At 44.7% G+C, this 285,949-nt stretch overlaps 6 protein-coding genes, 1 non-coding gene and 1 pseudogene across 25 annotated transcripts; 6 read left to right on the forward strand and 2 right to left on the reverse strand.

The window, feature by feature from the left end:
- The first annotated feature begins 3,026 nt into the window (after positions 1-3,026).
- On the forward strand, positions 3,027-14,883 carry RPL26L1 (ribosomal protein L26 like 1). Of its 2 annotated transcripts, none has more exons than XM_054489204.2 (4): positions 3,027-3,439; positions 5,859-6,035; positions 13,612-13,752; positions 14,565-14,883. In XM_054489204.2, exons 2-4 carry the CDS (start codon positions 5,868-5,870, stop codon positions 14,691-14,693), a joined length of 438 nt encoding a protein of 145 aa, XP_054345179.1. In that variant the 5' UTR covers positions 3,027-3,439; positions 5,859-5,867; the 3' UTR covers positions 14,694-14,883. The 2 variants fall into 2 exon arrangements, with proteins under 2 accessions (XP_054345179.1, XP_054345181.1); XM_054489206.2 differs by lacking the exon at positions 3,027-3,439 and adding an exon at positions 5,394-5,463.
- A 5,565-nt stretch (positions 14,884-20,448) lies between these two features.
- On the forward strand, positions 20,449-21,869 carry LOC129036836 (inorganic pyrophosphatase-like). Its single transcript, XM_054488465.2, has one exon. It carries the CDS (start codon positions 20,665-20,667, stop codon positions 21,541-21,543), a length of 879 nt encoding a protein of 292 aa, XP_054344440.1. The 5' UTR covers positions 20,449-20,664; the 3' UTR covers positions 21,544-21,869.
- Positions 21,870-28,771: 6,902 nt separating this feature from the next.
- ATP6V0E1 (ATPase H+ transporting V0 subunit e1) lies at positions 28,772-78,908 on the forward strand. Its single transcript, XM_054488742.2, has 4 exons — positions 28,772-28,987; positions 39,762-39,809; positions 64,094-64,223; positions 78,415-78,908. The coding sequence occupies exons 1-3, from the start codon at positions 28,884-28,886 to the stop codon at positions 64,185-64,187; spliced, it is 246 nt and encodes an 81-aa protein (XP_054344717.1). The 5' UTR covers positions 28,772-28,883; the 3' UTR covers positions 64,188-64,223; positions 78,415-78,908.
- Positions 64,583-64,783, forward strand: LOC129037695 (small nucleolar RNA SNORA74). Its single transcript, XR_008502923.1, has one exon. It is a non-coding gene; the product is annotated as a small nucleolar RNA SNORA74 (small nucleolar RNA).
- An 18,392-nt stretch (positions 78,909-97,300) lies between the features above and the next one.
- Positions 97,301-179,498, forward strand: CREBRF (CREB3 regulatory factor). 14 transcript variants are annotated; one of them, XM_054488122.2, is made up of 12 exons: positions 97,312-97,439; positions 101,213-101,465; positions 119,052-119,160; positions 121,053-121,258; positions 126,995-127,120; positions 130,783-131,869; positions 149,087-149,281; positions 150,973-151,162; positions 152,740-152,813; positions 163,176-163,298; positions 173,502-173,637; positions 175,840-179,498. In XM_054488122.2, exons 4-11 carry the CDS (start codon positions 121,250-121,252, stop codon positions 173,615-173,617), a joined length of 1,920 nt encoding a protein of 639 aa, XP_054344097.1. In that variant the 5' UTR covers positions 97,312-97,439; positions 101,213-101,465; positions 119,052-119,160; positions 121,053-121,249; the 3' UTR covers positions 173,618-173,637; positions 175,840-179,498. The 14 variants fall into 14 exon arrangements, with proteins under 14 accessions (XP_054344099.1, XP_054344097.1, XP_054344101.1 ...); XM_063665362.1 differs by lacking the exon at positions 97,312-97,439 and adding an exon at positions 98,313-98,641; XM_063665358.1 differs by having other exon boundaries at positions 97,318-97,439; positions 173,502-179,498.
- LOC129036661 (cell division control protein 42 homolog) lies at positions 125,739-126,700 on the reverse strand (annotated as a pseudogene).
- Positions 179,499-184,299: 4,801 nt separating the features above from the next.
- On the forward strand, positions 184,300-207,653 carry BNIP1 (BCL2 interacting protein 1). Of its 3 annotated transcripts, none has more exons than XM_054488130.2 (6): positions 184,300-184,675; positions 186,925-187,017; positions 194,366-194,457; positions 202,022-202,123; positions 203,223-203,341; positions 207,015-207,653. In XM_054488130.2, exons 1-6 carry the CDS (start codon positions 184,592-184,594, stop codon positions 207,209-207,211), a joined length of 687 nt encoding a protein of 228 aa, XP_054344105.1. In that variant the 5' UTR covers positions 184,300-184,591; the 3' UTR covers positions 207,212-207,653. The 3 variants fall into 3 exon arrangements, with proteins under 3 accessions (XP_054344105.1, XP_063521439.1, XP_054344106.1); XM_063665369.1 differs by lacking the exon at positions 207,015-207,653 and adding an exon at positions 203,550-205,574 and having other exon boundaries at positions 184,528-184,675; XM_054488131.2 differs by lacking the exon at positions 186,925-187,017 and having other exon boundaries at positions 184,562-184,675.
- A 66,869-nt stretch (positions 207,654-274,522) lies between these two features.
- NKX2-5 (NK2 homeobox 5) lies at positions 274,523-277,611 on the reverse strand. 3 transcript variants are annotated; one of them, XM_054488376.1, is made up of 2 exons: positions 277,155-277,611; positions 274,523-275,634 (listed from the first exon to the last, which is right to left on the reverse strand). In XM_054488376.1, the coding sequence occupies exons 1-2, from the start codon at positions 277,486-277,488 to the stop codon at positions 274,997-274,999; spliced, it is 972 nt and encodes a 323-aa protein (XP_054344351.1). In that variant the 5' UTR covers positions 277,489-277,611; the 3' UTR covers positions 274,523-274,996. The 3 variants fall into 3 exon arrangements, with proteins under 3 accessions (XP_054344351.1, XP_054344352.1, XP_054344353.1); XM_054488377.1 differs by having other exon boundaries at positions 274,523-275,926; XM_054488378.2 differs by having other exon boundaries at positions 275,576-275,889.
- Between the last annotated feature and the right edge of the window lie 8,338 nt (positions 277,612-285,949).

Consider the following 285,949-nt stretch of genomic DNA (forward strand, 5'->3'; position numbering starts at 1 on the left):
AACGGGGTTTCACCATATTGATCAGGCTGGTGTCGAACTTCTGACCTCAGGTGATCCGCCCGCCTCAGCCTCCCAAAGTGCTGGGATTACAGGCATGAGCCATGGCACCCAGCCTGTGGTTAGTTTTTATTACTATATGTTACAAATAATTTTTAAATTCTTGCCGGAAACCATGTGGCAGGCCACTGGAGGTCTCAATCCCTTCTTAAGAAACTGGTCCTTTATTCCAGAAGGTTCATTAGCTGCTGCGGCAGTTAGATGCAGTGGTCCAGGAACGTGAGTGGGGATGTGTGTGGACAAGAACACTCACTGGAGACCCTTTTTTCTTGCCCCAGCAGTTGTTTCCTGTCAGTTATGGAGTGATGAGGTCATGCACTTCATTCTGGCCAGTCATTGATATGATTTGGCATTCTCTGCATGCCAGGCAAGAGTGACTGCTCTTCAGGCCAGATCTTCCTTCGAGATGGATGTTATCTCCTTTTTAGGAAGGAGGAAACAGAGAGACCTCGTAACTTGGCGTGGCCACACAGTGAGTCACGCAGTTAGTAAAGATGGAATTCATACCCAGGTCTGCCTGACTCTGGGATTATGAAGAATTACATGGTTCCACCTCAGTCCCAAGGTCATCTTTGCTGTGCCAAAAGGGAAAACTGGAAATAGGGGTGGTCAGAGCAGGAGGTGCTTTTTTTGGTTTTGTGTTTCCTTTAAAACAACCTGCAGAGAAAATCTAAATTAAACATTCGCAGGGATAGCGTTCTTACAATTTTTTAAATCTTCAAAATGTAATTTTAATTACACAAATAACACAGGCTCATAAGCCCACTGGAGGAAAATCATCAAATACTAAAAAAAGTAAAAGGGGAAAAACGAAAGTCACCCATAATCCCACTAATCAGAGATGATCATTTAATGATAACATTTTAGTGATGCCTTTTGATAAGGAAAATGAGATCATACTGTTCATATTATTGTATAGCTTAGCCCTCACTTAACAGACATCTTCCTAGATTAATAAATATGGATCGCATTATTATCTTTATGGGCTGCAAGATAAATAATAACCATATTGAGCATCTAATGGTAGATTATGTCCATCCTTTGTTCCCATCTCACTCAGAGCCTCAGTTTTCTCACCTGTAAAAGGGACAATTCATACTGTTATTTAACAGACTGAAATGAGGTAATGCTTGTAAACCTGTTAGCACAATGCCTGACAGTAAATGCTCAGCCCATTAAGAAGAGCCATTATTATTCATCTAATAAATAAATAAATTCTAACATTTATTGAGTTCTTCCTCCGTACCAGGTATGGTGCTAAGGATTCATTTAATCCTGACACCAGGCCAGGTGTGGTGGCTCACATCTGTAATCCCAGCACTTTGGGAGAATGAGGCAGGTGGATTGCTTGAGGTCAGGAGTTCAAGACCAGCCTAACCAACATGGTGAAACCCTGTCTCTACTAAAAATACAAAAATTAGCCAGGCGTGGTGGCATACGCCTGTAGTCCCAGCTACTCAGGAGGCTGAGGCAGGAGAATCACTTGAACCCGGGAGGTGGAGGTTGCAGTGAGCCGAAATTGCGCCACTGCACTCCAGCCTGGGCGACAGAGCAAGACTCTATCTCGAAAAAAAAAAAAAAAATCCTGACACCAAACCAATGAGGTAAGTACTATCATTATTCCCATTTTTCAGATGGGAATAAAGTGAGTGACCAAGAGGCTGAATATCTTCTCCAAAGCCAAAGAACCAGGAAGTGTCAGAGATCCAAACCCAGGCGATTTGGGTGCCAGGGCTCAAGCACTTCCCCATGCAGCCACTGCCTCGAGAAATAAAAAGACTCACCAGACACTTCCTCTGTGCTAGGTGCTTGAGTTCCTGCGCATGTTTCCAGGGTTGGGCATGAGACAAGACAGCCAGTCCCACTACATTGTTAGAATGACAGCCTCCAGCTCTTGTCATCCAGGATATCATTGTGCCTGTTTTAATTTTACTGAACCACACAGCATGTTAAAAACAAAACAAAACAAAACAAAACAAAAAGCCTTCCCTGCTCTGCTTGATCATGGATACTCCTTGATGATCTTGGGTTCGCAAGATCTGTCTTTATATGGCTGTCCTTCACCAGTGAGGCTCTGAACTTCCTGGGAGCACTCCTCCCCAGATCTCTTTAATCAAGACCTGTACCTGGCTCCATGTAGGTACCAAATAAATTGATGAGCAAATGAATGAATGTATGAGTAAATAAGTAGGTGAATGACAATAAATGGATATGTGATAGAGAAGTGAGTGAATAAACAGAACCAGTGAGTGAGTGAATGAATTTTGACTAACACCTAAGGACTGTTCTGAGAAGAACCTCTGACCTTTTCTGTGTGTGCACCGTTATGCCAGCGTCTGCTCCTGGCAGATGGGTAATGACTTCCTTTCTTAGGACTGCCTCCCAACCTCCTTATTCTTGGAGCCTGGGCACACGCACAGCTGGGTGGCCCTTCAGCTGATACTGCCTTAACTGCTTTAACTCCGCTTGCTGTGCTGTCCAGGCTTCTGCAAATAGCCCAGGTCTGGCCATCCTCCAGAGGCCTCCAACATTAACTGTGAAGGGCCCGGAATAAAACCTAGTATTAGTAGGCCAGGCATAGTGGCTCACGCCTGTAATCCCAGTACTTTGGGAGGCCGAGGTGGGAGAATCACCTGAGGTTGGGAGTTTGAGACCAGCCTGACCAACATGGAGAAACCCCATCTCTACTAAAAATACAAAATTAGCCGGGCGTGGTGGCGCATACCTGTAATCCCAGATACTGGGGAGGCTGAGGCAGGAGAATCGCTTGAACCCGGGAGGCGGAGGTTGTGGTGAGCCGAGATGGTGCCACTGCACTCCAGCCCAGGGAACAAGAGCGAAACTCTTATCTCAAAAAAAAAAAAAAATCTAGTATTAGTAAACGCAGGTGTTTAACAATGTCACCACTACATGTCAGGGAACACTGATAAACTAAGAGAGAGCACGGGACGTGCCTGGGTGTGGCTGCTGTACTTGCAAGACATCTTCGTCTCTGAGTTTCAGCATCCCGGCGTTTGGCACTAAGTTGGCGTTCAACATATATGGAATGAATGAACGAAAGGGAAAGCTGGAGTTAATAATACCTTGCACAGAATAAACCCCGTCGGTTCTTAACCTGAAGAGAGTGAAGACCCAGAGCCCTTTCCCTCCCCGCCGCCACGGTGCCCACGGAGAGGGCGTGGTTGATCTCCCTCACAGCTCAGTCGGGACCAGAGACCCGGGGACATTTTACACCCAGGGTCCGCGCAGAGTGTCGGCCTAGCCAGTGGTTGGGTGGCGCCCGGGCCTCCAGGCAGTCTTCCAGGGGTCGGCGGACGAAACGCGGAGCTCGGGAGCGACCCGGCGGGGCAAGGCGCGGGCAGAAGGGCCACGAGGGCCACAGGTGGGCGCGGAGCGGCCGGAGTGGGCGGGACCTGGATGAGAGGGGTGGGGTCTAGGGGAGAGGGGCGGGGCGGCGGCCACAAACCCACAGGCACGCCGCGGCCGTTTAGTCCCAGAGATAGAAAAAAGCAGAGGTAGGAGGGCGCGGCAGCTCATGCCTGTAATCCCAACACTTTGGGAGGCCGAGGCCGGAGGATCTCTTGAGGTCAGGAGTAAGTAGATGAAGAGCCAAGCACAGTAGTGCGCGCCTGTAGTCCCAGCACCCAGGAAGCTAAGGAGGGAGGATCGCTTGAGCTCAGGAGTTCGAGGCTGCAGTGAGCTATGACTGCACCACTGCACTTCAGCCTGGGCAACACAGTGAGACCCTGACTATTAAAAAAAAAAAAAAAAAAAAAAGTAGAGCCTGGCACGGTGGCTCACGCCTGTAATCCCAGCACTTTGGGAGGCCGAGGCGGGCAGAGCACGAGGCCAGGAGATCGAGACAATCCTGGCCAACTTGTGAAACCCCGTCTCTACCAAAAATGCAAAAATTAGCCAGGCATGGTGGCGTGCACTTGTAGTCCCAGCTACTTGGGAGGCTGAGGCAGGAGAATTGCTTCAACCCGGGAGGCAGAGGTTGCAGTGAGCAGAGATCACACCACTGCACACCAGCCTGGGCGACAGAGCGAGACTCCATCTAAAAAAAAAAAAGATAAGGCCGGGCGCGGTGGCTCACACCTGTAATCCCAGCACTTTGGGAGGCCGAGGTGGGCGGATCACGAGGTCAGGAGATCGAAACCATCCTGGCTAACAGGGTGAAACCCCGTCTCTACTAAAACTACAAAAAATTAGCCAGGCGTGGTGGTGGGCGCCTGTAGTCCCAGCTATTCCGGAGGCTGAGGCAGGAGAATGGCGTGAACCCGGGAGGCGGAGCTTGCAGTGAGCCAAGATCGCGTCACTGCACTCCAGTCTGGGCGACAGAGCAAGACTCTGTCTCAGAAAAAAAAAAGATAAAGGTAGCACACCCGGAGCCCCAGCTACTTTGGTGCAATGCACGAGAAAGCTTACAGTGTTCATCATCAAGAAGTGATGATGAAAGTCTGAATGTGAGGACTCTGGTAAATGTGAGGTCCAGCCTTAGGTCTGTCCTGGAGCAAGCCCCACACATAGGTCTCTCCTTTCATTAGAAATAGCACTGGCGAGGCGCTGTGGCTCATGCCTGTAATCCCAACACTTTGGGAGGCCAAGGCATGCGATGGCTTGAGCTCAGGAGTTCGAGACCAGCCTGGTCAACAAAGTGAGACTCCTGTCTCTACCAAAAATACAAAAATTAGCCGGGCGTGGTGGTGCCTGCCTGTGGTCCCAGCTACTTGGAAGTCTAAGGTGGGAGGATGGCTTGAGCCTGGGAGGCAGAGGTTTCAGTGAGAGATCGCAGCACTGCACTCTAGCCTGAGAGACAGAGCCAGACCCAGTCTCAAAAAGAAAAGAAAAGAGAAAAAAGAAAGAAAGAAGAAAAGAGGCCGGGCGCGGTGGCTCACGCCTGTAATCCCAGCACTTTGGGAGGCCGAGGCAGGTGGATCACAAGGTCAGGAGATCGAGACCATCCTAGCTAACAAGGTGAAACCCCGTCTCTACTGAAAATACAAAAAAATTAGCCGGGCATGGTGGTGGGCGCCTGTAGTCCCAGCTACTCAGGAGGCTGAGGCAGGAGAATGGCGTGAACCCGGGAGGCGGAGCTTGCAGTGAGCTGAGATCGCGCCACTGCACTCCAGCCTGGGCGACAGAGCGAGACTCCGTCTCAGAAAAAAAAAAAGAACACCAGTAAGCCTCTACCGCAGGCCCTACACAAGTAGGCCCTTGTACTCACTGGCATCGCCCTCCCGGGGCCCCTAGGAATGAGGCACTGAGATCCCACCCCAAGCCGCTGGGGGCGCCATTCTACTTCGCTCCTACGGAAATGGGGCTTCGCTGTCTTTCTGCGCTTGCGCGGCACGGAAACTCACTTCCGGCCCTGCGCACTCAGGGTCTGAAGCCGGTGGTAGCTGGGTGAGTGGAGGTTGGAGTTTTCTCGGGCTCTGAAACCTACCGCCCCGTGAGACCCTGCCCTATGTGTCGCGGGAACACATGTCACCCCACAGCTCTCTTTGAGTGACCTCCCGACCACTCATTCCTGCCTCACCCTAGCATTCCTTCCTCAGCCTCTAGGTCCCAGTGCCACCCTCTCCCCCACGACCCCTTTAGACAGGCATGCGACCTCCACGTCTCACTTTATGTGATAGTCAGACCAGTCGCATCTCTCTCTCCTCCCTCAGGTGCCTTTTCAGAGGCTACCTCCCCTGTAGAGCCTTTGTTGGGGGATGAGGAGGAGTGTCTTGCGTCGAGAACAGGCACCTGTAACCCACTGAGCACCCCTTCATTCCGTCTCTCTCCGCCCTTTGTAGAGGGTCACCATGAAGTTCAATCCCTTCGTTACTTCGGACCGCAGTAAAAACCGCAAACGGCACTTCAATGCCCCCTCACACGTGCGCAGGAAGATCATGTCATCCCCGCTCTCCAAGGAGCTGCGGCAGAAGTACAATGTCCGCTCCATGCCCATCCGCAAGGACGACGAGGTCCAGGTACGTCTCCCTCCGGCGCTAGTGGCGCTTGGACACCTTTGCCTAAGAACGTCATGCGTGGAGCAGTCCCAGACTCACATGCCTCAGGACTCTGGCAAGTAGTGTGACCCTTCAGATGTGTTAGGCCAGAGATAGGGTTCAGAGCCACCAGCGAGTGCCTGCGTCGCTTTAGAGCATTTAATTATTTAATAGTAATAGTAAAATTTAATAAAACAGTATGTCAGCCAAGCAAAAACCTGCTTTTTTGTTTGTTTTGTAGAGATAGGGTCTTGCTATGTTGCCTAGGCTGGTCTCGGAACTCCTGGCCTCAAGTGATCCTCCCACCTCAGCCTCCCAAGGCACTGGGATTACAGGTGTGAGCCACCGTGCCCCACCAAAAATACTTTTGATTTAACCTTCTGGCTGCTAGTTTGCCAAGTGTTGTTGCCCAAGGTGGCTTGTTGAACCAGACTGTAGGGGAAAGTGCTGCAGTGAGAGTAGTGTTTTAGTATATTTGGGTGTAGTGGGATTGATGGACAGAGATTTGTGGGAGCTGGCCATGTGATAGCATTGGATTTCGTAGGAGAAATGGTAAAGATGCAGCGAGTCACTCTTTCATAATTTCTAAAAGACTGGCCCATGTGAGAACGTACAAGCCCTCTGTTCTCTGTGATTGGAGCTTAGAATGCGTGAGAGGAGGGAAGGGAGTTGGATATGAGTGAAATAAGCAGGGGCTAGATTCATTCCTCAAAGGAATATTTATGGAGCACTTACCAGAGATTGTTCTAGGACAAGATTGACAAGGCCCTTGTTCTCATGGAGATCACGTTTTAGAGCAGGGTTTCCTAGCCTCAGCTCTATTGAGATCTTGGACTGGATAACTGTTGGGGGTGGGGGGTGGGGGCTGTCCTGTGCATTGTAGAATGTTCAGCAGCGTCCCTGGCCTCTCCCCACTAGATGCCAGTGGCACTCCCTCCCTTCACAGTTGTGACAAGCAAAAATATTTCCAGATATTGCCAAATGCTCCCTGGGGGGCAAACTCAACTCTTCCCTCACTCAGTTAAGAGCTATTGTCTTAGAGAATGAAATGACGTAAGGTGGTGAGGCTTGGTATATCATCTGAGACACTGGGACTCTTTGAAGGTTTGGGGATATGTTAAGGAGGAAAAAATGTGGAGTTAAGCCGGGAGTGTGACAAGAAGAGTGGAAAGAGTAGTTCAGAGGTATGATCAGCAGTTTCAACCCCCTCTCTCCTGGATCCTTCCCATTAGACATGTTCTAGAATGGGGGAATTGCAAACACTTAGAGGGGATAGGTAGGGATGGAAAATGGCAAACTGGAAAGCTCAAGCCTCACATATAAGATATAATCATCTACCTTTAGCCCATTGATGCCTGGGGGAAATGCAGGCCCATTGTTAGATTCTTGGATTTTCAAAGAGAGCTGGAAAATTTGGATTCACTTCCCTAGCCCACATTTCCTTCCAGCTACTACACTTCGTTCTCTATTCATAACCAACCTCCTCAAGAGAGCTGTCTACACTTCCTCATCTCCCATTCACTCTTGGATACTCTTCAGTCTATTCCCTGTCCCCACTACATTATAGAAACTACTTTGGCGTAGATCACTAATAACCCCTTCGTGACTGAATCCAGTGGACACATCTAGCATCTCTTTCTGCTCTGTGTTCTCGACGTAGGTAAAGAATAGGTAATAATCCATTCTTAGAGCTTTAAATGTCTGCTGTGTGCTAACAACTCCCTCTTTTATATCCCAGTCCAGACCACTTTAGACAACCTGTATATCTGACTACCTATAACACAGACCTATAGATCTGACTACCTATAACACAGACCTATAGATCTGACTACCTACTGAACATCTCTATTTAGGCAGCCCATTGACATTTCAAGCTTCCTATCTAAGAGTACTCTTGATCCTAACACTCTCACTGCCTCCAGAATCCAACTCTCCTCCCATCTTCCACATCTCCAGTAAGTGCCATTTATATTTCCCCAGTTGCATATGCCCCTAAACCTTTGTTATCTTTAACAATGCTCCTTAACCCCCTCTTGTAATCTACCATCAAGGCTTGTTGATTCTACCTCCAAAGTAAGTCTTGAACCTATTTCCAGTCCAGTTCAAGGCAGCATTGCAGCTCCCTCTCTTACCTTTGTCCATTTTCCACAGAGTGGTATTATTTGCAAATCAGGTCCTATTTAAAACCTTTGGCAGGCTGGGCATGATGGCCCACGCCTGTAATCCTAGCAGCTTGGGAGGCCGAGGCAAGTGGATCCCCTGAGCTCAGGAGTTTGAGACCAGCCTGGGAAACATGGTGAAACTCCATCTCTACTAAAAATACAAAAAATTAGCCAGGCATGGTGGTACACACCTGTAATCCCAGCTACTCGGGAGGCTGAAGCATGACAATCGCTTGAACCTGGGAGGCAGAGGTTGCAGTGAACCAAGATTGTGCCATTGCACTCCAGCCTGGGTGACAGAGTGAGACTCTGTCTCAAAAACAACAACAACAACAACAAAAAAAAAACGGCCAGGCACAGTGGCTCACACCTGTAAGCCCAGCACTTTGGGAGGCTGTGGCAGGCAGATCATGAGGTCAGGAGATTGAGACCATCCTGGCTAACACGGTGAAACCTGTCTCTACTGAAAATATAAAAAATTAGCTGAGCGTGGTGGCACGCGCCTGTAGTCCCAACTACCTGGGAGGCTGAGGCAGGAGAATGGCGTGAACCCGGGAGGCGGAGCTTCCAGTGAGCCAAGATCGCGCCACTGCACTCCAGCCTGGGTGACAGAGTGAGACTCTGTCTCAAAAAAGAAAAAACAAAAATCCTTTGGCAGTTTTATATCTGCCAAAACTGACCTGTGCATTTTACTGTATGTAAATGATGCCTCAGTTAAAAATAAAATGATTTCAAATTGTGTTCATTGCTATGAAGAAAATATAAAGGATGCTATGACATTGATTAAAGGACCTGGGAAGGCTTCTCTGAGGAACTAATAAATTTAAGAGAAGGCCTGAAAAATGAGGAGTTAGCCAGGTGCTTACCAATGGTGCCTGATATGCTTATAAAATCTAAAATCATGGCCAGGCACGGTGGCTCATGCCTGTAATCCCAACACTTTGGGAGGCTGAGGTGGGTGGATCACCTGAGGTCAGGAGTTCGAGACCAGCCTGGCCAACATGGTGAAACCCCGTCTCTACTAGAAATACAAAAATTAGCCAGGTGTGGTGGTACACACCTGTAATCCCAACTACTTGGGAGGCTGAGGCAGGGGAATCGCTTTAACCTAGGAAGTAGAGGTTGCAGTGAGCCAAGATTGCGCCACTGCACTCCAGCCTGGGCAACAGAGTGAAACTCGGTCTCAAAAAAAAAAAAAAAATCTAAAATCATGGACTTAAGACCCTGTATGGGCCAATCCTGGTCTACTTCTCCAACCTCATCTCCTCCTAACCCCCATATACTCTACACTTTAAGCACACTGGGCTTCTGGGGTCTTTAAATACACCTTGATCTTTTCTCCCGCTGGAATGTTCCCTCTGCCTGGAGTGCTCTTCCTTCTCTCCTTTACCTAGCTAACTCCTAATTTTTCAGGTCTTACCTTAAATGTCCATTCCTCAGAGAAGCCTTCCCAGATCCTTTAACCAATATTATAGCATAGCATTCTTTATTTTTTCTTCGTAGCAGTAAGCACAATTTGAAATCATTTTATTTTTAATGGAGGCATAATTTACACACAGTAAAATGCACAGGTCAGTTTTGGCAGATGTAAAACCAAATAGCCATTACCCTAATTATGATTAGACCATTAAAAAGACCATTTTTAATCATCCCAGTAAGTTCCTATGTGACTTATTCCAGTTAGTGGTCATGTATTTGTATATGTACTCATTAGCTGCTTACTGGCCATCAGGCTAAGCTCCATGAAACCAGAGAGTTCATCTTGTTTGTTGTCTGACCTCAGTGCAGAGCCTGACACTTGGAGAGGAGAAGGGTCAATATTTGTTGAATGAATGAAAAAAATTTTTTGACTAGATAAGATGGATGGATCGCTCGAGGCCAGGAGTTCAAGACCAGCCTGGCCAACATGGCGAAATTCCATCTCTACTAAAAATGCAAAGATTAGCTGGGCGTGATGGCACATGCCTGTAATCCCAGCTACAAGGGAGGCTGAGGCAATGAGATATCACTTGAACCCAGAAGGCGGAGGTTGCGGTGAGCCAAGATCACGCCACTGCACTCCAGCATGGGTAACACAGCAAGTCTCTGTCTCAAAAAAAAAAGAAATATCCCTATTTCTGCCTAAGCCTAATCCATCTGCCGCTGGGTGCTGCTCCATTCTTCTCTTGGAGCTTTTTTGGTCCCTTATCTTCTTTCTCTGTAGTTTCTTTTACCCTCTTCCTCCATACTTGTTCCTTCCCATCAGCATTTAAACACAATCATGTTTTCCCTTCTTTAAAAATAAAAAAAAAAAGTTCCCTTAGCTTTCTATCCCCCTCGAACATCTATCCCCTTCTCATCTTCAGAGCCAAGCTCCTTTGGACTGTCTTTTCTCACCTTCACCTTCTCACCTGGTACATTCATCACTTTACTGTAAATGGCTTCCATCCCACCACTCACCGAAGGCATTCCAGCCACAGCCACTGGTGATGACCTTGTTGTCAGATCTGTTAAATACCTTATCCTCTGTGTACTTGATAGTCCCACAGAACTTGACATTCTTCTTTTGGCTGCTGTAACACCACACTTGCATGATTTCCCATTCTCTCTGGCCACATTAATCTCTCACAAGCTCTTCCAAAATGCTGGCTTTTCTCACATGTGTATGTTCTGCCCTTTTCTCATACCATCAGCTCCTTGAGCAAAATGAAGCTTCTGATTGCATCTCTGGATGACTCCCACGTCTCTATTGCTGGCCCAGTTGGCATTCCAGCTGTGTCTGAATTCTCTATTAGAATGTCCCCAGATGCTTCAAATTTAGCATGTTCCAAACTAAACTATTTCCTCCTAAAATACGAGGCTTCCCCTATGTTCTCTGCATCTGGCAATGGCATTTCCATCCACCTGGTTGCCCAAGCCAGACTCTGAGTATCATCCTTCCCTCTTCATCCTCACCTCTCTAGTCTAGTTGACCAGTCGATTTAGTCTTATCCTGTCTCCTATCTTCCTCTTCAATCCAGAGGTTGTCCATTTCTCTTTTTAAAAACTTTTTAAATTAATTTTTAATTTTATTTTATTTTGAGACAGGGTCTCACTCTGTTGCCCAGGCTGGAGTACAGTGATGCAAAAACAGGTTGCTGCAGCCTCAACCTCCTGGGTTCAAGTGATCCTCCCACCTCAGCCTCCCGAGTAGCTGGGACCATAGGCGCATGCCACCGTGTCTGGCTAACTTTTTTTTTTTTTTTTTTTCTGTAGAGACAGGGTCTTGCTATGTTGCCTCGGCTGGTCTCCAACTCCCGGGCTCAAGCCGTCCACCTGCCTCAGCTTCCTAAAGTGCCAGGATTACAGGTGTGAACCACCATGCCCGGCCTAAGATCTTTCTTCAGTCTTGGCCAGGTGCAGTGGCTCACACATGTAATCCCAGCACTTTGGAAGGCCAAGGTGGGTGGATCTCTTGAGCTCAGGTGTTTGAGACCAGCCTGGGCAGCATGGTGAAACCCCATCTCTTAAAAAAAGTGTATATGTGTGTATCTTTCTTCAGTCTTGATGGTAGTTTACAAGACTTCTTCCAGGTGTGTCCGGAGAGTCTCTGGTCATGTAGTCTGTGGTAGATTTTTCATTGAGATATGATTGTCCTCTTCAACCTAAAAATTGCCTTGGAAAGTAAGCTGAACAAGCTATACGTAGACATTTTAGGAGTATTGGGGTTCTCTAGTTCTTTATATATGGTATTTCCTCTATGCTTATTAATCAGAGTCGCATCGTACCTGGTGTTGTTTTTTTTTTGAGACGGAGTCTCACTCTGTCGCCAGGCTGGAGTGCAGTGGCACCATCTCGGCTCACTGCAACCTCTGCCTTCCGGGTTCAAGTGATTCTCCTGCCTCAGCCCCCCGAGTAGCTGGGACTACAGGTGCCCACCACCATGCCCAGCTAATTTTTGTATTTTTAGTAGAGATAGGGTTTCACCATGTTGGCCTGGATGGTCTTGATCTCTTGACCTCATGATCCACCCGCTTTGGCCTCCCAAAGTGCTGGGATTACAGGTGTGAGCCACTGTGCTCGGCCCCCATGCATGGTGTTAAATAAGCTCTTGCAGCTGGGCATGGTGGCTCACACCTGTAATCCCAGCACTTTGGGAGGCCGAGGCAGGCAGATCACTTGAGGTCAGGAGTTCGAGACCAGCCTGGCCAATATGGCGAAACCCGGTCTCTACTAAAAATACAAAAATTAGCCAGGCCTGCTGGCGCACGCCTATAATCCCAGCTACTTGGGAGGCTGAGGCAGGAGAATCACTTGAACCTGGGAGGTGGAGGTTGAGCCAAGATCATGCCACTGCACTCCAGCCTGGGGGAACAGAGCGAGACTCCGTGTCAAAAATAAATAAATAAATAAACTCTTGCTTTCAAGGAAACCCTAATCTAGTTGGTTTTTGAATAGAGTAGATTTTTAGTACAGTAAAACAGTCTGTGAGATTTTAACTTTTTTTCTGACTTTAAAATATTTGTATTAAATTTAGAAATGTTGAAATTTAGAAGAATATAAATCTGAAAAACAGTCATCTGTAATCCTACTTCCTGCCTAATGGCAGCTGTTACCAATATTTATATATATTTTATCCCACTGTGTCATGCTATATATATGAAATGTGTGTGTTTATGTATACATATATAAGTACATATATGTATATGTATACATATATTACATATAAATATATGTATGTATATGATACATATATGTATATATTACATATAAATACATATATATGCACATATGTAATATATATTATATATATACATACACACATATAGTTTGAGTATCTCAAATTCAGAATGCTCCAAAATCTGAAACTTTGTCAACGTGATGGTCAAACGAAGTGCTCTTTGGAGCTTTTGGGATTTCAGATTTTCAGATTTGGGGTGCTTAGCTAGTAATGCAGATATTCCAAAATCCCAAAAACCCTAAATCCAAAACACTTGTGGTCTCAAGCATTTCGAATAAGGGATACTTGACATCAGAATATACTACTGAATCAATCAAGTCCACCTGGCCTGCCTCAGCCAACTGTGCAGGGAGTACCAAAACACCAATAACTTTTAACAGTATTGACACACTCCATGGCTGCTATTGCCACTCAGTCCTTGACCATACCTTCAGAGTATATTCTATATGTAGTTTTGTATTCTCCTTTTTTCTCTAAAGCTCATATTGCACATTTCTGTGGGATCCAGGTAAAAAATCTCCACCCAACCATAACACAGCACAGATTTACATCAGAAAAGTAGCTAATTTTTGACTGCCAGGATTAAGCTGCTTTTGACAAAGTTATATGTTTAGCCCATGTGTTCCTGATGGTTAGCTTCTTCATTATGATCATGCACTACAAATGGAGGGGGATTCTCTTTTGTATTTTCTCTTAGGTAGTTCGAGGACACTACAAAGGTCAGCAAATTGGCAAAGTAGTCCAGGTGTACAGAAAGAAATATGTCATCTACATCGAGCGGGTGCAGCGTGAGAAGGCCAACGGCACAACCGTCCACGTGGGCATTCACCCAAGCAAGGTATGGTCAAGGACTGAGTGGCAATAGCAGCCATGGAGTGTGTCAATACTGTTAAAAGTTATTGGTGTTCTGGTACTCCCTGCACAGTTGGCTGAGGCAGGCCAGGTGGACTTGAGTGATTCAGTAGCTTTGTGATATCATCAAGGATCCAGATTTTTCTTCTCTTTTCTGTTTTGCCTTTCTTGGTGATGGCTGTGTCTTTTTTTTTTTTTTTTTTTTTTTTTTTGAGACAGACACTTGCTCTGTCACCAGGCTGGAATGCAGTGGCGCGATCTCGGCTCACTGCAAGCTCCGCCTCCTGGGTTCAAGCGATTCTCCTGCCTCAGCCTCCCAAGTAGCTGGGACTACAGGCACACACCACCACGCCTAGCTAATTTTTATATTTTTAGTAGAGATGGAGTTTCACCATGTTGGCCAGGATGGTCTCGATCTCCTGACCTCATGATCCTCCCGCCTCGGCCTCTCAAAGTGCTGAGATTACAGGTGTTAGCCACCGCACCCGGCCAATGGCTATGTCTTTAAGCTGGTTGCAAGAGGCTTCCAAGTGTTCCAGACATCACTTCCCCTACCACATAATATTCAGAGGAATAAGAGAGAATATATCTTCCTGTAGCCCTCATGCCTACCTAGTGGAACATGCTATTTCTCCTTTGTGTTCCTATTTTGTATTGTGTTATAGGGTCTGTTTTCCTTCCAGAGTTTCAGTTCCTTAAAAGCTGAATGGCTGAGGTCTTACTTAACTTATGATGTCTATATTGCTCAATAGCTGGTGAGGATGCGGAAATAAAGATCTGTTTTCTCACTCCCGACAGGTGGTTATCACCAGGCTAAAACTAGACAAGGATCGGAAAAAAATTCTTGAACGCAAAGCCAAGTCTCGACAAGTTGGAAAAGAGAAAGGCAAATATAAAGAAGAACTTATTGAGAAAATGCAGGAATAAATAGAACCTGTTGTGCAACCACAGTTTAACCGGAGATTTTTGAGGCTAGTGTGTGTTTCTTTCGAACTTTTTGGAATGTCTCTGAAACATTTCATTTCCTGTTTTGTTACCTGTGGCTCTGTAAATCTACTTTTGCAATTTTAATTAATAATTTTATGAATAAAAATGGGAAATGCTTCCTAATTCCAAATAGTATTTGCATTGTTTTATAAATAAATTCCACTTACTATCAATTCCCCTTGCCAGTCTTTTCCTATGTAATGTGTGGAACAGCAAAATCGCAGGGGTAGGGTTAAATGGCCCTCCTCTTGCCTGGACTCTTGTGCTGATGAAGTAGAAAGGGCAGGGCTCTAGTCCTATATAGACAGGCCTCTTCATCTTGCCCAGGCTGGTCCTGAACTCCTAGGCTCAAATGATCCTCCTGCCTTGGCCTCTCAAAGTGTTGGGATTACAGGCATGAGCCACCATGCTCTGGTCCTTGACGCAGGGATTTGCCCCACTCAGTAGCAGTCGTAATGTGCACTGTCACATCTCAGGCCTGACAGATTGCTCTCTGGCCTCCTGACTTGTGTTTCCCCAGCTTTCTCTCCAAGTGCCAACCAAACCAAATCAAGTGCAGCTCCCGAACAGGCTTATCTTCCCAAAGTTTTGACTTTGCAATTGCCATTTTCATGTGACTAAAAAGCCCCTTTTCCTCTGGAACTAACTTGAGAAACTGGCAGCCTACAGGAAAGATTTAACTGAGATACTGTTTTTCACTATATTTTATAATTTTAAAAAATTTCCAACATTTAAAATGTGGGAGACTCCACAGAGAATCACCTGCTTCACCTGGCTCCACGGGGCTCTCCCTGTTTTACAGTGTGAAGTGCAGCCAAGGGCTCGGTGGTTCCCTATCCCACCTGCTCTGCTCCCATACGCTTCTTGCCTGGCCTCCATTGGCCTCCGCATTAGACTCCTGGTCTAACTTTCAAATCTTGAAGATTTAGTTCCTTTGGCCAGGCACAGTGACTCATGCCTGTAATCTCAGAATTTTGGGACACTCGTGGGAGGATGGCTTGAGCCCAGGAGTGTAAGACCAGCCTGGTTAACTACTGAGACTCCACCACTACAAAAACAAAAAAATTAATTTTTTTAATTAGAAAAAAAGATTTAGTTTCTTTGAGAGGTATGTAGTGAATAAAAATTTTTAGAAAGTGTATCTCCAGGGCCACATCCAAAATCCTCTGTCCCTGTGGGAAAAAAAAAACACCACTTTTTTTTTGAGACGGAGTCTCCATCTTGCTTAGGCTGGAGTGCGGTGGCGCTATCTCAGCTCACTGCAACCTCCACCTCCCGGGTTCAAGTGAACCTCCTGCCTCAGCCTCTCAAGTAGCTGGGATTACAGGCCTGCGCCACCACGGGGTTTCCCCATGTTGGCCAGGTTGGTATCGAACTCCTGACCTCAAGTGATCCGCCCGCCTCAGCCTCTCAAAGTGCTGCAATTAACAGGCATGAGCCACTGCACCTGTACTAAAAAAAACACAAAAAAATTTTTTTTAAAGAGAGGGTCTTGTTCTGTCACCCAGGTTGGAGTGCAGTGGTGTGATCTCAGCTCACTGCAGCCTTGACAGCCCAGGCTCAAGTGATCCTCCCACCTCAGCCTCCCAAGTAGCTGGGACTACAGGCATGTGCCACCACACCCAGCTAATATTTAAATTTTTTTGTAGAGATGGGAGTCTCAGTATGTTACCCAGGCTGGTCTCAAATTCCTGGCCTCAAGTGATTCTCCTGCCTTGGCCTCCCAAAGTGCTGGAATTAGACATGAGCCACCATGACTAGCCTAAAAAATAATAATGTATTGATTAAAATGTATCAAACAGCCTTTTATGACTTTCTAGTAATGGCTTATCTGACACACTGGAGTTTCTTAATAAATGTTAATTGAATCAGTGTTGTTTCCCATTTTGACTGATGAAGAAAACAAACTTAGGTTAACTGTCCAAATCACAGCATAAGAAATGAAGCCAAGATTTGAACCTGAGCCTGACTGCATCAAAAGGCCATTCACTTCCCACATTAGCCACTTATCTTTAGTCTTCCTTCCTTCACTCTTGTCAGCCTTTCACTGGAGTCTGATAAGAGACTGGACATTTATGTGAAACAGACAAGAACCTATGTGTTTGCAGCCAGTAGTGCTACTTAGAAAAGCATTATCACCAACTGTCCAGGTCTAATCCTAGCTCTGCCACTGGGCAGTTAGCCTTTGAGCAAGTTACTCATCTCTGGACTTCTAAACAGATGATAATACCTGCTCTGCCTTCCTATCTCATCGAAAATGCAAAGATAAGATGGCAAGATCAGATGGGCCATTTCTGAGTACTCTTTGAAAGCTATGAGTATACAAATGTTAATTTCACTATCATTGTTCAGTTTACTGATATGTCCAATTCTGACATTCACTCTGCACTCAAAGAGGCAATTATTTTTCAGAAAAGAAATCAGTGAGTGTGGCAGGGCGCAGTGGCTCACACCTGTAACCCCAGCACTTTGGGAGGCCAAGGTGGGCGGATCACTTGAGGTCAGTAGTTCGAGACCAGCCTGGCCAACATAGTGAAACCCTGTCTCTACTAAAAATACAAAAATTAGCTGGGTGTGGTGGCACGCGCCTGAATCCCAGCTACTTAGGAGGCTGAGGCACGAGAATCACTTGAACCCGGGAGGCGGAGGTTGCAGTGAGCCAAGATTGCACAACTGCACTCTAGCCTGGGAGACAGAGCGAGACTCCATCTCAAAAAAAAAAAAAAATCGTGTGTTCAAAAACCACAAAACTCAAGATGTGCTCTCTGACTTGGCATTGATACACTGAACTCACTGATACAAGGTAGACAGATACTGTCCTGTCCCTGGAGTCAGACAGATTTGGGTTCAAATCCTGCTCTTGTCCTTGGGAGGTCATTTTTCTGATTCTCTGTTTTTCTATCTGTGTAAAAAGCTGCCAGGCACAGTGGCTCACGCTTGTAATCCCAGCACTTTGGAAGCCCGAGGTGGAAAGATTGCTGGAGCCCAGGAGTTTCAGATCAGCCCGCATAACATAGCGAGACCCCATATCGACAAAATAATTTAAAAACTAGCCAGGTGTGGTGGCCCATGCCTGTAGTCCCAGCTACCCAGGAAGCTGAGGTGGGGAGGATTGTTTGAACTCAGAAGGTCAAGACTGCAGTGAGCCATGATGACACTGCACTCCAGTCCGGGCAACAGAGCGGAACCCTGCCTCAAAAATAAAATAACAAATAAATAAAACAGAGTAGGTGCCCACCATACAGCAGCTGTGTAATCATTAACATGCTGAGCTATGTATCTAATGAGTATAATGAGTAGGTTAACTAGTAAATTCTGAAATTTATATTTTCTAATTTGATTATTGTCTTCGTTCTCAACCAATACGTATTTTAGGACTCTAAGAGTTGCATGAAAGTCAGATTTCATACTAAACTCACAGCTCCTTACTCTATAGTCTGATACCTGGTCTGAGCTCCAGGCTCCAGCCATTACTTTCATTAGTCAATTTAAGTTATGATATCATCTAGGAATCAGACTTGGCTTGTTTTCAGCAACTTATTCCAAGAAAAATGACCAATAAAAGCTTTGAGAGCTGCAATCCCCCTGTAGGTATCCAAATCATACCACACTGCTTATACTGAGCCAGGCTGATAATAATAATGCACAATCAAGAGCAGGAACTAGGCCTCAAGTTGAGTTCTAATCTTAGCTCTGTCATTTCCTAGCTGTGTGACCTTGGGCAAACTGCTTAACCTCTCTGGGCCTCAGGTTTGTCATTTATAAAATGGAGATAAAATTAGTACTTACTTCATAGAGTTGTCAGACTTATTACTTGAGATACTGTGTGTAAAGCACAGAGTGCTCAGGAAGTTTTAGCTATTGTCTTAAAGGGGATTGGCAATGGAGTTTGTTCACAGAAACATAGAGAAAAGTTTTTCTCCAGGGAGTTGAGACAAATACTGATTCTTGAAAAAAAGGGAAGGTTTAAGGGCAACAGTGATGTGTTTGGGCTGCTGCAGGAAATGAGGATTGGAGAATGACAGATGGGTGGGCCTGCCTATCAAAGTTCAGGCCATGGGGTATTAGCTTGTTTTCTGGAATGAATGAATTATACAGTTTTCTACTGACCTTTTCATCACATTTGCAGATGTCCATTCCCTTGAGTGGTTCCCTTCTGCTATTCTCGGAAGATGCTAAACTTTTAAACTTCAGATAACTGCTTTTGAATGTCTGCTTTCACATTGCATAGGCATGAGAGATGTTCAGCCACATAATTTTTTTTTTTCAGACAAGGTTTTGCTGTGTCGCCTAGGCTGGAGAGCAGTGGCATGGTTTCAGGTCACTGCAATCTCTGCCTCCCAGGCTCAAGCCATCCTCCCACCTCAGCCTCCCAAGTAACTGGGACTATACAGGCACATGCTACCACTCCCAGCTAGTTTTTGTGGTTTTTGTAAAGACGAGTTTTCGCCACGTTACCTAGGATGGTCTTCAACTCCTGGGCTCAAGCAATTCACTTGCCTCGGCCTCCCAAAGTGCTCGGATTACAGGCATGAACCACCACACCCAGAAGCCACAGAACTTTTGACGTGAGTTGGATGAGCAAGTAATTGAACCTTCCAGGAACCAGACAGAACCCTACTAACCAAGAGTCCACTATTCTCTGCTGATGCTGCAGACTTTGAGCAGTTCCTATCTGATAGTTTACCAGAGTCTTGTTCATTGTCCTTTTAAACTGGTATTTTTTTAATTAGATAAGTAGTGCTTATATATGGTACAAAATTAAAAGGTAAAACAAAAAAGTAGATGGTGAAAAGTATGTTTCTTTGTCACCTTGAGTCTCAGTCACTCAGTTCTCTCCAGAGGCACTGTTTCCAGTTGCTTTTGTATCCTTCCAAAAACAGTATTTATTATATTCATATACAATTGAATGTTTATTGAAAGTTTGATCCATGAGAAAGTCCTCATGAGAAAAGCAGGCCATCCAAATTTAAACAGCTATATAAGGTAGATTTATTATCTGAACACCATAATTACAAAAACATGCACAGATATGAAAATGTTCTTTGCCCATCAGAAATAACTAAATTGGCCGGGCGCGGCAGCTCACACCTGTAATCCCAGCACTTTGGGAGACCGAGGCGGGAGGATCATGAGGTCAGGAGATCAAGACCATCCTGGCTAACACAGCGAAACCCCATCTCCACTAACAAAAAAAAAAATACAACAATTAGTCAGGCGTGGTGGCGAGTGCCTGTAGTCCCAGCTATTCAGGAGGCTGAGGCAGGAGAATGGCATGAATCCAGGAGGTGGAGCTTGCAGTGAGCCAAGATCACACCACTACACTCCAGCCTGGGTGACAGAGCGAGACTCTGTCTCAAAAAAAAAAAAAAAAAAGAGGCCGCGTGCGTTGGCTCACGCCTGTAATCCCAGCACTTTGGAAGGCCGAGGCGGGCGGATCACGAGGTCAGGAGATCAAGACCATCCTGGCTAACACGGTGAAACCCCGTCTCTACTAAAAATACAAAAAAAATTAGCTGGGGGTGGTGGCGGGCGCCTGTAGTCCTAGCTACTCGGAAGGCTGAGGCAGGAGAATGGCATGAACCTAGGAGGCGGAGCTTGCAGTGAGCTGAGATTGCACCACTGCACTCCAGCCTGGGTGACAGAGCGAGACTGTCTCAAAAAAAAAAAAACGGAAAAACACTAAATCAACCACTTTCCAATTTATTCTTAGCAAGAGGGTGGCTAGTTCTAGAATAGGCTTTTAAAGGTCTCATCTTATGCAGCAGATGATGTCTGAATCTTGTGAAGTTGTGTGTAATTTAGGATTCTTTGTATGCTGACTTATTTCTTGAAATAGGAGAGGCTGTCAGTCGGCGCCACGTGTGGGCTGGTGGCTCTGTGGCAGTGGTGGCAGCTGGACTCCAGCACCATGAGCGGCTTCGGCACCAAGGAGCACGCTGCACCCTTCTCCCTGGAGTACCGAGTCTTCCTCAAAAATGAGAAAGGACAATATATCTCTCCATTGAATATATTTCATGATATTCCAATTTATGCAGATAAGGATGTGTTCCACATGGTAGTTGAAGTACCACGGTGGTCTAATGCAAAAATGGAGATTGCTACAAAGGACCCTTTAAACCCCATTAAACAAGACGTGAAAAAAAGAAAACTTCGCTATGTTGTGAATTTGTTCCTGTATAAAGGATATATCTGGAACTATGGTGCCATCCCTCAGACTTGGGAAGACCCAGGGCACAATGATAAACATACTGGCTGTTGTGATTACAATGACCCAATTGATGTGTGTGAAATTGGAAGCAAGGTATGTGCAAGAGGTGAAATAATTGGTGTGAAAGTTCTGGGCATATTGGCTATGATTGACGAAGGGGAAACCGACTGGAAAGTCATTGCCATTAATGTGGATGATCCCGATGCAGCCAATTATAATGATATCAATGATGTCAAACGGCTGAAACCCGGCTACTTAGAGGCTGCTGTGGATTGGTTTAGAAGGTATAAGGTTCCTGATGGAAAACCAGAAAATGAGTTTGCTTTTAATGCAGAATTTAAAGACAAGGACTTTGCAATTGACATTATTAAAAGCACTCATGACCATTGGAAAGCATTAGGGACTAAGAAAACGAATGGAAAAGGAATCAGTTGCATGAACACAATTGTGTCTGAGAGCCCGTTCAAGTGTGATCCCGATGCTGCCAGAGCCATTGTGGATGCTTTGCCACCACCCTGTGAATCTGCCTGCACAGTACCAACAGACATGGACAAGTGGTTCCATCACCAGAAAAACTAATGACATTTCTCTGGAATACAAGCTGATGTTGCTGCATCGTGTTCATCTGGGTGTATTAGATGTAAAAGTAGTAGCTTTTCAAAGCTTTAAATTTGTAGAACTCATCTAAGTAAATTCCGCTGTGACCAATCCAATGTACTCAGAATGTTATCCATCTAAAGCATTTTTCATATCTCAACTAAGAGAACTTTTAGCACATGCTTAAATATCAAGGCAGTTGTCATTTGGAAGTCACTTGTGAATAGATGTGCAAGGGGAGCATATATTGGATGTATATGTTACCATATGTTAGGAAATAAAATTATTTTGCTGAAAAAAAAAAGAAATAGGAGAGGCAACATGGCTCAGTGGAAAGAACAGGAGCTATGAAGAGCTGTGTTCAGATCCAGGCTCTGTCACTGAAAACAGCTATGCTTTGGACAAGTTACAAATTACAAGTTACAAGCCTTTTAGGACTGGGTGCAGTGGCTCACACCTGTAATCCTAGCACTTTGGGAGGCCGAGGCAGGTGAATCACCTGATGTCAGGAGTTCGAGACCAGCCTGGCCAACATGGTGAAACCTTGTCTCTACTAAAAATACAAAATTAGCCAGTTGTGGTGGCGGGCACCTGTAGTCCCAGTTACTCAGGAGGCTGAGACAGGAGAATCACTTGAACCCAGGAGGTGGAGGCTGCAGTGAGCCAAGATCGCGCCACTGCACTCCAGCCTGGGTGAGACAGAGCAAGACTCTGTCTCAAAAATAAATAAATAAATAAACCAAATCTAAGCCTTTTAAAATTATGTACAATAGATTTTAAAATACCTATATTCAGTGTCGTGAGCATTAAATGAGACAGATAATTCAAAGCACCTAGTCCAATGTCTGGCAGGTGGCAATCACTCCAGCAATGGTGGCAGCAGTAGTACTGGTGGCCATACACAGTGCACGTTCCATATACATTACTGGGCTAAGGAGTAATAAATCCTGCTAGGATTTTCAGCTGCCCTAGTAACTTCCAAGTTTCCAGAGTAGCTTGGAAAGGGGCTTTATGACACCATATCTTCGTGAGTCTGCATGCCCGTTTTTACCTACAGGACTGAGTTTAGGAAAGAAGGGCTCCTCAGCTCGTTGCACAATAGTGTTTCAGTCAACTCTTGTTTCCTTGATGCTGCTGGGGGGCCTCTGAGGTTTTTCCTCCGGTGGTGCTTCTCAAACTTTTTGGTCTCAAGACCTGTTTACATATTCAAAAACTATGGAGGACCCAAGGGACTTACATTTATATAGGTTATAGCTATTGATAGTTGCCATGTTAGAAATTAAAACTTCAAATTTTAACATATTAATTTTATTATATTATTATTATTATTTGAGACAAGATCTCACTCTTCACCCAGGCTGTAGTGCAATGGTGCAATTATAGTTCACTGTAACCTTGAACTTGTGGGTTCAAGCAATCCTCCCTCCTCAGCCTCCTAAGTAGCTAGGACTACAGGAGATAACACCACATCAAAATTGTTTTTTGTAGAGATGGGGGTCTCATTATGTTGCCCAGGCTACTCTGGAACTCCTGGCCTCAAGTGATCCTCCTGCTTTAGCCTCCCAAAGCACTGGGATTATAGGTGTGAGTCACTGCATCTGGCCAACATATTTATTTTAAATTCACATAAAAAGAGCAACAAGAAACCCATAACATGTTAACATAACATTTATATGAGAAATAGCTGTTTTTTCCAAAACTAACAAAAAATGTAGTTGGAAGAGTAACATTGTGTTACATTTTGGGAGAATTCCTTGACCTCTGGTTTAATAGAAGACAAATGCATTCTCATAATACTACTGCATTCAATCTGATGTGACATGTTGTTTTAGATGAACTATAGGAAGAAAATTCAGCCTTACAGAGATTCACAGTTAGAAAAGACCTGGTGGGGTGGCCGGGCGTGGTGGCTCATGCCTGTAATCCCAGCACTTTGGGAGGCCAAGGTGGGTGGATCACAAGGTTAGGAGTTTGAGACCAGCCTGGCCAAGACGGTAAAACACCGTCTCCACTACAAATACAAAAATTAGCTGTGCGCAGTGGCAGGTGCCTGTAATCCCAGCTACGCGGGAGGCTGAGGCAGGAGAATTGCTTGAACCCGGGAGATGGAGGTTGCAGTGAGCCGAGATCACGCCACTGCACTCTAGCCTGGGTGACAGAGTAAGACTCCATCTCAAAAAAAGAAAGAAAGAAAGACCTGCTGGGGGAGTCTCGGGGACTCCCCAGGGGTCCTTCGACCACACTGCCCAGAGTCTGATTTGTTTCCTGAAGACTTTAGCGCTGTGAGGGCAGAGAGTATTTCTTCATTTGATGGGTCACTGAATGGGGACAGTTTTCATTTGGTGTGTGATAAAATGCTTTTGACAGATTGGCTGATAGAGGGAGCTATAGGCTAATACTAGCCCACATATATAATACTGAGATACTAACTTTTCTCCTTTCACAGATGAAACCAACAGATTTAGACAGAATTGGTGTCTAAAGAGTTACATCCGGCCGGGTGTGGTGGCTCACGCCTGTAATCCCAGCACTTTGGGAGGCCGAGGCGGGCAGATCACAAGGTCAGGAAATCGAGACCATCCTGGCTAACACGGTGAAACCCCATCTCTACTAAAAATACAAAAAATTAGCTGGGCATGGTGGTGGGCACCTGTAGTCCCAGCTATTCGGGAGGCTGAGGCAGGAGAATGGCGTGAACCCGGGAGGCAGAGGTTGCAGTGAGCCGAGATCACGCCACTGCACTCCAGCCTGGGAGACAGAGCGAGACTCCATCTCAAAACAACAACAACAACAACAACAACAACAACAACAGAGTTACATCCCTGGCCGGGTGCGGTGGCTCACGCCTGTAATCCCAGCACTTTGGGAAGCTGAGGCAGGTGGATCACCTGAGGTCAGGAGTTCGAGACCAGCCTGACCAGTATGGCAAAACCCCATCTCTACTAAAAATAAAATAAAAATAAAAATAAAAATTAGCTGGGCATGTAGCACGTGCCTGTAATCCCAGCTACTCAGAAGGCTGAGGCAGAAGAATCGCTTGAACTCGGGAGGCGGAGGCGGAGGCTGCAGTGAGCTGGGATCGTGCCATTGCACTCCAGCCTGGGCAACAAGAACGAAACTCTGTCTCAAAAAAAAAAGAGTTACATCCTTGCACTTCCAGACATTGCTTCTCAAAGAGGCTGCCTAGAAGATAAAGCAAAGGTCAGACACAAAAAGGGATCAATTTAAGACAAAAATTTCCACTTGTTTAAGAAATGGGAAAGAATTCACAATAGCCAAAAAGCGCAAGCAACCCAAATGTCCATCGATGGATGAATGGATAAACAAAACGTGCTGTATACACACATGGAATATTATTCAGCCTTAAAAAGGAAGGGGACATTCTGACACTTGCACAACATGGATGAGTCTTGAGGATATTAAGTGAATAAGCCAGCCACAAAAGGACAAATGCCATATGATTCCTCTTGAAGGAACCTAGAGTAGTCAAACTCATAGAGACAGAAAGTAGAATGGTGTTTGCCACGGGCTGGGGGAGGGAATATGGGAGGTGGTTGTTTTTTTGTTTGTTTTTTGAGACAGAGTCTTGCTTTGTCATCAGGCTGGAGTGCAGTGGCGTGATCACAGCTTACTGCAGCCTTTACCTCCTGGGCTCAAGCAATCCTCCCACCTCACCCTCCGCAGTAGCTGGGACTACAGGCATGCACCATCATGCCCAGCTAATTTTTTGTTTAAATTTTTTTGTAGAGATTGGGGTCTCACTACTGCACCTGGCCAGAGGTGGTTGTTTAAGGGATATGAAAAAGTTCTGGGCTGGGCGCAGCGGCTCACGCCTGTAATCCCAGCACTTTGGGAGGCCAAGGCGGGCAAATCTCCTGAGGTCAGGAGTTTGAGACCAGCCTGGGCAACATGGCAAAACCCTGTCTCCAACTAAAAATACAAAAATTAGCTGGGTGTGGTGGTGCATGCCTGTAGTCCCAGCTAGTTGGGAGGCTGAGGCAGGAGAATCGTTTGAACCCGGGAGGCGAAGGTTGCAGTGAGCCAAGACCACATCACTGCACTCTAACCTGGATGACAGCGAGACCCTGTCTCTAAATAAATAAATAAATAAATAAATAAAAATTAAAAGGTTAAGAAAGTAACTTTTATGTTACCTGTATTTTACCATTATTAAAAGGAAAGGGCCTGACTGCAGCAGCTCATACCTGTAATCCTAGCATTTTGGGAGGCCAAGGCAGGAGGATTCCTTGAGGCAGGAGTTCAAGACCAGCCTGGGCAACATGGTGAAACCCCATCTCTACACACACACACACACACAAACACACACACATACACAAGCGCACACACACACACACAATTAGGCCAGCATAGTGGCATGCGCCTGTAGTCCTAGCTACTCTGGAGGCCGAGGTGGGAAGATCCCTTGAGCCCGGGAGTTCAAGGCTATAGTAAGCTATGATTGTACCACCATACTCCAGCCTGGGTGACAGAGCATGACTCTACCTCAAAAAAAAGAAAGAAAGAAAGGGGCTGGGCGTGGTAGCTCACTCCTATTATCCCAGCACTTTGGGAGGCCAAGGCGGGCAGATCACTTGAGGTCAGGAGTTTGAGACCAGCCTGGCCAACATGGTGAAACCCCATCTCTACTAAAAATTAAAAAAAAAAAAAATAGCCTGGTGTGGTGGAGGGCGCTGGTAAATCCCAGCTACTCAGGAGGCTGCGGCAGGAGAATCGCTTGAACCAGGGAGGTGGAGGTTGCAGTAAGCCAGTGTTGTGCTACTGCACTCCAGCCTGGGCAACAGAGCGAGATTCCATCAAAAAAAGAAAAAAGAAAGAAAGAGAGAGAGAGAGGAGGGAAGGAAGGAAGGAAGGAAGGAAGGAGAAAGTAGAAATGAACTTCTTTCTCTAATTTTGTTCTGACTGATCTCATTCCTTCTTAGCTACTCAATTCAGTTGCACAATTATTTATTGAGCACATTCTATGTATAAAGTCCTCCCAGAAACAAAGATCAGTGAAACAGTGCCTATTCTCAAGGAGTTGGCCCTCTAGTAGAGGGTCGGTCAGGATACGTATACAACAAGGCCAAAGAGATGCGCTAACAGGATGAAATGGGTCTTGGAGAAGGCAGTGTTTGGACTAGAACTTAAGGACCATAATAGGATTTCTTCTGGGGCTAAGTTTTGGGGAAGCATTATGAGCACAAAGGAGACAAACTAGTTTCCTACATTGCTGATCAGGTTAGAGGCTTAGAATCATGTCTGAAAAGTTGGTACAGATGTTGAAGATTATTGGTCCAGTTTCCCATTTAATACAGGAATCCATTCTACTTGATGAAAGAAATCAGGAGGTAATGCAATGTGGCTACTGCAAGGAAACCATGGTCCCTGGTAAAGCACATTGCATTTAAAGACCTGCTTTCTACCTTGCTTTCACCTGTAAGCTTTATCATCAAGCTCCTCAACCTCTCTGAGAACTGGCTTCCTTGTCTATTCCAAGCTTGGCGCATACTATAACTAACATATGTGAAAATTCTCAGCAAGCGTTATAAGCCCTGTTTATCAGCTCAGCACAGTGGCTTATGCCAGTAATCCCGGCACTTTGGGAGGCTGAGGTGGAGGATCCCTTCAGGCCAGGAGTTTAAGACCTGCCGGGGCAACATAGCGAGGCTCTGTCTCTACAAAACATTTTAAAAATTAGCCGGGTGTGGTGGTGCACACCTGTAGTCCCAGCTCCTCAGGAGGCTGAGGCAGAAGGATGGCTTGAGCCCAGGCGTTCCAGGCAGCAGTGAGCTATGGAGCACCACTGCACTCCAGCCTGGGTGACAGAGCAGGGCCCTGTCTCAAAAAACAAACAAACAAACAAAACTGTTTTACCTTTTTTTTTTCTATTTCTTTTTCTTTTTCTTTTTTTTTTTTTTGGAGGCAGAGTCTCACTCTGTCGCCAAGGCTGGAGTGCAGCGGTGCGATCTCAGCTCACTATAACCTATGTCTCCCAGGGGTTCAAGCGATTCTTGTTTCTCAGCCTCCTGAGTGGCTGGGACTACAGGTGCATACCTGGCCAATTTTTGTATTTTTAGTAGAGATGGGATTTCACCATGTTGCCCAGGCTAGTCTTGAACTACTGACCTCAGGTGATCTGCCCACCTTGGCCTCCCAAAGTGCTGGGATTACAGGTGTGAGCCACCATGCCTGGCCTGTTTTTCTTCTTACTATTCTGGCTAATTTCTACTTGTCTTTCAAGGCTCAGCGAGGACTAGTTGGGTAGAAAGCCTTGCAGGGTCGTCCGCTTACTTTCACACTGCAATGAGTCACCTGTTTGCAAGGTCATCTGCTCCCCAGAATGTGAACTCCCTCAGGGGTGCCTGATTGACTTCTGTAACTCCAGAGCCTGGCACAGCACACAAGATAAATAGTGGTGCACCAGTTAAGAGCCCTGGCCTTGAAAATCATAATCAGGGGTTGAATCCTGGCCCTGCCACTTACTATGTGACTTTGGGCAAGATCCTTAGCCTCTTCCCTGGGCCTCAGTTTCTTCAACTGCAAAGTGGGGATAATAATTACAATTACCTCATAGGCTGAAGTGAGGAGTTCAACACGGGCTCATGCACTTTTTTTTTTCTGTTGAGACAGAGTCTTGCTCTGTCGCCCAGGTTGGAGTGCAGTGGCGTGATCTCGGCTCACTGCAACCTCCACCTCCGAGTTCAAGCGATTCTCCTGCCTCAGCCTCCTGAGTAGCTGGGACCACAGGCACGCGCCACCACACCCGGCTAATTTTTGTATTTTTAGTAGAGACAGGGTTACACCATGTTGGCCAGGCTGGTCTCGAACTCCTGACCTCAAGTGATCCTCCTGCCTCAGCCTCCCAAAGTGTTGGGATTACAGGCGTGAGCCACCGCACCCGGCCTGGGGCTCATGAACTTAAAGATCATGGCCCAGTGCCAGGTACACGGGAATTCAGAATAGTAATAGACAACTATTGTTAAGTTCTCTGTGTCTGTTGCATAAGTAGATGAGGCTGTAGATAACTACACTCTTTGTCTAAAAGGGCCAAGTTCTCAACAGAACACTTTGCTTAGCCCCTGGTGACCGAATCCCTAGCTCTGGGGTGAGCGACATGCCTCCGAGGAGCTGCAGCCAGGAGACAGCCAGGCGAAGGCGGGGCTCTGCCTCTGGGCTCCCCGAGGGGCGGAGGCCGGCGCGCGGGTCACGTGAGGGCGCGGGAGGCGGGGCTTGCATACGCTGGTCACGCGGTCAGCTATTGACACTTCCTGGTGGGATCCGAGTGAGGCGACGGGGTAGGGGCTGGCGCTCAGGCGGCGACCATGGCGTATCACGGCCTCACTGTGCCTCTCATTGTGATGAGCGTGTTCTGGGGCTTCGTGGGCTTCTTGGTGCCTTGGTTCATCCCTAAGGGTCCTAACCGGGGGTAAGTGCGCGAGGCCCGCCTTGGGAGGAACGGGCGGTGAGGAGCCAGCAGGCCGGGGCGGGGAAAGGCACGACCCCAACACGGGTCAGAGAACGTTGCATGGGCGCCCCCCGCGCTGCAGAGTCAGGCCCCCGACCCGGCGGAACTCCTTGTGTTCCTTTTCACAGCAGCTTCAGTGTCCTCCGGCCTGAGCGAGTGGAGGGTAACCTTTGGTGGACCCCCCTTGGAAACGAGTTTCAGGGGAATTTTTTTCTCATCATAGTCCTGTGTGGGGAGGTGCAGTCGGAAATGAGCAGGCCGAATCTGGGAGAAACTGGGGTTTGTCCCTAGTCGACTGTCCCCCTTTAGTCCTGCCTTCCACCCACATGAGGCCTCGTTTGCCTGAACTTAAGGATCAAATAAATAAAACAAATTGGTTTCTCTGCCTCCCATGCTGTCGCGGTTGCGTACAGAACAAGCTCGTTCGACAACATTGAGCCCAGGCCTTGCATCTAGTGGGCGCCAGGAGGCGGTTGGGGCCTGATCTAAAGCGAGATTAATTGCCAAAGAGCAGGAGGTATTGTTGAGAAACCCCTGCGTCATGCCTTTTGGAGGGCGCTCCGGCTCTTGTATGTGAGTGTAAGAAGTGCTTAGAATGATTGGCTAAGAAAGAATTTTTTTTTCCAGACTTCTTTGTTGGGTAGAGCTTTGTCTATTTTGGAATTAAACTTTTTAACTGTAGTATAAAATAGAGGCTTAATCTTCAAAGGAGCCTTGGAACACCCTCTTCCTGGTTCCTCTTTTGCTTTTCAGTCATTTTTTTCTCAGTTCAAGATGATGAGAGGTGAAACTTCGACTGAAGTCAGTTTGTCAGAAACAACCATCTCTTGCTTTATTCCTTGAACCTAATTGGTGGCTTCATAGTCCCTGGTTTTCATAGTACTTTGTATGCACAGGAGGCACCCAATAAATACCTGTTGGGTGGATAGTTCTATTGTCTCTATTAAAAGAAAAAGATTTTTGGCCGGGTGCAGTGGCTCACGCCTGTAATCCCAGCACTTTGGGAGGCCGAGGCAGGCGGATCACGAGGTTAGGAGATCGAGACCATCCTGGCTAACACGGTGAAACCCCGTCTCTACTAAAAATACAAAAAATTAGCCGGGCGTGGTGGCGGACGCCTGTAATCCCAGCTACTCGGGAGGCTGAGGCAGGAGAATAGCGTGAACCCGGGAGGCGGAGCTTGCAGTGAGCAGAGATTGCACCACTGCACTCCGGCCTGGGCGACAGAGTGAGACTCCGTCTCAGAAAAGAAAAAGAAAGAAAAAGATTTTTATTACTTCCCTAATATTTTGTGACGTGAACCCCTTTTGCTCCCTGGAATACATTTGCTTTATTAGTCTAAAAAAATTTTTTTTTTAAAGATACATGGTAGATGAATTTTTATCATTTTTAAGTATCAAGTTCCTCCTCCCTGGTAACACCAGTTATATGGGGTCATCTCTCCTACCTATAGAGGTTGATGGACAGAGTCAGAATTCTGGCATTATTAAAGCAATTGTATTAACCAAAGTTAATTAGACTTGTTTTTCCTACTGGAGTTAGAGAACAGCAAAGTGCTGCTTTGTTGTGTTTATATCTTCAACTGTTTCATTACCCTACTGTCTGCCTTTATGGCCTTCGTGCTCAGAAAAGCATTTATTAATGTACTAATAGCACTGACAATTCCGTTCTTAAAGACCATTCTCTCCCCTTCCTTGGGATGTCATTGCCATTATCCAGGGTAATGAAACCCATCCTGTTTCCACTTAGCCCTAGTGAGTGTCATGATTCAGGTATTTGACCAGCTAGTGATATATAGACATGTGTCACTTAACAAAAGGGATACGTTTGAGAAATGTGTTAGTAGGGCTTTTGTGTGAACATCAAAGAGTTTACTTAAACAGATTGTACAGCCTACTACGCACCTAGGCTATATGGTAGAACCTGTTGCCTCTGGGTAGGCTACACACCTGTACAGCATGTTACTGTCCTTAAATACTGTATAGACAAATGTAACACAATGGTATTTGTGTATCTAAACATAGAAAAGGTACAGTAAGAATACATATCAAAGATTTAAAATGGTCCACCTGTATAGGGCGCTTACCATGAATGGAGCTTGCAGGACTGGAAATTGCTGTGAGTGAGTCAGTGACTGGTGAGTGAATGTGAAGAACCAAGACACTGCTGTATACTATGGTAGACTTTAGAAACACTGTATACTTAGGCTACATGAAATTTCTGAAAAAATATTCTTCTTTCTTCAAAAATAACCTTAGCTTCCTGTAACTTTTTTACTTAGACTTTTGAATTCTCTTTAACTTTTTGACTCTTTTGTACTAACACTTGGCTTAAAACACAGGCAAGGCTGGGCACGATGGCTCACACCCATAATATGCAGCACTTTGGGAAGCCGGACAAGAGGATTGCTTGAGACCAGACTGGGCAACATAGTGAGACCTTATCTCTGAAAAAAATTTGTTTTAATTAGTTGAGTATGGTGGTGCACACCTGTGGTCCTAGCTACTGGGGAGGCTGAGTGAGGGGGAGTGTTTGAGACCAGGAGTTCCAGGGTGCAGTAAGCTGTGATCACACCACCGTAGTCCAGCCTGGGCAACAGTGAGACCCCGTCTCTTCAAAAATGAAACAAGTCCAGTGGCAGAGTCTGGGGAAGAGGCTGCAGGCACCATGTCCATTTTCATAGATGGCAGGAAGAAGCCCCTGAAACAGCCCAAGAAGCAGGCCAAGGAGATGGATGAGGAAGATAAGGTTGGTTTTTTTTTTTTTTTAAGACAGAGTCTCACTCTGTCGCCAGGCTGGAGTGCAGTGGCGTGATACTGGCTCGCTGCAACCTCCACCTCTTGGGTTCAAGCAATTCTCCTGCCTCAGCCTCCCGAGTAGCTGGGGTTACAGGCGCGCACCACCATGCCCAGCTAATTTTTGTATTTTTAGTAGAGACGGGGTTTCACCATGTTGGCCAGGATGGTCTCGATCTCTGGACCTCATGATCCCCCCATCTCGGCCTCCCAAAGTGCTAGAATTGCAGGCGTGAGCCACCACGCCCAGCTGGAAGGTACATCTTTTAAACAAAAAGAGGAGCAGAAGAAACTGGAGGAGCCGAAAGTGAAGGCCATGGGGAAGGGGCCCCTGGTCAAAGGTGGAATTAAGAAATCCGGCAAAAAATAAGCTGTTCCATGTGCCTGAGGTGATCGATGGTGACCCTTGATTCCATTTGTATTTAAATATCTGGATTCCTTGCTATAACATCTTTTTTTTTTTTTTTTTTTTTTTTTTGAGATGGACTCTCACTCTTGTCCAGGCTGGAGTGCAGTGGTGCCATCTTGGCTCACTGCAACCTCCACCTGCTGGATTCAAGCAATTCTCCTGCCTCAGCCTCCTGAGTAGCTGGGATTACAGGTGCCCACCACCATGCCTGGCTAATTTTTGTATTTTTAGTAGAGAAGGGGTTTTACCATGTTGGACAGGCTGGTCTTGAACTCCTGACCTCAGGTGATCGTCCGCCTCTGCCTCCCAAAGTGCTGAGATTACATGTGTGAGCTGCCACACCTGGCCCCCTGCTATAACATCTTTTGCCACCTATACTTAGAATGAAGTGTTGTCTTGGAGCCTGTTGTACATTGTACATGTAAGAGTAAACTTTTGAAAACAAATCAAAACACACACAGACACATTGTACAGCTGTATAATTTTTTTTTTTAAGAGTCAGAGAGTCTCACTTTGTCACCCAGGCTGGAGTGCAGTGGCTCCATCATAGCTCACTGCAGCCTTGAACTCCAAGGCTCAAGGGATCCGTCCACCTCAACCTCCCCACTAGCTAGGACTATAGGCGTGCACCACTACACCCAGCTAATTTGTTGTTGTTGTTGTTGTTGTTGTTGTTGTTTTGAGACAGGGTCTCTCTGTTGCCAAGGCTGGTCTCCAACTCTTGACCTCAAGCAGTCCTCCCACCTTGGCCTCCCAAAGTGCTAGGATTACAGGCATAAGCCACCTCGGACCTAATCTATTTTCTTTCTTTATATCCTATCTTATAAGTTTTTTTCCATTAAAATTTTTTTTTAACTTTTTAAACTTTTTTTTTTGTTAAAAACTAAAACACAAACATATTATTTTAGGCCTACACAGGTTCAGGATCATCAAGATGTCATTAGGTGATAGGAATGTTTCAGCTCCATTATAATCTTAGGGGACCACCTGTCGTTTATGCATTCATTGACTGAAAGGTCATTATGTGGCAATTGTCAAGTGCCTGTATTATCTGGGTCCAGTTCACAGCCTCTGCTGCAGTCCTTGCTTTTCCTGCTCTTGGCTGGATTGAGCAGGTCTTGAAACAGTGTCTCTCCTAGGAAGAGTTGCTATAATACATTTTGAGAAACACTGCACCTAAGCAGATGATCCCTGTGACCTTGACGATTTAGTTAACTTTTCCATGTTCCCATTTCCTCATTTTAAAATGGAAACATGCTTTTCTGTAGGGATTTTTTAAAAAAGGAAATACTAGTGCACAATTTAATTAACTTTTCCATGTTCCCATTTCCTCTTTTTAAAATGGAAATAGGCTTTTCTGTGGGGATTTTTAAAAAAGGGAGTATTAAAGCCGAGTTAGTACTAGTTCCCCTTTACCTCTTGAAAATACTGTAAATCAAATTTTTCAGGATACATGAAGGAGCTGAAGTGCTTCACACTAAGGTGAATTGGGGTTTTTTTTTTTGAGACAGAGTCTTCCTCTGTTGCCCAGTCTGGAGTGTGGTGGCGCAGTCTCGGCTCACTGAAACCTCCACCTCCCAGGTTCAAGCGCTTCTCGTACCTCAACCTCCCGAGTAGCTGGGAGTACAGGCGCACGTCACCATGCTTGACTAATTTTTGTATTTTTAGTAGAGGCAGGGTTTCACCATGTTGGCCAGGCTGTTCCCGGACTTTTGGCCTCAAGCGATCCTCTCATCTCGGCCTCCCAACATGTTGGGATAACAGGCTCGAGCAGTGCCCCTAGCTTGTGGTGAATTTTTAATACAGGGGAGCATTTCTGATTTAAATGATCAAAAATATCTTAAAAAAAAATAGAAATGGGCCTGACATGGTGGCTCACACCGGCACTTTGGGAGGCTGAGGTGGGAGGATCACTTGAAGCCAGGAAATAGAGACCAAGCCTGGGCAATAAAGCGAGACCTGGTCTCTACAAAAACAATTTTTAAAAAATTATCTAGGCATGGTGATGTAGACCTGTGGTCCCAGCTTCTCAGGAGGTCAGGTGGGTGGATTGTTTGAGCCCAGGATGTTGAGGCTGCAGTGAGCTATGATCATGCCAGTGCATTCTAGCCTAGGCAACAGAGTGAGACCCCATCCCTTAAAAAAAAAAATTCTCTTGTGCCCTTTCTTTTCCCTGCCTCATCAGGTCCTATAACCTCCTAATTACCCAACTTTCAGCATTCTGGTGTGCAGGGGTCTCTTGGGGAAGATAAATTAACATCGAATACATCTCTGTTTCTCTCCCTTCTTTCTTCCTCACAGGGTTCCTTTATTTATCTCCTTACTGAAGATTTTTTTTTTTTTTTTTTTTTTTTGAGACCTAGTCTTGCTCTGTCACCCAGGCTGGAGTGCAATGGCATGATCTTGGCTCACTACAGCCTCTGCCTCCCGGGTTCAAGCAATTCTCCTGCCTCAGCCTTCCGAGTAGCTGGGATTACAGCCATGCGCCACCATGCCCAGCTCATTTTTGTATTTTTTAGTAGAGATGGGGTTTTGCCATGTTGGCCAGGCTAGTCTGAAACTCCTGACCTCAGGCGATCCACCCACCTTGGCCTCCCAAAGTGCTGAGATGACAGGAGTTGGGCACCATGCCCAGTTGAAGATTTTTTTAAATTTATTTTTTAAAACAGGGTCTTACTCTGTTGCCCAGGCTGGAGTGCAGTGGCACGGTCAGTCATAGCCCGCTGCAGCCTCAACCTGGGCTCACACAATCCTTCTGCCTCAGCCTCCAGCATAGCTGGGACAACAGGCATGCACCACCATGCCCAACCAATTAAAAAAAATGTTGTAGATACTGGGTCTCATTTTATTGCCTAGGCTGGTCTTGAACTTCGGACTTCAAGCAGTCCTCCCACCTCAGCCAACCAAAGTGCTAGGATTACAGATGTGAGCACTGTGCTCAGCCAGGAAAAACTTATGAATCTTTTCTTTTATTAAAAAAAAAAATAGCCTACGATCACTTGGAAAAAACTCTTCAGAATTTATGAATGACCTAAATAAAGCCCCTGGCTCTTTATTTTTGCAACTGAAAAGGGCCAGCTAAAATCAGGTCTGTGCCCGGAATCAGCTTTCCTGATTCCTGACCATTCTAGTTTCTCATGATTTCCCTCTTTACTCTAAAGGAATCCATAGATTCTCTAAAGCTTCCATTTTCTCACAGTGGCTTCCTAACCTGTAGATGTGGGGGAGGAGAAAAGGAAAGAGCGCAGAGATGAGTTTGCTAGTTCAGTCAGCTCCACTTTTCTTTTTTTGTGGTTTGTTTTAATTTTATTTTTATTTTTTGATTATTTTATTTATAAATAATAGAGATGGGCTAGCCGGGCGTGGTGGCTCATGCCTGTAATCCCAGCACTTTGGAAGGCTGAGGTGTATGGATCATTTGGTCAGGAGTTCAAGACCAGCCTGGCCAACATGGTGAAACCTCGTCTCTACTAAAAATACAAAAATTAGCCAGGTGTGGTGGTGTGCGCCTGTAATCCCAGCTACTCTGGAGGCTGAGGCAGGAGAATTGCTTGAGCCCAGGAGGCGGAGGTTGCAGTGAGTTGAGATTGCGCCACTGCACTCCAGCCTGGGCCACAGCGAGACTCTGTCTCAAAAATTAAAAAAAAAAAAAAGTTAAAAAAATACAGATAGGATCTCGCTCTGTTGGCCAGGTTGGTCTTAAATACCTGGCCTCAGCCTCCCAAAGTGCTAAGATTACAGGCTTGAGCCACCATGCCTGTTTTTTTGTTTTGTTTTGTTTTAAAGAGTCTCCCTGTGTTGCCAAGGCCTCGAGGGCAGTAGCGTGCTCATATCTCACTGCAGCCTTGATATCCTGGTCTCTAGTGATCCTCCTGCCTCAGCCTCCTGAGTAGCTGGGACTATAGGCATGCCACTGCGTCCAGCTAACTCCCCTTTTTTCATGAGCAATTTCAAACATGTAGAAAAGTAGGAAGAGTAGTACAATAAGTGCCATATATTACCTCCAAGACTCAGTCATTTTTTAACGTATTCATATTTGCTTTGTCTATGAGTGTGTGTATATATAATTTTGCTGGACCATTTGAAAGTAAATTGCAGTTATTGTGGCATTTCACCACTCAGCATGCAGCTCGTAAGACCAAGCACATTAGGAGCTGATACGTTAATGAGGGAGCTTTTATATGAAACTATTAATACTAAGCAGGTAATACAAAGGAGCCTCAGCTCTTTCAGTTCTATGAGATGGTCTTTTGGAGAAGAGAGAAGACAGGGAAGAGATTCCACAGTGGAGCACGGACTGGGGGAAGATGAGTAAAGGCTTGGAACTGAGAATCCTAGATATAATGTGTTTTGGGGGACAGTGAAGGCACCTGCCTTCAGGAATGAAGGACTGATGTTTGCATGTAGGGGGAGGTGAGAAGGATGGGTGGAGGGAGTCAGTTACAAATGAAGCAGGGGACTTGATTCTGTAGGTCTTCAAACATTTTTATTGTGCAACTGTCAAAATTTCTTTAGCACAATCCCCCATACATATTTATTTATATTTTATAAGTGTAATGTATAAATTATGTGTTTCAAGGAACTGACCAACTCTTACTACCTGCACTGCTGCCAGCCTGATCCACTTGGATTATATAATTCCTCTCAACTGCTTTCTCTGCTTTCTTTTTGCCCTGCTTCCCCCAGTCTCTTTCATCCCAGCAGAGATCCCTTAGAATTGGAATCAGATTTTGTCAGTCCTCTCCTCAAATCCCTCCAAATAACTGCCCTTTTCTTTCTTTCTTTCTCTCCCTCTCTCTCTCTTTTCTTTCTTTCTTTTTTATTTTTTTTGAGACAGAGTCTCGCTCTGTCGCCCAGGCTGGAGTGCAGTGGCGGGATCTCTGCTCACTGCAAGCTCCGCCTCCAGGGTTCACGCCATTCTCCTGCCTCAGCCTCCCGAGTAGCTGGGACTACAGGCACCCGCCACCACGCCCGGCTAATTTTTTTGTATTTTTGGTAGAGATAGGGTTTCACCGTGTCAGCCAGGATGGTCTCGATCTCCTGACCTCGTGATCCGCCCGCCTCAGCCTCCCAAAGTACTGGGATTGCAGGTGTGAGCCACTGCACCCGGCCATAACTTCCCTTTTCACTCGGAGTCAAAGCCTTTTAAGAGTGAAAGTCCTTTCAGAGGCCACATGGCACCTCTTTGACCTCACCTTTCCCCAGGCTCCTTGCTCTGCTTCAGCCACACAGACCCCTTCCTCTTTGAACTCCAGGTACCCTCTCACCCCCTGCCTTTGACATTACTTCTGCCTGGAATGCTCCGTCACCTTGTTCAGGTCTGCACTGAGACGCCACCTCCTCAGCAGCGCTTTTCCTGACCATCCTCTAAAATTGCAACCACAATCTCCAACCCCTGGTAGACCCCGTCTCCCTTTCCTAGCTTATTTTCCTTCATCAGTACTTACTGACCATCTGGCATATGTAGGTAGATAACTGTTGTTTGTTGTGTGTTCATCTTGTTTGTTGTCTATCTATGTCAGTAGCACATAAGCTTCATGAGGCAGTGGTTTTTTTTGTTTTTTTTTTTTTGAGATGGAGTCTCGCTCTGTCGCCCATGCTGGAGTGCAATGGCGCAATCTCGGCTCACTGCAACGTCCGCCTCCCGAGTTCAAGTGATTTCTCCTGCCTCAGCCTCCTGAGCAGCTGGGATTACAGGCGAGCACCACCATGCCCAGCTAATTTTTTTGTATTTTTAGTAGAGATGGGGTTTCATCATATTGGTCAGGCTGGTCTCGAACTCCTGACCTCTTGATCCGCCTGCCTCGGCCTCCCAAAGTGCTGGGATCACAGGCGTGAGCCACCGCGCCCGGCCACAAGGCAGTGGTTTTTATCTGTTTTGTTTCCTGTTCTCTCCTCAGAGCCTAATACATATACTGGACATTCAGTGAGTGAAAATCTGTTGAATGAGTAAACGAATGTGCCAATATATTAACCAAAGAAAATACACACACAGTGGCTCATGCCTGTAATCCCAGCACTTTGGGAAGCATAGGTAGGTGGATTACTTGAGGCCAGGAGTTTGAGAACAGCCTGGACAACATGGCAAAACCCCATCTCTACTAAAAATACAAAAATTAGCTGGGCATGGTGGTGCATGCCCGTAATCTCAGCTACTTGGGCTGAGGCAGGAGAATCACTTGAACCTGAGAGACGGAGTTTGCAATGAGCCAAGATTGTGCCACTGCACTCCAGCCTGGATGACAGAGTGAGACTCTGTCTCAAAAAAAAAAAAAAAAGACACACAGAACTTCTAAAGGATGAGTTAAAAATAAAGAAAAATAAGAGTTCTGGGCCAGGTGTGGTGGCTCACACCAGTAATCCCAACACTTTGGGAGGCTGAGGCAGGAGGATCACTTGAGGCCAGGAGTTCAAGTACAACCTGGTCAACATATTGAGACCCCCCCGACCCCATCTCTCCAAAAAAAATTAAAAATATTAGCCAGGCCTGGTTGTGTACACCAGTAGTCCTAGCTACTCAGGAAGCTGAGGCGGAAGGATCAGTTGAGCCCAGGAGTTGGAGGTTACAGGGAGCTATGATCATGCCACTGCACTCTAGCCTGGGCGACAGAGACCCTGTCTCTTAAAAAAACAGGAGTTATAATATTTGGTTCCCAAGTGCTAGGAAATGGTCTTGCTCTTCTTAGGGCGTGGACATGCCTCTTGGAAACCAAATGATGGATGATGGAGGGGGGACATCAAAAGGTCCTAAGTAGAGAATCCTGGTGATTCTTTATAGAATGAAGGAGGAGGAGGAAAGTTTGAATCTGCCAGCAATTAAGCCAGGAGAACCGGGTGAATTTTGTTGCTGACAGTGGGAATGGGAAGGAGGAAATACACATGGGGAGAGATGCTTTAAAGTATAAATCCACAGTATTTGGTGACTGTGGAGGTGCAGAGGAGGCATGAGCAAAAGATGATGGATTTGAGGGTGGGTCGAATGGGTGAAAATGGCAGAGCTTCTCCTGAGGAGTAGGAGATTCAGAAGGGGAGCTTTTAGAAAAGAGATGGGAAGAGAATAGCATGAACTGAGGTTTAGAAATGTTGAAATTCTGCTGACGAGAGATCAAAGTGTAACTTTTTCAGATGTGAATGGAGATGGGGAGAGCTCATCGCTGGAGAGTCATATTTTTAGAAGTACAGTGTTAATTTCATTACCGAGAATACTACCAGATAGGGTAATTACTTAGGTGTCAAAACTAATTGTCACTGCGGCCTTTCCTGTTCAGTTTCAGATAAATTTGGATTGGACAGCTACACTGTGGCATCAGCACATATCTCTTTAAATACAAATGTTTAATTACATAAACTTTTCCCAGGTGCACCCTGGGCACACTGCAGTTTGCTGGATATTTGAGCAAATACAGATCCAATTTCTTGGTGTGCAATCCATGCCAGTTTGATAATCTGGACAGGGGACTTAAACCATTCTGTGATGTTTGCATAGTTTGCTAGTTATTTAATGACATTTGCATTTTTTTTTTTTTTTTAGAGTTATCATTACCATGTTGGTGACCTGTTCAGTTTGCTGCTATCTCTTGTAAGTAATTTTTTCTTAAGTAATTATTCTTGGTATTTGTAATGTGTGCGATTTACACATTTGTTTTATTGGAGCTCATCCCTCATGTAATATCTAGAAATAGTGTCCTAAAATTGAAAATATCACACTTTTCATATGCTCAGTATATTTATGTAGAGTTGTACAGATACTCTATTCTTCTGGGAATACAACTGCAGTTTAATTGGCACAAATGTTAAAGCTTATAAGTAGCTGGAAATTATGATTATACTACTTTATATTTTACTATGGTGAAGTATTTACTTGTTTATTTATCTTTGAGACAAGGTCCCACTCTGTCGCCCAGGCTGCAGTGCAGTGGCGTGATCTCAGCTCACTGTAACCTCGGCCTCCTGGGTTCAAGCGAGTCTCATGCCTCAGCTACCTAAATGGCTGGGGTTACAGGCACACGCTGCTATGCATGGCTAATTTTTGTATTTTTAGTGGAGACAGGGTTTTGCCATGTTGGCCAGGCTGGTCTCAAACTCCTGACTTCAAGTGATCCGCCTGCCTTAGCCTCCCAAAGTGCTGGGATTACAGGCGTGAGCCACTGTGCCCGGTATACTATTGTGAAGTATTTAGATCTACTTATTTCACTGAAATATCTCACTAATGGAGCTAATAAAGCCATTCTTTACTGTGACTTTTGTTTATCTGATGGACAGAAATTGAGCTAGAATTATAACCAAGTAGACTAAGGATAATTTTTTAACAATTCATTGTAAGCTGTATCAAAATATATGTATTGATCACATACCATAAAAATAATCCTAAGGATTTCTTTCAATTTAGGTTTTTGAGACAAGGTCTTGCTCTGTCACCCAGGCTGGAATGGCTCAATCATAGCTCACTGCAGCCTCAAACTCTTAGGCTCAAGCGATCCTCCTGCCTCTGTCTCCCAAGTAGTTGGGACTATAGTCATGCACCACCATGCTCAGCCAGCTTTTTTATTTTTGTAGAGATGGAGTCTTACTGTGTTACCCAGGCTGGTCTTGAACTCCTGGCCTCAGTGATCCTTCCATCTTAGCCTTCCAAAGTGCTAGGATTACAGGCATGAGTCACTACACCCAGCCAGGATTTCTTTCTAAAGTTTAGAACCAGTGATTCTCTTTTTTTGAAGAGAGCTTTCTAGCTTCCTGAGACTTCAGAGACATGGAAAGTGTTGGTGTTCACAGAAGTGTTGTTTAGTGCCCATGTGAGGTAGGAAGCAACAGTTCTGACCCATCCTATAGATGAAAGACCATGACTGTTTTTTCCAGAAACATTTTAATAAAAATTGGCCATTTCCAAGAAACACCCACGGCGTGCCCATTAATAAAAGAGGACCATAACAAAATAGAAAATTTACCATATAGCTGTGATTTAAAATAGCTGTGATTTAAAGAGAAAATGTGGACACAAGCACATCAGTAAAGTCCAGTATTAAAGTCACATTCCGGCCAGGATCAGTGGCTCACGCCTGTAATCCCAGCACTTTGGGAGGCCAAAGTGGGCAGATCACCAGGTCAGGATATTGAGACCAGCCTGGCCAACATGGTGAAACCCATTCTCTATTAAAAATACAAAAAAAAATTAGCTGGGCGTGGTGGCACACACCTGTAGTCCCAGCTGCTTGGGAGGCTGAGGCAGGAGAATCACTTGAACCCTGGAGGCAGAGGTTGCAGTGAGCCGAGATTGCGCCACTGCACTCCAGCCTGGGCGACAGAGCGAGACTCCGCCTCAAAAAAAAAAAAAAACATACATACATGAATAAAGTCACATTCCTTCTTATGGGCTATGATTAGGAATCTGATTAGATATCAGAGTAAAAATACAAATGCTGAACTGTTTAGGTCAAAGAACCTTTATAGAAGCATCTGTCTTCAAAGGCATTCCAATTTGAGACTCAATTTTAGAATAAGGCATAACACATATGTTAACAGAAGACATACAAGGTGATGAAAGAGGGATTCTACAATTCCCCACGTACTCTGAACCTAATAAAACAAATCCAGATTTTTTAAAAATTACTTTTCTTTAAACAATTGCCAAGACTAAAATCAAAGAGAAATAGAAGGCACAACAGTTTTGCTCTGGTTATCTGGGTTTGGGGGAATTTTTTCTTTCTTTTTTTTTTTTTTTTTCCAAATACAAATTAAACATGAAAAAACTCTATTTCAAATAAACTAACAGTTCAAGAAAAGCCTATCAGTTGCATTCTGGACATTTAAAACCTATATCGCAATTTAAATTTCAGTGGTAAAAACAGTAGGTTTTAGAATTGTTTTGTGATCCTATATCAAAAGAAAAATTCTATTCGTTTAATTCAGTTTTTAAACATACCAGTGAGAATCAAAATTGTCAAATTTTCCAATGACAAATTCTCCACACCAGAAGGTAGTCATGACTCTCAAAGAAGAAACAATTTGGGTTTTTCCTGCCTTCAAAATGTTATCAAGTCCTGTATTTCCCACAGGTTTTTGAAACACGTAGAAAATAAGAACTATTCCAATGAATGAAATATACCAAATGTCAGTAATATGCAAGACACATTCCTTTGGGGAAATGGCTGTTTAAAAAAAAAATCCAGTCTGTATATGCAAAGTAAGCAAGGAAATTCAGTCTTTTTTTTTTCTTCTTCTTCTTTAAAAATCTGTTACTCCTAAAATATCATTCCACAAAATTGGAAGTGAAAGACTAAAGGTCAGGGGCAAGGTGCGGTGGCTCATGCCTGTAATCCCAGCACTTTGGGAGGCCAAGGCAGGCAGATCACCTGAGGTCAGGAGTTCGAGACCAGCCTGGCCAACATGGTGAAACCCAGTCTCTACTAAAAATAGAAAAAATTAGCCAGGCGTGGTGGCAGGCACCTATATTCCCAGCTACTTGGGAGGCTGAGGCAGCAGAATCGCTTGAACCCTGGAGGTGGAGGTTGCAGTGAGCCGAGATCACGCCATTGCCCTCCAGCCTGGGGGACAAGAAGGAGACGGTGGCTCACGTCTGTAATCCCAGCACTTTGGGAGGCCGAGGTGGGCGGATCATGAGGTCAGAAGATGGAGACCATCCTGGCTAACACAGTGAAACCCCGTCTCTACTAAAAATACAAAAAAAAATTTAGCCGAGCGTGGTGGTGGGCGCCTGTAGTCCCAGCTACTTGGGAGGTTGAGGCAGGAGAGTGGCGTGAACCCGGGAGGCAGAGCTTGCAGTGAGCCAAGATTGCGCCACTGCACTCCAGCCTGGGCGACAGAGCGAGACTCCGTCTCAAAAAAAAAAAAAGTTCTAGGCCGGGCATGGTGGCTCACGCCTGTAATCCCACCACTTTGGGAAGCTGAGGCGGGCAGATCACTTGAGCCTGGGAGTTCAAGACCAGCCTGAGCAACATGTTGAAACCCTTTTTCTACAAAAAATTATCCGAGTGTGGTGGCACATGCCTGTAGTCCCAGCTACTGGGAAGGTGGAGGTGGGAGGATCACCTGAGCCCGGGGAAGTCCAGGCTACAGTGAGCTGTCATTGCACCAGTGCATTCCAGCCTGGCGGGCAGAGTGAGACCCTGTCTCAAAAAAAAAAAAAAGTTGTGATAAATGATGTTGTTTGACTGTTTAAACTCTAAGGCCCAGCTGATGAAACTTTAAAATTTAGTCTTTTTTTTTTTTTTTTTTTTTTGTTAGAGTGTTAAAAGAAGCTTGTTCAGGTGATAACTTAGCCTCCAGAGTGGAACACAGGTTGCATGTGGAGGGATTTCTTATCACTGTGTTTGGCTGTAAAGAATATATAAAGCCTTGGTGTGGTGGCTCACGCCTGTAATCCCAGCACTCTGGGAGGCCAAGGCGGGAAGATCACCTGAGGTTAGGAGTTCAAGGCCAACCTAGCCAACATGGTGAAACCCCATTAATGCTAAAAAAAAAAAATTTTTTTAAATTAACTGTGCATGGTGGTGCGCGCCTGTAGTCCCAGCTACTTGGGAGGCTGAGGCAGGAGAGTTGCTTGAACCCGGGAGGTGGATGTTGCAGTGAGCGAAGATCGCTCCACTGCATCCAGCCTAGACATCAGAGTGAGACTCCATCTAAAAAAAAAAAAAGAGTAAATGAGGGCAAATACATGTATCATCAAGAACTTACTTATTTTAGTACAATGATTGACCATCAGCCTATCCTACTGAATCGCCTATGGAAATCAATAAGGGAGCTCCGTATCAATCCAGGTGTCAAGGATTGGTCTGTCATTGAAAAGGCCTTTGTTTTTATTGCTTTGAAGATCTCTGCAATGTGAGCAGTAAGGTCAGTGGTGGTACCTTATAAAAGGGAAAATGGGGGCCGGGCGTGATGGCTTACGCCTGTATTCCCAGCACTTTGAGAGGCCGAGGCAGGCGGATCACAAGGTCAGGAGTTTGAAACTCCTGGCCAACACGGTGAAACCCCATCTATACTAATAATACAAAATTAGCCCCATGTGGTGGTGGGCACCTGTAATCCCAGCTACTCAGGAGGCTGAGGCAGGAGAATCACTTGAACCTGGGAGGCAGAGGTTGCAGTGAGCCGAGATTGTGCCATTGCACCCCAGCCTGGACAGCAACTCTCCATCTCGGTAGGGAAAAAAAAAGGGGGTCGGGGGATTGAGTGCACAGAGGAATGACTTGAGATTTAAACCAAAAAAGGACCAAAATATTTTGTGACTTCCTGGTTCTCCATAGTCTTTGAAATGTGGTTAATTTTCATGATATTCTCTTTAAAACAAAACAAAACAAAAACGTTTCCAGTCTCATGTCTTGTATTTCCACTTTTTTTTTTCTTTCTGGACAGAGTCTTGCTCTGTCACCCAGGCTGGAGTGCAGTGGCGCTACCATAGTTCACTGCAGCCTCAAACTCCTGGGCTGAAGCAGTCTTCCTGCCTCTGCCTCTTGAGTAGCTGGGACTACAGGCATACACCACCACACCTGGCTAATTTTTTAAATTTTTAGTAGACGAGGTCCTGCTATGTTGCCCAGGCTAGTCTTGAACTCCTGAGCTCAAGCAGTCCTCTCATCTCAGCCTTCCAAAGTGCTAGGATTACAGGCGTGAGCCACCACGCCCAGTCATATTTCCACTTTCAAGTATAAAATGAATAATTGGATTTGAGCCCTTGCCTCTTGCTGTCTAGACATTAGTCCATTTTTTCCTTTGTTCCCAAGTTCTGGTGACTTCTCTACTGACAGTGGATCAGCACTGTTAGTGGTGTATTAATAAAGGTGGTACACAGTGTTCCAACATTAAATGCTTCTGGAGGCCATTTTATGGGGAAATCAGCTGGATAGTATTGACTTTATGAAATCATTTTTCTTTTGTTTCTTTGAAATCTGATCATACATCCTATTTAGCATGATATCTGAGTGAAAAATGTGGACGGAATTCAAACCCCAAATATTTTACATACCTTATTCCACAAAGGAGTGAGATTCTATTAAAAAACAAAATTGAAATTCAAAGGAAATTTCACTGTTTGGCACTGGTACATTTTCTTGAAAATGCCCCTTTTCAAGTAAGGCACACCCAAAGAGACTTTGGCTTTCAAAGTCATGTTTTGAAATGCATTCATGGACTTTTAAATTGCCTTCTGTTTGTTGCAGTTTTTTCTGTTGCCAGTTTGTTCTAGTTTAAAGTTTGATTCCGTGAGGCTCAACTTGTTTGAGCTCTGTATAAATTAGGTTCTCTGCCAGTAGAATCCAGTTTCTGTTAATAGTTCAGCAGAGGAAAATCTGAATGTTATATCTAGTTCCCTCTTTAAGGCACAAGATCACTTTTGTCTCTTAAACATACAATCTTGTTAAGTTACTATACTATATTTCTGGTCTTAGGTTAATTTTTAATGTTGAATTATGTTGTTTACTCAGTCACCAAGCTCACATGAAATTAGAAATGTAATGTTGTATTGTGAAGACACAGTTGTTTCTTGGAAAACATGCTGTGTCTTAGCACTTGACTAACTGTAAATCTTACTGGCATCATGATACAGGAAAATAAATACTATCTAAGAATCAGGAGACCTAGGTTCTTTTAGGCAAAAGGATACTTGGCACGATTATGTTGTAGGGTGGTTTTGTGAGTTTTAAGTAAGATGCTGTGTGTGAAAATTTACAGTAAAGCACAATAAAAATCAAAGTAATATTATCAGTGATTTTTTTTTCTTTTTTTTTTTTTTTTTGAGATAGAGTCTCACTCTGTCGACCAGGCTGGAGTGCAGTGGTGAGATCTCAGCTCACTGCAACCTCCACCTCCCAGGTTCAAGTGATTCTCCTACCTCAGCCTCCTGAGTAAGTGGGACTACAGGTGTGCGCCACCGTGCCTGGCTATTTTTTGTATTGTTAGTAAAGACAGGGTTTCACTGTTGGCCAGGCTGGTCTCAAACTTCTGACCTCAAGTGATCCACCCACCTTGGCCTCCCAAAGTGCTGGGATTACAGGTGTGAGCCACTGCCCCCAGCCAATCACTGATCTTCAAAATAAGTTATTTTAATTCAAAGGACTGTGTTATTTGTAAGCACAGTTTCCTTATAGGGCTGGTGTAGAGAATATTTTACTTAGCCTTATTAGAATTCATTCATTCAACGTATATTTATTTAGCATTAGTAGGCACTGGATCTGGACACTACTAAAAATACAAAATTAGCTGGGCATGGTGGCACAGTGTAGCAGTGAATAAACAAAGTAGACAACCTCCCTGTCCTCTTTAATGAGGAGAAGCAGATAAAACAAATCAAGAGCCAGAGAGGCCCAATAACTCCCCTCATTGCCCTTCATTCACTTCCCAAACAGATTCCCCCATCCACTCATTTCCACAAATACCTACTCAGTTATGACCTCAGAAGATTCCCCTTTACTCATTCTTTAGTCCCCCATTGCTGTCCATCACACAGGGACCTGCACAGCCCACAGAAACTCCACCTCATATGTCTAGGAATTTGCAAATCCAGAGCTGAGCCTCACCTCCCTCACTGGCCTTTCTGGGTCCTGGCTCTAGAGCTAGTTTGAGCACAGGACATAATCACTTCCCAGGGGCCTGGGTGCACCGCTTTGGTTTCCAACCAAGTAGCCACACATGGTGGTTCACGCCTGTAATCACAGCACTTTGGCTGATTGGTTTCAGGGCTGCTATTTACTTTAACATGTATTTCCTTTTTAAACTTTCTGGTTTTGAGTTTTGTTTTGTTTTTTTTCCCCGAGACGGAGTTTCACTCTTGTTGTCCAGGCTAGAGTACAGTGGCTCGATCTCAGCTCACTGCAACCTCTGCCTCCCAGTTGCAAGTGATTCTCTTGCCTCAGCCTCCCGAGTAACTGGGATTACAGGCATGTGCCACCACGCCTGGCTTATTTTGTAGTTTTAGTAGAGACGAGGTTTCTCCATGATGGTCAGGCTAGTCTCGAGCTCCTGACCTCAGGTGATCCACCTGCCTCGGCCTCCCAAAGGTTTTGAGCTTTTTAAACATACTATTTTCTCTCTATAAAAGTAGAAAGGTTAGGATAATGAACCTTCATTTGCTTACCACCCACCTTCAAAAATGATCAACTCATGGCCAATCTTGTTTATCCCCACACTTTTCCTCTCCACCCCAGATTATTCTGAAACAAATCCCAGACGTATCAGTTCATCTGTAAACATTTCAGTATGTGTCTCTAAATTTTAAAAGTACAACCACAATACCATTATGGACAAAAAACTTAATTCCTTTATATCATCAAATATCCTATCATATTTAAATTTCCGTAATTGTCTCATTATTTTACAGCTTGCTGGAATCAAGGTCCACATAAAGACCACACATAGCAGTTGGTGGATGTCTCTCAAATTTCTCTGTATAGGCTTCTTCTCCGTATCTTTCTCTTTTTTCTTGGAAATTTTAATAGAAAAACTGGGTTGTTTGCCCTTTAATGTTGCAGTCTGGTCTTTGTTAATTGCACACTTATGGTGGTAACACATTCTTCTGTATTTTCTATGAATTGGTAGCCATATCTAGAGGCTGATCAGATTTAGCTTCAATTTTTTGACCAGTCTCCTTCATAAGTGGTGTTGAGTACTTCCAAAAGGGGTACATAATGTCTGATTTTTCTTTGTATTATTGACCATCATTTATGATATTCTGTTTCTGTAATTTCTTATTCATTAATTAGCTAGACTATATCCAAAATAGAAGCCAAGTCTGGTGGCTCATGCCTGTAATCTCAGCACTTTGGGAAGCTGAGGCAGGAGAATTGCTTGAGGCCAGGAGTATGAGACCAGCCTGGGCAACATGGTGAAACCCTGTGTCTGAGGAGGAATCAGCCATAGGGGAATTGGAGGGAAGGCTTTCTGCAAATGTAAAGGCACTGAGGGGTAAAGAGCTTGGGATAGCCGGGGACAGGGGTATCGCACCTGTAGTCCCAGCTACTTGGGAGGCTAAAGCAGAAGGATTGCTTGGGCTCAGGAGTTTTGAGACCAGCCTGGGCAACATAGCAAGGCCCTGTCCCTTTTTTCTTTCTTTTTTTAAGTAGCTTGGAATGTTCTAGCAGGGTAATGTTGGGCTTAATAGTGAGATGGGGATTGGTAGGTTCAGAGTTTATGTAAGTCCCAGGCCAGGTGGGATTTTATGCTGTGCAGGTCCTTGTGTGATTGACAGCAGTAGGGGGCTGAAGGATGAGTGAGGGGGAATCTTCCGAGGTCATAACTGAATAAGTATTATTTGTGGGAACAAGTGGATGGGGGAAACTGGGAAGTGAATGAAGGGGCTGTGAGGGGAGTGATTGGGCCTCTCTGGCTCTTGATTTGTTTACTATCTGCTTCTCCTCATTAAAGAGGACATGGAGGTTGTCTGATTTGTTAATTCATTGCTACACATCTAGTGCCCAGATCCAGTGTCTGCTGACGCTAAATAAGGAGTTTGGGTTTCATGTTAAGTGAATAGGAGATGCTTTAAGATTTTTAATGAAGGAGTGGTGTAAATGGGATGGTCACTCTGGCTGCTCTGTGGAGAACAGACTGTTTGGCGGGGAGAATGGAAGCAGGAACACCTGTCAGGAAGTGACTGCATGCATGCCAGTGAGAGATCACCGTGGTTTGGTCTGAGGTGAAGAGAGGTACACAGATTTGAGAGCAAATTTGGCAGGTCGAATTTATTGGTTGTACTGATGGATTAGATGTAGGAAGAATCAGAGATGGCTCCCAGTTCTAGGTTGGGCCATTTACTAAGATGATCCTGACTTGGGACAGGATGAATTTGAAGAGAGATTCAACTGGTACATACTAATTAGGACTGAGATGGCCATAAGATGCCCAAGAGTTGTCAAACAGGAACTTAGCTAAAGCAGAGAGATTTGAGGCCATGAGAACACATAAAATTACCTAAGGCAGTGGTTCTTTGCTGCGGTTGCTGCTGGCATCCAGGGATAGAGGACACGGATGCTGCTGAACATCCTGTGCTGCACAGGACAGCCTCACTTTCCCCTAGTGAAGAATTATGCAGCCCAACATTTCAATAGTGCTGAGGTTGAGAAACCCAGCACTAAGGGAAGGGGTAGGAGAGAAAACTAAAGAAAAGATCCGACCAAACCTGAGGAATGCCAACATTTTGATGTTGTGTAGATGAGGAAGAGTCAGAAAAGGGCAACCTTGAGCCTCCTTTGGTGAATAAGGGTGGTGCCTGGGAAAGCATGGAGGGATCAGGCTGGTGATCAGCAAGCTTGCACTTCATTTGCCTAAGGACATGCAGTTGCACTTCTTTAGAGTCAGCTTTTCACAAGGTTGGGTGAAAATTGTTAGGAGGCAGCACAAGGGGAGCAAAGATGTTACTAACCCCAGTCGCCAAAGCCTGAGGTATCTGGCCTGTAAAAATAAGCAGTCTTCTCTGCTTCAGAGAGCCTGGTGAGAAGGGATGGGAAGCTGGGTTTCAGTTAAGCTAAAGGGAAAGTGCTGGAAGAGGAGGTACATGAACAAGTAGCAGATCATTGAGCAAGAGTTACAGAGAACACAGTGAAAGGATTTGGAAGAAAGGGGAAGATTTGGAAGAAAAGGAAGGGATGCACCATTGTTGCATCAAATGGTGAGATGAGCGCGGAGCAGTCTGGGGATGGGGTCATAATAGATGGTCCTGGGAGGTTTCAAATGCTGGTAAAAATTGAGGTAAGGAAACATATGAGACCTGTTGAACTTAGTTTTTATATTCCATTATTAGGTGAGAACTGGGACCTGAACGCTTTCCACAATAGCTTGGCAGGGGAGAGGGTTTTGGCAGTTAGGCATGACTAACAGCTTCTGAAGGCTGTGGGCACTAAAATGGTACAGGTCATGCCTTGTTTTTGTTTTTCTGTTTTGTTTTGCTTTGTTTTCCCAATATAGACATCCAGTTGTTGCTGCATCAACTTTTGAAAATCCTTTCTCTGTGAAATTGCTTTGGCATTTTCATCTAAAATTAGTGACTATATCTTATGAGTCTGGCTCTGGATTGCCTCTTCTGTTCATTGATCTCTTTGTCTGGCCTTATGATAATATACTGTCTTGAGTATTGCAGATTTATGTTAAAATCAGAAAGTGTGAGTCCTCCATCTTTGTGCTTCAAGATTGTTTTGGTTATTCTAAAATAGCCGCATATATTTTAAAATCAACTAGTCAGTTTCTACGAAAAAAAAAAAACTTGTTGGGATTTTAATTGGGATTGTGTTGAATATATCAATTTGAAGAGAACTGACATCTTAATGATGTTGAGTTTTCTAATCTTACTGGTATCTCCATGTCCAGCCTCATAGGATCTCTTCATTTATTTAGGTTTTCTTTTGTTTCTTTCACAAATGTTTTGTAATTTTTGGTGCAGAGATCTCACATGTCTCTTGGATTTTGGGGGGTTTCGTTTTTTAATAGAGATGGCATTTTGCCATGTTGCCCAGGGTGGTCTCGATCTCCTGGGCTCAAACGATCTGCCTGCCTTGGCCTCCCAAAGTGCTAGGGTTACAGGCATGAGCCACTGCACCTAGTATGTCTCTTGTTATTTTAATGTATCAAGTATTTTAATGTAATTTTTGATGCTCTTTTAATGAAGCAGTTAGGAATTTATCAATTTTATTAATCTTTTCAAATAATCAAAATTTTATCTTGGTTACTTTTCTGTATCTTTTTGTCCTTCTATTTCATTGACATCTGCATGTTATTATTTCCTTCCTTCTTACTTTGGATTTAATTTCGTCTTTTCTAGTGTAAGCATTTAATACAATAAAATTCCCCCTAAGCACTGCTTCAGTGATATCCCACAAATTTTGATAAGGTGTATTTTTATTTTACTCTATTTGAAATATTTTCTAATTTCTTTTGTAATTTCTTAGACCAATTGGTTATTCAGAATTGTGGTGTTTAATTTCTAAATATCTGGTGCTGTTCCAGATGTCTTCTTACTGTTAATTGAGTTCTCATTTAATTCCATGTGGTCAGAAGATATACTCTCTAAGATTTCAGTCTTTTGAGATTGGGACTTATTTTATGCGTATGGACTATCTTGACAACCATTTGTGTGCAGTTGAAAAGAATCTATATTCTGAAGTTGTTGGTTGTAGTATTCTATATCAGATCAAGATGGTTCAAATTTTCTATGTCCTTATTGTGTTTTTTTTGTTTTTTTTTTAATCTACTACTTTTAATTATGAAAAGAGGGATGCTAAAAATCACCAGCTATGATTGTGGATTTTCCTGTTTCTCCCTTTCTTTCCTCTTGAATTCTGATTGATTTATCCTTAATTCAAGATATAACCCTTTAGGATCCTAGTTTTTGGAGGGGGTGAAGATTTTATTAAACTCTACTCTGGGCCGGGCACGATGGCTCACGCCTGTAATCCCAGCACTTTGGGAGGCCGAGGCGGGCGGATCACGAGGTCAGGAGATCGAGACCATCCTGGCTAACACGGTGAAACTCCGTCTCTACTAAAAATACAAAAAATTAGCCGGGCGTGGTGGTGGGCGCCTGTAGTCCCAGCTACTCGGGAGGCTGAGGCAGGAGAATGGCGTGAACCTGGGAGGCGGAGGTCGCAGTGAGCCGAGATCGCGACACTGCACTCCAGCCTGGGCGACAGAGCGAGACTCCATCTCAAACAAACAAACAAACACTCTACTCTGGATGGGCCCTGGGCCTTGTCTACTGTTTCCTGTGCCCTGTGAGATCTGTAAACAGAAGCTCAAGTCCATCTTGTTTGTTACATACACTTAAGCTGTAGAAAGCAACCTGTAGTCACCTTCCTCTCTGAGTAACTGCCTTCAGTTGGGTTTTGGGGGTTTTTTTTGGCCTGAGAATTGCTTGAATTTCATATGGATACATTTGAGATGTTTGTTTGTAGGGGAAGGGAAGGGAAATCTAGGCACCTGGCCCAGCATATTACTTGCTATATGGAAAAGTTTATTTTTCTTAGTCTGACTTTATAATTTTTTCCTTTATAATTTGGCAGATAAGAGGAATTTTAGACTTTGAACTGGAAGGTCTGGTGTAGAAAATAAGTATGGAGAGAAAAAAGGAAAGGTATTTCAAGTTTGGAATTGGCAAAAATAGGGTATATTCCTTTGGTAGTGAAATAGCCATAGGTTGGCATTAGGTTAATGGAAAACATGTTTATGACTTTTTTTATTTTTATTGAGATGAGGTCTCGCCATGTTGCCCAGGCTGGTCTTGAACTCCTGAGCTCAAGCATACCGCCCATCTCGGCCTCCCAAAGTGCTGGGATTACAGGCATGAGCCACCGCAGCCGGTCGTGTTTATGACTTCTAATCGGAAGCTTGGTCTCCTCTTCCAAGCTCTCATGGCTGTCAGAATTCGGTTCTATGTGCTTATAGAACTGAGATAGCAGTTTCCTTGCTGGCTGTTAGTTGGGACCACTGTCAGCTCCTAGAGGCCACCTTCATTCCTGGCCATATGGCCCCTCCATTTTCACAGCCAGGAAAAGAGAATCTCCTTTGTGTCAAATCATCTCATCCTATAGCAGTCTGGAGTCCAATAAGGAGATAGAAAGCACATAGTTGGTTAAGCAGGGGAAGATAAATATAAAGAATTATTTTTTTCTTTTGTGGATTAGGTAGCCACGTACACCAAAATAGGCTGAGAGAGATTTCAGAATTATTATTATGGCGAAAGAGTTACTAAAAGATATAAAGAAACTATATTTGGTTCCCTAGGACTGAGGGAGAGTAACCAAAGAACAGGCTTGGAAGGGATTCAGACCTCACTAGAGAAAGTATGGTTGAGCCCACCAGATAGCAAAGGAGTTTGTTGGTTTGGCCAGACCAGGGTTTGCCTGGAGTTTCTGGGCAAGCAGTTGGCCTCTTCTGGAGTACAGGCAGGGGGCGAGGTCATCGGGAGCATGGATGTAGTGGGAGTCCCTGTCCCTGTACGAGCAGGAGGCCTTCAAGGCATGTATGCCGGGCAGGGGCTTTGCTTAACATGTGGAGAGGGTTCTGAAGTTATTGCCAGGCCAAGGCTAGAAGATCAAAGAGGTACCATGTTCTGGCCTCGAGCCATAGTAGGCTTCACCAGATGTTCTCACACCCACTCCTCGACCTCCAGCCTAAGCCTGAAATGTCCCTCCAGCTTCCTCTACTGAGAAAGCTTAACAGCATGCTCACTTTACACGAGAAATAAAGTAATTCACTTGTTTATCACAGAGCACACGTTGAATTGCACTTCATTTGCCTAATGTTCAGAGCTGAGAGGCAATAAATTCGTGACTGAAACACACACTCCAAATGTCTTTGTCAGGGAGAGTCCTGTTCCTTTTTTTTTCCTCTTTTATCTTTTTCTTTTTTTTTTTTTTTTTTTTTTTTTTTTGAGACAGAGTCTTGCTCTGTCGCCCAGGCTGGAGTGCAGTGGCACAATCTCAGCTCACTGCAACCTCTGCCTCCCGGGTTCACGCCATTATCCTGCCTCAGCCTCCCAAGTAGCTGGGACTACAGGCCGCTGCCACCACGCCTGGCTAATTTTTTTGTATTTTTAGTAGAGATGGGGTTTCACTGTGTTAGCCAGGATGGTCTCGATCTCCTGACCTCGTGATCCGCCCGCCTTGGCCTCCCAAAGTGCTGGAATTACAGGCGTGAGCCACCACGCCTGGCCTTTTTTTTTTTTTTTTTTTTTTTTTGAGAGAGTCTTGCTCTGTCACCCAGGCTGGAGTGCAGTGGTGCAATCTGGGCTCACTGCAACCTCCGCCTCCCAGGTTCAAGCGATTCTCCTGCCTCAGCCTCTTGAGTAGCTGGGATTACAGGCACGTGCCACCATGCCTGGCCAATTTTTGTATTTTTAGTAGAGACGGGGTTTCACCATGTTGGTCAGGCTGTTCTCAAACTCCTGACCTCGTGATCTGCCTGCCTCGGCCTCCCAAAGTGCTGGAATTACAGGCGTGAGCCACCGTGCCCATCCTGGATAGCCACTTTGTTAAAGCCAGCTGTATCAGATAACATAATCTAACCATGGAGTGACTATTCTGTCAGATTCACTGAGTTTTATACAGGGTATGTATACTGAGTGGTGGGAACCTCGAGAGACTTGGAATCTGCCTGCCACAGAGTGGGTGGGTGGTCGCGGGAGAGGAAGTGGAGATGAGAATGACTCAGTGCTACATGAGAAACTCCTTTGTAAAGTAAATAGGTTGTAGTTCATTCTGTGGCTTGAATACATTTTTAGCTGTCTTACAAAGAAAGAGAAGAAATAACCAGTGTTTATTGAACATCTATTTGTCAGCCACTGCATAGAGCACTTTACTTATATTATCTCTTTAAATTGTAATTCCTTAAGGCAAGGATTATTATCACCATTTTACAACAGGAGACACTGGGCTTGGGGTTGTAAGGACATTTGCCTGGATTCAGTTCACCGATATTTAGTGTTGCTGGAATTAAAATCCGACTCTGTCTAATACCGAATCCCTTGTTTTCTAGGAGCATCTAATAATGTTGCTCCTCTTGAAAGTATTTTTATCATTCAGTTGAGATGAGAGGTCGTTTTAGTGGCGCTAGTGCAAATCACTTTCCTGCATTTCTGCTGTCTCTTAAGGAGCTCACCGACAGAGGTCACTGCTGTCATGGCCCTGGCTGGAGGGACAGTGGATCAGAAGAGAGGTCCTGGCCAGACTTCCCCATTCCAGCAGGGAAGCTGAGACTGCTCAATCTGTGTGTCACCGGGAAGTAACCTGTGCCTTTGTTCCCTGTTCTTATATCTGAATGTGGAACAGAAGAACAAAGCAGGGCTTGAGAGAGCTGAGTATAGTGGCGAGGACATAGTTTATGCTGGGAGAGTTCTGGTAACCAAGAGCTGAGCTCCTAAGAAGTGGCCAGGGAGCGTTTATAGTATGAAGGCACCCACGCATATCTCTACAAAAACATACTGTACTACTCTCCTTGGTTTATTTCTCACAGCTCATGAGTCCCTTTGGGTTGGCCCCTCAGCTAGCTCCTTTTCACATCCTCAGAGGTTGACATGGAACATGGCGCTGCTAAATGATTGTGGAATAAATGAAGAATCCCTAGGCTGCCTGATTTATCTTTTTTTTTTTGAGACAGGGTCTTGCTCTGTTGCCCAGGCTAGAGTGCAGTGGCGTGATCATAGCTCACGGCAGCTTTGACCTCCAGGGCTCGAGTGATTCCCACCTCAGCTTCCTGAGTAGCTGGGACTACAGGCATGTGCCATCAAGCCTGGCTAATTGAAAAAAAAAAAATTTTTTTTATGCAGACGGGGTCTCACCATGTTGCTCAGGCTGGTCTTAAACTCATAGGCTCAAGCAATCCACCTGCCTCAGCCTCCCAAAGTGTTGGAATTACAGACATGAGCCACCGCACCTGGCCTGTTTCATCTTTAATAGCCTATAGAAACAGCCTGGTATAATGGGACTCAGGAGTCCTGGATTCCCCGCTTCCAGCTTCCAGCTTCTCTCTTCACTAATTTGCTGTGGGGTATTAGTAAGTTCACTAGGACTTAATTTACTCATCTTTAAAATGCAGAACTTAGACTTGATCTCAGATCCATTCCAGCTCTGCAGTTCTCTGAAGACATTATTGCACCATAGCTGCCTTAATTGTTTGAATAATCTCAGATTGGTTATTAAGGCTGGCCCTCAGGTTATGAAGACATGCGGTACAGTTTGGGCAAACATGAAAGGTACATTTAGTTCCTTTTCTTGTATACATGAAGTAATAGATTCATTGGAATATGATCTCTTCCTCCATCCACTTCCATCAATTCAGAGTGGATTTTTTTTTCCCTTCCAGTTCTCTGCGTGTTTATCAGCTTTAAAGGGAAATTTTAAGTCAGGAGGTAGTCAGAGGGGCAGGCACAAAGCTCAGCGGGTTACGGGGGTAAATTCCTCTGTGAAATTTCAAATGAACCAGACTAGACTGTTTCCCAGGTAATTTTTTTTTTTTTTTTTTTTTTTTTTTTTTGAGTCTTGCTGTGTCACCCAAGCTGGAGTGCAGTGGCCCGATCTCGGCTCACTGCAACCTCTGCCTCCCAGGTTCAAGTGATTCTCCTGCCTCAGCCTCCCGAGTAGCCGGGACTACATCCATGTGCTACCGTGCCTGGCTAATTTTTATATTTTTAGTAGAGATGGTGTTTCCCCATATTGGCCAGGCTGGTCTTGGACTCCTGACCTCAGGTGATCTGCCCGCCTTGGCCTCTGGAGTTTTCTTGAACTGTGATTTCTTGTTTTTTTTCTTAAGTGGCATGTGTGTGTGTGTGTGTGTGTGTGTGTGTGTGTGTGTGTGTGTACACGCATATGTATGCATGTGTACTTTGATAACCATATATGGAAGAGTGAAATTGGACCCTTTCTGTCACCATATACAAAAGTCAACTCAGGATAGATTAAAGATTTAAACAAGGCCGGGCACGGTGGCTCACGCCTTTAATCCCAGCACTTTGGGAGGCCGAGGCGGGCGGATCACCTGAGGTTGGGAGTTTGAGACCAGCCTGACCAGTACGGAGAAACCCCGTCTCTACTAAAAATACAAAAAATTAGCTGGGCATGGTGGCACATGCCTGTAATCCCGGCTACTCAAGAGACTGAGGCAGGAGAATTGCTTGAACCTGGGAGATGAAGGTTGCAGTGAGCTGAGATTGCACGCCATTCCACTCCAGGCTGGGCAACAAGAGTGAAACTCCATCTCAAAAACAAAAAAAAAAAAAAGAAAAGATTTAAACATAAGACCTGAAATTATAAAACAACTAGAAGCAAACATAGGGACAACTCTTCAGAGCATTGGTCTAGGCAAAAGTTTTATGACTAAGACCTCAAAAGCACAGGCAACAGGCTGGGTGCAGTGGCTCACACCTGTAATCCCAGCACTTTGGAAGGTTGAGGTGGGAGGATCAGTTGAGCCCAGGAATTGGAGACCAGCTTAGGCAGCATAATGAGACCCTGTCTCTACAAAAAATTTTAAAAATTAGCCAAGCCTGGTGGCACGTGCATGTGGTCCAAGCTACTCAGGCGGCTGAGGTAGGAGGATCGCTTAAGTCCAGGAGCCTGGGAGATCAAGGCTGCAATGCGCTGTGATTGCGCCACTCCAGTCCAGCCTGGGCAACAGAGCAAGACACTTGTCTTAAAAAAAAAAAAAAAAAAGGCACAGGCAACAAAAACTAAAATAGACAAATGGGACTATATTAAACTAAAAAGCTCTGCACAGCAAAAGAAACAATCAATAGAATAAAAAGACAACTTATTGAATGGGAGAAAATATTTGCAAACTACCCATCTGACAGGGTACTAAGATCCAGAATATATAAGGACCTCAAACAACTTAACAGTTAAAAAAAAACAAATAATCCCATTGAGAAATGGACAAAGGACATGACTAGATATTTCTCAAAAGAAGACATTACAAATGGCCAGCAGTGCTCAATATTATTAATCACCAGGGAAATGCAAATCAAAACTACAATGAGATATCATCTCACTCCAGTTAGAATGGCTATTACTAAAAAGCCAAAATATGGCCGTGCATGGTGGCCCATGCCTATAATCCCAGCACTTTGGGAAGCCAAGGCAGGTGGATCATCTGAGATTAGGAGTTTGAGACCAGCCTGGCCAACCATGGTCAACATGGTGGAACCCCATCTCCACTAAGAATTAAAAAATTAGCTGTGTGTGGTGGTAGGTGTCTGTAATCCCAACTACTCCTGAGGTTGAGGCAGGAGAATCACTTGAACCCAGGAGGTGGAAGTTGCAGTGAGCCAAGATCATGCCACTGCACTCCAGCCTGGGCCGTAAAGGGAGACTCCATCTTAAAAAAAAAAAAAAAAAAAAAAAAGCCAAAAAATAACAGATGCCAGCAAGGATGCAGAGAAAAGGGAACTTTTATACAGTGTTAGTGGGAATGTAAATTAGTACAGCCAGTATAGAAAATGGTATGGAGATTTTTCAAAAAACTAAAAATAGAACTACCATGTGATCCAGCATTGCCGCTACTGGGTATTTATCCAGTGGTAGAGAAATCAGTATATATCAAAGGTATACCTGCATTCTCACATGCTGATCGCAGTGCTATTCACAGTAGCAGAGACAGAGAATCAATCTAAGTGTCCATCAACAGATAAATGCATGCAGAAAATGTGTTATATGTACACTATGGAATAGTATTCAGCCATAAAAAAAGAATGAAATCATGTCATTTGCAGCATCATGGGAGGAACTAGAGGCCATTATCTTAAGTGAAATAAGCCAAGTGCGGAAAGACAAATATCGCATGTTCTCACTTATATGTGGGAGCTAAAAAATTTGATGTCAAAGACATGGAGAATAGAATGATAGATATGAGAGACTGGGAAGGAAGGAAAGTTGTGGGAATAAAGAGTAGCACAATGGGTACAAACATGTGGGGTACCCATACAATGGGCACAAACATTAAACAGAGGAAATAAGTTCCTTCTATGTTTCATTGCAAAACAGGGTGACTATACTCAGCAACAGTACTTTGTGTATTTCATACTAACTGGAAGAGAGGACTTGAAATGATACCAACACAGAGAAATGGTAAATAAGAAGAAAAAAAAGTTTCTAAATACCGACCTGACCAAGAAAGGGGTCTTCATTCTTTCTTCTCAATATTCTTTAGCAAAGGCACCAAAGGCTTGTGTTGAACTTAATCAGTGCTCAGTGGATGGATTCTCATTATCTGAATTCTCCATTTAGATTTAGCTAAATTAATGCCTTCTGAAATGTTCTCAGTTAAAATATTCCAGAAGGTCACTTTTTGAAGTGGGAACAGTAATCTGATCTGATTCCTGGTCTGGGATCTACTGCTACCTAATTAGCATTGTGACCATAGGCCAATCAGACTCTCTCTGCCTGTTTCCTAGTACAAGAATTAAATGAAAGGTTATATGTGAAATTGTGATATTGTGAAATATAAATTTAGTCTTTGCCCCCGTTTCCTGGTATACAACTCCTAAAATCCTTAGAATCTCCAAAGTGACATGTGTCTTTGTATGCTAGTGATTGACTGATGATTGGCAGCCCCTTAGTAGCTCCAGGATGGGGTCTAATCACGAACCAAGGAAGGATTAGAGGGTTGGGACTTTCAGCCCCACAGCCCAACCATAGGGGAAGGGGGGGGGCTGAACCTTAAACTGATCACCAATCGCCAGTGATGTAATCAATCATGCCTACACAATGAAGCTTCCATAAAAACCCAAAAGGATTGGGTTCTGAGAGGTTCGGGAAAGCTGGAAGCTATTCCTGGAGGCTGGTGTTGAGCATAGGAACTTTGTGCCCCTTTCCATAGCTCACCCTGTCCATCCCTTCAGCAGTATCTTGTGTAGTATCTTTTGTTAGTTTGTTTGAGACCGTCTCACTCTGTCATCCAGGCTAAAGTGCAGTGGTGCGACCTTGGCTCACTGCAACCTCTGCCTCGCAGGTTCAAGTGATTCTTCTGCTTCACCCTCCCAAGTAGCTGGGACTACAGATGTGTGCCACCATGCCCAGCTGATTTTTGTATTTTTAGTAGAGACGGGTTTCACCATGTTGGCCAGGCTGATCTCGAACTCCTGGGCTCAAGTGATCCACCCGCCTTGGCCTCCCAGTGTCGAGATTACAGGCGTGAGCCACCATGCCCAGACTGTAGTATCTTTTATAGTAAACCAGAAAACGTGTTTCCCTGAGCTCCGCGAGCTGCTCTAGTAGATTAATTGAAACTAAGAAAGGTTAGAGCCTCCCCGATTTATAGCCAGTTGGTCAGAAGCACAGGTAGAACAACATGGGGCTTGCGATTGGCATCAGAAGTGAGGGGCAGTCTTGTGGAACCAAGCCCTCACCCTGTGAGATCTGATGCTACCTCCAGGCAGATAGTGTCAGGATTGAGTTGGAGGACACCCAGCTGGAGTCCGCTGCAGAATTGATTGTGTGCTTATTGGTGGGGAGAAATCCCCACACATTTGGCTGTAGCAGTCTCTTCTGTGTTGATTATTGTGGTGTGAAAGCAGAGGAAGAGAAGTCAATGTTTTTTCCACTCTCAGAAATAGCATCAGTATATTTTAAAAGTTCCCTGAGTGATTATAATTTGCAGCTGGAGAGGAGAACCACTCCGCTACAACATCCTACAAAGTGCTGGGAAGTGGTGTTTTCGTTCTGTGCTATATTCTTGGTAACAAAAGGAGATAGGGGCTAGTTTAAATTCTAATGGATTTTTTTAGTATTTCTAGGCATTGGCCAGTTGTCTCAGTCTCTTAAGAAAGTGTTTTTTCAGGCAGCTTGTATTGCCTGCCGGGATTGGGGAAGTCCTCGGTTAGTTTGGAATTTTCCATGACTCTTAGCTCTGCACCATTAGCGTCAACTGCAGTCACAGAGCTTTTCAGTGTGTCTGCCTGTGCTGTTCTCCTTTTTTTATAATGTCAGTTGGATGATATTGAACCTCAACTACAAGTCTTAGTGTTGTGTTTGTGTTTAATACCCTAGTTCTAAGGATGGATCAGAAAATCTCATCTGAATGAACTTTTTGTTTATTAAGTGAGTCAGCTTGAACTATCTGTTTTGGCCTGCTTTCCTCAGGTGTCATGTTTCCTGTCACAAAATCACCTTTTGTTTCTGTGGGCACAAGCTTCTAATGTGGTGCTGGCTAATTCTCCAGCAATCTCTCCATTGGTGATCAGAATCAGCCTTTTGATCCTCTGATTGGAAAAGCTCTAAAAATGACAGTAAATGAAAGAAAAAAGATCCACCCAGATAATGGCCTAGTTGGGGCTTGGCTAGTTCCCCGCTTATAGGGAAATTTAAAGTCCTGAAAGTGTAAAAGGAGACTGCTGTAGTGATATATCCACTTACCCTTAGAAAGTGATTCCCTGCCAGGCGTGGTGGCTCACGCCTGTACTCCCAGCACTTTGGGAGGCCGAGATGGGCGGATCACCTGAGATCAGGAGTGTGAGACCAGCCTGGCCAACATGGTGAAACCCCATCTCTACTAAAAATACAAAAATTAGCCGAGTGTGGTGGCAGGCGCCTGTAATCCCAACTACTTGGGAGGCTGAGGCAGGAGAATCACTTGAACCTGGGAGGCAGAGATTGCAGTGAGCCGAGATCGTGCCATCGCACTCCAGCCTGGGTGATGAGAGCGAGACTTTGTCTAAAAAAAAAAAAAAAAAAGCGATTCCTGGCCGGGTGCAGTGGCTCATGCCTGTAATCCCAGCACTTTGGGAGGCCAAGGTGGGCGGATCACAAGGTCAGGAGTTCGACACCAGCCCGGCCAACATAGTGAAACCTCGTCTCTACTAAAAATACAAAAATTAGCTGGGGATGGTGGCGCGTGCCTGTAATCCCAGCTACTCGGGAGGCTGAAGCAGGAGAATTGCTTGAACCCAGGAAGCGGAGGTTGTGGTGAGCTGAGATCGTGCCACTGCACTCCAGCCTGGACAACAGAACAAGACTCCTTCTCAAAAAAAAAAAAAAGAAAAGAAAAGAAAGTGATTCCCTAGATCCCAATGCACCCATGCAGAAAGGATAGCAGTATGTTACCAAATTTCACTCTCCCGGATTGGTAGTTGGAGGTTGGTTGGGCTTGTTTACCTTAACCCTGCCCTCCTGCCCACACCACAGCCCACCAGTGAAAGAAGTTCAAATTTATACACAGTTGACCTTTGAATAACGTGGAAGTTAGAGGTTCCGATCCCCTGCACAGTTGAAAATCCATTTATAACTTTCGAATTCCCCCAAGTTTAACTACTAATAGCCTACTGTTGATCAGGAGCTTTACCAATAACATAAACAGTCAATTAACACATAATTTGTATACGTATTATATCCTGTGTTCCTATAATAAAGGAAGGTAGAGAAAAGAAAATGTTAAGAAAATCATAAGGAAGAGAAAATATGTTTACTATTTTATTAAGTGGAAGTGGATGAGCATAAAGGTCTTCATCCTTGTTTTCTTCACACTGAGTAGGCTGAGGAGGAGGAAGAAGAGGGGTTGGTCCTGCTGTCTCAGGTGTGGTAGAGGCAGAAGAGGTGGAGGAGGTGGAAAGGGAGGTGGAGGCAGGACAGGCAGGCATATGAGCAGACCCAGGCATCCAAGTCGACCTGCATGGTTCAAACCCATGTTCAATGGTCAACTGGATTTTGAGTAGGAACTAAAGGCAGTGTGTATTCTGCTTCATTCCCCTGTCTGTCTTCCTCCTTTCCTGACAACCCTGTCGAAATAATGCCCCCCACAAGCCATTCTCTATTCCTTCTCCCTGCTTGATTTCCTTCATAACAGTTATCACCTGACATTCTGTTATGTAAGCTCTGTGAGGATAGTGACATTTCATTTTTCGCCATTGTATTTCTGAGGCCTAGAACCTAGTAGGTGCTCATTAAATATTTCTTTAGTAAGTGAAGAATGGTTTGAATACTCAGACATTTGCATTTTTTTTGTTCTTTGCTTTTGTCTGAGCTAAGTGATTCTCAAACTTTATTTGGCATATGAATTACCGTATCATATATAAGACCCTTTATACAGAACTTTGTGAGCAATATAAGAAAATTTTAAAGGTAAATCTATGCTATTTTTCTTTTCTTTTTTTAGAGACAGGGTCTCGCTCTGTTGCCCAGGCTGGAGTGCAGTGATGTAACTATAGCACTGCAGCCTTGAACTCCCAGGCTCAAGGGGTCCTCCCACCTCAGCCTCCTGGGTAGCTGTGACTACAAATGCAAGTCAGCAAACACAGTGAATTTTTAAAATTTTTTTATAAAGACAGGTTCCCACTGTGTTGCCCAGACTGGTCGTCAACTCCTGGCTTCGAGTGATCCTTATCCTCCCAAAGTGCGAGGATTTTAAGCATGAGCCACCACACCCAACCTATTTTTCACTTTTAACCCTGAAGTAGGCCGGGCGCGGTGGCTCACGTCTGTAATCCCAGCACTTTGGGAGGCCGAGGCGGGCGGATCACGAGGTCAGGAGATCGAGACCATCCTGGCTAACATGGTGAAACCCCATCTCTACTAAAAATACAAAAAATGAGCTGGGCACGGTGGCGGGCGCCTATAGTCCCAGCTACTCGGGAGGCTTGAGGCAGGAGAATGGGTGAACCCGGGAGGCGGAGCTTGCAGCGAGCCAAGATTGCGCCACTGCAGTCTGGCCTGGGCCATAGAGCGAGACTCCATCTCAAAAAAAAAAAAAACAAAAAAAAAACAACAACTCTGAAGTAAGATGTGACACCATTGTACTTCCTTTATAGTTAGTCTGTAATACAGAGGAATACCTCGTTATTTAGATTCTGAAGTAAACTGGGGAGAAGGTAAATGCCCACTCTGTTAAGTTCCACAGTAGGATGTGTTACATATTTTGGTGGTGATGGGGATTAGAAAAGGGGACCTTACATATTATACTCTAATTGGAAGATGATAAGCTGCAATCAAACCTTGCCTGTACCAGTAAAAATGGGTGTGTCATATAGGTTGTGGGTCTTAACATTTGGAGAATGGATAAAATAAGACAGATTTTCCCTGAGGTTGGAAGTTGTGATGATGATAAATTAAGATTAAGTGAAAACCCTTTGAAGCGAAGATATCATGAATTTAGGAAATCTTGGATACTTGGAAAGATAATCAGGTAATGAGAGAAAAGTTAGAGACTTACTGTGACAAGCCTCACTGCTTTGTGATAGGTCTCAAGATGAAGGCAGGCTACGTCCTGGGAAACATTTTGTTATCAGACATGCTGCTGTTAGCACAATGTATGTGGAAGGTTTGGTGTGAATGCAGTAGATTTAAGTTTTGCTAGTGTACTTTTTCCATGCTAATTGAAAATGGTCATGCTCCAACACGATTTCACCACTTTTTTGTTGTTGTTTCTCTCCCATCCTTCTTTTAGTTGGCTGATTGCAATTCTGGCCCAACTCAACCCTCTCTTTGGACCACAATTGAAAAATGAAACCATCTGGTATCTGAAGTATCATTGGCCTTGAGGAAGAAGGCATGCTCTACAGTGCTCAGTCTTTGAGGTGACTATGCTCGTGACCTTTCTTATCGGTATGGTCAGGCAGTCAGGGTTTGCCTTGACTTTTTCTCACATTTTATGGCCATTTTAACAATGACAAGGGCAAGCTGCTGAATGCAAACACGATCTGAAGAGCAGGAATAAAATTGGAACTTAAGCCTTACCTTACCTAAGTCTCAATAAGATTCTTTTTAGATTCTGCTATCACCCTGCTTTTTTAAGTAAATACGGTTTAATTTACAAAATTAAGCTTGCATGCACTCTTCCAGACGCAGATCAAAAAAGTAACTGTTTATACTTGGCATTGTGAGATCCAGCAACTTTAAAAAGTGGCTGGCAGATTTAAAATTGAGCAGGTTTCTTTCCAGCAGTAGTCAGCCATCCGGACAGAACCGTTCCTGTGATGGTGTTACACTGCTGGGAGAGGAATGTCTTGTCTTCATCCGGTTGCCTGTGCCACTGTTCTGGTGGCGTCTGGCACTGGTGCAAGACAGAGCTGTGCTTCCCCGAGAGTGTGCTAAGCATTCACTTTGGCTGCTTAGTTCTAGTCTGGGAGCAGACAGAGAAAACAAAATTAAGGTTTTTGAATGCTTTGGATGGAGAAAGGTGCCTGCGTTCGTTTGTTTTGTGTTGCTATAAAGGAATACATGAGACTGGGTAATTTATATTTGGCTCACAGTTCTGCAGGCTGTATAAACATGACACCCGCATCTGTTTGGCTTCTGGTGAGGCCTCAGGAGGTTTTTACTCATGGCAGAAAGCAAAAGGGGAGCAGCCATGTCATATGGCCAGAGAGGGAGCAAGAGAGAGAGAAGGAGGTGCCAGGCTCATTTAAACAAGCAGCTCTTGTGTGCACTAACAACTACTTCACGCTAGTCCATTTTCACGCTGCTGATAAAGACATACCCAAGACTGGGTAATTTATAAAGAAAGAGAGGTTTAATGGACTCACAGTTCCTCGTGGCTGGGGAGGCCTCACAATAATGGCGGAGGTTGAAAGGCAATTCTTACATGGTAGCAACAAGAGAGAATCAGAACCAAGCAAAAGGGGTCTCCCCTTATAAAACCATCAGATCTCGTGAGACTTATTCACTACCATGAGAACAGTATGGGGGAACCACCCCCATGATTCAGTTATCTCCCACCAGGTCCCTTCCACAACACGTGGGAATTATGGAAGCTACAATTCAAGATGAGATTTGGGTGGGGACACAGCCAAACCATATCAGGAGGGTACCAAGCCATTCATGAGGAATCCACCCCCATTATCCAAACACCTCCCACCAGGCCCCACCTCCATCATTGGGGATCACATTTCAACATGAGATTTGGAGGGGACATATAATCCAAATCATATCAGTGCCTTTTGAAAATCAGTCTTTGGTTGGGCGCAGTGCTCACGCCTGTAATCCCAGCACTTTGGGAGGCTGAGGCGGGTGGATCACAAGGTCACGAGATCAAGACCACAGTGAATCCCGTCTCTACTAAAAATACAAAAAATTAGCTGGGCGCAGTGGCGGGCGCCTGTAGTCCCAGCTACTCGGGAGGCTGAGGCAGTAGAGTGGCGTGAACCCAGGAGGCGGAGCTTGCAGTGAGCTGAGATCACGCCACTGCACTCCAGCCTGGCCGACAGAGCAAGAGTCTGTCTCAAAAAAAGGAAAATCAGTCTTAAGGCTGCAGTTTCTATTTGTCCTGAGGGTCAGAGAGGTTAGTAGTGGTATAGTGGAAAGATTTATTCACTGGCCGAGAGTCAGGAAACCTCTTATTTAATCTTCGTTGTTTTCATTATTTTGTTAAATGGAAGTTAGCTTTAAATGCCTTGACTAGATTTAGGTTCAACTTTTTTGGCTCTTTAGGTGTTACTGTAAACTGTGTATTGCCTCCCATCTGGAGAAACAGGATGTCTGGCTCTCCTATTTTTAGTAAGGCTGATGTGATCACTGGGTTCAGGTAATGACAGCCTGGTTCCTTCATTTGTAAAGTTCTTTTTATCAAGTGATTTTATCCATTGATGATCATAGCCTGAATTAATCATTTTAGTTGAAATGGCAAATGGTGATTTGCTGCTGCTGCTGTTTTTTTTTTTTTTTTAATTGAGACAGAATCTCACTCTTGTCACCTAGGCTGGAGTACAGTTGCACAATCACGGCTAACTGCAGCCTTGACCTCCCGGGATTAAGCGATCCTCCTGCCCCAGCCCCCCTAGTAGCTGGAATTACAGTCATGAGCCACCATACCCTAACTTTTTTGTTTTTGAAACAGAGTCTCTGTCTCCCAGCTGGAGTGCAGTGGCACCATCATGGCTCTCTGCAGCCTCACACTCCTGGCTCAAGTGATCCTCCTGCCTCAGCCTCCTGAGTAGCTGGGACTACAGGCACACACCACCATGCCTGGCTAATTTTTTAATATTTGATAGAGACAAGGTCTCACTATGTGATCCATGTTTTAGCTAATTTTTAAAATTTTATTTATTTTTTATAGAGAGAGAGGGTCTCTTTCTATGGCCCAGGCTGGAGTGCAGTGGTGTGATCATAGCTCACTGCTGCCTTGAATTCCTGGGCTCCAGAGATCGACCTGCCTCAGCCTCCCTAACAGCTGCAGGCACGCAGCACCACATGTGACTTTTTTTTTTTTTTTTTTTTTTTTTTTGGTAGAAACATCTCACCATCTTGCCTAAGTTGGTCTCAAACTCCTGGGCTCAAGTGATCCTCCCACTTTGGCCTTCCAGAGTGTTGGGATTATGGCCATCAGCCACCATGCCCGGCCGCAAATGATGATTTTTCCAGTTCTATTTTTTTTTATTTATTTATTTTGAGACAGAGTCTTGCTCTATCACCCAGTCTAGAGTGCAGTGGCACTATCTCAACTCACTGCAACCTCTGCCTCCTCAATTCAAGTGATTCTCCCGCCTCAGCCTCCCAAGTAGCTGGGACTACAGGTATGTGCTACCATACCCGGCTAATTTTTGGTTACTTTTAGTAGAGATGGGTTTTCACCATGTTGGCCAGGCTGGTCTCAAACTCCTGACCTCAGGTGATCCACCCACCTAGGCCTCCCAAAATGCTGGGATTACAGGCGTGAGCCACCATGCCTGTCCGATTTTTCAATTGTATTATTACCTCTGCATTTGATGAGCTGAAATGCTTCTATAAAGATAACTTTCCTGCCAGGCACAGTGGCTCATGCTTTGGGATGCTGAGGCAGGCAGATCACTTGAGCCCAGGAGTTCGAGACCAGCTTGGGCAATATTGTGAAACCTTGTCTCTACAAAAAATACAAAAATTAGCCAGGCAAGGTGGTGCACACTTGTAGTTCCAGCTATTCAGGAGGTTGAGGTGGGAGGAGCACTTGAGCCTGGGAGATGGAGGTTGTAGTGAGCCAAGATCGCACCACTGCACTCCAGCCTGGGTGACAAAGCAAGACTCTGTCTCAAAAAACAAACCAAAAAAAACTTTTCCTCATCAACAGGATGATCTAATAGACTTGAAATACAGATCATAGGGCCAAGCACGGTGGCTCACGCCTCTAATCCCAGCACTTTGGGAGGCCAAGGCGGGCGGGTCATGAGGTCAGGAGATCGAGACCATCATGGCTAACACGGTGAAACCCCTTCTCTGCTAACAATACAAAAAAAATTAGCCAGGCATGGTGGCGGGCGCCTGTAGTCCCAGCTACTCGGGAAGCTGAGGTAGGAGAATGGCATGAACCCAGGAGGTGGAGCTTGAAGTGAGCCGAGATCACGCCACTGCATTCCAGCCTGGGCGACAGAGCCAGACTCCGTCTCAAAAAAAAAAGAAATACAGATCATACAAAAATATGGGAAAAGCAGAATACAGGTTTAATTCTTTTAATTTTCATAGTAAGATGTTGGTGGCCAAGTTCTAGGGTATTCAATGAGATTTTTTTTTTTAATTTTAAATAATTACATTTTTTACCCTTTATATGGTTATGTTTTTTTGTTTTTGTGTTTTTGTTGTTGTTGTTGTTGTTGTCTAGGACTGCCTGTTTAGGATGGCTTCTATGTACTTTTGGTGTTAGTTTTTAGTAGTTTCCTTACTTTCTGGCAACATCAAGATGTCCAGGCCCCTCTTGTATATTTTCTGTCTGAGACTTAGATTTAGCTGTTCCTTGAATTGGTTTCTGAATTCCCCACTAAAAGGATGTCTGGTTTACTAATCAGTTCTCAGGCCTATTTGACCCTGGTTCTGTTCAGTGGAAATGGCATTTAAGAATCACGATCTGAGTGCTAGGTGCATTTGTTGCTGCCTGGGGTAATTAAGCATAATTGCTTCTAAGCCTTTTCAGTGGAAAGAACCAGGAAGTATGTATTTTTCAGAAGAAAAATAATCATAAGTTTACATTAGTATTTTCTCTTCAAATATAACATTACAGAGTTTTTATTTATTTGGTTTTTTTTGTGTGTGTGTGAGACGGAGTCTCGCTCTGACGCCAGGCTGGAGTGCAGTGGCGTGATCTCGGCTCACTGCAACCTCCGCCTCCTAGGTTCAAGCGATTCTCCTGCCTCAACCTCCCGAGTAGCTGGGATTACAGGTGTGTGCCACAACGCCTGGCTAATTTTTGTATTTTTAGTAGAGACAGGGTTTCACCATGTTGGTCAGGCTGGTCTCGAACTCTTGACCTCGTGATCCACCCACCTCGGCCTCCCAAAGTGCTAGGATTACAGGTGTGAGCCACTGTGCCTGGCCTTCTTTCTTTCTTTCTTTTTTTTTTTTTTTTTTTTAAAGACAGAGTCCTTCTCTGTTGCCAAGGCTGGAGTGCAGGGGCAGTATCTTGGCTCACTGAAACCTCCACCTCCCGGGTTCAGGTAATTCTGCCTAAGCCTCCTGAGTAGCTGGGACTACAGGCACATGCCACCATGCCCAGCTAATTTTTGTGTTTTTAGTAGAGATAGGGTTTCGCCATGTTTGCCAGGCTGGTCTCGAACTCCTGACCTCAAGTGATCTGCCTGTCTCAGCCTACCAAAGTGCTCGGATTACAGGTATCAGCCACCATGCCTGGCCTGAAAATCCTTGTTCCTTAATAACAGTAACTTTTATTATTCTACAATGTGTATAAAATACTTTTTTTTTTGGAGACAGGGTCTCTGTCACCCAGGCTGGAGTGCATCACCACAACCTCTGCCTCCTGGGCTCAAGTGATCCTCCTACCTCAGCCTTCTGAGTATCTGGGACTGTAGACACGTGACACCACACCTGGCTAATTTTTTGTATTTTTGGTAGAGACAGGGTTTCACCGTGTTGCCCAGGCTGCTCTCAAACTCCTGAGCTCGAGTGATCCAACTGCCTTGGCCTCCCAAAGTGCTGGGATTACAGGTGTGGGCCTCCATGCCCGGCGAAATACTTTCAAGATAACACCAGTATAACTAATAGATATGAGTTCATCAAGTGCTGTTTTCTGAGGTCACTTAAAATAACAGCTAGTACAATGGTATGTGCCTGTAATCCCAGCTGCTTGGTGGGGTGAGGCAGAAGGGTCTCTAGAGCCCAGAGTTTGAGACATGCCTCGGCAATATATCAAGACCTCATCTCAAATAATAATAATTTTTTTTTTTTCGAGACAGGGTCTCACTGTTGGTCAGGCTAGAGTGCAGTGGTGTGATGTTAGCTCACTGCAACCTCCACCTCCTGGCTCAAGAAATCCTCCCATCTCAGCATCCTGAGTAGGTAGGACTGCAGGTGTGTGCCACCATGCCTTGCAAATTTTTAAATTTTGTATGGAGACAGTGTTTCGCTGTGTTGCCCAGGCTGGTCTCAAACTCCTGGGCTCAAGTGATCCACCCGCTTTGGCCTCCCGAAGTGATGGGATTACAGGTGTGAGCCACTATGTCCGGCCTGTAATTATTATTTCCCCTGGCAGTTTTGTCACCAGTTTGATATACAATTAGACTAAGTTGTTTGTGTTCAATTTATTGTATTTTTTTCTGTTTTATATGCTGCTGTTTTTTGAATATATAAAACATCTCCAAAGTCAAATTATGAACAAGATATATTCAGAGAAACCTATCCTTTCACTGTTTCATATTTTGCAAAGATTAAGCAAATACATACATTTATTCATATATATACACACATATACACTGCTGTTACAGAAAAGATATCAGCTACATATACTATTCTGTACCTTGTTTTATTCACTGAACAATATATACTAGAGATTGCTGCATACTGGTGTATAGAGATGTTTCTCATCTCTTTATAGCCATTGATAATCCTTTTGGGTTATTTCTAGTCTTTTGCCATTACTGATAAAGCCACAGTGCCATCCTATGCATATGCCATTTTCTGTTTTTGCTGATGATCTTTAATGTAGCCTCCTTGAAAATGCAATCTCTGGTTTAAAGATATATATGATTTTTCTAGATACTGTTGCATTGTCTTCCATAGAGATTATACTGTTTTGCATTCCCATCAACAGTATATGAGTGGCCGGGCGCGGTGGCTCATGCCTGTAATCCCAGCACTTTGGGAGGCTGAGGCGGGTGGATCACAAAGTCAGGAGATCGAGACCATTCTGGCTAACACGGTGAAACCCCATCTCTACTAAAAAAAATACAAAAAAATTAGCTGGGTGTGGTGGCAGACGCCTGCAGTCCCAGCTACTTGGGAGGCTGAGGCAGGAGAATGGCATGAACCTGGGAGGCGGAGCTTGCAGTGAGCCGAGATTGCGCCACTGCGCTCCAGCCTGGGTGACACAGCGAGACTCCGTCTCAAAAAAAAAAAAAAAAAAAAAAAAAAAATAGCTGGGCGCGGTGGTTCATGCCTGTAATTCCAGCACTCTGGGAGGCTGAGGCGGGCGGATCACGAGGTCATGAGATCAAGACCATCCTGGCTAACACAGTGAAACCCTGTCTCTACTAAAAAAAAAATACAAAAAATGAGCCTGGCATGGTGGTGGGTGCCTGTAGTTACTCCGGAGGCTGAGGCAGGAGAATGGCGTGAACTCAGGAGGCAGAGCTTGCAGTGAGCCGAGATCATCGCACCACTGCATTCAAGCCTGGGTGACAGAAAGAGACTCCGTCTCAAAAAAAAAAAAAAGTATATGAGTTTCTGTTTTGCCACAACCTGAATTTTGCCAATTTAATTTCCCCTTAAATATATATATATTTTATATATGTTTATACATCCATGTGGGATTTTTTTTTGTTTTTGTTTTTGTTTTAATAGACAGGGTCTCACTCTGTTCCCCAAGCTGGTCTCAAACTCCTGGCCTCAAGCGATCCTCCCACCTTGGCCTCCCAAAGTGCTGGGATTACAGGCATGAGCCACTGTGCCTGGCAATAATACCAATTTTTTTTAACCTGCCTTTTTCATCAAGTTCTGTTTTCTACTCTTTATTTCAACTGTAGTGAGTGTTAGGTAAGGCTGTTGATTGGGGTTTAAAGCTGAGAACTTCAGGCCTTAGTTGGATCTGTTTCCAGCATTGTTTTTCACTTAACTTCGCTGAGTTTCATTTCCTTCCATGATAATGAGAGAATTGGGCCCTTTGACACTAAATAACACTGGGTGGGTGGATCCGAGACATTTTATCTGCTTATTCTTTTCACTCTCATGTCTCTGTCAACCTGATTGACAGATTCCTCATGTTTTCACTCTGGTCCACAGCACACACTCGGGCTGCTTGAAACCCCTTATACTAAAGATGGTTCTTTTAAAAGCAAAATGCCAGGAAGTAGGAGGGCAAGCCAGTCGATCCCTAATTATGAACATCATGTCATGCCTATTCTGCATTTAACAGAATTACAGTGGTATCGCAATCTGAGACTTTGGAGTTAACACATCAAGAGATCTAATCTCTGCCTAGCATTAGAACAGACAGACTTAAGACAGGATGACTTCACTTTTTGGATGGTAAAGTCAAAGGATTGAGCTTTGTTTAACGTTTTGAATTTTGAACTTTTACCTAATGGTGAGATGATAAAGGAGTTTAGAAAGTAGATTTGAGTCTGACCTCACCTGATAAGGAAAAATGTTTGATTTAGTACATAATTTCTTTTAAGAGGCCAGATTTGGAAAGTAGGTGTAAGCCAGACATGGTATTCAACAGAGAAAAATGAGGACCAGTTATGAAAGCTTTAGAATAATTTTATATAGATGAAATGGAATCAATCCAAAGAACACACCGTTAAATACATAGCTGATCTTTTGCTGCTTTAATCAATGTAATTGTCATGATTTTCTTTCCTGAATTGAAGAACCGAACCACAGCCTGATGAGAGGCTGAGTTACAGCACGTTATGTTTATTGGCTGCAAATAAACGTGTCCAGTACTCCTAAGAGCAGTGCTCACTCCATCCCTGGCTTTGCCAGCCTTGTCTGCTTCCCTTAGATTCCTGAGTGTGACTTCCTAAGATGTATGTGGGATTCTAACGTCAAGGTTGCTGTTTCTGTTGATGTTCACTTTCCTACAGCCTTGTGGGGTGTGCTGCTACCATGGAATCTCTTTGGAGGAGTGGCTTCGGCTTCAGACCCAGTATCCTGGAAGTTACTTGGTTTAGCACAGCATTGTTACCTGGTAGATGATCTGATATGGCTGACCATATCAGATCTATGTCTGAAGGCATAGAAATGCTATCTGTTTTATTATAAAGTCCGGGCCAGGAAAGAAATAGAGGATATTGATGATTAGGCCTCTGCCCTGTGGGAGCTGTTTTTCTATGCATTCCAAAAATACTTGAGTGCTTGTGAGGTGTATAGTACTGAAGTAGGGGAAGACTGGGCTCCAAAGGGGTTTGTGATCTGTTGGGATGTTGAATTAAGCCATACTTGGGAGAAGTTCAATAGTGCAAGGTGTTGTGTGGTTAAAAAGTAAATCTTTTACTCTGAGTACTCTGGCTGGGTATTCTGCTCTCATTTCAGACTCAGCCATGTCTCCATTTCAGTTCCCAATATCATAGTCTTCCTTGTCAGGGTCAGAACCTGTCACGTCACTTTTTTCTCCTCTTCCTCAAATCCATTTGCTCTCATTATGTCTCTTGTGTCCGCCCTTCCTTTCCATTCCTCCTTCAGGCACCCTGATTTCTGTCCCAACTTACTACAGCTCTGAATTATGGCAGGTGCTCCTCATCTGGTCTCCCTGGCTGTACCGTCATCTCTCTACAGAACACCACCCTGTTTATCTTCCTGGTGTAGCACTTCCTGAAATAGATCAGCTTGCCTCAGAAACTGTCAGTAGTTCTCTGGGGCCTGCAACAGGGTTTTTGGTTTTGTTTTGTTTTGCTTTTCTGTTTTGTTTTGTTTAACCTAAGGTCTCTGTAGAGAGTACATGCCCCTTGAAAAGCGATATAAAATGTTGTAAGCACACAACTTTTGCCAGGGTCACCAGCAGTCCCATGAGCCACAACAGATAAGAACGGCTAACCTGCAGGTCATGTCCAGCTCTGACTTGACTGTCAAGGCCTTCCCTCCCCAGTCTGCCTGCCTTCTCACTACTTTCCCCTCCAGGCCCTAGTGGTGTGGGCCCTTGTTCTTGGCCTCATTAGCTTTACTTGGTTTTTTCTGACTCTCACTACCCTACTACATTCATTAATTAGAAAACAACTTAGTAAATGCACTCTCCTGCGAAAATTCCTTCTGCTTTCTTGCCTCAGTTCACCCATTCTCTCTTAATTCTTTCTGATGCTTTCTCTTTCAGTGCCCAGCTGGCAAATCCTAGCACTTCCTTCCTTGGCTACTTTGTTTCAAAGTGATTTCTTTTCTTTCTAAACATATTTAGCTCTCCAGTTTTTGCCATTCATTTGGTACATTGCCTTGAATTGTTAAATACATGCTTAACTCCTTGTATTTAATCTCCTACAATATATAGCCTTACATATCATAGTAAAGAAGGAATTGTTTTGCAAATTTATCTAAAATTTTAAAAAAGATAAAAATTAAGCCTAATATATCATTTAAGAAGTATATTCACTTACTTTTCCCTGAACAGATTTCTTGGTTCTAGACTTAATATTTTTGTTATCTTCATTGTCAGTTTTTTGTGGGTTTTTTTTTGAGACAGAGTCTCACTCTGTTGCCCAGGCTGGAGTACAGTGGCATGATCTTGGCTTACTGCAAACTCTGTCTCCCAGGTTCAAGTGATTCTTGTGCCTCAGCCTCCCGAGTAGCTGGGATTACAGGAATGTGCCACCATACCCGGCTAATTTTTGTATTTTTAGTAGAGACGAGGTTTCACCATGTTTGCCAGGCTGGTCTTGAACTCCTGATCTCAGGTGATCCGCCCGCCTCCCAGAGTGCTGAGATTACAGGTGTGAGCCACTGCACCTGGCCCATTGGCAGGTTTTTGTTTGTTTGTTCGTTTGAGATGGAATCTCGCTCTGTCACCCAGGCTGGAGTGCAGTGGCGCAATCTTGGCTCATTGCAACATTGACCTCCCAGGTTCAAGTGATTCTCCTGCCTCAGCCTCCCGTATAGCTGGGACTACAGGCATGCACCACCACGCCTGGCTAATTTTTGTATTTATTTATTTATTTATTTGAGACGGAGTCTTGCTCTGTCGCCCAGACTGGAGTGCAGTGGTGCGATCTCCGCTCACTGTAATCTCTGCCTCCCGGGTTCACGCCATTCTCCTGCCTCAGGCTCCCAAGTAGCTGGGACTACAGGTGCCCGCCACCACGCCTGGCTAATTTTTTGTATTTTTAGTAGAGACGGAGTTTCACTGTGTTAGCCAGGATGGTCTGGATCTCCTGACCTCATGATCCACCCGCCTCGGCTTCCCAAAGTGCTGGGATTACAGGCGTGAGCCACCGTGCCCGGCCTAGTTTTTGTATTTTTTTTTTAGTAGAGATGGGGTACATCATGTTGGCCAGGCTGTTCTCGAACTCCTGACCTCAAGTGATCCACCCACCATGGCCTCCCAAAGTACTGAGATTACAGGCATGAGCCACCGCATCCAACCCTTTGTCAGTTTTATCTGATAGTAACCTTATGACTCTTTTTTTTTTTTTTGAGACAGAGTCACGGTCTGTCGCTCAGACTGGAGTGCAGTGGCGCAATCTCGGCTCACTGCAAGCTCCGCCTCCTGGGTTCACGCCATTCTCCTGCCTCAGCCTCCCAAGTAGCTGGGACTACAGGCGCCCGCCACCATGCCCGGCTAATTTTTTGTATTTTTAGTAGAGACGGGGTTTCACTGTGTTAGCCAGGATGGTCTCGATCTCCTGACTTTGTGATCCACCCACCTCTGCCTCCCAAAGTGCTGGGATTACAGGCGTGAGCCACCGCGCCTGGCCATGACTCCTTTATTTTGCAAAATGAGAACGTGGACCCTTTGATTAAGTTCTTAAGCCCCACCCCCAATCAGCTATTTCTTATCAAAGATGATAAGAATACAGGCTTCCTGGACGGGCAAGGTGGCTCACGCCTGTAATCCCAGCACTTTGGGAAGCCAAGGCACGCGGATCACAAGGTCAGGAGGTTGAGACCACCCTGGCTAACACAATGAAACCCCGTCTCTACTAAAAAATACAAAAAATTAGCCAGACATAGTGGTGGGTGCCTGTAGTCCCAGCTACTCAGGAGGCTGAGGCAGGAGAATGACGTGAACCTGGGAGGCAGGGCTTGCAGTGAGGGGAGATCGCGCCACTGCACTCCATCCAGCCTGGGCAAGAGAGCGAGACTCTGCCTCAAAAAAAAAAAAAAATGCTTCCTTAATTTACTCCAAAATCAGCCGGGCGCAGTGGCTCACACCTGTAATCCCAGCACTTGGGAGGCTGAGGTGGGCAGATTGCTCAAGCCCAGAATTTTGAGACCAGCCTGGGTAACATGGTGAAACCCCATCTCAACAACAACAACAAAAAATACAAAAATTAGCCAGGTGTGGTGGCACATGCCTGTAGTCCCAGCTACTTGGGAGGCTGAGATGGAAGGAACTTGAGCCCAGGAGGTGGTGGTTGCAGTGAGCCGTGATGGTGCCACTGCATTTACTCCAGCCTGGGTGGCAGAGCAAGACCCTGTCTCAAGAATAAATAAATAAATAAAAATAAAAATTTATTCCAAAATCAAACCACATGCCTTTGCCATGTAACATAATGCACATTTACTTTAATTTAATTTAATTTAATTAATTAATTTATTTATTTATTTATTTATTTTGAGACGGAGTCTTGCTCTGTCACTCAGGCTGGAGTGCAATGGTGTGATCTCAGCTCATTGCAACCTCCGCCTCCTGGGTTTCAAGCCATTCTCCTTGCCTTAGCCTCCCAGGTAGTTGGGACTACAGGCATGCACCACCACGCCTGGCTAATTTTTTTGTATTTTTAGTAGAGATGGGGTTTTACCATGCTGGCCAGGTTGATCTCGAACTCCTGACCTCAAGTGATCCGCCTGCCTCGGCCTCCCAAAGTGCTGGGATTACAGACGTGAGCCACTGTGCCCGGCCTACATTTATTTTAAACTGGTATCATTGATCTTGAGTGAAAACTATCCCCCATTTGTATATGGTTTTTCAAAAGTGAAGGCTTATTTTTCCCTTTTTTGATTGTTTCTTTGTCACAAAATGCCTGTACTATGAAGAAGTCTAATCAGTGTGCTCTTCATGGAAAATTAACAGACAAACCATATATATTCACTACTTCAGTATTCTCAGATAAAATTTATTTTATTGGCTGGGTGTGATGGCTCATGCCTGTAATCCCAGAACTTTGGGAAGCCAAGGCAAGAAGAAACCTGAGCCCAGGAGTTTGAGACCAGCCTGGGCAATATAGCAAGACCCCATTTCTATGAAAAATTTAAAAATTAGCCGGGCATGATGGCGTGGGCCTATAGTCCCAGCTACTTGGGAGGCTGAGGCAGGAAGATTGCTTGAGTCCAGAAGGTTGAGGCTGCGGTGAGCTGTGTTTGTGGCCATTACACTCCCGGGTGGGTGAGAGAGCGAGACTGTCTGAAAAAAATATTATTTATTGATTAGAGACAGGGTCAGGCTCTGTCACTTAGGCTGGGGTGCAGAATGGCATGATCATAGCTCACTGTAACCTCAAACTCCTGGGCTCTAGTGATGCTCCCGCCTCAGCCTCTGGAGTAGCTGGGACTACTGGTGTGTGTCATCATGCTGTAGAGAGTCTTCGCTATGTTGCCCAGGCTGGCCTCAGGCGATCTTCCCGCCTTGGCGTCCCAAAGTGCTTGGATTACAGGTGTGAGCCACCACGCCTGGCCTGAATTTTTAATCTGCCTGGTACTGATACTTGTACAAAGAGGCTGTTCTGCTGGCCTAAGGAAGAGAACAGAAAATTATTCCTAGATTAAGTGAAAGATATTATGAGGCTTTCACACTACTACAAGAAACAAGTAGCTCTGGTAATTACCACTCTGTGGCCTGATGTTGTTTTCCTGGTACATTGTAAATATAGTCTGTTTAGGGCATGATGGCTCATGCCTGTAATCCCAGCACTTTGGGAGGCGAGGGTGGGCAGAACGCTTGAGCCCAGGAGTTAGAGTCCAACATGGGCAGCATGATGAAACCCTGTCTCTGCAAAAAAATATAAAAATTAGCCAAATGTGTTGGCGTGCACCTGTAGTTCCAGCTACTTGGGAGGCTGAGATGGGAGGATCATTTGGGCTCCGGAGATTGAGGCTGCAGTGAGCCGAGATCACGCCACTGCACTCCAGCCTGGATGGCAGAGCAAGACCCTGTGTCCAAAAAAAAACAAAAACAAAACAAAACAAAAGATGGTGTTGAATTTAAGCTGCTAGAAAAAGAAAAGTGTCATTTGTCACCTACACTCGAGATAGCCAGAACGGGGAGCAAGCTAGAGGGCAGCCTCCAGTACAAGACCAATGCAAGGAGCCCGTTCCCCAGGAACCTGGCCCCAGAGCAGAGTTCGCCATGCCTGTGGAACCTCCCCTCCATGCTATAAGAGGGAAGGGAAAAATACAGACTCTTGAAACTGCGGTGAATTCATTAGATTCCAGCACCATCAATCTCAGTCAGCTTCATTCTTCCTGCTTTCTGTAACATAGAGTGTTACTTGTGCTCCTCATTTCAGCAGTGTCCTTGGTTACTGGATCTTTTGCCACAGCCCTGCAAAACCTGGCCAAACTTGCACCAAGTTGATTATCCTGTGTTTCATATTTTGTTGAGCATCTGTGCATTTTAAAGTGTTGGCTTGGTTAACTTTCTCGATGTTAACTTTTTGCCTTCCTGAGGAATGTATGAGGACTAGTTACCAGAATGGTTTTGTTTTGCAGGTGGCGAGAAGAGAATGCTTTCTAGATGCAAAATCACCTCGAAACCAGACCACTTTTCTTGACTTGCCTGTTTTGGCCATCAACTGCCTTAAACGTTAACAGCACATTTGAATGCCTTATTCTACAATGCAGCGTGTTTTCCTTTGCCTTTTTTGCACTTTGGTGAATTACGTGCCTACATAACCTGAACTGTGCCGACTCCACAAAACGATTATGTACTCTTCTGAAATAGAAGATGCTGTTCTTCTGAGAGATACGCTACTCTCTCCTTGGAATCTGTGGATTTGAAGATGGCTCCTGCCTTCTCATGTGGGAATCAGTGAAGTGTTTAGAAACTGCTGCAAGACAAACAAGACTCCAGTGGGGTGGTCAGTAGGAGAGCACGTTCAGAGGGAAGAGCCATCTCAACAGAATCGCACCAAACTGTACTTTCAGGATGAATTTCTTATTTCTGCCATCTTTTGGAATAAATATTTTTCTCCTTTCTATGGAAATCTGGGCTCGGTGTTTGTAAAGTTCATTTTTATAAGCTTTTCTATTGCTACATAATGCCTTTTTAAAAAATGATTTTTAGTCTAAACTTAGGTTGAGTATATAAACCCTGCCATGTAGCTTGAGATGCCTGAAAAGACTGGTAAGTGCTTTTCTTAATCATTCAGTAACCATTTGAGTGCCTACTGCAGCCAAGGCACTGGAGGGATCAAAGATGTGTAAATTGGAGTCCCTGCAAGTTCACAAGCTATTTGGAGAGATAAGGTTAGTATACATAGAACTGTAATATAAGGTTGTGTTGGAGCATTGTCCTTAAAGATGGTAACATGGTGAGCAGTTCAAGGATACCTGCCAGCCACAGAACAAGGCAGCAAATGCTCCTGAGATGGAACCATCACAGCCTCAGACATAGGACTAAAGAAGTCAAGAGTGATTAAAAAGCCAGGGGCAGGAGACAGTAATTTTGTGTTTCAGCAGCAGGCATCTCGATACAGTAATTTGAGAGCTTTACTACTTTTAAGAAATTAAAAATTAAAATGAACCTAAATTTTCACCAGCTCATGGCTTTTTGACAGCCAGCCAAGAATGGATTTCCTGTTTTGCAGTTTGTACTTTCTATTCCTCCCAAACTGTCTGAACTCATTACTTTGCTATTCTTATGACCAAAGTGAGTTTCAAGTTGAAGTGACTCTCCTGCTCTCATTTCTTTTCATTCTTTACTTTGGTTTTGCGCAGTCTGTTAGGCAACTCCATGCTTTACATTTCCAGCAGGAGGGCCACATTAGCTAATTTCATGGAATCCATGAAACATTGATGATTTGAAGTTGAAGGGGCCGTGGTGATATAGGCTAACCCCATCATTTTATGGATAAGGAAGCTGAGCCCAGACAGGGAGAATTTCTCGCCCAGCTTAATGCAGTTGGTCAGAGGCAGACAGGGGAGTAAGATCCATGTTTTCTTTCTTTCTTGAGACAGAGTCTCACTCTGTCGCCCAGGCTGGAGCGCAGTGGCGTGATCTCAGCTCACTGCAACCTCTGCCTCCCAGGTTCAAGCAATTCTCCTGCCTCAGCCTCCTGAGTAGCTGGGATTACAGGCACCTGCCACCACGCCCGACTAATTTTTGTATTTTTAGTAGAGACAGGGTTTCACCATGTTGGTCAGGCTGGTCTCCTGACCTCGTGATCCACCCACCTTGGTCTCCGAAAGTGCTGGGATTACAGGCGTGAGCCACCGCGCCCTGCCATCATACTATTGTTGAAATGAGGGAATGACGAAATCAGCTCAGGTTTTATGAGAGGAAACTCGGTAAATTCCCTTTGCTCAGGAAGTCACTTTACCCTTGAGCCCTAGTTGTTTCATTTATTAAATTCTTGAGAAGATTCAATGCCATTAATACCTAAACCCAGGCATATGTTCTTTCGTCACCTCACCCTTAATAACAGAACTGTTTTGTTAACATGATTAGGCGTCTGAGATGGATGTTGGTGAATCATATTTTCCTAACCGTTCCCGCACTCCATCCAGTGTTTGTCAGGGCCCAGACTGGAAGGACCTCCATTTAGCCTGTTCAGAGGATACGGAAAATGTTCCTGTGCTCCAGAGCCCTTCCAGGCGAACGTGATGTGGCCTCCTGGGACAATCACTAGAGTAGCAGAGGTCCTAGGTTTGCCTTCTTACTCCCATCACTCGCTAGCTGTGTAACGGGGCAAATCATTTAATTTCTGACTCTCTGTTTTCATCTGTAAAATAGGGATAATGCATACCTTTTCTACTATACGAGGTGTTACCAAATGAGATTTTGGCGGGGAAGATGATTTGTGAATTATAATAATACATCGAGTATTTTCCAAATGACCAAATCCCCAGGGTACACTGACAGTACTTTTCTATTAAGATAGGACCCAGAGGGACAGCCAAGTGATTTTTTTTTTCTACCTAGGGTTACACTTTGGGTTCTTTGTGTTTTGTTTTGTTTGAGACAGAGTTTTGCTCTTGTTGCCCAGGCTAGAGTGCAATGGCACGATCTCAGCTCACTGCAGCCTCCACCTCCCAGGTTCAAGCAGTTCTGCCTCAGCCTCCCAAGTAGCTGGGATTACAGTAGGCTGCCTCCATGCCTGGCTAATCTTTTGTATTTTTGGTAGAGACAGGGTTTCACCATGTTGGTCAGGGTGGTCTTGAACTCTTGACTTCAGGTGATCCGCCCACCCTCGACCTCCCAAAGTGCTGGGATTACAGGCGTGAGCCACTGTGCCTGGCCTATGGTTACACTTTTGATTAGTCATTTGTACTTGGAAGTAGAGGTTTACAGAAAAATAAAAGGCACCCTTATTAGGCCCCCAGGCCTGAGTTCAGAGCCAGAGCCTAAGTGGCTGGACCACACCCTTCCTGCCCTTCCAGGTTCTACCAACTCTTACACCAGGATGGAAGTATTTCTGGCATGATTTTGAAGATGAAGTGTGAGGATTGATTGGTTTCTTTTAGCACTGTTTTTGTTGTTTTCTTTAAACATATAATGATGTCTAGACGTGTGTCACTACCCCAACTTAATAATATTTTATCTTTTCTTTGATGTTGCTTCAAAAGTAGCACCTTTTTGTTTAGCCTTTTTTTTTTTTTTTTTTTTTTTTTAGCAACGGTAGGTGTTTGGTCATGCTGAAGTAAATTTAGAATTTGAGAAATGGTTTAAAATTGTTGCCAAGAATCATGAAAAATTTGGCAAGAGTCAATTGCTCCCTTATTAACATAAATTATATTTAAAAATATATGTCTACACATTTTAGAACAGTTTCATACTCCATCCTCTATGCAAAAATTCTTTGTGGTTTGGGAGAACATATGTGTTTAAAATGGAGAGGGAGGCCAGGCGCGATGGCTCACACCTATAATCCCAGCACTTTGGGAGGCCAAGGCAGGCAGATCACCTGAGGTTGGGAGTTCAAGACCAGCCTGGCCAACACGGTGAAACTCCATCTCTACTAAAAATACAAAAATTGGCCGGGCACGGTGGCTCATGCCTGTAATCCCAGCACTTTGGGAGGCCAAGGTGGGCAGATCACCTGAGGTCAGGAGTTCGAGACCAGCCTGACCAACATGGAGAAACCCCGTCTCTACTAAAAATACAAAATTAGCCGGGCGTGGTGGCACGTGCCTGTAGACCCAGCTACTCAGGAGGCTGAGGCAGGAGAATTGCTTGAACCCAGGAGGCAGAGGTTGCAGTGAGCTGAAATGGTGCCATTGCACTCCAGCCTGAGCAACAGGAGTGAAACTCTGTCTCAAAAAATATATATATTAGCCCACTATGGTGGTGGGTGCCTGTAATCCCAGCTACTAGGGAGGCTGAGGCAGGAGAATCACTCAAACCTGGAAGGCGGAGGCTGCAGTGAGCCAAGATTGCACCGCTGCACTCCAGTCTGGGCAACATAGTGAGACTCCATCTCAAAAACAATAACAAAATGGAGATGGGAGACTAAAGCAAATGTTGTGTGTTACTTTTCCCCCGGCCCTTTTATTTCAACTTTCTCTCAAGAGTTGAGTGGATGAAATTAATTGCAGAAGATTCATAATTTTCAAAGGAAAGCACAACATAAAACATTGTAAATAATACTTATCACAGTACAGTTAACTAGAAATAACCTAATGCCGACGTAAGGAGCTGTTTAAATCATGTTGCTGCATCCAAATGAAGTAAAATCAATTTTGTTTTCAAAATATATGCCTAGAAAAGAGACAGAAAAGAACAAAATCACTAGCATTGCTTGCCTCTAGATGGTAATTACAAGTCATCTTATTTTTCTTTTTCCTTTTCAGCATTTTTTCCAATGAAAATGTAATAGTGTAGTAAAAAGAAACAATGGAAGTTAATTTAATAGCAGAAGATAATGGCCAGAATATTATGTTACAAGAAAAAAAAAAAAAACAGGATTTGAAACAACTGTATATAGAAAAAAGCCTGGTAGGAAACAGACCAAGATGTTGAAAGTGATTATTTCTTTTACAATATTGTGTCTTCCAACTTTTCCATAAACAGCATGTATTACTTTTATAATCAGAAAAAAAAAAAGATATTTGAGGGCATCATTGTCAGAAGTGTTAGTACTTCCTTCAAATATAATTTAGTGCACACACACACACTTTTTTTAAAAGTTATTCAGGGTCAGGGGAAATGAAGTCAGCTAGATTTATTAAAACATTGAAGCTATTATGAATCAATGAAAATCAGTGAGTTGACACAGAAAGTTGTGATTGTTTTCATTGTGCAGGACAGAGCACTGATCATTCCGTGTATAAAACTCTAACCTCCTTTTGTATAGGTGCTCACAGTGACAGCATGGGGAAATGAAAAGGGAGCATTGATTTTGATTCTTCCCACATAGAAAAGTGGAAGCCTAGGGTATTAATGCTCTGGGGTCCCACACCGGTTAGAAAAAGCCCCACTGTTCTTCTATGCCCAGCTGCTCCAAGCAAAGCTTTCTTTCAGGCTGTCCCTGCTTCAGTTAGAATCCCATCTCAGTGAAATGTATTGGCCCTCTTTTCCCAACTCCCACTGCCCCCGAGCCAGCTCCAAAAGAAGGGGATATTCCAGTAGCTGAGGATGCTCAGCAGCTACTAATACTGCCACCCCCATGAATCCAGTCAAGATTCCATTTCAGTTTCTGTCAGGATGTTGACATGGTTTCCATGGTTTCTTTACACCGTCCACAGTGTGGTACTACTGTGGGTTGCCACTCCAAAACAGAACAAGCAGAGCAGATATTTTGTCAAAGTAAACCTGTATTTGAGGAAGGGTGAGTTAAGAAGCTAAGTGTGACTTTGTCCAAGCTGCAGACGCTTTTCAACAACAGGTTGAAAAAGTAGTTCAGCCAGATTCAACCAGATTGCACAGGCATTTTCAGCTCCTGTTTTTTGTCCTGATGTTAGCTGCTTGAGCAAAAAGACTCAGCAACCTAACCTTCCTGCAGGGAAGAGAATTAAACAGTAATAATGAATGATTATTTATGCTACACCAGTGCTTCTCAAATGGTATGTCCAGATTGCCTGGTGATTGTGTTTTAACAGATTCTGATTAAATCAAGATGGGAGCAATGATTCTGTATTTCCAACAAGCTCCCAGGTGCTGCTGGTGCTTCTGGTGGGTGGACCCCACGGGAGCAAGGTGCTGTGTCTTAGGGAAGTACAGGTTGCTAGGTAAGAGTAAGCACTAGAAACATTAAACTGGTGGTGGAAGGAAAGGTTATTGTAGGAAATGACCTTTAAGGGTAAACCCCAAGGATGAGTAAGAGCTTAGCAGAGAGGATCGGGCACAGTGGCTCACACCTGTAATCCCAGCACTTTAGGAAGGCCGAGACGGGAGGATCACCTGAGATCAGGAGTTTGAGACCAGCTTGGCCAATATGGCGAAACCCCGTCTCTACTAAAAATGCAAAAATTAGCCAGGCATGGTGGTATGCGCCTGAAATCCCAGCTACTCGGGAGGCTGAGGTAGGAGAATCGCTTGTATCTGGGAGACGGAGGTTGTAGTGAGCCGAGATCACGCCATTGCACTCTAGCCTGGAGGACAGAGTGAGACTCCATCTCAAAACAATTTTAAAAAAATTAAAAAAGAGTTTAGCAGAGAGGAGTGTCTGAGGTATTTCCCGTAGACCTGTGAAATTGTTGCAGGAGTCCAGGAGAGATAGGTGTCCTGGAGTGTGGTAATGGAAATGAATTAGGAGAAGAAGCTACAATGGGGCCATAATTATTAGTTCATACACATAAACTTCCGTGAGTGATTGGTTATGTGGGGGCAATAAGGGACAGGGAGGAGTTGAGAATTACACCAGGTTCCGACTGAGTGATGGAGCCCTTTACTAGGATGGAGGCACAGGGGATACAAAAAACTTGTTATAGCCTGATGGGTTCTTCTTGCCTGCTGCCCAGAAATGCCAATGCACTGAGAACAGCCGAAGTGTTGCAGCAGAGAAAGAATTTTTTTTTTTTTTTGAGATGGAGACTCGCTCTGTCGCCCAGGCTGGAGTGCAGTGGCACAAGCTCCGCTCACTGCAAGCTCTGCCTCCTGGGTTCACGCCATTCTCCTGCCTCAGCCTCCTGAGTAGCTGGAACTACAGGCGCCTGCCACCACACCTGGCTTTTTTGTATTTTTAGTAGAGACGGGGTTTCACCCCATTAGCCAGGATGGTCTCGATCTCCTGACCTCGTGATCTGCCTGCCTCGGCCTCCCAAAGTGCTGGGATTACAGGCATGAGCCACAGCACCCGGCTGAGAAAGAATTTAATAATCAAAATGCCAGCCAAGCAGAAGGACTGGAAATCATTCTCAAATCTGCCTCCCTGAGAATTCAGAGGCTAGAGTTATTTTAATTTAATTTTATTTTATTTTATTTATTTTAATTTTATTTTCGAGACAGATTCTCGCTCTGTCACCAGGCTGGAGTGCATGGTGCGATCTCAGCTCACTGCAACCGCTGCTTCCTGGGTTCAAGCGATTCTCCTGCCTCAGCCTCCCGCGTAGCTGAGACTACAGGCATGCACCACCACACACAGCTAATTTTTGTATTTTTAGTAGAGACGGGGTTTCACCATGTTGGCCAGGATGGTCTTGATCTCTTGACCTCGCAATCCGCCCACCTTGGCCTCCCAAAGTGCTGGGATTACAGGTGTGAGCCACTGCGCCCCGCTGAGGCTAGAGTTTTTTTGTTTTGTTTTGTTTTGTTTTTGAGACGGAGTCTTGCTCTGTCACCCAGGCTGGAGTGCAGTGGTGCGATCTCAGCTCACTGCTCCCAGGTTCACACCACTCTCCTGCCTCAGCCTCCCGAGTAGCTGGGACTACAGGCGCCCGCCACCACGCCCAGCTATTTTTTTTGTATTTTTAGTAGAGATGGGGTTTCACCGTGTTAGCCAGGATAGTCTCGATCTCCTGACCGCGTGATCCGCCCGCCTCAGCCTCCCCAAAGTGCTGGGATTACAGGCATGAGCCACCGTGCCCGTCCCTCTGAGGCTAGAGTTTTTAAAGGAAAGCTGGGTGGGCAGGTGGCTAGGGAATGGGTAATGCTGACTGAGTTGGGGATGAGATTATAAAGGGTTAAAGTTGTCTTCTTGCACTAAGTCATTTCCTGGGTGGGGGTCACAAGACCAGTTGGGTCAGTTTCTGGGTTATGGGTTGCCCATCTGAGTGGCACCAGCCGGAAATACAAGGTCTGAAAGATACCTCAAACACCAGTCTTAGGTTCTACAATAGTGACGTTATCTATAGGAACAATTGAGGGGGTTACAAATCTTGTGACCTCCAGCTACATGACTCCTGGACCATAATTCTGACCTTGTGGCTAATCTGTTAGTTTTATGAAGGCAGTTTAGTTCCTGTGTGATGAAGAGGTTCGTTATCGTTGTTTAAAGTTAAACTATAAACTAAATTCCTCCCATAGTTTTCTTGCCCTATACCCAGGAATGAGCAAAGATGGTCAGCTGGTGAGGTTAGAAGCAAGATGGAGTCAGCAATGCTGGATTTCTGTCACGATCATAATCTTTGCAAAGGTGGTTTCAAGCTTAGGGACACAGTGGAGTCCAGCTGTGGACAAAGAGTTGCAGGGACCTGAGGTGTCCATGCGGGGACACCCCCAGTGGGCAATTGTTATTTGGGCCTGGAGGTTAAGAAGGACCAGGCTGGAGGTTAGAATGTGGGCACCAATGCAGAGATAATGGAAGCTGTGGGTGTGGATAAGGGCCAGGAAGAATGTGTGTAGAGTGAGAGGAGAGGCTGTCTAAGCTGCAGGCCTGAGGAGCACCCACTTTTAAGGGTGGACAAGGGAAGAGGAGGACTCTGTAAGGGGCAGCCATTGTAAATGGCCCTGGTTTGGATAGCTGTCGGCACCACCCTCACCCCCAGCTTATTAAGTATTTTACATTACATTATCCTAGGAAGTAAGTGGGACACATATTGTCCCTCTTTTATAGCTGGATAAACAGATCAACAGTACATCAAACCTACTCTCATTCCAACAGCTTGGCTGCCCTTCAGCTGGTATGTTTACAGGGACTCCAACCAGCCCTCACTCACCCAACCCGCCAAGCTGCCCATTTCTGAGATTCTAGGAGCCGCTTACAGCTGGTTTTTTTTTTTCCTACTTTTTCATCATTATTATCAGTCCTGTGGCTAACAATAATACCTAACACATAGCAGTTCCACATACGGATGTTACTTTTTTTTTTTTTTTGAGACAGAGTCTTGCTCTGTTGCCCAGGCTGGAGTGCAGTGGCACAAGCTTGGCTCACTGCAACCTCTGACTCCTGGGTTCAAGCGATTCTCCTGTCTCAGCCTCCTGAGTAGCTGGGATTACAGACATGCGCCACCACGCCTGGCTAATTTTTTGTATTTTTAGTAGAGATGGAGTTTCACCATGTTGGTCAAGCTCGTCTCGAACTCCTAACCTCAGGTGATCCACACGCCTCAGCCTCCCAAAGTGCTGGGATTACAGGCGTGAGCCACCGTGCCTGGCCTTTTTTTTTTTTTTTTTTTGAGACGTAGTTCTGCTCTTGTCACCTAGGCTGGAGTGCAATGGTGTGATCGCGACTCACTGCGACTTCCACCTCCGGGGTTCAAGTGATTCTCCTGCCTCAGCCTCCCAGGTAGTTGAGATTACAGGCATGCGCCACCATGCCTGGCTAATTTTGTATTTTTTTTTTTTTGAGATGGCATCTCGCTCTGTCACCCAGGCTGGAGTGCAGTGGCGTGATCTCTGCTCACTGCAAGCTCCACCTCCCGGGTTCACACCATTCTCCTGCCTCAGCCTCCCGAGTAGCTGGGACTACAGGCGCCCGCCACCACGCCTGGCTAATATTTTGTATTTTTAGTAGAGACAGGGTTTCACCGTGTTAGCCAGGATGGTCTTGATCTCCTGACCTCGTGATCCGCCCACCTCGGCCTCCCAAAGTGCTGGGATTACAGGCGTGAGCCACTATGCCCGGCCTAATTTTGTATTTTTAATAGAGATGGGGTTTCTCCATGTTGGTCAGGCTGGTCTCAAACTCCTGACCTCAGGTGATCCTTCTGCCTTGGCCCCACAAAGTGCTGGGATTACATGCGTGAGCCACAGCGCCCAGCCTTGAAATTCTTAGTAATTTTTGAACAAGGTCCCTGCATTTTCATTTTGCACTTAGCCCCACAAATTATGCAGCTAGTACTGCATACTATAAGGAGACTCTCTAGTCAATCAGCAGGTCCTAATTGGGATCCACACCTATCTGTAAACCCTCTGAAAGCACCTGCACGATTAGGGGTGTGTGTTTTTCTGGAGAGCAAGTCTATGGCTTTTGTCAGACCCGAAACCAAGTTCAGAGCCGTGGTTATTAATAATAACAAGGTCACCCAGGCTGGAGTGCAATGGCATGATCTTGTCTCAGTGCAACCTCCGCCTGCCGGGTTCAAGCAATTCTCCTGCCTCAGCCTCCTGAGTAGCTGGGACTGCAGGTACGTGCCACCATGCCCAGCTAATTTTTTGTGTTTTTAGTAGAGATGGGGTTTCACCATGCTGGTCAGGCTGGTCTCGAACTCCTGACCTCATGATCTACCTGCCTCGGCCTCCCAGAGTGCTGGGATTACAGGCGTGAGCCACTGTGCCCGGCCCAACAATAGCCATCTTTTACCTAGTGCTTATTGTGTGCCAGGGCCTAAGGACATTATGTAACTGTGATAAGGACAGGAGGCAGGGAAATACTGGGTAGAAGAGAGCCGTTCTCTGGCAAAGGCCCACCCACAACCCTGGGCCTGGGGCCCTAAATGAGAACTTCACATCCCTGTTTTCCCACCTAAACGTTGCTTTTTCCAAAACCACCGTGGCCTGCCAGACCCCCCATCCTATACCCATAAGAACCCCAAACTCCACTGGCAGAAAAGCAGAGCAGAGGAGAGAAGAGAAGAAGGATCTGAACATCAAAGAGGCAGCTGGTCGGCTGCTTAGTCTGCAGCCAAACTCCTTCCCACTCTATCCACTTTCCTCCTCCCCATCCCGCTGAGAGCCACCTTCATCTCTCAAGAAAACCTCCACATTCACCATCCTTCAAGTCTGTGTGACCTGATTCTTCTTGGATGCTGGACAAGAACCCAGGTGCCAAGAGGGCAGGGTGTAAAAGGCTGTCACCCTGACTTTCCACTGAGCTGGTTAACACTTAGCTGTCCACGGACGGCAAGGGCTAAAAGAGCATTAATTGTAACACACCCCTAGAGGCTACCGGTGGGGCCCGAGTCCAAAAGCGCTCGCTCTGGCCCCAGCACCCGCTCACCTGTGTGCTCTCCCTCCAGCAAGGGGTTTGAGTAAGCAAGCCACACCCCTGTCACAAGTCCCCTGAAGGGGTCCAGGGAACTCTCCCATCTCAACTGTTATAGGTTCATTACCTGATGCACACAGCAAGTCAATACATCGTGACACCAGGTTGCAGCAGACAAACAGGTTTAATCATAGGGTCACAAAACAAGGAGATGAGAGAGAAGCTTAAATCCATTTCCCTGAGGAGTTTGGGGCTAGGGTTTCTAAGGGTTTTGGAGTGGGCCAAAGTGTGGAGATGGCAGATGGGTTGAAGAGTGCAGAGTGAAGTCATGGGACAGAGAGCTGAAGAAGCTGGATTGTCATGCTGATCCCGTTCCTCTGTGGGGGTCTTCAAACTGGGAGCTGGAGTTGGGGTCTGGAAAACATCTTAAGTGAGCCTTAAACGAAAGTCTTATGATTCTAATGTCAGAGATCCTGTCTATAAGAACAATGGGGATGGAAATCAATTTTTTTTTTTTTTAAAGACGGAGTTGCCCAGGCTGGAGTGCAGTGGCACGATCTTAGCTCACTGCAAACTCTGCCTCATGGATTCAAGTGATTCTCCTGCCTCAGCCTCCCGAGTAGCTGGGATTACAGGCACCTGCCACCACACCCAGCTAATTTTTGAATTTTTAGTAGATACCGGGTTTCACCATATTGGCCAGGCTGATCTCGAACTCCTGACCTCATGATCTGCCCATCTCAGCCTCCCAAAGTGCTGGGATTACAGGTGTGAGCCACCACGGCCGGCTGGAAATCAATTCTTAAGTGGTCTTATGGCCCTGATGTCAGAAGTCCTACCTGTAGGAACAACAGGGATGCAAATGGTCAGTGTCTAGTGCTCCATGACTTTTTTTTTTTTTTTGAGATGGAGTCTCACTCTGTCGCCCAGGCTGGAGTGCAGTGGCACAATCTCGGCTCACTGCAACCTCTACCTCCCGGGTTCAAGCAATTCTCCTGCCTCAGCCTCCCAAGTAGCTGGGACTACAGGCGTGTGCCACCATGCCCAGCTAATTTTTGTATTTTTAGTAGAAACGGGGTTTCACCATGCTGGACAGGCTGGTTTTGAACACCTGACCTCAGGTGATCCGCCCACCTCTGCCTCCCAAAGTGTTGGGATTACAGGCATGAGCTACTGCGCCCTGCCATGCTCCATGACTTTTAGCAACAAGGAAGTGGGGCCAGAGGGCAGCCTGATGAATGCTTAATTATATTTCTGTTCAGAACCTGGCATGCAATTCTTGTCAACCCTGTGGGGACAGTTTTAGTTATATTAGTTGCCTTATGCTTCACCAGATTTTAATTGGATTGGGGCAGGGCAGAGAGTAGTAGTATACATTTCCTGCCTTCTTAATACTCCCAACCCCTCTGTTCCTCACCCAGAGAAGAGACAAAAAACCCACATACTGGGTCCTCCCTTCTCCCATGGTGTTCACAGGAGCCTGAACCTGTGTCATTACTCCCTTTGTTGGGAGGAGGGGAGAACCACCCCCTACTTTGTCCTAATCCCTACTTCAAGTCCCACCATTACTCCCAATTTTCCCAAAGATGGTTTCTTCTTTCGCCAAGCTGGGGAGAGGTGACCGGGTAAGTAGACAAGAGACCCCCTCTTTATATTATTTATTTATTCATTTATTTTTTGAGACAGAGTTTCGCTCTTGTAGCCCAGGCTGGAGTGCAATGACGACATCTTGGCTCACCGCAACCTCCGCCTCCTGGGTTCAAGTGATTCTCCTGCCTCAGCCTCCCGAGTAGCTGGGATTACAGGCATGTGCCACCAGCCCCGGCTAATTTTATATTTTTCAGTAGTGACAGGGTTTCCTCATGTTGGTCAGACTAGTTTCGAACTCCCGACCTCAGGTGATCCGCCCGCCTCAGCCTCCTAAAGTGCTGGGATTACAGGCGTGAGCCACTGCGCCCAGCTATTTTTTTGAGACTATTGCTCAGGCTGGAGTGCAGTGGTGTGATCATAGCTCACTGCAACTTCAACCTCCCGGGCTCAAGCGGTCTTCCCACCTCGGCCTCCCGAGTAGCTGGGACTACAGGCATGTGCCACCACACCCCACTAATTTTTTAATTTTTTGTAGAGACGAGGTCTCGTTATGTTGCCCAGGCTGGTCTTGAACTTCTGGTCTCAAGGGATCCTCCCGCCTCAGCCTTCCAAAATGTTGGGATTACAGGTGTGAGCCACCACACCCAGCCTAAGACTGGCTGTCATGCTGATGGGTTGTCATGGCATCAGGAAAAGGCTGTAGCCAGCTCACCTGTGGCCAGAATCCCTCTGGCTTTATCCGTTGGTAGATCCTGAGTTATGGGGACTGAGTAATGAGAAGGAGACTTGGTCCTTCCTCCTGGTACTGCCTCTCTTAACATAGGACAGGAGCTACAGCTGGCATTCAGGTCTGTTTATGTGCTTTATGTCCCACTGTTGCGGTTTCAGTATGTTGTACCCATTTATTTTATACTTTTCATCTTGGAGTCTGGACCCTGTGAAAACAAGATGAAAACTCAAACTTAAAAAAAACTGTTGGCCATAGTCCCAAGTTTTGCTGTCACGTAAGGGAAATCTATGACTTTGTGGATTTGTGGGTTAAAAAAATACTTTGGATAATAGGATGCTGTAACTTCATCATCAATTCTCCGAACTTCAGCAGCCTCTCTGAACAGCTGACTTCTTTCACTTGGGAATCCAGCTTCACTGTGTTCATCGGATTGGGTTCTTTGGTCCACGCCTTCGTTTGTATTTCAATAAACTATTCTCAAGGCTACAGGTCTTGATCTTCTCATCGATCTGTTCCTCCACTTTCTGTTTTTATTGTCCTACTTCTGACCTCATCAACAGAATGTCTTACTGTACTTATCATTTGTTAATATCTTCTACAACAAATGCTAGGTTGTTCTCACTCCTTAGCTTCCTGGTTTGCTATCAGTTAGAGTTGCTGATGCTACCAGTGTATGTTCAGCTCAGCACTGACAAGATAAAACAAAACAAAAAAGCCATAGGAGCTATTAGTTGTCCTAGGAGTTTCCAGTCTTAGTGAAACAGTCAAAACAATTTTGAGAGGAATGCTGCCTTGGAAGACAACGGAATCCCAAAGCCCTCTGAGTCGCTGGCTGCCTTCTCTTTGCCATGCTAATTTCCCTTCTCTGCTGGTTCTCTACTAAGAAGCTTCCAAGCACATTCCTCCCTGGAAAGTGGAGAAGGGTGGGGCATCTATTTTTAAAATTTATTTATTTATTTATTGAGACTGAGTCTCACTCTGTTGCCCAGGCTGGAGTGCAGTGGTGCGGTCTCGGCTCACTGCAACCTCCGCCTCCCGGGTTCCAGCAATTCTCCTGCCTCAGCCTCCCAAGTAGCTGGAATTGCAGGCGCCTGCCACCACACCCAGCTAAATTTTTCTATTTTTAATAGAGACGGGGATTTCACCATGTTGGCCAGGCTGGTCTCAAACTCTTGAACTTGTGATCTGCCTGCCTCAGCCTCCCAAATCGCTGGGATTATAGGCGTGAGCCACCGTGCCCGGTCTAAATTTTATTTTAAATACAGACAGGGTTTCCCCATGTTGCTCAGGCTGGTCTTAAACGCCTGGGTCAAGTAATCCTTCTGCCTCAGCCTCCCAAAATGCTGTGATTACAGGCTTGAGCCACCATGCCCAGCTGGGGGTATCTATTATGCATCAGGCCCTGCATTTAATCCTCAGAATCAACCTGTGAGGCAAGTTATTACAGAAATTAAGGAACAAACAGGTTAATTACTTACCCAAGTAAGTTTTTCTAGCAAAAAGGTGGTGCTGAAATGCATATACGTCCTGCTCTTAACAACCCTCTAGGGGCTCCCTTCTGATGAACTCTGTGTTGGATTGTGGGGTCAGTCTCCTCCACTAGGTTCTGAGTTCCTCCAGGGCAAGGATTGTATCTTCAGTGCACACATTAGGCACTCCACAGATGTCAGTTTATTTCTCTCCCTTTCCTATTCCTAACCCCCACCCATCACTAAACACAGGCTGGAAAATGGTTATCTAATGAAGTGCTTTGCATTCTTTCTTCATAACTCAAGGATTTGTGTTTATGCCCACGTGATTTTATTGAAGAAATAATATCAACACACGATATGAATAATACAAAGCAGTAAGTACATTAAGTGCTTAGTTCGGCGGTAGAGGAAAGGAGATTAATGAGGGCAGAAATAGACATGGTAGAAATAGATTCCATGAAAGAGGTGAGATCTTGGGCCATGGAGGTTGAACAGAATTCAGATATTAATCTGTCCATTCAGAACATAAGCAGGCTCCTATCCTACGGCAGGACTGGTGCTAGGTATGCGAAATGGGGTGGAATGATGAATCAGGGTAAATAAATGGGAGACTAGAGAAGGATATTTGGGACCAATTGTAGTGCTTTCTGTGGAAGTAAGAAACCGAGGCTCAGAGCTGTCACACGAAGAACACTGTGTCCTCTTGAGAGACCAGGCAGTGGGAAGAACTGACCTTTCTTCTTCCCCCAAAGAATTATTTTATTTTATTTCATTTTTTAAGATTAGTCAAGTGCAGTAGTCAGGCAAAAGAGCAGAACAAGGAGTTCCACCTGTAACTAACTATGAACAATTGAGATAATTCACTACCTTTGGACCAGCCCAAAGAATTTTTTTTTTTTTGAGATGGAGTTTTGCTCTTGTTGAGTTTTGCTCTTGTTGCCCAGGCTGGAGTGCAATGGTGTGATCTCAGCTCACTGCAATCTCTGCCTCCCAGGTTCAAGCGATTCTCATGCCTCAGCCTCCCGAGTAGCTGGGATTACAGACACCTGCCATCACGCCTGGCTAATTTTTGTATTTTTAGTAGAGATGGGGGTTTCACTATGTTGGTCAGGCTGGTCTTGAACCCTTGACCTCAAGCGATCCATCCGCCTCGGCCTCCCCAAAGTACTGGGATTACAGGCATGAGCCACCATGCCCAGCCCCAAATAATATTTTTGGTAAGATGAATGAAGGATAGAGGCCAATTGCTAACCATCAATCTATCTCTTTTCAATTCACTCCAGTCTTCTCAGAAAGAAAATCAGTTCTTAAGTGTCAGAAGGACACAGCTTTTCCTGGAGATCTTCCAGCTTTGAGTTAATTTATCTCATTTCTAAAGCTGTGAAGTCTTATTTAACAAATCACACAGGCCTAGAGGGGTCCGGAAAGAAAACATTTAGGCTTGAAATGATAACACGCTCTTAAAAGATGTCTATGTGAGCAGCAGACAGAGCTTAATCTACTGTAATGAAGATTTACACACAGCGCAAATTTATGACCTACAGGTCATATGGAAAGTTAGGACCTGTGCCAACCATTTTAATTCTTTCAGGATGTGGGCTCAGTGTTGAAGTTAAAAAGATCATAGAGAATACCCAGTTTTAGTTCTGATCCCTTGTGGTGAAGAAACTGGAACTCAGAGAGGTCACCTTGGATCTTATAGTTAGTGGTAAAGCTCAAATTGGGGTCTTGGCTCCAAGAACAGTGTTCCAAACACATGAAGGTTTAAAGTAGGTAAAATGCCTGCACATACAAAGGATATCTCTGGAAGAAGACACAGAATGTGGGTAACTGTGGTTGCCTCTGAGAAGGCAAAATGAGTAGCCAAGAAACAGGAAAAGGACAGAGACTTGATATTCACTGAATACTTTCTTGTGCCTTTTGAATTTTGTACCATCTATATATATGTTAGGTAATCGAAAATAAAAAAATTATTTTAAGAATTAAAAGGAGTTCTTGCTTTGTTTCCCCCATTGTATCATATTTGTGTAAAGCGTGTTTTTCTGACTCATGCTATTCCAGTATGTAAATTATTCCCAGGAACCAGGTTAAACACTTCGGAAGTGGCGATGCCAGTTGGTTACTACTTTGTGGCTAGAACAAGAAGCCAGTGATATTACAGAGTTCCAACTTCCTGCCAACTTTGACTGTGACAGAATCTGGCAGGATAAAACCCAGAGAAACACAAATCAATTCAGAGCCAGTGATTTCATTCATTCTGGAGCAGGATATGGTCATTAACAAACCTTGATGGAAAGGTCTCCTTTAGCCAAAACCTCATCCTTTCCAAGACAACGGAAGAGGGAAATGTGGGAATCCAATGTAATTCACTAGTAAACACCTTCAGTGGGCAGAGCCTCACGCTAGGAGACAAACCTGGCTGCCCCCTGACCCCAAGGAACTGCCCAGTAGAGGAGATGAACATGCCGGTGTCCAGACAGCAGTGTAACAATGGAAGGTCTAACCATCTGCTGGAGCTTTTTCAAATATAGTATTACAAGAGAGGATGGTCTGTCATGTATGCCGGGGAGATTTAATGCATGAATCTCATGTGAAGGAGTCGGGGGAACTTGGCTCAAACTTCCCAAGCTAGTTTTCCTCTTTTTCAATTTTAAATTCTAGTTGATGTGGAAAATTAGAATGTGGTATGTTAGACTTAAAAAAATTATAATCCTGGTACTCACTTTGCAGGAGGGGGAATACTCATTCCTTCATTGGGCATGGAGGCCCTACTATGTGGTTGGTATTGTGGCGGTTACAGAGGAGAGATTTATGCTTTTACTTTCCTGTTAGGTATCTACATATAGCTATCTTTCATTTTGTGTACAGAAGTATTATTTTAGTGGCTGTTAACCTGCTAAAGTCTAGTTATCTGTACTTGCTATTTAGTCTGCAGTACATCTTCCAAATGATGCCCTTAAACAATTTAATAATTCAACTATTGATTAAGTGCTTACTATATGCCAGGCACTATGATAAATGCTTTATATGAATTATTTCACTTAGTTCTCACATCAACCCCAGAAGGTACTAACAGAAGAGGAAATTGAGCTTCACAGAGGTTAATTTGTGTTGCTTTACACGTGGTGAAACAAGGATTCAAATCCAGACTATTCATTCAACCAGTATGTAATGACTGTCTATGTGCCGGGCATGGAAGGTACAGGATAAACACTGCCCAGTCCCTGCTCTCCTGATGATTCTGATCTGTGGCTCTTTTTGATTCCAAAGTCCATGGTTTTGACAATGACACTATACTACTTCTCTAAATCTGTGCAAAAGCGAGTCACATTTTCAAAGGCAATTCCTCCTAACGGAAACCTGGGCAGGTGTCTTTATTCCCCAGTCCTCCTTTCCCTGTGCTTACTAAAATCAAATTTCTGTTGTGTGTTCAGATCAATTCCGTGCCTTTAAGATGTATAAAAAGCATCTGGAAGAATATAGGCTGTGATAAAACACAAGGGCTCCCGCCCTAGCTAGCTCACTTACTAGCTGCCTGACCTCGGGCAAGTAACTTAACTCCTCTCAGTCTTAATTTTCCTGTCTGAAAAATGGATATATTACTACTGCATGTGCTTGCAGGGAAAACTAATTGAGATGATAAGCCCACCATATAGTACTCGTTCAATAAAGGGACGCTGTTGTTATTAAGAGGATCAGGAAGTGCAAGAAAACGACCATGTGTCACGGGGGTTTGTTTGTCAAGGCGCTTCTGTAGAAGTGGCATTCTGGTTGTACAGTCGTATACGGGTCTCTCTCTTCAAAGGTGCACGCAGTCTGATTGATCCCTGTGTCTCGGAATCCGTGCTAAATATTGAGTCGGTGAATGAATGAACGAACGACAAAAGGCAAGGTTTGTCTCTCACTTAATTAAGACGTTCAGAGGGGGAGGCGGTCCATTACCCACGACATCGATACAATCCCCCTACTAATCAAGTTAGCCACTTCAAGTTTCAGTGAACTTAAACTACAAAATGGGCAAACGGACACCTCATGCCTCACAGCGCAGTTCTGAGATCTGATAAAACGCTGGACTTGAAGCGTTTGTAAAAAGGAACATCCTCTCCCATCCTGGGCGTGCTGCCGGGTATCGCAGACGGCCCACGCCCACACTGCAGAGGCCGGCACCGAGCCCCCGCTCCGCCCTCTCTTCCTGGTTTTTCCCGGCAATCCGCCCCTCCGGCGACACGTGACAGGGGTGCCCGGCCGGACTCAGCCCCTGATTGGCCGGACTGTGGAACGCCTCGCGATTGGCCCGAGGCCGGCGGGCCCCCGCCTCCCTCCTCCTCCTCGCCGCGGCCCACGTGAGGGGGGCGAGTCACGCGATTTCCGGGAACCCGTCAGGAAGGACATAAACAAAACAAACCCGAGGCAGCATGGAGAGGGGCCGTGGCCCCTGCAGCGGAACCGGACCCAGTCCCTGAGCCGCCCCTACACCCACAGGTGAGCGCCGCCACCCGCTGCCCGGAGCCCCCAGGGGCCTGGGCTGGGGGACGAGCGGAGCGGGGGGCGGAGGGCCGCTTGCCTAGGAGGCAGCAGCGCTGGGGCTCTGGGCCGGGCCGGCGCGGGGCGGGGGCCGGGACCACGGCCGAGTGCTAGGGCGCGCGGGCCTTGGGCCACCGCCTGCAGGTCACGGGGGCTCCGCTCCCCTCCCCCACCCCCGGCCCGGGACGGTTACATAAAAGCGCGGGGCGGCGGTAGATGGGACTCGCGGGCTGGCAGTAGGCTAGGCCGGGGATGGGCAGCGCCGAGCGTCCGTCCTGCCGGGCCGCCCGGCCCTTCCCTGCTGCCTCCGAGCCCGGGGCCGCTGCTGCCGGCAGTCGGCCTGTCAGAGAAGAGAGCGGGTGGGAGGGGCCCGGGAGGGGAGGGGAGGCGAGACTGGCGGGGGAGGAGGGGAGAGAGGGGCGTGTGAGGAAGGGCCGGGGCCGCGGAGGTTGGAGCCAGGCTGGCAGGAGACGGAGAGGCGCGGGCTGGGGCTAGGGGGGTCCGAGCAGGGCGTCTCGGGGGTAGCCGCTCCCCCTTTTGTCCCCGCCTCAGAGGCGACGGGCGAGAGGCCTCCCTCCCGGGATTTGTTTATATGTCTTCTCAAAGTAGCTTGAAGCGGCTCGGGGGCGGAGCCCTCAGAGCTGAGTGGCAGGCTCTGGTGTCCAATGGAGCGGGCGGATGGAGACTTCTGCACCAATGGGCGTGGGGGAGGCGGTGCCGCGGGGGCCACTAATTGGTTAGGCTGTGCCGGAGGTGGGCCGGGCGGGGCAGCCATGTTAGATGGGAGGGGACCAGTGGTGGTGGGTCACTGAGAGGGGAGGAGACAGGGCAAAGGGCGAGGGAGCCGGGCCGGGGGTGTTTCGGGTGTCCGAAGGCGAGTCCGATCGGACCAGGAAGTAGCTCAGGGGAGCCTGACCTCGACCCGCCTTTCTCCTCACACGAGCTGAGGAGGCAGGGAAGTACCGAGGGCGGTCAAGCCTCCCCTGGGGGTGGTTCCTGGGACTAGATGGAGCTCAGTCTCTGGATTCTCCCTCTTTCTCGGCCCTATGCTTCCTGACAGACCTGGCCGCCAAACCCTGTAATCGCCCTCCTTTAACCCAAGAAAGCAAATCTTTCTGCCGTTTCTGAGCTGGCTTGAGCCTTAAGACTACCTTAAGGAGGTACTTGGATAAATAGCGGTCTGAATTTCTGTACCAGGCCTCAGATAAGAGACAGGCAGTGAAGGGGAAGTTTTGCTTTTCTGAATTTTGTAAAAGAAAACGGGACTAGAAAAGCCGAGAAAGTTGAGGGCTGGGCGGGGTTTCTCTCTTTTTTTTTTTTTCTCATCAGGATGCCTTTTAAAGATTAGGCCCCGTGCTTGTCCTAGTCTTAGTAGTAATTTGCCCCTCTTGCTAACATAAGTTGGTAGTCCACATTAATCAGCTTCTTGAGAAAACTGAGCCCAGAGGAAGTTATTTAGTTTCGAAGGTTCTTCGGGACTTTTCTTGCGAATACCCTGCAGGTGAAAAATAGGATCAAGGCCTGGAATTTCTTTTTTTTTAAAAAAGCAGAAAACAAGGCTTATGTGTAAATCTTGTGATCTGTTGTAAACTAGTTGTCACTTGATTGTACTTTTAAATATCTTTAATCTTTTAATCCAAAATAGGATATACACCAGAGGCAGGGAAAAGTGGTATGAATATTTCGAAAATAACTTATTTTAATCTAATTGTATTATGATTATTTTGGCATCCTTTTGGCCTTGTTAAATGCTTAATTTAGGTTTGTGTTTACATCGTATTACAACCTGTGGCTACGTTGGTATTGTCAAGGGTACCAAGCTATTGATGCATCTTTGGTTAAGTACTTAGGAGTAGGAACATGCCTTAGATAGATCATGCAGGGACTAATCAGTTAGCTGTATTAAGACTTTGCATTATCTTCTGTTTTATTAGCTGGAGAAAAAGAATAATTGGTAAATGATTCATCAATTTTTTTTTTTTTTTTGAGACGGAGTCTCGCTCTGTCACCCAGGCCGGAGGGCAGTGGCGGGATCTCGACTCACTGCAAGCTCCTCCTCCCGGGTTCACGCCGTTCTCCTGCCTCAGCCTCCCAAGTAGCTGGAACTACAGGCGCCCGCCTTTACGCCCGGCTAATTTTTTTTGTATTTTTAGTAAAGACGGGGTTTCACCGTGTTAGCCAGGACGATCTCGATCTCCTGACTTCGTGATCCGCCTGCCTTGGCCTCCGAAAGTGCTAGGATTACAGGCGTGAGCCACCGCGCCCAGCCTCCTTTTTTTTTTTTTTTTTTTTTTTTTTTAAGATGGAGTCTCCCTCTGTCGCCCAGGCTGGAGTGCAATGGCACGATCTCGGCTCACTGCAACCTCCGCCTGCTGGGTTCAAGCAATTCTCCTGCCTCAGCCTCCCGAGTAGCTGCGACTACAGGCGCGTGCCACCATGCCCGGCTAATTTTTTGTGTTTTTAATACAGACGGGGTTTCACCACATGCTGGTCAGGCTGGTCTCGAACTTCTGGCCTCAGTTGATCCACCCACCTCAGCTTCCAAAGTGCTGGGATTACAGGCGTGAGCTACTGCGCCTAGCCTGATTCATCAATTTTTGTAGTACTTTGGCATGACTGACTCAGTTCTGTTAATAATGATACATAAAAACATAATCCCTGATTATTTGATCAACTTGAATTCTTACGTATAACTTTTGCGGTAAATAAGGGTATTAGCTTATTTATCAGTTCTCATTTTTCTTTTCTTTTCTTTTTTTTTGAGACGGAATTTCGCTCTTGTCGCCCAGGCTGGAGTGCAGTGGGAAGATCTCGGCTCACTGCAATCTCCGCCTCCCGGGTTCAAGCAATTCTCCTGCCTGAGCCTCTGGAGTAGCTGGGATTACAGGTGCCCACCACCACGCCCGGCTAATTTTGTATTTTTGGTAGAGACAGGGTTTCACCATGTTGGCCAGACTGGTCTTGAACTCCTGACCTCAGGTGATCTGCCTGCCTTGGCCTCCCAAAGTGCTGGGATTACAGGCGTGAGCCACCGCGCCTGGCCTGTCAATTCTTATTTTATCAGGTGGCATTGTGTTGCTTTTGAAACCCTAGCCCTTACAATGCCCTAATTAGTTTAACAGAGAAGTATACTGAAAATTAAAATAAAAACTTTTCATTGATACCTAGAATATTCCAGGCAGTTTTCATTGTTGCATCGATTGATAAAGTCAATCAGCATTGCTTATATAATGCTCTCTTATTCTAAGAATGGCAAATAGATGCAATAGAACTTATTTGGGTATAATTCCTTCATTTGACTGGTATATCAGCTTTGGGGTTTTTATATTCATAAACATGGAAGAGGCTAAATACCTCCCGAAGAGAGTCTGGATGCTCCATTTACCATCATTCTCTGTCTGTCATGGCAGGTGAAAGCAAGCTTTTATATAGACAATGTTCTATTTAGTTTACAGGGTGGATGTGTGTGGGTTCTAGGATACTAGTGTAAGAAGTAAAGGAATAACTAGCATGGTTCCTGGTGGTGGTTAACTAAATACAAGTGACAGTGAAGTACAGTAAGTTTGTGTGTTGATTCTATTAATATAACTCAGTTTTTAAAAGATAAAGAGAACTGAAATCACTGTTTGCTTTTAAAGCTTAATTTTCAGTCAAGATTGGCATTTATCTATTTATTTAAAAAATACATATATATATATATATTTTTTTTTTTTTTTTTTTTTTTGAGACAGAGTCTAACTGCATTGCCCAGGCTGGAGTCTGGTGGCATGATCCTGGCGCACTGCAACCTCCGTTTCCTCGGTTCAAGCGATTATCCTGCCTCAGCCTCCTGAGTAGCTAGGATTACAGGCGTGCACCGCTATGCCCAGCTAATTTTTGTATTTTCAGTAGAGACAAGGTTTCACCAAGTTGGCCAGGCTGGTCTTGAACTCCTAATCTTAAATGATCCACCCGCATTGGCCTCCCAAAGAGCTGAGATTACAGGTATGAGCCACTGTGCCCCCTCTAGTTATGTGATTTTGAAATGAATTAGCAGTCGCTTGTTTCCATGTAGCGTTGAACTTGGATTTTTTTTGAGGAACAATTCACTGACACTTTCACCATATTCAGTAGCTCATTTCAGGATAGGTAAACTCTTAGACTAGACATAAATTTGTCAGATAATTGGTTCTGATTATTTTAAGACAAGGGTTGACAGACTTTTTTTTTTTTGGTACAGGATCAAATAGTTAATATTTAGGCTTTTTCAGCCTTATAGTCTCTACCACAACTACTCAACTTTGCAATCTGTAGCATGAAAACAGCTGTAGAAAATATGTTCTACATATTTTTGGGCTGTATTCCAATAAAACTTTATTTACAAGGTCAGGCTGTACCTCTATTTGTGCTTCCACGGCTATAGTTTGTCAGCCCCTGTTGTAAGACATCAGTCAGTGAGGTTTTTTGTTTGTTTGTTTGTTTTTTGAGACGGAGTCTAGTTCTGTCCCCCCGGCTGGAGTGCAGTGGCACTATCTCGGCTCACTGCAACCTCCCCCTCCCGGGTTCAAGCGATTCTCCTGCCTCAGCCTTCCGAGTAGCTGGGATTACAGGTGCCCGCCACCGTGCCTAGCTAAGTTTTGTATTTTTAGTAGAGACGGGGTTTCACTGTGTTGGCCAGGCTGGTCTCAATCTCCTGACCTCGTGATCTGCCCGCCTCGGCCTCCCAACGTGCTGGGATTACAGGCGTGAGCCACCGCGTCTGGCCCAGTCACTGAGTTTTAAGTACTTAGATGTTAAGGTATTTCAGAATATACAAATAGACACTTTAGGTAAATTTGAGCATTTGCAGATTGTACACGTCTCCTGCCTTGAAGAATTTTTAGTACAAGAGCATATGGCAACATTGTATTTTGTAATTTTCCTTCGTTTACATATAAATGTTTTCTTGAAAAGCTGTTTAAAGCAAATATTGGTACAAATCCTGTTGATTTTAGAGATGCATTCTGATTGAAAAAACTTTGGCCCTAAGATATATTCAGGATATGGTCCTCTTGAAGTTTCAAAGCACATTTAGCATATAATCCTTAACAAAACTGTATAGCTGTTTCAAGAGATGATAGTCACGTGAATAGTCAACACATGTAGTTCTTATATTCAAATATGCAGTTAATTTAGAAGCTATTAAGACATTGAGTGCTCATTGCCTGAGATGCTTGAAGAATTAAAGAGAGTAGGATGCTTTTTCCAGGCCCAAAAAGATACAGGTTACCTCCTCTCTTTTTCCGGGGAAAATGTCAAGTGGTGCTAAGTGCCTAGTGAAGCAGAGATGCCGTAATCTAAAAATATAACTGGGAAATACTTAATTTTTTTGCTAACTTTTGCTTTGTTTTTAATGTAATATTTCACCATTTTTGTTGACTTGAACTGGATTTCAAGTGGAAGCATAAAAGTTTAGAAAAGAGAATATATTAACCTTTATGAACTGAGAAACATGTGGCCTGCAATCTTGTTTCTAGTTCTAGCTAACCTAGGGTCAGGCTGGATGACTACAGATAATCTCAGTTTATTAATTTGTAGTGGTAGGGATTAATGATGTTTTCCATCTCACAAGGGGATACTGGGAAATTTTTAGTTAATGTATTCTTAAACTCTTGTACTTTGAATATGCTAATATTTCGGTCTGCTTGAAACCATTTCTCAAATCTGGATTCGATTTTCTCCTGGCTTATTTGTCTTCTCATTAAACTATGAGCTCCTTGAGGTCAGAGTCTGTGTTTTATTTCTATATATTCACTGCCTCACACTGTGCCTGATACCTTTTAGTGCTCTTGAACTGTTTAAATGAATGCATGCATTGCTGAGAACTGCTTATCTGGAAAGTAATCAAGTCTACTATTAGAGATGTTGGGCTTTGCTTAGTTAGGAGGAATTAATCACCGTCTGTTCAAACAAAAAGCCTTCATTCTAAAATTGATCTGTTCTTTTAAGAAAGTTTTTAGAGAAGCTATTTTGATGATGTTTAAAAATCTCTTTAGTTCCTTTGTTAATTTGTTTTCAGATGAACTCCATTAGTTAGACTTGTTGAATATTCCTTGCAGGTATTCAAAAAAAAAAAGTTGTGCTTTGTTCTTTGGATTTGTCCTATTTGGCAAATATGGATGGAATCTCTTATTTCATATAGGTTTGGGATAATTTTTCATCTGCATAGTAGGGTCTTTTTTTTTAGGAGGGCACTGTAAAATCATTCTTTTTTTTTTTTTTTTTTTTTTTTTTGAGACAGAGTCTTGCTCTGTCGCCCAGGCTGGAGTGCAGTGGTGGGATCTCGGCTCACTGCAAGCTCCGCCTCCCGGGTTCACGCCATCTCCTGCCTCAGCCTCTCAAGTAGCTGGGACTACAGGCACCCGCCACTATGCCTGGCTAATCTTTTGTATTTTCAGTAGAGACGGGGTTTCACCGTTTTAGCCAGGATGGTCTCGATCTCCTGACCTCGTGATCCGCCCGCCTCGGCCTCCCAAAGTGCTGGGATTACAGGCGTGAGCCACCGCACCCGGCCTGTAAAATCATTCTTGCTAATAAGTCTGACTCACCTCTGTGGGGTAGGCTAGGATTTAGATGGAGTTTGATGCAGGGTGCTGCAGTAGTATCACCAGCCAAGCCTTATGTGCATTTCACCAATTTATGACCTTTCCTCCAAAATCTATATTGTAACTCTCCTTCCTAAACAGCTTTCTAAACTACTGCTTTCCCTACTTAACTCTTGGCAACTTAAATCATCCTACACTCTGTCCTTTCAACACCAAAACCACTTTTATATCTTTTGGGTATTACTGGTTTTGAGAATTTCCTATGAAAGCCTCACAAATTTGCTGATTTCTTTTTCTCTTTTTTTTTTGAGACAGAGTCTCACGCTGTTGCCCAGGCTGGAGTGCAGTGGCGCGATCTCGGCTCACTGCAACCTCCGCCTCCTGGGTTCAAGCGATTTTCCTGTCTCAGCCTCCTGAGTAGCTGGTATTACAGGAGCACGTCACTACACTCAGCTAATTTTTTGTATTTTTAGTAGAGGTGGAGTTTCGCCATGTTGGCCAGGCTGGTCTTGAACTCCTGACCTCAGGTGATCCACCCACCTTGGCCTCTCAAAGTGCTGGGATTACAGGCGTGAGCCACCATGCCTGGCCTGCTGATTTCTTTTTCTTATTTTTTAATTTCTTAATTAAGAAAAATTTTTGTTCTTTTTGATTTTTTTTTGAGGCAAGTCTCACTCTGTCACCAGGCTGGAGTGCAGTGGCGTGATCTCTGCTCACTGCGACCTTTGCATCCTGGGTTCAAGCAATTCTCCTGCCTCAGCCTCCCAAGTAGCTGGGACTACAGGCACCTGCCACCATGCCCAGCTAATTTTTATATTTTTAATAGAGACAGAGTTTCACCATGTTGGCCAGGCTGGTCTCGAACTCCTGACCTCAAGCGATCTGCCTGCCTCAGCCTCCCAAAGTGCTGGGATTACAGGCGTGAGCCAATGCACTTGCTGTTTTTTTTGTCCTCCAGTTTTTTTTTAGATTCTTGTTGTACATATGTTTTCTTCAGTATAATGTTTTGTCCTGAGGGTTTGAGGTGCTCCTTTTATAAAAGCAGTTTCTTTTTTGGCTGCTGATGGAAATTGCTGCCTTTTCTATTATAGGTTAGTCATTTACTGAGAAATTTAAAGCATTACAAAAATAAAACGTTGATATGGGGAGGAATTAGGGGTAGGGTGGGTGTACTTTTGAAAAGATTCACTGTAGAATTCCTTAAAACAGCAAGGCTTCTAGCATCCTAGTGGTATGGTATAAATGAGGTGGACTCGTGCAGTTGTTGTTGTTGTTGTTGTTTGAGACAGGTCTTGCTCTGTCACCCAGGCTGAAGTGCAGGGGCACGATCACGGCTCACTGCAGCCTTGACTTCCCAGGCTCAAGCAATCCTCCTGCCTCAGCCTCCTGAGCTTCCTGAGTATCTGGGATTACAGGTGCGCACCACCACATCTGGCTAATTTTTTTTTTTTTTTTTTTTGAGACAGAGTCTCACTCTGTCGCCCAGGCTGGAGTGCAATGGCACAATCTCGGCTTACTGCAACCTCCACCTCCTGGGTTCAAGCGATTCTCCTGCCTCAGCCTTCCAAGTAGCTGGGATTACAGGGATGCGCCACCATGCCCAGCTAATTTTGTATTTTTAGTAGAGTCGCGGTTTCTCCATGTTGGTCAGGCTGGTCTTGAACTCCCCACCCCGGGTGATCTGCCTGCCTTGGCCTCCCAAAGTGCTGGGATTACAGGTGTGAGCCACTGCGCCTGGCCCACCTGACTAATTTAAAAAATTATTTGCAGAGAGAGAGTTTTATTATGTTGCCCGGGCTGGTCTTGAACTCCTGAACTCAAGTGACCCTCCTGCCTCAGCCTCCCAAAGTGTTGGGGTTACAGGTGTGAGCCACTGTACCTAGCTGTACAGTTTTTGAACTGCTTTTTAGTAAGGTTTTCATCTTTACTTTTGAATCCTCTACTAGAGTTGCCCATAGACTAGGAGAGGAGATACACATTGCAGCCCAATGTTACGATGGTTTTTCAGAACAAAATGTTCTGAAATATGGAAGAAGGACTGCTAACTCTGCTTGGGGAAAGTTGAATATTCATTGAAAAAGTGGTGTTTGAACTTAGTTTTGAAGATCAGTGAAGGAGACATTCTAGTACAGTTGAAGTATAAAAGATGTGTAGTGTGGGGTTGGGTATGAGATGGTTTGAGCTAAGGCAGAAGTGGGAGGGAGAATGGAAGAGGAGGAAACTGATTTGTAAAATTTAGGAGGAAATAGCTTTTTTTGCTTTCACTTTGTCCTCTAATTCTCTTCAGTCTGTTCTGTGCTGTCAGGTCTCCAGTCTCTTTTCTCTGTAGCTCCCTGTACCTCTGACTTTGGTTGATTGGTTTTTTTCCCCTAGTGTTTCATTTTTCTTTTAGTCCCACCTTTTCTAATGTGTTGGTACTAAGGTACCTTTCATTCTGACTCTATTTGTCTCTTGTGTTTATTTCACCTCCCACCCTCCCTCCCTCTCTCTCTTTATTCCCTTTGGGTTATATTTCTTTCCTTTTCTTTTCCTTCTTCTTCTTTTTTTTAGACAGGATCGTGCAGTGACACAGTCATGGTTCACTGCAGCCTTGACCTTGGGCTCAAGTGATCCTCCCACCTCAGCCTCACGAGTAGCTGAGACTACAGTTGTGTGCCACCATGCCCAGCTAATTTTTTTTTGTAGGGACAGGGTTTCCCCACATTGCCCAGGCTGGTCTTAAACTCCAGGGCTCAAGCCACCCACCCGCCTTGGCGTCCCAAAATGTGCGATTACAGGCGTGACCAACTGCACCTGGCCCCTTTGGGTTTCTCTTTGCCCCTACCTTTACTTTTTATTTGCTTTATTGTATTTTTTATTTTTTTGAGATGGGGTTTTGCTGTGTTGCCCAAGCTGGCCTCAAACTCCCGGTGTCAAACAATCCCATCTCAGCCTCCTGAGTAGCTCAGGCTGCAGGTGTGTGCCACCTCTCATTATCTTTTATTTAAAAGCAAAACAAAATAAATTTTTCCACACTATCTGCTTATTTTACATATAAATAGCAAAATAAGTTGATTCCCTCTTGGGAAATCTTGTAAGATCAACTAGCTTTTGATACCTGTTCAAAGACTATCCATTTTTGTGAATTTCTTTTTATGAAACATTTTCCTTTGTATTCAAAGATGCTACTTCTTCAAAGGCCACAGTGTAGAATGTGACTGCCTATGTGCCCTGTTTTCTATTTCTTATGCACCTACAAATTGTTCGATAACAAAGTCCAATTCACCTTTTTCCTAAAGCTTTTCCAAACTTTCCCAGGTAGTATTCTTCTCGGTAGTTGTCTATTATTTTGTAAACACCTCTTTTTAAAATTCAGCTTTATTGAATTATAATTTATGTAAAAGAAAATTCAACCAATTTTGATTTTTGACAAATACATGCTGTCATCTAACCACTGTTATATCTGTAACATTTTTATCACCACAGAAAGTTCCTCATGCCCCTTTTGTTCAGTTCTCCTGCACTCGCCCTTGGCTCCAGTCACTGATTTGCTTTGTATCACTATTGTTTTGTCTTCTCTGGAATTTCATATAAATCTTTTGGTAGAATGTGTTGTCTTTTGAGTCTGACTTCTTTTAGTTAACATTGATTTTGAGATACTCATATTGTGTCGTATATTCATTGAATCTTTTTTTTTTTTTTTGGAGACAGGGTCTCATTCTGTTGCCCAGGCTGAGTGCAGTGGTGTGATAATGACTCATTGTATCCTTGACTTCCTGGGCTAGAGTGATCCTCCTTCCTCAGCCTCACGAGTATCTGGGACTACAGGTGCCATCATCATGCCTGATTAATTTTTGATTTTTTGCGGAGATGGGGTTTTGTCATGTTTCCCAGGCTGGTCTGGAACTCTTGGTTGCAAGCAGTCTTCCTGCCTTAGCCTCCCAAAGTGCTGGGATTACAGGTGTGAGCCACCTTTCTCAGCCTGAGCCACCGTGCTCGGCCTGAGCCTTTGTCATTGTATGGACATACCACAATTTATCTGTTTACCAGCTGGTAGACATTTGCATTGCTTCCAGATTTTAGGCTATTATAAATAAAATGGCTTTAAATATTCATGTACAAGTCTTTTAGATATCTCTTTTAACATTCATTACATTTTATTTGGAAGTTGAGTTGCAGAGCTGTCAAGAGTGAACACCCAACATTCATAAATAGGCATTTTGCTAGTTCTGTGGTTTTGAGCATCTTTCAGCTTAGATTCGTAATCTGTAAAATGGGACTGGGTGGAGATTCAAGCAAGCTAGAGAGCACAGGCCAATTTAAAGAGGATACCTCTTTTTAGTTCAAGTGATCATCTTTCTGGGAATATATACCCAATGTCAGTTCTAATTTTTTCCCCTAAAAGAGTGGTATTTGAGATCATACATCAAATTTTATATGAAATTTCATGTGAAATATAAATACTGGTAGTTACAATTTAAAAAACACTAATGCAACTGATTTGCAACTGAACACAACTGATTTGTGGGCGTTGATTACTTGCTGCATTAAATCTTCAGTTAATTGGCCGGGTGCCGTGGCTCACACCTGTAATCCCAGCACTTTGGGAGGCTGAGGCGGGCGGATCAAGAAGTCAGGAGATCGAGACCATCTTGGCTAACGCAGTGAAACTCCGTCTCTACTAAAAATACAAAAAATAAGCCAGGCGTGGTGGCGGGTGCCTGTAGTCCCAGCTACTCGGGAGGCTGAGGCAGGAGAATGGCGTGAACCCAGAAGGTGGAGCTTGCAGTGAGCCAAGATCACTCCACTGCACTCCAGCCTGGGCGACAGAGCGAGACTCCGCCTCAAAAAAAAAAAAAAAAAAAATCTTCAGTTAATTTTGTCTTCTGTTTTAAAATGTATATCCTGTCAGTAGAGTGCACTTGTTAGGTCCTTTTTACCTTAGTTTTATAGCTTAGCATAATAACTTGCTGGTTGTCAAAATTCCCAAGTTAAAAACTAATGAGTTACTGTAAATTTTATTCTTTCGTCTGATTGGAAGGATATTAAGAATACTGACTGCCTGATGGAGGAGTGGAACTAGGTTCTGGTTACTCTATGTACTTCTCCTCTGATAGCTGCTGATTATATTCAGTGCTATGTTTTCTCAGCAGTTGGAATAATCTGCCTTACTTGTTTGATTTATCTCAACACTTTTGAGACAAGTATGGTATAGATTAAACTCTGCGTGTCTCTTTATTAGAAACTATGCAAGGTGTTACAGATATACACATAAATTTTATATCACTCTATTTCCTCAAATTGCCCAGAACCATTTGGTGAAGCCAGTATAATGAACTATGAAAAAGTGATAAATTATATGTAATTGTTTGAACAATAAAGTGCAATAATCTTTCTAAAGAGGCCTTTTCCCCTTTATCTGCCATTTGTTTATTGTGTATAGAGATGACTAGTTTGCAGCTTTATGAATGACTTTGTGAGTCCAGAGATTCTTTTGCTGATTAAACCAGCATAATTGACATACACCCTCATAAGCCTGGGGGCAAGGGTGTTAAGTGTCCTGTGTTGCCTGAGAATCCCATATTCACCCTGGTTCTAGCTTGGTGGAATGTGGAATTTAGACAATTTAGGATTTTGAGTGGGCCAGGCGCGGTGGCTCACGCCTGTAATCCCAGCACTTTGGGAGGCTGAGGCAGGCGGATTGCCTGAGCTCAGGAGTTCGAGACTAGCCTGGGCAACACGGTGAAACCCCATCAGTACTGAAAAAAAAAAAATTAGCTGGGCGTGGCGGCGTGCGCCTGTAGTCCCAGCTACTCAGGAGGCTGAGGCAGGAGAATTGCTTGAACCTGGGAGGCGGAGGTTGATGAGAGCTGAGATCACACCACTGCACTCCAGCCTGGGCGACAGAGGAATACTCCGTCTCAAAAAACAAAAAAAAAAAGAAAAGGATTCTGAGTTGAGACTGGTTTTATACCTTAATAGCAGCAACATCCCAGGAGTATCACATACCAAGGAATAGATCTGAGAATAAAAATAGCCACCATTTATTGAGTGTCTGTTTTGTGCTAGGGCTGGATACTTTATATGTTATTTTATTGTGAATCACAATATCCCCACAAAGTAATGGGGAATTCTTGCATTTATACATTGTATAAAAGTAAGGCAGATGAGAGTCTGGAATGAAATTCTTTTTTTAAAATATATTTCTTTTTTTTTGAGACAGAGTCTCACTTTGTCACCCAGGCTGGAGTGCAGTGCCGCAATCTCTACCTCCCAGGTTCAAGCAATTCCCCCATCTCAGCCTCCTGAATACCTGGGATTACATGTGCGCCACCACACCCGGCTAATTTTTGTATTGTTAGTAGAGATGGGGTTTCACCATGTTGGCCAGGCTGGTCTCGAACTCCTGACCTCAAGTGATCCACCCACCTTAGCCTCCCAAAGTGCAGGGATTACAGGCATGAGCCACCATGCCTGACCATGAAATTCAAAATATTCACTTACAATGCATAACCTTTTACCTAGAGTTTGTTCCTCATAGAGCAAGCTTTTTAGGAATGTTAGAGCCAAAGAGGCACCGAGCTTTTCTCAGTGTTAAAAGAGATGACTGCAAAACCACGTTCAAATAACCTCTGTACTGGCTATTATATAGTTTATGCTGGTGGTATTAGCCTGTTTCACAGTAGGAAGGAATTTGAAGATTATCTCTAGTATATTTCATGCTGCTTTTGAAAAGGTGCCAAATCTGAGAAAGGAGGAAGGAAACAATTTTTTTTTTTTTTTGAGACGGAATCTCTCTTGTAGTTTAGGCTGGAATGCAGTGGCGTGATCTCGGCTTACTGCAACCTGCACCTCCCGAGTTCAAGCAATTCTCATGCCTCAGCCTCCTGAGCAGCTGGGACTACAGGTGTGCGCCACCACGCCCAGCTAATTTTTGTCTTTTCAGTAGAGACAGGGTTTCGCCATGTTGACCAGGCTGGTCTTGAACTCCTGATCTCAAGTGGTCTGTCTGCCTTGGCCTCCCAAAGTGCTGGGATTATAGGCAGTGAACCACTGTGCCTTGCCCCTACAATGAATTTTGAAGAAGAGCTCAAATCCTTGCTAACAGCAGCATCAAAGTTGTTAGAGTGTGTGAAGAATGTCTGGTGTCACTGGAATCCTGCTGTGTGCTCCAGTGCATTCTCGCTTGCACCACTGCCTGTTTTCATGCCGCTGCCATTAATTGTACTGTTGTCTTTTTAACAGTTGATAGATCTCCGCAGAACAGCTTAGAAAACAAAGTGTTTCTTTAAAACTTAAATCTTTAACATCCTACATAAAATATTTTGTTTTACTATGGTGAGTTTATCTTCCTGCTTTGTAGTTTAAAATATTAAAATAAAATAATGACAAGGGAGAGAACAATATAACATGTATCGGTCCAGTGCCTGAATTCAGTTGATTTAAATTAAATTTAATTCTACTTCTTTCTCTGTCCTCTCTTCCCTAGATAATAATTATATCAGGTCTTTAAAATGGACTAAAATTTAAATACCACTCTTCTTGGAAATTAAAAAAAATTCAGGAGTACAATTTTTCATATTTTTACTATATGATACTACAGTGGTTCAAGACTCAATTTAACAAACTAAGATGCTTTGGAGCACATAAAAGATGCTCAATAAATATATATTGAATAATTGACTTTTTTTGTAATGTCCTCATTGTGAAGAGCGCCACACCTTTGATTCCTTATCCAGAAGGACATGTGGTCTTAGGGGATTTTCCCATTCATTTTCAGCTATCTCTTGTGTGGATGACCGCTCGGAAAGGCATTGCTTTTGGCACTGTAGTGAAATAGATGTGAGATATGATGGTCATTCTCAAAGATGTCACAGTCTGGTAGTGGAAGCAAGGGAATAGGAGAGAAGAGGAAAAATATGAGCTAAGACATGAAGGTCAGAGTCTCACTACTGGAAGTTCTTAGTGGAGTAAAGTGGGATTGTAACTATCTTGAGGATTAGGGGAAATGGTAAAATCAGTCTAATATTAGACTTAAGAGTAGTGGAAGACAGAGTTGGAAAGATAGTGTCATTGTGTATGAGTATTTTTGTTTGTTTGTTTGAGATGGAGTTTTGCTTTTGTTGCCCAGGCTGGAGTGCAGCGGCATGATCTCGCATCACTGCAACCTCCGCCTCCTGGGTTCAAACGATTCTCCTCCCTCAGCCTTCTGAATAGCTGGGATTACAGGTGTGAGCCACCACGCCCAGCTAATTTTTTGTATTTTTTTTTTTTAGTAGAGATGGGGTTTTATCATGTTGGCCAGGCTGGTCTCACACTCCTGACCTCAGGTGATCCACCCATCTTGGCCTCCCAAAGTGCAGGGATTACAGGCATGAGCTGCCGTACCCAGCCTTGTTTTTGTTTTTTTAAGAGACTAGGTCTCACTTTGAGGGCCAAGCTGCTCTCAAACTCCTGGGCTCAAGTGATCCTCCTGCCTCAGCCTCCCAAAGTGCTGGGATTACAGGTATGAGCCACTTGTGTCTGGCCTAAGGTCTGAGTAGTTTGGACATTATCCAAGAAACGTATGGGAGTTGCTGATGACTTTGGAGCACAATGTTAATATGATGTGTGGTAGGTTAGAAAGAATAATTTTATCTTATATTAATAATTATTTTAGGCTGGGTGTGGTGGCTCATGCCTGTAATCCCAGCACTTTGGGAGGCCAAGGTAGGTGATTGCTTGAGCCCAGAAGTTCGAGACCAGCCTGGGCAACATGGTGAAACCCTCTCTACAAAAAAAAAAAAAAAAATGCAGTAATTAGCCAGGCATGGTGGCATGTGCCTGTATTCCCAGCTACTCGGGAGGCAGAAGTGGGAGGGCTGCTTGAGCCTGGAAGGTGGAAGTTGCAGTGAGCTGAGATCACATCACTCCAGTGTAGGTGACAGAGCAAGACCCTGTCTCAAAAAATTATTTTAATAATTTTCATTAATTTTTAATAATCATTAAATTTAAATTTTTTCCTTTTTTTTAAGAGACAGAGTCTCACACTGTTGCCCAGGCTGAAGTGCAGTGGCACAATCATAGCTCACTACAGTCTTGAACTCCTGAGCTCAAGTTATCCTCCTGCCTCAGCCTCCTGAGTAGCTGGGACTATAGGCATGTGCCACCATGCCTAATTTTTTTATCTTTTTTTTTTTTTTTTTTTTTTAAGACAGTGTCTTGCTCTGTCGCCCAGGCTGGAGTGCAGTGGCGCAATCTGGGCTCACTGCAAGCTCTGCCTCCCCGGTTCACGCCATTGTCCTGCCTTAGCCTCCTGAGTAGCTGTTACTACAGGCGCTGGCCACCACGCCCGGCTAATTTTTTTTGTTTATTAGTAGAGACGAGGTTTCACCATGTTAGCCAGGATGGTCTCCATCTCCTGACCTCGTGATCTGCCTGCCTCGGCCTCCTAAAGTGCTGGGATTACAGGCGTGAGTCACCACGCCCAGCCGCCTGGCTAATTTTTACTTTTTTTGTTTTTTTTTTTTTTTTTTTTGTAGAGACAGGGTCTCACGATGTTTCCAAGACCGGTCTCGAACTCCTGACCTCAATTAATCCTCCTGCCTCGGCTTCCCAAAGTGCTAGGATTATTGGCATAAGAATAATTTTAAAATGGGGCATAAGAACTCAAGAGAGGGAGAGGAGGATAGAGACAGGAAGACTATAGGGCAAATATTAGAATGGTAAATATAAGATGATGAGGACCAAGTAAGGGTTGAAAAAGAGGGAAGGGCAAAGTCAAACAGATGCATTTATGCTCAGTACAAGGTAAGTGATCTGTATATCTTTGTTAAAAAGAATTGGTATGATTTAACAAAGTGAGTAGGGGAGGAGGATTTAAAGAGTGAAGGCTGAAATCAGCCTTCTATCCCTGAATGTCAGAGAGTGATAGTATTATTGACAGAATAGGAATGTTTGGATGGGGAGATGGCATGTTGTATCTGCAGTGGTGGAATGTGAACACGGAGATATCCACATCTCAGATGATAGAGCTCATGCATGCACATGTTTAGGTTCAAAATGTAGATTTGCGAGTCCTTTAGAAATGATCTCTGAGGCCCAAAGAGTAGAGATAGTCTTTGTGACAATAGGTTTGCTTGGAGGCATCCATTTACTGAATGACCTTGGACAAATCTCTTACCCTTGCTGTACTTTTTATTTATTAATGTAAAAAGGGTTGGACAGGGACTAGGGGATAGTAGTTATCCTGATACCAAGACTATATTACCTAGATGTTTTATCAAAATACTGGTCCTTGTTACTTCACCAAGTTGTTTTATCAAATGACAGGGTATAGAAATGTACTTTAATCTGTAAACAGCTACACAGATACATACAAACTGAATATTTTGTCCCCAGTGGTAATCAAAGTTGGCTAGGATTAGAAATGCATCCTCTGGTTCTGTCTAAACTTGTTCCGTGCTCTTACTCTTGTGCTCTGAACAACTTAATTGACAGATATCAAGGCTGCAGAAAGCCCCCAATACCTTGCAATTGATAGTTTTCAGAAATAAAAAGTAGTCCTTCCCATTCAACTCAGATTAATCCAGACACTTGCTTTAATAGTCTTTTTAGGGCTGGGCGCAGTGGCTTACGCCTGTAATCCCAGCACTTTGGGAGGCCGAGGTGGGCAGATCACGAGGTCAGGAGATCGAGACCATCCTGGTTAATATGGTGAAACCCCATCTCTACTAAAGATACAAAAAATCAGCTGGGCATGGTGGTGGGCGCCTGTAGTCCCAGCTACTCGGGAGGCTGAGGCAGGAGAATTGCTTGAACCCAGGAGGCGGAGGTTGTAGTGAGCTGAGATTGCGCCACTGCGCTCCAGCCTGGTGACAGAGCGAGACTCTGTCTAAAAAATAAAAAATAAAAATAAATAAATAAATAAATAAATAGTTTTCTTTTTGGCCGGGCGCGGTGGCTCATGCCTGCAATCCCATCCCTTTGGGAGGCTGAGTAGATCACCTGAGGTCAGGAGTTTGAGACCAACGTGACCAACATGATGAAAACCCATCTCTACTAAAAATACGAAATTAGCCGGGTGTTGTGGCACATGCCTGTAATCCCACTACTTGGGAGGCTGAGGCAGGAGAATGGCTTGAACCCTGGAGGTGGAGGTTGCAGTGAGCTGAGATCACACCATTGCACTCCAGCCTAGGCAACAAGAGCGAAACTCTGTCTCAAAAAAAAAAAGTCTTCTTCCTTATTGGTTCCCAAAGAGCTTTGACTAAGCTCCCATATGTTGTCCCTGTAACCCAAAGATTAAAGTTGGATAGGAGCCTTTGGAAAGGAATTGAACAAAATTGTAACTGAGAGTTCTTCTGTCTTCCTCTAACATGGCATTCTAAGAAGAGATCACTTTTGAGATTTAGTATATCCTCTTTGCTTTTTAAGATTTTCAGTAAAAGGTGGTTTTAGTTATTTTGTTTAATTACATTTTTTGTGGCAGAGCTAATTCACCTCCCATATTTTATTTTTTATTTTTAAAAATTTTTATTTATTTTTATATTTTATTTTCCGAGACAGAGTCTCACTCTGTTGCCCAGGCTGGAATGCAGTGGCGTGATCTCAGCTCACTGCAACTTCCACCTCTGGGGTTCAAGTGATTCTTCTGCCTCAGCTGCCCAAGTAGCTGGGACGACAAGTGCGCACCACCATGCCTGGCTAATTTTTGTATTTTTAGTAGAGAGGGGGTTTCGCCATGTTGGCCAGGCTGGTCTCGAACTCCTGACCGCACGTGATCTGCCTGCCTCATCCTCGCAAAGTGTTGGGATTACAGGCATGAGCCACCATGCCTGGCCACCTCCCATATTTTAAAAACTCTCTGAGTGCGAGGATAAAAGACTATTGGATTGATCAGGTATACAGAGTTTGCAAGGTGGTATGGCAAAAGGATCACAGATTCTTACAAGGTCATTATAAGTACTGCTTTGGCTAGGAAAATGATCTTTTTTCACCCAATCTGAGAGAAAAGATACACCATCTTCCTTACTTTCCTCTTTTCCCATTGTCCTTCCTTAAAGACTAGCAGCAGCAGAATTTGGAAAATAAATAATGGGCATGTTTTGCTAATAATCGTGACAAACTATAATAATCTGTTTTGAATTTTACTTGCCTGTTTCTAAATTTTGGAGTCTAGAGAACTGCTATCAAAGGGTAAAATATAGTGATTCACTTGTAGTTTTGGTTACAGGTTTCATATTACATAATAAAGGGAGAACTTGAGCCCCACCTTTCTCCCAGTGTATTCCTTGCATAGGCAACCTCTGCTGCTTAAATGTTTTGGAGACTTTGGGATATCTGATTTCAACTGTACCGTGAAACAGGTAGTGGCTTGACTTAGTAAGCATCTGAAGGTCTGTTTTGTTCTACTCTTGCAGAGTAGAGTAGTTTTCAAAAGGAAAGGAAAGGAATTGTTGAGTGGGACCTATGAAGTATAGCAGGATGGATAGAATATGAGGCAGATGGGTCCTAGTTTGCTAAAGAGCTTGGGGCAGTCTGTAAGTTGTCTTTCTTGCCAAACAAGGGAGTCATGTGGGGTATACACATTGTATAACCTTTTCAGTCACCAAGGTTGCCTGTCCTTCCTGCCTCCCTGTTTCCTTGCCTCCTTGCCTCCCTTCTTCACTTCCCTTCCTTTCCTGCCTCCCTGTCCACACCCCTCCCTCCCCCTGCCTCTCTCCGTTTCTCTTTCCTTCATTCTTTCCTGCCCTCCTGCCTACTTCCCTGCCTCCTTTCCTTTACCTCCTGCCGTAGTCTGTTTTCTGTTGCTGTAACCACAGATGGGATAATGGATAATTGTAAAGAAAAGAGATTTATTGCTGGGCGTGGTGGCTTATGCTTCAAATCCCAGCATTTTGGGAGGCCGAGGCAGGAAGATCGCTTGAGCCCATGAATTTGAGACCAATCTGGGCAACATAATAAGACCCCATCTCCACAAAAAAAAAAAAAAAAAAAGTAATTCAGTAAAAGAAAAGAGATTTATTTGGCTCATGATTCTGAAGACTGGAAAGTCCAAGAACATGACACTGGCATCTGTTGAGGGTCATCCCATAGTAAAAGGCTAGAGGGTGAGAGCACGTAAGACAGAGGAAGTTGAGCTGAATTCATTTTTTCTACCAAGAGCCCACTCCTGTGTCCAGTGATAATGTCATTGATACCTACCTCTTAAAGGGTCCACCTTCCAATACTGTTAGGATGGCAATTAAATTTCAAACATGTTTTGGAGGGGACATTCAAACGGTAGCATCTTCCTTGCCTGTCTTCCTTTCTTTCCTTTCTTCCTCTTTCAGCTTTACTGAGGATTAAGCCTTAGGAGAAATGATTTATTTAAATTAGGGGTCATGGCCAGGCATCAGTGGCTCACACCTGTAATCCCAACACTTTAGGAGGACAAGATGGGCAGATCACCTGAGGTCAGGAGTTCGAGACCAGCCTGGCCAACATGGTGAAAACTGGTCTCTACTAAAAATACAAAAACATTAGCCAGGTGTGGTGGTGCTACATGCCTGTAATCCCAGCTACTCAGGAGGCTGAGGCACAGCAATCGCTTGAATCCAGGAGGTGGAGGTTGCAGTGAGCTGAGATCGCACCACTGCATTCCAGCCTGGGGTACAGAGTCAGTCTCAAAAAAAAAAAAAAAAAAAGATTAGTGTTTAGAACAGTTTCTGCCTCTTAGAATTGTGGATCTGGAACAGTTTAAAGACAACAGAGAGAGGAACAAGATTTCTGGTCACATGAAAGAAATGAGCATGAACCAGCAAAGATTAGGAAAGATCAAAGTAGACCATAGTATATTAACTACATAGCAGTATAAATTTATTGGCTTTTTTTTTTTGAGACTGTGTCTCGCTCTATAGCCCAGGCTACAGTGCAGTGGCATGATGTCGGCTCACTACAACCTCTGCCTCCCAGGTTCAAGCGATTCTCCTGCCTCAGCCTCCCAAGTAGCTGGGACTACAGCCGTGAGCCACCATGCCTGGCTAATTTTTGTATTTTTAGTAGAGTCAGGGTTTCACCATGTTGGCCAGGCTGGTCTCAAATTTCTGACCTCAAGTGACCCACCTGCCTCAGCCTCTCAAAGTGCTGAGATTACAGGTGTGAGCCACCATCCCCGGCCTCCAGAACACTTTTATCATCCCAAACAGAAACTATGTACACTTATTAAAAACTATCCCAGCCCTTAGTAACCTCCATTCTACTCTCTTTCTCTATTCTAAGCACCTCATAAAGCCTGATCATACAATATTTGTCCTTTTGTGTCTATTTTACTTACCATAATGTTTTTAAGGTTCATTCTTTTTGTAGTGTACATCAGAATTTCATTCATTTTCATGGCTGAATAATATTCTGTTGTATTTGCCATATTTTGTTGATCCATTCATCTGTTTGTAGACACTTGAGTTGTGTTTATCTTTTGGCTTTTGTGCATAATGCTGCCATGAACATGAGTGTACACATATCTGTTTGAGGCCCTGCTTTCAACTCTTTTAGGTATATACCTAGGAGTGGAATTGCTAGATCATATGGTAATTGGATTTCGCTTTTTGAAGAAATACCAAACCGTTTCCCACACCAGCTGCAATCCTACCAGCAAATGCACGAGGGCTCTGATTTCTCTATATCCTTGCCAATATTTGTTATTTTCCACTTTTTGGATAATACTCATCCTAATTGGTGTGTCAAAAATGTTTTAACATTTACTGTGATGAATGTGAGATGATTCGGAAGAGCTACTTAACTGTTGTGAGGAACCAGTTTCCTTAAGTTACTAAAAGGGGGCAATGGCTTAAGCCAGTTCCATATAAAAAGAAAGCTGCAGGGATTCTGGCCATCATATACAACATCTCCTTATTCATAAAATACTCTCGTTTACAAAAAGGTTTATATATTTATTATTATTAATGTATAATAAATATATATTTATTATTCGTAAAATACTCTCATTTACAAAGAGGTTTATATATTTCTTGATGTGAAGTTTTTTTTTTTTTTTTTTTCGAGACAGAGTCTCGCTCTGTGGCCTAGGCTGGAGAGCAGTGGTGCGATCTTGGCTCACTGCAAACTCCGCCTCCCGGGTTCATGCCATTCTCCTGCCTCAGCCTCCCAAAGTGCTGGTGAGTATTTTTAGTAGAGATGGAGTTTTTCCATGTTGGCCAGGCTGGTCTTGAACTCCTGACCTCAAGTGATCCACCTGCCTCAGCCTCCCAAAGTGCTGGGGTTACAGGTGTGAGCCATTGCGCCCAGCCGACCCTATTGCTAGTAAGGTTAATTTTTCTGATTTTAAAGGGTATCAGACTTTTCTCCCAGATCCAGGTTTTACGCCAAGATTATACTGGTCCACTTTATTGAACACATGACTTGAATTAGATGCCTTTTGGGAGGCCTAAGTCATAGGTCTAGAAAAAGTGACTGACCTCCTTTCTCATAGGAATCAGGGGAGACAATTAGGGCAATGACTATGACTACATACCAATTGTAGGACGACGGCATGAGGTCACATAAGGAGAACCTGCACAAGAACAGGCCTTTGGCAGGAACAGGGAGCAATCTAGTTATACTGTAGCACTGAATTGAAAAGCATAGTTAACTCTGTTTCTAGGTGGGCACTTGACATTGTTTCCTAGGTTAGACCAGTGAGCTGGGAATGACAGCCCACTGGAGGGAGAGTGCAGCAAAGATCCAGAAAATGCAAATTGTAGTCAGTTTATTGATCTAATTAAGTAGAACAATGATTGAGTCCCTGGGTGTAGTGTTGCTTGCCTGTAATCTCAGCTACTCGGGAGGCTGAGGCAGAAGAATCACTTGAACCCAGGACGTTGAGGTTGCAGTGAGCCAAGACTGGGCCACTGCATTCCAGCCTGGGTGACAGAGTGAGACTCTGTCTTTAAAAAAAAAAAAAAAAAAAAAGGAAATTAATATAATGTACCACTCTAACCCTCTAGCCCAGACAATGTGCTGACTTCAGAAGGCAAATTCAGTGTAAATTGACTGTTTACCAATATAAGAAGTGACACTGCTTCTAGACTGAATTAGATCAAGGATAGGACAGTGGTTCTCAAACTTTAGAGAGGACCACAGTCACCTGGAGGGCGTATTAAAAAACATTGCTGGTACCCACTCCTAGAGGTTCTGTTTTGATTCTGCATTTTAAACAAATTTTTAGGTTGATGCTGATATTAGTACTGCTGATCCTTGGATCATACTTCGAGACCCACTGATCTTGGACAGGAAAATGAAGCGAGTATAACTGTTTAGTTCCTCCTGGTTAAAGTCTTCATGGAGAAGGGAAAAAACACTAACATTTAAGTCTGTACCCTTTCAAAATCCTGTGCCAGATGATTTGTAGTCATTGTTTAACTTAACCCTTGAAACCACTCTGCAAAGCAGTCCCCAGGCCCATTTTCCCTCAAACATACACCTGTTAAAAACTTGCTGGAATAATTCTTTCTTCAATGACAGCTTATACTTATAACTGAAAGAATAATGTTGGCATATACCATTACAAATGTGATTTTATTTAATGTAGAGGATATGTTAAGTTCCATTGCTGACTATTATGTATTCATTACTCTTCTGTTGACTTATGAGAGAGATAAAATGTAGATTAATTTAGCAGTAATGATTATACAATAGATGGAATTAAATTTTGAGATATGTTTTCTCATAAAGAACATAAAGTGAATGAGAGCTTGACTTTAAAAATCAATATATTACATCTTTCAGATCACAGAAAAAATAAGCCTATGTTAATTTTGTGTTTTTTTTTTAATGTTGCCAATTGGTTATTGACCAGCTCTATTTTAGAAAAATACAAGAGGAGGAATGGTAAATTTCAGAATAGTAAGTATTAAGATATGACCAAATCCTTGATAACTCAACCATAAGACTTACTCATTTAAAACACAGTATTCTCTGCTAATATTGTTTTTCAAAAGTCAACTTTTTTTTTGAAACATCAACTTGTTTTTCCTGGAACTCAATGAAGTTACTTTGTGTTGTTTGACAGACAGCATCGCACAGAATTATTTAAAAAAAAAAAAAAAGCAGTGATCCAAGCAATTGAATTGGAAGCACTCTGGGGAAACCTGCTGTTTATTGTGAAAATCATCTTCGATCTTGGAATTGAAAGTAAAGCTGGAAAGGAATTTACAAACGAGAAAAAAAAGAAGTTTGGAATCGGATTCACAGGATCTGGGCTTGGAAATGCCTCAGGTAAATCATACAGAGTAGGTGCAAAGTTTTATATTTTCCCACTACAGAAAGTCAATACCTTTGACTCTTAAATGAATCTTAACACAACTTTGCATACTACCTTTTTGCGATATCTTATTTCTGATCTCAGCTAGTTTTGAGTACATGTTCTTCCTTCCATTGGCTTCTATTTCTTACTTTGCTATCACTTGAAGTTTAATGAGTTCTACATAGGTGGTATGATAAATAGGTAGAAGGTGGACAGATCTGCTGGCTTCATGGGACAAAACCAACTCCCCTGAAAATTAGTCTGCCACAGCAATCCCATTTCTATCTCCTCACTCTTCCTATTTCCCAATTCTTACCTTTCATTTATGCTAGCTGAATTTAGAAGTAATTAAGAGGAAATAGTGAGAGACTTCAGGCTCCCTCCCCCAACCCCTCTCATCTCTCGCTTTCTCGTGGACACACACACATAACCTGTGTGTGCACATGTAAATATCTCCCCACAAAATATATCTAAGAATGATTGTATCTGTTTATATTATGGCAGCTACTCTGAATTGATCAGTTTTGGTTTGAGGCAATCACTGAGACAATCAGTGAAGCCCTGTTAGTCCCCATTCTGCTTATCTAAACTCCTCCTTTTCTTCTCCAGTGTTTAAGCTCTTGCCCCTCCCCTGTTTGTTTCAGTGCTGGGGAGAAACCTAGAAGTAATGAGTGGGCAGGGACTCTTGGGTGGCTTTTTGTGTTGCCATACCAAGCTATCCCTTGAGCACAGGGAATCAACAATTTGCTGAGATTGTCTGGTGACTCGGAGACAGGCAGAAGAGGCAAAGAAAGGGGACTTGGTAATGGATATTGAAAAGACCAGCGGCTGGCTGGGCACAGTGGCTCACGCCTGTAATCCCAGCACTTTGGGAGGCTGAGACAGGGGGATCACAGGTCAGGAGATCAAGACCAGCCTGGCCAACATCATGAAACCGTGTCTTTACTAAAAATACAAAAATTAGCTGGGTGTGGTGGCACGCGCCTGTAATCCCAGCCGCTCTGGAGGCTGAGACAGGAGAATTGCTTGAACCTGGGAGGCAGAGGTTGCAGTGAGCCAAAATCATGCCATTGCACTCCAGCCTGGGGACAGAGCGAGCTCTGTCTCAAAAAAGAAAAAAAAAAAAAAAAAAGAACAGCTGCCTACCCCAACCTCTGTGACAGATGGACTGCATATACCCTTTTAGAGTGGTTACCCATTCAAGGTTTAGTTTTTTTTTTGTTTGTTTGTTTTTTTAGCTGGAGTTTCGCTCTGTTGCCCAGGCTGGAGTGCAGTGGTGCAATCTTGGCTCACTGCAAGCTCCACCTCCCGGGTTCACACCGTTCTCCAGCCTCAGCCTCCCAAGTAGCTGGGACTACAGGTGCCCGCCACCACGCCTGGCTAATTTTTTGTATTTCTAGTGGAGACGGGGTTTCACCGTGTTAGCCAGGATGGTCTTGATCTCCTGACCTCGTGATCCGCCCGCCTTGGTCTCCCAAAGTGCTGGGATTACAGGCGTGAGCCACTGCGCCCGGCCGAGGTTTAGTTTTATATTACTTGAATTTGGGGCTTAAATTTTAGACTTATTTTCTCAAGCTAACTTTTTCTAGGAAGAAAGGTTCTGCAGGCCTGGAAATGTTGGGGGAAGATAAGAGAAAGAAAAAAAAAATAAGATGGGACGTACCAATGAAGAAAAATACGATGAGAGGGTCTATGAAAAGTCCAGTTTGTGAAAGATAGAAAGTATATGAAAAGAATAAGCAAATAGATTAATACCATTTAAAAACATTTCTGCAGAAACTTGAAAAAAAAAGAGAAAAAACTAAAAAAGAGAAATTTCTGGCCGGTTGGCAGTGGCTCATATCTGTAATCCCAGAACTTTGGGAGGCCAAGGCGGGCGGATCACTTGAAGTCAGGAGTTTGAAACCAGCCTGACCAACATGGTGAAACCCCGTCTCTACTAAAAATACAAAAATTAGGCCAGGCGTGGTGGTGCGCACCTGTAGTCTCAGCTACTGGGAAGGCTGAGGCAGGAGAATTGCATGAACCCGGGAGGGGGAGGTTGCAGTGAGCCAAGATCACGGCACTGCACTCAAGCCTGCGTGACAGAGCGAGACTCTGTCTCAAAAAAAAAAAAAATCCGGGTGTAGTGGCTTGCACCTGTAATCCCAGCACTTTGGGAGGCTGAGACAGGCTGATCACTTGAGGTCAGGAGTTAGACCAGCCTGGCCAACATATAGTGAAACCCCATCTCTACTAAAAAATATAAAAATTAGCTGGACATGGTGGCGCCTGCCTGTAGTCCCAGCTACTTGGGAAGCTGAGGCAGGAGAATCGCTTGAACACTGGAGGTGGAGGTTGCAGTGAGCTGAGATTGTGCCAACAGAGCGAGACTCTGTCTCTCCAAAATAAATAAATAAATAAATAAATAAATAAATAAATAAAAAGAAAGAAATTTTTTATTCTTTCTCATTCTCTTTCTTCATCTCAGTTAGATTTCAAAGTGAGGCCTTTCTATTATTTGACCCACTTTAGGAGGGTGAGCCCAGACTTGACTCTGGAGGGATTTGTATAGATGTTAAAATGTAAAAAGAAGATAGAGAAAAAACAAGAAGGAGAATTAATGCTGGGTCCCAAGTCTTTTTTTTCCCCTTTACTTATTATGGAATGGACTGTGCCCTTTTCAGGAATCAGGATTAAGGCTACAGAGTTCATGCCCAAGTTACTGGGTCTTACCAAGGAGATTTTTGGGTATTTAGTTGATTCTGTTTCCATTACGTTCCTGCAGGCATTGGTTGTACTAGACAGTGATGCCCAAATTGTCTTCCAGCTTGCTTTGGAAAATAAGACATGAGACTCACTTAGAACCACAGAATGAGAGTGATTTGCTGTATCTGCAGACCCTAGGAAAAGACGGAATTCTCTACTGATAGTTAAAATAGTGTTGTTAGACAAGGATTTGAAGAAATGTTATATAGCTAAGTGAAAGTACTCGATAGGTGCTGTATGGTGACTGGTAGCTAAATAAGCTTTACTTTCTAGAAGATATTAATTGCTGCTCTATATTTTTTCAATTTTTTTTGACAGGGAAAACATTTTTTTAAATTACAAACTCAATTTATTTGGTGTATTTCAAAGGTGCAATACTTTTCTTCATGTATCAGTGAAAGAAGTTAGAAATTAACTTCCAAAAAAATCAGCAAATGGCAGACAAATGTCTGTGAAAGTCACAGTCACATATAGTGTGGCCTAGAAAACAGAGGGGCAAGACAGGCTTCACCCACTTTCATGAGTTTCATCAAATACTGGATCTACTCAAGGGTGGAAAGCAAAGGCAACTTTCAAAAAGGATATGTTATTAAATGAGGCATTTACTATACTCCTTCCTGAGAGCACCAGATAGGGAACATGTTTTCTAAACTAGATCTAGGAAGTGGATCCGTCCTCCTCCCCTTAAGGGCTATCTACTGGTTAATGAATTAAAAAAACAAGACTGAAAAACAAACTGCACACATACTCCCCTACAAAAAAGAGGAGGAAAAACAACAACAACAACAACACACCAAGATGTCCCAGATTACTCTCCAGGGTAGAACCAGGGAACAGCTTCAACAATTCCAATTAGTTTGTTACAGAGTCATCCATAAGCATGCCTTGCTTTTAAACAAATAATAATAAAGTTTTAAAACCACAAAACGAAAACTGCTACTAATCACTTTTCTGACGATACACAATTACTCAAAATTAACTAGTACTGGGAGGGAGAAGGGGGGACCATACCTATGGGCCTTGTCCCACACAAGTGCATGTGGGTAGGTACACGGCATTTGTCATTATTGGAAAAATGAATTTTTTTCATTTTTATTTTTATTTATTTATTTTTGAGACAGAGTCTCGCTCAGTCGCCCAGGCTGGAGTGCAGTGGCACGATCTCGGCTCACTGCAAGCTCCACCTCCCGGGTTGACGCCATTCTCTTGCCTCAGTCTCCCGAGTAGCTAGGACTGCAGGTGCCCGCCACCACACCCGGCTAATTTTGTCTTTGTATTTTTAGTAGAGACGGGGTTTCACCATGTTAGCCAGGATGGTCTCGATCTCCTGGCCTCGTGATCCACCTGCCTTGGCCTCCCAAAGTGCTGGGATTACAGGTGTGAGCCACTGCACCTGGCCTATTTTTTATTTTTTGAGATGGAGTTTCGCTCTTGTTGCCCAGGCTGGAGTGCAATGGCACAATCTCGGCTTACTGCAGCCTCCACCTCCTGAGTTCAAGCGATTCTCCTGCCTCAGCCTCTTGAATATCTGGGATTACAGGTGCGTACCACCACACCTGACTAATTTTCTTATTTTTAGTAGAGACAGGGTTTTGCCATATTGGCCAGCCTGGTCTCGAACTCCTGACCTCAGGTAATCTGCCTGCCTTGGCTTCCCAAAATGCTGGGATTACAGGCTTCAGCCACTGTACCCAGCCTGAATTTTAATTTTTAATCTTTAGTTTGATTTAAACACTGCTTTTAGTATGATGTCGACACTAGCTGTGCAGAAAGGGCTCTGGAGAGATGTTCATAGCAGCACACACCTGCGGCTCTAATTCGATTCTGGAGGCTCCAGGGCAGCCAATATTGCATTATCAAATACGTTCTTTTTTTTTTTTTCTTTTTGGAGACAGAGTTTTGCTCTTGTTGCCCAGGCTGGAGTGCAATGGCGAGATCTCAGCTCACTGCAACCTTTGCCTCCCAGGTTCAAGTGATTCTCCTGCCTCAGCCTCCCGAGTAGCTGGGATTACAGGCGCCCGCCACCACGCCCGGCTAATTTTTGTGTTTTTAGTAGAGACAGGGTTTCACCATGTTGGCCAGGCTGGTCTTGAACTCCTGATCTCAGGTGATCTGCCTGCCTCAGCCTCCCAAAGTGCTGGGATTACAGGCATGAGCCACCGCGCCCGGCTGTCAAATACATTCTTTAGGCCTTTCTGTGTGAGTGTAAAACACTCCACATACCTGACGGCCTTCAGGTCACGGGCCAGCTTTTTAGCAGTCTCCAGAGTGATAGGCTTCTGTTTGTTCTTGGCAAGTTTCTCAATAGTAGAGGGATCATCTCTGAGATCAGTTTGGGTCCCAACAAGCAAGAAAGGAGTCTTTGGGACAGTTATCTCAGGCACCCACTTTTTTTCACATTTTCAAATGAAGATGGAGAGACCACTGAAAAACAGACTAGAAATACATCTGTTTGTGGATAACTCAGCAGTCATAATCTGTCATAAACCTTTGCCCTGCAGTATCAAAAATCCAAGAGTGTATGGTTCTCTACCAGTCATAACTGTGACTGCATAGTTGTCAAAAACAGTACGTTATTCCGATGGTAATTTGTTTGTCGTGTAGGATATCAGGAGACATTTTTTGCCAACAGCACTATCACCCACAACACACTTAATTATCTGCATTGCTGAAATAGTTCTGTATCCACTTTAAATATTTCAAATCTGATGTTGACCTCAGCTTCTCCACCAGGGCGTTGGCAGCACTTTACTTTTTCTATTTTTAGGTATTTTCCTGATTTAAGTCTACAGTTCAGTGTTAGCCAAAGCTCTTAAATATACTATACAGTAGAAAAAAAGTATAGAAATGTTTTCTGAAAAGAATAAGTTACTTAGTGGGGGTGGGGTTGGGGCTCATATGTGATAAATTGGTCTCAAAGTAGTCTTTAACTTTCTAAAATAAAAATCACTCTGTTGTAGCCTAGTGTAAGCGGAATGGATCCGCCTTTCGGGGATGCCTTTCGAAGCCACACCTTTTCGGAACAAACTCTGATGAGCACAGATCTCTTAGCAAACAGTTCGGATCCAGATTTCATGTATGAACTGGTAAGCAACATTTTTTTGGTTTTGGTCTTGATTGATTTGGAGTAAAAGTTTGTGGGAGAGTTTTTTATTTATAAATGCCTGAAAAAAAAAAAAAAAGATGTGCTTGGGCCAAGTTTGATTCTTATGATTATACCTAGGGCAATTTTATTTATTTATTTATTTATTTTTGAGACGGAGTCTCACTCTCTTTCTCAGGCTATAGTGCAGTGGTGTGATCTTGGCTCACTGCAGTCTCCACCTCCCAGGTTCAAATGATTCTTCTGCCTCAGCCTCCCAAGCAGCTAGGATTACACGTGTGTGTCACCACATCCGACTAATTTTTTTTTTTTTTGAGACAGAGTCGGGCTCTGTTGCCCAGGCTGGAGTGCAGTGGTGCGATCTCCGCTCACTGCAACCTCCATCTCCTGGGTTTAAGCTATTCTTCTACCTCAGCCTCCCAAGTAGCTGGGATTACAGCCACCTGGCACCATGCCCAGCTAATTTTTGCATTTTTAATAGGGACAGGGTGTCACCACGTTGGCCAGGCTGATCTCGAACTCCTGACCTCAGGCTATCCACCTGCCTCGGCCTCCCAAAGTCCTGGGATTACAGGCATGAGTCGCTGCGCCCAGCCTAATTTTTGTATTTTTAGTGCAGACAGGGTTTCACCATGTCAGCCAGACAGGTCTTGAGCTCCTGACCTCGGGTGATCTGCCCGCCTCGGCCTCCCAAAATGCTGGGATTACAGGCATGAGCCATCGCACCTGGCCTACATCTAGTAATTTTAAAAGTATGCAGCTGTTGGCTGGGCACGGTGGCTCACGCCTGTAATCCCAGCACTTTGGGAGGCCAAGGCGGGCGGATCATGATGTCAGGAGATTGAGACCATCCTGGCCAACATGGTGAAACTCCGTCTCTGCTAAAAATACAAAAATTAGCTGGGCATGGTGGTGCGCACCTGTAGTCCTAGCTACTCGGGAGGCTGAGGCAGGAGAATTGCTTGAACCAGGGAGTCAGAGGTTGTGGTGAGCCAAGATCGCCCCATAGCATTCCAGTCTGGCAGACTGGAGTCTCAAAAAGAAGAAGGATGCGGCCGGGTGTGGTGGCTCACGCCTGTAATCCCAGCACTTTGAGAGGCCGAGGCGGGTGGATCACCTGCTTGAATTTTAATTTTTAATCTTTAGTTTGATTTAAACATTGCTTTTATTTATTTATTTATCTATTTATTTGGGACGGAGTCTTGCTCTGTAGCCCAGGCTGGAGGGCAGTGGCACAATCTCGGCTCACTGCAACCTCCGCCTCCCAGGCTCAAACGATTCTCCTGCCTCAGCCTCCCGAGTAGCTGGGATTACAGGCATGCACCACCACGCCCGGCTAATTTTTTGTATTTTTAGTAGAGATGGGGTTTCGCCATATTGGTCAGGCTGGTCTCGAACTCCTGACCTCGTGATCCACCCACCTTGGACTCCCAAAGTGCTGGGATTACAGGTGTGAGCCACCACGCCCGGCCTTAAACATTGCTTTTAGTATGATGCCGACAGCAGCTGTGCAGAAAGGGCTCTGGAGAGATGGTCATAGCCACACACATCTGCAGCTCTTCTTCCATTCTGGAGGCTCCAGGGCAGCCAATATTGCTTCATCAAATACATTCTTCTTTTTTTTTTGAGACGGAGTTTCGCTTCTGTTGCCCAGGCTGGAGTGCAATGGCACAATCTAAAATTAGCTGGGTGTGGTGGTGGGTGCCTGTAATCCCAGCTGCTCAGGAGGCTGAGGCAGGAGAATTGCATGAACCTGGGAGACGGAGGTTGCAGTGAGCGGAGATTGCACCACTGCACTCCAGCCTGGGCAACGAGAGCAAGACTCCGTCTCAAAAAAAAAAAAAAAAAAATGAATGCATCAAAAATGGTAAAAGATTATCTAAATATCTTCAAATCTAGTTTTTGATAAAGATAATGGGCTTTTCAGCTGGAAAACATTGAGCAAGGCATATGAATGACATAAAGAATGTGGCACAAAAATAGCAGTTCCAAACAGGATCTGCATATACTTATCATTTATTCTTGAGGTAAATAGACACTTAAAATTCAGAAGAAAAACATTTTAAAAACAGTTTTAATTACATAAAATTGAAATAACACAAAAATATATAAAAACTGGAAAACTGAATGCTCAAATGCATAAATCTACTAAAAATTATTGAATTGTCTACTTAATGTAGGTTGGTTTTATGGTATGTGAAATTATACTTAAGTAAAGCTGTTAAAACATACACAGACAGGCCGGGCGCAGTGGTCATGCCTGTAATCCCAGCACTTTGGGAGGCTGAGGCAGGTGGATCACGAGGTCAGGAGTGCAAGACCAGCCTGGCCAAGATGGTGAAACCTCATCTCTACTAAAAATACAAAAAAATTAGCTGGGCATGGTGGCACGCGCCTGTAATCTCAGCAATTCGGGAGGCTGAGGCAGAGAATTTCTTAAACCCGGAGGAGGAGGTTGCAGTGAGCCAAGATCGCGCCATTGCACTCCAGCCTGGGTGACAGAGTGAGACTCCATCTCAAAACAAAAACAAAAACAAAAAAAAAACCATACACAGACAACACACACACACACACACACCAAAAATTAAAGAGAAAAAATAACTCTGGAAGACTGAAAACTTCCTCATTTTCTTCCTGTGCCTCCACCTTCCAAACCTTTTACCAAAAGGTAACTAACAGGTTCTTTTCCATGCATATGTAAACATATGTATATAGTTTTTTTGTATATACTTTTTAATTAGATAATATAGATAACAGTTTTCTGTAACTTGCTCTTTTAAAAATAAAAATATATGGTGAGCAGTCTTTCATATTTGTACATTAGAGCTATGCTGCATTCATTTCAATGGCTGCAGAGTCTTAATTGATATTTGAAATTGACATCTCCAGTGGCACATGCCTGTAATCCCAGCAATTTGGGAGGGCAAGGTGGGCAGATCACTTGAGGTCAGGAGTTTGAGACCAGCCTGGCCAACATGGTGAAACCCTGTCTCTACTAAAAAAAAAAAAAGAAAAAAAATCATCTCTAAAATTCGTGAGGAGTATTTTACTCTGCCTGCCCAAGTGTTGTTATAAGGTCTTGCAAAAGATCTTACCATTCTGTGGCTGAATTCCAACTCTCTTTGGATTGCTCTTTGCCTCTATATGGAAGTTCCCACTAAAAAGATATCTTCTGTAATGAGGGTGTCTTTATTATTTTCATTGTTAATATTTTAAATTCTTCTCTCTCACTTATCACATTATTTGCTTTTTAGTTGAAATGTCTCCCCCTGCCCCCACCCTACCACCGCTAAGGAGATCCCAAAATCCTTCTAAGATAAGGAAATGTAAACTTTTTTCAGGCAAAACGTTTATGGTAAACTCAAGAGCCCTTGATATTTGGATCATACCTGAGCCTCTCAAGGGACACACTTTCCCTCTTTTTTTAATTTAATTTTTAATTGTTTTTTGTTTGTTTTATTTTCATTCTACTTTTTCTTGCCTAAGGAAATGATGACATTATATGAAATGATAAAGTGTCATGTCAGTAGCCTTTATGTTAAAACAGACCAAAAGTCAAGTATTGATTTATCAGTTTGACATATGGAGGTGAATATTTCCTTCCTGAAATATGATGTGCAATTTCTTTTTTAAAACCTTTCTCAGGATAGAGAGATGAACTACCAACAGAATCCTAGAGACAACTTTCTTTCTTTGGAGGACTGCAAAGACATTGAAAATCTGGAGTCTTTCACAGATGTCCTGGATAATGAGGGTGCTTTAACCTCAAACTGGGAACAGTGGGATACATACTGTGAAGACCTAACGAAATATACCAAACTAACCAGCTGTGACATCTGGGGAACAAAAGAAGTGGATTACTTGGGTCTTGATGACTTTTCTAGTCCTTACCAAGATGAAGAGGTTATAAGTAAAACTCCAACTTTAGCTCAACTTAATAGTGAGGACTCACAGTCTGTTTCTGATTCCCTTTATTACCCCGATTCACTTTTCAGTGTCAAACAAAATCCCTTACCCTCTTCATTCCCTGGTAAAAAGATCACAAGCAGAGCAGCTGCTCCTGTGTGTTCTTCTAAGACTCTGCAGGCTGAGGTCCCTTTGTCAGACTGTGTCCAAAAAGCAAGTAAACCCACTTCAAGCACACAAATCATGGTGAAGACCAACATGTATCATAATGAAAAGGTGAACTTTCATGTTGAATGTAAAGACTATGTAAAAAAGGCAAAGGTAAAGATCAACCCAGTGCAACAGAGCCGGCCCTTGTTGAGCCAGATTCACACAGATGCAGCAAAGGAGAACACCTGCTACTGTGGTGCAGTGGCAAAGAGACAAGAGAAAAAAGGGATGGAGGCTCTTCAAGGTCATGCCACTCCTGCTTTGCCTTTTAAAGAAACCCAGGAACTATTACTAAGTCCCCTGCCCCAGGAAGGTCCTGGGTCACTTGCAGCAGGAGAGAGCAGCAGTCTTTCTGCCAGTACATCAGTCTCAGATTCATCCCAGAAAAAAGAAGAGCACAATTATTCTCTTTTCGTCTCCGACAACTTGGGTGAACAGCCAACCAAATGCAGTCCTGAAGAAGATGAGGAGGACGAGGAGGATGTTGATGATGAGGACCATGATGAAGGATTCGGCAGTGAGCATGAACTGTCTGAAAATGAGGAGGAGGAAGAAGAGGAAGAGGATTATGAAGATGACAAGGATGATGATATTAGTGATACTTTCTCTGAACCAGGTATTATAATGCTTTGCAAGCTTACCAGACCTTTGTATTACTATTTTGAAATAGAAAGTTTTTTGTTTCTATTTTGTTTGGATAATTTCTTTATTTTAGTTTGGGAATTAAATGACTTAAACCTTGGCTTGGATATGTAATTGGTTTTTCTATTCAAATAGCTCTAAAATTATCACTTTCGCTCACATAGGGATTCATAAGCTGATTCCTTGAGGGCTTATTTTTTATTATTTTATTTCTTATTTTTAAAATTAAAATAGAGACGGGAGCTTGCCACTGTGCCCAGCTGAGGACTTATTCTTAATGTATCTTAAGTGGCCTGTTTTGTCACTCTCTTGAGCATTTATGCAAAGATACCAATAATTTATTGGTTTAAAAAATATTCCTGTTTAGGGCTGGGCGCGGTGGCTCATGCTAGTAATCCCAGCACTTTGGAAGGCCGAGGTGGGCGGATCACCTGAGGTCAGGAGTTAAAGACCAGCCTGGCCAACACAGCGAAACCCTGTCTCTACTAAAAATACAAAACTCAGGTGTGGTGGCACGCACCTGTAATCCCAGCTACTCCGGAGGTTGGGGCAGGAGAATCACTTCAACCCAGGAGGCTGAGGTTGCGGTGAGCTGACATCGCACCATTGCACTCCAGCCTGGGCAACAAGAGTGAAAGTCTGTCTCAATAACAACAAAAAATAATAAATAAAAATATTACTGTTTATGCATGTGTCTCTCTATTATAGTTGAGATAAGTTAAGAGTATATAGAATGTTGAACCAAGTGATGATGGTTTATATTACTCATTCCAATACCCAACAAAGTCTGTTTATGAATAATGTAAAAGAGAGCGTTTTCTTTGTGTCTGCTAACATTTTAATTTACATCGTATTTTCCTATTTAAGAAAAATACATGCTGTAATTTGGTGAGCATGAAGGAGACTCTGCTTTATTTATATACAGCGCATATAAATAAAAGGGACAAAGAAAATGAAATCTCTGGGGGAACTGGTTCACTTTAGCATTTACACGCTTGGGCTTTTGGCGCTGTTGTCTTGTGCAGTTTATTTATAAAAATAGTATTGCCAAGTGGCACATGGTTGAAAATGCACAAAGAAGTAAAGATCTTCAAATTTAAACTAAAGTTATTTTCTTCAAAAATATTGTTGGTACTAACTCTGCATGAAAACTAAGTTATTATAAAAAAAACTATCAGAGCCCTTTTGTTATAATGATGATTGCTGGAATTTCAGGCAGTATAAACATAGATATTTAATTTTTTGAAAGGCGTTTAAAGCATAATACCTATATTGTAACTAGTGAAACATTATTATTACTAAAAGAATTTTTCCTTTGGTGAAATCTTTCTATTACACAAATGCTTTGATTTATGCATTTGACACAAACAAATTTTTTGATTTGGGTGGAGTTTCAGGTAAGTAAAAGGTACTTGAATATGGAAGAAAAGGGTTTGTGCCTTCTTCATTGGTTTACCGTACAACCCTATATAGTCTAGGTAGACTAATGTCTTTTTACAATACAGGAAAATTTTTCTCTTGGCAAGTGAATAAAATCTGCTTTGAGATATTTCAAGGAGACTTGACTTTGTAGGTAGGGGTAATTTATATAACTCCCTGCACTTGGAAGATCATAATGCTGTTCATGAGTGGTCCTTAAAGTCCTGACAAATCGGTCCTGTTGCTTTGAGTCTCGTATTTCAGAGCAGGGGAAGGGTGAGACAAGAGAGGATGGGTAATTAAGGGAAATGGCAAATATGGGGAAGGAAATGCCTTTAGCAGCTGGTGCTTAAAGGAATATATAGATCAGAAGGAGTCAGTAAATCCTACCATCACCAAGGCAGCAAGGACTATATTATCTACCTGACTTTTGATTGTAGTTTTGCTTTTCTTTGACTTTTCCCCCCCAACTTTATTGAGGTATGTTTAGCAAATAAAAATTGTATACATTTAAAGTGTACAACATGTTTTTACATATGTATACATTGTGAAATGATAACCCAAATCAGGCTAATTAACATACCCATCACTTCACATAGTAGGGTGGTAAGAACATTTAAGATCTACTCTCTTAACAAATTTGGCCTACACAATACAGTTGTTGTTTTTTTTTTTTTGAAGCAAGATATGGCTCAATTGCCTAGGCTGGAGTGCAGTGGCACAATCTTGGCTCACTGCAACCTCTGCTTCCCTGGCTCAAGCCACCCTCCCACCACAGCCTTCCAAGTAGCTAGGACCACAGGCGTGCACCATCATGCCCAGCTAATTTTTGTATCTTTTGTTGAGATGGGGTTTTGCCATGTTGCCCAGGCATGTCTTGAACTTGTGAACTCAAACCACCTGCCCGTCTCAGCCTCCCAAAGTGCTGGAATTACAGGCGTGAGCCACCACACCCAGCCCAGTATTGTTATCTGTAGTCACAATGCTGTGTGTTAGATCTCCAGAGCTTATTCATCCTGCATAACTGAAACTTTGTACCTTTTGGCCAACATCTTCCCATTGACCCCACCCACCAGCCCCTGGCAACCTCCATTCTACTTTTTACTCTCTGATCCTGAGTTTGACGTTTTTTCTAAGATTTCGCATATAAATGAGATCATGCTGTATTTGTCTTTCTGTGCCTGGCTTATTTAACTTAGCATGACGCCTTCCAGGTTCATCCATGTTATCACAAAGACAGAATTGCCTTTCTTTCTAAGGCTGAATAATCCTGTGTGTGTGGGCGTGTGCGTATAACTGTCACATTTTCTTTATGTATATGTTCATTGTTGGCCCCTTTGTTGATTCCTCATCTTGGATTATGTGAATACTGTTGCAGTGAACATAGGAATGCAGATACCTCTTCAAGATACTGACTTTATTTATTTTGGCTGTATCCCCAGAAGTGGGATTGCTGGATCATATGATCGTTCTATTTTTAATTTTTTGAGGAACTTCCATGCTGTTTTCCATAATGACTGTACCAATTTACATTCCCACCAATAGTTTACAAGAGTTCTCTTTTTTCCACATCCTCAACAACACTTGCTGTCATTTATCTTTTTGATAATAGCCATGCCGACAGGTATGAGGTGATATCTCATTGTGGCTTTCGTTTGTATTTCTCTGATGATTAGTGGTATTGAGCATGTTTTCATATACTTGTTGGCCATTTGGATGTCTTTTTAAAAATGTTTATTCAGGTCCTTTGCCCATTTTTAAATTGGATTGTTTTCTTGCTATTACATTGTTTGGGTTCCTTGTATATTTTAGATATTAACTCCTTATCAGATGTATGGTTTGCAGATATTTTTCTTTCATTTCATAGGTAGTCCCTTCACTCTGTTAATTGTTTATTTTGCTCTGTGGGAGCTTTTTGGTTTGATGCAATCTCATTTGTTTATTTTTGCTTTTGTTGCCAGTGCTTTTGAAGTTATATATTTAAAAAATCATTGTCCAGACCAATGTCAAGAATCCTTTTGCATGTTTTCTCCTAGTATTTTTATTGCTTAGTTCTTATGTTTAAGTCTTTAATCCATTTCGAGTTGATTTTTTAATATTGTATGAGATAAAGGTCTCCAGTTTCATCATTTTGCCTTTGAATATCCAGGTTTCCCATAACCATTTATTGAAGAGACTATCCTTTATTTATTGTTGTTTCTGGCACCTTTGACAAGAATTAATTTATTGGACATAATGTGGGAATTTATTTCTGGGCTGCCTGTTTCATTGGTATATATGTCTGTTTTTATGCCAGTACCATATTGCTATAATTACTATAGCTTTTTTTTTTTTTTTTTTGAGACGGAGTCTTGCTCTGTTGCCCAGGCTGGAGTGCAGTGGCCCGATCTCGGCTTACTGCAAGCTCCGCCTCCCAGGTTCACGCCATTCTCCTCCCTCAGCCTCCCAAGTAGCTGGGACTACAGGCGCCCGCCACCACGCCCAGCTAATTTTTTTGTATTTTTAGTAGAGACGGGGTTTCACTGTCTTAGCCAGGATGGTCTCAATCTCCTGACCTCGTGATCTGCCAGCCTCGGCCTCCCAAAGTGCTGGGATTACAGGCATGAGCCACTGTGCCTGGCCTATAATTAGTATAGCTTTGTAATATATTTTGAAATCAGATAATATGATGCCTCCAGTTTTGTTTTTCTTGCCCAAGATAGCTTTGGCTATTCAGAATCTTTTGTGATTTCATATGAGTTTTAGGGTCTTTTTCCCTTTATTTAAGGATTGCATTGAATCTGTAGTTCACTTTGGGTAATATGGATATTTTGGTCGTATTAATTCTTCCAATCCGTAAACGTAGGATATCTTTCTATTTATTTGTGTCTTCAGTTTCTTTCACCAATGTTGTATGGTTTTCAGTGTATAGATCTTTCACTTTCTTGGCTAAATTTTTTTCTAAGTTTTTTTTTTTTGGTGTGATACTGTTGTAAATGGGATTGCTTTTCTAATTTCTTTTTTGGATAGTTGTTAGCATATAGAAACACAACTGATTTTTGAATAATGATTTTGTATCCTGCAGCTTTACTGAATTAGTTTATTAGTTCTAACAGTTCTATGGTGAAGTCTATTTTTTTTTTTTTTTTTTGAGATGGAGTCTTGCTCTGTTGCCCAGGCTGGAGTGCAGTGGCGCCATCTAGGCTCACTGCAAACTCCGCCTCCCGGGTTATGCCATTCTCCTGCCTCAGTCTCCCTAGTAGCTGGGACTACAGGCGCCCACCACCACACCCGGCTAATTTTTTTGTATTTTTAGTAGAGACGGGGTTTCACCATGTTAGCCAAGATGGTCTCGATCTCCTGACCTTGTGATCCGCCTGCCTTGGCCTCCCAAAGTGCTGGGATTACAGGCATGAGCCACCGTGCCCAGCCTATGGTGAAGTCTTTAGGGTTTTCTAGATACAAGATCATGTCATCTACTAACAGAGACAATTTCTTTTCCTATTTGGATGCCTTTCCTTCTTTGTTTTCTTTCTTTCCCTGCCTCCCTTCCCTCCCTTCCTTTTCTCTTTCCTTTTCCCTTCCTTTCCCTTCCCTTCCCTTCCCTTCCCTCCCCTCCCTTTTCTCTGTCCAGTCCCTCCCCTCCCCTCCCCTTCCCTTTCTCTGTCCAGTCCCTCCCCTGCCCTCCCCTCCCCTCCCCTCCCCTCTTCCCCCTTCCTCCTCCCCTCCCCTCCCCTTCCCTTTCCTTTCCTTTTGCATAATTTCTCTAGATAGGACTTCCAGTATTATTGATATATGGAATAGTAGTTGAGAGAATGGGCATCCTTGTCTTGTTCCTGGTCTTAGAGGAAAAGCTTTCAGGTTTTCATCACTGAGTATGATGTTAGCTATGGGTTTGTCGTGTGTGGCCTTTATTATGTTGAGGTATGTTCCTTTTATATGTAATTTGTTAAATTTTTTTTTATCATGAAAGCATGTTGAATTTTTTAAAGCAAATTCTTTCAGATCTTGAAGCATGTTGAATGTTGTCACATGTTCTTTCCATATCTATTGAGATGATCATATTGTTTTTATCCTTCAGTCTGTTAATGTGGTATATCATTGATTGATTTGCATATATTGAATCATCCTTGCATCTGAAAGATAAATTCCACTTAATCATGATGTATGATCCTTTTAATGTGCTGTTGAACATGGCTTGCTAATATTTTGTTGAGGATTTTTACATCTATGTCCATCAGGGATACTGGCCTGTGATTTTCTTACCTCGTGTGTTCTTGTTTGGTTTTGGTATCATGGTAATACTGGCCTCATAAAATGAGTTTGGAAATGTTCTCTCCTCCACATTTCTTTGGAAGTATTAGAGAAGGATTGGTATTAATTCTTCCTTCAATATTTGGTAGAATTTACTAGTGAAGTCAGCAGGCCCTTGGCTTTAGTTCATTGAGAGTTTTTGTTTGTTTGAGACAGTCTTGCTCTGTCACCCAGGCTGGAGTGCAGTGGCACGAACTCAGCTCACTGCAATCTTCGCCTCCCGGGTTAAGTGATTCTCCTGCCTCAGCCTTCCGAGCAGTTGGGACTACAGGCAGTCACCACCATGCCTGGCTAATTTTTGTATTTCTAGTAGAGATGAGGTTTCGTCATGTTGGCCAGGCTAGTCTGGAACTCCTGACCTCAGGTGATCTGCCCGCCTCGGCCTCCCAAAGTGCTGGGATTACAGATGTGAGCCCTCGTGCCCGGCCGACAGTTTTTGATTACTGATTCAGTGTTCTTTCTTTTTATTGGTTTGTTCAGCTTTTCTATTTTTTTCGTAATTCAGTATTGGTATGTTTCTAGGAAGTTATCCATTTCTTCTAGGTTATTCAATTTGTTAGTGTATAATTGTTTATAGTAGTTCTTAATTATTCTTTGCATTTCTGTGGTATTAAATCTGGTTTCTCCTCTTTCATTTATAATTTTATTGATTTGAGTCTTCTTTTTTCTTAATTTAGTTAAAAGTTTGTGAATTTTGTTTTCATTTCAACAAAAAACTCTTCATTGATCTTTTCTATTGTTTTTTAGTGTCTAATTCATTTATTTCTGCTCTGATCTTTGTTATTTTCTTCCTTCTGCTAACTTTGGGTTAGTTTGTTCTTCTTTTTCTACTTCCTTGAGGTGTAAAGTTTGGTTGTTTATTTGAGATTTTTTTTTTTCTTTGATGTAGGTATTTATTACCATAAGATTCCCTCTTGGATTTGCTTTTGCTTTATCCCCTAAGTTTTGATATGTTGTGTTTCCATTTTTGTTTGTCTCAGCATATTTTTCTATTCCTCTTTTGATTTCTTCTTTGACCCATTGGTTGTTCAGGAGTGTGTTGTTTAATTTCTACATATTTGTCAATTTTCCAATTTTCCTTCTTTTTTTTTTTGAGACAGAGTCTTGCTCTGTCGCCCAGGCTGGAGTGCAGTGGCGCGATCTCAACTCACTGCAAGCTCCGCCTCCCGGGTTCAGCCATTCTCCTGCCTCAGCCTCCTGAGTAGCTGGGACTACAGGCGCCCGCCACTATGCCCGGCTAATTTTTTGTATTTTTAAATAGAGACAGGGTTTCATTGTGTTAGCCAGGATGGTCTCAATTTCCTTCTGATTTCCTTCTGATTTCTAGTTATACAGTTGCCAAAATATCATACTTGGTATTACTTCAGTCTTCTTAAATTTGTTAAGTAAGACCTGTTTTGTGGCCTAACATATGATGTAAACTAGAGAATGTTCTGTCTGTGCTTGAAAAGAGTATATATTCTGCTGCTGTGAGATGGAATGTTCTATATATGTCTGTTAGGTCCATTTGGTCTGAAGTGTTATTCAAATCCATTGTTTTTTTAATTGATATTCTGATGATCTATCCATTGTTGAAAATGGAGTGTTGAAGTCCCCTATATTACTGTCTGTTTTTTCCTTTAGTTCTATTAATATTTGGTTCATTTACTTAGGTGCTTTGATATGGGAGTAAATACATTTACTGTGTATATAACCTCTTGATAAATCAACAAACCCTTTATTATTATATAAAGACCTTCTTTGTCTTGTGACAGTTGTTATTTTTTTACTGTTTTTTTTTTTTTGAGACAGAATCTTACTCTGTTACCCAGGCTGCTGGTGTGCACCAGTACTATCACACCTCACTGCAGTCTCAACAACTTGGGCTCCAGCAGTACCACTGCTTCAGCCTCCTGAGTAGCTGGGACTATAGGTGTGTGCCACCTCTTGTGACAGTTTTTGATTTAACATCTATTTTGTCTGATGTAAGTATAGCCAGCTCTGTCCTTTTTGGTTGCCATTTCCATGGAATATCTCTTTTCATTTCTTCACTTATGGCTTACATGCATCCTTTTTATTTTTTTGAGACAGAGTCTTACTCTGTTGCCCAGGCTGGAGTGCAGTGGTGCAATCACTGCTCACTACAGCCTTGACCTGCCAGACTCAAGCAATCTTCCCACCTCAGCCTCCCGAGTAGTTAGGACTACAGGCATGCACCCCCATACCCAGCTAATTTTGGTATTGTTTGTAGAGATGAGGTCTCCCTATGTTGCCTAGGCTGGTCTTGAACTTCTGGGCTCAAGTGATCTGCCTGCCTTGGCCTCTCAAAGTGCTGGGATTACAGGTGTGAGCCACTATGCCTGGCTATATGCATCCTTAAAGCTAAAGTGATTTTCTTGTGGGCAACATAGAGTTGGTTCTTGGTTTTCTCTTTATTCAGCCACTCTAGATCTTTTTACTGGGTATTGATAGGTAAGGATTTACTGTTACCATTTTGTTAATGTTTTCTGACTGTTTTATAGTCCTTTTGTTACTTCTTCTCTTGGTCTCTTCCTCTGTGATTTGTTGGTTTTTTGTAGTGGTATGCTTTGATTCCTTTTTCTTTATCTTTTGTGTTATCTATACTACAGATTTTTCTTTGTGATTACCATGGGGCTTACATAAAACACAAGTCTTTTTTAAGCTGGTAATAGTTTTAACTTCGGCTATATATAAAATCTCTACACTTTACACTTTTTATTGATACTACAGTTAACATCTTTTCATATTGTGTATCCCTTAAGAAATTATTTTATATATAGCTTTTTTTTTTTTTTTTTTTTTTTTTTAAGATAGATTCTTGCTCTGTCGTCCAGGCTGGAGTGCAGTGGCACAGTCTTGGCTCACTGCAACCTCCTCCTCCCAGGTTCGAATGATTCTCCGGCCTTAGCCTCCCAAGTAGCTGGGATTACAGGCACCTGCCACCACACCTGGCTAATCTTTTGTGTATGTGCATATATATATATATATTTTTATTTTTATTTATTTTTATTTTTTTAGTAGAGACAGGGTTTCATCATGTTGGCCAGGCTGGTCTTGAACTCTTGACCTCAAGTGATCTGCCCACCTCGGCCTTCCAAAGTGCTGGGATTACTAGTGTGAGTCACCAAGCATAGCCAAAATTATTTTATATATAGTTATTTTTAATGTCTTTTTAACTTTTATACTAGCATTAAAAGTGTTTTGCATACCACTGTTACAGTATTAGAGCATTCTGAATATGACTGTTCTTATTTTTACACAGTTAATTTTATACTTTCATGTTTTCTTTTCTTTTTTTTTTTTTTTGAGATGGAGTCTCACTCTCTCGCCCAGGCTGGAGTGCAGTGGCGTGATCTCAGCTCACTGCAACTCCACCTCCCAAGTTCAAGCGATTCTCCTGCCTCAGCCTCCTGAGTAGCTGAGATTACAGGTGACCACCACCACGCCCTGCTAATTTTTGTATTTTTAGTAAAGACAGGGTTTCACCATGTTGGCCCGGCTAGTCTCCAACTCCTGACCTCAGGTGATCCACCCACCTCGGCCTCGAAAAGTGCTGGGATTACAGGCGTGAGCCACCGCACCCCCCCCAACCCATATGTTTTCATGCTGTTAGTTAGCATCCTTTCATTTCAATTTGAAGAACTCCCATTAACATTTCTTGTGAAGCAGTCCTACTGGTGATGAACTCCCTCAGCTTTTGTTTTCTGGGAAAGTCTTTTTTGTTTTCCCTTGAGAGAGAGGGTCTCACTATGTTACTCAGGCTGGTCTTGAACTCCTGAGTTTAAGCAATCTTCCCAGTTCAGTCCTCTTGAGTAGCTGGAACTACTGATGTGCATCATCATGCCTAACTTAGGAAAGCTTTTATTTATTTTTTTCATTTGTGAAGGACAGCTTGCTTGCTGGATATGGTGTTCTTTGTAGGGTGTTTTTTTTTGTTGTTTTGTTTTTGTTTTTGTTTTTTTCTTGAGACAGGGTCTTACTCTTGCTCAGGCTAGAGGCGTGATCCCAGCTCACTGCACCCTCAGTCTCCTGGGCTCAAGCAGTCCTTCCACCTCAGCCTCCCAAGTAGCTGAGGTGTATGCCACCACACCCAGCTAATTTTTGTATTTTTTTTGTAGAGATGGGGTTTTACCATGTTACCCAGGCTGGTCTTATACTCCTGGGCTGAAGCATTTTACCTGCCTTGACTTCCCAGAGTGCTGGGATTACTTGCATGAGCCGCTGTGCCCAGCCCAGTGGTTTTTTTTCTTTCAGCACTTTGAATATCTTATCTCACTCTCTTCTAGCCTTCAAGGTTTCTGCTGAGAAAACCACTGACAGTCTTAAGAGAGTTTCATTGTATATGACAAGTTGCTCTTCTCTTGCTGCTTTCAAAAGTCTCTTTGTCTTTGACTTTCCAGAATTTGATTATAATGTGTCTTAGTGAAGTTTTTTTTTTTTTTTTTTTTTTTTTTTTAAGACGAAGTCTTGCCACTCTGTTGCCCAGGCTGGAGTGCAGTGGCACCATCTTGACTCACTGCAACCTCTGCCTCCCGGGTTCAAGTGATTCTCCTGCCTCAGCCTCCTGAGTAGCTGGGATTACAGGCGCCCACCCTACCTAACTAATTTTTGTATTTTTAGTAGAGACGGGGTTTCACCATGTTGGTCAGGCTGGTCTTGAACTCCTGACCTCAGGTGATCTGCCCCCATCGGCCTCCCAAAGTGCTGGGATTACAGGTGTGAGCCACCGTGCCCGGCCTGTCATTATTGCTTTAAATAAGCTTTCTGCCCCTTTCTCTTTCTTTAGTCTTTTCACTGTTCCTATAATGTGCATTTCGTTTTGCTTGATGGTGTCCTATAAATCCTGTAGGCTTTGTTTATTCTTTTTCATTCCTGTTTCTTTTTGTTCCTCTAACTGGATAATTTCAAATGACCTGTCTTGGAGCTCACTGCTTCTTTCTTCTGTTTGATCAAGTCTTCTGTTGAATTGCCCTATGGAATTTTTCAGTTTAGTCCTTGTGTTCTTCAGCTCTAGATTGCATTTAGTTGTCTATGTTCTCTTGTTGCTCACTGAGCTTCTTTAATACAATTATTGTGAATTCTTTGTTAGGAAGTTCATAGATCTGCATTATTTTGGATCAGTTGCTGGTGCTTACTTTTCTTCCTTTGCTAGTGTCATTTGTCCCTGATTATTTGTCATCCTTGTGGCTTTGAATTCGTGTCTATACATTTAAACATGTGGGCTCCTCTTCCAGTCTTTATAGACTGGCTTTGCCAAGGAAAGCCCTTCACTTGTCAGGTCATCTAGAGGTTCTGGGTGGGCTTGCTGAAGGGCTCTGAGGCAAGTTTGCTCCTGGAGTCCTTGGGTAGGCTGGCCTATTGCTGGAGTCAGCAGGCAGGTGGGCCTGAGGCTTGGGTCTGTAGAGGTCATCCTGGTGCCTGGAACTGTGGAAGCAGGCCTGGAGCCTGGATCATTTGGGGTCAGTCTGAAACCTGGGTCCATAGGAGCTGACCCAGCAGTGGGGTGGGCTTTGAGTCTGAATCCACGAGAGCTTACCTGGCACCTGTATCTGTGGGAGTGGACTTGGTCCTGACTCCACAGGCACCAGCGTGGCATGGGGGTCTCTTGGGGCAGGCCTGTCAACTAGGACTGTGGATGTGAGCCTGGAGTCCAGGACTCCAGGGATGGGTGGGCCCTGAGCCTAGGTCTGCAGCTGCTGGCTTGGTGCTGGGGTAGGCCTGTAACCAGGTTCTGCTGGGGCTAGCTTGGGTCCATGGGAACCATTTTGGAGCTTGGGGCCATACTTTTCTTTGACCTTTAACTCCACTCTGAATTCATCCTTGATCTCTTGACTTCATTCCCTCTGGATGTGTTGAGAGATAAGGAGGTCTGTGAAGGGAGATCACATGGTTAATTGATCGCCATTTTTATTTTCTCATCCCTTTGACTCTCACAGGGAGGCAGAACTAGTAACATGTCACATTTTCTTCCCTTGACCCTTGTAGGAGAAGCCTTATTTGTTAGCATGTTGCTCTTACATAACAGGACAGTGGCTTTATACATTAGCTGGCATTTGGCAGGGTCAAGTTCTCTTCTTGGACCTATTTGGCAATTATCCCAAATTTGTGGATGGCATTTAATTCGTGCACTTTCAGTTGACTTGAAGTAAAACCCTTTTGGTTAATATTATTTGGACAGTTCTCACAAATGTTAATGAGCAGCATGCTTTCACCACAAAATTGTGTTAATTTTGTGGTATTATTTGGGCTTTATTCACATTTGCTAGTAAAATTTTCTCCTTTTCCTAGAAGAGCTAAACAAGTGACTTTAAAGATGCAAAAGTGAGTTACTGGTGAGAAACAGGAAGAAATTCTTTGTAGCAAAAGAGTAAGGATAGCTATAGTTTCTTCAGTGCTAGTTTAGGGTGGATTGATTGGTTTAATTTATAGCTGACAGTTTACAGAGGCCCTTTTGTGATGACTAGCTCCCTTGATGCTGTTTCTTGGCACTTGGCTACAACAGTTTATGAGCCTACAAAGTTTCAGGAAAGGTGCAAAATGGAGTTTTAGTCTCTTTTCTGGATTGGCTCCCAAATTTTAATAGAGCTTTTTCTGTGGACAGGCTACAACTGTTTGGGGTCATGAAATTACACGATTGTAAGGCTAAGAATGGGCTCCCAGAATGAGAATTTATTTTGTAATTTTCACTAAACATTTTCACAGTTGACTTTACCAGCTTATTGACAGTAGTCTGTACTAACCAGAGATATGTGATTGAAATTTTAGGCAGTAAATGTGGTATTTGTTACTTTTTTTGGTAATCATGTCAGATAGGAATGAGTTAGATCAGTATGATGATCTATCACATGAAAAGAAAAGGGAAAGGCCTTAATGGGAAATGTTGCATTAAACAAAATCATGGATTTGTTTTAAAAATTTTGAGTGCCTACTTTTGTGGCAGGCACTGTGTATATTAGGTATTGGCTACACAGAGATGAAAAAAGTAGACATCTTTATCTTCATGGAGCTTAGTGTTAAGTGGGTTTATTTACTGTTATGATTTCTTAGTCTTTTAACATGTCTATGTGTACTGTGATTTGGCAAGAGAGATATGCAGGATGAGAGATTTTAAAACTTACCTGACTACAGAATTCACTTCGGGTAAAACCATATCTTACGGTAACAGTGTTCTTCAGAACCTAGTTTGAGAAATATTTAATGACCCTAAATTCAAGACCAGTGATCTTGGGGCATAATTTTTTTCATTCTGTTTGATCATTGGTAGTCTCTGTATTGAAAGGTGGATGGTGGCTGGGCATGGTAATTCATGCCTGTAATCTCAGCACTTTGGGAGGCTGAAATGGGAAGATTGCTTGAGCCCGAGTTCGAGACCACCCTGGGCAACATAGGGAGACTCCTGTCTCTACAAAAAATACAGAAATTAGCCCTGTGTAGTGGTGTGTGCCTGTAGCCCTAGCTACTCAGGAGGCTGAGGTGGGAGGATTGCTTGAGCCCAGGACGTCAAGGCTGCAGTGAGTTGTGATCACGCTGCTGCATTCCAGCCTGGGTGACAGAGCAAGTCACAGTCCCAAGAAAGATGGATGGCTTTAGGCAACAAATTCAGAGAGAGAGAGAGAGAGAGAGAGAATGTGTGTGTATGTTTGTGATGGTGAATTTATGGTGTATGCTATTAGAAAATGTTATTATATTAAGTCAAAGAAAACTGATGGCTTTTAAATACTTCTGGGAAAAAGGTTGGACACCTATAGGTAATAAAACTAGTAACTAATTTGGGTGGGACAAAAGAAATAAAAAAAATCTTCATGATTCTTTAAACTTAACATGAAATATATGCAGGAAAAAATCTATTCAGATCATTTAATTAGGCACAAGAAAAGTGGGAAGCCCTGAGACACTTTGAGTTGTGGGGCCTGACTTAGTCCCAGCTGTGCCAAATCATGTCAAGTCTCCATGAGCATTTTAGTTTGTATGAATGGAGCTAACAACCTCCTTCCTAACTAGGGACAGTGATTTGCCAGAGATCCAGGGCCCCGCAGAGAGGCAAAGGTAGTTACTATCTAAGGGAGTATATCAAATAAAGTATCCAGGAGGATGGTATGTGTATATATATTTGTGTGTGTGTGTGTGTGTATGTGTACACACACAGCTGAGGAAGCTGTATATAAAATTTTTTCCCTTATGCTTTGGGCTGGGATAGGCTTAAGTGTGGAACACCCAATTACTGACATTGATAGGAAGGTGGGAGTGTTTTGGTTGGTGCATCTGCCTGTGTTGAGGTGTTCACAGTCAAACTAGGGTAATCTTGTGAGCCAGTAATTTTTGCTTACCTAGTGTAACAAGGGCCTTTTTATTATTTATTTATTTATTGAGACAGAATCTTGCTGTTGTTGCCCAGGTTGGAGTGCAGTGGTATGATCTCGTCTCACTGCACTTCACCTCCCGGGTTCAAGTCTTCTCCTGCCTCAGCCTCCTGAGTAGCTGGGATTACAGGTGTGCGCCACCACGCCCAGCTGATTTTTGTATTTTTAGTAGAGATGGTTTAGCCATGTTGGACAGGCTGGTCTTGAATTCCTGACCTCATGTGATCCACCCACCTCAGCCTCCCAAAGTGCTGGGATTACAGGCGTGAGCCACCATGCCTGGCCATGAGGGCCTTTTTATTTATTTTTTTTGTATTTTTAGTAGAGATGGGGTTTCATCGTGTGAGCCAGGATAGTCTCGATCTCCTGACCTCGTGATCTGCCCACCTCGGCCTCCCAAAGTGCTGGGATTACAGGCATGAGCCACCGTGTCTGGCCACAAGGGCCTTTTTAAAGGCCATTTCTGTTGGCAACATACGGCCCTTGCATCTTTTCCAAAACTAGGTTGATAACTAGAACAAAATAAATCCTATAATTTGAAGAGAAACATAAGCACAAATAAATAGGCCAAAGCCGTTGCTTTATTCTAATATAGTTTTTTAAAAATAGACTTCTAGAAATGATTGTGTCACTCAACTTGTGCGTCATTTTTTAAGAAGAGCCTAAGGGGCCAGGTGCAGTGGCTCACACCTGTAATCCCAGTGCTTTGGGAGGCCGAGGCGGGTGGATCATGAGGTCAGGAGGTCGAAACCATCCTGGCTAACACGGTGAAACCCCGTCTCTACTAAAAAATAGAAAAAATTAGCCAGGCGTGGTGGTGGGCGCCTGTAGTCCCAGCTACTCAGGAAGTTGAGGCAGGAGAATGGTGTGAACCTGGGAGGCGGAGCTTGCAGTGAGCCAAGATCATGCCACTGCACTCCAGCCTGGGCGACGGAGCAAGACTCCATCTCAAAAAAAAAAAGAAGAGCCTAAGGGTCACCATCACACTGCTTGCTGTTTTGTTTTAAACTACCACATGTGCACTAATAAAATGCTGTTAATACCAGCAGTGCTACAAAAGCTCGTCTTAACTGTTGCTCAGAAATCATTCTGCTTTCCAAATTGATTCTTTTTTTTAAAGTCATGTTTATTGTGGTATAATTTTCACACAGTAAAATTCACCCCTCTTACAGTGTACACTTCTACGAGTTTTGACAAATCATGTAATCATGTAACCACCACTAATACCGAATAGTTTGATCACCCCCCAAAATTCCCTCTTTTATTTTATTTTATTTTATTGAGATGGAGTTTTGCTCTTGTTGTCCAGGCTGTAGTGCAATGGCACGATCTTGGCTCACTGCAACCTCTGCCTCCCGTATTCAAGCGATTCTCCTGCCTCAGCTTCCCGAGTAGCGGGGATTACTGGCACCCACCACCATGCCCAGCTAATTTTTGTATTTTTAGTAGAGATGAGGTTTCGCCATGTGGGCCAGGCTGGTCTCGAACTTCTGATCTCAGGTGATCCGCCCACCTTGGCCTCCAAAAGTCCTGGGATTACAGGCGTGAGCCACCGCACCCGGCCCCTTATATTCATCCCTTTCCTCTACTGCCAATCCCTGGCAACCACTGTGTCCATATAGTTTTGCCTTTTCCAGAATAGTATATAAATGGAAGCATGCTCATGATTCATTCTTTGTCTGGAGAAAACTTAGTTCCTCAAAGCAAACATATCATCACCTTCTTATGTTTTCAGGAAGGAAAAATGACCATTTTACTTATGGCCAATGCTGCCCAAGTTTTCCTGGTTACCTTAGGTTTGGATTGTATACATTCTTTGCACAGCCCATTCCGTCTTGTTCATGTACCTAGCATTAATGATCTGGAGTACATCAGAGGTGGCCATTCTCTGAGGGTATTTTAGATTTATAGGTCATTCAATACTGGGTCTGACCAACAGTTTTAGCAACTCAGAATTAAGTATTTTCTGAAACTTCCTATTAGGAAAATCCCCCCTTCTTAAACAGTGACGTTAATACAAATAGCTTTCAATAAAATATTAACTAGAATAGGCATATAAGTTTTTTATCTGATAGCCAGTGTGAGAACTGTCATCTTTTATACTTTTCCAAAAGAAGTAGGGTGACAGGTAGGAAGAAAACTAATGCTGCCACATAGAATTCTGCCCAGTAGAACACCATCATAGAAATGTATACAGCTGGGCTAGGCATGGTGGCTCATGCCTGTAATCCCAGCACTTTCAGAGGCTGAGGCCACAGGACTGCTTGTGAACCCAGGAGTTTGAGACCAGCCTGGCAACATAGTGAGACCTCTGTCTCTACAAAAATTTTTTTTTTTTTTTTTGGAGACAGAGTCAGAGTCTCATTCTGTTGCCCAGGCTGGAGTGCTGTGGCACAATCTCGGCTCACTGCAACCTCCACCTCCTGGGGTTCAAGTGATTCTTGTGCCTGTGCCTCCCGAGTAGCTGGGACTGCAGATGTGCACCACCACACCCTGGCTAATTTTTGTATTTTTTAGTAGAGACAGGGTTTTGCCATGTTGGCCAGGTTGGTCTCAAACTCCTGACCTCAAGTGATCTACCTATCTCAGCCTCCCAAAGTGCTGGGATTACAGGTGTGAGCCACCACACCTGGCCTACAAAAAAATTTTTTTAAAATAAAAAAAAAAAAAAAAAAGAAGTATACATAGCTTTCTGTCTGAGATGTTTGAGATACATAAATATTAGAAGGAAGACATTTAAAAGTCATAGTTTATGTATCTAAGTACCATTATCTGATGGTACTTTTGATATTCCTATAGCTATCCTGTAATTGTTCTCTTAATCCTGTTTGAAGATAATAAAAATAGTATCATATACTAACTTATAAAAACTAAAGAGAAACCCAAGGAAGATGAACAGTGTAGTTATCTATGTTTATTAATCTTGGAATGTTTTATGAGTTAGAGATTTACATATTAAAAGTTCTCTTATAGACCTGGTTTATTATCTTTGACATGCCAATGATGTTTTCAGATGCAAGGAAATATACCAAGTTACAAATAGAAGGGATCTTTTCGTTTGTTCTGATTGATTTATTGAAATTTATGGAGCTTAAAAATTGCGGGACCTTTTTTTTAAGGCTATGAAAATGATTCTGTAGAAGACCTGAAGGAGGTGACTTCAATATCTTCACGGAAGAGAGGTAAAAGAAGATACTTCTGGGAGTATAGTGAACAACTTACACCATCACAGCAAGAGAGGATGCTGAGACCATCTGAGTGGAACCGAGATACTTTGCCAAGTAATATGTATCAGAAAAATGGCTTACATCATGGTAAGAGGGGATTGCAGTCAGATATTTAGTGTCACTTTAATTAAGTTGAGCTACTAATCCATAATGCTTACTCCGTGTACCTAGGCATTCAACCCTTCCTAGCAAACTGGAGATGGGGACTGTAGAGCTGCTACGTTTGCATGACTACTCTTCATCACTCACAAATAGCTTTTACCAGTGTTGAGTCCTCACTTAAGCGGACAGGAAGGACTGTGTAAACATTATTTCATTTCTAGTCCCTTCTTAATCTACCTACCCCATCCAGGAAATGACCAGGAGGCTGCTGGTTTCTGACCTGTCACAGTTGGTATAACCAGAAGGGTTGAGGAGAAAGTGAACGGGCTCTCTTGCATTCTTGTCTAATCCCCAGATGTAAATGGGGGGACTGGAATTCAAATGGTAATGGGGATAAAAGGGCAAGGAAAGAAAAGAAAGGGGAGGATGGTTATGGAGAAAAGGAGTAGTAGAGAAGAGTTGAATACCTGTAGTAGGAATCAGAAGTTTATAATCTTAGGTAGGTCAGGCCGTGTGCTGCAGCTCATGCTTGTAATCCTAGCACTTTGGGAGGCTGAGACGGGAGGATCACTTGAGTCCAGGAGTTAGAGTCTGCAATGAATTGTGATTATGCCACTGCACTCCATCCTGGGCGATAGAGTGAGACCCTGTCTCTAAAAAAATTTTAAAAATGACAGTCTTAGATAGGTCATATTTTTTATTGTGAACTCAGGAAGCTGTGATTAAGTAGAATTTATTCTACACAAATGTTATTTTTAAATCCATAGTTTCTAGTTCTTCTGCTCTGAATAAAAAAAATTAATACAAAGTCTTTACTGAAAAAAGTGGGGAGGGGAACTACTAGTAAGTGTGATGGTCAGTAAACAGGTTATTCACTCATTGTACAGATGTGAGTTGCTAAGGATTTTTGGGGACAAGAATTCATCTGATGTATGTTTGTGCCTCATTTTCCTTTTCCACTAGCAACCAGGTCTACTATATTGTCGCTCAGTAAATAATTACCAAGTTTTTGCCTTCAGATAAGTTTTCTACTAGAAATGAAACATTAAGTCCAGTCAGTAATCCCAAGTAGCACATGAGTACTAGGAAAGTTGTAGGAGTTCAGAGGACAGAGCCATCCTTTTTGCCTGGAGTGATAGACCAAGACCCCTTGAATCTTCTATAATGTTATTTATCAAAGCAACAAAAGAAGAGCTTTTAAACAAGGTTATGCTTACTTGTTGGATTTTCAAGTTCAATACAAAAATGTGTATGTCTGACAATTTTCAGACATAGCATCAGAAACATCTTGGTTTGGGTAAAATCTCCAAGCTCTCTTCTGACTATATATTATACCTTAGTCCTGATTTTGGTGTTTAGTTGAACTCATACTCATCCTGAGATTTGAGATGCTTAGTATGCCATGCAAATAATGAAGAATCTGTCATGCTGGGACTAGAAGCCTAGGGTAGGGAAGAACTTGGAAAAAGTTAGAACTCTGCCATATCACCCCCATTTCCTGCAGCCACAAGATGGGAAGGAGAGGAGGCCAGCTCTTCTAGGACAGATTGTTAAACATGCCAAGACTTCTGAGAAGAAAAGGTAGTGGTGGGAAGTCGTTAAAAATGTGGCCGTGAAAAATGTGTCTCCTGTTAATTAAAGTGATCTAACTTAAACTTCTTTTAAAATGTTCATAGGAAAATATGCAGTAAAGAAGTCACGGAGAACTGATGTAGAAGACCTGACTCCAAATCCTAAAAAACTCCTCCAGATAGGCAATGAACTTCGGAAACTGAATAAGGTGATTAGTGACCTGACTCCAGTCAGTGAGCTTCCCTTAACAGCCCGACCAAGGTCAAGGAAGGAAAAAAATAAGCTGGCTTCCAGGTAAATGCTAATAATGTTCACTCATGTGAAGAAAGTTTAGAGGTGAGGTTAGGCCCTAAGTGAGTTTTTATAGAAGGACAACAAAGAAATTGTATTTTTCTTTTATAAATACTACAATGAGAATATTATAATTTTTCTTTTGAAAGTAGAAGACGATATTTTTGTTTTATGGAAAAAGTTTTTAAGAGGGGAGAGATGAATGGACTCTGGTACATTATGTTGTCGTATAACAATAAAAAATTTTTTTATAGCTTTATTTTTTGTTTGCTTTTTTAGTAAGTCAGAGTTATTGAGCTATAACTTACAGTAAAATGTATACCTTTTAATGTATACTTTTATGAGTTTTGACAAACATATCCAATCATACAACCACCACCACAATCAAGATATTGAACATTTTCATCATCTTAAAAAGTTTCCTTATGTCTCTTTGTAAAAGCAAACCCCTTCTTGCACCCATCGCCCCTCAAAACTACTGATCTATTTTCTGTCTCCATAGTTTTGCCTTTTCCAGAATGTCATGTACATGGAATATACTGTATGTATGCAGCCTTTGATTGAACCTGTCTTCCTTTTTTTTTTGAGACAGGGTCTCACTCTGTCACACAGGCAGTGGCCTGATCTCAGCTCACTGCAACCTCTGCCTCCAGGGCTCAAGGGATCTTCCCGCCTCAGCCCCCTAAGTAGCTGGGATTATAGATGTGACCCACCATGCCCAGCTAATTTTTGTATTTTTTTGTAGAGATGGTGTTTCACCATGTTGCCCAGGCCTCCCAAAGTGCTGGGATTACAGGCGTGAGCCACTGCGCCCAGCTGAATCTGTATTCTTTCACTCAACATGACACATTTGAGATTCATCCATATTGTTGCCTGGAGTAATAATTTGTTCCTTTTGGTTGCTGAGTTGTATTCCTTTGGGTGGGGATATACTACAGTTTATCCATTCACCAGTTGAAGGGCATTTGGGTTGCCTCCAGTTTTTGGCAATTATGAATAAAACCACCATCAACGTTCACTTACAAATGTTTGTGTGAATATATTTCCATTTCTCTTAGATAAATATCCAAGCATGTATGTTTTTAAGAAACTGCCAAACTATTTTCCAAAGTAGCTGTATGTACTGTTTTACATTCCTGCTAGCAACACATGAGGGTTCCACTTGCTTCACATTCTGTACAACTTTTGGTATTATCAGTTTTTGTTTTTTTTTTTTTTTTTTAGCCACTTTAATAGGTGTGTGCTGATATAGCTTTATTTTTAAATGTGTGCTAAATTTTAAAAAATCAATTTGCATAAATGATTATGTTGTGTCTTCTGGTAACTCAGTTATTTGATAAACGTCAGTAGGCAGCGGTTTTGGATTGCTATTAGAAAATGAAAGATGAATATTCACTTAAGAAAGCAGCTGGGCATGGTGCCTCATGCCTATAATCCCAGCACTTTAGGAGGCCAAAAAGGGAAGATCACTTGCAGCTAGGAGTTGGAGAGTAGCTTGGGCAACATAGACCCCTTCTCCATAATTAAAAATAATAAAATTAAGAAAAAGAAAGTGAACTAACTGCTCCTTCCTTTCACAGAGCTTGTCGGTTAAAGAAGAAAGCCCAGTATGAAGCTAATAAAGTGAAATTATGGGGCCTCAACACAGAATATGGTAAACCTAAAGTTTTAAGAAGTTGATTAACCACCTATTGATTTGCTGACCACTCTCTCTTTTCTTTGGTTTGTGATTTGCTTTTGCTGTATTCTGCATAGTTTTTGGCTAGCCTCCTATTTGTTTATCTGTTCAGTAAACCACATGCTCGCTTTCCTTCAGTCTTGTCCTCCTCTTAATATAAGTTTCTGTACTGGTGACTTCCCAATCCACATCTCATCTTTACACTAACAAGCTGATCCACATTGTGACCATGATAGTTTATTTTTTTTCTGTAAAAGATGTGGAAAGTTTTACTAGTAAATTAAGAATAGGCAGCAAAAACAACCTGCACTTCTCGAAAGATCATAATAATTTCTTCTATTTTATAATTGTGTTACTGGATTAGCCAGTTTTGTTGACTGATTTTAATATTTTCCCTAAATTGAATAATGATATTTTAGGCTTTGTATGAATAATTTAGGCCTGTGTTTTTCAGATTTGATTGCTCATTGGAATTGTCTGTGTATTTGGTTAAAATACACATTTCTAGGCTTCTCTGCAGATCTTCTGAATTAGATTGTATGCAAGTAGAACTCAAGAATCCATATTTTTAACACTTCTCAGATCATTTCTCTTTTTGTGTGTGTGAGACAGTATCTTACTCTGTTGCCCGGGCTAGAGTGCAGTAGTGTGATCACAGCTCACTGCAGCCTCTACCTTCTGGGCTCAGGTGATCCTCCCACTGCAGCCTCCCGGGTATCTGGGAATACAGGAGTGCGCTACCATGCCTGGGTAATTTTTGGCATTTTTCATAGAGGTGGGGTTTCTACTGTGTTGCCCAGGCTGGTCCCAATTTCGTGGGCTCAAGCAATCTGCCCACCTCAACCTGCCGAAGTGCTGGGATTACAGGCATGAGCCACTTGGGATTACAGGCATGAGCCGCTGCACCCAGCCAAGATTATTCTTTTTTATTTTTTCTTTTTTTTGAGACGGAGTCTCGCCCTGTTGCCCAGGCTGGAGTGCAGTGGTGCGATCTCGGCTCACTGCAACCTCTGCTTCCCAGGTTCAGGCAGTTCTCCTGCCTCAGTCTCCCGAATAGCTGGGACTATAGGCCCACGCACTGCACCTGGCTAATTTTTGTATTTTTAGTAGAGACAGGGTTTCACCACGTTGGCAAGGCTGGTTTCGAACTCCTGACCTCAGGTGATCCACCTGCCTTGACCTCCCAAAGTGCTGAGATTACAAGTATGAACCACTGCACCCGGGCCCAAGATTATTCTTAATGGAACCATTCTAGCACTTATTCAGGAACTACTGGCTTTGATCTAAACCAAAGTGCTTCTCAGCATTTCACATTGTAGCACATGTAGAAAATTATCATCTCTGAGGCATCATGGAATATAACAAGAGTAGGCTGCTCATGGGATGAGGTCCCCGTGAGCTGAGGGGATAATTATCTTACACATCTAGAACCCTTTTACAGCACTTCAGGGGTATGGGAAGCTCTGGTTTTGATCTTCTGTGATAAGAACACCTCCTTTCTCCCTTATTTTGTTTAAGCCTGATGTTTTAATAGTTAGTGTATTCCTTTGCCTCAAAAATTGTCCTCTTCAATATGTAGTTCTTTTGGGCAAGTTGAATCTGAAAGTGAAACAGTATGAACAATGACCAATTTGTTTCTAGAGGTTTTCTTAAGTTTAGCATGTCTGGCACATAGGTGTTCAATAAACTGCAGTTTTTCTTAATCCTTTATCTTGATTATTTTGTTTCCTTTGGTGAGGGCAGAAAAAGAATTTCCAACTGTAAAGTTTTCAACTTATGAAATGAACTTGTGTTTTATTTAATAGCCACTCAGTAAATGAATTAGATAAAATAATTGTTGGTGTGTTGAAATGCAAAGCTATCCATTTTCCTATTGTTCTTTCTTACTATTGAAACATTTTGGCCTTGAGCTCTGTTAGTGGTGCCCTGGCCTCCTCCTAGATATCTGGAAGTCACTCTGTTACTTCTTTGTGGAACACTTATTATCCATTACCTATCAGCCCAATAGTTTCTAGAATTTGTGATTTACAATTTGAAAAATATTTTGAGACTTGAGAATATAGGCTTACCAACTTTATATTTTGCCAAGTGAGAACATTAAAAAGAACATCATCTACTATTACTATAATTTCATATAAGGAAGGATATTTTAGTATTAAAAATTTGAGAAGGGCATAATCTCATAATAGAAAATAAATTTAGCTTTATGAAAAATGTACTCTGTTGTCTTTATCATTTTTAATATGTCATGAACTGGCATTGTTCCAGGGACTAGCTTCAGGGGCCCACTATACTACTCATCTCATCCTATCCCACCAAACTTCCTTCTATTGATTCCTCCTGACAAAGCTCACTGGAGACTGCTGTGTGAATCCTGTGGAAACTTGTTGACTCAGAATGAGAAATAGAACTGTTAGCTCTTCACCCTGACTGACGTATTTTGTCCCTAAGGAAAGCTATATGGAAACATTAAAACCAGAAAATCCCTTGATGAATATGGCATCAGAGGAGGAGGATCTGTTTATGAGTTGAATGTTTGAACTCAATTTCTGAGAGCCAGGTGCTTCTATTTCCTAAACCAGAGGTTTGCGGTAGCATGAGAGCCCTTTCCCTTTTCTCTCCCTGCCCCGTAATGTGCTTGGACACTGTCAAGGCTTGAGAAGAACTATTCTGCTCAGTTTTACTTTAGATTTTATAGTGTTTTCTCTTTTTCTTTTCTTTTTTTTTTTGTCTTTGAGACAGAGTTTCACTCTTGTTGCCGGGCTGGAGTGCAGTGGCGCGATCTCGGCTCACCGCAACCTCCGCCTCCTGGGTTCAAGCGATTCTCTTGCCTCAAGCCTCCCGAGTAGCTAGGATTACAGGCATGCACCACTATGCCTGGCTAATTTTGTATTTTTAGTAGAGACAGGGTTTCTTCATGTTGGTCAGGCTGGTGTCGAAGTCCCGACCTCAGGTAATCTGCCTGCCTCGGCCTCCCAAAGTGCTGGGATTACAGGCATGAGCCACTGTGTCCACCGTGTTTTCTCTTTTAAAAGTAACTTTATTTACTTTTAACCTGTTGAATATGGGAGAACCCCATTGTTTTCCCTAAGTCTAGCCTTTATGCAAATATCCTTGAGTAAGTAGTCTTCTCTTTCAATTATTCATGGAGAAGAAACACAGATTTTTTTGTTTCAAGTGATATAGGAGGTTAGCTGTACTTTCCTTGTTCTAGTGACACATTTTACATATATTGGCCCTGAATGTAGTTTTGTTTTGTTTTGGTTTGTTTTTTTTGAGACGGAGTCTCGCTCTGTTGCCCAAGCTGGAGTGCAGTGGTGCAATCTCAGCTCACTGCAAGCTCCGCCTCCCAGATTCATGCCATTCTCATGCCTCAGCCTCCCAAGTAGCTGGGACTACAGGCGCCTGCCACCACCCGCAGCTAATTTTTTTTTGTATTTTTAGTAGAGACGGGGTTTCACCGTGTTAGCCAGGATGGTCTTGATCTCCTGACCCCGTGATCCGCCTGCCTCAGCCTCCCAAAGTGCTGGGATTACAGGCATGAACCACCGCGCCCGGCCCCTGAATGTAGTTTTAAATTGTCCCTCTCACTTTCCTTTTCAACTGCAGTTTAGATTGGCCCCTTCTCAGTATTGCTAGATGAAAAATAACAAATCACTGGTTTTTACACCAGGCATTGTGGCATGCTTCTGTAATCCCAGTTACTCAGGAGGCTGAGGTGGGAGGATTGTTTGAGACCAGGCTGGATGATAGAGAAATACCCCATCTCTTTAAAAACAGAACAAAAACCTCAAATCACCAAGGCAGTCTCTGAAGAGGTAGACATTAATTTCAGACTGTAGGAATTCTGTGTGCTGAAATAAAAAATGTGTTTTCCTCACAGCTTTACCGAGGTATAATTGAAGTACAGTACCTCTACACATTGGTTTACATATACGCATACATATGTGAAACAATCAAGATAATGAATATTTCCATTACCTCCAAAAGATTCCTAGTGCCCCTTTGTAAGTCATTCTGCTCTCCACTCCTATCCCTGGATAGCCTCAATCTGCTTTCTGTCACTATAGAGTAATTTACATTTTTCTAAGATCTTACATTAATGGAATCACAATATGTTTACATTTTTGCCTGGCTACTTTCACTCAGCATAATTATTTAAAAATTCCTCCATGTTGTTACCTGTATCAATAGTTAGATCCTTTTTATTGCTAACTAGTATTTCATTGTATGGATGTACTACAATTTGTTTATCTCTTCACCTTTTGATGGATACTTAGGTTGTTTCAAGTTTTTGGCTATAACCACGGGGCTGTGAGTATTTGTGTATAAGTATTTGGGTAGACATATGTTTTAATTTCTCTTGGTTAAATACCTAGATGTAGAATGATTGATTCATAAGATAAGTGTATATTTACTTTTATAAGAAACTGCTAAACTGTTTTACAAACTGACTGTGCCGTTTTGCATTCTTAAAAACAGTGTAGGAGGGTTCTAGTTGGTCCACAGCCTTGCCAACACATGGCAGGGCCTATCTTCTTATTTTTACAAATCTAATAGGTGTGTGATGGTATCTCATTGTGGTCTTAACTTTTCATTTCTCTGATTAATAACATTGAGCCTCTTTCCTGTGCTTATTGGCTGTTCATATGTTTTCTTTTGTGAAGTGTCTGTTCAAATATTTTGCCATTTAAAAAAATTGGTTTCTCTTCTAAAGGTTCTTTATTCTAGGCCGGTCTCAGTGGCTCATACCTGTAATCTTAGCACTTTGGGAGGCTGAGATGGGTCGATCACCTGAGGTCAGGAGTTCGAGACCAGCCTGGCCAGCATAGTGAAATCCCGTCTCTACTAAAAATACAAAAAATTAGCCAGGCTTGGTGGTGAGCACCTGTAATCCTAGGTACTCGTGAGGCTGAGGGAGGAGAATCACTTGAACCCGGGAGGTGTGGTTGCAGTGAGCTGAGATTGTGCCATTGCACTCCAGCCTGGGCAACAAGAGTGAAACTGTCTCAAAAAAAAAAAAAAAAAAAAGTAAGTAAATAAATAAATGTTCTTTATTCTGGATATAAGTTCTTTGGCTTGGCTTTTTGCTTTCCTCATTGGCATCTTTTCCTTTCCTTTTCCTTTTTCTTTTCCTTTTCGCCTTCCCTCCCCTCCCCCTCCCCTCCCCTCCCCCCTCCCCTCCCCCCTCCCCTCCCCCTCCCCTCCCCCTCCCCTCCCCCTCCCCTCCCCCTCCCCTCCCCCTCCCCTCCCCCTCCCCTCCCCCTCCCCTCCCCCCTCCCCTCCCCCTCCCCTCCCCCCTCCCCTCCCCCTCCCCTCCCCCTCCCCTCCCCCCTCCCCTCCCCTCCCCTCCCCTCCCCTCCCCCCTCCCCTCCCCTCCCCTCCCCCCTCCCCTCCCCTCTCCCCTCCCCTCCCCTCCCCCCTCCCCTCCCCTCCCCCTCCCCTCCACTCCCCCCTCTTTCTCTTTCTCTCCCTCTCCTCTCCTCCCCTCCCCTCCCTCTCCTTCCATCTTTCTATCTTTTTTATCTTTCCTCGCTCTGTTGTCCAGGCTGGAGTCCAATGGTGCGATCTCAGCTCACTGCAACCTCTGCCTCCCAGGTTCAAGCGATTCTCGTGCCTCAGCCTCCCAAGTAGCTGGGATTACAGGCATGCACCACCACACCCAACTGTTTTTTTTTTTTTTTTTTTTTTTTGAGACAAAGTCTCAGTCTGTTGCCCAGGCTGGAGTGCAGTGGTGCGATCTCGGCTCACTGCAAGCTCCGCCTCCCAGGTTCACGCCATTCTCCTGCCTCAGCCTCCCAGGTGGCTGGGACTACAGGCGCCTGCCACCACGCCCAGCTAATTTTTTTGTATTTTTAGTAGAGACAGGGTTTCACCATGTTAGCCAGGATGGTCTCGATCTCCTCACCTTATGATCCGCCTGCCTCGGCCTCCCAAAGTGCTGGGATTACAGGTGTGAGCCAGGACGCCTGGCCTGATTTTTGTAATTTTAGTAGAGACAGGGTTATGCCATGTTGGCCAGGCTGGTTTCGAACTCCTGGCCTCAAGTGATCCACTTGCCTCGGCCTCCCAAAGTGCTGGGTGGGATTACAGGCATGAGCCACCATGCCTGGCCCTCATTGGCATCTTTCAAAGATCAAACATTTTTAATTTTGATGAATCAATTTGTCAGTTTTTTTTATATTTCATGATGTTTTGTGTTGTAAGAAACCTTTGCCAACTCCAGCATTTACAAATCTTTTCTTTTATTTTTATTTTCTTAGCATTTACATAGTTTTAGGTTTTGCATTTAGGCTTATGATCTGTTTTAGGTCAATTTTTGCATATGGTATAAGGTAAAAGATGATGTTCATATTTTCCCATATAAATATCTGGTTGATCAAGCATCATACATTGAAAAGACTTTCCCTTCCCCATTGAATTGTTTTTGCACCTTTGTTCAGTCAATAGACCATATATTTATGGGTTTACTTCTAGATATTGTATTCTGTTTCGTTGATACATTTATCTTCCTTTATGTGGATACAAAACTTTTTTTTTTTTTTTTAAATAGAGATGGGGCTGGACGTGGTGGCTTATGCCTGTAATCCTAGCACTTTGGGAGGTCAATTGGGAGGATCGCTTGAGGCCAAGAATTCAAGATGAACCTGGCTAACATAGTGAGACCCCTGTCTCTATTTAAATTATTTTTAAAAAAGAAAAAAAGATTAAAAAAAAACATAGATGAGGTCTCGCTGTCTTGCCTCGAACTCCTGGGCTCAAGTGATCATCCCATCTTGGCCTCACAAAGAGCTGGGATTACAGGCATGAGCCATTGTGGGGTCTTGATCACTGTACAGAACTGTCTTGATTACTGTAAATCTCTAAGTCAGGTAGGGCTAGTTCTTGTTAGACCTCCAATTTTGCTCTTTTTGTTTAAATCTGTTTTGGCTATTACAGGTCTTTTGCATGTCTATATAGATTTTCAAATTACTTTATCCCCTTTTACAGAAAAGCTTACTGGAATTTTAATTGGGATTGCTTTGAATCTTTACATCTATTTGGAGAGAATTACTATCTTAAAATGGAGTTTTCCGATCCATGGACCTGGTATCTCTCTCTATCTAGCTAAGTCTTCTTTAGTTTCTCTCTGTCATCTTTTACGGTGTTCAGTGTAGAGTGCTCAAACATCTTTTATTAGATGTAGTCCTGAGTATTTTATGTTTTTTAGTGCTTCTGTAAATGGAATTGCTTTTGAAATTTTGAGTTCTTTGGTATTAATATATAAAACATATTTTTGTGTATTACTCTTGGTTCCAGTAGTAGGTATGTAGATTCCCTGGGATTTTCTGCTGACACAGTCATCATCTGCAAATAGGAATGGTTTTATTTATTCCTTTCTGATCTTTATGGCTTTTGTTTTTCTGCCTTATCAAAATGTCTAGAACAGCCACGATATCAAATAGAGTGGTGATTGCCTTGTTTACAATCTCAGAGGAAACCTTTTATCTTTAGGTATGATGTTTGTGTTGTGCTTTTTTGTAGATGAGATGCCCTTTATCATTTTGAGAAAATTTCCTTCTATTTCTAGTTTTGTTTATTATGAATGGGTGTTGATGATTTTTTTGCATCTATTGGAACAATCATGTATTGTTCTCTTTTATTCTGTTAATACAGCACATATTCACCTGTTAAAGTGGCAAATTACATTTGTTAATATTTGGATGTTAAGCCAACCTTGCATTCTTGGAATAAACGCTACTTGGTTATGATATATCTTCCTTTTTATATTGGAATCTATTGCTAATATTTCATATTATTCTATTCTAATATGTTGGATTCCATTGTTAATGCTTTGTTAAGGATTTTGTGTCTACATTCAGGAGGGATATTGGTCTATGATTTTTATTTTCTTTTTTTATAAGGTTTTAGTACTAGGGCTATACTGGCCTTATAGAATTAATTGGACCATGATCTCTCTTTCTTTTTTGTTTGACAAAGTTTTATAAGATCAATTTTATTTCTTCATTGTATCTATGATAGAATTTGCTATTAAAACCTTCTGGGTTCTTTTTTTGGGGAAGATATTTGGTAATTTCAGTTCTTTTACTAGAAAAAGCTATTCAGATGCTTTATTTCTTCTTGTATGGGTTTTCTTTTTCTTTCTTTCTTTTTTTTTTTTGAGACAGTGTCTCACTCTGTTGCTCAGGCTGGAGTGCAGTGGCACGATCTCAGCTCACTGCAACCTCTGCCTCCCGGGTTCAAGCAATTCTCATGCCTCAGTCTCCTGAGTAGCTGGGATTACAGGCATGCACCACCATGCCTGGCTAATTATTTTTATTTTTAGTATAGGTGGGGTTTCACTGTGTTGGCCAGGCTGGTCTGGAATGCCTGGCCTCAAGTGATCTACCCATCTCGGCCTCCCAAAGTGCTGGGATTACAGATGTGAGCCACCGTGCCTGAGCCTCTTCTTTTTTTTTTTTTTTTGAGATGGAGTCTTGCTTGTTGCCCAGGCTGGAGTGCAGTGGTACAATCACAGCTCACCATAACCTCCGCCTCCCAGGTTCAAGCGACTTTCTTGCCTCAGCCTCCTGAGTAGGTGGGATTACGGGCACCTGCCACCAAGCCCAGCTAATTTTTATATTTTATTAGAGATGGGGTTGTGTCATGTTGGCTAGGCTGGTCTTGAACTTCTGACCTCGGGTGATCCACCCGCCTCGGCCTCCCAAAGTACTGGGATTACAGGCATGAGCCACCGCGCCTGGCCTTCCTGGCTTCTTATGTGGATTTTAAATTGTGTTTTCAAGAAATTTGTTCATTTCACCCAAATTGTTAAATTTGTTAGCACCATATTTTCTTATTATCCTTTTAATATCTGTAGATTCTAAAGTGATAACACCTTTTTCGTTACAGATATGAGTGATTGGTGTTGTCTCTTATTTTTCATGATGGATCTACCTGGGTAGGGGGTTGTCAGTGTTGTTGATCATTTCAAAGAACCAGCTTTTGGCTTTGTTAATTTTCCTTATGTGTATTTGTTTTCTGTTACATACATTTCTGCTCTTTATTATTTCCCTCCTTTACTTACTTTGAGTTAACTTGCTTTTTTTTTTGAGATGGAGTCTTGCTCTGTCATCCAGGCTGGAGTACAGTGGCACAGTCTCGGCTCACTGCAAGCTCCGCCTCCTGAGTTCAGGCTATTCTCCTGCCTCAGCCTCCTGAGTAGCTGGGACTACAGGCACCCGCCACCACTCCCAACTAATTTTTTGTATTTTTAATAGAGACAGAGTTTCACCACGTTAGCCAGGATGGTCTCTATCTCCTGACCCCGTGATCCGCCAGCCTTGGCCTCCCAAAGTGCTGGGATTACAGGTGTGAGCCACTGCGCCCAGCCTTAACTTGCTTTTTGTTCTGTTTTGTTTTAAAGCTTTTCAAGGTGGGGAAATCTGTTTTTAAAGCTTTTGTTTTTGAGGGACTTGGTTTGATTTATTTAATAAACATTTACTAAGGTCCTGTGATTCGATATAGCAGGCACTATCAGGTCTTAAAGCAATGAAGACAAGTAGGGCAAGTTGCTTATAGGATAGTGGGCATCAATGCATGTCTACAGTGTGTTGTCTTTTTTCCTTGCCGTTTTTTTTAGTTGGAGATGGGGTCTCACTGTGGTACCTAGGCTGGAGCACAGCGGCTATTCACAGTCACCATCCTAGCTGCCTGCAACTCCTGGGCTAAAGCCATTCTCCTGCCTCAGCCTCCCAAGTAGCTGGGACTGCAGGTGCACACCACCACACCTGGCTACAGTGTGTTATCAAAAGTGCATACCCAGTAATCTTGAGGGTTTTGTTGTTGTTGTTGTTTGCTGCTATTGTTGTTGTTGTTTTTTGAGATGGAGTCTTGCTCTGTTCGCCCAGGCTGGAGTGCAGTGGCAAGATCTTGGCTCACTGCAACCTCCACCTCCTGGGTTCAGGTAATTCTCCTTCCTCAGCCTCTGGAATAGCTGTCACTATAGGCACATGCCACCACACCTGGCTAATTTTCGTGGTTTTATTAGACACAGGGTTTCACCATTTGGCCAGGCTGGTCTCGAACTCCTGACCTCATGCAATCCACCTGCCTTGGTCTCCCAAAGTGTTGAGATTACAGGCGTGAGTCACTGCGCCTGGCTAATCTTGAGATATTTTTTAAAAACAAGTGCCACATCATTTGAAATTAGTCTCTTTGTATAGGAGCTGCTTATAATCATCACTGCTTAATGCTTTCTTACACATTCTCCATTTCTTAATTATCTGTTATTACATAATTAGAAGGAAGGTCTTTCATGGTAGTGACATATTCCAAGTGTTTTGTTCTGTCTTACAGATAATTTATTGTTTGTAATCAACTCCATCAAGCAAGAGATTGTAAACCGGGTACAGAATCCAAGAGATGAGAGAGGACCCAACATGGGGCAGAAGCTTGAAATCCTCATTAAAGATACTCTCGGTAAGAAGAATATGAGATAAATTCATAACAATTAATAACATGTATAAGATGTATGATTTAAGGGGATATTAAAAGTTCTTTTAGTTTAAGGAAAAACTCAAGTGCTCTCATTGTAATTACTCTCCTTTATGAGTAATTTTATCTTTTGAGATTTAGTGTTCATAAACATGTGCTGCAGGTGACCACAACTTGTAATTTAGACTTAATCATGAAACTATTTTAACATTTAAGAAAAACAAACTTCTAGCAACTTTAACCTTTCATGGAGGACAAAAGGTCCCAGAGCTGTCAAGCCTGCAGTTTGCACTTTAGTGTAGAGATTCTTACTTGTTTTACTTAGTAATGCATTTCACAGGATTCCCACAAACTTGGCTCTCTGGTTTCCCATCCCTGAACAGATTGCACAATGTGGGGAGGATCAGAGAGGCAGGGATCTAGACGTCAGGCCAACTGAGAGCCAACAGGGAAGAGAGAGCTAGCTAGTATAGACATAGACATGAGGACCAGCTCAGCTGCTGTAGGAGAAAGTCACTGACAGACAGTAGCATCCAAGGCATTCAGATGTTTTTCTTGAACAAAAGTATATTTATATTGAAAACAATCAGGTGAAGAGTAGACCCTAAACACCAGTATTTTCCTCAGCAATCACTTACCTCCTGCTTCTGTATGGGTTAATTCTGTGCTTGACTTTTTCTTCAAATGGGTTGATGCTATTTTAATTTTTTATGTGTTCTTTCATAGAATTTCTTTCTTTTCTTTCCTTTTATTTTTAAAAGCATTTTTATTCTTCCTTTATTAGCTACAGGGGGAAATTTAACATTACAAGAAAAAGTTATTTTTACCTTTTTATTTTTTAATGTAAACATCTATATGTTTGGTAAGCTTATGTACTACTCCTTTACACTTGAAAGTCAGTTTTACCAGGTATAAAATCCTCAACTCATATTTTCTTTCCTTGAGTATCTTGAATATGAGTCTCCATTTTCTTTTGGCATAAAGTGTTGCTATAGAAGAGCTAATACTGGCTGGGCGTGGTGGCTCATGCCTGTAATCCCAACACTTCGGGAGGCCAAGGCAGGCGGATCATTTGAGGTCAGGAGTTCGAGACCAGCCTGGCCAACATGGTAATACCCCGTCTCTACTAAAAATACAAAAATTAGCTAGGCGTGGTGGCAGACACCTGTAATCCCAGGTACTTGGGAGGCTGAGGCAGGGGAATCGCTTGAATGCAGGAGGGGTGGAGGTTGCAGTGAGTCAAGATTACACCACTGCACTCTAGCCTGGGTGACAGAGCAAAACTCTGTCTCAAAAAAAAAAAAAAAAAAAAGAAAAGAAAAAAGAAAAGCCAATATTGACTAATTATTTTTTCCTTATAAGTACTTTGCTGTTTTTGCTTAGGTGCCAAAAGGATTTTTTCTTTAAATACCAGTGATTTTGCTAGGTTATATCTTAGAGTTGGTCATTTTTAGTTGACATTTTTATGTTTATACTGTGTTCTTTCAGTAGGTACTTTCAAATGTTTTTAGTGTTTGATCTGTTCCATTGCTGTGCTTTTCTTCTGTAGGGACTCTTATTATCTATAGATTGGCTCTTTTTGGCCCATCTTTAGTATTTGTCTGTCTTTCTTTTCTCTTTTCTTCTTCTTTCTTCTTCTTCTTCTTTTTTTTTTTTTGAGACAGTGTTTTGCTCTGTCACCCAGGCAGTAGTGCAGTGGCACAATCTTAGCTCACTGCAGCCTCCACCTCCCAGGTTCAAGTGATTCTCCTGCCTCAGCCTCCCGAGTAGCTGGGATTACAGGCACCCGCCACCACACCTGGCTAATTTTTGTATTTTTTAGTAGAGGTGGGGTTTCACCATGTTGGCCAGGCTGGTCTCGAACTCCTGACTTAAAATGATCTTCCTGCCTTGTGTCACTTTTTCTTGAATCATTTTTATCTCTTCATTTTTAACATTATTTCTCCTTTTTACCTTCTGTTCCTCTTAAAGCAATATTTGCTGTCATTACTTGCTGATCTTAGGTTCCTTTTAATTTCAGGAATTTTCCCCTGTATTTCTAACTCTTTTCTGAATTCTGTCACCTTATTTCTTAGTTATTCTATTTCTGATTTATGTTCTTTCATGTATCGTGCCATTTTCTTTAATGTCTTTTATTCTCTTTTTTCTTAGAAAAAGTTGTGGGATTCTGACCTTGATACTTCTCTGTTGTTCATATATATATGTGAAATTAGTTCCTCTGAACTTTTAAAAGAAGGTTTGGTTCAGAATAGCTTTTCTTTTTTCACAGAGTCTCCGCTTTTCAGTTAACATTTAAAAACATGGCATCCGGGCATGGTGGCTCACGCCTGTAATCCCAGCACTTTGGGAGGCCGAGGCAGGCAGATCACGAGGTCAGGAGATCGAGACCATCCTGGCTAACATGGTGAAACCCCGTCTCTACTAAAAATACAAAAAAATAGCTGGATGTGGTGGCACGTGCCTGTAGTCCCAGCTACTTGGGAGGCTGAGGCAGGAGAATTGCTTGAACCCAGGAGGCAGAGGTTACAGTGAGCCAAGATTGTGCCACTGCGCTCCGGCTTGGGTGACAGAGCGAGGCTCCTCAAAAGAACAAAACAAAACAAAAAAACATGGCACACCAGGTTTGGTGGCTTTTTCCTGTAATCCCAGTCACTTGGGAGGCTGAGGCAGGAGGATCATGTGAGGTCAAGAGTTCTAGACCAGCCTGGGCAACATGGCAACCCATCTCTGAAACAAAAACAAAAAATGACACCTGGCTTTCTGAGATTTCTTGTTCTGCTCCCCTCCCTCATTTTATTTGGACCATTTCTGTTTCATATCTTTAGTTCCTTTCTTGCTCGATGTTAATTTCAACCCCAGGGTTTTTTGTTTTGTTTTGAGACAGAGTCTCACTCTGTCGCCCAGGCTGGAGTGCAGTGGCGTGATCTTGGCTCCCTGCAGCCTCTGCCTCCCAGGTTCAAGCGATTTTCCTGCCTCAGCCTCCCCAGTAGCTGGGATTACGGGTGCACACCACCATGCCCGGCTGATTTTTGTGTTTTGACTGGAGATGGGGTTTCACCATGTTGGCCAGGCTAGTATCAAACTCCTAACATCAAGTGATCTGCCCGCCTTGGCCTCCCAAAGTATTGGGATTACAGGCCTGAGCCACTGCACCTGGCCAATTTTTTTTTGTTTTATCATGGCTTGCTCCTGTCCTGCAAGAGTCCTGGCTGGTCCATTTTCAGAGTTCACAGAGGTTCAACTGTGGGCCCCTTCACTTCTGACTGTGGGCTCCTTGTACTCACCTTGTATTCAATATTGGGTTGGAGAAAATCCCTCACAGCTTTAGCTGCAGTTCTCAAGTTGACTTCGCTGTACTTGCCAGTGGGTAACCTATTGGCTATTTGGAAATTTTTTTTTGTTCTCAGGTCCATTACTTCCTTTTGGCCCATCCACATAAATATTGATAAGTATTGATAATGCTGTTGCCATACATGTCTTACAGCTTTTGGTAGTTTGGTCCCACCTTCTTGAATGTTCCTAGGGATACCTTATCACTTGTAAATGTTTTCCATGGGTTTATGGTTTTGCCATTTAGTTGCTCTGTTTTTATATGGGGAAATGAAGATTAAAAATCTATGTGGTGGCTGAGCACAGTGGCTCATGCCTGTAATCCCAACACTTTGGGAGGCTGAGGTGGGAGGATCGATTGAGGTCAGGAGTTCAAGACCAGCCTGAACCTGGAAGGTCAAGGCTTCAATGAGCAGGGTGATTGCACCACTGCACTCCAGCCTGGGCAACAGAGTGAGACCCTTTCTCAAAAACAACAATAACAACAACTATACAGCTGTCTTCCCAGAATTTGCCTCTGGACCAGTTTAAATGGGTTGGAGTTTCTTTTTCTTTTTTTTTTTTTTTGAGACAGTCTCCCTCTGTCACCCAGGCTAGAGTGCAGTGGCACTATCTTGACTCACTGCAACCTCCGCCTCCTGGGTTCAAGTGGTTCTTACGCCTCAGCCTCCTGAGTAGCACGTGCCACCATGTGCAGCTAATTTTTGTATTTTTAATGGAGACGGGGTTTCGCCACGTTGGCCAGGCTGGTCTCAAAGTCCTGACCTCGAGTGATCTTCCCACCTCAGCCTCTCAAAGTGCTATAGTCATGAGCCACTGAGCCTAGCTGAGTTTCTTTTTCTTTTCTTTTCTTTTTTTTTTTTTTTTTGAGATGGGGTCTCGCTGTGTCACCCAGAATAGAGTGCAGTGGCACGATCTCGGCTCACTGCAACCTCCGCCTCCCAGGTTCAAGCGATTCTCCTGCCTTAGCCTCCCAAATAGCTGGGACTACAGGCGCACGCCACCGCGCCCAGCTAATTTTTGTATTTTTAGTAGAGCGGGGTTTCATCATCTTGGCCAGGCTGTTCTCAAACTCCTAACCTCGTGATCCACCCACCTCAGCCTCCCAAAGTGCTGGGATTACAGGCGTGAGCCACCGCGCCCAGCCTGAGTTTATTTTTCTTAAAGGTAATTTCTCTGTCAGGTTACAAATTCTTCTGGAGTTAGTTTTGATAATTTATGTATTCCTGAAAAATTACTTCCTCCTGGGCCTCAAATTTATTAAAAGTGGGCAAAGCATTTTCATTTGATTTTTGATTTCTTCTGTATCTGTTGTTAGTATTCCATTTTCATTTCTTATTTTATGTCTGTTCTCCCTTATTTCTTGATTCATTATAGGTTATTCTACTTTCTCCCCCCAAAACCAGCTCTTAACTTACCAGTTCTAATTACTTAAGTTGTTAGATGCTTAATTTTTTTCTTTTTATTCTTTCTTGACCATTCATATAAATAACAGCCTTTGAATTTTCTTCTTAGAGCTACTTTAGCTGATTTAAATTCTGACGTAAGTTCTGATTTGTCATTTTTATTGTTTTCTGAATACTTTGAAATTTTAGGTTTGATTTACTCTTTAACCCAAGAATTCTTTGAGAGAGATTTAAAATTTCCCCCAGCAGGTAGGCATTACTGTTTTCTAGTTGTATTACTGACCTCCAGTTTTTTGTGGATTTATTGAGATTTTCTTGGCTGCCTAATACAAGATTACAATTTTTAATGTTCTGCGGGAGTTTTAAAAGAAGATGTATTTACTATTTTATAATAAGATTCCCACATATTGACTAGGTATTTTTAATTAAGCTTTTTCCTTTTTTTTTTTTTTTTTTGGTGTGGCAGTCCATTTACTCTGTGTAGAACTGAGAAAAGTTCCCAGTAATGTATTTCAGTTTCATCTCATATTTTCTGTGTTTTTGCTTCTGAATGTCAGGATGTTTGAATAGTATTTATTAGTACTAAATCTGCATTATGAATTACAGTTTTTATCATCACGAAGTACACTTCTTGTCTGGTGTTATCACGAATGCAGCTTTCTTATTATATTTGTTTGGTATTGTTTATAATCTTATTTATATTTGTTTGGTATTCCTTTGTCTACTCTTATTTTCAATCCCTCTGAATCATTTTATTTTATTTTATTTATTTATTTATTTTGAGACGGAGTCTGGCTCTGTCCCCCAGGCTGGAGTGCAGTGGCTTGATCTCGGCTCACTGCATGCTCCGCCTCCTGGGCTCACACCATTCTCCTGCCTCCGCCGCCGGAGTAGCTGGGACTACAGGCGCCGGCCACCACACCCGGAGAATTTTTTGTATTTTTACTGGAGACGGGATTTCACCGTGTTAGCCAGGATGGTCTCCATCTCCTGACCTCGTGATCCACCCGCCTCGACCTCCCATAGTGCTGGAATGACAGGCATGAGCCACCGCGCCTGCCTCTGAATCATTTTATATTAGTTACATCTTTTTTTTGTTTTTTGTTTTTTTTTGAGACGGAGTCTCGCTCTGTCGCCCAGGCTGGAGTGCAGTGGCGCAATCTCGGCTCACTGCAAACTCCACTTCCCGAGTTCAAGTGGTTCTCCTGCCTCAGCCTCCTGAGTAGCTGGGACTACAGGCACCTGCCACTGCGCCTGGCTAATTTTTTGTATTTTTAGTAGAGACGAGGTTTCACCGTGTCAGCCAGGATGGTCTTGATTTCCTGACCTTGTGATCCACCCGCCTCGGCCTCCCAAAGTGCTGGGATTACAGGTGTGAGCCACCGTGCCCGGCCAGTTACATCTTTTTAAAACATTTTAGCCAGGTGCAGTGTGGCTCATGCCTATAATCTCAACATTTTGGGAGACCAAGGCAGGAGGATCACCTGAGCACAGGAGTTTGAAGCCAGTTTGGGCAACATAAGGAGACCCCGTTTCTAGAAAAAAATACAAAAAATTAGCCAGGCATGGTGATGCGAGCCTGTAATCCCAGCTTCTCAGGAGACTGAGGCGAGAGGATTGCTTTTGCCCAGGAGATGGAGGCTGCAGTGAGCCAAGATTGTGCCATTGTACTCCAGCCTGAGTGACAGACCTCATCTCAAAAAAAAAAACCACACACACACAAAATATTTTAGGTAAATTAAAATTTAACTTAATTTTAATTCAGATATCAGAAAATTTTTTCTTAGATTTTTTTTTTTTTTTTTTTTTTTTGAGACGGTCTCGCTCTGTCGCCCAGACTGGAGTGTAATGGAGTGATCTCGGTTCACTGCAACCTCTGCCTCCCAGGTTCAAGCGATTCTCCTGCCTCAGCCTCCCGAGTGGCTGGGATTACAGGCGCATGCCACCACGCCTGGCTAATTTTTGTATTTGTAGTAGAGAGGGGGTTTCACCATGTTGTTCAGGCTGGCCTCAAACTCCTGACCTTGTGATCCACCCACCTCAGCCTCCCAAAGTGCTGAGATTACAGGTGAGAGCCACCGCACTCGGCCTAGATTTTTTTATGTAGCATGTATTTGAATTTTCTTTGTTATTTATTCTGGAGGTTGTACTTTAATAGGTGAGTTTAGCTCATTTTTTAAAAAATTGATCTATGTTTGGTTTTAGTGCTGTCATCAAAAGATCCGCTAGAGTTTGTTTATGTGGCCTTTTTTTTTTGCCTTTATATGATCCATTATGGTTTCACTTTTGTTTGTATCCTCTGATAATTTGCAAAGCTTTGTGTTTTTACCTTGTGGGTTGGCTTTTAACTGTAACATAAAATGTATACTTATTTTGTCTGTCAACTTTTCATTTAAGATTTTAATCCTATAGAAAAGGAGAAAGAATTGTACGATGAACATATATATGTTTCATTCAACTAGATTCACCAATTGTTTTCGTTGTTTTTTAAAATTCATTGCTTTTTTTTTTTAGAAACCAGTCTCGCTCTGTCACCCAGGCTGGAATGCAGTGGTGCTATCATAGCTCACTGCAGCCTCCAACTCCTGGACTCAAGCGATCTTTCAGCACCAACTCCCAAGTAGCTAGGACTACAGATGTGCGCCACCATGCCCAGCTAATTTATTTATTTTTATTATTATTATTATTTTTGAAATGGAGTCTCACTCTGTCTCCCAGGCTGGAGTGCAGTGGCGTGATCTTGGCTCACTGCAACCTTTGCCTCGCAGATTTAAGCAATTCTCCTGCCTCAGCTGACTCCCAAGTCACTGGGTGTACACCACCATGCCTGGCTAATGTTTTTGCATTTTTAGTAGAGACAGGGTTTCACCATGTTGGCCAGTCTGGTCTCAAACTCCTGACCCCAAGTGATCCGCCCACCTTGGCCACCCAAAGTGCTGGGATTACAGGCATGGGCCAGCTCGCGTGGCCAGCAGCAAACTTATTTTTATGTTTGTAGAGACGGGTTCTTGCTGTGTTGCCCAGGCTAGGCTCAAGTGATCCTTCCGACTCAGCTTCCCAAAGCACTGGGATTATAGGCATGAGCCACCCCACCCAGCCCTCACCAGTTGTTAATATTTTGCTACCTTTGCTTTATTTCTACCTCTATCTGCATGTATATTTTGGACTGGGAATATTTGAAAATAACTTGTAAAAATCATGATTCTTTGTCTCTATTTTAGCCTGTATTGCTTGAAAACAAGGACATTCTCTTAGCCACAATGCCAGTGTCACATCCTAGTGCTTCAACATTGATAGAATATCTAATATGGAATCCATTTTCCCAGTTGTCTCAATAATGTCCATTATAGCATTTTTTTGTTTTTTTTGTGTGTGTGATCCAGTCGAGGATCATGCATTGCATTTAGTTATATCTCTTCTTTTGTTTTCTTTAGTCTATATCAGTCTCCCCATCTTATTTTATTTTTATGAAGAATCCAGGTCTTGTAAAATGTCTCAACATTTGGATTTATCTGTTTCCTCATGACTAAATGCAGTTAGATTTTCTGGTAAGAATGCATCATACATCCTTTTCATTCCATCAGTCAAGAGGCACATAATATCAGATTGATCTCATTATTGGTCATGCTAAGTTTGATCACATGGTTAAGCTTGTATATATGTGTGTGTGTATATATATATATATATATATATACACACACACACACACACACACACTTTTTTTTTTTTTTTTTGGAGACGGAGTCTTGCTCTGTCACCCTGGCTGGAGTGCAGTAGTGCAATCTCAGCTCACTGCAACCTCTGCCTCCTAGGTTCAAGTGGTTCTCCTATCTCAGCCTCCTGAGTAGCTGGCATTACAGGTGCCTGCCACCATGCCCAGCTAATTTTTGTATTTTTAGTAAAGGCAGGGTTTCAACTTGTTGGCCAGGCTGGTCTCAAACTCCTGACCTGTGCTCTGCCCACCTCGGCCTCCCAAAGTGTTGGGATGACAGGCCTGAGCCACCACGCCCGGCCAATATTTTTTATGATGTCTTTTGACTTCTTCCTATGAGCAATGACAAATATATTTCTTTTTTTTTTTTTTTTTTTTTTTTTTTTTTTTGAGATGGAGTTTCACTCTTGTTGCCCAGGCTGGAGTGCGGTGGCACAATCTTGACTCATTGCAATCTCCGCCTCCTGGGTTCAAGCAATTCTCCTGCTTCAGCCTCCTGAGTAGCTGGGATTACAGGCACCCGCCACCATGCCCGGCTAATTTTTTGTATTTTTCGTAGAGACAGGATTTCACCATGTTGGCCAGGCTGGTCTCAAACTCCTGACCTCAGGTGATCTGCCTGCCTTGGCCTCCCAAAGTGTTGGTATTACAGGTGTGAGTCACTGCGCCCGGCCGACAAATTCTTTTTCCTTTTCCTCCCCTCCCCTCCCGTTCCTTTCCTTTTTTTTGAGACAGAGTTTCACTCTTGTTGCCCAGGCTGGTGTGCAGTGGCATGATCTCGGCTTGCCCCAACCTCCACCTGCCGGGTTCAAGCGGTTCTTCTGCGTCAGCCTCCCGAGTAGCTGGGATTATAGACATGTGCCACCACACCTGGCTAATTTTGTGTTTTCAGCAGAGACGAGGTTTCTCCATGTTGGTCAGGCTGGTCTCGAACTCCCGACCTCAGGTGATCTGCCGACCTCAGGTGATCCGCCGACCTCAGGTGATCGCCTGCCTCAGCCTCCCAAAGTGCTGGGATTACAGGCATGAGCCACCGCACCTAGCTGACAAATATATTTCTATTTCCATCCTTTTTATTTTTCTTAATACTTTAAAAAATGTACTCATACCTCTGTTATTTGATTTACTGATTTTATCTTTTGGTCTTACTATGGAAGATGAGGAAGATGAGAAAATCTACATACTTATGCTGCTCCCACCTTTCTCCCTCTTGTCTTCCGACATTTCTTATTCATTCATTCACTTTTTTAAATGAAGAAAAGGAAACTTAAACTGTATCCAGTAATTATAAAAATGACCCAAAACATCCTTCAGGTCTATATTTTCAGTTTCATGGGTGAAATGCACCCATGGAACTTGGTGAGTTTAGAGTAATTGGAAGAGACTGGCTGAGAGAACAGGGAAAAACCAGGGCATGGGAAGCAGTGCCTGTCGGCAGGCTTTGGGTTTGGGTTTGGACTGTTATTTGGACTGTTACACTTGTCATCTACCTCACTTTAAAAGTTGGTTTATGATTTTTCATGGCTATTCTTGGTTTGACTCTTCTAATCTTAAAATTTTAGACAGTAATATGAAGGGTAGCATTGTCTTCTGAGCTGCAATAACAAGTGCCAGGGAATTCCTTTGGGACCAGTATCAAGCTGAGGGCCACACCTGAACCTCAGTTGTTACCAGCTCCTTCCCTTCCCTTCATGGCCTTCCATTTTTGTGTCTAGATGTGCCTTTTATTCTCCTCTTCAGGTCTACCAGTTGCTGGGCAAACCTCAGAATTTGTTAACCAAGTGTTAGAGAAGACTGCAGAAGGGAATCCCACTGGAGGCCTTGTAGGATTAAGGATACCAACATCAAAGGTGTAATCAGCCTCATTGGACCACTGGTCAGAAATGTCTGCGTTTTGTCACGTTATGCATTGTAAATTTTCATTCTGTTTTGCATGTCAGTTAGCATTATGTAAACATTTACAATTAGGTTACATTGTTTTAAGAACTAAGTAGCATAAGTGAAGCATGATCCAAAATACTTGATTATTGCATTTTCAGAGCATAAACCATGATTAAAACTGCTACTGGCATCAGAATTGAAAATCATATGTTTAAGTAAATGTTTAGGTACAGATTACAAAAATCTGTTAAAGCAAAACATTTTGGAGGAGTGAAATAGTAAAATGCCAAGTATTGTGGCAGATTTATGCTCTGAACCACACAAAAAAATTGAGGAAGCATTTTTTTAAACAGTCAGTTTAAATTGTTTTTAGAATTATTGCTTTTTGTTCTAATTTTCCACAACCATTAATCTCACTTGTATATGGCACACCCAGCACTTGTGCCTGTGGGCCATATTAGATGTTCATTGTCAGAGCTCAAGATGATATATATAAATATATATATATATATGTATACACACAAATGTCTGTGCAAGTAAGAAAAAAAAAAGCATATTCTTTGTGCCTTGTATTTTGGGGAAACTATAAAACTGGTAATATTTTGTATGATGAAAACCCTAATGAGAAAAAACAAGATATATAGATGGAAAAATTATGGGGTTTAAATGTTTTTTTGTTCCAACTCTTTTTCAGATTTTTTGAATGTATATAGGACTATGTTGAAATGTAGATATATGCCACAGAGTCTGTGTATTGTATAAAAAACAAAACAAAAAAACAACAAAAAAAAGATGGCTCTAGAAAACTCATATTTCGGTACTTGACCGGAAGAAGACAAATACTTGCACATTATTGCGATTGTTTTATTTTTTGTACCAAAGACAAATGCAACTGATATGGCAAACTGCCAGTCTAAGTAAAGTTTTGCACAGCTTACATGATACTGTATGAATGTATGAAAAAAAAGGAGAAAAAAAGAAAAAAAAAGGTCAGGGTTAGGGATCTTACTGAACTGTGAATTTTATTTCTGTTTGGGTCCAATTATCTACAGAAGGAGCATCCATACATACAAATATTATTTTGCTGTTCCTCTAGTTCGCTTCCATAGTAGATAAGTTGGTGGCCATTTAGATGTCTTTTATCTCTGCACTTATTGTAGGAAATTTTAATATATTTCATTTTAGTAAGCTATTGGTAAAATAGTTTTTGACTTTGAAAATTAAAATGTTTATTTAGCTTATTGTAGTATACTTCCACCAGACAACAAAATAGATTATTTTTATTGTATTATGTATATATATATATGTAAAGAAAGAAAAAAGCTAAAAATAATCTAATTCTTTAGTTGCCACTTTTCCAATTGATGTATTATTGTGCATGTAATATTTTCAAAGATCAACACAGGCTTAAAACAAAAACAATTTATAGATTTTTATATTTTTGTACAGGTATTTTCAAACTAGCTTCTTCAAACTTAACATGTGACTTATTCTTCTATAGTTTCTAGAATTGAGAAACATTAACATTTAGTTTTTAGGTGCTCTTTTTTGCTCATATAAAACAGCTTCATTAGTCAGTGTTTTAACTGTGTTCAAGCTTTACCTCTTGATGAGAAATTTCTTATGTCAAGGCAGCATTATAAACCTTCCCCCACAGATTTTTCCATCCTGTCTCTCTTACTGTTTTATTCTCAAATCTTGTGTTTTGAACTCTGAAAACTGGTGGCTTAAAAACTAAAAAAAGAAAAAAAGCATATTTAACAAGGAAAAAAATACCAAAAATTTCAGGCATAGCTGCTGGAAAAATTATCTATTTCTCCATTACCCACTGTAGGATTTCTTTTTTAATTATACTTTGACTATAAAGTGTCAAAGTATAATTTGTTCTTTTCTTTTACTTTGATACCCCATTTGTAAGCTATAGCATATGAAGCTATAGCTTGTGAAGGTTTGATCTAGAACACCCAGTAACAAATGAACAATGTTGCTTACCTGCTTCTTTGACATCTTAAAAAAGAAATCCAAGGAGGATTGTAAGGATTGTCTTACCACCTTAGCTGAACTGTGATGCACAAGATTTTTCTATGTGTTTGGTGGAAATGTACCTGGTTAGTACATTCACGCTAAACAGATGATAAGCTCAAGTCTAATGGTTTAATAGAATGTAAGTTCATCATTTAAAGCTTTTCCTTTTTAGGTGGGAGAAGGCAAAACACAGACTTGCAAGTTGGAAGTATATGAAGTCTTGACAGAGTGTGTCTGGTAAATTGAAAAGTGTTTCAAACTATGGCAGTTTTGCAATCAGGTGAAAATCACCTCATGATATTCAGCTGATAAGGTTTATAAAATTGCCCCTTTCTAGCTGCTCTGTTAGGAATTCTGGTTTTTGATACTTTTTTCCTGTCTGCAAACCAGAATTTGATTTTTTGGTCTTGCATTTCAAAAAAAAAAAAGACTTTGAATCTGTTTAGTAGATTCCGTATCTTTGAGTTTCAGTGTTTTATATGTACTACTTAAGTTAAATAGTTAAAAGCTTTTAAATAGTTGAGCTTTTTAATGTTGACACTTTATTTTGTACCTATTTATATATGTATGTATATCTTAGAAAAGCACTTTGTTAAAAAAAAAATTGCATTTTATATGATTCCTGCCATTTGCTGCTAAATCTGGGCTGGTCAGAATGCTGCAGCGATACTTGATCTATATAAAAACCTGGCAGTAAAATGTAGAGTGAAAGTTAAATCCTCTTGCTGTTTTAACTTTATCATAAAGATGACATAGGCAAGCTGTGCAGCTTTACATTTTAACCAGGGGACTCTGTGGCATTTAAAACCGTCTAGAAATGGTTGTACTTTAATGCCAGTAATAATCTGCTTCCTCTATTGTCATTAAAATATATACGTTTAGTGTATCACACAAACCAATCTTATAAGGGTAATGTAAAAACCCCAACAATTGTACATGTTCTGTTTTTGAAAATTGTGGCATGTATTTTTGGATGAAGATCATTAGAGAAGAGTTCTCTAAAGGTTTTCTGTGTTCATACATGGTATACAGATAGCTCATAATGAAGTCCAGAATCTTACTTTAAGTGAAGGCATTGTGAATTCACCTCAAGTAAACCCATTGTTCCAAAGCAATTATAAACTTTGACTCTAGTACTACTATGATTTAAAAAAAAAAAAAACCAACAAAAACTTTTTTCCTAGTTTCAGATACACTGGATTCTTTATAGAGTTTGTCTCCATATGAAAGCATGCTGTCCAGTCGCTCTTGTTAAGATCTTGTCTGAGTTTTGAATTGGGTGCCACACTTTTCCAGTCAATATAATTGCTTGTTCTACTGTACCATGTATGATTCTTGTCCTTTCCTATATCCTTCATGACAGATTATGATGTGGCTTTATATTGTGCCTTACTTGTACATTTAAAACGAAACGTCTTCATTCCCTTCCACTTCCTACATCTTTAACTTTGACCTTTTTGGTAAGAGAATCAGAACTATTACAAAAGCATCATGAAGGATTTCAGATGGGTATGGTTTCAAATTCCCTCTCTTTATAGTTATTTTATATTTGTATGAAAGACCAGTTTTGGATGGTCTTTGAACATAAGGGGGAAAGATTAGCAGTAATTTCACTACATCCCTTTTCTCTGACTTTCATGCATTTCTCATACATCTTCTTTCTGATGCTTGACTTTATTTGCTTCCTAGCAATAGTCTGCATTTAAAGAAAGGTGTGTTCAATTCATCAGCTTGAAATTGACTATTTCATTTTTCCAGGATTTTTTAGGAGAAGAGTACCCATTTTGTTTTATAAAAACAGATGACAAGTCTCTTTAAAAGAAACAGAAGTACAGTACTTTTGAAATACAATGCTGTTAGTTTGGATTTCTTTTTATATATATATAATATTCATACAATGATCTGATGTTTGCCTTCATTAATAAAGCTGTTAGTTTTTTCACCAAAATGTCAAGAATGGATGTGCTTTTCTTTATTCCACACATTTAAAAAAATTTAGCTGCTAAGATTTAGTTAATGTTATAAGAAATGAATTCAAGTTGCCTTCAGCAAGAATTAACAAAAACTTATGTTCCCTTTCTTTATATAGTTTCCTAAAATTCTGTTCAAGTATTTTCTAGTTAATTATGTAACAGAATGTTAGCATCTCTCCATATCTTGAAACTTGAATTTTGAGAATGCATTGAATTATGCTTTCAGTGTTAAAGTAAAAGGTTTCAATTATCCTTCTAGTGAAGTCTGTTGTGGAATACCATTTCCCATGGAACTGAGGCCATTTCCACAACTTTGCACAGAACTGCAGTCTTGTTCTTCCCTTGGATCATGACAAATAAGTCTCACACAGTGCCGTAATACTTGTGGATTCTTTTGTAATCTTTGTAATCTTAATAAGGGCATTATGAGAAGACGACTCCATGTTTTTTTAATACTTCAAACACATTGGGATGTAACAATGAATGTCAACTGTAGGAATGGTTGTTTCGTTTTAAGGAATAAGCATGTTGGGGAAAGATGATGAAAATGTACTACTGAAAGTTATACACTTCCATAGGCAAATGGGATTATGTGTTGAAGCATAGTCCTCATGCTTAATAAACTGACTGAAATCGTAGAAATTACACCTAGGAACTGAGCTAGGCCAAATTGCCATTTTTGTTTAGAGTTTTGGAGGTAGTAGTGAGGGGATAGAACCTTAAAACTACTTCCAAACAGTATTTTGGAATTGAAGACTTGGTAACTAGTGAAGAACATCAAAGTTGGGTATTTCAATGTGCCAAGTTTGGGTGAACTAGGTTCGGTTTGCCTCTTTCATAACAATGTAAACACAATGGTGTAGTTAATTAAATTCTGGGTGGATAGGAGCAGGACTGATTACTATGTCTTGCCCTTCGCCCTTTGTTTTTTTCAGAACCAAATAACAGAAATGTGTATGTGTGTACTGTATCTGCCTTTCCACCCATTTTTATGACACTGTATTCCGCTGCCTGCTTTTTTACCTTATTTCCCTAGGATTTGTCCTACAGCTTAGTATTGTGGTTGACAGCGATACTAGGGCTGACAGCACAGAAGTCACAAGAGAAGAGTGGAAGGGCAAGAATTCAAAGCATTTGTTCATACAATGTGGCAACCTCTTTTGCATAGTTGCGTAGGATCCTGTTTGTAATGCTATCATAAATATTCTGTAGTTTTTTTTTTTTCTTTCCCAACTGGAGCTATGACACTTTTTATTGGATTCAGTCTTGTCTCTTGTCTAGAAAGAACTTTTATCTTGTTGACGCATGAGCTGTTTAAAAATTATCCTATTAAATGTTGGTTAATAGTTGTGCAGTTTTTCATTTCAGATGGAAAGGCAATGCAAATTTTGCCTTTGTTTTCTGTCACCTTCCAACCCCTGAGCACTTCTAGTCAGATACAGATTCATCAGTGTATGCAACATCCTTTGTAATTTAAAATAAAAAAAGATGAAAAGAAAAGGTTCTGAATTGTTTGCCTCATGTTTTTGCCCTTCCTTTCTGTACTTGTATCTTGCTTACCTAGGTAACCATCCGCTCCTCAAGATAACCTATTCCAAAGAAATTCCAAATCACAGAGAGTGGTGAACTGCTGGTCTGCTGCCCCTCTTGTGGTAATAATCAAAGAGCTAACATTTTTTTGACACTATAGGTTGATTTTTTAATATTTTAGTGACATTAACTAATATATAGAATTATTTGTTGATGTAAGCATTTGCATTCTTCACAGCTTAGAGGATATTCTTATTTCTCCTCTTTGAATCTTTGGGCAAGTGTTCTGCATGGGAAATAAAATATTTTGGGTCTCTCCTGATTTAAACATTTGTATGTGTTTGTGTGTTTAATCATTCTAAGTCTCCAAGCTAAGCTGGGCGTATACATAGAGCCTTAAATCCAGAGACCTAAGTGAAGGCTTCCATCAGAGTATGTGGCTGAAAGTCAGCCAGCAAATATTTGTTGAGCACTTACTCTGCCAGGACCTGTGCTAGGTACTAGGCAATAGAGAGATGAAAGAGAACTCCAGACCTGTGCTAGGTACTAGGCAATAGAGAGATGAAAGAGAACTCCAGACCTGTGCTAGGTACTAGGCAATAGAGAGATGAAGGAGAACTCCAGACCTGTGCTAGGTACTAGGCAATAGAGAGATGAAAGAGAACTCCAGACCTGTGCTAGGTACTAGGCAATAGAGAGATGAAATGAAAGAGAACTCCAGGAACTCACAGCCAGCATGTGAACAGGACTGCAGAACAACACAGGAGCTGTCACAGATATGCAAAGGACTCTAGGTACATTATTGTTGCTGAGGTGTTTTCAAGGACACAGGTACCACATCCAGTGGCGTATATTAGAGAATTGATAGACTTGTGTTCTTAGTATTCTGGACCCTTGAAGAAACCCTCTGTTTCGTGTGAGTGACACTGGGGCCATCAGGAAGCAAAGGGGAGGGGCATGGCCTCCCATGGACTGGTTCTGCATCAGGACTTGATCTCTAAAGACTACTGCTCACAGGATCCTCTGTCAAGGTCTTGAGACTGTTAAAGGGCTGGGTGAGCCAGATCAGTATAGTCCTTAGGAAACAACCTGTGGATAGCATCCAGTTAGATGGGTCATTCAGCTGGTGAGCTGTTCAGCCACAGTACAGTGGAGAATTTGAAAGAAAGAAAATGGCTGGGAAGTGCTATAATATCCCAGCTAAAAGGTTCAGAGCAGGAAGAAGGTGTTAGAAAGCCCTAGGGGAGGAAGTGGCATTCCTTAAGACTCTGCTAGGTGCTTTTTTGTTACAGGAAACTCAGCTGCTACTCTCAAGGGCCCAGTGAAGCTGGTGGTCATGTCCATTTTACAAAAGAGACTAGACTCAGATGAGGAGACTAGCCCCAGACCTACCTTATGTGATTATAGAGCTCCAATTCAAACTCCAGTCAGCTTGCTACACTACAGAAATAATTCGTATTCATCTCTGGGATCAGGCCAAGTCACAGGCAATATTTGGAAGGATGTCTCTGTAGTGGGGGATAAAGGCCTTAGAATCTAAAAACCAAAAAGAATTAAAGCCAAAACCTAGCAGATAAACAAAAGCTAGTCTAAGGATCAGTGGGTAAAGGTGATAAGGGAAGCAAAACAGAATTGAGAGGAATCAGTGATTGGGTGTAATGATCACCAGACTGCACATCTGTTCCTTGAAGATGGCCTCTAGCTTAAGGTTTAGGATTGGGTCTCCTTATTGGAAGGAAGTATATTGGAGGGTAGAGAAAAAGGGAGCTTACGTCTTCTTCTTTAGCTGCAGCATAGAGATGCAACTGGGGACTGTTGATTGCATACGAATATCCAACAAAAAGCATGATGTGAAAGGATCCCAAGGGCACGTGCGCAGGTCTGCCAACTGCTGGCTTTGGGGCTTCTCTGCTGTACCTAAATAGGGAGGTTCTATGTGAGTATCCAAAACATTGGAGTGACCTGAAGAAGGTAAACCTCAGTTTCTTTAAAAAGTTTTAACCTTAAAATATTACCAGGAATAAACTTAACAGAAAATGTATACAAGGCCTAGGATAAAGAAAACTTTGAAAGTACTGTGCAGGACACAGAAGGAAATGAATAAATTGGAAGATACACCAAGTTCTTACACAGGAGCAGTGACATAAAACTAACAGTGCTAAGTTAAATTAAAAATATAATGTTGCTAAAAAAATGTAATATCATCCTAAGAAAACATACCAAGAGGGATAAAAAAAAAAAAGTTTACACAGGGATAAAATAGCTGGAAGATGCTGGTAGGCAGTGGGGGTGAGGGGGCAGTGATGCGGGGGACAAGGGGAAGAGGTATTTAATCCTAGCAGATATTAAAAGTCATTATAAAACCATAATTGTTAACACTGTCATTTTGATGCATGAATAGGCCAGTCAAGCAGAATAGAAGGTCTAAAAGTAGACTCAAATATATATGACAATTTAGTATGGCAAATGTGGCATCCAGAACCAGTGAGCAAAAGGTAGACTCTTCATTAAATAGTATTGGAATAACTGAGTAACCTCCGGAAAAAGTAAAATTGGGTCTATATCTCACACCATAAGCCAACACATATTTCAAAATAGATAATGATCTAAGTGTAAAAAAAAAAAAAAAAGCTACAAAAAACCACCCATAAAAACACTACAAGGAAATGTGGGCAATTCCTTTAAATCCCTGTAATTTGGACCCCGAATCCAGGAATCATAAATGAAGATTGATAAATTCAGTGTAAAACAAGATTAACAAAATATTTAAGACCAAAACACCGTAAGCCAAATCAAAGTTCTATAGACTTTTTAAGGCTCTAGATGTCTTTTAAAAAAAAAGAAAATAGAAAAGCTTTGAAACTCATCTCTAGGGACTAATCCTCCTAATATATAGAGTTCCTGGAAACAGATATGAAAAAAACCAACAACCCAATAGAACAATGAGCAGACAACAGAATAAATGCAAATAGCTCTGAAGCATAGGTAGAGTTTCTCAGCCTCCTTCATGATCAGAGAAGCGCAAACTAAAGAAGGCATTTTCACCTAATCAGATTGGCAAAACTTCCAATTTTGTTAACCTATCGTGTTGACAAGGCCACAGGAAACGGGCATTTATGCCATGTTGCTGGAGGGAGGATGGGTTGACATAATCCCTATGAAGAGCAATTTGGTAATATGTCAGAATTTTTAAATGCATATATCCTTTGACCTAGCAACTCCATTTGCTCTGGGCAAGTCATTATTCCTCTCTGCCCCGTTTTTACCTCACAGAGTTGTGAGAGTTAAGGGAGACACCCATGAAGCGCTTCGTACAAAGTTCTTGGCGCATAGGAAGTGCTCCCAAAATGTGGGCTAGTAGCAGAATAACAGCAGCTAACAGGCATTGAGATCTTACTATATGCCACATTAGCACACTGTGCTTGGTGCTTTTCATGTATTATCTCATTTAATTCTCCAATCTGTGAAGTAGGCGCTATTGATTATCACCAGTTAGCCTCTGAGGAGACGGAGGCACAGGCATGCGAAGTGTGCGGTGGACAGGATTTGAGCCCAGGCAGATGCCAAGCCTGTGATACACTGCCTCTCTATTAGGTGCAGTGCGGTGATGAATACCTTACGAGAGGGTGTGTAGAGGGCTGTAGGGACACAGACAAGCACAGAGCCCCGCTTACAACAGGTGGGGACCATATTGACTTTTTGGGGAAAAGATGGCTTTCAGTAGAGGCTGTGCCACTTTCTTTCTTTTTTTTTGAGATGGAGTCTTGCTCTGTCGCTCAGGCTGGAGTAGTGCAGTGGGGCGATCTCGGCTCACTGCAAGCTCCACCTCCCGGGTTCACGCCATTCTCCTGCCTCAGCCTCCCAAGTAGTTGGGACTACAGGCGTCTGCCACCACGCCCGGCGGATTTTTGTATTTTTAGTAGAGATGGGATTTCACTGTGTTAACGCCAGGATGATCTCCATCTCTTGACCTTGTGATCCACCCGCCTCGGCCTCCCAAAGTGCTGGGATTACAGGTGTGAGCCACCGCGCCCGGCCTAGGCTTTGCCACTTTCAAGATAGGTAATCTTGAGACAGGGTTGGTTGTTTTTTGTTTTAATCTACTCTAAGCCCATCTCCTGATCTGTGATACTAGTGTAGTACAATTTCAAGGGTGGTTGTGAGGATTAAGAGAGATGAACATGGTCGGGCGCGGTGGCTCATGCCTGTAATCCCAGAACTTTGAGAGGCCGAAGCGGGTGGATCATGAGGTCAGTTTGAGACCAGTCTGACCAACATGGTGAAACCCTGTCTCTACTAAAAATACAAAAATTAGCTGGGCATGGTGGCACGCACCTGTAATCCCAGCTACTCAGGAGGCTGAGGCAGGAGTATTGCTTGAACCTGGGAGGTAGAGTTTGCAGTGAGCCAAGATTATGCCATTGCACTCCAGCCTAGGCAACAGAGTGAGACTCCGCCACAAAAAAAAAAAAAAAAAAAAAAAAAAAAGGAGAAAGAGATGAACATTCAGGTCCTCACAATCTATGCTTGCTGAAGTGACCTGAACAAAAGCAGATGGAGTGGGGTCGAGTGGGGGAAACGCTTTCTAGGAAGAGGGAACACCACATTCTAAGGCTACACATCCAGAAAGAGCTTGAGCAATTCAGGAAGGGCGTAGGGTGGGGTGGCTGATGGCCGGGGTGGCTGATGGCCTTGAGGACCAGCTAAGAAACTTGGATTATTTACTAACAAAAATAAAAGAGCCACCATTTGTTGAGGGTTTGCTCTGACATTTCCATCAAAACTACCCTAGCAAGGTAGATTTAATAAATCCAGTTGTATACAAAAGGGAACCACGAGAAGCCATAGAAGGGCTGCATACAGGGAGGTGACTTGATCAATTTCGTGTTTTACAAAGATCCCTCAGATCATGTGTTGGAGTGATAGGAGGTACTCTACTGACCTGCCTTGAACTCCATACTTTAAAAAATATATGACGTTTATCATTTCCTCTTTTACTCCACAATTTATACTCACTGTAGAAAATATTAAAAATATAAGAAAGTTTGAAGAAACAAATTATTACTTGTACTTTCCAGAGACATCTCAATTGATGCTTTTCTTCCAGTCTTTTTTTTCTATGTAAAAAATATATAGTTATTAGAATGCCTGACAGAAGGAAGATGGAAAGAGACCACTGTGAAGTGTTCTTGATATTCCCTCTTCTCTTCCTCTCCATGTTATTAGGGCCATACCAAGAGGAGAGGCTGATTTCCCTACACGTGTCAGGGAAAGTCCCAACTCTGCGCAGGGACCCTCGCTTGCCATTTTCGCCGGTCTCTAGGGGGCGCTGCCCCGAGACTGGGCGGGGAAGAAAAGAAGGCGGTGCGAAAACGCGTTTGAACTTGGGTCCTGCCGCTGCCCGTAGCCGGCGTCCCCAACATGGCGGCTCCCCAAGATGTCCACGTCCGGATCTGTAACCAAGAGATTGTCAAATTTGACCTGGAGGTGAAGGCGCTTATTCAGGTACTGATCCCGGGACCCCTTCCGGGCTCCAGCAGCCCTAACCCAAGCTCTGCTGGTCTGTGAGCTTGGCAGTGTCATTCCCGAACTTTCCCCACTTGGTTTCCCGGACCACAGGCTCCGCCCCATGTTGGGCTACCCACCCTGGTCCCCATTTGGTTGTGTCCCCGTGACTGCTGGCCTTGATCCTTTTTCCGGGTGCCGCCGGATCTCCTATCTCCAGAGCACCCCACTGTTCTCCGCCCCTGACTCAGCTACTGCTTCGGGGCTCGGCTTTTCCCCTTCCACCTGCAGCCCTGGTCGTCGCCCCGCCCCTGACCACCTCACAACCTACCTGTCACCCTGCTTGGCCCCGCCCTCTGACGCTGCTTCCCCATCCTCTGGTAGCGTCCGGGAGGCAGCTAGCCCCGCCCCCTGCTGTCCAGCTCCCCTGGCATCCAAGGCCACCTGGCACGGGAGGCACCGGGTGAAAAGAATGTAACCTGGACCGTAGTTGTGATTTTATGCTTGAGGAAATCGAGTACGGCGCCAAGGCCTAGGTTAGAAGGCAGACCTGGGTCAGTGGCAAAACTGGGACCTGGACTGGGAAAGTCAACCTAGGAATAACACCTTAGAGTGTTACCCCGTTTGAACAGATAGGAAATGAAGTGTTTTGCCTTAAACCATTTAAGGATAGAGGTAAAATAAACGAGTTGACTTAGGCAAGAATTAGGAATGTAGACACGGTTCCATGAGTTTAGCAAAAAGAAACCAAGAGTTTTAAACCTTGTTTTTTTGTTTGTTTTTGTTTGTGTTTGTGTTTTTTTGAGACGGATTCTCGCTCTGTCGCCCAGGCTTGAGTGCAGTGGCGCGATCTCGGCTCACTGCAAGCTCCGCCTCCCAGGTTCACGCCATTCTCCTGCCTCAGCCTCCCGAGTAGCTGGGACTACAGGCACCCGCCACCACGCCCGGCTAATTTTTGTGTTTTGTTTAGTAGAGATGGGGTTTCACCGTGTTAGCCAGGATGGTCTCGATCTCCTGACCTCGTGATCCGCCTGCCTCGGCCTCCCAAAGTGCTGGGATTGCAGGCGTGAGCCACCGCGCCCGGCCTAAACCTTGGTTTTTAAAGCTAATCATTTTCAACAAAGTCACTAAACATTAGACGTAGACTCAGAGTTTGTAAGAAGATGTGGCAAAAAGTGCAGGAAAATAGGGCTCCCCAGATAAACCAGATGCAGAATAAACCAAACTAGATGCAGAATAAACAAATACGGTGCAAAGAAGTGTGATTAAATGAGTAAGCCAGAGAAAAAGTGAAATTTGATGCAGATATTTAAAACTTCTTGAACTTCACTTCTCTGAGGTATACATTACAAAACTTCTGGGCCAGTTATAGAAAAATAAACAGGTTTCATACAAATGAAATTACATTTTTACATAATCTAAATTGCTTAGGCATTCTTCTGTACTCTTTCTAACATTTGGGTTCTTGTCATTGCTGATGAGAAAGACTGATTATAGCTGGATGTATTGCATTCTTACCGTGTTCCAGCAGCTCTGCTAGGTGCTTTACATACATACATAATCTATGATGTTCTATGAGGTAAGTAGTGTTGTGATGAGGAAGCTGAGACACAGAGAATTTAAATAACTTTCCAGGTAACTTTACACAGCTCATAAGTTGCTACAGCCGGGATTCGAATCCACCTGGTCCGTCTCCAGAGCCTGCTGTGAAAGCTGGCACCAGTAATTCTGAATGTCCAGCAACAGATTCTAAATCTGCCCTTAAACATGTCTATATAAACACTCTAACTTATCAATAATGGTTTGTAAAATCACACTGGAGAAGTTAATCTCATCATATGATGCCAGATATTTAAACATCCTGATCTTCCAAGTTGGAAGGATCTAAGGTTCTAAAGTTATAGTATCACTTTTGCATGTCCATTCTTGTTGGGCATACAAACTGTTTTAAGCTTTTTCATACTGGCCAGGTAATGTTTTGTTAAAATTTAGGCACTAAACATTAGGTCAAAGCAGTTGTGTTTCTTTCTAGGTTTTTATATTAATTCAACATTAATCTAAAAAGGAATGAGAAGAATGTAAATGATAAGGTTTTTTCTTGTGTTGAAGAGGTAAACAGCAAAGATCAGGACGAATTATAGTCAGTACGTTAATATTAGTTGGTCTAAACCAGCTCTCTCACTGTATGGATGGTGTCATTTCATTTCATTGCCTTGAGAAAGGCCTTTCATCTGTTCAATGTCTCCTAGGATATCCGTGATTGTTCAGGACCCTTAAGTGCTCTTACTGAACTGAATACTAAAGTAAAAGAGAAATTTCAACAGTTGCGTCACAGAATACAGGTGGGTATTCTCAGAACTGAGATGCTGAGTATCTCAATTCAGTCAATGAAGGGGGCTCAGTCCTGGGTATATCCTCTGCTTGAGAGCCGTCTGGGTTCTTCAGACACCAGCTGAAGGGAGCAGTAAACACTTAGAAAGTGAGGGTGACTCTGTACTAACCTGCTCTCCAGGTAAAAACGAGAAACTTTTGGCTGGGCCTAGTGGCTCACGCCTGTAATCCCAGCATTTTGGGAGGCCGAAGTGGGCAGATCACGAGGTCAGGAGATCGAGATCATCCTGGCTAACACGGTGAAACCCTGTCTCTACTAAAAATACAAAAAATTAACCAGGCATGGTGGCGAGCGCCTGTAGTCCCAGCTACTTGGGAGGCTGAGGCAGGAGAATGGTGTGAACCCAGGTGGAGCTTGCAGTGAGCCGAGATGGTGCCACTGCACTCCAGCCTGGGCAACAGAGCGAGACTCCGTCTCAAAAAAAAAAAAAAAAAAAGAGAGAAACTTTTGCATGCAGAATCCTGCCAGCTGTGTCAACAAGTGGATGGCAGGAACACCATTATCCTTGGAATTTTTGAAATCCTGGGGACACTTCAAATACTTTCTCTTCTCTACCATTCTTTCTACCGTATTCATTCATTCACTACCTCAATCCATCACACTCCTAGGTTTTTTTTTTATGCTGTTACTTTGCTCAGCATCTTCCTTATTTCAGTAGTCACCAGTCACATCATATACACATTTAGTATGCCTGAATTCAACTATGGTATATGTGCTGTCTCAAAAAACACTAGAGGGTGACAAGTAGCAGTTTTGTTTGTTTGTTTTATTTATTTCACATTTTATTCTTATTACATTGGGCTGGGCAAAGGGTTGTGCACCACTGTATAGATCATGCTATTCTGTTGCTTTCATTTTTAAAAATGAAAATGAGGCCAGTAGTTTGAGAACAGCCTGGCCAACATGGCAAAACCCTGTCTCTGATAAATGCAAAAATTAGCTGGGCATGGTGGCACACGCCTGTAATCTCAGCTACTTAGGAGGCTGAGGCAGGAGAATCGCTTGAACCCAGGAGGCGCAGGTTGCAGTGAGCGGAGATCGTGCCACTGCACTCTAGCCTTGGTGACAGAGCAAGACTCTGTGTCAAAAAAAAACACACATTTTTTTTTAAATAGAGATGGAGTCTCCCTATGTTGCTTGGGCTGGTCTTAAACTCCTGGGCTCAAGCAATCCTCCTGCCTCAGCCTCTGAAAGTGCTGGGATTATAGGCATGAGCCCAGACTATTGTGTTGCTTTCAGACACAATTGGGATTCAGCTTCTAATTGTTTCCAAGTTCAGGATCTAGATCAGAATCAGACGACGAAGACCACTCATGGGTCTGGGGGCTGCTGAGAAAAAGCCAGGAAACAGGTATGGAGCTGACTATGGAGGGCTCATGTTTCAAGGCCCCCATCTGGGCACCCAAGGATCCTGCATGCAGCTCATGGGTAGAAGGGCCCACAGCAGCCCCTCAAAGTGAACAGGGATGGCACAGGCCCAGGGCTGGAACTGAGGAGTTGGAAGGATGACTGCGTCTGCACACTTAAAAAGATGTTGTCCATCTGTATCCTGGAATCCTGTGTAGGCCCTCTTCATGAGGACAGGAACAGGGTTGGCTCCTTGGCCTCTAGTTAGCCTCATGAGTAGTTCAGTAAAAGTCCTGCAAACTTGTCATTATCTGGAGACATTCCTGCCAGCTCCTCTTGATGCCCCTCTACTTGAAACACTAGGCAGTTGCTTTATATTGTTCATGATTCTTCTTCCTCAGTTATTCAAATCTGAGATAATTGCATTCTTTTAGGGAACTCTGGATATCCTGGTCACTCCAAGGGTTGATTACTGTTCTGATGGTTTTTCTAGTTTCTTGGTTTCTTCTTCCTTCTTTATTTCCTGAGATTTTCTAGTAATTTCAGTCTGATGTCTTACATTCTCCATTTTTATTCCTGAGTTTTCTCCTGAGATTCTTCTCACTGCAGCCACAGGACCTAATGTTGGGTTGGCAGAGAACTAGCACTTACTCTGCCCTAGTGGGACCTAGGAGAGTCAGGAGGTACCTGAGTGTGGAAACATGCCTGCTCCTCTAGACTTCTGGAGGTCTCTTAGAAGTAGTAGTTTGAATAGTGGAGATGTTTCCCCTGCTGTACCTTCAGTGAGGGTGAGGTGGGTGTTATGGATCTGCCCATCTATATTAGTCTGTTTTCATGCAGCTAATAAAGACATACCTGAGACCAGGAAGAAAAATAAGTTTAATGGACTTCTGACATGGCTGGGGAGGCCTCACGATCATGGCAGAAGGCAAAGAGGAGCAAGTCACGTCTTATGTGGATGGCGGCAGGCAAAGAGAGAGGTTGTGCAGGGAAACTCCTGTTTTTAAAACCATCAGATCTCGTGAGACTCATTCACTATCATGAGAAAAGTGCAGGAAAGACCGCCTCTATAATTCAATCACCTCCCACCAGGTACCTCCCATGACATATGGGAATTGTGAGAGTTACAATTCAAGATGAGATTTGGGTGGGGACACAGCCAAACCATATCACCATCCCTGGATGGGTCTTGTGGCACCTGGTCTTGTGGTATTGGGGTTTTGTATTAGGCCTTTCTTGCATTGCTGTAAAGAAATACCTGAGGCTGGGTAATTTATTTAAAAAAATGGGTTTAATTGGCTTATGGTTCTGCGGGCTGTATGGGAAGCATAGCAGTATCTGCTTCTGGGGAGGCTTCAGGAAGCTTCCAGTCATGGCAGAAGGCAAAGGGAGCAGGCATGTCACATGACAAAAGCAGGAGCAAGAGAGAGATTGAGTGAGAGCTCACTTACCACTAAGGGGATGACTTATGCCATTCATGAGGGATCCACCCCCATGATCCAAACACCTCCCACCAGGCCCCACCTCCAACACTGGGGGTCACCATTCAACATGAGATTTGGGCAGGGACAAATATTCACACTATATCAGATCTAAAGACTTGTGCTTTTTTGGCCAGCACAGTGGCTCATGCCTGTAATCCCAGCACTTTGGGAGGCCAAGGCGAGTGGATCACCTGAGGCCAGGAGTTCAAGACCAGCCTAGTCAATATGGTGAACCTCCATCTCTACTAAAAATACAAAAATTAGCTGGTCATGGTGACCCGTGCCTGTAATCCCAGATGTTTGGGTGGCTGAGGCATGAGAATTGCTTGAACCTGGGAGTTGGAGATTGCACTGAGCCAAGATCGTGCCACTGCACTCCAGCCTGGGTGACAGAGCAAGACCCTGTCTCAAAAAAAAAAAAAGACTTGTGCTTTTCATATAACATGGCCCCCAAAGCCCACCAGCAACTCTATTGTTGCTTAACAGAGGAAGACAGTCTGTTCTAAAGCTGGTAGAAAAGCTGGCCAGTTGGACCCCTGAGAAACAGTATGTCTGTGTCCTGTGTTTGCCTACCTCAGAGATTTTCAAGGGCAATTTTGAAAATGTACAATTTTTGCTATTGGAGTTAATTATATGATTTTCAGCAGCGTTACCATACCTAGCTGATCTCTTCCTGCCTTCATCTCCAGTACTGATTTAATCATCTTAATTTTTTATTTTTGAAAAGATGTTCCTTTTACATGTTTTATGTATGTGTCTGTGTCTGTATCAACATTCAGTGAAAAGTCTCAGTTATGCCCCAGTTTTGTTTTTTGTTCCACTCTTCCAAACAAGTAACCACTTTTGTTACTGATAGGTCATTCCAGAGCTTCTCTATTCAAATATTTAAAAAGACAAATTTCTTTTTTTTTTTTAATTTCTTCCTTGTTTCTCATCTAAAAAGTAGCATACTAACACACAGCTTTTAAAAACTGTATACTTTTTTTTTTTTTTTTTTTTAAAGACGGAGTCTGGCTCTGTTTCCCAGGCTGGAGTGCAGGTGTGATCTCTGCTCACTGCAACCTCCACCTCCTGGGTTCAAGCGATTCTCCTGCCTCAGCCTCCCAAGTAGCTGGGATTACAGGTGTGTGCCACCACACGCAGCTAATTTTTCGTATTTTTAGTACAGATGGAGTTTCACCGTGTTAGCCAGGCTGGTCTCGATCTCCTGACTTTGTGATCCACCTGCCTCAGCCTCCCAAAGTGCTGGGATTACAGGCGTGAGCCACCGTGCCCGGTCAAAACTTATACTGTTAAGTATAATTTTATTATACGTATATTGGAAAATTTTCCATTTCAGTAATTAGAGACTGTCCTCATTTTTCTTTTTCTTTTTTTGAGACAGGGTCTTGGGTTGTCACCCGGGCCAGAGTGCAGTGGCACAATCTCAGCTCACCACAGCCTTGATTTCCCAGGCTCAAGCAATTTTCCTCCTGCCTCAGTCCCCCAAATAGTTGGGACTACAGGCATGCGCCATCACACCCAGCAAATTTTTGTAGTTTTTATAGAGACAGGGTTTTGCCATGTTGCTCAGGCTGGACTTGAACTCCTGGACTCAAGCACTTGCCTGCCTCAGCCTCCCAAAGTGTTGGGATTACAGGCGGGAGCCACCACACCTGGTCTCTCATTCTTTTCTAAATAGCTGTCATTTTTTTTTTTTTTTAGTCAGTTCTCTATCAAAGGGCATTTATTTGGACTGTTTCCACATTTTTTTTTAAGCTAACTTATTCCCTGACAGACTTTTCTTCAACTCAGCATGACTTCAACTCTCCAACTACACCTGTTACCTTCAGTATGAGTATTTGTATGTTCTTTTTAAATATCTGGGTGCTCACCCAGTGTTTATTTCCTTCACTCATTAAAATGACCTCACCAATACGTGTACGTTTACATATTTATTATGGCACCTAGGAAGGACCTAATAAGCACATGGCTAGTAAATGAATAACCCCATCCCAGTTTTAATCTGCGTTTCTTAAGTATTTACATACTCTTTTTATATCTGGAAATAAATACAAGATTCCTGTTTGTTTGCCATTTTTAGCTTTTATTTGAATGTCTTTTTTGTGTATTTCCAACAAGATCATGTGATACTAGAGAAATGGCCTCATATCCTCAAAACTGGGTGTTCTGCACATGGTAAATCTCGGGCATTGACTATGTATAAATATCTGTGTGTTTGTCTTTGTACATATAGCACTCAAACTGGAATTTGAGCACTACTCTACCCCGCCATTCCTTTCTCCAGAACTATCACTGGTTCTCTTTGACAGAACTTCCAGGCAATCTTTCATGAGTAAATTGTACATTTCTCCCCCTTTTTAGTCCCTCCCTTTTTCCCATGCATTCATTCTTCCATTCAGTGACTTGGTGCCCAGTATGTGCCGGGCACAAGGAATATATGTAGTGAATAATGCAAGATACAGCTCTACTTATTCACAGAATTTACATTCTTTTTTTTTTTTTTTGAGACGGAGTCTCACTCTGTCGCCCAGGCTGGAGTGCAGTGGCACGATCTCTGCTCACTGCAATCTCCACCTCCCAGGTTCACGCCATTCTCCTGCCTCAGCCTCCCGAGTAGCTAGAATTACAGGCGCCTGCCACCACGCCTGGCTAATTTTTTGTATTTTTGGTAGAGACAGGGTTTCACCGTGTTAGCCAGGATGGTTTTGATCTCCTGACCTCGTGATCCGCCCTCCCTGGCCTCCCAAAGTGCTGGAATTATAGGCATGAACCACCACGCCCGGCCCATAGAATTTACATTCTAATAGGGAATACAGATTTTAAACAAATAATTATGAAAATAAGTGATGACATTTGCAAAACTTTTCCAATTCACAGTTGATTATTTCTTTTATTCTCTACCTCAGCAATATTTGGGGGCATAAATTGAAAGTCATTTCTGTGCTATTGAAATGGTAGATACACAAACTTGTTCCAAACCAGCATGTGCAAATTGATACATAAATCAGTAAATTAGTATATAAATGAAAAAATACACTGATGTTTCAGATGAATAGCATGATTGAAGCTAGAACCTGTTTTAATTTGTAAATCAAAAAATGTGACTGGTATAATGCTATCTTTAATTATAGTCCCTCTTGATGGTTCTTTTATCTGAAGTTCCTGGGGTTTAATACTTCTGGGTATGTCTGCTGACCCTCACTTATGGTGAGTTATTTCCTTGGTGTTTGGTTATTTTGGACTTGTGAGCACTCATCTTCAGCAGACCTTATCTGAGGGACTTTGTGCAGCTGGGTCGAGGCCAAGTCTCTACAGAGGTTTTTGCATTAGCTTCCCGCCCGGTCTCCTGGGATGATCACAAGTCTGACAACATTTTTTTTTTTTTTTTTGAGACAGAGTCTCTCTCTGTTGCCCAGGCTGGAGTGCAGTGGCGCAGTCTTGGCTCGCTGCAAGCTCTGCCTCCCAGGTTCATGCCATTCTCCTGCCTCAGCCTCCCAAGTAGCTGGGACTACAGGTGCCTGCCACCACGCCCGGCTAATTTTTTGTATTTTCAGTTGAGACGGGGTTTCACCGTGTTAGCCAGGATGGTCTCGATCTCCTGACCTCGTGATCTGCCCGCCTCGGCCTCCCAAAGTGCTGGGATTACAGGCGTGAGCCACCGCACCCAGCCAAAAACACTTTTTATGTTAATTTCTCTTCATAGAGTTTCACGAACCACTCAGGGAAGATAAATTGAACCCTAGATCAGTGGAAGGAGCAGCTCCCTGGTTGGTTATAAATTCACAGGGGAGTTTTTTTTAACCCCTCTATTTGGAACTCATAGCAAAAAAAGGCAGGCATTTGTGTTTTCACTCTGTGCTGGTAGATGGACATTTTTTTAGACCATTTTCCTGTGTCTATAACCTTTTGTGGGTTTTAGATTTGTGGTGATCTCAGTTCAACTTCCCAACCTCAGCCTCAGATGGCCCAAGGCTTCATTTTTCTGTCCCTACATGAGCTCTCAAACCTTCAAGTGCTCAAACTGCCTATTACTCATCTTTAATGAAATAGGCACAGAAATTGTGAGTATCTGGAAATGAACAGCAGTTTGATATTTTAATGATATCTAAGTGGGGGATCAGTGTGCTCGTATTTTGTCATTGTTTTTCTTTTCATTTCGGGCCTGCCCTAGGTGACAGGAGCAGCACCTCTGATGCCAGGACAGCCGTGCATCACTCCCAGGCTGACTGTTCCACCTCTTGTTCCCTTCTCACTTTTGGGCCGTAGGGGTTTTCCTTACTTTCTTGCGGACTTAGCTATAGATTTAAAAGGATGTGTGTTATATGTTACCTAGCATTCCTAGGTGTTCTGTTTTAAAAGGGTGCTTCAAGTGCTATTGTATGCTCTTGGCAGAAATAGAAATGCTCTTCTGCTTTCATGTTGACTTTTGAAATCATTTTAACATGGAGTTATTTTTCCTCAAAGGACCTGGAGCAGTTGGCTAAAGAGCAAGACAAAGAATCAGAGAAACAACTTCTACTCCAGGAAGTGGAGAATCACAAAAAGCAGATGCTCAGGTAGGCAGGGCCTGCCCCCGCCAGCGGCTTCTGCTGGCTCACTTGTTGCCTGTGAGCCTTGCACGTGTGTTTGCCTGATGGATCTGGTTTAATGCTGACTTAATGGTGTCTTTTTTTTTTTTTTTTGAGAGATGGTGTCTCCCTCTATTGCCCAGGCTGGTGCAGTGGCCTGATCTTGGCTAACTGTGACCTCTGCCTCCCGAGTTCAAGCAATTCTTCTGCCTCAGCCTCCTGAGTAGCTGGGATTACAGGCGCCCACCATCACGCCTGGCTAATTTTTGTATTTTTAGTAGAGACAGAGTTTCGCTATGTTGGCCAGGCTGGTCTCTAACACTGGCCTCATGTGATTCACCCACCTTGGCCTCCCAAAGTGCCGGGATTACAGGTGTGAGCAACCACGCCCAGCCAATTGCATCAGTTACACACTGGTGGAATGTTCTTTCCCAGTCAATAATAGTCAAGTGGGGGCGAGTGGGGAAGGGATAAATAGGGCCTATCTGAGCAGGTGGAGCTGAGCATAGTTTACAAAAGCATATTTAACATTATACTGTATTGTATATTTTTAATCAAAAAATATGATTGCTTTTGTAATACAGGGTCATTTTTTATGTAAGGATAATTGGTACCAGAAAAAATCTACAGAAAGAAAACCTGCTGAAGGTGGACCAAAATTTAGAAGGTTTTGAGTGGGATGCTGTCTAAAATAAAATAAAATAAAATAAAATGCAACAAAAACCGTAAATTAAACAAAATTGAGGTCAAAAAATAAAACCAAAATCGAGGTTGTAATTGCAGGTGTGTGCTAATCCTTGATTATATAATTACAGTTATGTGCCATTTCTTGTTATTGAATTGGGAGAGGTTTAACTTTTCCAATGAAATTGTCAGACAACATGAAACAGTATCTCTCCCTTCACAGTTGACTTTTCTACCAATCGTAAAGAGGGTTTTTCCAAACATATTTGAGGTATTCAGATCATTCTCTCTCTTTTTTAAAAACACATTTTTGGCCTGGTGCAGTGACTCACGCCTGGAATCCCAGCACTTTGGGAGGCCGAGGTGGGCAGATCATGAGGTCGGGAGTTCGAGACCAGCTTGACCAACATGGTGAAACCCCTCTCTACTAAAAATACAAAAATTAGCCGGGTGTGGTGGCACACACCTGTAATCCCAGCTACTCGGAAGGCTGAGGCAGGAGAATTGCTTGAGCCCGGGAGGCAGAGGTTGCAGTGAGCTGAGATTGCTGCGCTCCAGCCTGGGTGACAGAGTGAGATTCCGTCTTAAAAACAAAAAAAAATTATTTTTATTTTTAAAAAATTAAAAAATTTTGGAAATGAGGTCCTTCTCTGTTGCCCAGTCTGGAGTACAGTCATAGCTTACTGCAGCCTCAGGAACTCTTGGGCTCAAGCGATCCTCTCACCTCAGCTTCCCAAGTAATTGGGACTACAGCACACTCCACCGTGCCTGGCTAGATCATTCTTTTTTGAAACCTCTGCTAAGTTGTCATTCCCATGGGTTTTCTCTTTGTCTCTTGTTCACTGGTCTGCCTCTGCCAGATCTGTATTTGTGGCTTTGCTTCTGATTTGAGCAATTTGCCAGCATCATCTTCCCTGCAAGCAGCTGTGTATGTAACAGTCAGCTGTCAGGAAGACATCGACTGGCAAAAACACAGGCACGGGGAGGCCAGTGTAAGCAGGGAGAGCTGTATGAGTGGTGGGCAGTGATCCAGGGCTTGGCTGTTTCACGATTACTTTATGTTATGATGGCTTTTGCTTTCCTGAGCCACCAAGCCTACTCAGATTATAAACACTGAGTACAGAGGAGCCCTTGTATAAAGTATGGTAAGTTATGCCAGATGCACTCAGCTTAGCATGGTTTTAAAGCTGGGAATGGCCATCCACAATGTAGCATTACAGGCTAGAGCAGAGAAAGCTGTCAATTTATACTTTGGGGCTATGTGCAGTAGCTCACACCTATAATCCCAGCACTTTGGGGGCCGAGGCAGGAGGACTGCTTGAGCCCAGGAGTTTAAGACCATCCTGGGCAACAAAGCAAAACCTCATCTATTTAAAAAAAAAAAAAAATTAGCTGGGGGCATGCTGATGTGTGCCTGTGGTCTCAACTACTTGGGAGGCCAAGGCAGGAGGGCAGTGGGCTTGGGAGGTCAAGGCTGCAGTGAGCCGTGATCATGTGACTGCACTCTAGCCTAGGAGACAGAACGAGACCCTGTCTCTTTTCTTTTATTATTATTATTATTATACTTTAGGTTTTAGGGTACATGTGCGCAATGTGCAGGTTAGTTACATATGTATACATGTGCCATGCTGGTGCGCTGCACCCACTAACTCGTCATCTAGCATTAGGTATATCTCCCAATGCTATCCCTCCCCTCTCCCCCTACTCCACAACAGTCCCACAACAGTCCCCGGTGTGTGATGTTCCCCTTCCTGTGTCCATGTGTTCTCATTGTTCAATTCCCACCTATGAGTGAGACTATGCGGTGTTTGGTTTTTTGTTCTTGCGATAGTTTACTGAGAATGATGATTTCCAATTTCATCCATGTCCCTACAAAGGACACGAACTCATCATTTTTTATGGCTGCATAGTATTCCATGGTGTATATGTGCCACATTTTCTTAATCCAGTCTATCATTGTTGGACATTTGGGTTGGTTCCAAGTCTTTGCTATTGTGAATAGTGCCGCAATAAACATACGTGTGCATGTGTCTTTATAGCAGCATGATTTATAATCCTTTGGGCATATACCCAGTAATGGGATGGCTGGGTCAAATGGAATTTCTAGTTCTAGATCCCTGAGGAATCGCCACACTGACTTCCACAATGGTTGAACTAGTTTACAGTCCCACCAACAGTGTAAAAGTGTTCCTATTTCTCCACATCCTCTCCAGCACCTGTTGTTTCCTGACTTTTTAATGATTGCCATTCTAACTGGTGTGAGATGGTATCTCATTGTGGTTTTGATTTGCATTTCTCTGATGGCCAGTGATGGTGAGCATTTTTTCATGTGTTTTTTGGCTGCATAGATGTCTTCTTTTGAGAAGTGTCTGTTCATGTCCTTCGCCCACTTTTTGATGGGGTTGTTTGTTTTTTTCTTGTAAATTTGTTTGAGTTCATTGTAGATTCTGGATATTAGCCCTTTGTCAGATGAGTAGGTTGCAAAAATTTTCTCCCATTTTGTAGGTTGCCTGTTCACTCTGATGGTAGTTTCTTTTGCTGTGCAGAAGCTCTTTAGTTTAATGAGATCCCATTTGTCAATTTTGGCTTTTGTTGCCATTGCTTTTGGTGTTTTAGACATGAAGTCCTTGCCCATGCCTATGTCCTGAATGGTAATGCCTAGGTTTTCTTCTAGGGTTTTTATGGTTTTAGGTCTAACATTTAAGTCTTTAATCCATCTTGAATTGATTTTTGTATAAGGTGTAAGGAAGGGATCCAGTTTCAGCTTTCTACATATGGCTAGCCAGTTTTCCCAGCACCATTTATTAAATAGGGAATCCTTTCCCCATTGCTTGTTTTTCTCAGGTTTGTCAAAGATCAGATAGTTGTAGATATGTGGCATTACTTCTGAGGGCTCTGTTCTGTTCCATTGATCTATATCTCTGTTTTGGTACCAGTACCATGCTGTTTTGGTTACTGTAGCCTTGTAGTATAGTTTGAAGTCAGGTAGTGTGATGCCTCCAGCTTTGTTCTTTTGGCTTAGGATTGACTTGGCAATGCGGGCTCTTTTTTGGTTCCATATGAACTTTGAAGTAGTTTTTTCCAATTCTGTGAAGAAAGTCATTGGTAGCTTGACGGGGATGGCATTGAATCTGTAAATTACCTTGGGCAGTATGGCCATTTTCATGATATTGATTCTTCCTACCCATGAGCATGGAGTGTTCTTCCATTTGTTTGTATCCTCTTTTATTTCCTTGAGCAGTGGTTTGTAGTTCTCCTTGAAGAGGTCCTTCACGTCCCTTGTAAGTTGGATTCCTAGGTATTTTATTCTCTTTGAAGCAATTGTGAATGGGAGTTCACTCATGATTTGGCTCTCTGTCTGTTGTTGGTGTATAAGAATGCTTGTGATTTTTGTACATTGATTTTGTATCCTGAGACTTTGCTGAAGTTGCTTATCAGCTTAAGGAGATTTTGGGCTGAGACGATGGGGTTTTCTAGATATACAATCATGTCATCTGCAAACAGAGACAATTTGACTTCCTCTTTTCCTAACTGAATACCCTTTATTTCCTTCTCCTGCCTGATTGCCCTGGCCAGAACTTCCAACACTATGTTGAATAGGAGTGGTGAGAGAGGGCATCCCTGTCTTGTGCCAGTTTTCAAAGGGAATGCTTCCAGTTTTTGCGCATTCAGTATGATATTGGCTGTGGGTTTGTCATAGATAGCTCTTATTATTTTGAGATACGTCCCATCAATACCTAATTTATTGAGAGTTTTTAGCATGAAGCGTTGTTGAATTTTGTCAAAGGCCTTTTCTGCATCTATTGAGATAATCGTGTGGTTTTTGTCTTTGGTTCTGTTTATATGCTGGATTACATTTATTGATTTGCGTATATTGAACCAGCCTTGCATCCCAGGGATGAAGCCCACTTGATCATGGTGGATAAGCTTTTTGATGTGCTGCTGGATTCTGTTTGCCAGTATTTTATTGAGGATTTTTGCATCAACGTTCATCAAGGATATTGGTCTAAAATTCTCTTTTTTGGTTGTGTCTCTGCCAGGCTTTGGTATCAGGATGATGCTGGCCTCATAAAATGAGTTAGGGAGGATTCCCTCTTTTTCTATTGATTGGAATAGTCAATCCAATCAGAAGGAATGGTACCAGTTCCTCCTTGTACCTCTGGTAGAATTCGGCTGTGAATCTATCTGGTCCTGGACTTTTTTTGGTTGGTAAGCTATTGATTATTGCCACAATTTCAGCTCCTGTTATTGGTCTATTCAGAGACTCAACTTCTTCCTGGTTTAGTCTTGGGAGAGTGTATGTGTCCAGGAATTTATCCATTTCTTCTAGATTTTCTAGTTTATTTGCGTAGAGGTGTTTGTAGTATTCCCTGATGGTAGTTTGTATTTCTGTGGGATCGGTGGTGATATCCCCTTTATCATTTTTTATTGCATCTATTTGATTCTTCTCTTTTTTTTTCTTTATTAATCTTGCTAGCGGTCTATAGAAATAAAGATGTTCTTTGAAACCAGCGAGAACCAAGACACAACATAACAGAATCTCTGGGATGCATTCAAAGCAGTGTGTAGACGGAAATTTATAGCATTAAATGCCCACAAGAGAAAGCAGGAAAGATCCAAAATTGACACCCTAACATCACAATTAAAAGAACTAGAAAAGCAAGAGCAAACACATTCAAAAGCTAGCAGAAGGCAAGAAATAATTAAAATCAGAGCAGAACTGAAGGAAATAGAGACACAAAAAACCCTTCAAAAAATTAATGAATCCAGGAGCTGGTTTTTTTTTTTTTTTTTTTTTTTGAGACGGAGTCTCACTCTGTCGCCCAGGCTGGAGTGCAGTGGCACAATCTCGGCTCACTGCAAGCTCCACCTCCCGGGTTCATGCCATTCTCCTGCCTCAGCCTCCTCGAGTAGCTGGGACTACAGGCGCCCGCCACCACGCCTGGCTCATTTTTTATATTTTTAGTAGAGATGGGGTTTCTCTGTGTTAGCTAGGATGGTCTCGATCTCCTGACCCTCATGATCCACCAGTCTCGGCCTCCCAAAGTGCTGGGATTACAGGCGTGAGGCACCATGCCCAGCCGACCCTGTCTCTGAAAAAAAAAAAAAAAAAAAAAAACCAGCTTTGGCAGTTGAAACAGTAGTTGTGCTTGCTTGGGTCATCATGCTTGTCACACCATACAGTGAGTATCTGTTTGCTTGTCTTTTTCTCAAATGAATGTGAGGTGGTTGAGGAGAAGTACTGCCCCTCATTCGTCTCTGGATCCCAGGGCCCTGCAGAACCCCCTTGCAAACTCTTTCAAAATGTAATGGATTCTTTAAAGTGGCAGGTGTGAAATGGCAGAGCAGGTGCTCATTAAGACCTTCAGCATAAAGGTGCTATTAGAAAACCACCCTGTCAGTTCATGTACTCTTTTGATTTTTGAGTATTTCCAGAGATTAGCACAATTGGTTTGAGCTGGCTACATAAGAGTTCTGAAGTATGAGTTTGATTCTTAGAGAGACTCAGTTAGCTTTTTTATAGTCTATCAACAACTGTCAACATTTCTTTTTTTTTGAGACGGAGTCTTACTCTCATTACCCAGGCTGGAGTGCAGTGGCGTGATCTTGGCTCACTGCAACCTCTGCCTCCTAGATTCAAGTGATTCTCCTGCCTCAGACTCCCGAGTAGCTGGGATTACAGGCACTCGCCATCATGTCCAGCTAATTTTTGTATTTTTAGTAGAGACAGGGTTTTAACATGTTGGCCAGGCTGGTCTTGAACTCCTGACCTCAAGTGACCCACCCGCCTCGGCCTCTCAAAGTGTTGGGATTACAGGTGTGAGCCACCGCGCCCAGTCACCTGTCACATTTCTAACTCTAGGAAGCTGTTCACCAACTTTCCGTTATCACCCACAAGTTAGCACAGGTGAAGACTGTAGATCAGCCGTGTCAGTCAGGGCTCTGCTAATCTATCATGTTTGTGTCATTCATGATTGGTCTGTAGTATGGAAAGAACAACAAACCTTGAAGAAATATTTTGAAAGATTGGCTTTTTGTGTGTGTGGTTTTTTTTTTTTTTCTTTTTTCTTGAGACAAGGTCTTACTCTGTCACCCAGGCTGGACTATAGTGGTACCATCACGGCTCACTGCAACCTCCACTTCCCAGGCTCAGGTGATCTTCGCTCCTCCGTCTCCTGGGTAGCTGGAACCACAGGCATGCGCCACCACCACGCCTGGCTAATTTTTTGTATTTTTAGTAGAGACGGGGTTTCTCCATGTCGCCTAGGCTGGTTTTGAACTCCTGGGCTCAAGCGATCCACCCACCTCAGCCTCCCAAAGTGCTATGATTACAGGTGTGAACCACTGTGCCTGGCCACGATTTTTCATTTCCTACAAAGTATATTAACTCAGCAGCTGAAGGGCCAGAAATGGTTGTTCAAGATACTGGAGATGAGTAAGTCACGGTTTTCCGGGGATGGTACCAACTAATACACAGGCCATAGCAGTACAGTCTTAGAGGCAACTGGACCGAAGAGGGGCCTTGTGTGCCCAGCTGGGAAGTTTGGATGCCTCCCTGAAGTCCAGCCATTGTGGAGCTGTGCACAGAGGAGTGCCATGTTCACAGCCCCTTGGGCTGACAGGGGCAGAGGGACAGCTACAGAACCTCCCTGTGGTGGCCTCCAGGGTCCGGTCAAGGGGTATCAGGACCTGAGCAAGAACAGTTGCTGGGGGACGAGGAGGAGGAAGTGGCAGGAGGTGGGATGGGCTCTGAAGGCCGTGCCTGGTGGCCTTCCCCCGTGTGCCTTTGTTGGTGGGAAGTGCTGTGAATTGAACTGACTTATGGCCTGGTGGAGTGGACGCACTCACATGAACCTTCCAATTCCAGCAATCAGGCCTCATGGAGGAAAGCTAATCTCACCTGCAAAATTGCAATCGACAATCTAGAGAAAGCAGAACTTCTTCAGGGAGGAGATCTCTTAAGGCAAAGGTACCTATTCTTTTATTTTTCTGGGCTCCGATAATAATAGATAACAATTGGCAAGGTGTACAACCCACTGTAGGAAACCCCCTCTTGTTTTCAGCCTGGTGTTTAATTTGATTATATAAGTAATTTTTTTTAAGTTTGAAAGAAGTGCATACTTATTTGTAGTAAATTGGTAAAATAAAGTATGAATTACAAAATTAAAATATCGAATCTTTTTTTTTTTTTTCTGAGATGAAGTCTCATTCTTGTCGCCCAGGCTGGAGTGCAGTGGTGCCCTCTTGGCTCACCGCAACCTCCGCCTCCTGGGTTCAAGCGATTCTCCTGCCTCAGCCTCCAAAGTAGCTGGGATTACAGTTGCGCGCCACTGCACCCAGCTAATTTTTTGTGTTTTTAGTAGAGACGGGGGTTTCACCATGTTGGCCAGGCTGGTGTTGAACTCCTGACTTCAGGTGATCTGCCCACCCCAGCCTCCCAAAGTGCTAGGATTGTAGGCGTGAGCCACCGTGCCCGGCCGAAAATATCGAATCTTATTACTCATGAACATTTTGGTGTATTCTCTCCCTCATTTTTACTTCTACATTTCTTACAAAGTCAAAATTGTACCATACATAAAATTTCATATTCAGCTGTTTCAGCACAAAAGTTGCTCATTTAAAAAAAAAAGTTTTTAAGCCTAATTCTAACAGTACATAGTATGTAGATTGTATGTTAATACAATCTCCTGTGTGTGTTTGCATTTCTGGTGTTTCAGTAGTGTAAGTAATACACCAGGGCATGTCTTAGAACATAAGGGTTTATCCGCATTTTGGATATTTGTTTTGGAGGGATTTCCAGGGATGAGATGATTGAGTCAAAGGAATGAACATTACCAAGGCTTCTAAATTGGCGAATTGCTTTACAGAAGGCAGCACTGGTTTATGTTCTTACTAGCAGTCCACAGGGGTGTGGGTCTCAGCACACCCTTTCCAGCATTGAATGTGATCATTTAAAATATGTATACTAATTGGATAGGTAAAACATGAGATCTCATTTGGATATGGGGCCTTCTTGCAGGGAGGCTTTTGTTGACATTCCTCCCCTTTCTCTTCCTCTGAACTTTTAGGAAAACCACCAAAGAGAGCCTGGCCGAGACATCCAGTACCATCACTGAGAGCCTCATGGGGATCAGCAGGATGATGGCCCAGCAGGTCCAGCAGAGCGAGGAGGCCATGCAGTCTCTAGGTAAAGCCGGGCCTGGAGTAGGAAGCTTCTCCCAGAGACACTGCTCTAGGGCCCTTGCCCCGGCACCTCCACTCTGGGCTCCTCCACTACAGCCCACACGATGTTCACTGACTTGGGTGGCTTCTCCCTCATGAGATGACTTGACACCGTGGTCTTATCCAGAGTGGGATGTGTTGCTCATATTCCTCTGTTTTTTTTTTTTTTTGAGATGGAGTTTCGCTCTTGTTGCCCAGGTTGGAGTGCAATGGCGTGATCTCAGCTCACCGCAACCTCTGCCTCCTGGTTTCAAGCAATTATCCTGCCTTAGCCCCCCAAGTAGCTGGGATTACAGGCATGCACCACCACACCCGGCTAATTTTGTATTTTTAGTAGAGATGGGGTTTCTCCATGTTGGTCAAGCTAGTCTTGAACTCCCAACCTCAGGTGATCCGCCTGCCTCAGCCTCCCAAAGTGCTGGGATTATAGGCTTGAGACACCACGCCCGGCCCGTATTTCTGTTTACTAGAAGACCCCACACCCCATCAATGTTTCCTCAGGGGGAGCATTCCCAGGTGTTCATGTGAAAAGCAGAGGTCCCCAGCCCCTCTCCTAGAGAGGGTGTTGGCAGGGCTGGGTGAGGGGCCTGGAGTCTGATTTTCACTGAGGGCTCTGGGGACCCATATGGCCAGGCAAGTTTGGGAATCATTGCTCCAAGAGATGTTTGGCGAATCGGCTGCTGGTAGGACTGCTAGGACCTCAGTTTACAATTATACTCCCCAATGTTATTTTTCCTATGAGTTCCTTTTAAAAGATGTGAATCAGAGGCTACAGGAGAGACTGCTTGAGACCATCTGGTTTCCTCCAATAGTTTTCCCAGTGTCTCCTCTGTGATGGAGAAGAGCATCAGCCCTCTCCGGGATCCTTCAGTATAAGACAACAGAAAAAGGGCGTTTACTCCTTGAAACGCTTTTGGAAAATTGGACACATGGACAAAAGTAGAAAGCATGGTATCCTGAATCCCCTGAGCCCTGAGCCCATTACCCCAGCCAGTCTCATTTCAATTCTACCCTCAGCCCATCCCCCATCTGGATTATTTTGAAGCAAATCCCAGACATCGTCCATAAATAGTACATCTCTCTAAAAGATAAGGGACTCTTTGGGGAAAAAGCAGAAGCAACCTCATAACTACAATACCATGATCACCCCTAGAAATTATAATTTTGGACCACTTTTTTTTCAGTGCACCAAATAGGCAGAAGCAAAAGGAAAGCAAGCAGGTGACCCCAAGGTCACTCCTTGAGTTTGCAGCTTACCTGAACATTTGGGCTCAGAACCAGCCAGGGGCTTCCTCTCGGTGTATGCTGTGGGAGAAGCCTTGGAGAGAGAGGGAGCAAGGAGACAACTTGGCCTCTGAGTCCAGGACTTTTATGCTCTGGTGTGGCGACAGGATACCCTCCGCTAACAGTGCGAAGGAGACACAGATGCTGGTGGCTTCTGGGGTGTTGAGAGGATCCCAGTGTTCTTGGGGCCCATTTTGTAGAAGCGATAGGTATTGAAGAAAAGAGAATACAGTTCTTAACCCATTCCTTATGCCTCACAAATTCGGCTTGATTTAAAAGCCTCTAGGACCATAATTTTAAAACAAAAGCTTATTAGGAATATGGTGTCTGGAATTTGCTCCACAATTGCAGGAGTAGTGGGAGTTGCGGGGGAGGGGAGCAGGATTTCAGAGCTTGGTGGTTCTTGGTTATGGGTGGCGGGCACATGGCATTTCACGATATTGTGCTGTCCACTGTGTGATGGTTCAAAATTCTCCGTAATAATAAAGTTTAAAAAGAAAGGCCTATTAGGTTTTTACTTAGCAAGATCTCAGGGTTTTGAAATCGCAGCAGGCAGGTGTGGAGAAAGTGGGCGGAGAGGGATTCCTGTTCTGTGTTTGTTTTTCTCCTTTTATCTGTCATTTTCAAAATGCTCCTGTGTTTCCTCTGATAATTTATCTTATTTACTTATTAGCTTTTAATTTTGTAAAAGGGTAACACATACAACATAGAGAAGGATAAGAAAACTCTAGCCCAGGACTGCCAGTAGAAACATAACAGGAGCCACGTATATAACTTTAAATTTTCCAGTAGGCACATTTTAAAAAGTAAAAAGAAACATAACAAATTAATTTTAATAAGATGTTTATTTAACCCATTATGTAAAATACTTTAATTTCAATGTACAACTAATATTAAAAATTATTGAGATATTTTACATTCCTTTTTCTCAGATTAAGTCTTTGAAACATTGTGTGGATTTTGGCCAGGTGAGGCTCACGCCAGTAATCCCAGCACTTTGGGAGGCCAAGGCGGGCAGATCACTTGAGGTCAGGAGTTTGAGACCAGCCTGACCAACATGGTGAAACCCTGTCCCTACTAAAAATACAAAAAGAAAATTAGCCGGGCGTGGTGGCGCATGCCTGTAATCCCAGCTACTGAGGAGGCTGAGGCAGGAGAATCAGTTGAACCCAGGAGGTGGAGGTTGCGATGAGCCAAGATCACGCCACTGAACTCCAGCCTGGGTGACAGAGTGAGACTGCACCTCAAAAAAAAAAAAAAAAAAAGAAAAGAAACGTTGTGTGGGTTTGACACTCACGGACATCTCCTGACATCTCCATTTGCATTAGCCACGTTTTTATATGCACAGCAGCCTCGCATGTCTAGGGGCTGCCATATTGGTCAGCACAGCTCTGGAGAGTACAAAAGGGACACAAAAAAGATCACTCTCTGTTCTGACCTCCAGCTGACCCCTACCTGCCAGCCCTCTGGTCCACTTCCCAGAGGCAACCACTGTAACCAGCGTCTTAAAAAATATCTTGTGATCCTCCAAGCTTTTGTAACTTAAGCAAATGAAATACCATTTATCTCCCTGTTTCTTACCTAAATGGAAACATTTCACAGGCGTTCCTTTACACTTTCCCTTTTCACTTAATGTGTTCTATTCAGTGGCTGTTCTGATGATGCCATGCTATGTTTTGTGGGAGAACCGCACCAGGTACACCTTCTACCCTCAGCATCAGGCCCAGATACCCATATTCAGAAATACATCTGACTCTGGGGACAGTGATTCCTTAAGGGATGTGCGCCTCTTCTTAGGTGTCACCTCCTTAAAGCTACAGCCAGTATCCCTGGCCTGAGGGACTGGTATGTGTGAGGGCTTATGGCAGAGCCCGGCGCACCCTTGCCCTTTTGAGATCCTGCAAAGAGCTGGTCTGGCCAGCAGATGTCCTGGAGGCCGCACCTCATAGGTGGAAGGTTCTGGTGTGTTCGGCTGCTGCCCCAACACAGACCTCACAGTGCCTGCCCACGATCCCTGGGTTGGTTTTGTGGCTGGTGGTTTCCCTGAGCAGCGTCCATCTGCTTCAGAGAGCTGAGGAGGTGGCTGGGTGAGCAAGCCTCTTCTGCCCTTCTCCCTGGTGACGTTCATGTTCAAGGACTCCCAAACAAACTCCCCCTCACTCTCTGGAGCTGATGGGACCTGGGGAGGAGCCTTTCCTTGTCAGCTCCTTGGCTGGTCTCCACATGCTTTGATTCCAGCTCAGAGGAACTCACTTGAGAATGCTGGTTTTTATCAGCACCCCAGCCAGCAGAGTGAGGTCTTTGGATCTTGAGCTGCAGTCTCTGAGTTGGGCCTCCTTCCTCTTTTGTTTCAGTCACTTCTTCACGAACGATCCTGGATGCAAATGAAGAATTTAAGTCCATGTCGGGGACCATCCAGCTGGGCCGGAAGCTTATCACAAAATACAATCGCCGGGAGCTGACGGACAAGCTTCTCATCTTCCTTGCACTAGCCCTGTTTCTTGCTACGGTCCTCTATATTGTGAAAAAGCGGCTCTTTCCGTTTTTGTGAGATCCCAAAGGTGCCAGTTCTGGCCCTTTCAGCTCCTGTTTCAGGATCTGTCCTGGTTCCTGAGCTCTAGGCTGCTAAGCTGAGCCACACACCCCTCCGTTTGCGCCAGTGGCCTGCAGATTGGATGGAACACAGTGCCCCACTTTTCTGCAAGTAGCTGGCTTGTAAAGGGTGAACAGAGCCCTGGGAGGCAGGCCTGTCATTGGGATGCCGCCCTGGGGGCATATGAACCGCCTCCTTCCCCCATTGTGCACTATGGGAGGCTGCTGCGTGGAGCACTTAAAGTCCAGCCTCCAGGACCTAATGCCCCTGCTGTCTCCCGCTCCCATCGTGCCCTTAAATACCAGATCTGGTGGAGGGAAGAGAGAAGAGGTAGGAAGAAAGGTGATGAAAACTCCTGGTTATTCCTTGAATAAACTTGATTTTATTTAATAGAATAAAATGTATTTGATTTTGTAAGATAGCTCTCTGGGAATGTGTGTTCCTCTTTTCTTTTTTCTTTTTTTTTGAGATGGAGACTTGCTCTGTCATCCAGGCAGGAGTGCAATGGCACAATCCTGGCTCACCGCAGCCTCTGCCTCCTGAGTTCAAAAGATTCTCTTGCCTCAGCCTCCCAGGTAGCTAGGATTACAGGCACGCACCACCACACCCGGCTAATTTTTGCATTTTTTTTAGTAGGGACGGGGTTTCTCCATCTTGGCCAGGCTGCTCTTGAGCACCTGACCTCAGGTGATCCACCCGTCTTGGCCTCCCAAAGTGCTGGGATTACAGGTGTGAGCCACCACGCCTGGCCCTCTTTTCTTGATGTCCAGATTTTTAGGACATGAACTTAGATTATTTATTTATTAATTCATTCAACAAAGAATTATTATTATTTTCTTTCTGTCCCCACCCAACAACAAGGAACTATTAAACAGCTGCCATACACAAGGTGTTATAGACACTGCTGAACATGACAAATACGTTGGTAAACCAGACATGGTTCCTCCCTCAAGGAGGAACAGAAGGAGACACGGAAATAAAATCTCACAGACTGTCAGGAAGGAGGGTCCAACAGCCCCTGTTCAACCAGGTGTGGTGGCTGATACCTCTAATCCCAGCGTTTTTGGAGGCTGAGGCAGGATGATCACTTGAGCCCAGGAGTTCAAGACCAGCTGGACAACATAGCAAGACCCTGTCTGTATTTAAAAAAAAAAACAACAACAGAAACAGAACAGAAAACAGCCCTTGTTGGAAGTGGCTCACACTAACATCTGAAAAGGCTGAGATGCCATTCTCTACCACAGCAGCCTGGCCAGGCCTGGGGGTGTGCAGTGATTTGGGCTGGCACATGCCTTTCTCTCTGATGTCCGGAGCTAAGTATAACCAAGGAGGGGGAAGCTAGTGAGAAGCTGAGACTGTGTGAGCCTGAGTTCTGTCCAGGCCAGAGGGAGAGGGCCCAGGCTACGCCAGCCCTAGAGGTGCTGTGTCTTTTGTGCTACAGGCCTGGCTGACCTCAAGCTTGAAACCCAGCCTCCCCCACTATTTATAGCCCCAGAGGACCTGGGAGGGGCAGTGTGGAGGCTGAAGGGAAAGTGGGAAGAACATGGACTTTGACCCTTGGCTCAGACACTTGGTTTTGAGATTTGGCTCCACTGCTAATGGACCACAGGACCATTGGCAAGTTACCTGATGTTGCTAAGCCTCAGTTTTCCCATCTGTAAAATGGAGGTGATAATCCATATGGGTCCTCATAGAGTCAACTTGAGAATCCAAAGAGAATATGAAGCAGCAAGTGTAGCTAGCTGTCTTCAGACCAGGCCTGCCATGGCCTTTCCAAATACTGCCACCCCTAGGGCCCTGGGCACTGAGGTTTCCTGCAGCCGAAAGCAGCGGTGCTTCAGGAAAAGCTGGGCCAGGCACCAGCATTCTGTTAGAGGTGTTTGAGCAGAGGATGTCAAGAGTTAAGGCCTCAGTTACAAAGTGGCAGATCATCATGGGACCAAGTTATAAAAAACCAGCTACACATCTCAGACCAGCTTAATGAGTGGATTCCAAGTTAAAGTGTGGATCTAAGTATAGATCCACACTTTGTGTACACACACACACACACACACACACACACATTTTGTAGGCTGTATATCATCCTTAAACAATTCCTGGCCCCAAAAGACACTCAGTGCAGATTGTGCACACATGTGTCTTATTTATAGTCAAATTAAAGCTGAGAATAAAGCACAGATGGGAAATTCCCACTCAGATTCCAGCTGTAAGTGCAGCAGATGGATGTTATCAAGTTAGGATTTTCTTGTCTTAACATTTTTCTTTATTGCTTCCCACTAATTGTCAACATCCTCCTCACAATATGGAATCGCGTGGGCTCTGTATGCCCTAAAATTGCTCCCTTTGACACTTTATTTCTCTTTTACTTGCCTCCTCTTGAAAATAGAGTCGAATGTGACCCATTTTGAAATGTCATTGATAGCGACATCTTGCAACCTCCACCAGCCACCAGGGTTAATCCTTCCCCAAAGCAGAATGCGGCCCTCTCCACGCTCAACCATGAGAGGGCAGTGTCCACATTTGCTCTGCCGTCTTGCAGTGGGTGTGGTAATCTTCATCGGTCCATCTGAAATGCTCTTATGGATATATATATATATATATACACACACACACACACACACACTGCATATATACGTATATATGTACTGCATGTGTATATGCAGTATATATATGTAGGTATCAGATTTTTTTTTTTTTTGAGATGGAGTCTCGGTCTGTCACTCAGGCTGGAGTGCAATGGCGCAATCTTGGCTTGCTGCAACCTCTGCCTCCCAGGTTCAAGCAATTCTCTGCCTCAGCCTCCTGAGTAGCTGGGATTACAGGCACCTGCCACCACGCCTGGCTAATTTTTTTTAAAATTTTTAGTACAGACTGTGTTTCACCATCTTGGCCAGGCTGGTCTTGAACTCCTGACCTCATGACCTGCCTGCCTTGGCCTCCCAAAGTGCTGGGATTACAGGCGTGAGCCACTGCGCCTGGCCAGATTTTTTTAAAACATAAATGTATGAAGCTTACCTGTATTTTGTTTTTGGATATGTTTCCTAAGTGGCCTTAATTTTCACTGTTAAATGGTAATGCAAGCTCAGATGCTACCTTTTTTTTTTTTTAGACAGGGTCTTGCTCTTTTGCCCAGGCTGGAGTGCAGTGGTGTGACAATGGCTCACTGCAACCTCTGCCTCCTAGGCTCAAGCGATCCTCCCACCTCAGCCTCCCGAGTAGCTGGGACTACAGGTGTGCACCACCACGCCTGGCTAAATTTTGTTTATTTTTTATAGAGATGAAGTCTCACTTTGTTGCCCAGGCTGGTCTCAAACTCCTGGGCTCAAGCAATCCTTCCACCTCAGCCTCCCAAAGTGCTGGGATTACAGGAATGAGCCATTGTGCCCGGCTCATCTGTTACATTTTGATTAGCTGACAGTCAAGGAATTAAAGGTATAGAGCAATCATCAAGAGATCTTTCATTCAAGAAGTATTTCCTGAGCACCTACTGTGTACCAGGTACTTGTGTTAGAGCCACACAGTGAACAAAACGAAGATTCTCTGTTGTCACGGACCTTCTGGTGTGTAGGGGTGTTGGGCAGATGATAAACAGTTAATACATGAAATAAGCGGTTTGGGAAGAGTGGAGCTTATCGATGGCGATCTGGATGGAGAGGTGGGAGCAGGTTTGCAGTGTTAAGCAGATGATCAAGGTTGGTCTCACTGGGGTAGGATTTGAGCAAAGACTTGAGGCAGGGGAGGTGTGTCCTGGGGACAGTCGAGAGGAGGGGGTTCTGCACAGAGGGAGCAGCTGGAGCAAAGGCCGGGCAGGGGCACACTGGCACATCCGAGGAGGGCAAGCAAGGCTGCGTGGCAAGAGGTGAGTGTAGGGGCTCAGTGACCTCAGGCTGCCAACCTGGAGGCCATCTCCTGTCCCTACCTACCCTTTTCTTACCTCTCACAATCGTTGGCCCTGTTGGGCATTGGTTCTTCCAGAAAGCTCCCCGGCTATGTGGTGTCACACTCTCGGCTTCCCTCTTACCTCTCTGGCAACTCCTCTCCTATTCAGGCTTAAATGCTCAGATCTTGTTCCCTTTGTATCAAAGGAAAGGTCATCCATGTTCCTACACTTTGACCATATCTACAGGATGCTCAGTCATAATTCAAAAGTTAAATGTGCAATGCAGGCCTCCCAGGCGAGCTCCAGACCCTGATCAGCTCCACTGCCCTGTGGCTGGTGCTCCTCATCCGCCCCACGTTCCTGATCGCTCCCCACTCCACAGCCTGGGCCTTCCCGGCTTCCCAGCTTCCCTAGCACGCTTCCTATTTTCTCCTTCTTGGGTCTCTTTTCCCTTCATCCAGCCCATCTCCTTGAAACCTCTTTCCCACCAAACCAGGAGATGAGCATTCGCTTTATTTTGACAGATTCGTGTCAACCTTGTTCTGAAAAGAAGGCATCAATACATTGTGTTAGTGTATGTAGGTGGCTGAAAAAAATAGTGAAGCAAGCTTTGTGTTCTTCCTTGGCTAATGGTGGTCCTCCCTGGGGCCCTGCTGGAGGGTTTGCCCAAGCTGTGTTTCTTCCCTAAGCAAGAGCAGAATAAAAATAGCTGTGGGCTAATCTAAGAGATAGCAGACAGGAGTCTCAGCCCCGTTGTCAGGAATGAAGGGCTCAGCCTCGGGGTGAGGGGAGGGGTGGGTGTTATCACCCCAATGTCCCTTCAGTCCCCAACAGCAGGCCCAGGCTGCTACACACCAGAAACCTCAGGGCTCATAGTGTTGGTCAACTTGCATCTTTAATGGGCCACAGTGCCTCAGTCAAAACTGTGGCCTTTGGTGGCAGAGACCTGAATTCTAGTTGTACTCTTCTTGGCCATATGCCCTCAGCAATGGATCGCCTCCTCCACAACAGTTCTGACCTCTTAGCGGTACTGGGATGATCAAAGGACAAGACACACGCCAGGAGCTCACGCAGTGCCTCTCACACAGTGACCCTGCTGGCTGCCGCATTCTCTCCCAAACAAAAGCAAAACGGCCTACTACCCCTTTCTGTCTGGGGCTTAACTTTAGGAAAACAGCGCTTAGGCTAAGAAGAAGAGGATGCTGGGGTAGGCAAGAAATCAGAGGACGGAGCACAGTTTCCCAAATGGCAAAGGACTGAGAGGGGCAGGGCAGGCCCGGGCAGTTGTCCATCTTTCCCAATCCATGGGAAAAAAAGTTAATGGGTAGAATTAGCTTAATGTGCAATGTTCTTTTTTCTTATTCTTAAATCTTTGCTCTTCCCCTCCTTCCCCTGCAATCTCGTTTGCTGGCAAAGAGTACCCCTAGATAAAATGAATTCATAGAATACCAAATGAATATGATGGAAGAAGGAGCAAATGGTGAATCTGTTTTAATCTGATACCCTGAATGGCACAAAGAACAAGAGTGCTCCTGGCAGAAATTTCACAATTTTTAAGAAAGTCATTCTTGGTTTGCAAGAGATGGCTTTTCCGTGGCATTCTCCACAGCCACCTGAACAGGCTTCAGAAGCAATGGATTAAAGGACCAAGAGGGTGTGATCTGTCAGACTCTGCAAACTCCTGCTGCCATTCTGAGGGACCTCGTCCTCCCATCCATTCCCATATCTTATTGAGTGTGTGCTAAAGCTACACTCTGCTGCATCCTGTGGACAGAAGAGTAAGATCCCACCTGCCTTGCAGAGCCAACAGCTTGTCAGAGATTGACCTGAAGTCAGACAGATACACGAGAGGGTATATTGAGACCCCATAGTGAATTGTAATTCCAATTCACTAAGCCGAAAGAAAAAAAAATTAAGCTGAAAGTTGAGTAGTGCAAGAAATTGCCTTTCCTCTGGTTCCTAAGCAGATAGCTACAGATAAAAAGTTAAATATCTCCACAGGTGGCTACTCTATGTTCACCTTACCCTTATGTAAAGTGCTAATTTACTGAGCACCAGATAATTCATAATTGACCATCCCCCTACCTGCTCCTTCTCCCTTGCAACCTGTGGATGACCATACACCCTCCCTCTTTCCCTTCCAGCCAGCTTTTCCTCTTTAAATACTGAAGCCCTCAAAATCATCCTCAGAGAAAGGCACAGACCACGGACTGTTTCTGTGATTCTGTGTTTTTATCTTCCAGATATGTCCTTAACTTTGGCAAAATAAACCTTTAAATTGATTGAGACCCGTTTCAGATACCTTTTGTTTTACAAAAGCAATATATGTTCATTGTGGAAAAACTAAGAAATATATTTAACCAAAACAAATTCCTCCCCCAAAAGATAATAGGGAGTCATAGTGCGGTCAGGCATGGTGGCTCATGCCTGTAATCCCAGCACTTTGGGAGGCCGAGGCAGGCAGATCACTTGAGGCCAGGAGTTTGAGACCAGCCTAGCTAACATGGTGAAACCCCGTCTCTACTAAAAATACAAAAGTTAGCCAGGCGTGGTGGCACATGCCTGTGATCCCAGCTACTTGGGAGGCTGAGGCAGGAGAATCACTTGAACCCAGGAAACAGAGGTTGTTGCAGTGAGCCGAGATCACACCACTGCACTCCATCCTAGGCAATTGAGTGAGACTCTGTCTCAAAAAATAAATAAATAAATAAATAAATTAGTGCTTCTGGTGGGTGTGTTGTAGTCTTTATTGTGGCTTTAGTTTGCATTTCCTAATGATAGTGATGTTATGTGCTTATTTACTGGCCATGTATCTTCTTTGATGAAGTGTCTTTCTATGGTCTGAATATTTGTGATTTTCTCTCCCTGCCCCAATTAATATGTTGAGATCCTAACCCCAAGGTGAGGGTAGTAGAAGGTGGGGCCTTTGGGAGGTGATTAGGTCACGAGGGTGGAGCCCTCATTAATGGGATTAGTGCCCTTATAAAAGAGGCCCAAAGAGGCCCCAGGGAGACCCCCGACCCCTTCCACCATGCAAGGACACAGCAAGAAGGTGTCATCTAGGAACCAGGAAGTTGGCCCTCGCTGGACAGTGAATCTGTCAGTATCTCGCTCTTGGACATCCCAGCCTCCAGGACTGTGAGAAATATATTTCTGTTGTTTGTAAGCCACCCAGTTTATGGTATTTTGTTATCTCAGCTTGAGTGGACTAAGATAATAATGTCTTTTCAAAATTTTTTTTTTTTTTGAAATGGAGTCTTGCTCTGTCACCCAGGCTGGAGTGCAGTGGTGCTATTTCGGCTCACGGCAACCTCCACCTCCTGGGTTCAAGCGACTCTCCTGCCTTAGCCTCCCTAGTAGCTGGGATTACAGGTGTGCGCCACCACGCCAGGCTAATTTTTGTATTTTCAGTAGAGACAGGGTTTCGCCATGTTGGCCAGGCTGATCTTGAACTCCCGACCTCAAGTGATCCGCCCGCCTCGGCCTGTCAAAGTGCTGGGATTATAGGCATGAGCCAATGCGCCCGCCCCTTTTCAAATATTTTGACCATTTTTTAATTAGATTGTTTGGTTTCTTTTTTTTTATTTTTATTTTTTATTATACTTTAAGTTCTAGGGTACATGTGCACAACGTGCAGGTTTATTACATATGTATACATGTGCCGTGTTGGTGTGCTGCACCCATTAACTCATCATTTACATTAGGTATATCTCCTAATGCTTTCCCTTCCTCCTTCCCCCACCCCACAACAGGCCCCGGTGTGTGATGTTCCCCTTCCTGTGTCCATGTGTTCTCATTGTTCAATTCCCACCTGTGAGTGAGAACATGTGGTGTTTGGTTTTTTGTTCTTGCAATAGTTTGCTGAGAATGATGGTTTCCAGCTTCATCCATGTCCCTACAAACGACATGAACTCATCCTTTTTTATGGCTGCATAGTATTCTATGGTGTATATGTGCCACATTTTCTTAATCCAGTCTATCGTTGATGGACATTTGGGTTGGTTCCAAGTCTTTGCTATTGTGAATAATGCCACAATAAACATACATGTGCATGTGTCTTTATAGCAGCATGATTTATAGTCCTTTGGGTATATACCCAGTAATGGGATGGCTGGGTCAAATGGTATTTCTAGTTCTAGATCCTTGAGGAATCGCCACACTGTCTTCCACAATGGTTGAACTAGTTTACAGTCCCACCAACAGTGTAAAAGTGTTCCTATTTCTCCACATCCTCTCCAGCACCTGACTTTTTAATGATCGCCATTCTAACTGGTGTGAGATGGTATCTCAGGTTGTTTGGTTTCTTATTGTTGAGTTGTAAGAGTTGAGTATTCGTTGGGTTAGCTAATCTCCTTTTCCATCAAAAGCTTTAAATTAACACACAAGCACTGCCATGAGCTTCTTATATCTCCTTCTAAACATGTTCTTTTATATCCACAAAAGCAGGCTCCGGCTTAGCATTCGGGTGGGATGCAGCGATGCGGCACACCTGCCAGCCTCTGTGCTAACAGGTGGCGCCCTTCTCTACCAATTGTTAAATACTTTGCCCCTGTATTCAAGTATCTGTGAGTTTATATGTATATATGTGTATACATGTGTGAACATAAAATTATCCAAATGGAAGAGTCCTGTGCACACAGTCTTGCCCTGTCATCAATGTATCTTGGTGATCCTCCATTTCCGTTTCCACAGAGCTGCCACATTCCTTTTTTTTTGAGATGGAATCTTGCTCTGTCACCCAGGCTGGAGTGCAGTGGTGTGATCTTGACTCACTGCAAGCTCCGCCTCCTGGGTTCAAGAGATTCTCCTGCCTCAGCCTCCTGAGTAGCTGGGATTACAAGTGCCTGCCACCACGCCCGGCTAATTTTTTGTATTTTTAGTAGAGACCGACAGGGTTTCACCCTGTTAGCCAGGATGGTCTCAATCTCCTGACCTCGTGATCTACTCACCTCAGCCTCCCAAAGTGCTGGGATCACAGGCGTGAACCACCGCGCCCGGCCATAATTTTCTTCACAGGCGTGAGCCACCGCGCCTGGCCATAATTTTCTTCACAGGCGTGAGCCACCGCGCCTGGCCATAATTTTCTTTTTCTTATTAACAGCTTTATGGAGATAAAATTCACATACCATACAATTCACCCATGTAAGGTGTTCGATTCAATGGTTTTTAGTATATTCACAGAGTTGGCGACCATCACCACAGTCAACATTTTCATCGCCTCAACGACTCTGTGCCTTTTAAATATCACCCTCTGTGCTAGACTCTTCTTCCAGAGGATGCTCAGACCAGCCTGCTTCTCTTAGTGCAGTGGTCCCCAACCATTTTGGCAGACAGTTTTTCCATGGACGGTGGTGGGGGTGGGGATAGTTTCGGGATGTAACATCAGGCATTAGTTAGATTCTCATAAAGAGCATACAACCTAGGTCTCTTGCACGTGCAATTCACAATAGGGTTCTCGCTCCTATGAGAATCTAATGCCGCTGCTGATCTGACAGTGGGTAGAACTCAGGCGGTAATGCTCACTGGCAGCTCACCTCCTGCAGGGCCACCCAGTTCCTAAACAGGCCATGAATTGGTACTGATTTGAGGTCAGGGGTTGGGGACCCCTGTCTTAATGGGCTCCTGTGCCCTTGGCAAGTTCTGCAGGGTGCTTGTCAGAGAGGCTGTTGAGGTCTGGGAAGCCCTGGTGGGCAGGGATTACTGGGAGTTGGGGCACAGACCAGAGGCTGGGTCTCACTCTGTTCAAGGCAGGATGATCTGTTGACTGGGAAGCCCCAAAGGTACCCAGTTGTTGGGAGTCAGGAAATAGAAACAGTCAATGAAGGATGAAAGGATGCCCTACGGCAACTCAAAATCCCCGACGGGAGACTGAAACAATGAGAGGGCAGTTCTTGCCCACCAGGGTGGCAACGATGAAAATGACTGATAATTATTCAGTGTTGCCAAAGGTGTGGGTAAATGGGAACAAGCATCTCTCCTTATCCAAATCCTGAAACTTGCAGGACAGTGAATTTTCTGAGAGCCAGAGGCTATGCAATCCTTTATTTAAATGGGTTTTAAATAAATTTCCTCTTCATCCAGAAATTCCAACCCATTTCCCCCAAATATCACAGTGCAGTCTTAAACATCTAGATGCACAACTCATCAAAAACCTCCACAAAATAGAAATCATTTGAACAACCGTTTCATGTATATAATGGTATGTTTGTGTTCAGTAAAAATAATATACAATATTGCCCGGGCATGGTGGCTCACACCTATCTATGATCTCAGCACTTTGGGAGGCTGAGGTGGGAGGATTGCTTGAGCCCAGGAGTTTGACACCAGCCTGGGAAACATTGCAAGACCCCATCACTACAAAAATGAAAACAAACAAACAAAAATTAATATCATATGGTCATAAGTACAAATGACATTTTTTTCCATATTTGTTTTGTATTGATTTATTACTCTTTGTCACTTTCAACTTCTCTCCTAGGTTTCTGAGGAGATACACTTTCTTCAGAAGCTGTTCTACTTCTTCTTCTTTTTCTTTGAGATGGAGTTTCGCTCTTGTGTCCCAGGCTGGAGTGCAATAGCGTGATCTCGGCACACCACAACCTCTGTCTCCCAGGTTCAAGCGATTTCTCCTGCCTCAGCCTCCCAAGTAGCTGGGATTACAGACGCCCGCCACCATGCCCAGCTAATTTTTTTTTGTAGTTTTAGTAGAGGTGGGGTTTGACCATCTTGGCCAGGCTGGTCTTGAACTCCTGATCTCGTGATCCACCCGCCTTGGCCTCCCAAAGTGCTGGGATTACAGGTGTGAGCCACCATGCCCGGCCTGCTCTACTTGTTAAGAAGACATGTTCACTTCATTGCATGGGGTGTTGAACATGATAGTGCCTAACAGGTTTAAACAGCATGAGCATGAACAGTGACCCTGAAGACTCGAGGCACAGCCACACACCCCGCCTCCTCCTGCCCAGGCTCCTGCACAGCTTCAGTGTCTGCTGGTACACCATGTGCAAATTCCTCACAGGGACTTTCCCATTCAAGTGGTGAATTTGGGGTAAAAATGTTTGCAAGCTGTCACAGTGATTCTTCAGCTAGTGAGTGCCACTTGCCACCTTCCTTCTCCTCTAGGTGAGGATGAACTGCTATCGTTTCTAAGAAGGACAGTTTGGCAATAACTATTTGAGATATACAATGTGCATTCTTTTTACCAAGGAATTCCACTTTTAGGCATCTGTCCAAAGAAATATCTGCACGTGTGCCAGAAGAAGCATGTGCAATAGTGTGCTAGCAAAACACTGGACACAGCCTAGATGTCCACTAACTGGGGACATTGGGGAGCCCTTCCATACTTTATTTATTTATTTATTTTTTTGAGACAGGGTCTCACTGTGTCACCCAGGCTGGAGTGCAGTGGTGCGATCTCAGCTCACTGCAGCCTCTGCCTCCTGGGTTCAAGCGATTCTCGTGCCTCAGCCTCTCAAATAGCTGGGATTACAGGCATGCACCACCACGCCTGGCTAATTTTTGTATTTTTAAAAGTGGAGATGGGGTGGCCAGGCGCAGTGGCTCACGCCTGTAATCCCAGCACTTTGGGAGGCCGAGGTGGGCGGATCATGAGGTCAGGAGATGGAGACCATCCTGGCTAACACGGTGAAACCGCCTCTCCACTAAAAATACAAAAATTTATCTGGGCGTGGTGGCGGGTGCCTGTAGTCCCAGCTACTCCGGAGGCTGAGGCAGGAGAATGGCATGAACCTGGGAGATGGAGCTTGCAGTGAGCTGAGATCGTGCCACTGCACTCCAGCCTGGGCGACAGAGCGAGACTCCACCTCAAAAAAAAAAAAGAAAGTGGAGATGGTGTTTCACCATGTTGGCCAGGCTGGTCTCAAACTCCTAGCCTCAAGTGATCTGTCCACCTCAGCCTCCCAAAGTGCTGGGATTACAGGCGTGAGCCACCGCTCCTGGCCCCCTGTGTACTTTCTGGGACATCCATGCTGTGGGGTACAAGGCAGCGTGAGGAAGCCTGAGAAGACCGTCTGTGCAGCCGTGATGAGCCCTCCAGGACACACTGCTCTGGGAACAAAGGACACCAGAACCCGACTTCAAGAATGAAGCCATTCATGTAAGATCATCCACATTTACAACAAAGCAATATGTTTTCATATGGGTATATGCGTGTGTAAGTGTGTAAAATGGACAATAGGACAATATAACCCACTTGACATTAGCAGTGCTGTCTCTAAGGAGGCAGTAGCTGGTGGGGGCGTGGGAGAAGGAGGATTTTCTTTAGAACTCTACAGGCCTAACATACGACTTTTTACAATGAGAATGGATTCATGTGCTATCTCATTTAAATAAATCAATTAATAAGTAAGCAGGCCAGGTGCAGTGGCTTATGCCTGTAATCCCAGCAGTTTGGGAGGCTAAGTCGAGCAGATCACTTGAGGTCAGGAGTTTGAGACTAGCCTAGCTAACATGGTGAAACCCCGTCTCTACTAAAAATACAAAAATTAGCCAGATGTGGTGGTGGGCACCTGTAATCCCAGCTACTCAGGAGGCTGAGGCAGGGGAATGGCTTGAATCCAGGAGGTGGATGTTGCAGTGAGCCGAGATAGTACCACTGCACTCCAGCCTGGGTGGCAGAGCAAGACTCCGTCTCAAAATAATAATAATAATAATAATAATAATAATAATAATAAGTAAGCAAAAACAAAAACAAAACAGATGGAAGGTAAGTGCTTACCTCACAGACTGTGATGAGGGCTGAGAGAAGGGTGTCATGTCCCGGCCCCCAGGGCCCTCAGCCAGGCTGGTCATTTGCAACAAGTGCATGTGGAAAGGCCACTGGTGGCTGAGGGTGCAGAGCTCAGAATCAAGTGGGCAGGGGTCGGGAAGGACAGAGCTGGGGGTTGTCTACCTCTGCTCAGTGCCCGAGGGGTGGATGAGGTTCTTGCAGAGTGCATGTGGGAAGAGAAAAGGGCTCTGAGGTTGACTCCGGGGCACATGATGATGAAGGGCAGTGGGCGAAAGGAACTAGCAGAAAAGGCCCTGGAAGGTGCAGAGGAACCCTGGAGGGGGCGGGGAGCCAGGTGGCCCTGCAGGCAAGCGGAGAGGAGGAGGGGAGTGTCTGGATGTCAGGGGTGAGGGAAGGCCCAGGAGGCTGAGGTCTGAGGAGAGGCTGTTCTATCAACCTCTGGGGGTGCCCTCTGGGGTGCCCAGAGCAGTTTCGGTGCATGGGGAGGGCAGAAGACAGCTCAAAAAGGGACATGTGTCTGTGAAGCCTGTCAGTGTGGACCGTTCTGTCAAAAAGTCTCATGAGTTGAGCAGAAGGGAGACTGAGTGAGGAGGAGGCTGAGAAACGAGGCCCATTTCATAAAGTGAGAAAAGGGGATTTGCTAGGGAAGACAGTGTGGGGGTTCCTCAAAAAACATAGAATTACCACACAGTCCAGCAATTCCACTCCTGGGTACATACCCCGAAGCATTGCAAGCAGAGACTCAAACACATGTTTGCACACCCATGTTCGTAGCAGCATTATTCACAGCCGCCAGAAGCTGGAAGAAACCCACATGTCCATCAATGGAGGAAGGAATGCATGAACAAAGTGTGGTCTATCCACATAATGGAATATCACTCAGCCTTCAAAAGGAAGGAAGTTCTGATACATCCTACAACATGGGTGAACCTTAAAGGTGTTACACAAAGTGAAATAAGCCAGACACAAAGGACAAACACTGTATGACTCCACTTATAAAGTCAAAGTCATAGAAACAGAAAGTAGAACAGAGGTTAGCGGGAGGCCGAGGGAGAAGGGAGTGGGGAGTTATTGTTTAATGGGTAGAGTTTCAGTTCGGGAAGGTAAAAGCGCTCTGGATGGGTGGTGGTGACGGTTGTACAGTGACGTGAATGTCACTAAACTGCACACTTGAAGATGGCTAGCATCGTCAATTTCACAGTTGCAGCTGGTTCTAATTTTATTTGTTCTCACTTCTCACACTCCCAGAACCCACCTCTAATAGATCAGAGGCACCAGCAGCCGCCAGGCAGAGCCCCTCCCCAGATCCAGGCTTCTGGGTTCTGATGACCCTGACCTCTCCCCGCTGCCCATGCACCTGCAGGAGTGGCAGCTGCTCCCTGTAGTAACTCTTTGTGTGAGCTCAATATTCACTTTTGATTTGCCTTTTGGATTGTTTGCCATGGCCATTTGCTGCTCTGTTTAACTAGTCCCTATATTAAATTCTCTCTATTGAGAAAAAAAGGTAAATTTTATTTTATATTGTGTACGTTTTATTGCAGTGCATTTTTTTTTCTTGTTGTTTTTTTGAGACAGAGTCTTGCTCTGTTGCCCAGGCTGGAGTGCAATGGTGCAATCTCGGCTCACTACAACCTCCTCCTCCCAGGTTCAAGTGATCCTCCTGCCTCAGTCCCCCAAGTAGCTGGGATTACAGGCATGCACCACCACATCCGGCTAATTTTTGTGTTTTTAGTAGACAAGTTTTCACCATGTTGGCCAGGCTGGTCTCAAACTCCTGACCTCAGGTGATCTGCCTGCCTCGGCCTCCCAAAGCGCTGTGATTACAGGAACGAGACACCGCACTTGGCCTGCGATGCATTTTTTTTTTTAAGTGGAAGGGACGTTTTAGGGACATCCTGGAGGGGCTTCCAGGTTAAAGGGAGAGCAGCGGAATCCTGGGCAGCTCTGGGACCAGGTCCTGCCTCAGGGACTCACAGACCCAGGCCTCCACTCCCGCCCGCCTCCTGTCTCTGTGGATCTCTAGAAGCAGCTTCTCCTTAGCCTCTTCCCAACAGGATACATGGCCATTAAGGGGACAGAGGGAGCTGTCTCTCAAACCTAGTAAGAAAGACCCCAGGCAAGGGTTCGTGGGACACAGAAGCTGGAAACTCAAAGTCGTGTTCAAACCTCCTTATCTCCGATATCATCACCTCTGGAGGATGACTCTTCTACTCCAAAAATGAGTTTTCTTTTGGCCTTCCCCTTCCTTTTTGCCTCCTGCCCTGATCTGACCTTGGCTGGCTTATTACAGAATCCTTCTGAGTGATCTCCCTACCCCAGGCTTAAGGGATGGGTTTACTTAAGAGGAAGAAACCTAGCACACTCCAAGAATGTGAAGGAAGGGAAGAGGAAGGATGAGAACACGTTGGGCAAGGTCATGGAGGAGGCAAGTTGTCTTGACTCAATGGAGGATTCAATATGGAAACGAGGTTCAAGTTCAGCACCAAGGGCATCTGTGGGGGAGATCTGCTGTCTTGGTTTACCTTTTATGAGGAGACAAGGCCTTCTGCTGAGAGCAGAGGGTCTAAGGTGGAGTTCAGTGCTGAGAAGATGCAGAAAATGGGGACTGAGGGGCCAATGGGTAGGATGACTGGTTGGTGTTAGAGTATCACTGGGGTGCTTGGGAACTTTGGTTCAGGAAAGCACTGTGCAGTCCTTTTAAAAGATGTCTGCAAGTTTATTAGCAGTCCACTCAAAAGGTGGAGTCTAAGTTTTCTCCCCTTGAATATGGTTGACTTGTTTCTAATAATAGGCTGTGGTGGAGGTGACGCTGTGTGATATCTGGGACCAGGAGAGAAGGCAATATAGCATCCCCCTGGTTCTCTTTCTTGGGACACTAACCCTTGGAACGCAGCCATCGATGCTGTGAGGAAGCCTGGGCCACACGGGGAGGCCACTTGCTGGTGTTGTAGCTCAGCTGAGCTCCCAGTCAGTAGCCAGCATCAAATGCCAGACACGTGAGCAAGCTCCTCATTGACTCCAGCACCAGCCACCATCTGACTGCAACTGCAGTAAAGACCTCAAGGAAGAGGCACCCTGCTGAGCCCAGCCAATCCCCAGAAGCAGGAGAGAGAATTGTGATGAATGGATGTTGTTCCTTGATGCCACTAAGTTTGGGGTGATTTGTTAGGCAGCACTAGATAACTGGAGCATGCTGCTATACCACTCTCAGAAAGTCAGTTTCTTTGGTTGGTTTTGTCCTTACTGAATGAACATCAGTTTTTTTTTCGGATAATAAAAGTGATACATGCTCATTTTAGAAAATTTGGAAAACTGGAAAAATTCTGAAGAAGGAAAAAGTGGCCTGAAAACCGCTATACCCAGAGATAATCACTGGCACACAACAGGTGCTCAATATTTACAGAATAGGTGAAGGAACCTGATGGGTGGAGTGTATTTGGTTTGACCCCCTCTCTTCCCCACAGTTGGGCATTTAGGTTGTTTGCAGATTTTTAGAGTGGTAAATTCTTTCCTTTTTCTTTTGTAGCCACATTAGAAGATAAAAATTGTCAATTCTTTTTTTTTAGGTAATTTTTTATTTTTATGGATTTAGGGGTACAAGGGCAGTTGTGTTACATGGATATATTGTGTAATGGCAAAATCTGGGCTTTTAGTGTTCTCCTTACCTGAGTAGTGTACATTGTTAAGAAGTGGTCCATTCTTTACTTCTGGAGACCACTGTGTCAAGCAAGACAGAAGAAGGGAAATAGAGTGAATTAGAGTCAGGCAAGCCACCCTGAGGTTCGGAACCTCAAACATTAAGTCTTTCCCAGGCAGAGAAGCATTTTCCAGAGCCTTCAGCTTCTTCCTACCTAGAGCACTGATTCACCCCAGAGGACACAGAGGGTCAGGAAAGAGATTGCAGACATTTTCCTTCTGGAGAATGGATTTACACAGGAAGGAAAGCTTCTGTGATAAAGTTTACATCCATCTTTCAGCCTTGCCGCTCACGTTACACAGCATCATGTTGACTTCAAACACTCCTATACGGCAAGTGCGGGCACTGCCGTCTGCTACTCTCTGGAACAAATGTGGTTGTATGATTCCGGGGCCTACGAGGAATGTGGCAGATAAATGCAGCAACCGAACCCAAATTATTTACCATTTTCTAAACCAAAAACCTGGAAAGGGGATAGCAGAGATAATGTTGAGCAGATCATGTTAATGATCCAGAATTTTATCAACCCTACAACTACAAACACAATTCCATCTGGCTTGAAAGACGCCACTCACAAAGTTAATGTTTTTTCTTGTGCATATTTTACTACATTTGGAATTGCTTTCTTCTCCTATTTTGTAGCAGTGACATAACTGGTAAAATAGGTGTGAGGCAGGGTTTGAGGTGGATCCCCCTGATTAATCAGAAGTATTTCCCTCCTTTCTTTAGGGAAGTGGGCCTAGCTAAGCAGAGATGAGATTATTTGGTTTTAGTAGGGATGGCCTGGGAGAAGGACCCTTACTTTTCCCCACAGGGTACAGAAGCCAGGGGTTGAGGGACAAATGCCCTGCAGTGGGCATCTACTGTATCTGTCTGCCCAGCACCCATTCTCTTACATCTGGGATCAACATCTAGTTTTCTTTTGAGAAACCATCACTCCCCAACTCAGTCCACATGAGGACAGAGCTGACCCAACCCCTGATGCCAGGGCTGAAGAGGTGACCTAGATGGTCAGGGTCAGAGCGATTGGCTCACATAACCAAACTAGGCAACTGAGCATCAGTCCTGGGATGTTTCCTGGAATTCCGAGGAAAACAGCATTCTCTTTCTCTAGGGTCACCAAGCTGCCAGGAAGGGATCCTGGAGTTACAGTGATACCATCTTTAAGGGAGCCTGTCTAAGAGGAGAACTGAGCTGAGAGGCAGACAGATAGCATCCTAGTCACATAATTTGAGCCCCTGGATCCAGCCATGCCTGAAACCCATCAAATCTCTGGTCTTCCTATTTAGGTCAGCCAAAAACTAATTTCTTTTACTTGGGTTTCTGTCACTTACAACCCAATGGGTCCTTAGTACTATAACCCCTGTGCGCCTTATTGGAAGAGGCAGAGATTAAGAGAGATGAAACTGGCAGCCCAGCCATCCCCCCAGTTAGGCTTCCAGAGAGGAGACCTCCACATCAGTATGGTCAAAAGTATAAATGTGTCTGTCCAGAGCTCTTCCTGCAGTGGGCCCAGGCATTGGCCTTTGTGGCTTACTTTTACCACCATCATTTTGATTGACTGTGAACTGGTATAAATATTGCTCAAAATCCAAAGCTGGAATAAAAATTGCCCCCAAATCTGGGATTTGGCCCTTCTTTTTAATTTTTATGTATTTATTTTTGAGACAGGATCTTGTTCTGTCACCCAAGCTGGAGTGCAGTGGCGTGATCATGGCTCACTGTAGCCTCAACCTTCTAGGTTCAAGCGATCCTCGCACCTCAGTCTCCTGAGTAGCTGGAACTACAGGTGCATGCCACCACCATACCTGGCTAATTTTTAAATTTTTTGTAGAGACAGAGTCCCACTATGTTGACTAGGCTGGTCTCCAACTCCTGGGCTCAAAGGATCCTCCAGCCTCGGCCTCCCAAAGTGTTGAGATTATAGGTGTGAGCCACTGTGCCCGGCTGGATTTGGCCCTCCTTGACATCAAGCCTGTTCCTCAGCTTAACTGCAGGCACTGACCCAGACCAGGTCTGCCTGAGCATAGTAGATAAGTGAAGGATGCCTACGTGAGTCAGGCCAGTGATCAAGAATAAAGAAACTGGATGTTGGCCGGGTGTGGTGGGTCACGCCTGTAATCTCAGCACTTTGAGAGACTGAGGCGGATGGATCACCTGAGGTCAGGAGTTTGAGACCATCCCAACCAATATGGTGAAAACCCCATCTCTACTAAAATTACAAAAATTAGCCAGGCGTGGTTGCGGCGCCTGCAATCCCAGCTACTTGGGAGGCTAAGGCAGGAGAATTGCTTGAGCCAGGGAGGTGGAGGTTGCAGTGAGCCGAGATCCTGCCACTGCACTCCAGCCTGGGTGACAGAGCGAGACTCTGTCTCAAAAAAGAAAAAAAAAAAGAGAAAAGAAAAAAAGAAAAAGAAATTGGATATCAAAACCTTTACCAACCCCCGGTGAGTTCTGCCACCTGCATTCCCCATTTTGGTTGCAACCAAGTGACCACCTGGAAGCTTCTCCTATGCTTGCTACTGGCCCCTAGGGCTCCCCAAAAGAAACTCAGCCTCTTCATGTCTCCTTCATCTTTCTCTCTTCTAGGGGTCATGTCCAAGGCTCCCATTTGTACATTTGGCCTCTGCCTACCTCGGGCCTCCCTGTGCCTTGCTTGGGTCATTCTGGCAGCTTCTGACTGGGCCCAATGCAGCCGGACTTTCCTCATTCAAGTTGGTACCCTGCGTCAGTCCCTTTCTTTCAGAGGCACATGCCATGGCCTCCTTGAGAACTCTCCAGCAGCCTCCGTGCCCGAGGCAGGGGCACAACACACATGTCCTCAGGCCAAGCAGGGACATGGGCCCAGTGACATCACATTTTCAGATTTTTCTAGAAAAGCCAGATACTTGAATTTTGGGGGGTAATTCACTTGATTTTTATGTGTTAGCCATTAATTAACAAAAAACATTCCAGGCGCAGTGGCTCACGCTTGTAATCCCAGCACTTTGGGAGGCTGAGGCAGGTGGATCACCTGAGGTCAGGAGTTCTAGACCAGCCTGACCTACATGGTGAAACCCTGTCTCTACTACAAATACAAAAAAAAAATAAGCCGGGTGTGGTGTGGGCACCTGTAATCCCAGCCACTCGGGAGGCTGAGGCAGGAGAATCGACTGAACCCGGGAGGTAGAGGTTGCAGTGAGCCGAGATCCTGCCACTGCACTCCAGCCTGGGTGACAGAGCGAGACTCTGTCTCAAAACAAAACAAAACAAAACAAAACAAAACAAAACAAAAAAACCAACCAAACAAACAAAAACAAACAAACAAAAAACAAAACAGAAAACAAACAAGCCAAAAAAAAAAATCCCCAAAACAAACACACAAAACCTGCTGTCTTTGTGCAGGATGATCACTTGGGAGACTAACTTGGCAATATCTAGTAAGGCTGAATTTGTGTCTGCTCCGTACCTTGGTCATTCCACACTGAGGTAGGTACCTGAAAGCAGCTGTATTCAAAATTTGGTCTCAGTAATCCTTTATTCCCTTAAAAATTATTGAGGACTCTAAAAGAGTTTTTGTTTATTGGGTATTAATATTTACCCTATTAGAAATTAAAACTGAGAAATATTAAAAGTATTTATTTACTAATTTAACGACAGTGCTAAATCAATCACAATGTAACATAACATCTTTTTAGTAAAAAATAACCATGTTTTTTCAAAATGAAAAATTTAACGAGAAGAAGGCACTGTTTGGCATTTTTGAAAATCTCCGTAGTATCTTACTCAGTAGACGTCACTGGAGTCTCATTAATGCATCTGCAGTCGTATTGGTTAAAATACGCGAAAGCATATCTGGCTTTATTCACACAGATATGTAGTTAGAAAGGGAGATTCTCTCAAACAAATCAGCAAGAAAAAAACCAACAATCCCATCAAAGAGTGGGCTAAGGACATGAATAGACAGTTCTCAAAAGAAGATATACAAATGGCCGACAAACGTATGGAAAAATGCTCAACATCGCAAATCAAAACCACAATGAGATACCACCTTACTCCTGCAAGAATGGCCATAATAAAAAAATTAAAAAATAATAGATATTGGTGTGGATGTGGTGAAAAGGGAACACTTTTACACTGTTGATGGGAATGTAAACTAGTACAACCACTATGGAAATCCGTGGAGATTCCTTAAAGAATTAAAAGTGGATCTACTGTTTAATCCAGCAATCCCGTTACTAGGTATCTACCCAGAAGAAAAGAAGTCATTATACGAAAAAGATACCTGCACACGGATGTTTATAGCAGCACAATTCGCAATTGCAAAAATGTGGAACCAACCCAAATGCCCATCAATCACTGAGTGGATAAAGAAAATGGTATATATACCGTGGAATACAACTCAGCCGACAAAAAAGAATGAAATAATGGCATTGACAGCAACCTGGATGGAATCAGAGACTGTTAGTCTAAGTGAAGTAACTCAGGAATGGAAAACCAAACATCGTATGTTTTCACTCATAAGCGGGAGCTAAGATGTGAGGATGCAAAGGCATAGGAATGATACATTGGACTTTGGGGAGTTGGGGGAAAGGGTGAAGTCGGGTGAGGGATAAAAGACTACAAATTAGGTGCAGTGTACACTGCTCAGGTGATAGGTGCACCAAAATCTCAGAAATAAAAAAAATAAATACAAGGAAAAAAGAAAAAGGAGGTTCTCATAGGCCCCTGAAAAGGTCTCAGGGACTCCCTAGGGTTCCTCTGACCACACTTTGAGGACTGATAGCTTAGAGCCTCTCTTGGACAGCTTTGTAAGTGCACGTCTACACAGGAAGAACATTAACGCATTGTCTGTAATAGCGAATATTTGAAACAACTTAAATGCACATCTACAGGATGAAGAAATTGGAGTGTATTTCTTCAGTGGACTACAGTGCAGCAGGAAAAGGAATGTTTGGCATCTGTGTGTATCAACATGGATCAATCTCACGATGTCAATCAAAAAAAGCAGCCGCAGAACGATTCTCATAGTTGACTACTATTTATGTAAAGTTACATTTTTTGATTATGGTAAAATACATAGAACATACAACTGACTATCTTAACCATTTGTAAGTGTACATTTCAGTGGTATTAAATACACTCATGATGTTATGCAACCATTAGCGCTATCCAGCTCCAGAACTCTTTTTTTTTTTTTTTTTTGAGACAGAGTTTCTCTCTTGTCGCCCAGGCTGGAGTGTGGTGGCACAATCTCGGCTCACTGCAACCTCTGCCTCCCAAGTTCAAGCGATTCTCCTGCCTCAGCCTCCTGAGTACTGGGACTATAGGTGCCTGCCACCACACCCAGTTAATTTTTTTTTTTTTTGTATTTTTAGTAGAGACGGGGTTTTGCCATGTTGGCCAGGCTGGTCTCAAACTCCTGACCTCAGGTGATCAGCCCGCCTCGGCCTCCCAAAGTGCTGGGATTACAGGCGTGAGCCACTGCACCCAGCCTCAGAACTCTTTATCTTGTGAAAGTGAAGCTCTGTCCCCATTATACAACTCCCCACTCTCCCCTTCCCCCAGGCCCTGGCAACCAGCATTTCACTTTCTGTCTCTATGATTTTGACTACTTTGCTCCGATAAATGGAATCATACTGTACTTATCTTTTTGTGACTGGCTTATTTCATCTAGCCTGATGTCCTCAAGCTTCACTCATGTTATAGCATAGGTCAGAATTTCCTTCCTTTTTAACACTGAATAATATTCCTTGCATAAAGTTTTAAACATGAAAAACAATTACATATTTTAATGGATATGTACACATGTGGTAAAATATAGAAAGAAACGAATGAAAAGAATAGACACCAAAGTCAGGATGGTGTCTGCCTCTGCAGGGGCAAGGGGAGATGGTACTGGGAGGGGTGTGCAGGGGCTTCAGTGGAGTCAGCAGTAGCTTGCTTCCTAGCCAGGGGATGCTGTGCTGCAGGTTCCCTGTGCTATTCTCTATGCCAACGCTTCCTTGCACTCATGCCATGCCCAGCATACACGTGTGCTGAGCTCAACACTCAGGTGCGCCTGAGACATCCATACCTTGAGTCCTCTGGGCAGCCTAGCAGAGCCTGGGGCAACTGGAGCCCCTGGGCTGTGAGCCGACTTTGGGGAGGCCCAGTTGAGTGACAGGAACTGAGAGGCACCCTGTGGTGCCCCAGTGGCCTCAGGAGCCTCGTGAGCCTTGGTGGAATGCCCTGATCTAGGCGGGGTCCTGAGTGCCATCAAGAAAGAGCTGCTTGCTGCCTGGATGTGGAGGACAGTAGCCAGCCACCAAGCATTATGCTGTCTGGTTTGGGCAAGAGCCATGGGGGCTGGTGAGCTTGCGTTGCAGGTGCCCAGGAGTAGCGGGTACAGACTGAAGGGAGGCCCCCTAGGGGTTGGAGGGAAGGATGAGGGCAGGTGCCTGGGCAGGCCCAGCTCCGGGCTGCCTGCTCTGTCTTCACACAGATGCTTCTGTTTGGGTGGCTGATGTTCCCCTACAGGGGTAACTGTGCCACCTGCAGGCAACCATTGCAGTCATTCACGTGTGCTCTACAAGTTAGAGTGTCAGCATTATTGTGACATACTCAGTATGAAAAAATCGGACTAGGCCAGATGCAGTGGCTCACGCCTATAATTCCAGCACTTTGGGAGACCAAGGCAGGCAGATCACTTGAGGTCAGGAGTTCAAGACCAGCCTGGTCAACATAATGAAATCCTGTCTCTACTAAAAATACACACACACACACACAAAATTACCCAGGAGTGATGGTGCATGCCTGTAACCCCAGCTACTCGGGAGGCTGAGGCACAAGAATCCCTTGAATCTGGGAGGCAGAGGTTGCAGTGAGCCGAGATTGCACCACTGCCCTCCAGCCTGGGTGACAGAGTGAGACTCTGTCTCAAAAAGGAAAAAAAAAGAAAGTTGGACTGGATTAGAAATCCCAAGAAGTTCCTATATCATAATTGCCAAGGAAAGAAAGGGTGATCCTTTATGTGTAGTTTTGACCATTGTAAAATTTTTAAGGTAGAAAAACACAATTTTTAAACCTTTTTAAAAGTCACTTACTTGTAAAAGCAAAATTTCTTGGCAATGGTGATTACTAAGAATCTGAAGCTCTTGCATTCAAGGGATGATGTCATTTAACAGAAAGAAGAGGAAACTGGTCACAGTGGCTGATGCCTGGAATCCCAGCACTTTGGGAGGCCGAAGCGGGAGGATTGTTTGAGGCCAGGAGGTCAAAGCTGCAGGGAGCCATGATTGCACCATTGCACTCCAGCCTGGGCAACAGAATGAGACTGTGTCTCTTAAAAATCAATCAATCAATCAATCAATCAATGATGAAGAATCGTTTAAAAAAAACTTAGAATTTGAAGCTTGTCTCATTAAATCAGGACTCACAGGTGCCCACTGAGCCTGAAGCCTGACATAAAAATTATTTTATGGAAGTAAGTGTTCATTAAGATTCTGGAAAATATTATATTCAAATTTTATGTTAAATATATTTTCCCCTCTTTATATTTTACCTTTGAATCAGAATTATATAATCTAAAAATGTGCTAATTTTTTTTCTTTTTTTTAGAGACAGAGTCTTGCTCGGTTGCTCATGCTGGAATGCAGTGGCATGATCACGGTCCCTGCAGCCCTCACTTTCCTGGGCTCAAGTGATCCTCCCACCTTGGCCTCCTGAGTAGCTGGGACTACAGGCATGTGCCACCATGTCCAGCTAATTTCTGAATTTGTAGCAGAGATGGGGTTTTGCCATGTTGGCCAGGCTGGTCTCGAACTCCTGACCTCAGGTGATCCACCTGCCTTGGCTTCCCAAAGTGCTGGGATTACAGACATGAGCCACCATGCCTGGCCCGATTTCCATTAAGAAAATTGACTAACTACATGGTTCCTTAAAACACAAAATTTAAAGCATTTGCAGAGAGTAACTTCTTTTATTTTTATTTTATACAGACAGGATCTCTCTGTCATCCCAGGTTGCAGTGCAGTGGTGCACTTATAGCTCACTGCAGCCTTTACCTCCTGGGCTCGACCAATCCTCCTACCTCAGCCTCCTGAGTAGCTGGGACCACAGGCACACACTTCCATGACTGGCTAATTTTTTTATTTTTATTTTTTGTAGAGATAGGATCTAACTATGTTACCCAGGCTGGTCTCAAACTCCTGGCCTCAAGCGATCTTCCCACCTCAGCTTCCCAAAGTGCTAGGATTACAGGCATGAACCACTGCTCCCAGATGCAGATAGTCATTTCTTAGCAGAGGTGTGCTGGATAACAGAGACACTTAAAAGGAAACATTCACTTCAGTATTCATCTCAGCAAAATGAAAACGTATGTCCATACAAACATCTGTACACAAATGGTCATAGCAGCTTTAATAGCCAAAAAAAAAAAAAAAAAGGGACACAACCCAAATGTCCAGCAGGTGAATGGTTAAACACACTATGGGACATCTGTACAATGGAATACTACTGAGCAATGCGGAGGGTCCACCTATTGCTCTGGGCAACTGCTGAGAGGGACTGCGAGGGAATGATGCTGAATGAGAAAAGCCAATCTCAAGTGGTTACATACCATCAGAGACCACCTCTATAACATTCTTGTTTTAGAGACAGCTTTATTGATGTATATACTCACATATAATTTACCCATTGATCATGTACAATGCTGTGGCTTTTAGTATATTCACAGAGTTGGATATCAATCACCACAGTCAATTTTAGAACATTTTCATCACCTCCAAATGAAACCCTTTAATCCCTCAATCCCCCCTCAACCACCTCATCCCTAGGCAATCACAATCTACTTTGTGTCTCTGTAGATTTGCTTATTCCGGACATTTCATATAAGTGGAATTATACAATATGCAATATTGTGTGATTGGCTTCTTTCACTTGGAATCATATTTCGTTTTTTAAAAACTTTAAATTCAGGAGGTACATCATGTGCAGGTTTGTCACATGGGTATATTGTGTGATGCTGAGGTTTGGGGTTCTAATGATCCCGCTGCCCAACTGGTGAACATAGGACCCAATAGGTGGGTTTCCAACCCTTACCCCCTTCTTCCCTCCCACTTTTGGAATCCCCAGTGGTTTTTTTTTTATTATTATTATACTTTAAGTTTTAGGGTACATGTGCACAATGTGCAGGTTACTTACATATGTATACATGTGCCATGCTGGTGTGCTGCACCCATTAACTCACCATTTAGCATTAGGTATATCTCCTAATGCTATCCCTCCCCCCTCCCCCCACCCCACAACAGTCCCCAGAGTGTGATGTTCCCCTTCCTGTGTCCATGTGTTCTCATTGTTCAAGTCCCATCTATGAGTGAGAACATGCAGTATTTGGTTTTTTGTCCTTGCGATAGTGTTTACTGTTCCCATCTTTGTGTCATGTGTACCCATCTATAACATTCTTGAAATGATAAAACTACCGAGATGAAGAACAGAGTAGTGGCTGCCAGGGGACCAGAGGTGCAGAGGGCTATGAGTGTAAAAAGGCAGCTTGACAGAGTTCCTGTGTAAGAATGGGACTGGTTTGGATTTTTTTTTTTTTTTTTTGAGACAGAGTCTTGCTCTGTCACCCAGGCTGGAGTGCAGTGGCACGATTTCGGCTCACTGCAACCTCTACCTCCTGGGTTCAAGCGAGTCTCCTACCTCAGCCTCCCGAGTAGCTGGGATTACAGGCATGGGCCACCATGCCCGGCTATATTTTTGTGTTTTTAGTAGAGACAGGGTTTCACCATGTTGGCCAGGCTGGTCTCGAACTCCTGACCTCAGGCAATCCACCTGCCTCAGCCTCCCAAAGTGCTGAGATTACAGGCTTAGAGCCACCGTCCCAAGCCTGGTCTGGATCTTAATTGTGGTAGTGGCTACACAAACGTAGTCCACAGAATAATATTACATAGAACGACCCTCCCACACACTATTTCACACGTACGAATGCATGTAAAAAACCTGGAGGGAATGGATTCAGGTGGGTGGTCCAGCTCACATTATCAAAACCATGTCAATTTCTTTATTTTTTTTTCCTTTGAGACTGAATCTTGCTCTGTTGCCCAGGCTGGAGTGCAGTGGTGAAATCTCGGCTCACTGCAATCTCTGCCTCCCAGGTTCAAGCAATTCTCCTGCCTTAGCCTCCTGAGTAGCTGGGGTGTGTGCCAACATGCCAGGCTAATTTTTTTTTTATTTTTAGTAGAGACAGGGTTTCACCATGCTGGCCAGGCTGGTCTCAAACTCCTGATCTCAAATGATCTGACTGTCTCAGCCTCCCAAAGTGTTGAGATTACAGGCTTGAGCCACCATGCTTAGCCTCAATTTCCTTTCGATGTTGGACTATGTAAGACATCACCACTGGGGGAAGCTGGGTGAAGGGTACACGGACTCCTATGTACTACTTTTTCAACTTCCTGTGAATCTATAACTATTTCAAAATAAAAAGTCTTTAAAAAACCCTACACATTAGGGGTTCCTGCAGATGAATATAACTAAAAAAAGAAGTCTTCACAACTGGACCCTGGGATCAGTTTACCCAGGCTTGATGCCCTAAATACCTCTTGGGTGCATAAGCTTAAGCACAGGCTCATGCTCTTGACTTTATATGTGTCAATCCCCATAGAATTCATTCTTGTCCAGGAGACTAAAGATCTGAAAACCACACCCCATGGAATGTGGGTGGTTACAAGGTGGCAGCTAGCACAAGCAGCCCCTTTAAAAACCTCTAAACAGGATTAGAATCCAGTTTTGTGTTTTCACATTTCAGGGCCCCACTTAGAAATTTACTAGAGGTGAGACTGTCTTCAGAGCCAAACCACAGCAAGCTTTTCCCAAGCTCCTGCCACCTGCCGGGCTGGGCCCCAAGAGCCACCTTGCACGCATACCTGCTTCTTCCTCCCCGCCATGCTGCGGCCCCCATGCCATGCCTTGGAAAGGTGAGGAGGCTGGTCCGGTGTATTTATTTCCTGTGGCTGCCGAAACAAATGTCCACAAACTGGGTGGCTTAAAACAACACGAGTGTATTCTCCTACAGACCTGGAGGAAATCAAGGTGTGGGCAGGGCTGGGCTCCCTCCAAAGGCTCTAGGGAAGAGTCCTTCAAGCCCCTTCCAGCTTCTGGTGGCTCCAGGAGTCCCTTGGCTCATGGCGACATCACCCACTCTGTGCCTCCGCCTTCACATGATCTTCTTCGTACGTCTCAAGTCTCCCTCGGTGTCCCTTGTAAGGGACGCTTGTCATTGGAGTCAGGGCTCTCCTGGTTAATCCATGATGATCTCATCTCAGGATCCTTAACTTAATTGTATCTACAAAGACCCCCCCTCTTTTTTTTTTTTTCAAATAAGGGCATATTCACAAGTTCCAGGGATTTGATGAGGACCTATCTTTTAGGCGGCCACCATTCAGCCCACTATACCAGGGAGATTCAGCTAGAGAGTAGCAGGGCCGGGATGAACTCAGATTGCTCTGATGATCTGGAGGACGAGGATGGGGTGGAGGGGGATTTGTCCTGGTCATCTGGTAACCTCCAGAGCCAGGCCCAGCAGAGCCTGTCTAAGGTGGGCTCTCTGTGAATACTAGTTGAATGAATGAGTGAATGAATGAAGGGAGGGGGGAGGGAAGAACTGACTGAAGTGGGAAGGGGCTTTGTTCCTGGACCTCCCATCCCTCTTCTCATCTGTTTTGGTGGGGATCACAGGTCCCTGCCAGCAGTAGCATGGCCCTCTGGTTGTCTCTCCAGCCCTTCCGGAGAAGGCCTGTTCAGTGCCCCACTGTCGGCTTCAAAGGCGGCCCTTTCAAGGGGGCAGACAATGCTCAGCTGTCTGTGCTCTGTGAGTAGTTATGAATTTGGGTGGGAACTCCAGAGAATCACAGGCAGCTCCGATTCCTGTGCTTAGGGCCACTCAATCCACTGGCTTTGAAGCTGCAGATGGGGCCTCTGTGCAGCTTCCCGTGGAGCAGAGTTCGGGAAAGGAAGACAGATGGCTGAGTCATTAGCAGAGGACGAGGGGAAAGCATCCTTCAGCTGGAAATCCAGAGCTCCAGATGGGTTCGTGGTGTCCCCTTCCGGACCTCTGAGCTTCTAGAAGAATATGGGATGCCACCAGCCTCAGTGGCACCTTTGGTGAGTAAGAAGAGGCTGTCTGGGTCCAGTGCAGTGGCTACCACCTGTAATCTCAGCACTTTGGGAGGCCGAAGTGATAGGATCACTTGAGTCCAGGAGTTTCAAACCAGCCTGGGCAACATAGTAAGACCCCATCTCCACAAAATATTTAAAACTTAGCTGGATATGATGGCATGTGCCTATAGTCCCAGCTACTTGGGAGGCTGAGATGGGAGGCTCACTTGAGCCCAGGAAGTCGAGGCTGCAGTGAGCCCTGGTTGTGCCACTACACTCCAGCTTGGATGACAGAGCGAGACCCTGTCTCAAAAAAAAGAACAAAAAAAGAAAAGAAAGGAAATAAAAGTGTGTCCCTCTGAGGGCCACAGTCCTCAGGAACACAGTGGCATGCTTGTGTAAGCGCATTTAGCCAACTTGGGGGAACGCAGACAATCAAGGGTGGATGCTGGAATGCAGGCTGGAACCAGGCTAGAAAGGACTTTGGTTTTCATGCCAAGGGATTTGGACCTCATCCTGTACTTGACGGAAGAGCCGAGTGTTGACAGTCAAGTGAGGTGTATTCCCAAAACTAGATCTAAGGGAAATCTGGTTTCCTATTAGTGGATGTAACTAACTGTGGTGGTTTTAAAACGTGGCTGCAAATCCTTTGACATTCCTCCTATGGAGTGCAGGTCTACATCTATGGCTATGACTCTAAGTCCTTCCCCCTGAATCTAGAAGGGCTTGGGACTTCTCTGACCAACAGGATGCAATGGAGGTGATGCTATATGACTTCCAAGATTAGCTCATAAAAGGCTATCCAGCTTCAGCCTGGTTTGCTGGAACTCTTGCCTTTCAGAATTGTGCTGTCAGGTAAGAAGTCCAACTATCCTTGAGGCCACCACGCTGTGAGGAAGCCCAAGCCAGGTGGAGAAGCCGCATGAAGTTGTTTCTGTTGACAGTTCCAACTGAGTCCAGTCTCTGAGTCATTTCAGCCCAGGCTCCAGACACTTTCATCCCCCAGCCGTTCCAGTCTTCCCAGCTGAGGCTGCAGACTCATGGAGTAGAAACCCAAGCCATCCACATTGTGCTTCATCTGACTATTTGACCTACAAAAGATGAAAATGGGTTGATGCATGCCACTAGATGGGTTGGTCACACGGCAGTAGATAAATGGAAAATCATCAATTACTCGAGGAAGCCAGAGATCACTGATGCTTTCACCTGGGTAAGGCAGGCAGTAAAAATGTGAGGGAGTGGAGGGATCTGGGGCAAAAGCACTGCACCCTGCATACAGGACACCCACCTGATGTCCCTAGGGTGAGCCCTTTGTGACACCTGGATTACAGCAGTAACACCTTGCTAAATGTGAATGAAGAGTTCTGGGGACACCTCCAACTTCAACCAGCCTCACCTGGGACAATCTCGGGGAGGCCTAGCTATTGCAATAGGCCTGGAGTTTGTGAAGCAGAAGCCTCAGCCATCGTATTGGGCCCATCTAGAGAAGCAAGCTATAGATCAGTCCACCTGGGAGGATTGGAAAGGGCTGCCCAGAGGCTCCACTGAGTCCCCCACCAGCTCTGTCCACCAGGAAGGAGTGGGTCCTCTCCATCTCTGCCCCTGGCCCTGTCTCCTCCACAAACACCTCTCCAGGAGCACACAGTACACAGTGCCCTGGTCCTGCCACCTCTGTCCCAGGCCTGCACCAGCCTACCTTCTGGCCTCCTAGCCTCCAGATGTGTTCCCAGCACCTAGCACATACCTTGGGAGTGGTAGTTGCTCAGTAAGCACATGGTGCATGAATGAGTGGCTATCAATTGGCTTCCCATGGGGCTCGTGTTCAGGGAGAGAATTTACTGATCTGATGCTGAGAGATTTGGTTCATGGGGTGATGTGTTTTCCACAACCAAGCAATAAGTCACATCAGGTCTTCCACATCAGCCTGTGAGCTTTTGTGCTAGTTTCCTAGAACTACATGTAACAAAGTACCGAAAACTAAGTGGCTTAAAACAAGGGAGGTTATTGTTTCTGGAGCCTGGAAGTCTGAAGTCAAGGTGTTGGAAGAGTCCACGCTTCCTCCGAAGGCTCTGGGGAGAATCCCTCCCGGCCTTTCCCGGCTCCTGGAGCTGTAGCAATCTTTGGTGTTCCTTGGCTTGAAGCTGCATCACTCCAATCTCTGCCCCTGTTGTCACGTGACTGTCTTCTCCCTCTCTGTCTTCACGTCGTCTTCCCTCTGTGTGAGTCTGTCATTGTGTCCAAATGTACACTTTTTTATTTTTATTTTTTTGAGACTGAGTCTCGCTCTGTCACCCAGGCTGGAGTGCAGTGGTACGATCTCGGCTCACTGCAACCTCTGCCTCCTGGGTTCAAGCGATTCTCATGCCTCAGCCTCCCAAGTAGCTGAGATTACAGGCACCTGCCACCACGCCCGGCTAATTTTTGTATTTTTAGTAGAGATGAGGTTTCACCATGTTGGCCAGGCTGGTCTTGAACTCCTGACCTCAGGTGATCCACCTGCCTCGCTTCCCAAAGTGCTGGGATTACAGGCGTGAGCCACTGCTCCTGGCCCAATTTATACTTTTTAAAAGGAGACCAGTCATGTTGGTTTAGGACCCACCCTAATGACCTCATCTGGGGGTTAGGACCTTAACATATCTTTACGGGGAACACAATGCAACTCATAACTGAGCTTGGATAACACAAGACCCCCTAAGACAAGGATCTGCCCCCAGGTTGCTGATCAAAAGACTTCCCAGTCAATGGGACAAGGGTGAGAACCGAGCCTGGGGGAGTTCCCCAGGTTACCAGTGAGCTCCTACCCTGCCCCACATGGGGGGCTTGTGGGAGTCCCCAGTGTGCCAGCTATACCATAAGTTTATTGCCTCATTTAAAAGTGCCACCCCCCTTTAATTGTTCCTTTGCATCTCTTTTCACATGGTGGCGCTCACGACCACAGGTCACTATTTTTTTCACTGTCATCTCTAGGAAGGGTGGGATCCTTATGTATCTCATTAGGTCCTATATCCCCAGCACCCAGCACAATGTCCCAATAAACACTGAGTATATGAGTGAATGAAGAGTGAGTTGTCAGAGGGAGAAAGGTTTCAGAAAGCTCCCTTTGAGCCACTGTAGAGAGGCAGAGACTGAAGTCAATGAGACCAGGAAGGTGGCTGCAGCCACCGGCTGTCACGTAGAAAGCTTTTGAAATTTGACTGGTGGAGGTTTCAACCTGAAAGCAAAATGCCGCCTGGGCCTTGCAGGGAGATAAAGCATTCGTGTCCAGTGATAACAGCGCCCCTCGGAGCCAGGGAGGCGCTGGGCAGGGATCAACGCACACCCGCCCGACAGACAGACCGACGGGTGGTAAATATAGAACAACATGAAAGCAGGCAGCGCTGGCCCAGCCCCTCCTTTCCAGCTGTGTGGTGGGCAAATCCAACAGAGCAAGGTTTGTTAACCCGCCCCTGTCCAGGCCCACCTCGCCACTGCACCTTTCCTTTCCGGCACCCAGGGATGGTGATAGCAGAGTGTCGTATGCCTTTGGCAAGCCCCCTTGCAAGGAGGGGCGCACACAGCAGACATGTCACATCTTTCTGTTGAAACCACATTATGCAAACCCATTCAATGACTTCCAAATCCTTTACCAACTCCCATTCAGTGGGTGCTTCTGTGTCCCAGCAGCCACCACTCACAGCAGCTCCACTCAGGAGGACCTCTTATCCCAGTGAGACGGAAGCAGAGCCAGGTGCTCAGCAGTGTGTCTGAGCCAAGGTCATGCCTCTGGTGAGCAGAGCCCAGGGCTGTCTGAGTCCAAAGCCTGTGCTCTGATCACTCTATTCCCGACCTCCAATTCCACACCTGTCTGGGAGGAATCTCAGCTTTGGAGGCCTTAGGTCCACATTCCTGCTTGAGGCTGAGACCCACAGGGAAGCGGGGAAGGGAGCTGACATTTGCTGAGACTCTCCAATTTATGCTTCCAACCACAGGGCTTGGTGGTCTTTGTTATCCCCTTTTACAGTCAAGGGTATCAAAGCTCTGAGAGGTGGAACAATTTGCCTTCATAATGGCAGAGCTGGGATAAGAACCTGGGTCAGAAGGTGCAAAGCCAGTGTTTTCTGCACTACCCCACGTTCTCTTCCTGAAGAGGACCTTTCTGCACCTTCCCTTGGCTCACTCACACGTCAGGTCCCCGTCTCTCCTACCAGGGCTTCTTGCTCCAGGACTGGTCAGCCATGGGCCCTGTTTGCTTTGTGGCTGTAGGATGTGGCCAGTCCCCTCACCCGAGGGCTGCGCTGGAGATAAGAGGTCAGGGACTGCTGGGCTGGGTGGCATTTAGGGGTGGGAACAGCCTTCATGTGGCAAGGCCCGGTGGAGAGACACCAGGGTGGCCATAGCCCTCAGGGCCTTTGGTATAGATTGAGGAATGAGGACAAGCTACGGATAACCAGTGAAGGCTGACAAGCCCTTCAGTGAGACACGCTTAGAGGAGGCCCTTGAGCTCCAGTGGGAAAATCATTGCTGGGGCCACATCATTCACTAAGCGTTTATCGAGCACTAGGTACAGGGAAGAGGGATGGGAGGAAGGAGAGGAGGAGGAGAGGGAGGCCACAGAGTCTAAAAGCTTGAGTTCTAAAGGCAGACTGACTGGCCCATATCCCAGCTCCTCTAGTTGTTGTTACTGCCATGACAACATCTGCCACATCAGGCTACGCTTGCCTGTTGATGATTCTTTCTCTCTGTGTTGTTAGCTATGGCCACAGTAATGCTGCCTAACAACAACTAAAGAACCGCAGAGGCGGCCAGGCACAGTGGCTCACGCCTGCAATCCCAGCACTTTGGGAGGCCGAGGTGGGTGGATCTTTTGAGGCCAGGAGTTCAAGACCAGCCTGGCCAACATGGTGAAACCCCATCTCTACTAAAAATACAAAAATTAGACAGGCGTGGTGGTGTGCACCTGTAATCCCAGCTACTCAGGAGGTTGAGGCAGGAGAATCGCTTGAACCTGGGAGGTGGAGGATGCAGTGAGCCAAGATCATGCCACTGCACTCCAGTCTGGACAATAGAACAAGACTCAGTCTCAAAAAAAAAAATTAAAATAAAAATAAGAATGGCAGAGGCACACGGCAATAAGAATTCCATTCACGCTGTGGCTTTTGTCATCCAGTTGCATATTGGCTGGGGAAGGACTGATCTCGGTTCGCTGGCTTCACTCCCTAGGTCTCTTCCTGCCTGCTAGAACCAGTGGCCCAGCCTGAGCTTGCTCTTCTATGGATGTGGCAGAAACGCAGGAGCACAGGCCCAACTGTGCAAATGCTGCCCCAGCGTCTGCTGCCATCTTATTGCCAACATCCCATGGCCAAGGCAAGTCGCAGGGCCGAGCCCAGCACCAAGGGGGTGGGCTGGGGGACGCGATGAATATATTGCAATGATAAACGAGTCTACCACACATCCCCTCCACGGTGTGAGCTCCAATGGGACCCTTACTGATTGCTGGATTCCTTGTCCTTCGCACAGGGCTGGCCACAGAATAAATACTCAACAGATAATAATAATGATGATAATGGCTAATGTCTATCAAGTACCTACTATGTGCCAGGCACTATGCTAAGAGATTTACTTTCTTTCTTTCTTCCTTTCTTTTCTTTCCCTTCCTCCCCTCTTCCCCTTTTCCCCTCCTCCCCTCCTCCCCTCCTCCCTTTCTCCCTTCCTTCCTCCCTTCCTCCCTTTCTTTCTTTCTTTCCTCTTTGTTTTCTTTCTCTCTTTCTCTCCTTCTTCTCTCTCTCTCTTTCTTCCTTCCTTCCTTCCTTCTTTCTTTCTTTCTTTTTCTTTCTTTCTTTCTCTTTCTTTCTTTCTTCTTTCTTTCTTTTTCTTTCTTTCTTTCTTTCTTTTTCTTTCTTTCTTTCTCTCTCTCTCTCTCTCTCTCTTTCTTTCTTTCTTTCTTTCTTTCTCTTTCTTTCTTTCAGCAGAGTCTCACTCTGTTGCCCAGGTTGGAGCGCAGTGGCATGATTTTGGCTCACTGCAACCTCCACCTCCTGGGTTCAAGTGATTCTCTTGCCTCAGCTTCCTAGGTAGCTGGGATTACAGGTGCGCACCATGACGCCTGGCTAATTTTTGTATTTTTAGTAGAGACAGGGTTTCACCGTATTGGCCAGGCTGGTCTGGAGCTCCTGACCTCAGGTGATCTGTCCACCTTGGCCTCCCAAAATGCTGGGATTTACAGGCATAAGCCACTGCACCCGGGTCTTTTTCTTATTTGGCTTAGTAACCCTGTGATGTAGGTCCTAATATTCTCATTTTATGAATGAGAGCATTGAGGTCTAGATAAGTTAGTAACTGGCCCTAGGTCACAAGGTCCTGTAAGAGCAGAACACAGCCTCAGCAGTCTGGCCCTAGAGTCTGAGCTCCCATCAAGTATAAAATAAGCCCTGGAAAGGGAATGCTGGGCTCAGCTGGGGCAGGTGGCAGAGGCAGGATGGAAGAGGCCTCCCTTGACCTGAGACTTGAAGGATGAGGAGGACTTACAGGGAGTCAGACTGGGAAGGGCATTCCCAGCAGAGGGAGCAGCACATGCTAAGGTGCAGGGTGAGATAGATCACGGCTGCTGGGAATCTACAAGTGGTTAAGTGCTGCCAGAGAGTAAATTTCTGGAAGCAGCAGGTGAGAGATGAGGCTGGAAGGAAGGGCTTGTCACGTGGCAGGGGCTGTTCCTTTTCTCCTCCATGTAGAGTAACTGAATTTCCTGATGGGCATTAACATGAATACCAGCTTAACCCTGCATTTGTCAGCCTCCCTTGCAGCTAGGTAGGTATGGCAAGGTGACTATTTCAGATAATGAGATGAGTGAAAGTTCTGGATTGTGCCCTTGAAGGAACAAGAGCTGGGTGCGGTGCTCACGCCTGTAATCCCAGCACTTTGGGAGGCCAAGGACGGCAGATCACCTGAGGTCAGGAGTTTGAGACCAGCCTGACCAACATGAAGAAACTCTGTCTCTACTAAAAATTCAAAAAATAAAAATAAAAATTAGCCGGGTGTGGTGGCGCATTCCTGTAATCCCAGCTACTTGGGATGCTGAGGCAGAAGAATCGCTTGAACCCGGGAGGCGGAGGTTGCATTGAGCCAAGATTGCCCCATTGCACTCCAGCCTAGGCAACAAGAGTGAAACTCTGTCTCAAAAAAAAAAAAAAAAAAAAAGAACAACAGTGCTCCCCTTCCCTTCTTGGGGTGAAGGAGCCATCTAAGACCAGGAGGTGGCTGCTGCATTTTTAAAAATTACTTTTTATCCAATGGTTCTGTTAGAGACATGGCTGCTGCATGTTAAGAATGAATTGCAGAAGATAAGAAGAGCCTGGATTCCCAATACCATCAAGCCACAAATCAGAGCAAATTTTACACGAAAAAGATAGAAACTTCTCATTTGTTTAGGTAATTGTAGTTTGGATCTTTTTGTTGTAGCAGCCTAACTTTATCCTAACCATTGCATCATACAACTTCATTATACCATGCAGAGGAATTTAGATTTTATCCTCAGATCAGGGGCTGCAAATCAAAGGCCTACAGGGACCAGGCAGGCCATGTGGCAGGCTGGATGTTTCTTTTCACCAAGAAACATACTCTTTCCTGTTCTCCTTGAAACAAAGGACCCTCTTCATCTATCTCTAATTCTCCAAGACAGGTATATAGAAATCTTTCTCTGTTCTAAACTCTGCTATAAGAAAAACAACTAGCTGGGGTCAGTGGTATGCACCTGTAGTCCCAGCTACTGAGGGGAGAGGACTGTTTGAGACCAGGCGTTCAAGGCTAGAGTGAGCTATGATCATGCCAATGCACTCTAGCCTGGGTGACAGAGCAAGACCCCGTCTCTAAAAAAAATTTTTTTTAATTGGCACCATCATTTTTTCAGGGAGCAATAGGGAGTGGTGGGGACTGTGGTGAAGTAGATGAAGATACCTCAGGTCAAGCCGCCACGGAGCTTCTCTAGTTGCTGTGACATGGGAACAGGGATCCAATTTCTCAGAAGGTTCATGCCCTGGATTTGTAAATTTTGCAGTTTATACAGGGGAGGAACTCAGAGGCTGTTGAGAGAGCTGCCACTCAGAGGCCTCAGGGAAGGGCTCGGTCGCATGGACAGTCTGAAGCTCCATACAGCAGTGCGAGTCCCATGCACTCCAGGCCACCTGGAACCAAGATGATGCAGGACAAAAGAGAAGTCCACTGGGACCAGCACAGAGTCCTGCTCCCCGAGCCCTGCTGGCTATGCCGAGGAGGAACAGGAGGCCATTTTCTGAGTTCCTGGGTATAATCTTTACAGCTGTGACATAAAATTCATAAAGATCACATACATTGTGCTCGTTTTTTTAAGTTAGCCCTGCCTGGGCCAAACAAAACTAGTTTATGGCCTTGGGTCTAGTGACTGGAAGGCATGATGGAATGTTGAATGAGGACATCGAGGGGACAGATTCGTGTTTCCAAAACACTATGGAGATTCTGCTTAATTCGGCAAGACTAAAAAATTTAAAAAAAAAAATCGAAGTGTGAAGAATGGGTTGGAGGGCGAGGGCGAGAGACAGCCAGTGTCTGGGCTGGCAGGAGGCAGTGGAGCCCGACCAGGAGATGGTGACCACACTGGTTAGAACCCAGTGCTGCAGCTGAGATGACTAGACTGGCCTCTTTTGCTGGTTCACCCTGGACAGTGTCTCTGCAAGGCGCCGAGCCTCACCCTGTGGTCCGGGCTTCGAAGGTTGAGGGATGCTGGCCCCAACAGTTGTGTCTCTTGAGCCTTAATCCCTTGAGGGGAAAGCTGGCTGTAACAGCACAAATATGGGGACAGCCGGCGCCACCCGCTGCCCAGGAAGTGCCCTGCCTGTCTACGTCAAGGTCAGAAGTCAAAGTCTTTGAAGGGCAATGTGCCTGGCTTATGGCACCTACAACCCTGGCCACACAGCTGGAAGCTACACTAAGGCATGATTCACAAGCTCCTGGGCTGTGAGAGAGAATTTTAGGTGACTCACAGAAAACATTTGACTTTCAATCGCTTTGTACTTTTTTTTCAATTGCCTTCGGGAAATAAAGCTGGCATATCAAAGCCGTGATTTCACTGATATTACTGTTTAGAATTAGGTGAGTAAAAGCAGTGAGTCCATTAACATGAACTTAAAGAAAACTATAAAATAAGGGGACGTGTCCTCAGGGTTTCCTGAGGGCTTTGTCACGGGCAAAATATCATCATTATAATAAAAATATAAAATAAATAACAGCATAAGCAGTGAGCAGAAATGGTAGAGAGGGTGGTGGTGGGACAATAGGCGTGGCTTGAGCTCTGATTTCCAACTCCACCAGCACATTTGTAATTCCTCCTGGCTGCTTTGCATGTGCTGGGCATGGGCTCAGTATGTTTGCACACAGCACGTCCCCTGTGGCTCACAAGTCTGCCTGAAAAAGCTTTTCATCCTCATTTAAGGATAAAAACCTAAAAGGTCAAGGGACTGGCCAGGTCAGTGTGTGGCTGCTGGGGACAGGGTGACACGAAGGTTGGGGAGATTCTTACTGCAAACCGCTTTGGGAAGCTGGGCTGGGGGAGGAAGCCACTCTGGCTCGGGGCGGACACTTGGTCCCCAGGGAAAGTACATCTCCCATTTGCTGTGTTGAGCAGTGGGGAGAGCTGTCTGAGGATGCCTGGAGGGCAGCCTGGCATTTGGGTCCAGGTTCATAGTCTCAGAATCTAGGGGAAAGCATCTTTTTTTCCCATAACTAGTTATGTCTCCCCCTAGACCCCATTTTTCCAGGACCCAATCAAGTTGCTTCCCAAACACTAAAGAATTCTTACAGGTCCCTGGCCTTTTCTTCATCTCACAGGACGCTCTGGTTTCTGCTGTCTGCCCTTCTCTCTCCTCTCCAGCAGTTCTAACCCCATCTGCCGGCAAAGCCTCTGTAAATAAGATAAACACAACAACAGATCTAATATCAAAGGCGTGGGAGGTTGAAAGTGGACACAGGTGACATGCATGTAGAGCAGACGTCCCGTATGCCTCACTCGTCTTCAGATCACCCCAGCCACTGCTGCAGGGAGCACCCCTCTGTGAGCACTGTCCAAGTGCACACAAGCACAACCTGAGAGCGGGCCTTGCGCCCAGGCTGCCCACCTCTTACCTGCAGCCCGAGGGCTACCCTATTGCCATTGAGGAGTGAGGCGCTGAGGGTCCACTCGGTCCCATGCAAAACCTAGAACTGCAGGGGACTCCATCACTGTGGGGCAAACCCTCCACCTACAGGAAATGGGAATGGGCAGAGCCCTCCCCTCCCCTCCCCCGCCCACCTCCCTCCCTCCCTCTCTCTCTTTCTTTCTTTCCTTCTTTCTTTCTTTCTTTCTTACTATTTTCTTTTTCTTTCTTTCTTTCTTTCTTTCTTTCTTTCTTTCTTTCTTTCTTTCTTTCTTTCTTTCTTTCTTCTTTCTTTCTTTCTTTTCTTTTCTTTTTCTCTTTCTTTCTTTCTCTCTCTTTCTTTCTCTTTCTCTTCCTTCCTTCTTTCTATAAAAAATATATACCATAACATTTCTCATTTTAACTATTTTCGAGCGTGCAGTCCTGTGGCATTCAGTTCTTGAAGTACATTCATACTGTCATGCAACCATCAGTTGGCATGCACGCACCAGCCATCTCCAGAAGTTTTTCATCTTTCTAAATGGAAGCGTACACCTATTACCCCCAACTCCCTCCTCCCTCCAGCCCCTGGAAGCCACCATTCAATTTCGTGTCTACATGAATTGAACTACTCCGGGTACCTCATATGAGTGGAATCCTATGGGTATTTGTCTTTTTGCGACTGGCTTATTTTATTTAGCATAATGTCCTCAAGGTTTGTCTATATTTTAACATGTTAACATTTTCTTCCATTTCAATCTGAGCTATTTGTTCAGGAAGAAAGCATTAAAAATTTTTTTCCTTCCAATCACCACCAGTTACAGGGTTCTTTTTTTCTCCTCCACTCCCACTGATTCACTTGACAAGTCTTAAAAAAATTCTGACCAGCCTAGGCAACATAGTGAGACCCCATCTCTATAAAAAATAAGCAGAAAATTCGCCAGGTGTGGAGGTGTGCACCTGTAGTCTCACCTACTCGGGAGGCTGAGGTGGGAGGATCGCTTGAGCCTGGGAGGTTGAGGCTGCAGTGAGCCGTGATCACACCACTGCACTCCAGCCTGGGCAATAGAATGAGACCCTTTCTAAAAAACAAACAAACAAAACAAAACAAAACAAAAAAACCCCAAAAACCTCCTTCCTTTTTATGGCTGAGTAATATTCCATTGTATGCACATTCTGCATTTTATTTACCTATTCATCTGTCAGTGGACACTTGGTTTGCTGCCACCTTTTGGCTATCGTGAATAATGCTGCTGTTAATCTTGGTGCACAAATATCCACTCTGCTTTCACTTTTTTGGGGTATATACCTAGAAGTGGAATTGCTGGATCATATGGCAATTGTATGTCATTTTTTTTGAGGAATTGTCATAAATTTTCCACAACAGCCACACCATTTTACATTATCAGCAGCAAGGGACAAGGGTTCCGATTTCTCCACATCTAACCAACGTTTTCTTTCTTTCTTTCCTTTAACTTTTTTTTTTTTCTGTGTTGCCCAAGCTGGTCTCAAACTCCTGGCCTCAAGTGATCCTCCCACCTCAACCTCCCCAGTAGCTGGGTCTGTAGGCATGCACCACCATGCCCAACTTTTGCTTTTTCTTCTTTTTTTTTCCGTCCTTCCTTCCTTCTTTCCCTCCTTCCCTCCCTCCCTCCCTTCCTCCCTTCCTCCCTTCCTTCCTTCGTTCCTCCCTTCCTTCCTTCCCTCCTTCCCTTCATCCATCCATCCTTCCTTCCTTCCTTCCTCTCTCTCTCTGTCTTTCTTTCCTCTTTCTTCTTTTTCTTTCTTTCCCTGCTTGTTTGCCTTCTCTCTTTCTTTTGATAGTAGCCATTCTAATGGGCATAGAATGGAACCTCATTGTGGTTTGGATTTGCGTTACCCTAATGACTAGTAATGCTGACCATCTTTCCATATGCTCACTGGCCATTTGTATATCCTCTGTGGAGAAATGTCTATTCAAGTTGTTTGCCCATTTTAAAATCAGTTTTTAAGAAATTGTTGTTGGCTGGGCGCGGTGGCTCACGCCTGTAATCCCAGCACTTTGGGAGGCCGAGGTGGGTGGATCATGAGGTCAGGAGACCGTCCTGGCTAACACGGTGAAACCCCATCTCTACTAAAAATACAAAAAATTAGCCAGGCGTGGTGGCGGGCGCCTGTAGTCCCAGCTACTTGGGAGGCTGAGGCGGGAGAATGGCCTGAACCTGGGAGGCGGAGCTTGCAGTGAGCAGAGATTGCGCCACTGCCCTCCAGCCTGGGTGACGGAGCGAGACTCCGTCTCAAAAAAAAAAAAAGAAATTGTTGTTGAGTTGCAGGAGTACTTCATATATTCTGCATATCACTCCCTTGTCAGATACACGATTTGCAAGTATTGCCTTCCATTTTATGATTGCCTTTTCATTGCTGATAGTGTCCTTTGATGCGCAAAAGTTTTTAATTTTAATGAGTCCAACTTATCTATTTTTTTCTTTTGTGGTCGCAATTCTTTCTTCACCTGTTGTCTAGGAGTGCACTGTTCATGCTCTTCATTTTCTTTAGTAGCCTGGTGGTGTCTCTGGAACTTGTTAGTACAGAGTGGGGCCATTCTCAAAAGGGACCTTGACATCGAAAGCATGTGGCATCCAGTGCCCTCTCAGAGGATGACGCTCCTCACTTGCACAGCTCAGGACAAAACCTCTCCTGTTTCTGGTAAAAAGATTAGGAACATAAAAAGGAGCAAGTGTCTGGGCCTGGGGGCTAATTGCTGGCAGGGCCTCACCTGCCACAGCCCCAGTGGCTCAACCCACATCTGACTCAGGACCACAGGCCCCAGAAGGCTGCCGGATGAAAGGGCAGAGGGGAGGAATTCCAGCATCTTCATTTCAGCCCACAGCTTGGACAGCTGTGTGAAGCAGGCCCCTCATTCCACAAGAGAAAGACAACCCAGACATCTGGTTGGTGGGAGTTGGGGGCGTGGTTTGTTTCTTCTAAATGCTGTGCTTAAGCCAGGTTGTCTGGCTTTGAAGATGATTCCTGCAGGACCAGCGCGTTCATTTCCTTGCGGGGAAACTGTCAGGTTGAAAGCCCTCCTGCTCCAGGTGGCTCTATCCTCATCTGTAAACACTATTAAGGACTTGGTTTCAGCTCTAACCAGATGAAACTCCTAGAGCTTTTCACTTAATGGGGACAGGGCAGCACAGGGAACAGGTGGGCAATTGGGCCATAGACAGCCCAAATAGTTGGATGTTGTTATCTTTTGATTTTCATTTGTGTTTTATTTCAATGATGCAGCTGTGCTCTTCCAGCATCATTACCTTTCCCATCAGGGACACTAAATTCTCAACCCTGTGACTGCCCCTCTAGAGAACATCCTTTCATTTACTGTGTATTTACTGAGCACCTACTGTGTGCCAGGCAGTGGTGGACCAAAGAGAGGCAGGTGAGTCCTCTGGATAAAAGTCTGGGCTCTGAATGCAGCTTGCCTGAGTTCAGTCTTAGCTCTGCCCCTTAATTTCTGTGTCTTGTTGACTAAGACTGTGGGCCTTGTCTGGAAAATGAAGAGAGTGATAGTGTCTGTCTGTAGGGTTGTCCTGAGGTTTAAATGTCCTGGTGCAGGGGCAGCACGTGCAGCCTGACACTTGGTAACTGCAGAGTAGGCATCGACTGTGATTGCATCATCTCTGCCTTCATGGTGCTTACCTTCTAGAAAGGAGACGGGAAAGCAAGGCACCTGAAAGTGTGTAGTAGCAGGCTAGAATGTGAGGCTAAACTAAAAGACTTGGGCATCTGGGCTTGGTAAGTAAAAGAGTAGAAGGCTTGGTGGCTCACGCCTGTAATCCCAGCACTTTGGGAAGCTGAGGTGGGCATACTGCTTGAGCCCAGGAGTTTGAGACCAGGCTAGACAGCAAGGTGAAACCCTGTCTCTACAAAAAATAAAATAAAAGAATTAGCCAGGCGTGGTGGCATATGCCTGTAGTCCCAGAAGCTGAGGTGGGAGGATCACCTGAGCCTGGGAGATCAAGGCTGCAATGAGCTGTGATTGTGCCACTTCACTCCAGCCTTGGTGACAAAGAGACACCCCGACTCAATAAATAAATGATAAATAAATAAAAGGACTTGGAAGGATCCAATTTTGACTCAGGCTTGGGAAGATCTTCTCTGAGGAGCAGCATTTAGGCTGAGTCCTGATGGAGGAGGAGGAGGAGACACAGGCCAAGTGTGAGCAGAAGGGGGAGATCTGCAGGAAGCAGCTGAGGAAAGGCGGGTGCAGCTGGAGCTGGTGACCAGGAGTGGGAGATGGGGCTCCGGAGGGCCTTGTTGCCCAAAGAAAGAGTTCAGAGTCCCCTGCAAGCAACAAGGAAGCCTAGAGGGGCTGCTGGAGGGGAGGGATGGTGCCAGATTTCTGGTTTTGAAAAGATCAGTCTGGGCTGGGTGTGGTGGCTCACGTCTGTAATCCCAGCACTTTGGGAAGCTGAGGTGGGTGGATCACCTGAGGCCAGGAGTTTGAGACGAGCCCGGGCAACATGGCGTAACCCTGTCTCTACTAGAAATACAAAAATTAGCTGGGTGTGGTTGTACATGCCTGTAATCTCAGCTACTCGGGAGGCTGAGGCAGAAGAATTGCTTGAACCCAGGAGGCGAAAGTTGCAGTGAGCCAAGATTGCACCACTGCACTACAGCCTGGGTGAGAGAGTGAGAGTCTGTTTCCAAAAAAAAAAAAAAAAAAGAAAAGAAAAGATCACTCTGGCTGGTTTGTAAAAAACAGACTTTAGAGGCCGGAAGCAGTGGCTCAAGCCTGTAATCCCAGCACTTTGGGAGGCCGAGGTGGGCAGATCACGAGGTCAAGAGATCAAGACCATCCTGGCTAACACGGTGAAACCCAGTGTCTACTAAAAATACAAAAAATTAGCTAGATATGGTGGTACGTGCCTGTAATCCCAGCTACTCAGGAGGCTGAGGCAGGAGAATTGCTTAAACCCGGGAGGTGGAGGTTGCAGTGAGCCGAGATCACACCACTGCACTCCAGCCTGGGCGCCAGAGCGAGACTCCGTCTCAAAAACAAACAAACAAAAAACAGACTGTAAGAAGGTGTGTTAGTTTTCTATCGCCATAAGTTTAGTGCCCTAAAGCAATACAAATTTATTATCTTACAGTCCTGTACCTCAGAAGTCCTAAAATCAAGACCTGAATTCCTTCTGAGGCTCTTGGCAGAAGGTGTTCTCAGGTGCTAGGGTTGGAGGTAGACGTCACCGGGAGGCTATTATTCTGTCTGACACAGGGAGCAAGAGTGGACAGGAGGAGGCTGGGTGGGAGGCAGCTGCAGTCATCCAGGCAAGAGATAACGGTGGCCATGACCAGGGCGGGAGCAAGGGAAGTGGAGGGAAGTGGATGGAATGCAGGGAGACTCGCTGGTTGCCCTGGCAGAGGAAAAGCGAGAGATGGAGGTGTGTTCTGGCTCTTCCAGCTTCCACCTGCCTACTCACAAGTCACATGGCTGTGCTAACCTTCAGGGGCAGGTGTAGGACAGTTCTCCTGAATGGCCTTGGACCAACCCAGTTATCCCCCTTTCTCACATGTAGTTCTCAAGAATCACTGTAGAATGTGCTGGGAATGCAACAGCCTGAGATGGGAGAGGGACTGGCGGGAACAGCCTGGGCTGTGTTCCTGTTGCTCTCTAGAAACAGGATGCCCCTCACCGTTTTAGCCCCGTGTGTCATGTTGCTCCAGGGTATAAAACCCAGGGGCGGGGGCTGCTTTCCAGGGCCCCTCAGCTGTGATGCAAGTGGGGCACGTGTAGATGAGACTCCATCCACCCTGTCACCCCGTGCAGCTTTCCTGGGCCTTGGAGGACTGGCTCACGATGAATCCGAGGCTCTGTTGCCCCTTGCTGCCTGCTGCCTGCTGCCTGTAAGTGTAATCCCAGAACTTTGTAATCCCAGCTCCCTATAACGTGCGTGCACATGTGTATGCGTGTAATCCCAGCTCCATATAACATGCTTACGAGTCGGGCGCGGTGGCTCACCCTTGTAATCCCAGCACTTTGGGAGGCTGAGGCAGGCGGATCACGAGGTCAGGAGATCGAGACCATCCTGGCTAACATGGTGAAACCCCGTCTCTACTAAAAATACAAAAAATTAACTGGGCGTGGTGTCGGGTGCCTGTGGTCCAAGCTACTTGGGAGGCTGAGGCAGGAGAATGGAGTGAACCCGCGAGGTGGAGCTTGCAGTGAGCCGAGATCGTGCCATTGCACCTCAGCCTGGGCGACAGAGCAAGACTCCAACTCAAACAAAAACAAAAACAAAAACAAAAACAAAAAACGTGTACGCATGTGTGCGTGTGTGTGTGTGTGTGTGTGTTCTGTCTCATCAGACTCAGGCAAGCTGGTAATCAGCCACAGTGGGAAAGTGAATCATGTCATGTGCCTCCGCCCCACAGAAGAACAAATACAGTATGAACTGTTTTCCTGACCACCACATCTGCTATGGAGACACTTGGGCAAGGGCCATCAAAGGCAGCATTTGTGTCACTGGCTTCTCATTCCCCTTGAAAGAAAATCTCAGCTTCTTCCCATGACTTTGTATCAGCTGACGATATCCACAATAATGCTGGGAAACAACTCCTCCCCTCAATCCAGTGGTTGACAACCATCAGTTTTTCTCTTTCGCACATCTTTGGGTTGGCTGGATTTTTTTTTTGGCTGGTGTTGGCTGGGCTGGGTCCAGGCCTGCTCCTGGTGTCTTCATCCTCCTTGGACTGGTGGGATTGGCAGGGCAGCTCCTCCCATGGTAACGGCAGAAGCCCGAGAGAACAAGTCCCACCGTGAAAGCAAATGTCACATCTCTGCCTGGGTCATACTTGCTACATCCCATACATCAAAGCAAGTCCCACGGGCGAGCCCAAAGTCAAGGGGCAGGGAAGTCTGTGCGTGGATGTAAGCACCATGCGGGGGAGTGGGAATCTGCCCAGGCTACAAGGCTGACCTCTCCGACTCATGTCACATTCTCCCCCACCCACCAACCACCCGAGTGCTTACTCCAATGACACTTCTTGTTTCTTGAACATGCTAAGGCCATTCTCACCTCAGGGCCTTTGCACGAGCTGCTCCCTCTGTCTTGAACTCTCTTCTCAGACCTTCATCCAGCTGCTCCATCTGAACATTCAGGAATTAACTCAAATGTCACCTCCAGAGTGTGGCTTTGCCAGACCATTCGGTCTAAGCGGCCCTCACAGAGTCCCCTCTATCACATCCGCTAGCTGAATTCTCTTCTCAGTACTGATTACTCTAATATTTCCAATGGTCTCATTTTATATATTTGTTAATTTGTTGATTATCTGTCCCCCCACCAGAACCTAAGATTCATGATGGCAGGGACCTTGTTTGTGGTCATGTCCCAGTGCTCTCAAAATGTTTCATCAATTCATATTGAACAAATTTCAGGACTGACAGGGAGGAGCAGAGGAAGAGAGTTCGAAAAGGTGACAGGTCAACTGCAAACAGGCATATTTTTAAAAATTCTGGGTCAGGAGCAGTGGCTCACGCCTGTAACCCCAGCACTTTGGGAGGCCGAGGCGGAAGGATCCCTTGAGCCGGGGAGTTTGAAACCAGCCCAAGAGTTCCAGACCAACATAGTGAGACCTCGTCTCTACAAAAAAATAAAAAACAAAATTAGCCAGGAATAGTGGTGCATGCGTGTAGTCCCAGCTATTTGGGAAGCTGAGACAGGAGGATCGCTTGAGCCTGGGGGAGGTTGAGGCTGCAGTGACCCAAGATAGTGCCACTGCACTCCAGCCTCAGCGACAGTGCAAGACCTCATCTCAAAAAAATAAAAAAGAAAAATTTGTCCCCAGAAGTGTATTTCTTTATCTTGAATGAAAAATAAATAAATCCATTCCTTCATTCAGGCAGCACCTACTCATTCTCTGCCTGCTGGGAGGAAGGCTTTATGCAGGGTGAGCGTGCAGACACTGCCTTCATACGATGGAGCCCACAGTTTAGCAACAGAGGCAGAATCAGGACAGGATTTACAAATGCCACAACTGCTAAAGAAAAGAAGTATGGGAGACTATGAATCTGCAGCTGCTGCTTCCTACATGCAGGTTTCATTCATTCACCATTCACTGGTTCATTCATCACCTGTGACCACCTACTGGGTTGCATGCTCTGTATTAAGCATTGTGGGCACAGGGAGTAATCCGATGCAATAATAATTGCCATGTTACAAAGTCAATTCTCTAACAGTGAAGGCTGCTTTTCAGAAAGGGTGGGTCCATGACATGGACCTTGATGGATGAAGAGGAGCTCACTAGGTAGAAAGGGAAAACTGCAAATACAAGAATGAGGTTGCGTCTGAGACAATGAGAAGAGAGGATCATTAGTTCTAAGGAAAACTCATGCCAGAGAAAGAGCCACTTAAAATAAATAGAGTTGGGCCTGGGTGCGGTGGCTCATGCCTATAATCCCAGCATTTTGGGAGGCCGAGGCAGGCAGATCACCTGAGGTCGGGAGTTCGAGACCAGTCTGGCTAACATGGTGAAACCCCGTCTCTACTAAAAATACAAAAATTAGCTGGGCATGGTGGTGGGTGCCTGTAATCCCATATACTCGGGAAGCTGAGGCAGGAGAATCTCTTGAACCTGGGAGGCAGAGGTTGCAGTGAGCCGAGATTGTGCCACTGCACTCCAGCCTGGGCAGCAGAGTGAAACTCCATCTCAAAAATGATAATAATAATAATGATAATAAATAAATGAAAATAAAAAATAATTTAAAAAATAAAATAGAGTCCAATGTAACAGCATATTTTAAGGGAAGAAAAAAAGATTAGTTTGGGACTTTGTCTTAAAGAAAATGAAATGAAAATTCATGAAAATAAATTTATCTTACAGTCAACAAAAGTTATGTTTTAATCCTTGGAACAACTCAAGATGGAACCAAATGTTGATTTGGGGAAAGGTATAGTTTTTTTATGGTCAAGTCAGCCACATTCTTCACTTTGCATTTGATTTCAGAGTGCAGGTACCAAGGTTTCCCCAGGGCTGCCTTTTCCTCGGGGATGTCAAATTACTCTCAGGTGAGGCTGTCTCTGTCTCATTGTTTTCTCTGTCATTTTTCTCTTCATCAATGGTTGACCACTCCCATCCCCGGCCAGTTCCCCATTGCCCATGACTGAGTTGGGATCCACGAGGTTCCTGATGCCATGGTCCTCGATTCCAGGACCTCCTGCATCTGTTGCAAGACTGGTGTTCTCATCTGCCCTTGATTTGCCCTGGATCTGCACCATCTTACCAGACCTTTGTTGGCAAGTTCACAAAGACATTAACAAGATTCATGGTGGCCTTGTTGGGAAGGCAGAGCAATGGACCTATGCAGGCAGGGAACTTGAGTTGGGGCAGACTGGGTAGGTGGTCAGGTCTTTAATGCTTCTCCGAGCCTCGGTGTAGTAGGGACTTGCACATTGCAGACCCTGTGTAGTTGCTGGGTCCAAGGCTAGGGCAAAGGTGAGGGGCCCAGGGAGCTGAGGCTGGGAATGGAGGCCCGAGCAGCCTCCAGTGCTTGGCTTGCCCCTGAGGGCAACAGGTAGCCCCGACCAGTTTAAGCGGCAGAGGACCTGGTCAGGTCCAACCTCAGAAATCTTATCTGAGACAGCTGAGTGGACTGGAGTGGACAGGGAGGAGCTGGGGTCTCAGCCACATTGAGGTAAGGGCTGTCCACCCTCTGCCCAAGGGTGGCTGGTGGCCCAGGTGGTCTCACCCAGCCCCCAGCCCCCTCCTTTGTGTAAGCTGGGTCTGAGGGCCGATGCTCCTTCATGCTTGAGAAGAGGCTCTTCTGGAATCATGGACTGCCAAGGCAGGACTTACAGGGAGTCAGATGGGAAAGCAGGGGCTACTTTGCGTAGGGTGGCCAGGGAAGCCGCTCTGGGGAGATAACCCTTAACTGATGACTGGAGGCTGAGAAGGGGCCGGGGGCAATGAGCCTGTGGAAGGGCCTCCCAGCACGGACAAAGGTCCTGAGGCAGAAGAGGCTTCACTGTGCGCCTCGTGCAGGAAGGGGAGGGTCTAAGCTGAAGCTGAAGAAGCAGATGCTGGAGCAGCACACCTTGGAATTTGGATCTAAGTTTAAGGAGAAAGCACCCAAGGGCTTTAATCAGGGGAGTGATGTGATTGCATCTGCCTTGTGTCTTTGTAGGATTCCACTGTAGAAGCCAGAGGGGAGCAGGGAGATTGGAGCCTGTGATTGGAATCCTGGTGAAACCTCAAAGTGGCTTGGACCAGGGCACTGGCAGTGGAAACAGAAAAAAGTGAGCAGATGTGAGGTGTAGTTTGGAGCTTCATTAGACTGGATCCCTTAGCTGCCTCCCTGAGGGGCAGGGCTCGGGACCTGCAGCCCGCCATGCCTGAGCCTTCCCCCGACGCCGTGGGCTCCTGCGCGGCCCCAGCCTCCCCGACGAGCGCCGCCCCCTGCTCCACGGCGGGCGCCCAGTCCCATCGACTGCCCAAGGGCCGAGGAGTGCCGGCGCAAGGCACGGGACTGGCAGGCAGCTCCGCATGCGACCCGGGTCCAGGATCCACTGAGTGAAGCCAGCTGGGCTCCTGAGTCTAGTGGGGATTTGGAGAACCTTTATGTCTAGCTAAGGGATTGTGAATACACCAATGGGCACTCTGTATCTAGCTCAAGGTTTGTAAATGCACCAATCAGCGCCCTGTGTCTAGCTGATCTGTTGGGGACTTGGAGAACCTTTATGTCTAGCTAGGGGATTGTAGATGCACCGGTCAGCGCTCTGTGTCTAGCTCGAGGTTTGTGAATGCACCAATCAGTGCTCTGTGTCTAGCTAATCTAGTGGGGACTTGGAGAACTTTTGTGTCTAGCTCAGGGATTGTAAACACACCAATCAGCACCCTGTCAAAACAGACCAATCGGCTCTCTGTAAAATGGACCAATCAGCAGGATGTGGGTGGGGCCAGATAAGAGAATAAAAGCAGGCTGCCCTAGTCGGCAGTGGCAACCCGCTCGGGTGCACTTCCACGGTGTGGAGGGTTTCTTATTTCGCTCTTTGCAGTAAATCTTGCTGCTGCTCGTTGGGTCCACACTGCCTTTATGAGCTGTAACACTCACCGCGAAGGTCTGCACAGCTTCACTCCTGAAGCCAGCGAGACCACGAACCCACCAGAAGGAAGAAACTCAGAAGACATCCGAACATCAGAAGGAACAAACTCCCGTCAGGCTGCTTTTAAGAACCGTAATACTCACCGCGAGGGTCCGCGGCTTCGTTCTTGAAGTCGGTGAGACAAAGAACCTACCAATTCCAGACACAATACCACTAATGATCAACACGGAAGGGATTATTAATACCATAAGGTTGGGAATTGACGCTGGAACATGCCACTTGGTTGGAAGATGGATGAGGATTTTCTTTGGTCTGTTTTTGGGAAAAGTTTTCAAGACGGTCCAGGCCTGCACTTAAGGGGCAGAGAGTTTCTAGGATGTGGCAGAAATGGTCTTGGCTTCCACTGGCTTTGCGCTCCCAGGAATAAGATCGGGAGAAGTTTCTACCTGCTGGAAGGATGACTGGTGACCGATGAGAAGTCAGGGATGGCTGCTACTTGCCATGTGGGCCCAAATGGAAATGTATTCACACAGGGAGTAACACCCTGAGTGGCGCAGGAGCCTCCCCTACTGCGGAGAAAGTATTCTCGGGTACAGCGTTCTCCAGGGCAACTTGGCAAAACAAAGCTCAAGTTCTCAAACTCTGCCTGTCAGTTTTACTGCGCATTAGGTTGGTGCAAAAGTAATTGCAGTTTTTCCCATTAAAAATGATGTAATAGTTACTGTGAAGATGTTCATCACAGCGTCAACTGTAAGAGAAACAAAAGGGCCCCAAATGCTTTAGGTGAGGAGATGAATTAAACTAATTATGCTATATTTGAATAAAGGAATTGTATTTGGCCAATAAAAATGGCATCATTGTGTTGTAGAAGAATATTGAGCATCACGGAAAGATGACGACGGTGGGTGCTTTCTATGTGCAGGCGCTGTTCTGGATCCTTCATACAATCTGCAGAGGTGAGTACTATTATTAGCCCCATTTTGCTGTTGAGGAAACCGAGGCACACAGAGGTTAAGTAAGCTGCCCAAGGTAGTACAGCTGTGAAGTGGTAGAACTGAGATTTGAAACTAACCAGTCTGGCTCCAAGCTCTCAAAGACATTCATGATGGAAGACAAGCCTGTTTTTTTTTTGTTTTGTTTTGTTTTTCCTTTAATAAAAAAAGAGGCCAGGTGTGGTGGCACACATCCCTAATCCCAGCTACTCAGGAAGCTGAGGCGGGAGGATCACTTGAGCCCCACCAGAGCTCCCCCCAACCTCTGGCAACCACTTGTCTTTTTGCTGTCTCCACAGTTCTGCATTTTCTAGAATGTCGTAGAGTTGGGATCATACAGTAGCCTTTTCTGACGGGCTTCTTTCACTTAGTAACAGGCATTTAGCTTCCTCCATGTCTTTTTATGGCTTGATGGCTCATTTCTTTTTAGTGGTGAATACTATTTTGTTGTCTGGATGTTCAAGGAGTTCAAGACCAGCCTGGGCAACATAGTGAGTCCCCATCTCTAAAAAAGAAAAAGAAAGATGATATATGCCTAGAAAAAGCACTGAAAGAGAAAAATGTTGCCTGTTTCTCTCGAAGTGGCATCATGGATAATTTTTATTTCTCTGTATTTTTCTAAATTTGCCACAATAAAATGTGTAACTTTGTAGTAAGGAACACTCTCTGTTTTTTAATAGAGCAGTTTTTTAGAACAGTTTTAGGTTCACAGCAACATCGACCAGAAAAGTACAGCCAGCTCCCATATTCCCATCCCCCACATTCCCCCAGCCCGCCCCACTATCAGCACCCCAAACCAGAGTGGCACGTTGGTTACAATCCACAAACCTACATTTATACATCATTTTCATTCAAGATCCGTAGTTTTGGTTACATTAGGAGTCATTCTTGGTGTTGTACTAATACTATTTTTTTTTTTTGAGACAGTTTCACTCGGTCGCACAGGCTGGTGTGCAGTGGTGCGACCTTGGCTCACTGCAACCTCCGCCTCTCCGGTTCAAGTGATTCTCCTGCCACAGCCTTCTGAGTAGCTGGGACTACAGGTGCACGCCACCATGCCCAGCTCATTTTTGTATTTTTAGTAGAGACAGGGTTTCGCCATGTTGGCCAGGCTAGTCCTGAACTCCTGACCTCAGGTGATCCACCCACCTCAGCCTCCCAAAGGTCTGGGATTACAGGCGTGAGCCACCATGCCTGCCTGGCCTACTAAAACACTGTATGGGTTTGGAGAAATGTATAGTGACACGTATCCACCATTAAAATATCATACAGGATAACTGTCTTGCTCTAAAAATCTTCTGTGTTCTGCCTATTCATCTCTTCCTCCCCCCTAACCTCTGGCAACCATGGATCTTTTTTTTTTTTTCGTTTGAGAGGGAGTCTTGCTCTGTTGCCCAGGCTGGAGTGCAGTGGCGCGATCTCAGCTCACTGCAAGCTCCGCCTCCCTGGTTCACGCCATTCTCCTGCCTCAGCCTCCTGAGTAGCTGGGACCACAGGCGCCCACCACCACACCCTGCTAATTTTTTTTTGTATTTTTAGTAGAGATGGGGTTTCACCGTGTTAGCCAGGATGGTCTCAATCTCCTGACCTCGTGATCTGCCCGCCTTGGCCTCCCAAAGTGCTGGGATTGCAGACGTGAGCCACAGTGCCCGGCCAACCATGGATCTTTTTACAGTTGCTATAGTTTTGCCTTTTCCAGAATGTCATAGCGTTGGAATCAGTATGTAGCCTTTTCGGATGGGCTTCTTTCACACAGTAATATGCATTAGATTCCTCCATGTCTTTTTACGGCTTGACGGCTCATTTCTTTTGGTGCCGAGTAATATTCTGTGGTCTGGATGTACCAGAGCTTATTTATCCACTCACCCCTTGAAGGACACTGTGGTTGTTTCCAAGTTTTTGGCAATTAATGAATAAAGCTGCTATAATAATCTGTGTGCAGCTTTTTGTGTGGACCTAAGTTTTCAACTCCTTTGGCTAAGTAGCAAGGATGATGATGGCTGAATTGTATGGTAAGAGCACATTTAGTTTGTATTTGTAAGAAACTGTCAAACTCTCTTCCCAAGTGACTATATCATTTTGCATTCCCATCAGTCATGAATGAGACTTCCTCCTACTCCACATCCTCGCCAGCATTTGTTATTGTCAGTGTTTTGGATTTTGTCATTCTTGTTTTTCAAGAAGAGGAAGGAATCATGTCCCTGCCAGTCTCTCTTTGGGCTCCCCTGGGTGCACTTAAGGATTCCATGCCCCACTGGTGTCATACTGTTTGGCAGGGCCAGCTGGATCCTGATGTCCCCTTTTCTGGGAAGAGACCCAATGTCCAGGGTGGGCCCTGAGCTCCTCTCTGGCCCAGTTGATTGACCCAGGGGGGGAAACTGGACCTAAGCTAAGCCTGTCAGCTGCTCTCTCCCAGTTACCCGACAGTGACTGGAGCTTCAGTGAGGCCACATGATGTTAATGGAGTTCTCTAAAGAGAAGGGCTGTGAACTCCTCCCCCAGGGAGGCCTCTGGGCTGTGCTGATTCTGCATCCCCTAACCTTGCTGTCTGGATCCCCCTCCTTGGATTGAGTAGGATCCGTTTGACAAATTCCTCCTTTTTGCTTGTTTAGCCAGTCAGGTTCTGTCATCTGCTACCCTAGGAATTTAAGCCATACCATTAAGCAATATCATTTCTTTCCTCCTTTCTTTTTTTCCTTTCTTTTCCTTTCCTTTCCCTTCCTTTTCTTTCCTTTTTCCTTCCTTCTTTCCCTCCCTCCTTCCTTTCTCCTTCCCTTCCTTTCTCCTTCCCTCTCTTTCTCTCTCTCCTCTTTCTTCCTTCTTTCTTTCTTTCTTTCTTTCTTTCTTTCTTTCTTTCTTTCTTTCTTTCTTTCCTTCCTTCCTTCCTTCCTTCCTCCCTCCCTCCCTCCCTCCCTCCCTCCCTCCCTCCCTTCCTTCTTTTTTTTTTTTTGGTTGAGATAGAGTCTCACTCTATCACCCAGGCTGGAGTGCAGTGGTGTGGTCATAGCTCACTGCAACCTCCGACTCCTGGGCTCAGGTGAGCCTTCTGCCTCAGCCTCCTGAATAGCTGGGACCACAGGTGTGTGCCACCATACCTGGCTAATGTTATTATTATTATTATTTGCAGAGACGAGGTCTCACTATGTTGCCCAGACTAGACTCGAACTTCTGGGCTCAAGCAATCCCACCTTGGCCTCCCAAAGTGCTGGATTTACAGGAGTGAGCCATTATACTCAGCCCCATTTCATATAACTAGAGATAAATGATAAAATATATGGCAGCATTAAAAACCTCTCAAAATGTAGCATAATACTCTGTAATTAAGATATAGTCCACGAAGGGATTATTTCTTTCAAGTTATTAAAGACCCTTTAAAAACTTGAAAGAGCCTTTAAAAATATGTGATGAAGAAGTGTTTTGTGTTAATATAGCAGTAGCCAGAATAAAAAAAAATTCTTGAGGACTGTAGCAGAATATCATCATTAAAAATCTTTTATTTATTTATTTATTTTTTTTTTAGACAGAGTCTCCATCTGTTTCCAGGCTCGAGTGCAGTGGCACGAGCTGGGCTCACTGCAACCTCAGCCTCCCGGGTACAAGCGATTCACCTGCCTCAGCCTCCCGAGTAGCTGGGACTACAGGTGCGTGCCACCATGCCCGGCTCATTTTTTGTATTTTTAGTAGAGACAGGGCTTCACCATGTTGGCCAGGATGGTCTCGAACTCCAGACCTCATGATCCGCCCACCTCAGCCTCCCAAAGTGCTGGGATTACAGGCATGAGCCACTGCACCTGGCATCATTAAAAATCTTAATAAAAAAATCATAATCTGTTATATAAATGGACTTGTAATTATACAAAATGACATTAATAAAGTTATTCGTTGCAGCATCATTTGCAAGACAAAAATGGAAATAGTTTTAACAGGAACTAAACAAATTATAGTACATCCATGCAGTGAAATAGTATGTAGGCATAATAAAAGGAATGAGGCTTCCTTTAGAAACTAATATGGAACAATCTCCAGAAATAAAATTAAGTAAAAAAAGGCAAGATGCAAAAACAGTGAGATGAAAATCTACCACTTATGTAGAAAGGGTAAGAAAAGAAATAGTTGTTTGCCTGCTTGTGCGTAAGGTATCTCTGGAAGTTTGACATTTGTCACTGTATATCCTTTGACGTTTCCTTTGATGTTTTGTGAAAAATTTCAAAGCATATTTTTAACTGTTAGCTATACATACAGCATGAGGCATAAAACACACAGTCACAGTTTTACTTACTAAAAACACATATTCACGGTTTTACTTAGTAATAAAGTAACACCCATATAACAGCCAGCCAGGTCAAGAAATACAACCTTGCTGGAAAAATCTACAATGATTCAAAACCTCCACCCTCTTTCTGGAAACTAACACACTTTAACTCCATTTAATTCCTTCTGACTTAGAAGTTATTGTTGTCTGGTATTTTAATTCTAGCTTCCTGCAACCCCTGCCCTTTTTTTTTTTTTTTTTTTTTTTTGAGACAGGATCTCACTCTGTCATCCAGGCTGGAGTGAACTGCTCACTGCAGCCTCGACCTCCCAGGCTCAGGTGATCCTCTCACCTCAGCCTCCCGAGTAGCTGGGAGTGCAGGTGCACGCCACCACACACTGCTAATTTTTGTATTTTTTGTAGAGACAGGGTTTTGCCGTGTTGTCCAGGCTGGTGTCAAACTCCTTGAGCTCAAGGGATCCTCCTGCCTCGGCCTCCCAAAGTGTTGGGATTACAGGCATGAGCCACTGTGCCTGGCCAGCTTTCCCCTTTTTAAACCCTATACTTTATAGTCAGGATTTGCTTACATTTGCTTACTTATGTACATCTATCTTTGCTTCTCATTCATTCTTCATTTCAGAGCTCATGTAATGAGTGTATTATAATTTTGAAATGAATTAGTAACTAGTCACAAATTGATTAGTACTAATAATGCATATTAATAAAACATTAATTAATATTAATGTTTTAAAAATTCTCACTTTTTAATTTCTAACATGATCAATCTCAAGAGATATAACCCACCTAAACAAAAGCTCTTTGGGGTCGTCAATAATTTTTTATTTTTATTTTATTTTTATTTTTGAGACAGAGTCTTGCTCTGTCACCCAGGCTGGAGTGCAATGGTGCAATCTCAGCTCACTGCAACTTCTGCTTCCTGGGTTCAAGTGATGCTCCTGCCTCAGCCTCCTGAGTAGCTGGGATTACAGGTGTGCACCACCATGCCTGGCTAATTTTTGTATTTTTAGTAGAGACAAGGTTTTGCCATGTTGCCCAGGCTGCTCTCGAATTCTTGACATCAGGTGATCCGCCGGCCTCAGCCTCCCAAAGTGCTGGGATTACAGGTGTGAGCCACCATGCCTGGCCTATTTTTATTTATTTATTTTTTTGAGACAGTCTCCCTCTGTCACCCAGCTGGAGTGCAGCCGTGCAATCTTGGCTCACTGAAACCTCCACCTCCGGGGTTCAAGCAATTGTCCTGCCTCAGCCTCCTGAGTAGCTGAGATCACAGGTGTGTGCCATCAAGCCCGGCTAATTTTTGTATTTTTATTAGAGACCAAGTTTTGCCATGTTGGCCAGGTGGGTCTTGAACCCCGGCCTCAAGTGATCCTCCCACCTCAGCCTCCCAAAGTGCTGTGATTATAGGCATGAGCCACCACTCCAGGCCCTCAATAATTGTTAAAAAATATAAAAGCTTCCTGAGACCAAAATGTTTGAGAACCCTTGACCTAGTGAAATTTTACTATTGCACAAGCTGGAAGTGATTGTTTTCAGAAGACAATGGGTTGGGTGGGCTTGGGGTGGGGAAGTCCAGGTCATCTGAATCTACTGAAAACAAGGATGAACATTTGAGTAAATGACGAAAATGTGCGTATTTAACCTCATAAATTTGGTTATAAATGCATTTCTGTACCAACTTTTGAAAGGGAGAAAAATGAATTATGAGTTGTTTAGGCACAAGGGCCATAATTTTTTCTGACAATGTTATATGTCTGCTCATTCCTGTAATCCCAGCACTTTGAGAGGCCGAGGCGGGCAGATCACTTGGGCTCAGGAGTTCTAGACCAGCCTGGGCAACAAAGCGAGATCTCATCTCTACAAAAATTAAAAAATTAGCTGGTGTGGTGGTGAGCACCTGTAGTAGTAGCTACTCAGGAGGCTGCCATAGGATTGCTTGTGCCCACGAGTTTGAAGCTGCAGTGAGTTATGATTGCACCACTGCATTCCAGCCTGGGTGGCAGCAAGACCTTGTTTAAAATGTTTATATATGTATGTGTGTGTGTACATATATATATGTATGTATGTGTGCATGTATATATCTTAAGTGGAGCCTTCTGATTCTAAGTGAAGTAGTGAAAGTCCATGATTAATTTTGGAAGTGCATGTTAAATTGTGAAATACAGCCAGGCATGGTGGCTCATGCCTGTAATCCCAGCACTTTGGGAGGTGGAGGCGGGCGAATCACCTGAGGCCAGGAGTTTGAGACCAGCCTTAACAATATGGAGAAACCCTGTCTCTACTAAAAATACAAAAATTAGCCGGGCGTGGTGGCGCATACCTGTAATCCCAGCCACTCGGGAGGTTGAGGCAGGAGAATCATTTGAACCCAGGAGGTGGAGGTTGTGGTGAGCTGAGATAATGCCATTGCACTCCAGCCTGGGCAGCAAGAGTGAAACTCCATCTCAAAAAAAAATTGTGAAATACAGTATGCTACATACGTACACAAAAGAGTATTATAGTTTGTAAAATTAGGTGGAGCTGAACACTTAAGACTTACGCACTTTACTGTAAGTTTTACCTCAATTAAAAGTTAAATAGTAAAAATAAAGAGCATGTATATATATATATAGCTTAAAGAATAATAAAATGAACACGAGTACCCATCACCCAGACAAAGACAGAGACAATAACATGCCCCACAGCTCCTATTGAAATCTCCGTTCCACTGCATTTTCTTTCTCTCCCCCAGAGGCAACCACTATCTGAATTTTGAGTTAATCATTCCCTTGTTTTTCTTTATGGTTTTGAAATCCAGGTGCACATCCCTAACTAAAACATCATTTTGTTTTGCCTATTTTGACTATTATGTAAAATAAATCACATTGTTTATATTCTTCAGTGACTTGCTTCTTTTGCTCACCTTAGAGCATTGATTCATCTTTGAGACTGATTCATTTTGTTCAGTGTGGCTGTGGCACTTTCATTTTCACTGCTGTATAATATTCCACTCTGTGAATTTCCTACAACTTAATTATAACTCTGTCCAACTGTTGATAGGCAATTTGATGGTTTCAAGGACATACTCTTACACTCAAGGCTGTTTTGAACTTCATTACTTATGTCTCTAGGTACCCATATACAAGACTATCCTTGGTGTATATTCCTAGAAGAGGGATTGCTGGATCTTGGGTAGGCTCGTGTTCAAATTTACTAAGTTGTGCCAAACTGGCTTCTAAAGTCTTTGTCCTCAGTTACACCCCTACCAGAAGAATTCCCATTGATGCCTACTCTCTCCCAATTCTAATTTTTGCCAATCTGGTATATGAAGTATATTGTCTCATCATGACTTTTTGTTTTTCTAAGTAATAAATAGAGTATTTTTTAATATATTTTGGGGCCATTTGTACTTCCTTTTCCTTGAAATCCCTGTTCATTTCTCCTGCCCATTTCCCCCCTTTTGGTAATGTCTTCATTCGTTTATTCAGCATCATTTTTTTCTAAGCGCCTACAAGTGCCAGGCCCTCTTTCTGGTGCTTGGGATATACATCATTGAACAAAAGAATATGTTAGATATGATAAAGTCTAATGGAAAAAAAACACATCAGAGCAAGGTAGGGCTACCAGGAGTATGTGCATAGGAGTGCAAATTAAAATAGGGTACTCAGAATGGGCCTCATGATAAGGTGACATTTAGGTAAAGCCTGGAAGCAGATGAGGAATTCACCAGGCAGACATTCTGGGAGAAGGACAGTCCAAGCAAAGGGAACAGCCAGTGCAAAGACTCTGAGGCAGGAATTGCCAGGCTTGTTGGAATAACAGTAAGGAAGTCAGAGAGGCTGGAGTGCAGTAGCCAGGAAGTGTTAGGATTTCACGATATATTCTGGTGCTAACGCTTTGTTGGCTATATATATTGCAAATATCTTCTATTTTGTGGCTTGACTTGCCTTTTCACTCTATATGTGGTGTCTTGGGGAGTATGGGTTTAACTCCTGGGCTTAAGTGTAGATTTTTAATTTTAATGTCCAGCTGTTCCTTTAAGGTTTGTGCTTTTTGGAGTCATGTTTCAGTAATCTTCTCCTACCATAAGGTCATAAAATATTTTTCTATGTTGTCTTTTAAGTGTTACATAGTTTTGCTTTTCATAGGTGGGCCTTTAATTAACCTTGATTTGATTTTGTGAATGATGTTCTCTCTCTCTCTTTTTTTTCTAAATCTTGTGGAGAACCACTTATAGAAAAGTTCACCCTTTCCCCACTGAACTTCAAAAATACCTCTGGGCCAGGTGTGGTGGTTCATGCCTGTAATCCCAGAACTTTGGGAGGCCGAGGTGGGAGGATCCTTTGAGCCCAGGAGTTCAAGACCAGCCTGGGCAACGTGGTAAAACCCTGTCTCTGCAAACAATAACAATAACAATAAACAACAACAACAACAAAACTAGCTGGGCATGGTGGCGCGCCTGTAGTCCTAGCTACTTGGGAGGCTGAGGCAGGAGGATCGATTGAGTCTGGTAGGTAAAGACTGTAGTGAGCTGCGATCGTGCCATTGCACTCCAGCCTGGGTGACAGAGCAAGACCCTGTCTCAAAAAAATTTCTTTTAATAAAAAAACCAAATCTCACTTCCCCCAAAACAAAACTAACTCTTTCATGGATTGTATATGTATACTTCTGATTCTAGGCACTCTGTTCTGTCTCATTGGTCTATTTTTCTGCCCTTGTGTCAGTATCACAGTGTTAACTACCATAGCTTTACAAGCCTTGCTGATAGGAAAGAACCCCCCACCTCATTTTCCTTATTTCTTTATTTAAGAATGTCTTGGGGCTGGGCGCAGTGGCACATGCCTATAATCCCAGCTCTTTGGGAAACTGAGGCAGATGGATTGCTTGAGTCCAGTAGTTTGAGACCGGCCTGGGAAACATGCTGAAACCTCATCTCTACTAAAAATGCAAAAAATTAGCCAGGCATGGTGGTATGCACCTGTAGTCCCAGCTACTTGGGAGGCTGAGGTGGGAGAATCACCTGAGCCTAGGAGGTTGAGGTTGCATTGAGCCAAGATCATGACACTGCACTCCAGCCTGTGTGACTGGACTCTAGGCACGGTGGCTAACACCAGAAATCACAATACTTTGGGGGGCTGAGGTGGGAGGATTCCTTGAGCTCAGGAGTTCAAGACCAATCTGGCAACATAGGGAGAACCTACCTCTACACACACACACACACACACACACACACACACACACACATATTAGCTGGGCGTGGTGGTGTGCGTCTGTGGTGCCAGTTACTCAGGAGGCTTAGGTGGGAAGATAGCTTGAGCCCAGGAAGTCGAGGACACAGTAAGCCATAATTGCACCACTGCACTCCAGCCTGGGTGACAGAGTGATGCCCTGTCATCAAAAAAAAAAAAAAAAAAAAAAAAAAAGAATTTCTTGGCTATTCTTAGATCTTACACTTCCATGTGAAATTTCTATTCAGCTGTGACGTTACAGAATACACAAATGCACTCTTAGCACTTTGATTGAGAGTGCACTGAATCTGGAAAACATTTAGGGATATTTCAAACCTATTTATTTACATTGTTTAAGCCTCAAATCTTTTTTAAAGGCTTTTGAAGAGTTTACATTAGGTGGTTAGGAAATCTGGATCATGGAAAGATGTTAAAATAGTCACCAGAGAGAACAAATATGGTGATAATTAAGCATCAAATTTGCCTGGATTTGGGGGAAGGGGAAGCTATTCTTTTTAATCTGTAGGAAGAGGCTACGCATGATGGAGCACCTGTAGTCCCAGCTATTTGTGAGGCTGAGGTGGGAGAATTGCTTGAGCCTGGTAGTTCAAGCCCAACCTGGACAACAGAGCAAGACCCCATCCCTAAAACAATTTTTTGTAAGGAGAAAGCTAAGCTAACATTGTTAGCAATACATGTTTCCTATTGCTGAAATTGCACGGGAATTTAGGAAGGGCCACAGAAGGACAATAATGAATAATGAATGGTTGCATTAATTGAAAATGCAAACTCCTTTCCATATAGCCACTTATTTTATTTTTTTGAAGGAAAATTTATATTGTTTTAATTATTTTTATGTACAGAAAACTTAACAGTGTACATTTAACCCAGTTTGGTGGCAAGTTCTTTAGCCTTTGCCTTTTCAAGCTTGGCGACTTGGAACCCAGGACACTGCCTCCCCAGTGACGGCGGATCTCATCGTATCTGTCGTTGTAATTGGTCCTGATAGCTTCCACCAGCTTATCCAAAGCTCTTTTGTCTTCTGAGTTAACCTGTGTGAAGGCGGCAGTGGTGCAGGTCTTCCTGTGGACTGACTACACGTCCCAGTCTTGCCTTCCCCTTGATAATGCAGTAAGGGACCCCCCTTTTATGACACAGGGCAGGCAGGGAGACAACCAGCTTGATGGGATCCACGTTGTGTGCAATCACCACCAGCTGAGCTTTCTTGTTCTCTACCAAAGTGGTGATGGTGTTAACTCCTGCTCAAAGGACAGATGGTCTCTTAGTGGGCATGTCCCCTTTGCCAGCAGCTTTCTTCTTGGCCTGGGACAAAAGCCTCTGCTCTTCACTTGCTTTGTCTCTGGTCTGTACTTGTGAGCCAGTTTAAGCAGCTGAGTAGCTGTTTGGCGGTCCAGGGCCTGGGTAAACTGGTTAATTGCAGGAGGCACTTTCAGCCTATAGCCACTTATTTTAAAGATCTCACCTAAAAAGCTGAGGGCAGAGAAAACCAGTCAGGGGGAGGGGGTGAGGTGAGTGCTGTGAGGCTAATATGAGCCCATTTCAAGATGTCTGCTAAGCTGGAGTTCAAGATAGGTGAGGATAGTTTAGGGTATACTGGAAAGAAGGGCATTTGGTGATGGAACTTGGCTTGGCTACTTTCTAACTGCAGGAATAGGGAAAGTGACACAACTTTTTTTTTTTTTTTGAGGCAAAGTCTTACTCTGTTGCTCAGATTGGAGTGCAGCTAGAGTGCAGCAGAACACTCATAGCTCATTGCAGCCACGACCTCCTGGGCCCAAGCGATCCTCCTGCCTCAGCCTCCTGAGTAGCTGGGACCACAGGCGTGCACCACCATGCCCAGCTAATTTTTTGATTTTTTTGTAGAGACAAGGTCTACCTGTGTTGCCCAAGCTGGTCTTGAACTCCTGGGCTCAAGCAATCCTTCGCCTCAGCCTCCAAAAGTGCTGGAATTATAGGCATGAGCCACCGTGCCTGGCCCGACAAAACCTTTTTTTTTTTGAGACGGAGTGTTGCTCTGTCACCCAGGCTGGAGTGCAGTGGCATGATTTCGGCTCACTGCAAGCTCCGCCTCCCGGGCTCACGCCGTTCTCCTGCCTCAGCCTCCCGAGTAGCTGGGACTACAGGCGCCCGCCACCGCGCCCGCCACCACGCCCGGCTAATTTTTTGTATTTTTAGTAGAGACGGGGTTTCACCGTGTTAGCCAGGATGGTCTCGATCTCCTGACCTTGTGATCCACCTACCTCGGCCTCCTGAAGTGCTGGGATTACAGGCGTGAGCCACCCCGCCCGGCCCTGACAAAACCTTTTTAAGGCTCACTGTCTTCATCTGTAAAATGAACTCCACAATGAACAGCAGATTTCAAAGCTTCAGTGAGCTCACGCAGAGAGCCTGGCATACTATAAGCCCCCATGGAGGCTGGTTTCCTCCTAGTCTGCTTCCTGCAGGACTCCAGTGTGGAGTTTAGGATCTGGGTAGAACAAATGGACTGTCTCGGAATATTCCCCTCCAATTGCTCTTCTCTCCAAAGCAGCACTGGCAGGACCTGAGCTTCACAAGCCACAGGGATGGCTTTGGGGTCCAGACTGAGACAGGCATGTCCCAGAGTCCCTCTCCCAGCCTCCACCATTCCACATTCCTGCCTGGGGTCCCCAGGGCTGCCTGGCTTGTGCCTCAGCCACTGGATCACAGCAAACACACAGAGACCCTGAGATAGAAGAGCAGGGCCTGGAGAGGGGAAATCTGACTCCAGTTTCTTGCAGGCCCTCAAGAACTGGAGCCCGCGCAGTCTGGGGCCTCTGCTGGTGGCGGTTGCGGTTCTCCAACCTACCAAATGATGAGAATCATCTGGACACCAATGCAGTTTCGCAGGCCCTGTCCCTGGGGAGTCCAGTTCAGGGAAGCTGGGGCAGGCAGGGGTTTGGGTTTGTCCTGGCTTCCAGGCAGTTTGTCTCTTCAGGCAAGCTTGGGAGCTACTGAGAGTGGGTTGAAGAGCTAGGGCTCTCTGGAACCATCTGGATTCCAGCACCAGCTTCCCCACTCCACACTACTGGAGTGGCCTTAGGTAGGTGATGTTTTTAACTTCTCCGGGTTTCAATTTCCTCCTTGGAAAATGACAGAATGAGATTTGCAGGGTAAGCATTTAGCCCTGGGCCTGGCACAAAGTAAGCACCAACAGATGTTAGGCAATAATCCATACTGTTATTCCACGCAGCTGTGGGCTGCAGCACAGTGAGGAGCCGGTGGTGATCTGAGGGTCTCGCCCTCGGGTCTCTTCACTGCTCACCACTGGGGTGAGCTCTCCTCTGAGTCGCAGCAAGAGGGCCAGGCTGCATCCCTGGAGTCCCAGCTGCCACCATCCCGTCTGAGATTCCTCTCAGGCTCAAAGGGAATAAGTGTGCTTCTCTGGTAATTTGTTGTGCCTGGCATATATAAATCATCCAGGAATTGTTAGCTAATATCATGTCTGTACTCTTTAACGGACAAACATTTCTCGGCGCCTACTCTTTGCCAGTCCTGAACGGGGATGGGACCACACTACATACTGGGGCTCTGGAACCAGCCTGCCTGGGCTTGAAACCAAGCTCTGACACTGACCAGCTGTGTGACCCTGGGCAAAGTACTCCCTCTTTCTGGGTTTAAAATGAATCCTTCATCTGTTTCCTCACGAGAACCCAGAGGTATAAAAAGGGATTAAATGGGTTCACTTGTAAAGAGCTCAGAACAGTGCCTGGCACGCGGTAACCTCTGTGAGTGATCAATTAAATGCAGGCCACAGGCCCCTTTCTCCAGGAGCTCAGCCTGGTAGGGGAGTCGGCAAGGCTTAGAGGCCACAAAGCTGTTGCCTGCGGCATAGAAGCGCCGGGCCTGAGTCCGGAATGCTTCCGGGAGGATGCGAGGGGCGGGCGCTGCGGGGAAGACGGAGCTACTCCCGCGCGGGACCGCGTGAAATTTCCGAGTCTGCGGTGAACCCTGCGGCTTCCGCGCGTCCTTTAAAAATACAGGTATTTAGATACACAACGTGGCGTCGACTTAAGGTGAAATCTAAACAAAATGAAAGGACGGGAGCTATTCTGATTTGGCCGAACCTGTGCCTGCGGGCTGGGAATGACCCCAGGAAACGAAGGGACGGCGGAGCCAGTGCGGCGGGGGCCGGGTGGGAGGCGGTGGCCTTGTGCTGGGGACCCCCAGCCCCGGCCCGCCTTTGCCAGGAACCACCGAGCTGATTTTTTTTCCCTTTCTTTTTTAAATAAACCTACCTCCTTCCCCGATATTTTTCCTTTTAATATCGCTGTTTATCTCCAATTTTTTTTTTTTAACTGCGGCGTGTTCTTGTTCGATTTTTAAAAATACTAAAAATAAAATGAGTCCCCTAGGTGCCTCCCTGGCGCCCTGGGCATGGAGAGAGCTCATGCTTGCGCCACCCTCATCTCCGCTGGCTTTGCCACCTCGGAGGCGCCCCACACTTCTCCTTTGTTTTGCTTTTCTCTGAGCCGGTTGAGTTTTCTTACCCTGAACGCGTCGTTTATACAATTAGCAACTGAAAACAAAACAAATATCACCGATATAATTGGGGTGGGGGTCGCCATGTAAACACGGGGTGTTGTTAGTTTAGGATACTTCTGACCCTGTCCCGGCCTGAGTCCTCGCTCCCTGACTCAGCACCCACGCGGGAAAGCCTCGCCCCAGCCAGGCAAGGGCAGTCCCTGCCGCCTGCTTGAGTTCTGCCATCTACAGCTTACCCCATCGAGAGCCTGGATGTGAGGCCTGAGATCCTCATCCCACTGGCAAGAGTCTGGGTTCCGCTCAGCGCAGCCGGGAGCCAGTCTAGCTGCATCTTTGCTGGAGAGACATCCGCAGTGTGGCGGGCTCTGGCTTCAGGAACACGCTCCCCAGTATGTGCCCTGTGTGTTTCCCAGCTCCCGTTCCCGCTTAGGGACTGGATGGTCTTGACCACCCACGTAACCTCCTCAGTTTCCTGGTCCGCAAATGAAGATGGGTTAGGTGAGAGAACTCCTGTATACACTTAGTCGGGGGTGCTGGCATTTGGTGAGCCCTGGCAGATGCCAGCCAGCCGTTGTTAGCCTTTGTGAGTGCCTTGGGAAAGCTGCAGGAGATACTGAGTCACTCAGTTGGTCCCCGAAGGGAGAGTATGACACATAAAGAGGGAGGTATCATGGAGAAATCCTCGTGGTATAACATTAAGTGAAATAAATATTGTTTCTAATGTTACTGCAGACACCTGTAAGATGAAAAAGGCCCACAGGAGTGCAGGACCGAGGCCACAGTGATCTGGTTAAGAGCAAATGTGGGTCATTTCGGATAGAATTTCCCAGTTGTGTGAGTTAGGCCGCCTGCTGGGGCTGTGGGCTGGGGCTGCCTAGCAGGAGAGCACCGTCCTGCTTAGGAGCTGGTCTGGCAACCTGGAGGAGCCTCAGCATGTCCCTCTGTAAGACTGAGATGGGAACATGTTAGAGACTCGCAGCAGGGTCACAGCAGGGTCGTAGGCCCAGGAGTCGGAATGCCAGGGCTGAGCTGGTCATCCTGCTCCCACTCCTGATGGCCCTCTCCAGCTGCCAGCTGGCCCGGACCTTCAGGTCTCTTCTTCTACTCAGCCAAGCCTTGAGCACAGCCCTTTCCTCTTCCTTCCCACAGCACAGCCCAGAACCCTGCGATGGTAGACTGCCTGCACTCCACTACCCTTGTATCCTACTGTGTCCAGTGGTAACACTGGGTATAGACAGTGGTTGTACTTGGAACCTCCTGGCATCCTCCCCTCTTCCACGGGCATGTGGCACTTACCCAGAGAGACAACACAGGCACTGGCGGGGCTGCATGGTTCCTGGTGAGGCAGTAGGACAGCTCCTGGTTGTGCCAGGCTAGCCTGGCGACTCTTACTGGGAGTCAGGGGAACATTGAGAAGCACTCGGTCCCTGGCTGCCACAAACAATGCTTTGGCTGCATCAGGGAGCTCTCAGCCAGATGCCCCAATGCCCCAGGTCTCCAATTCAGTGCTTCCTGGGCAAAATATCAGAAAAACCCATATCCAGTGAGAAAACAAATCCTCAACTCCCTCTGGCTTTGGTCCCTTTTAAAGACGCATCTTAAAAACATACTGGGTCAGTTCCTCAGGCTCTGGGGCTGGTGATAGAGGAGCTGGAGGTCAGGTCCCAGCACTTGCTGACTGGCGACCTGGATGCGAGCAAGGCGTGTTTGTTATCTTCATTTTACAGACAAACAACAGCAACCACCACCGCCACCGCCACCGCCACCGCCACCGCCACCACCACGGAGGCATGCAGTGGGCAAGTCCCATAACAAGCAGGGTTTAAACTTGATTTCGCTGAGCCTCAGTTTTCTCATCTATAAAATCAGGACAGTAGTAACATTTGTTGGTCAGAACTATGGTGAAATTAAATGCCCTAAGGAAAGGACATCAGTAAGGTTAGGGCTTAGGGGCTCCCTTGACCATGTGAATTTATGGGGCCTCACCACAGCTGGAGGTGAGCACCATCCGCGGGACACCTCTCTGGGGTCCAGCCTCGGCACTCAGTCCCATGGGCAACTGATGAGGCCCCGACGTGGCATCTGGGGGCATCTGAGGAGCCTGAGAACGCTTGACAAGGGCTTGGGTTCTTGGCTTTTCCATCTGTAAACAGGCTAAGGAGTTCTTTTAAGTGGGATTATCACGGTGCTCTCCAGCTACAGAGGGCCCAGGTTCTTTTGCTGTCCATTTAATGCCCAGTGCCTGGAACCGTGCCTGGCACACATTAGGATTCAAGGAGGGGAGCTTAGGAGCACAGGGAAGGCGGTCTCTGAAGTGAGGCATCCAGAAGTTAACCTGAGTTCGATTAGTACTGGCTATTTGCTCGCAGGTAAGTCATTAAACCTCTCCGGGCCCAACTTCTAAACTTTAAAATAGGATTTTTTTTTTTTTTTTGGATTATTGAGGTTATATGAGACAGTCTCAGAAAGTGCCCGACAGGGAACCAGTATGGTTCCAGCAAGGGTTAGTTTTTATTAGTATCAATGTTATCAATTTGCTCAGCGAATGCCTGTGCCTGAGATCTGAGACCAATCCCGGGCGGCCACCTCTCTCCTGTTTCTGAAGCGCCGCAAGCTGAAAGAAGCACACGTGCGGGGTCAACGCACTCTCTTTAATGGGAAGGGGATCCTCATTTCTTACAGCAATAGGTAAAAACATAAATACGGGTGGGTAGGTGCGTGGGCGGGCGGCGGCGAGATAGCAAAGGCCCGGGCGCCCGGCCCTGGCTCGCGGAATGGGCGGCCAGATCTCAGGCCCCGCGTGCCCGAGCTCAGTCCCAATTCACTGGTCATTCCATCGGGGGTGCCCATGGACTCTCGGAGGGCACTCCTGGGGGGACAGCTAAGACACCAGGCTGCAGGATCACTCATTGCAGGCTGCATAATCGCCGCCACAAACTCTCCCGTGCGCAAGAACAAACGCGCGTGGGACAGAAAAAGTTCCTAGGTCTCCGCAGGAGTGAATGCAAAATCCAGGGGACTCAGGGTCATGTTGGGAGCCCCTTCTCCCCCCGAGAGTCAGGGAGCTGTTGAGGTGGGATCGGTCAGGGTCGCGCCACGCGGGTCCCTTCCCTACCAGGCTCGGATACCATGCAGCGTGGACACTCCCGAGTTGCTCTGCGGCATCCCGGGGCTCTGAACCGCATTCAAGTCCCCGACGCCGAAGTTCACGAAGTTGTTGTTGGCGGCGGCAGTGGCCGGCTGCGCTGGGGAAGGCCCGGCGGGGTAAGCGGCAGTGCAGCTGTAGCCGGGGCTGCAGGCCGCGCCGCCGTAACCCGGATAGGCGGGGTAGGCGTTATAGCCGTAGGGATTGAGGCCCACGCCGTAGGCAGGCGCGTAGGGCGCCGAGTCCCCTAGGCATGGCTTGCCATCGCGCACCAGCACTGGCACCGCGATCCTGCGGGCAGGCGGCGGCGGCGGGGGCAGCCCCACCAGCTCCAGAGTCTGGTCCTGCCGCTGCCGCTTGCACTTGTAGCGCCGGTTCTGGAACCAGATCTTGACCTGCGTGGACGTGAGTTTCAGCACGCTGGCCAGCTGGTCGCGTTCGGGGGCCGACAGGTACCGCTGCTGCTTGAAGCGCCGCTCCAGCTCATAGACCTGCGCCTGCGAGAAGAGCACGCGCGGCTTCCTCCGCCGTCGCGCTCGGGGTCGCTCCGCGTTGTCCGCCTCTGTCTTCTCCAGCTCCACCGCCTTCTGCAGCGCGCACAGCTCTGAGGGGGAACAGAGAGGCAGAGAGACGCTTGGTAAGAGCGGCTTGACCTACGGAGCGCGGCCGCACAATAATGGTAAGGGATCCTCGTGGAGGCCACTGTGTCCTGCCTGGAGCGCCCAGCTGGCTGCGGCTCACTCTGCCAAGTGCACTGGGAGCCACCGACACGTCTCACTCAGCATTTGTCGAAAGTCAGGCTGGCTCAAGGCGCTGGAGAACAAAACGAGAGGTCTCTGCCCTTGGGGCAGTTCACACCCTGGTGAGGGAGACAGACGGTGACTTAAAATTTCAGGCTGCAAAAAAAAAAAAATAAATAAATAAATAAAAATAAAACCAGGTGATGCTCTGGGGTGAACTGAATTAGGGCTAGTTTGATTTGAGAAGTTAAATGAACACAGGCCGAGGCCTCACTCCTAGGGACGGTCTTATCTCAAAATTGAGGAATCAAGAAACAGAAGTCCAGGGAGTGTTGGTTTGGTGATTGGAGGCTCCAGCCTGGCCGCAGCAGGGTTTGCGCAGTATCCAAGAAGCCGCGGCTGGGTAGGCGGCCTTGGAACCTGCCTTGCTGGCTTACTCGAATTGGTAGCGATCAGTTCTAGCCGCCGTGCCCGCCCGAATTTGTTCCTAGGCCTTTGCTTCTCAACAAACCTACGAATTCTCTCCCGGCTCACAGCGGCCGTTCGCCCAGCGCCTGCGGCCTTCCGGGAATCGCCCAGGCTCCTGCCTTGGGCTGGGGGGTCTCCCAGCCGGCCCCCTTCTGCAGCGGAGCCGGCCTGCCTCCCCGATCCTGGGATGGCCTGCGGGATGATCCCTCACTCATCTCGTCCATTCCCCTGTGCCCGCGGTAGCGCAGCATTTCCTAACTTTTCCACGAGGGAACCTCTCCGCCCTGGCCGCGCCAGGAGGTTGTACTGAAAAAATAAAGCGAAGTCAGATTCCTGAGGGTCCGCAGTATCCCATTTTAAAATCAAGGCCCTCGATCCCAGACTCCACTTTCCTGGCGCAAAGAAGGAAAGGCCCCAGAAACCCGGGTTGCGGGTGGGCTGCAGAAAGAAGGTCCAGGACCCTCCTCCGATCGTACGCAAAAGTGTGTCCGGTGAGCAACATTTCAATTTCTGTTTAGCGGTTCTCATCAGATCCTTAAAAAGATCCGTAAATCCAAAGGAGATTTAAAAACAGAGATTGTCTGCTTGTCTCTCTGTTCTGTCTACCATAAACCGATTTCTCAACTTCCTACCAGACCCAGGAGCAGAGCCGAAGCCGCCCGGGGCTTTGTTAGGCCAGGGGGAAAAGTTTTTTGGTCTCTTGCTTCTGATCCTTTCAATCCGGCATTGCCTCTGAACCTCCAATTGGACGCGGGGCGCGGGGGCCTGGCGACAACACCAGGCATCTTACATTCTGAACCCCCCGCCGGAGCCCAGCCCTCGGCCCAGGGGCGCCTGTCTCCTCCACCTGGCCCTGAGTTTCTTGGGGACGAAAGCGACCCAGGAGGGGAGAAGGGGGCCTGTGTTTCCTCCTCACCTTTCTTTTCGGCTCGAGGGTCCTTAGCTGGGTCGGGGTCGCTGTAGGCACGCGGATAGAAGGCGGGGGCGGCGGGAAAGGCAGACGCACACTTGGCTGGTGAAGGCGCGGGGCCCAGCTCTGCGCGCAGCTCTGGGAGGCCCGGCGCAGCCGCCTCGGGCCCGGCGTAGGCCTCTGGCTTGAAGGCGGCCAGCATGCAGGAGGAGGGCGCCAGGGTCGCCTCCAGGCGCGCAGAGAGCTCTCCGGCGGCAGCCAGGCTGCGCTGCTGCTGCTCCAGGTTTAGGATGTCTTTGACTGAGAAGGGCGTGGGCGTGAGCGCAGGGCTGGGGAACATGGTGGCAGCGCCAGTCTCACAGCGCCAGGTGGGCGGCAGAGAGCAGCGCTGCCCACGGCCCCTGGCAGCTTCCCTGCATGGTGCCGCCGCCCGCCCGCGCACCCGCCCGCCAGCTCTGGATGTGTCGGGGCAGCAGGTAGCGCTGAGCACAAGGGGCAGGAGAGGCGGGACCAGGCCAGAGGAGGGGGACTCAGCCTGCCATTGGGCCAGGGGCCTCGATGACAGGAGCGATGAGCAGTTTCGTGTCACCTAATATAGTCATACGGCTAAAAAAAAAAAAAAAAAAAAAAGCCCTGCTCAGCTTTTTTAAAGGGGCCACGACGCATTTGGAAGGGTCTCCTTTTGCTCCTGCAGCCTGCGTTTGCTTCCTAATGTGAGCCTGAAAAGCCTACCAGAGGCATGCAGAGTCAGGCCTCTGGGCAGGGCTGGATGGGTGTGGGTTTGAAGAAATATTCCTCAGCACCCAAACCAGAATGGGAGAGAGAAGGATGGGGTGGGAAGCGGTGGGGAGGGGAGTGATTTGAGGAAGGCTTTATTACTGAAAGTGGTGGGATGAGGGAGAGTCTGAACAGGAAGAGAAGCCTGGAGGACAGTGTTGGCTTTGGGGATAGCAGCAGGGCGAGATTCTGGAGAATTCGGGGGTTCTGTTTGGCTTGGCCTACAGGGCCAGTCATGCCCCTGGCTCTGGGTGCTTCTGGGCGAGTTAACGAAGGTAAGGGCAAGGTGAGTGATGGCCAGGTGGGGTAGGAGTTGCTGCCTCCTACAGTAGTGTTATGCACAGCACAACTCCAGGGAGCATCAGTCACTGCCAGTACCTTCCCAGGGAAATGCCTCTCCCCTTAATAATGAAATAAATCAGGAATCCCAGCTGGTAAGCTCAGCTTCCCAGGAGACACCTGTCTTGTGGAGTGCCCCAGCTACCAGCCACCTTGTTTCCCCTGTTTGGAGGCCACCGAGCCCACCTCCCTCCTTTCCACCTCCCTCCTTCCCGTGCCCTCCCTGCCTAGCAGCAAGGCCCTCAGGCTTCTGCCAACCTCGAGGTTTCAGGGCCCTAGCCCGGGTTTAGCTCTCAGGGAGGCGGGGCTCCTCTGAGCCCAGCTAGGCCAGGATTTCTCTGAGGCCTCTGGGCCGGACTCCGAGTGGGGCACCCCTGTGGCTCGGTCAGGCGCATGGGGGAAGGGCAGGGCAAGTGGGGTGATCGTGATCATTTTTAGCCCAGGGTCAGTAGAGTAGGGCACAGAAGTCAGACAAATCTGCCAGAGTTTCGGGAGCGCCAGCTACATGGCCAGATCCTGCCCTGGTGGCCTCGTTTCTCTGGGTCCCCGCACTCTTTGGGAGGTCTGATGAAAACTTGGGGTCTTCTCCATTCCCCAGAACACTGCAGAGAGGAGTTTTATTTTGCTTACAATTCAGGAGTCCGGGCAGGCAGAGCAGGCCCAGGTTAAGGATGCCTTCTAGAGCTGGGGATTACAGGATTTGTCAGTGGAAAAGCGTTGGCTTCTCACGGCCCTAGCTGGTGCAGGGAACCGCGAGCGGGAAGCTGGGTGGGACACGTGGACTTGCAGAGAATGTGGATGTGGAGGGCTTGGCTCTTTGCGGAGTGCCGGTTGGCAAGAGGCGCTTGGAGTAGAATAAAGGCGGCGCAGGGCCAAAAACTACCTAAAGACACAGCTCCCGCAGGCGCGCCCAAGGTGCGGAGGAAATGCACAATGTATGGAGACAAAATAGTGCCTGTCCAGAACGTACATCTTGGGTGCTCAAACCCGACAGTGTGCCATCTGAGATGCCGACGCAAGTGAAGTCAAGCATTGGCCTGATGTTGGAACTTTTCCTGTCCCTCATCAAAGCCACACTCCCAGGACCTGGGGCCTCCATGCTAGGGCGATGGAGAGGCGAGCCCCGCAGGGCAGCCCAGGAGGCGCGCAACGCCCTGACCCCGGCTTCTAGGCGCCAGCCGTCAGTAACAGGCCTGGGCTGCCACGCCGAAATCACGCCTCGAGTTTCTGAGCCAGGGACTACTGGGGGTCTGGAATTGTTAGTCTAGTCTGTGGAGGATGCCTTTTCTTAAATGTGGGGCGTTCAAGGCCCAGGAAACCTCGTCCCCCCACCTCTTCACCTCCCAACCCAAATTCTCCTTGGACACAGCTGCATGTCAGCGGCCTTGCGGCCCTTCCTCGCCTGGACTTTTGGCCAGGTTACCGTTATGGCTCTAAATTAACCTAGCTTGGGGGCCCGCCTTGCCTTTGAAGATTGTTTTCGAGGAGAGGGGGGCCTTGGAGAGGATGCCTATCGCCGAGGCGGTGACGTCTGGCAAACGAGCCACATCCGATTCAATTAAATGTCTCGCTGAAAAGAGCTCGGAACGAGGGTCCTGGGAGCGCTGTTAAGTGAATCTGCTGGCCGGGCGGCTCGCGATGACAGTTTGAAAGATTAGTGTGAGCTGACACCTGAAATATTACCGTTTAATGGGGGACATCGAGGCTACATCCGGGATCCCTGTTTTTAGTTAGTGTTTTTTTTTTTGAGAGCTCTGGAGAAAGAAAAAAAATTAGCATTGCCTTTGCAAATCAAGGTGGCAAGGATTTATTTCGTATTTTCGGGTAAGGGGGCTTTCTAGAACTGTCAGTCCTGTGTGTCAGGTGTTACAAAAAGGGAAGGAAGAAAATCCCTCCCTATTTGAACAAGACATGTGACTTTTACACTCTCTATGCTCTTTGTGAATTGGGTAATGATTTCTCTTGGCTTCCAAAAAGGTCTTGGTGCTGCAGGAGAGAGGAGATGGGGAAAAAACGGACAAATACGTGCAAAATAGAAACTGGGGCGACCCATGCTGGTCTCCTTAGAGAAAAGTCCGAGAGCCATTTGCAACTTTTCTTTCTAGTCGTGTTTCCGAGTGAGTTAAAAAAAAAAAAAAATCCCTCTAAATAGATCTAAATAGAAGTTGCAATAATTGGGGATTGGGTGGGAGGAAACTTGATTCTCTGGCCCCCGACAGGGACACATCTTTTTTCCCAAGGGCCGCTGACCCAACCTGGCCGCCTGTCTGCGCCGCACTTTGACCAAACTAGCAGGACAAACAAACAGCCTTCAGCCTAGAGAAAGGCAGAGAGAGACAAAAGGAGAGAGGAGAGATCGAAAATCTGTGTATTTCCTCGACTTTTAAAGAGTTGGTGCTTTAAGATAATCCAAATTCCAGGGTGGCTCGAGCGCATTCTCCGTGAATAAATTATTATTAATTGAAAAGCGATCGGCGCAGCCGGAGCCGGCCCCCCTTTCGTGCAATCAGCAGGGCTGGCCGCAAAAGGTATATATGATTAATTGAAAGATAAGCTGGAACTATCACCGGGAATGTCATTAATGCGCCAGGGAGACGTCCATTGGAGACAGGCGGCGTTATCCGCGGCTTTATCTTCAACAACGCCTCGCTCTCGGCCCGCGCGGGGGAAACAGATGGGAGTTTCTGTCTGGGACGCTCGCCCCATGTTTATATTTTGGGAAGAATCGCAACTCGTGGGAGTCCCCGGCTGGCCCCCTGATAAATGAACATTAGCACTTTTTCGGACTACTGTATCAACAAAGGGGCTGCGGCGCTGCAATAATTGGCGAGAAAGCAAACAGAGGGCCGAGAGCGCGACTCTGCTCTTCGTCCGGCTGATGGATGAGCAGCTCCGGCTGCGCGTCGGACTCCCGGCCTCCGCCTCCGCCTCCGCGCCGGGGCCGGCCACTGGGCCCCTCCGCCGCCCCAGCTTCCTTCCTGGCCGGGAGTTGGGGGCCGGGGGCGACTCTGAGGGCCGCCGACCTCGCCCTTGGCTCCGGAAGAGTCCAGGCGGCCTCCGCGGCACCGGATTTTTCCTGCCTCGGGACGCCCCTCATTCAGGTGGCTCAGCTGGCACCAAATCCTTCTCATTTCCACGCTTGTTCAGTGCCCACGGGGTGTGCCAGGCGCTCTCACCGACCTCGTCACGGATCCTCTTATTCCGACTGCAGGCCTGAGGAGAATGAGGTTCAGAGACGTGGAGTAAGTTGCTCAGGGTCACACAGATGGGAAAGGACAGTGTCAGGGTGTTAGGATTCGAACACACAGCTGACTCCAGAGCTGAGACTGTTTTCTTTTATTGCACGTCGCTGCGCCCAAGACCATACCAACTGGAGGAAGAGCAAGACCCCCACCATCACCCTCCACCCCGCAGCCAGGGAAGAGGACCAGGCTGTTGGATTTGAGATGCCAGGTCTCCCCAAACCTTCATAGACAAGGGAGATTTCCTGCATAAAGTTCATTTGAGAAAGAGAGGGGGAGAGAAGAATTTAACATGCGTTCGTTTCACCTCTGACTTCCCCTTCCCTCGCTCTCCCGCTTTTCCTCTCCCTTCTTCCCTCCCTCTCTTATTTTGATAACAGCTTTATCGAGATATAATTCGCATACCATACAATCCACCCATTTAAAGTGTACAGTTTAGTGATTTTTAGTATGTCCACAGAGTTGTGAAACCAACACCACAATTTTAGAACATTTTTATCACCCCAAAAACAAACTTGTAGTCTTTAGCCATCAACTCCAATCCCCTCTCCTACCTTCCCAGCCCTAGGCAACCGCTAATCTATTTTCTGCCCCTATAGATTTGCCTGTTCTGGACATTTCGTACAAACGGAATCATGCAATATGTGGTTGTTAGTGTCTCGCAGCGTTCACTTAACATAATGTTTTCAAAGTTCGCCCATGCTGTAGCACGTATCAGCATCTTGTTCCTTTTAATGGCTGAATAATATTCCATTGTGTGTCTATACCACACTTTGTCCCTTCATCACTTGGTAAACATTTGGGTTATTTCCACATTTTGTCTATTATGAATACTCCTCTAGCCCACTTCTACCTTACAGTCTGAACCTTTAGAGTCCTTGAAAGGGCCCTTCTTCCCCCTCCCCCATAATTAACCCTGTCCCTCATGGGCATGGCATCTGTGCAGTCTCACAGGGCCTGAGCTTGGTTTAATGTTCCGCTGTTGCTGTCTTAAAACTCTTAATAAGTTTTTAATCAGTCTCCACATTTCTATTTTGCGCTGAGCCCACGAACTATGTAGTCAATCCTGCTTTCTGGGCCGTCTGAGCAGAGCCCTGGAGATACTAACTCTCTATCGCCTGGCTGTGTTTTTGCTTCCTTCCCTCACCCCCCTACCCCTCCCCAGCCCCCTGCTAGCCAGCTAGGACAGACAGAAAGTCCCCAAGCTGCTTTAAGAGCTGTCCATGGAAACTTGCTCAGACATAGGAAGGGCCTAGAGCCCACAGAAGGAAAGAGCAGATCCACATGGCTAGTGGATACTGTGGGTATATGTGTGTGTGTGTGTGTGGTTGTGAGGGGAGAGACTAAAAGAGTGGACCATAGCTTTCACCCAGCCGCCAAGTGACTCCACAGCCTGTTCACTGTTGGATTCTTGGCCTGATTTTCTCCATCCCTTCACCTACATTGACTGGGTGCCCACTATGTACCAGGTGCTGGGGTTGCACAGCCCAAGATGCACAGACCCAGAAAAAGGCAGGCATGTGTCAGAAAGAGCGCTGGCCTCTGAGCCTGTGGTGGGTGTGGTCCTGCCTTTTCAGTAGTTGGCTCACCTTGAGCATGTCTCTTTTCCTGTCTGGTCCCCAGTTTTGTGTCTGTCTCCTTGGTGGTATGAAGTGTACACAGTGTTCCTTTCCAGTGACACTATCCTGGGAGACATCCCAGGTTGTTACCTGAACTCACCTGGACAGTGGGCAGAGGTGGACAGGCACGTGGGTAGTTGTCTAACCAACAAAGTAAAACTGGTTAAGATGAGAAGTAAGTCCCCGCCAATTATAATATTATGCTATTTGGGGGGGGGGATGGTCTATATGACAATATGCTTTCAAAATAAAATGATGTTAACATAAGGAAAATGTGATGGATTTTTCTTATACCAAATACATTCAATTTCAGATAGATCAAACATTTGGACTTCAAAAATGAAACACAAAAGTGCTACAGATAATTAAAATAATAATTTTGGAGTACTTGTATATTTGAGAGGGTGGATTAAGAGAACAAAAGACCTAGAAACTATAAAAGATGAATTATATAAACCTGATTGCATAAAAATAAATCTACACACAGCAAAAATACCATTAATAGAATCCAAGAGAAAACTATACTCAGGAAAAATGCTAGAAATACATGACAAAATACTGATTTCCACAATATGGAAAGAATACCTGTAAATCAATAAGAAAATGATCCAGCAAAAATATTTAAAAAATGATCAAGAGTAGCAGAGCCTTGCTGGAAAAAATAAAAAGAAATGCAGAAATGCAAATTAAAACACAGAGAGGCAAATGTTTTTACTTATCAGACTGATGAAGATCAAAGAGTGTAGTAGTTGCCTCGTCATGCTTCTACATTGTAAACTGGTAAACCTCTTTGGAGCAATTTGGTACTGCCAAAATGAAAAATGCATAAGCTCTTTGAACGAATATTTTCATTTCTAGGATTCCATTCTATAGTTATATATATACATGCAAAGAAAAGTATTTTCATCACAGTTTTTAATTTTTTAAGAATCAAAACATGTTAAAAAAACCAATGTATATATATTTGAGGACTGGTTAAAAAAATTATGTTGTACCAATAGAACAGAATACCATATGCCATGAGAAAGAATTACTTACATTCATATGTATTCTTATAGATATGTTTTGAGATACTTTAAATAGCAAACCAGGTGCAGAATTTGTATTTTAAATATGGGCATATGTACACATATGGTCCACATATGGGGTTTTTTGGTGATGAAAAAAACTTCAGGGGAAGAATAATTGGGGGACAAGTCAAGAATAAACATGACACTTTCCATAATACACTTTTTGGAACAGTTTCCTTGTTACTTTTGAGGCTGTAGAAATATCTAGGCCAGAATCCTCTGAGGTACATATTAAAAATGCAAATTTCTGGGGCCCATCCTAACCTTGGAGTTTAAGAATCAAAGGTGTGTGTAGTTTGAGACAGGCAGCCGAAGCAGCGATGCAGTGAAATCTCTGTGAAGGGGTGGCAGCGAAGCCCTTGGTGTAGGAAGACTGCGTAGGGTGGTCAGCAGAGCCCTAGAGAGACGGGAGGAAGGGTGGCCTTTGTCTAGTACTATCTGGGAACAGGAGCCCGGTGGCACTGGCTGCCCTCAAGATCTCTCCTGAATTGTGGTTTGGTCTTGGGGTCTTGGACAGTACGGGTCAAGGGAGGGGGCAGGTATGGACAAACTAGAGGGCAGGCCCAAGTCTTGTGGTCACTGAGGATGCAGAGCCTGGTCCCTGTGAGAAGGTGACAAAGTGGGAAGATGAAACTGGCTTGTGGTCTTGGTAGCCCCACCCGGGCACTCCCCGCAGGCCAGCAGTGGAGTTTAGCAGTTCCTAGATTTCCTGACCCCTGGCCTTCACCCCACTGTCCTTCCTTCTCCTGAGATCCAGCCTCTAAAAATCTCTCTGAAATAGCCCTGAATCTGAACCAGATCTGGAATCTGACCTAACAAGGTTGAAGTGACTTTCCTGTCTGGGGCCGGGGTAGGGGTATAAATGGAAATATTTCACACCTAGTTTCTCCAAACATGGTGGGGACCCTTGTAGCCACTGATCCTGGCAGCTCCCTGAAGTTTGAGGTCTGCCCAATGGTGGCACAGCCTGGAGCCTCTCAGGCCAGCAGGGATTCCTGCTGCAGGGGGATACCACTCTCATCCCCCAGTGAGATCTGAGGTTCCTGTCCAGGCCTGGCCTTCCCCCACAGCGCAGCCGGCCACCACATCTTTGCTGCAAGCGGGACTGTGTGTTGCTCACCAGCTGGGACTCAACATCCAGGGAGCCTTTTGTCCTCCCGCTCCTGTGGCCTTCAGTAGCCAGTCCCAAGAAGATGACAGCCACACACACCACACGTAACCACTGGATACGTTTTGGGTCCTCATTTCTCGTTGATGTTAAACACATGAACAAAAAAACCAAAAAAAAAACCAAAGCTGAACGGCATTCATTTCCAAAATATTTTATGAGCTTGGACAGCGAGTGCTTATTCTTATCCCTCTAACTAGGATGCACCAGTGTCTCTTGTTCCCGCTTTTGTTGGTTTCCTTAACAACTGTTTTACATTTACATCAGTCACTCTGCTAATGATATATTTTTGAATAAATAATACATCATAAGAACAAAACCAAAACAAAATGAACATGCATAGGAGGGAGATAAATGTAAAGTGTCCCAAGCCTCTTCCCCAGCCACACACAGGCAAAGCTGTTACCCAGCTTATTTAGCTTTAAAATCCACTTTATTGAGGTCTAATGTACCTAGAACAAAAGTGTACAGTTCGATGAGTCTTGACACTTGGATGCGCGCCCCCATAACAGCCACCATAATCAAGATACAAAAACATTTAAGTCACCTCAAAAATGCTTCCTTCTCCCCTTCGCAGCTAATCCCC

This window comes from Pongo pygmaeus, chromosome 4, assembly GCF_028885625.2.
Source record: "Pongo pygmaeus isolate AG05252 chromosome 4, NHGRI_mPonPyg2-v2.0_pri, whole genome shotgun sequence".
In the NCBI taxonomy this organism is placed as follows: Eukaryota; Metazoa; Chordata; class Mammalia; order Primates; family Hominidae; genus Pongo; species Pongo pygmaeus.

What these genes read in the sequence shown, in the direction of transcription:
- RPL26L1 (XM_054489204.2), top strand. Translation starts at nt 5,868, where the DNA reads ATGAAGTTCAATCCCTTCGTTACTTCGGACCGCAGTAAAAACCGCAAA. An exon ending in GCAAGGACGACGAGGTCCAG is followed by an intron (nt 6,036 to 13,611) that starts GTACGTCTCCCT and finishes ATTTTCTCTTAG; the next exon opens with GTAGTTCGAGGACACTACAA. An exon ending in TGGGCATTCACCCAAGCAAG is followed by an intron (nt 13,753 to 14,564) that starts GTATGGTCAAGG and finishes CACTCCCGACAG; the next exon opens with GTGGTTATCACCAGGCTAAA.
- LOC129036836 (XM_054488465.2), top strand. Translation starts at nt 20,665, where the DNA reads ATGAGCGGCTTCGGCACCAAGGAGCACGCTGCACCCTTCTCCCTGGAG.
- ATP6V0E1 (XM_054488742.2), top strand. Translation starts at nt 28,884, where the DNA reads ATGGCGTATCACGGCCTCACTGTGCCTCTCATTGTGATGAGCGTGTTC. An exon ending in CCTAAGGGTCCTAACCGGGG is followed by an intron (nt 28,988 to 39,761) that starts GTAAGTGCGCGA and finishes TTTTTTTTTTAG; the next exon opens with AGTTATCATTACCATGTTGG. An exon ending in TCAGTTTGCTGCTATCTCTT is followed by an intron (nt 39,810 to 64,093) that starts GTAAGTAATTTT and finishes TCCTTCTTTTAG; the next exon opens with TTGGCTGATTGCAATTCTGG.
- CREBRF (XM_054488124.2), top strand. An exon ending in CAGATTTCATGTATGAACTG is followed by an intron (nt 127,121 to 130,782) that starts GTAAGCAACATT and finishes AACCTTTCTCAG; the next exon opens with GATAGAGAGATGAACTACCA. An exon ending in AAAAATAAGCTGGCTTCCAG is followed by an intron (nt 151,163 to 152,739) that starts GTAAATGCTAAT and finishes TTCCTTTCACAG; the next exon opens with AGCTTGTCGGTTAAAGAAGA.
- BNIP1 (XM_054488130.2), top strand. Translation starts at nt 184,592, where the DNA reads ATGGCGGCTCCCCAAGATGTCCACGTCCGGATCTGTAACCAAGAGATT. An exon ending in CACAAAAAGCAGATGCTCAG is followed by an intron (nt 194,458 to 202,021) that starts GTAGGCAGGGCC and finishes TTCCAATTCCAG; the next exon opens with CAATCAGGCCTCATGGAGGA. An exon ending in GGAGGCCATGCAGTCTCTAG is followed by an intron (nt 203,342 to 207,014) that starts GTAAAGCCGGGC and finishes CTTTTGTTTCAG; the next exon opens with TCACTTCTTCACGAACGATC.
- NKX2-5 (XM_054488376.1), bottom strand. Translation starts at nt 277,488, where the DNA reads ATGTTCCCCAGCCCTGCGCTCACGCCCACGCCCTTCTCAGTCAAAGAC. An exon ending in CCCTCGAGCCGAAAAGAAAG is followed by an intron (nt 275,635 to 277,154) that starts GTGAGGAGGAAA and finishes GTTCCCCCTCAG; the next exon opens with AGCTGTGCGCGCTGCAGAAG.